Source organism: Melospiza georgiana, chromosome 14, assembly GCF_028018845.1.
Source record: "Melospiza georgiana isolate bMelGeo1 chromosome 14, bMelGeo1.pri, whole genome shotgun sequence".
In the NCBI taxonomy this organism is placed as follows: domain Eukaryota; kingdom Metazoa; phylum Chordata; class Aves; order Passeriformes; family Passerellidae; genus Melospiza; species Melospiza georgiana.
The window spans coordinates 1,432,816-1,680,606 of NC_080443.1; the positions used below are offsets into that span (position 1 = coordinate 1,432,816).

The following is a 247,791-nucleotide window of genomic DNA, read 5'->3' on the forward strand; positions in this document are numbered from 1 at the left end:
AAGGTCACGAGAGGAAACAACAAAATCCTTCCAGAGAGCCCCTTCCTTTGTCATCTGAACACGGGCAGGAAACACTGGAAGTGTCTTAAGAAAGCTTTTCTAATGAGCTCTCAGCCCAGCCTTGCAGAGGCCAAAGACAGACAATCCTTCCAGCTGAAATAGCCCATTCCACCCTAGCCTGCTTTGAGGAAAAAGAGCAGCAGGACCTGGCTATTTCACACCAAAATCCACATCCTCATGGATTCCTGAGCTTCAGAGCACAGGAACAGCCACAAAACCTGGGTTTAAGGGAAGGGTCTGGGTTAGAGCTCTCTGAATGAGCCACCCCATCCACCTGAATTCATGTCCTGTCGCTCTGGTTTAACCTCAGGAGCCCTTCAGAAGAGGCTCAGAGTTATTCTGCAGTATAAATAATATTAATTACCACCCCTTTTATTTCATAGGTGCTCAAAGCCCATTAAAAAATACTGCACTCAGTGTGCAAATAATATGTAAAAGGTGGGGGGTTTTGAAAAGCAAGTGTTTTAAAATTATGCTTTCTCTTCAAAACAGATTATTAAAGTTAAATCAGCATCATTTTCTGCTGCATTAAACCGGGGACAAGTCAAAATGGCTGCAAGTCTGCCTGAAGTATTTCACAAACATTTCTCTTTCCTCTTTTTTACTGTAAATCCATCATTATAGAATAAGTTAATTTTGCTACATACTTTTTCAGGGGCAGTCAGGAAGACAGATCCTAACAGAGCTGTTCATGCACAATCCTTGCAAACTAGCAAAATCAATCATTTTCCTTTTCTCTGAATTTCCAAAATTAATGTAAATCCTGAGAAGTCAAAGCAAGGATTTAACTGCATTAAATTTTCCATTGTGCTTTTAAATATACATGTTCTCTCCTTTGAGATTCTGTTTGGATGTAAGGAACCAGCTCTCATTCTTTTTAATCTCTGTGAAAGTGCACAGGGATGGGCACAGCATAAGCATTTGTACGGTCAAGATGAAATATCAGCAAAAGAAAACTGTCCAGGGCAGATATATTTCAGTATGAATCATTAGTTCCTAAAGCTTGCATTTTTCATTATTCATTCCCCATTTTTCATCCTGTATTACCCCCTCAGTTTGCAGAGCTGCACGGAGATCCTCACAGCTCACAGTGCTGGGGGGAGCAGCCCCACACCTCAAAGTGAGCAATTCACAGGTAAACAGAAGATTAAAAATTATTTCTCCAATGCACTGCAGAGATCAGTCACTGAAATTTGGCATTTTATAGACTGAACCCTCCAAGGTCTGTGACTGCTTTCCCTGACTATTTGCAGGGTACATCCTCATGCCAAAATTCCAAGTTACAATACCCAAACCCAAAACCTCAGGTTTCCATCTGATTTGCACTGCCCCTGTGCTTGAAAGCTAGAAAGCAATTGATGCAATTATAAACACAGGATTAAAAATCAAATGCTATTCTATCAGTTCTAGGGAAAGCCTGAAACTTTTACATTCCACATTCCCGTGCAACAGCTAAATTCAGAGCAGCACAAATCAGAGCAGCCTCACTGCAGAGGAGACATCAGAGCCTGCAGAGTTTAAATAAAGGCAAAGCCTGCCTGCTGTAGCCTGCACACAGATGGCTGGGGGCAGAAATCCATCCTGACTGGTTTCCAAGCCATTAGGAGCTCTCACACATCCACTCAGTGGCTAAAGAGGCACGGAGCCCACTGCAGCACAGGGACAATGCACAGGGGGTGGCACTGGGGCTCCTAAACCATCTGCACTTGCACAGGCCTTGGCAGCAGGAGCAGGACTGGCAGCCTGGGCCTGGGGTGTGATAAAGGGAGGGTAATAAATGAGTAAAAGTCACTGAACCAATTTACAAGGCATTAGTGCCTTGGCTCTCACACTGCAGCCCTCGGCAAGGATTCATCCAGAGCAGCTCTCTCCATTCTGCTTTTGGCAAGGGCTCAGTTCCTGCAACAGCTTTGGAGAAGGCACATCACCTCCAACAGCTATGGAGAAGGCCCATCATCACCTCCTTCCCTCACCCCATGGGCCTTTGAGCAGCACAAAGCCGTCTGGAACCCCTTGGGATGGGGGGCAGCAGCCTGGCAGTGGGGCCTGTGTGGAGAGGCTGTGGAGCCTCACGGGGCCTGTGTGAGCTGCAGCCACAGCTGGCACTGCCCAGCCCAGCCCGGCTCCCACACGGGTCACAGGGTGTCCCTGCCACCCCCAGCCAGGAGACATCAGGAACACATGGCAGAGAGAGCTGGGCACAGCCAGGGGACACCGGCTGGGCTGGCACAGCAGGCAGGGCCATGGCTGTGGCACAGGAGAGACTGAGTGTGAGTGTGAGTGTGTGAAGGCTGAACTTGAGCCAGCAGAGTGCCCTGGTGGCCAAGAAGGCCAATGGCTCCTGGCCTGGATCAGGAATGGTGTGGGCAGCAGGAGCAGGGAGATCATCCTTCCCCTGTGCTCAGCACTGCTGAGGCCACACCTCGAGTGCTGTGTCCAGTTCTGGGCCCTCAGCTTGGGAAGGACCTTGGGACACTCGAGAGCATCCAGAGGAGGCAACGAGGCTGGAGAGGGGCTGGGAACACAAATCCTGTGAGGAACCCCTGAGGGAGCTGGGGGTGCTCAGCCTGGAGAAAAGGAGACTCAGGGGAGCCCTCATCACTCTCTGCAGCTCCCTGACAGGAGGGGGCAGCCAGGGGGGTTCAGGCTCTGCTCCCAGGGAACAGTGACAGGACAAGAGGACACAGCCTTCAGCTGCCCCAGGAGAGGTTTAGGCTGGACATTGGGAAGAATTTCTAAACAGACAGGGTGATTGGGCATTGAAAAGGGCTGCCCAGGGAGGTGGGTGAATCACTGTCCCTGGAGGTGTCAAAGGAGAGACTGGATGTGGCACTGAGTGCCATGCTGTGGATGACAGGGTGGGGTTGGGTCACAGGTTGGACTCAATAACCTCAAAGGTTGGTTCTGTGACTCTGTGTCTGTGTGTGCGTTTGTGGTTTTGTATGTTTATGGTTTTCTGTGGTTTTTTGTCTTTGTGTTTTTGTGTGGTTTTTTGTGTTTTGTGTGTTTGTGGTTTTGTGTGGTTTTGTGTGTTTTTGTGTGTTTGTGTTTCTATGTGTTTGTGTTTGTGTGGTTTTATGTGTTTGTGGTTTTGTGAGCATTTGTGTTCTGTGTGTTTGTCTGTGTGTTTGTGTTTTGCATGTTTGTGGTTTTGTGTATTTGTGTGTGTTTGTGGTTTTGTGTGTTTGTGTGTTTGTGTGTTTGTGATTTTGTGGTTTTTTGTGTGTTTGTGATTTTGTGGGTTTTTTTGTGTTTTTGTGTTTTTGTGTGTTTGTGGTTTTGTGTGTTTGTGGTTTTGTGTTTTTGTTTGTTTGTGTGTTCTTGTGTGTTTCGTGTTCCACAGCCCCGTGTGGCCACACTAGGGGAGGAGGTTGGCTGTGAGCAGGACACACCAAGGTCAGTGCCATGACTTCCCTTGGGATGCACACATGGAGATTGGATCACCTGGGCTCAGACAGCTCACAGAGGAAAACCCAGAGCCTTGAAGGGGCATCAAGGAAAGCATTGGAGCTATGGGCCTTGTCACATCCTGTAAACATCACTTCCCTTCAGGAACTCTTTATGGGCACTCACTGAACAAAGCCCAGTGAGGCACATCCCTTGTCTGGTCCTTTACAGGGGGAGGGACAGTGGGATGAGCAGCAGCCCTAAAGCAAACCCACAAAGTGTGTGACCTGCCTGTTGTGCCACCCTGCTCTTCTCACCCCACTACTGTATAATCTTCCTCTCAAGATAAAACTGCCTCTGCACTTGAGTAGCCACATGAATCCCAGCACAGCAGAGCTATTTGTGTGCTGCAGCTTTTGGGATGACAGCTCTTCTCTGCCTGGAATTGTTATTTAGTATATAGGTTGCAGTTCAAGCAATAATCTGACTTTTTATGTCCCCTGAAGCTTTCATAGAACAGTGACAGGCATAAAAATTAGGTCTCAGACTTCCTTGAAAGAAAAATCAACATTATTTCACCCACTTAAAAATCTTTTTCTGTTTTAGAGCTTTCTAGCAGACATTTAGCAGCAGGACAATCAAAGAGCCAGTACTGCTGGGTGCAGGGACCTGTGCCCCTGCTCACCCCAGTGCTGAATGCAGGAGCTTCAGGCTGAGCCATCAACGGGCAGAATGCCGTGGGAAGGCCAGGGCCAGGATGGGCAAACAGTTGTGTAAACAGTGCAGGAAGCAAAGGGAAGAGGCCATCAAAGCCCTGGACCTGTCTGATCCCTCACAGCCAGGACGTGAGCGCAGGTGGGGTTCACAGAGGGAAACCTCAGCAGTTCTGCTGCCCCAGGAGCTCCACACCATCCCCTGCACACTCTGCCTCTGGAGTTATTTAAATTAATGCCACAGACATAAGAATGTTTGCACTGCAGACTTACCCAAATTAAGGTGGATGGATGGATGTTCCTCTGCTTTCAGATTTTGCATAGCAGAGAGAGCCTCTTCTACACCAGACATAAGCCTTCCATTTCCACCAGCAGTCAGAGCTGAAAGCTGGGCTGCTTCAACAACCAAACAACTGAGTTCATGAATGGAAGGTGACAATTTTCATTTAGGAACAGATTGCCTTGGTTTGGGTTTCTAAGGGGCATTCCAGTTAAAACAGGAATGTTCTTCAGGTGAAAAAAAAAATCACTGAAATGAAGATTGTTTATCAAAAACATTTGTAGAAAACTTTTTATCAGTTTCTCACCTCTACACTTGACCTGCTCTTCCCACTGGACTCCTGTGTAAAGGTTTGTGCTATCCATTGTGAGGCTACAGCCTTGTTGTTCCAAACCCCTGGGGACTGTGCCTTCAGTGAGCACATCAAAGGGATCCCTGACTCCTTCCTTCAGCTCAGGAGTGACGCATTTTATGGCTTCTGCTCAGGCTGTTATACAGTGTTAGTGCAATATGGGTGCATTTTGTACCATCTATTCTCTCCTGCCATTTCCAAACAAGGCAACAATATCATTTGGGACCATTCCCTGCTGAACATTTTAAGAAACACCCCTGTAGTCATTAGTCTGTATGAAGCAGAGGTCTCATTAAGGAGCAGGGGACTGACCCTTCCAGGAGAGATCTGCTGCAGTGAAATGAGTGGGGTACAGCCAGAACAGGACTCTGGAAAACAGCTCAGAGATGCTATCACACCTCCCCAGCAAACACCCAATTCCACCAGCTCTAACTGAAATTCCTCAGCAGCTTTTGTTTTTTTTTTTAATACACTTTAAATTAAAAACAAATCAGAGCTCCGTTGCTTTGTTTAAAAACCCTGACAAGAGGAAGCTGAGTCAGAGTGGCTCCAGGATGCACACCTCAGGCTGTGACAGAAAGGAAACCAAGTGGAAACCAAGTGACCAAGTGGAAATGACTAAGAGCACATTGCACTGCCCTGATTAAAGGCCCAGAAATAATAACACAACGTGCTGCAGAGATTATGCTTTCCACACAGAGGAATTGTTATTTTTTAACCTTCAGGTAATGGTCCTTCCAGAGAGGCTGCAGACAGCCATCAGATACAATTGCACATTTCAGATGGGAGGGATTTTGCACTGATTAGCTGAGCTGCTGGAAATTAGCATTTGGGGTTTGTTTTTATAACTGAAGGAAAGCCTGTGCTCTCCCCTACTCTAACTGGTCAGAAAAATCCTGACACAGTTGGATTCACTGCTGTGCCTGCATTCCCAACCCTGGCACACCTTCCCTTGCACGATGCCTGTGACAGGCTGGGATTAGCAGGACAGACTCCTCAATCTAACTTGTATAAAATGTTACAAAAGCATTTTTGGGCTGTGCTGGCCAGGGTAAAGCCCTTCCCTAGTGAGATAGAAGGATGAGAATTAAAAGATTATTAGTTGCAGCTGTTTCAATAGCTGTCTCTGGTTTTGATGATTGTGCTTATCAAGAAGGGCTTATTTATCATGTGGAATTTCACCATAACTCAAATTACTTGTGAAGGAAAGGAAAACTCTCACTTAGTGAAAAGTACAGGGCTGCTTTATCCACTTTGCTGGTTAGGAAAACAATGAACTTGTTCCCACCACTATGTTTTCCATGAATTCTTTGAGGAGAACTTCCCAGAGCACAGCTCAGATGAGACAGTGAACAAACAGCACAGCACAAAGCTGAAGCCAGCTGCAGCCAGGAGTCAGGCTGCCCTGCTGGGAACACAGCAGGCAGAGAAACTGGAGCTCCTGATCAATCTCCTCAGCCACAGATAGAATCTAATTCTGAAGAAAGGTGCTTTAATCTCGCGTTCATTCTGTGCACTTACCAACCCAGTAACTTACACCAACCCCCCGGGTGTCTGTGCACAGTGAGCACAGCCAGACTGAGCAGGTTTAATGTGCTGAGGGAGGGCTGTGATTCTGCCCATTATAACACATTATTCCTCTCAGCAGCAGCAAGATGACAGTTATTACTTCAGATTCCCAGGAATGTCAAATTCAAACTATGCACAAGCACCTGTAAAGCAAAGTTGAGTTCTACCCCATCATTCAAGAGAGGGAGGACTATTTTAAACTTTACTAGTCTGGCAAATTGCTCAGCCTGCATTTCAATAACACAGGCTGAACTCTCACAGAAAGAGATGCTGATCTAAACCAGACATGTCTGACCCAGGTGCCACAGAGCCCCAGAGCAGCAGCTAATGAACATCTGTGGGAAAAGCACTGGAAAGAAGCAAATGATCCAGTGAGGGCAGCTGGATATAGCATGGAAGAAAACTCATACTGCAGAGCTGAACAGAAAAGGGCCTGATGTCATTTGGAGACGGGAATGGCAGGAAAACACCATGAAATGACAAGTAAAAAATTACCACTCCTTTTGCTCTGCCACCATCTCCATCCATGAGGCACACAGACAGTGTCTGCTAATTCATTTTTCACCTGTTCCCTTCTATTCCACCAGCTGGATTGTTAAATAATACTTCATACCCAAAATTACACAACTAAAAGGTAATTATGCCTGCCAATGTTGTCTGATCATGCAAAGGATTTTTCTCATTAGCAGAACAGTGTGAATTAATAATATTTTTGAAGCATTACCCTCTGGATTGCAAAAGGCTTGAGCCACCAAGGAATTTTTCCAGTCTTATGATTTGGCCACAATGATTAAAATCTGAAAGTCTGAGATCTACAAGAAATCTGTTTGCCATCATTTAAAACTTTCACGTGGTGACTTTCACTGCCTGGGAGGGATCCGGGCAAATGTGTGGGACCAGCCAGAGGGCACAGGGCACTCTGAACCATCAGTTCTGCTGCTGCTGGAATTGGTTCTGCTATCCATGAAATCTCAATGGACCTTCCCTCATAGCCAGAAAGGAAACCTAAAGAGCCAGTTCAGCACTATGAAATCTATAAAGCATCATGGGAAGGTTTGAGGTGGTAAATCAGGTCTCTCAAATTTCAGTGGAAGTGTCTTCCTCTTAAACTTAGAAAAGGTTTCCAGTTTTCTGTCGAGCTCTGCAGCAGAGCATGTGAAAAGTCCTTTAGAAACTTTCTCACTTCTTACCTTGAACTCTTTGGGGGAGATGAAGCAAATCAGATAATAGGAAGGTAATTTAGCAGGCTTTGAAAGAGACCTGGACAACCTGAGCACACAGAGCACACAGAGAGAGCCCTGGGGTCTCCTCTTTTCCCTCTGAGGAAAAGAGGATGACTCCTTCCCTCCTCCTTTCCTGAATGTCACCCTCAGTCCCAGCCCCACACAGGACAGCAGAGGCACCAGGGGCTGGAAATGCAGCTGGAGCCACTTGCAAGGGTCCATCCTTTATCTGGGCCCTGTCTGCTGTGGGCACCACGTTATCAGGGGGCTGCATCCTGCCCAGAGAGATGGAAAACCCCTATCAGCATCTCCTCTCCCAGCAGTGACACAGCTTATTTAACAGCTCATTTTCCTGCAAGGAAACTGGACTCTCTGAGCTCCTCACACAAGACTTTGAAAAATGTCTCCTTTTTTAAAAATAATTAATATAACAAATTCCTTCAGGAGCCATTCATCTTCATGCTGTACAGCATGAAAAAGTGAAATAATCTGACCAATTTCAGCCTTCTGGCAAGGCAGGAAATCAATCCCACCACCTGTGCTGGACTGTAATGACAAATAGGGGCAAGAGAGTATTTAACTGTGGAATAATATTAAAAATTTAATTCAATAATTAAAATTATTAAAATCATACTTAAGATACTTAGAACATTTGCCTACATTTATTATAAGTGGTTCCAAAGAGTGTGTTTTGAGTAAGCCCTGCACTTCTCAGTTTTCTTCTGCATTATTTAGTGGAAAAGAAATCCTCTTTCATTTGTAGTGCACAGTGCCAAGAGCTACACCCTTGTGCTCAGTTTAACACTGAAGCTTCCCCTCCTGAGCACCCTGAGTGATCTCCAGACTTAGAACTCAGTATAATCAAGATGCTATGAACATTTTCTCCTTCTGAAAGGCCTACCTACACTGCCTTGCTCCTCAGGTTACCTGTGAAAAACACTGTGACATTTCATCTTCACACCCAGCACGGGCAGAGCTCAGCAGGAGCCCAGTCTCATTAACAGGAGGGCTCTACCCTTTTGGTTTCCAGGTATAAAAAGTCTTACAGGTAGGACAATTCCAAACAGCTTTGAAAGCCCTGTTTGTGCAAAGCAGCATGGTCTGTGCTGATCAAGCGTCAGTCACCAAAAGTTCCTCTCAGATATTTGCTAGCTGCTAAAACTCTCTCTAAAACAACAGCAAATAACAGAAAAACACTGGTGTTTCTCTCAGAGCCAGTTTCCTTTTATTCAGTTCCCTCATAGGGTCAGCAACAAATAAGTAGATAGAGCAATAATGCTAAGTTTATCTTGTTTCCTCCACTCCCTTTTCTCCCTGGGCCACTAAGAGTTGGAACAATTGCAGGATGCCGGGATGCAGGATGGGAAAAGGCTGACTCCCAGCTGGAAAACCTTGGACACTGGAGAGCTGAACACTCCCAGTATTGCTTCACTAAAAGAGAAGTGCATTTTTCTATTTGATTTTCCTTTTTTTGTATTCTGCTTCACATTTTGGGATTCTGTTGGGTTCAGTTTGCCTGATTTGGTACCAGAATGAAGCTCGGCCACCTCGGACTCGGGTAAGAGACAAATGTTATTTTCTGTCCTTCAGCCATTAAGTTAATTTCAAAGGGTTTTTTTACCTCCACGCAGATTATTTTCTAATGTCTTAAATAAGTTCAGAAATATCAGCAAATGGGCTGTGAATTTTATACATATCCACCAAATCCTTTGGGTCTTACACTGGTGGCACCCACGCCAAGTTAAGCACAAACAGCAGAGCTGTTAACAATTCACATTGGAAGAGGAAATCTCTGGCTTTGTTGTCTCATTAACAGGAGGGCTCTACCTTTTTTGTTTCCAGGCATAAAAATTCTCATAGGTAGGACACTTCCAAACTGCTTTGACTGTTGGGCTGTACCATAATATTCCCAGATTATTTAAAATATATGTATATACATTTCACGGGGTTTTGGGTATTGTTTTGTACTATTTATATCATGTTGCCAATGTTCATTCATAACGGAAAAGAGGTGGAGATTGTGCTGCCAATTGCACCCGTGAAGGCTTTAGGAAGGGATTTCCCTCCTGGTGTGGGCAGGTGCAGCTCCAGGGCTGTTTGCAGTGAGCAGAGGTGCACTAGGCTGGGATTTGATGCAAATCTTTTATTGGGGTGGATTTGGGGTCTGTCTGTAAGGTGGGTGGCTTTCCTGTGCCCAGAGCCAAGAGGTGACAGCCGCGGTGTTCCCTGCCAGCTCTGGCATATCTGTTCAAAACTGAGAGGGGAGTTTATCAAACCCAGGTCAAGGATGTGGTCTCCTAATTCCCAAATGTCCCAGGTACTTTAACACCCTAACTCTGGAGTGCCAGGTTTTACACACCTTGTCCTAAAAGACCAGCAATTCTTATTCCAGAGGTTCCTTGATCTCAGTGGTTCACAAAGACTCATCTTTTTTCTGATGGGTTATTTTATGAGCAGTGGCTCGACACAAAAAGTTGTTTGGAAAGGCTTTTATCTTGTCCTAGAGCAGGTGGAGCAGGTCCCTGCACTAACAAGCTCGCTGTGCAGCTTGCAGAGACAAAGCATTTCTGCATAAGAGATGAAGTGATACTGGTTTCTCTGTGAGAAATCCATTCTGCAATAGTGGGACTGTCAGTGTGCACAGCACCTCACCGTGCTGGCTGTCACACTGTAATAAAGATAAAAGAAGGAAAGAAATGCAAGGGAAAAAAGATATGGAGGAAGATGAATTTCTGTGAGAAAATCTCTTCCATTCTTAGCTCCCACAAACATTCCAAGCTGGCTGTTTCTGCAGTTAACAAAGGTAGAGTTAATCAATGTGTCCCTGCCTCCTGTGAATATAAATCATTAGATCAGCATTTGTAAAAGCACACAGTATTATAGATGTTCATGCAGGAAAATATATTAGACAAAAGCAAGGATGCTCCAAAGATCTACAAAAGCTTCTCATCTAAGGTTAATTGGTGACTGGTAACAACAACCCATATAGCAGAAACAAATCACAGAAATGCTGACTTGAAATTTATCCCTGGTATCTCCAGGAGGTGTTTTATCCTTAAATAAAGGGTGACCCACCGGAGAAAAGGACACAGGATGCATTTAGCATAGGAAAGCCTTAGAATGATAGTGTGCTAGAGAGAAGAGTGGGAATTTACAAGTAATAAAACAAATTAATTTGAAAGCAAAGAATAAACTCGATTAAAAAATCATTCCTGCTTTGCCCACAAAGCCACAAACCTAGGTTATTTTTCAGACTGTTACATCTGCACTGCAGTGCAACAGGAAGCATTTCCCAAAGCTCTGCTCTTTAACAGAAGACCACAAGAGTGTTCTTCACACATTTTTAAAACAAATGTTAACACTGAAATACTGAAATTGAGTCCCTGAGCAAGGTGCAGCTCACAGGCAGGGCAGGGTTAACAGCTCTGCTGCCAGCTCTGCCTCACATCCTGCCTTGCTGAGGAAACGGCTCTGAAAACAGGATAGAGGTAAAAATCACAGGGCATGGCTCAGAAACTGCTCTGATTTACAGCACTCATGGAACAAAGGACTTCATGTCCCTCCATAAATCAATTAATTACATTAATATTTCAAACTCAAAATAGAAAAAAAAATTCATAAAACTCTCTTTTCTTGTCTGGGTATGTGTCTACAGAACTACAGGTTTAAATCAGGCCAGAAAATAATTTTTGTTTTCTAAAAGAGCAGAGGTTCACATAATCAAGATAACTGATTATTTCTGGCAGCTGAGCTTTCTGTAAGGAATCTTCATTGTATTTCCATCATAATTCCAGGTTTTGCTCAGATTCTACAAGTTTAATTCAGAGGTTCCAATGTTAGTGCCAAGAAGAAAATAAGATAAATTAGTGAGAAATTTCTTGGGCATGAAATTACTTTGGTGTCTTCTTATTTTTATTTTTTTTTTTTACAAATGGGTTTCCCTTGTTATCCTCGTGAGTTTACAAACTGAAACCCCTCAGAGCTCAGCCCTGGTGTGAGTGGTTTCCCCTCCTCCCCTGGGCACAGCAGACAGAGGTTGTTGGAGCTTTGCTGGCACAGAGGTGCCCATTTCACCCTCGCAGGGCAGCTCCCACACAGCCCTGGGGCTGCAGGAGGGCAGAGCCTGGGGAGCAGAGCTGGACACTCCTCTGGGCCATGATAAAAAGGGTTTTGTGGGCTTCCCTCAGGGCTCTGCTCTGCCAAGGGCCATGCAGGGGCAGCAAACACAGAGAACCCACACTGGTGTCCCTGTCATGGCCAGGGGCCACCAGCTGTGCTGCTGAGGAGCCCCCAGGGATCCTGTCGAGATCCCTGCAAACACACCAAGAAATGCTGGGGATAAACCAGGGCAAAATGAAGGCATGGTTTGGAACTGAAGGCATGGTTTGGAAATGAAGGCATGGTTTGGAACTGAAGGCATGGTTTGGAAATGAAGGCAGGGTTTGGAACTGAAGGCAAGGTTTGGAACTGAAGGCATGGTTTGGAACTGAAGGCATGGTTTGGAAATGAAGGCATGGTTTGGAAATGAAGGCATGAACACCACTGAGGACACTGCCCTGTGTAGCCCTCAGGGGAGGGGTCCCATGAGGGACTCAGGCTGCCCCAGGCCCACCCCAGGCTGTCCCTGCTGGGGCTGCAGCCCCTTCCCAGCCCCAGGACCCCACAGGACCCTCTGTCAGACAGGATTCTGTCCCTGCTGGGGCCCCTTCCCAGCTCCAGGACCCAACAGGAGCCAACACACACCCTCTGCCAGACCAGGATTCCTGCCCAGCCCCAGCCCAGCTCTCCCATGGCAGTCTCATTCCATAAAGGCATTTATTCCCATGCAGGAGCACAGAACAGCCCCAGCTGCTGCCTCCCAGGAGGGACCCAGCCAAGGAACCCCAGGGCTTTTATCCCCTCCTATTTCAGGGGTGCCCAGGCCTGGCTCTCCCTGCTGAGCCCTGGGCTGTCTCTGGCTGTGCCCCAGCTCCCTGTGCCCTTTCCTGGGGTTCCAACCACCCCCAGGGCTCCACCAGAGGCTGCACAGAATGAATTCCTCACCACACCCCTCACCACTGCCCCTCCTGCATTCTGCAGCAAGCCTGGCCCTGGAATATGAAAAATCAATAATAAATTGTGAAGAACCTGTTTGCAGTTCTTGAGTGCAGGAATACAGATTAGCCCCTTTCATTTGATTTTCACTCATCTGCATCAGAGTTTCAGACCTGTCAATAAGAATAGAACTGGCTGTGTTTTGAATGCAAGCTTTTGCTGAATATGTTGAGTTCTGTCATCTCCTGAAAGGGAGGGAAGCTGTTTGTGCCATGGGTCTGAGCTGTGCCTGTGCTGCTGTGCACATCGGTTGGGCAGGCAGGGGGATTTGGGGCCCAGCCCTCCCAGGTGCTAATTAAAACATTCACAGGACCTGGAGCAGCTCAAGAACTGAAATTTCCAGGGCTGAAAAAGACAGGAGAAGGGCACAAGGGCAGCCTATCCCTCCATGGCACTGCCTACACTCCAGTGTTGGTGCTCTGAGAATAGACCAGGGGTCAAGAGGTGAACATACTCTGGAAGACTTTTCTCCAGACAAGTATTTTTGTGTGAGAGCAAAACTCTTACAGTAGATTAGCAGCTGCATTTGAAACCTTTATCAAGAATTAGCCACAAAAGCCCAGAAGGTATTGTGAAAAATGACAGATATTTTAAAGAAAGGCCAGCACAAACTAGGGAAATGGCATAGGTACCTTCCCAAAGAGTAGCAGAGAGAAAAAAGAGTGTTCTGCTCCAGCACTGCTGCCTGAACTGCAAGGACTTATAGAACACCATCATAGCTAGAGGTAGGCAGAAAGGCAAACATGTTTTAAATTCTTCATTTTTGATCCCCAGAGAGGCCACTTTTATTGTCCCAGTTGTCACCAAGACCCTTCTGTCCCTGTCCACTTCCCCCAGCATCCCCTGGCACAGCCTGGGGCAGCAGAGGCCTCTGCTTGTGTCACACATCTGCGAGGCCACAGAGCAGCAGCGGCACCTCTGCCTTTGTCCTTTCCCTGCATCCCTGTCCCTCCAGCCCCACCTGCAGGTGTCCCTGACCCCTGGCACAGCTCAGCAGGGCCAGGGGGGCTCCTGCAGCACACGGGGCCCGTGCCCTCATTGTGCAGGGCAGTGGGAAGGGAAATTCCACTTCCACCAAACTCCTTTGTCCACGTTTCTAAGCCAGGCTCTGGTAGCTGCAGTCTTCCTGTTCCCCTTCCTTTGGTGATGCTATCTGCTGTGAATCTGTGCCCTGGGAACCCTCAGGGAGCACAAAGCCTCCTTCCAATGCTTGGCCTGAGGGGACCAAGGGCTGCTGCTGCTGTCCTGCCACGGATAGGAAATCCTGCCATTGATGGGAAGGGCTCCTGGGATGGGCTCAGCTCCATCAGCAAATCCCCCTGGCACAGAGCTTTATTGGCTTCTCCATTCTGTCCTGGGATGGTCCCTGCCTCTACCTCCAGCCCTAGACCTGAATCCAGAAGGGATTTGCATTCTGTTTCTGGCTTTTGCTGTCATTATCCTTCAGATAGAAATGGTCTGTCTGCAGTAGAATCAGTTTACTCATGGCTTGATGAGCTTAAAGGCCTTTTCCAACTTTAACAATTCTGTGATTCTATGTTAGGATTAGGCCAAGCAATCAATATTAATAATAATGTATCAGAGTTTTCAGCACCTCCTCTAGGAGCCCAAAGCTGCAATGGATTTGTGTATATTGGCTGTTTGCTCAGTGCTGGTAATGTGGGGGTTTAGGCTCTCATTAAAGCATAAACAAGGATGGCACATTTTAGTGTCATTGAGATGGTCAGGGCACTCCAGACACTCACCCAGCGCACAAATGAACAAAGGAGGGCAGAAAGCAGGAGAGCTGGAATGCTTTTTGCTGTGGGTACATTTTACAAAGAGAGAAATGTGAATTCCAGAGGGGCAGAACCATCACAGAGCTCCATCCTCTGCAGCACCATCTCACAAACACCTCTGCTTTGTACCCTGGAGCTGCCAGCAGCAGCTTTGGTAAAAGATTGGGATTAGAACAGATACTGAATTATTAAATTACACTTGCACATGACTTCAGTCCCAAACAGGAAGGAAGGGACACATTTCTCAGTGGAATAGATTTTCTCATTTCCCTGCTGTGAAGTGATGAGCTGCATCACCTGCCAAATCTGGACTGACCTGCAGCTTCTTCAGATGAAGAGAAAGGGTTTATTCACCCCAGAAGGGCTTTCCAGTGGCTGTGATTAGAACATGAGCTGTGGCAGAAATAAATGTTCCATTACACAGCCTCTGAAAAGTTCCACCTCAGCTTAAGAAAAATCTCTGTTAAATCACAACCACTCCCAAATAGAAACAGATCCACACAACTTACAACAGCTTTCCTCATCTCTTTAAGCTTCCCTGTGTCTGGGGCCCGCATTTTCAGGCTCTCCAGCTTTCCCCTATCAGCACATTAAAGAGGAAATTTGCTGCCCTAGTTTTATTTTGATTTAAAGATGGAGTTTTCCTGACAAGAGCTAAGCTGTAACTAAAACTATTGGAAGACTCATTGTAAATTCACAAGGGCAGTAAAAATATCATTTGCATCATCTCATAACACATGGAGATAATACAATGGAAGTGTTCCAGGAAAGGACTGTAACTATAGGGATGGACATAAAAGGTCTTAAAGTTAATTAAGCCTGGTCTACAATCTGCTGGATCTGCTGGATAAGGGCAGGAAATTGAGAAGAATGAACTGACATTTGAATGAGACGTTCTAAAAAGGGAGAAAAATACAGAACACTAAACAAAATCTATCCAGACACACCCTGCTTTTTCAGCCTCTTGCCCAGAGAGAAAACAAGAGATTGATGTATATGTGCATGCTTTCTTTATCTGCCACAAGGTTAATTTTCAGAGGAAACACTGATGCATTCAGCTACCCCAGAGAACACTCTGGACAAAGGAATGGGCACACCCAGGCAGCTGTGCAGGGTTTCTCTGCTGCAGATTGGGGCAGTAAATATCAGTTATGGGCACCTGGGCACGATGCTCCTGTGCCACACAGCTACGTCTGCTCCTGAGCTTTTGTTAAAGAAAAACGTGGGGAAAAAATCTTACCTGCTATTAACACAGCTACATTGTACTGTTAAAACATCATATTTATTGCAAGTGGTTCCTCAAAGGAGAGGGACTTTTCCTTAATGAGGAGGCTCAGCTGGAGATCTCTGCTAGGAGGCCTCTCTGATATTCAGGATTTATGTGGAAGCAGAGGGGAAATGGAGAAAGCTCTTCAATACATTATTCTTATTTGTGCCTTGTGTTCTTTGAGCTTGGCCAAACTCTGGAACACCCCGTGGCAGCTCCAGCCAAGCTCTGTAGAGCTGAGCCAAGCAGGGGAAGCACCAAAGCAGAGCCAGTCTGAAAGGTGCACACCATTAATGTAGGGAGCAAAGCTGCTCAGAGAGGCTGCAGAAATCTTTTCAGTGATCACAAACACCTCCAAGATGCCCAAAATATTCCCTTTCTGCGCTGGAATGAGCAAATAATTTTTGGAGGATTCTCTTGTGCTCCTGCTCCTCCAAAATCTAACAGCATCAGAGTGGGGTGCTGGAGATCAGGGGGGGTCCTGCACCTCTGTCCCACTGAGCCACCTCAGTTTGGAATGAGAGAGAGGAAATTGGCTCAGAGGAGGCAGGGGAAAAAGCTGGATCTACAGCCAGGCAAAAATGTCACTGAGAGTCCCTGCCCGGGGGAGCACTCCTGAGCATCCCTGGAATCTGCTCTTGGATGCAAAGAAGGGAATCAGTGCTTTGCCTGTCTGCAACACTGGCACTTCATCACTATTTTCAACATCTGCCTTTATCAATAATTAATCCAGATGGGAGGTATCTTCCTCTTTATCTTGGACGAGGAATTCAGAGGGGGAAATGTCTGCAGTTCCAAACTATGCATGCAGGGTGATCCCACCCATCTTATCAGCTCCCTTCAGAGCAGGAGGGCTGCACTCAACCCAGAGATAACCCCCACCATGGCTCTGCTTCAAAAGCACTTGACAACTGTCACCACAAGACATGTGGCCAAGAGCAGATTTTCTGTCATTTGATTGTTTGTTTCACCCCTGCAACATCTGCCAAGTAAATAAATCGCAGCAGTCATAGGTACTGTGGGATTTCTGATTGTGATAAATGGAATGCTCTAAAGCAGGGAGCACAGAATGTGTGTGACAGTAATGGTGAGGTGAGAATATTCTGTGCCAAGCCCCAAACTCTGCCTGTGGGTTTGAGCCCAGTCCTAACACCAGAACACCCTGCTCCCAGGCACCAGAGGCTGTAAAAAGCTACAGCAGAGTGGGTTGGGACCTGAAACTCCATGGGATTAATGCTGTCAACAACTGAGGGAAAGCCAAAATTTTCTGGTTGTGATGATATTTTTACTTGCTATGAAACAAAATCTAAAAATTGCTTTAATAATTTAATCACAAATATTTCAGCAGCTGTGTTTATACTGGGCACTGTGCTTAAGCACATTTTACCCCTTGGTGTATTTTGGACTGACATATTTGTACATGAAGTAAAAGGCTTTATGCATGGGCAGACTGGACAATACTCCTTATTTAAAGGCTCTAATCCATTTTGGGAATACTTCAGGGCAAGTAAAGCATTGTGTGACTACAGGAGAAAGAGTCAGAAAGCTCAAGCAGCCCCAGAACATTTCAGTGCTTCATGCTTTGTATGTGTCCCATTTCAAACTGGCTCTCATCAACTCTCAGGTGTCTCTGCAGCTTCTGTGGTGACACCCAACATGGTCATGGATAATGAGCAGAGCAGGGATTGTGCCCTGCAGGACACAGCCCTGCCTGCTGAGAGTGGGGAATGAGGAAAGGCTGTTAAAGCTCCCCTCAGGCTGAGTGTGCCTCTGACAGACCTGAACCTCTGCTTCCCTTCTGGGCACAAGGCCAGCAGATTGACCAAGATGGGATTTCTTGCTGGACATACCAGCATGGGCACAGAAAAACAGTCATCCCCTAAAACAACAATTAGCTGCATCACCAATCTGATGAGAAGGAAGTCTGTACTGTCACTGCTCCTTTTAATGACTCCAAAACATTAATTTATCTCCATCACATCCACAGCAAACAACCCTCAGTTCAAGAGTGCACTGTTCAACAACAGAAGCCATTCAAGAATTATTAATTTATCTATCCAAAAATAGTCCTTCCTTAAGGTCCATGAACATTCCAGTAACTGAAACATTAACATATGTTTAATTTGCTTCTCAATTACCAGATTTACAAAAAAGGAACTCAGATAAAAGCCAGATTACTACAGATTGACAGGGAAATTATTTGATTAAAAATAAGAATAGGAATCCAAGCTTGTGCACGTGACCTGGAGGAGCAGCCCCTCTGGGGTGACTCATTTTCCTGGGTAAGATTTTTGACATGACACCTAAAAATAAGTCCTAGACTTTCTTGACCTATGTGGAAGTTGCACAGTTTTGTACAGACTCTCCAGGTCTTCTTCTATTAGATCATGTAAGGGATTCATTTCCACAAACAGAAGAGTTTCAGATCCCCAGACATATTTAAATTAACACTATCCAGAAAAGGCTACAGGTACCAAAACAATGCAGGACAAGCAGGCCCAATCCATCAGCCCGTCTCCCCCAGACCTCCCCAGGAACAGAGATTCTTTGAGGTTTTCTTGAATTCTAACAGAAGCCAATTTCAGAGCTGATTCTGAGCTGTGCAGGTGTTATGTAAAGGAAATCAAGATCTAAGCCAAGCAAATGTGTGTTTGTGAACAGGAAATTGAATCTGGACCTACACCAGAAAAACACATTCAATAAATAATTGTGTCCATTCTTTATCAGATACAAATCATACAGGAGCACAGACAGCACCCCCCAAACTGCAAATATGCTTTTGAAGGTTTTTAATGGAAGTTTTAATTTTAAGAAAATGCACATTAAGAGAAAGTTAGCTAGACAATGAGAGAAATCAGCAGAGGTTAAAAATCCTTGCACCTTTGAGGTTTTGGGCCTTAGTGCTTCACTCTCTGACAGTACCTCCCAACTCAGTCAGATTTGTCAGCAAGGAACAAAAGGGATCTTCCTTCCTCACTCTTTCTGTTCACAACCAAAATCTTCCTGGACCATCCATTTCTGATCCTCAGCTCTCACTCTGCCTCCTCTCAGGATTCACTGCAGCATTTGAACCAGCAGGGCACTCACTGAAATGCAGGCAGGGCTGTCAGGATCTCTGGGAGGGCTCCTGGGTCCATTTTTGCTCCATTTTTGCTGCTCACCTCTCTTTAGGGCACAGGCTGTCACTCACTGACTTGGAGAGTGGCTTTGCTCCTTTGGAAAGAAAAAGAAAAGCAAAAGAAGATAAAAATAAGGAAAAATTGAAAAAAAACCCCCACCAAACCAGGTCTGGCCTCCCTCATTTTCTTCCCCGTTCTGTATCTGAGATAACAAAGACTTGGAGCACAATTTGGCTCCAAGGCAATAAACATTCAAGGTATACAAAGCAAGTATTTACAGTTCTTTAATAGTCAAATTTCTTCATTTCCAAAACACAAATCTGTCTTAGCTGAGGACTCCATCCACCCATAAGGTGAAGTTGTATTTTGCATCATGCAGGAGAAACTTTCTGGTGAGGTGAACAGACAGGGAAAAACAATTATTAACAAACTTCTCCCAAGCCTACCAGAAACTTAAGCTCAAAACACAAAGCCATTTCAGATTAGAATTAGTTCTCCTTTTCCCTGGAAAGAAAATATGAGGAGCCCAAAGGAGAAGTGCTGAATTATGTCCTCACCTGTGCTTATACCTTGCTGCAGTATCAACACCAAGAACTGAGCAGCACCAAATGCAGCACGAGTGCTCTCACTACACTGATATTTTTAAAGAAGCAAGTTTGCTTAAGATATTGCTCAAGTGTCTGTTCATTCAGAGGTACATCCCAAGCAGAAAATGTAATTTTTCCAATCAGTTTTCAGGCAGACATTTGCAGTCCAGACTGTTCAGTCATCAGTGGAAATCGCTTCTCACATGCACAGAATGGACACAAGGACAATCAGAACTCAGCCCCAGGTATCCAGGCACGAGGCTGCTGAAATCAGCTCAGGAACCTGGAAAGGAACAAGCAGCAGAGTGTTCTCAGGAAAGAGCACTGCTGTGCCTTGCTGGGACATGTGACAGACACAGAGACACCGAGTTCTGCCCCAACACACGGAACAGCTGAAAATGGAAACGAATTTTAAAAAAAGAAAAAAACAACAACAACAACAAAAAGACTCCTCTGAGTCAAAACTGTCAAAACTGCACAATTTCCTTAGGCAGCTGTTCTCAGGTCACTGGGGTTTGAGGACCTCCCCAGTTCCTGCTGTCACCGGGTGCCCTCAGCCCCTGTCCCATGGGAGCCCCGGCAGAGCCAGCACGGAGGGGAACGGGAGCAGAGGTAACAACAGAGAGGGGACACAGCTGGGACACGGCGGGGACACAGCTGGGACACAGAAGGGACACAGTGGGACACAGTGGGGACACAGTGGGGACAGTGGGGACAATGGGGACACAGGTGGGACACAGCTGGGACACAGTGGGGACATAGTGAGGACACAGTGGGGACAGAGCTGGGACACAGCTGGGACACAGCTGGGACACAGTGGGGACACAGCGGGGACACAGTGGGGACATAGTGAGGACACAGTGGGGACACAGCGGGGACACAATGGGGACACAATGGGGACACAGTGGGGACACAGCTGGGACACAGTGGGGACACAGCTGGGACACAGGTGGGACACAGTGGGGGACACAGCTGGGACACAGTGGGGACACAGTGGGGACACAGCAGAGGACAGAGCTGGGGACATGTCCTGGTGCTGCCCTGGAGCTGGGCACAGCCGTGGGCAGCCGTTCTGAGCTGAGGGAAGGGGACAGCAGAACCTGAGGGCATTGTCACTCTGGTCCCTGGCAGGACCCCACAGACACATCTCAGTGCTCTGGGACAGACCATGGTTTTTATCTGCCTGCAGAGACACAGGAGCTTTATCAGCCCGGGTTTGCACAGCCCTCTGTGGCCCCTGAAAGGCTGCAGTAAGTATTGCTAAGGCTGTTTTCTTTTAATAATGTTCTGCCTGCTCACAAAACTACAGCACTGCAAAGGAAAAAGATAATTTATCCCTCCTGTGTTTGGTGTGCTAGCTTTCTGTTCCTTAGGTCTTGCTGCAGTCACACATTTACTTTTAGTCTTACCCATCCTATAGATGGGAAATTGAAGTTAAAATGGATTCTGTATGGCCAGGCTGTTCAGAATCATTCTGCTCCCTGAGACCAGGCCAGGTTCTGCTCTCTGTATCTGCCGTGGTTTCATTGAGCACAGCAGTTCTGGAGGTGTTTAGATACTGTATCAAAGTACATTCTTTCCATCTGAAAAATAATTTTTCAGCGCCGTTTGCTCCAAGAAAGACTAATTTTTTTTTTTTTTGTATGGGGTTTTTCATTTTCATTTAGATGAATCATTTATATTTTTACTGGAATCATTCAGATTCCAGTAAGAATCTAAATCATTCAGATTCCAGTAAGAGAAAATAAACTTTCGTTTCCAGCCTTTCTCGCAATCAGTAATGCAAATTATCTCAACAACACAGACATGACCCTTTTAAAATGTGTTAGTTTTCTTGTGTATTCATATATCTCATGCCATTTTTAGCAAATTTCTCTCCCAGAATGTTCATTATCACCACTCTACATTATCCATTTGGGGATTTTTGGATGCTGAAAAATTCTCAAAGATAAGCATAAGGTTTTAGTATGATTGACGAGGAAAATAAATCATTTCAGAGGCAACTGTCCCTCATGTCCTAAAATCTCTGTACAGAAGCCTGGTTTAACTTTTGTTTAACATCCAAGCAGAGAACAAATTTATTTGCCAGCTACACTACTAACCTTGCATAAGAATTAATACACACTTTTAGAGTTGGAAGTAAACCAGGTGAGAGGCAGGTAGCAGAAAAAAACAAACCACACACACAAATATTCATAAGAATATTTCATCCAATATGGTTTCATTATGTGGAGACTGTATTTATATCAGCTGTTCAACTTTACAGTTGATTACTTGCCAAAACAACCTGTAAAATGCAAACTTTTAATTAGTACAGTATTGTCTGTATCTCCACCCAACATTTTTTAATAATTACTCCCAGTCTGGGAGAAGAAACTGCACTATATGAGTCATGTGTCACACAAATCACTTTGAATACCAAAGTTTCTCAGTTATCTGTCTATGGTACCCTGCAGACCAAGAGTTATTTGCTAAAATAATTCAACACATAAAATGAATAATATGGGTGGGAGAGCCCATCATTTGCTGGAAGAAAATTTAAGAGCACAGCAAGAAACTCAGCTGCTTGAATAAACCACTCCCTGCTAACTTTCAGCAGCATTTATGGTGCCTGATTAGATTAAAAGAGGCTGGAGCTGTTGGGCTGATGAGCCAGGACAGAGGGAAAAGGGGGCTGTGTGGGGCAGAGCAGGGCAGGGACTCTGTCAGCATCCCAGAGATCCACCTGCATCCCCACCAGGCTGGAAATGGGGGTCCTTGTTCAAGGGATGCACCTGATCCCATCCCTCAGTGCTGGCTGCCCAGCAGACACAGAAGAAAGGAAAAGCTGATCCCCACAGGGAAAAAAAAAAAGGAAAGCTGATCCTACCTGTTAACAACCCTGTTCTCCCTCAGAAGTGTTCTTGCTGCTGGCTTTGTGGGAATGCCCAGGCCTGGCAACGTCCCCTTCTGCTGCTGCCTCTGCTCTCTAGCTGAGAACTGCTGGGAAGGAAAACTGTCATGGCCAGAAAAGAGCATTTAGCACAGCTTGTCAGGAGCTGGCACCCAGGGAGGCAAGTGCCCTTCCCACAGGAGAGAGCCCATGGCAGCACTGCCCACAGGGCCTGCTCTGGGTGTGCTGCCAGGGAAGGGCACTCCTGAGCATGCTGAGGGACCCAGGGACAGCAGCAAGGGCTGCCATGAGGAAAATGGGCATGGTGTCCTGGGGAACGTGTCCTCAGGGTCAGCCTGCCCTGGGGTGTCAGGATCCGTCCTAGTGGACAGATGACCTGATGGTTTGTAGGAGTGATCTCAGAGTGCAAAAACCAACACGGTACAAGGGGGTTTGCTGTGATAATCAAATCAAATGCAGTTTTATTGAAATAGCCACAGCAAAAATGCGATAGAGGGATTAAGGGAGAGAAAAAGATAGAGAAAGAGAGAGAGAAGAGAGAGAAAGGGAGGGGATATAGCTACCAACGCAGAGACGAAGTCCTTTGGTCCAGTCCAGCCGAGGGTCCGCCTGTTGCGCTGGGGAGATCTCAAAGGCTCTAGCTAACTCAGAGGTTTTTATTACTGAAAACTGTGAGGGGGGAAACAGATACAGTAGGGAACAGATGTAACAGGTAGTGTATGTTCTCAGCAGTAAATGAGAGCCATTGTTTTCTTGCTCCAGTGGTCACAATCTGCAGGCAAACATCTCACTTTGGTCAGCTTGCCGCCCCCACACACTTCCCCGGGCTGGGGGTTTCAGTCCCAGTCCTAGGAAGGGGCAGAAGGGCCTTTTCCATGTCTCAGGCCTTGATGGAGAGGGGCCTTTTCATGTCTCAGTCCTTGATGGAGAGGCTTCTTACATCTCAGTCTGTCTGTCACAATGGCTGTAAAACAGGCGAGGGTCTTCTGTGGGAGACCACCTGAAACTCAGGAGAAGTCCAGCCAGGCCGAGATGTGGGACAGCTTCCAAGGCTGCTATTGTTGAAAACGGGGCATAGTGCCCTCTTCTTAGCATACAGCAAACACACTTGTGAAAACAATAGCTTAACACTGAGCTTTCAGGTCTCAGGGCCCTTGGCATGTGACTTTTCCCCTTCAGAGCCAGATATTCTAGACGGGGGGGTTCTTCTCTTCAGTGGTCTCCCAAGGATGATCGTGAGGCAGATGAGGGACAATTCAGACCGACTCTCACATGGGGAATGTGTCCTCAGGATCAGCCTGCCCTGGGGAAAGTGTCCTCAGGGTCAGCCTGTCCTATGGGGCAAGTCACTCCCGTGGAGTTTGCTCTTGTCCCTGGAGAAGAGCAAGCAAAGAGCTCCAGAGTGCACTGTCATTTTCCCCAAATGAGCAGCTTGAAAGTTGCCAAAGGTGGAGCAGAGATGAGTTTTTGCAAGAGGCTCTCCCACCTCAGTCTGTGTTTGGGCTGCAGTGCCAGAGGGCAGCCAAGATCTCCAAACTGCTGCCAAAGGAACAATCCACTTTCCAGGGAGGCTGGACAAATATGAGCAAGGAATCCACTAATCAGGAGTTAAAGGAATTGAAGTCTCCTTAAAATCTACAAACACAAAGATGGACATGCTGAGTGGAAGGGGCAGCGAAATTTCAGCTGAAATGCACATTCATGTAAATATATTCAGTCAGCACTTTCTGTTTTCAAGCTTCCAGGCAGCAGCTCAGGCCCACAGGAGAGCTCCACTCAGCACAAGAACCAGAGAAAAAGGCTCCTTAAACACTTCACTCTGCTCTTTGGCAAAACCACAGCCTGTGCTGGTTGGCATTGGCCAATGGCTTTCTTTAGTTATTGTGTTTTGTAGTTTTATTGATAAAAGTCAGACTTATGCAATCACAGCAGAATCATATCACTGCCTTCCAGTTTCCAGTTGTCCACCTACACAAATAAAGTATAGAAAAACAACTAAAATATACTCATTGTTTCTAAAAGTATTCAAAGTCAAGCTAAGGGCATAGAATAGAAAAACCTAGCTTAATCAAAAGGCTTTGTTTGAATCCAGAAAACTGGATCAAACACAGCTTATCTACCACAAAGCAAATTCAAAGGCACCTTCTTCACTTCCTACCCAGCCACAAAGGAGGAACATTCCTCAGGTTATGTACAACAGTGTGAGAGGGAGAACGGTACAGCAGAGAAACATTTCATGGTAAATAAAATCCTTTTTACTGACATTGGGATAACACTGATTGCCTGGTTACCAAAGAGTAATTTTGGAAACGTCTCAGCACCTTCCTGATGAAAATATTAATTTAATCTCGCATCCAGCAGCCTGTGTGATGTCAACTTCTCATCACAATTAGTGGGTTTATTTTTGATGTGCATGCTGACAGCTCCTAAAAGCTAATGGAAAGTCATTTATGTGCAATTTAAAGTCTGATTACTTGAGTGTTAAAGTTCCCTGACAGTCCTTTATATCGGGAATGGGAAATTTAGGAAGAAAATGAATCAGCTTTGATAACATTAGAATAACTTCTCTGATTTGAAAGTCAGGCCTAAAGTTTGCTAATATTAACACAGGATGCAAAAATATGATTTCACCTGAAAATCATTTCACAAATTATCATTTTGCAGATGTTAAAGTCTGGGAATAGGGGATAAAGGAACTTTATGTGAGTCTCCAAAGCTTCAGAAGATAAGGAGTTGAATCAATAGATGAGCCCTTAAAGAAAGATAATTTGCTGTATTGTACTTGGAATTGATTGAAAATTTCACACTAATAACATTTTCCACCAAAAAAACCCCAAACATTTTATTCTAAATCAATCTTTTCCATAGGAACATATTGACTACAGCATATTTTGTGTTGGGGCATGTCAAAACACTGGATTTGGGTTTGTCAGACCTGAACATTTCATTTCCAGTGGAGCTCAGCTGTGGTGCCAGGCTGCCCTGGCCCTGGGCACAGTGGGGAGCTCAGCTCTGAACGTGTGAATGTGTTCCTCAGAGCAATGACAGCCTCTCAGGGGGATGCTGGCCCTTACACCAGCATGCAAAGCTCACTTTTTATTGAATTGAAATACTTTGTGCTGCTTTTTTACAGTTTTCATCCAGCTAAAGCTATTTCATAGAAGGAAGAAGCCTTCAAATTTTGATGCTGAGGAAAATGAACAGAAACAAATGTCCATTTGCACTTCCACGTGTGCTCCCTCTGCTGAATCTGATTCTGTTGTTATTTATATTGTTGCTTTTCTGTATTACTTTCTAGGCTCTCATATTACTGGCATCAGAAGAAGATGAGCCACCTTATTCTACTTTTCTCGTTGTTCTTGGCCCCAGCATTTGCTGATGGAAGAGGTCAGAAATCAACCCAAAACCTTTGCTCAAATGATGTCAGCCACAAACGCCAGAAGAGAGACTGGATATGGAACCAATTGCACATCCAAGAAGAGCTTGATACACCTTTGCCACACCACGTTGGCAAGGTAAGCAGCAACCTGTCAGCAGTGACTAAAAACAGCAAATGAGGATCTTGAAAAGAGTAAGTGTTTGCAGTCTAGGCAGGAGAAATGAAAAGGAAATAGAAATGGGACTTAATACCTGCATATTGACATGTTAAAATCTTCAGAATGTGGGCAAAGAGTAAGTGAAGAGCAGTGCCACAGGAATTTTAATTCCTTTGAAGAATACAGGTAAATTTAAGGGAATAGCAGGTCTGGAGATTCCAAATGCAGGAACAGCCCCATTACCTGCAGGTGCATGGTTGGGAAGGAAGTCTGGTGACTGATGCCTGTCAGGATTTTTCTGGCAGCACAAGATTCTTTCAGAAACCTCAGAGATCAGCAAGTAAAAATAAAAATCAGCAAATAAAAAAACAACAGTTTACATCTTTCAGCTTGTACTCAAAACACGAGTGCTATGTTTCGAAATACTGTTACACAATCAAAGATATTCTTGCACAAAGCGAAAGCAAAGAATTTTTAAAAATACTAACGAGCATTGACCTGGTTGCAAACTCATGTTCCTCAGGGCAGGGCTCATAAAGGCCAATCATGCACTGCCCGTGGCCAGGGAAGTTCCCCCAGTGCAGCCTCTCAAAGGGATGCACAGTGCACTGCAGGTGAATGCAGCTGAGCATCCCCTGCCCTGCACAGCACCCAAATCTCTCTGGGCTGGCCCAGCAGAGCCCACAGGCCCTGCTGGCTGCTCTGGGCTGCCAAAACAGCACCACAGGGAGAGCACAGAGCCACAGGGCCCTCTCAGCTCCCACGGGGCATCTCTGCCTCATTTCAACTCAGCCCCACACTGAGGAGCAGCTTCTATTGCTGGAGCTGTCCTAAATAGGAGTAATTATCTTTGTCCAGCTCTGGGTGTTCCAGCAGTTCCACAATCTCCTGAAGGCTCCTGCAGCACTGAGCCCTTGGTTAACCCTTCAAAGAAAGAACCCAGTGAGGCAGGGCTGAGGGACAGCTGCAGGAGTGTGCTGACACATCTGGAGTGTGCTGACACATCTGGAGTGTGCTGACACATCTGGAGAGTGCTGACACATTTGGATTTTATCTTGCACCACTCAGTGCTTCCCTTTTGTCCTCAGCACCAGAAAAGGCATTCTGAGAGGTTTCTGCTTTTGACACTGAATAGGTACACAGAAATCAATAAAGAAGGCACAGACCATCCCATCTCTGAGACAATGGTGGGATTCTCTCTCATGGGGCATCTCCAGAGTTGTGAGCTGCTCTCCAGCAGTCCCAGCTGCCTGAAGCATGATTAAGGAATGAGGGGTGGAAATATTAATGGCACTTTTCAAGAGAGAAAACTGAAATTTAAACAATGCTCAACAGTAAATGACAACTAGAGGATAAATCAAATCCTGAACACCCAACAGGCGACATTTATAATAACATCAGTAAGAAAAGGATGGAAATACTTGGTAAAACCCAGCAATCCTTGATAATTTGCTGGCTGAAATAAGAATACTGATATAGTGCATGGAAAATTGGGGGTTAAATCTTCTAGCAGTGTCCCTGTATGTGCGAGGGTATAAAAAGGGAAGTATCATTATGTTATCTGCAGATCAACTAGTGTGCAACAGCATTTAGAATTGGATTAAATTATATTTTGAAACTGATTAATGCTCATTCCTCTTCTCACATCCCCTTTTCACTGCATATAACCTTAAATTTCTATGGGGTAGAAATGTAACCTTCCTGTCATACCATGAGCCTAAAAACTGCCTATTAAGGGATTGGATGTGACTGAGCATGAGAAAGCTGTCAGCTGTGGCAGGAATCCTGCTAAATGCTAAGGAACAGAGGCTAATGCTGAATAATGTCAGGAGCTGTGAAGACAGATTTCATCCTGTAATCCTGTGAAACTGAGCAAAAACCCCTGGCAGGTCCAGAAAGCTGCAAACAAAAGTAAGTCAGACTGAAGGTGGCTCATGGCATTTCAGACATAACGCAGTTAATTATTTGTAAGTGTTGGCTGCATGAACAATTTAAACCTTTAGGAAATATGAGGTATGATTTAAAAAAAAGCTTTGTTCTGTATAAGCAAGGAAGTTTCAGTGTGGGTGCAAGTGTCATCCCACGAGCGCAGCTCTGCTGTGGTGCTGCTCAGTGACAGCACAAGCCCTGAGGGTTCCCAGCGGGGTGAGGAGTCCCTGGCTGTGTGAATCCCCCAGGACAGACCCAGCTGCCAGGCCCCACCTTCATCCCCCTGAACACCGCTTTGCCCCCAGATCACGTCCAGCGTGAGGAACAAGAATGCCAAGTACATCATCGAGGGCGAGTTCGCCAACACCATCTTCAAGGTGGAGGAGACCAGCGGGGACGTGTACGCCTTCGAGAGGCTGGACAGGGAGAAGAAGGCCGAGTACGAGCTGACGGCCCTCATCATTGACAGGACCAACAACAGGTCCCTGGAGCGCCCCTCCAGGTTCATCATCAAGGTGTACGACATCAACGACAACGCCCCCGTGTTCGTGCACAAGGTGTTCAACGGCTCTGTCCCAGAAATGTCACCTGTGGGTGAGTCCTCCCTCCAGCGCCCGCCTCCCTCACGGCTGGCCTTGAAAAGCACCGCTTATATTAATTAATATGCACCTTGAAAACCCTTCTCTAGGGACCTCAGTCACCAAGGTGACAGCTGTGGATGCTGATGACCCCACAGTGTCAGGTCATGCCACCGTGACCTACGAGGTCACCACAGGAGGGGAATATTTCACCATTGATGACTCTGGTAAGTCAGACACACAAACATCCTTACGCTTTGTCCATACCCTACCCTTTGTAGAAAACACAATTTTAAAGCATTTTCATTCTTTAAAAGAGGAATGATCATTCAAAAATATCATGTTAAACATGATTAAAAAGGTTTTTCATTCACACTCCACAATGCCACTGTCTGTATCTAGAAATGAACTCATAAAGCCAGGATATCAGCTGCCATGAACACAATGAGGAGATAAAAGATCATTTTTTTTCCCATCTTTGGAAAGATTAACCAGGAGCTGAGTTCATGTTTTCAGTTTAGCATAGATACTGTTCCAGTGACCAAACATGAAAAGGGAATACACAAATTCTGAAGCAGCATTTGGTAATCAATAATCATTTGCTTTCCTAAACTTCCTACCTTAAATTTTGCCCAGTTTTAAAACCAATGTCAGTATCTCTTGTAACCACACTAGTTTGGTAGAACAAAAGGAATATTCCGCACGAGCTCTCCTAAATATTACATCAGGAAGATAAATTTCTAACATTTCTTGAAAAGTACCACTGTAAGATCGGTATTTAAAGCTGAATGTGTGGAGATAAAAAAAAGATAAAAATTTGCCACCAAAATTGAAGAGATGTTGGACGTGCTGCAAAATCTAATTGCATCCAATATTGTTTTTTCACAGGTGTGATTTATACAAAAGAGCCTAATTTAGACAGAGAGACCAAGGCCACGTACGAGATTGTTGTCCAAGCCAAAGATGCTCCGGGTTTCTCTGGGGATTCCAGCACGGCCACGGTGATCATCGCCCTGTCCGACATCAACGACAACTCCCCCGAGTTCAAACTCTGTGAGTGCCCCCAGCCCTGAGCCCCCTGCAGCACAGCCAGCCCAGCTCACGGGCCTGCTCAGCTTTCCTTAAAAATGCCCAAAAGAACTTCATGTGTTCAGAAGCTCTTCTGTGTTTCAGCCAGAGCCAGTTTTTCACCTAGAACTGAAAATAAAAATCAGTATTAATTTCACCCCTTTGCTAAAGATCCTCACAATTTGGGGTATCATTTGTGCTTTCACATGTCCTAGAGATACACAATGCTAAATTCTCAATGAAATACTTTTATGTGCATCTGTCAAGTAAGAACAGTTTCAGCTGAGTCCTAACTTCCATGTACACACTCCTTATGTATTTTTCTTTTTTTTTTTTTTTAACAGCATCATTTCACTTTAAAGTTCCTGAAAACGTTTCGGTCGGAGGAGAAGTTGGCAGAGTCAAAGTAGAAGATATTGACGAACCACAGCACAGAAATACAAGATACAGCTTTATCCAAGGAGAGTTCAGGGACACCTTTGACATTGTAGCAAATCCATACACAAATGAAGGAATCATTAGGCCAAAGAAGGTACTTTTCCCCATAACAGAGATGTTTATTGTGCTTTTCCATGTGTAACAAGCGATTTTTTGGTTTAGGACTAGCAGCAGGAAAAAAAGGAAGCACATGAAAGTCAGCATGAAATATATTGATCCTGAGCACCAGCTCTCCGAGCTCTGGGAGAAGAAGAGCTGGTGATTTCTGGTCCTTTTCAACCTCCAGACCTGAAAAACTGCAGAATTACCTCAGAGGGCAGTGGGGGCTGTGTCAGATATTCAGGTTAGGTGCTTTGGGTTCCTCTCAAATTTCAAGTGGTTGGATGCTTCAAAGAGACAGTGATTTAAGAGTTGAACCAAGTGGCCAAGCCAAAGAATCCTTCCCTTGTGAAGCCCACCTGAAACCAAAGCAGAAAATGTGAACAAATCCACCTGAACTCCTTTCTAAAGTCTCTTTGCAGTTTGGCATTTGCTCCAATCCGAGCCACAGCTCCCTTGCTTTCCTCAGGGTGAGGAAAAGCTTTTTTTTCCTTAAGAGCTTCTCCACTAATTTCTTATGTCTTTAAGACTCTCCAAAGCCTTTATTAGGGTCTGTTCTTTGTTTTTTTTAAATTCTCAAACCCACATGATTTGTACCAAGGGACTGCTGCAGAGCATTGCCAAACCAAGGCTTCATTGATTTCATTGACTCGCTGTTAAAAGAAAAAAAAGAGTAGAAAGGACCATAAATCAGCTCCTGTAGTCCTCAGATTGACAGGAATGTGTTTTTCCCTTCCAAATGCCTCTCTGTAACTGCTAAGACTAGAAATGTCATTAAGAAGAGAAAACATTCAGGAAAAGCTGTACCAAGGGTTTCAAGACGGGCAGTAAAATCCTGGCTGTGGTCACACTGGGTATGAGCAGCTCTCCTTCCCAGGAGCTGGGGAATGCAGTGCCTGCCCATGGGAGGAGCACTCACAGACCCCACACACCCTCCCTGAGCGATTTGGAACCAGCTCTTCCTCCAGCACACAGTGGGCAAAGCTCACCCCGTTTTCAGTGTGATTTTGGCCGTGCATACGTCATAATTTTAAATACACAGCCATGTGAGATAAAATGTCAGCTGCTGGATAAGTCCCATCACTTCCCCTTGCAATGACTGCCCAAAAAGGAAAACAAGAGTCACCATAACTGCTGTGAATCTCAGTGCGTTTAGAATCTCAGGTGCTAGAACAAAGGAAACTGAAAGGATCATTTCTTACTGCCCGAGCTCCTGGCCTTCCTCCCATTGTGTGATTCCTTTTTAGTCTCAGACAACTGGAAAAACAGGGAAGAGGATGTAATTTTTCACTGGATGCCCCAGCTGTCAGCCAGTGCAGATGTGCAATCTGCCTTGAGTGCCTTCAGAACACAAAGCATAGCCAAGAGGAGAATCTCTTCCCCAGCCTTTAGGGGACAGGAGCTCACCGAGTTTTGGTAGTTACAGCATTATAAAAACACAATTATTCAACCCAAAAGAAAATTATTTTGCTGAACTTAAACTACTGGATGAATCTGTCCCACAGCAGAGGTACCTTGAGCCACGCTATGACAGAGAAGTTCAGCTGGGAAATGTTCTCCCATGGGTCCAGCCAAGATGAAATTTGGTAACATTGCCAAACATGAATGAAAGCACAGATATTAAATCACAGAAAGCCAATGGAAAGTCTGCTTAGACATCACCAATAAAAGAATACCTGTACCTGTCTCTTTGTTTCTAGCCCCTGGACTTCGAGGCAGTGTCAGAGTACAGGTTCAGCATCGAGGCCACGGACCCCACGGTGAACCTGCGGCACTTCAAGCCCGGCAATCCCCGCAGCATCGCCAGCGTCGTCATCGAGGTTACGGACGTGGACGAGCCCCCCGTGTTCAGGAGGCTCCCCTACGAGTTCAAGGTGAGGGAGAACCACGCAGAGGTGAAAACTCTCGGCTCGGTCCACGCCGAGGACCCCGACGCAGCTAAACGGAAAATCAGGTGAGACAACGCCAGCTTTGGCAATTCTGTTTGAAAGTGCAGAATCCATCCATAGCACCAAGAATTTCACAAAGAACCCAGACTTTGGCCCTATATTTTTAGAATCTGCCTGCCAAACAAAACAAAAGGTAATCCAATTTAATTTTTCCAGCACTGCAGCCATGGATATATATGCTCACCAAAAGCTGAACATAAATTTCATCTACCCATGTCATTACCACATGGACTTACTGATAAAACATTTGCACGTTTAGGGAAAAAAATATAAACTTGGATATTTTTACATTATTATAATTTATTGGTTTTTTTTTTTATTGTAAGAGCTCTCTCAATCATGTGTTTAGAGAAGAAAATAGACTTCTGAAAGAGCAAAGTACCATAATATGGAAACTCTTCCCACAGATGTATTTCACTGTCACAGCTTGCATAGTTTTAGGGCAATATTCTCAGCCCTCCTGGTCAAGATATTAATGCAATTTGTCACACAAGAAGCCTATGACCTTCCTCTGAGAAGAAATGAAATGAAACACAGTATTACCATCCATGCATTGACATATCTTGTTTTAAACAAAATCCAGATATATTCAGCGTAGAGCAAATCCTAATGGAGACTTCGTCAGGGTATCCAACAGCGGAGTTATTCAACTTCCCAAGCCTCTGGACAGAGAATTCAGCTCCTCATACAACATCACTGTGGCAGCTGTGGAGATCCTTGAAGATGGTAAGTGCCACCCGTTTCCCAGTTTGAAAGAAATCCGGGTACACCTTTCTAGGAGGGCTGTCAAGAAGGAAAGGCACAACCTGACAGGCTGTTCCTGCTGAGCTAGGAATGAAAGGAGTGCTCCAAGGCTTGCATCATCATCTTCCCAATCAAACAAGTCCCTACAAATAGGTCAGAGATCATTTTAAGGTTTGACCCCTGGCTTTGCTCAGCTCCAGGGAGTGGGGCAGGCCAGTCCCAGCTTGGTTTGATATTTCACAATATAGACATGTTCTGTGCCAGAGAGCAATGCTCAGTCCATCAGCATGCAGTGGGAAGAATCAGGAAAGCCATAATCTACTGTCATTTCACTCCCAAAAAATCCTTGATGATTTAACCTCTACGAGAGGTTTTAGGAAAATATCTAAATCTCAGAGGGAAAGTTTCAGTTGTGATGGAGCTGGAAAATGTTCCTGATGTGTGAGGCACAGAAGGGGCAGGAGGTGTGGGCTGGGGGCTCCAGGCTGTGCCCTGCTGTCGTTCCAGGCCGCCTGTCCGACAGAGAGTCGCACGCCCACGTCCATGTCATCGTGGATGATGTCAATGACAATGCTCCAGAGCTGGTGTCTCCTGAGGAGCCCCGAGTGTGTGAAAATGCTGCACCTGGGAAGGTGAGACAGGGAGAGCATTGCCCTGAAATCTGAATTACTGCTCAAATAAAATGTGTCTTTTAATACAAGTGAGTCTCAGTTCCCATGCGAAAACACCCGATTATTTCACTGATTTCCAAAACATCAGGAATAGCTCTTAAGGATATTGCACTGCTGGAATATTGACTTTTATCTGCTTGCACACATGGGCTGCGCTGCTCCTCTCCCCCCAGGCTCTCACATCTGTGTATTGACAGCTGAGCCATGAAGGACAGTCAGGCTTTGCACAGCAGGAATCAGCAGCTCAGTTCCTTCACACAGATGCCTGAATGTGATACTGAGGAGGAAACCATTTCAAACTAGTAACAGAAACATTGCTGTATGGAACATTATCCTGCAGTCACAGAGTGCACAGATCTGCACATCCAAATTGTTACTACTTGGCACAATGTTGGTATTTTGGGTTTATGTGTTTGGCCTCAGACACATGTGTTCAGCCCATACTGTAATGTTTGTTTGATTAAGACACTTTGAGTCAAGATTTATGGGAGGTACTCCCCAGTTTAGTGTATTTAGGATGGAGAGGAGAACTGGAGGAACAAAGGGAAAGATCATGGGCTGAGATCAGAACAGTTTACTGGAAACAGCAGTGAGATAAGAAAATGAACAGTAATAGCAAAAATATAAATAACAGAAATATATATAGAAAAAAACAGAGAGCAGAGCAGGCATACCACCAAACATGCTCCCTCCGGCTCAGCACCAGCATTATCCCACCCCTCCCTCCACCACACCTGCTCAGACAGAAGGAACCCCTTCTCCAGAAAGAGAGTCCCTTTGCTCTCCCAGAAATGACATGAGGTGCTCAAGAATAACCACTCTGCCCCCTCCCAGCTACTGGAAAAAAAATAACTCTTTGCTGGCCAGAACCAGGACACTGCCACTGCCTGAACTATCTGATAGAACACACAAGGTAGTAATTTCGCCTTTAGTTTAATTTATAAAATACTTTTGGGATATAACCAGGCACATTTTTTATATTTTATACATCTAATGTTCATCAGGTTGAAGATTTCAAAATCCAAGCATGTTCTTCAGGCATGGCAGTCTCAAAGGCATTCCAGGAATGACAGTCACATCTCAGAGTAGGCTGAGGACTTCAGAAGACACCATCTTAGACACTTCAACAAGCCATATGTCTTTAAAAATTAGGCTTTTTTCATGCTTTCATTGCACAAAATTTGAAGAGGCAAAACTGCTCTTTTTGAAGACCCACAAAGAAAAATCTGAAACTGAAAAAACTTGAAGAGGGGTGTCCTGAGGTGTCTCTGTCCTGCTCCGAAACTGAAGGGTTACACAGGACACAGAGCCCAGCTCAAACACCCCACATGCTTTATCCCTGGAGGCAATGTACACTGAAAACTGTGACCTCTTCCATCCTTGCAGGTGATTGTCAGGATTTCAGCTGTTGACAAGGATGAAACATCTCCCAGAGGCTTCTTCAGATACTCGCTGGCCACAGAAGACAGCAACTTCTCCCTGATTGAGAACTACGGTAGAGTATCCCTGCAATGCCCTCCTCAGCTTGTTCCAGAGCAGGACCCCAGGGCTCAGGGAACAAAAGCTGCAGCGCTGACCTGTGGCTGGTTCAGCTGAGCTAAGTAACTCTTTATTTGTACTGAAAAAAACTATGTTTGGTGAAACCAAAGGGTGACGGTGTTCACAGGGGTTCTTGGATGAGGGAAGAGACAGGAATGTTGACTCCATGTTTCAGAAGGCTTGATTTATTATTTTATGATATATATTAAATTAAAACTATACTAAAAGAATAGAAGAAAAGGTTTCATTAGAAGGCTAGCTAAGCTAAGAATAGAATCAGCAAGAATGATAATAAAGCTTCTGTCTCAGAGAGTCCGAGCCAGCTGACTGTGATTGGCCATTAATTAGAAACAACCACATGAGACCAATCACAGATGCACCTGTTGCATTCCACAGCAGCAGATAATCATTGTTTACATTTTGTTCCTGAGGCCTCTCAGCTTCTCAGGAGGAAAAATCCTAAAGAAAAGATTTTTCATGAAGAGATATCTGCGACACCAAAGTTTCACTGGGTTCCCAAAGGGCTGGCACTGTCTAAGGGGAAGAGGCTGACTGGGAACCTGTGAGGACAATCTGGTGGAGATTATCACCTGGTGGGATGTCCTTATTCTGGTGGAGATTATCACCTAATGGGATGTCCTTGCTTCTTCCAGACAACACCGCTAACATCACTGTCAAATACGGGCAGTTCAACCGGGAACTTGCCAAGTTCCACTACCTGCCCGTGCTCATCTCAGACAATGGTGACCCTGACCTCACCAGCACAAACACCCTGCTCATCAGTGTCTGCAAGTGCAATGAGAAAGGCAACTTCACCTTCTGTGAGGAGAGGGCAAAGCAGGTTGGCGTCAGCATACAAGCGCTGGTGGCAATTTTTATCTGCATCTTCACAATCATTGGTGAGTACCTGACTTTTGGAATGTTCTCTGCAGCACAGTGTGAGGATGTCTTGTTCTTTTTTTAGCTGAGATCTACAAAAGCTTTGTGGCTATGAAATGGTCACAAAGACAGAAATGCTGTACCTGTTTGATTCATCTCATGTGCTCTTCCTCTCTGGGCTGTTAGAACAGCTTCAGCTGCAAAGCTGCTCACTCCTCTAGACAGGCTATTGCACACATCTATAATATACTTGATTTACTGGTACCAGCCTCATACACAGCTATAAAACAGGAAATTTGGGCTGGAGCAATAACAACAGGTATTCCTGGTTCCTATGGCAGGAACTAGTCTGGAAACCCTTGAAGCAGCCCAGCAAACATAAATGCATTTGTAACAAATCAGCAGACCAGTACCTGCTTGCTGCATTTGAAATTTATCAGAGAAGGCTGAGCACCTTTTCCTTGCCTGAGAACTGGGCTGTTTTACAAGTTCCACATAAGCAGCATCTGATGCTTGGCATTAAGAGTTCAATTATTAATTCATTAAGTTGATTCAATGACCTTGTGACACCATGCACTTGTACTTGTGATTCCAGCTCAAGAGTCAGAGCTGGAATCACAAGTACAAGTCTGACAATCTCTGTCCGGACTGAACTCTTTGAACAAATCCTTAAACAGAATTTTTAAAAATAAATATATGTTAAAAAAACACTCAAAAAAACCCCCCAAGACTTCAGACTACATTACATATCATAAATGCAATTTGTCTTAGTGCCTTACTTGTCTATTCACTCGCGCTCATCCAAGTTTCCTTTGCAGTGATTGTGTTGCTGATCCTGCTGAGAAGGAGGCACAAGAAGGACCTGAGCGGGCTGGGGAGGAGCGTGGCAGAGATCCACGAGCAGCTGGTGACCTACGACGAGGAGGGCGGCGGCGAGATGGACACCACCAGCTACGACGTGTCCGTGCTCAACTCCGTGCGCAAGAACGGCCTCAAGGCAGAGCCCGCTCCCTCTCCCTATGCTCAGGTCCAGAAACCTCCTGGGAGCATCCCCCCTGCAGCTGGGGGCATGGAGATGATGATTGAGGTGAAGAAGGATGAGGCTGACAACGACAGGGATCTGCTGCCCTACGACACCCTGCACATCTACGGCTACGAAGGCGCCGAGTCCATCGCGGAGTCGCTCAGCTCCCTGGGCTCGGGCTCCTCAGACTCAGACATTGACTATGACTTTCTCAATGACTGGGGACCCAGGTTCAAGATGTTAGCTGAGCTCTATGGATCAGAACCAAGCGAAGATTTTGTGTATTAAGCTCAAACTAGCCACGAGTTTTCTCCCTCCCGCTACAGACTGACACCAAGAGACTGCCAGTGGCCAAAGAGGAACTCACAGCTCTTCCCTCAAGGAGTTCAAACAGGCATGGAAAAAATCTGCAGCAGGGTTAAAAACACACACAGAGATCACCTGTATTAACTTCCCCCAGCACTACTGTCCTCACTAACAATCATTTTTTGCCCCAAAATTCCTGCTCACTGATCTGCTCAAGCCTTCCAGAACACACCTGGAAGTGTGTTCTTCCCTTCCTCACCCTCTTTTCCCCACTTCTCCAGGTTTTGTCCCCAGTTTCTCCCTCAATCCTCTCCTCCTGTGCTGTTTCCATCCACATGCATCAAGGTCACCCTCCATTGGGAGAGAGGCTCAGTGCCATTGGGAATGGATGTTTCAGCCCCCCTGGATCTCCAGCTGGCTGCTTTGCCTGCCCCTCTTGCAACATCTTTATTGATATTCCACACTTATGCTCACCCAGCAGAAGAGAGGAGGAACATATGGTCTATCACTTAGTATTAGAAACTATTCCATCACTTTCAAAAAGAAGCATTATTTTTTTCCTTATTTCCCTTCTATTAATTATTTTTGCTTTATAGCCTTCCACTACATCTATGAGTTACTCAAGATAAAATTAGACAGGATTTTTAGACACACAATCTGGTTTCATCTGTCATTTTTAACAGCCTGATGACAATTTCATGTCTGGCATGCTAGAATTTGCTCTAGCTAGCAGCAAAATTGTTTTTTCTCTCTGTAAATAGGATCTCAGTGTTACTCAATGGAACATGTCCTGCAGGGCAGGAAATGTGGAGATCAGGGGAATGTCAAGACTCCGAGACTGTAAATCTCTCTAGATGGAAATACAGGTCTCTCCAGATTTCTTAAGAGGTTGAATAGGGGGTTTATTCAGCATTATTAAAGCAATAGCATTTTTTCAGGGACAAAAAAAGAAGGGCCTCATTACTGTGAAACTGTTGTGCTTTTTTTCTAAGCAGGTACTGTAAAAGGAGTTTTTTCCACCTAGGAAAATACTGTAGACTCCCATAGCCATAGCAGAATGCTACACACCCCCACACTGGGCTGCTTAAAAGCACCACAAGCTTAAGGCAGGTTTGGAGCTGCAGTCTCTGGAAAGGGACTGTGCTCACATTCCCACCTGTGCAGAGCCTCAGAATGACCAGAATGAAACTTCCCACACTGGAAGGGAAACATCCCAAACACCTTTTGGGAACAGCGGGTCCCTTGGGACCATGGCCTGTCTCTGGCTTCCAGCAGAGCAGAGCCCTGTTGCCTCCAACAGGAACAGAGCCCTGCTACACAGATCCTCCACTGGGCAGGGTCTGTGCTGGAGCTGTATGTATTAGTTTAGTTGATTTGATTATTTAAATCTGGTAGCTAACCAAATAATACTAAATCTTTTTTTTTTTTTTTTTTTTTTTCTTAAACAAGTATAGTGGAACCTTGCAAATTTGCTTTTTACTTGTTCACATCATTTCCAATTCATACTATTCACACTCCCTTCCCCCAAAATGTTTTCTGGGCAGGAAATAACAATGCACAATCATGGTCTCACACTGCTCCTCACTGCTGTAAAATGTCCAATGCAATACTTCTGGGACATTAATATAACATCAACAATGTTATCACTCAAATTTTCAAATATGAACTAAAGGAAAGCTGAGGAGAATTCTGTCCATTGGGCAAATCCGCCTTAGAACCTATCCTTTGTTTTTAAAAAAGCATATTTTGGGGTGACAGCCTTGGTTTTATTTTCAATGGGCTCATTCTGTTTTGCTTAATCCAGCCAGCAGTATGTGCTCTAGGGGTTCCACATATTTGTGTATTATAAAGAATGCTAACTAATAACACTTAGAGTTTAAGGGTTTTGTCAGTACCTGTGGTATTGGCTATCAGCAGGTAAAGTTAGTTAGGAAATTATTTAGTGAAGTAAGTCAAGAACTTTGGTAGGTATCAGCCAGATTCTATTACCTAGAATTGCTGGTTTTAAGCCTGATTTTTTAAAAGTTATTTTAAGGAACACTGTATCCATTTCCAATGTATATGATGTTTGCACTGGACGGTTTCTTTTTATACTCCTGTACTGTATTATGTTGGTTTTTTTACTACATAAAGCCAATCTCAACTTTGGATTTTCTGCGCATTAACGAGTCCCACTCAGCAGACAACATCAGGCTTTGTGCCACAGTGAGCCAGCCATGAAAACCCTGCAAGGGAGCCCAGCCCTCTCCCTGTCTGCAGCCCCAGACCGCAGCAGAACCTGAGCAGAACCTGTGCAGAACCAGAACCTGTACAGAACCTGTGCAGAGCCTGTGCAGAACCTGAACCTGTGCAGAACCTGAACCTGTGCAGAACCTGGGCAGAACCTGTACAGAACCTGAACCTGTGCAGAACCAGAACCTGTGCAGAACCTGAACCTGTGCAGAACCTGTGCAGAGCCTGAGCAGAACCTGTGCAGAACCTGTACAGAACCTGGGCAGAGCCTGAACCTGATCAGAACCTGGGCAGAACCTGTGCAGAACCTGTGCAGAACCTGAACCTGAGCAGAACCTGTGCAGAACCTGTACAGAAGATGTGCAGAACCTGAACCTGATCAGAACCTGGGCAGAACCTGAACCTGTGCAGAGCCTGAACCTGTGCAGAACCTGAACCTGTGCAGAACCTGAACAGAACCTGTGCAGAACCAGAACCTGATCAGAACCTGTGCAGAGCCTGAACAGAACACCCTGGGTACAGAACCTGTGCAGAACCTGAACCTGTGCAGAACCAGAACAGAACACCCTGGGGTACAGAACCCTCCAGCCTCCTCAGGACAGACACAACAAAACACATCAGCACCAGAAAATGAAATCAGCCCTAAATCTGCAGCTTTAGGCAGCACAGCTCCCCCCCTTCTCTCTTTGCTGCTGCCAATGACTACCCCAGTATATTCCCAAGATTAATCTGGGGCTTTACAAAAGATCACATCCATTTTCCCCAGATATGGCACTTATAATTTACAGAGCCCAGAATAAAGCAAAAAAGTTCAATTCCTTCACTGCTAATTGCCATGAGCAAACACCAGATCAAACACACTTTAGCACAAGTTATATTAAAAACACAATAGATGTGCTAATTATCTTATAATGAAATGCATTTTTCCATAGAAAGAATTTGATTAAACAGCTACTTGCAACTTGTGGGAGAGAATCTCACAAAGGTTTTCATTATTCATTTAATTAATATGCACTTTAATCTCTTATCCCTAAAAATATATCATAAATTATTATTTTATTACATTCAGATCCAGAAGTTCATGCCATTTAATAAAGGGTTTTTTTACTCCCAGCCCACTGGAACTTTTTATGAAGCAATGTCTTGTGATGAGAATCCCTGATATGTATCAAAGCAGCAATGAAAAGGTGTTTGAATGTGAACACCTGGCACATCCCAGATAGGGCAGGTGAGCCAAAGTCCCCTTATCAAGGCAAAGAGGAAAGGAAAGGAAAAGGAAAAGGAAAAGGAAAAGGAAAAGGAAAAGGAAAAGGAAAAGGAAAAGGAAAAGGAAAAGGAAAAGGAAAAGGAAAAGGAAAAGGAAAAGGAAAAGGAAAAGGAAAAGGAAAAGGAAAAGGAAAAGAAAGGAAGAAAACAATTCTGTGATTTATTGTCCTATTGCAGTCCAGTGCAGTGCTGCTGCAAGAGCAAACCCAGTGAAAACAGAAGGATTGGTTACCAGAGGAAAATCAAATCATCATTTCTGAGCTCCTTTTCTTCAAGTGCATTCTTCCTTTCAGCCCCGAGGGCTTGGGACAGCCCCAGGAGGGCCTTGCACAGGAATTGTCACAGGAATTGTCACAGGAATTGTCAGGGACAGCCTGCAAAGCCTCACTGCTTTGTGGAGCTGAGGGTTCAGGTACAGACCTACCTCTATACATTTATTTTACTTCTTTTTACTCCCTAGCATATGTCACATGCAGGGAAAATGCTCCAGTGGCAGTAAATATCTGCCAATATACGGTGATGTACTCTCTTATTTGGCTAGAACTAGTTACATTTATTATATTTCAGGTGGAGTTAGGACTAATATAAATAATCACCATGCTTTCTGACCTATTCTCCCTTTTTTTCTTCTTTTTTTTTTTAAATAAATGTTTCAAGTTTGAGAGAATAAGAAATAAAACTCTTCACAAACTATCTGGAATGAAATACATCACCAAGGTGATATCTTCCTCATTGAAATCTTCCCATTTCACAATCTTAGTGTACCACAAGTCATGAAGTCCTACCAGGAAATGAATAAGAGTCTGATCAGATCACAGTGTAAGATTTAGGCTGAATCTTGTCCATAGAGAAAAACCACAACAGAAAACAAAACAGCAAAGACATTCTTTCAGGCTGAATCAGAAAATAAGGAAAATATAACAATACCAGAAAAATGCTTTTATGAGCAATAAACATGCACAGATCTTTGCTGACCTCTCTCACCTTCCTGACTTTGTTCCTGCCTGACCTAACGGAAAAGGGAAAACCAGCAGTTCCTTCTACTTACCCCAGTGAGGAGCTGTCCCACCTGCTTCCCCTCTAGGCTCTCTCAATTCACCCGGTTAACCCCTTCATCAACGCCACAATCCGTCAGAAATCTCTGCAACTCTTTAATTCCTCTTTAAAAAAGGAAAGCTGTGGGTGCGGGCACCAGAACAAAGCAGGACAGAGCTCCTGGGCAGACACACCAGCAAACACAACCCAGAGAGGTTTGCCAAGAGGTCAGGGACGGCTGGGCTGCACATGGCCCCAGGAGCCCAAAGCCTGGCCTGCAATGCTGCTCCAGAGCTGAGCATTCCCACACGGATGAGAGCCTGAAACACAAACTGCTCTGCGCTGCATAAAGAGCCTGAAACCATTCCCAGCTCCAGCACTCAAAAATGGCTTTTCTAAACAGCTGTCCAGGCTTCCCTCTTCCCCCTGAAATTCAGAGCAAACCTGAAGAATCCCAAAATCCCAAAGGCCTGAGATGCACTTGGTGTGTCCCGCAGCACTGATGTGTGGAATCCCCGGCACTTCGGGGAACCTGAGCCTTGTCCCTGCTCTCAGCACCGGGAGACTGCCCTCGGACCCGGGACACGGCCCTTTATCCCGTGTCTCTGCTCCCGGGACACTGCTCTCTGTTCTTTATCCCTGCCCGCGCACACTGCCCTTTATTCCCTTTATTTCCCTTTTTCCTTTTCCTGTTTCATCCCGACCCGATCCGCACAGAGCGGCTGCAGTGACCGCCGGCGGCCGCCAGGTGGAGCCCGAGGGCAGCGCTGGGCACGGCCGCGCTGGGGCCGCCCGATGGATCCACCATGGATTCCTGAGGGATTCCCCACGGATCCTCGTTAGATTCCCGATGGATCCACCATGGATTCCTGAGGGATTCCCCACGGATCCTCGTTAGATTCCCGATGGATCCACCATGGATTCCTGAGGGATTCCCCACGGATCCCCGTTAGATTCCCGATGGATCCACCATGGATTCCTGAGGGATTCCCCACGGATCCCCGTTAGATTCCCGATGGATCCACCATGGATTCCTGAGGGATTCCCCACGGATCCCCATTAGATTCCCGATGGATCCACCATGGATTCCTGAGGGATTCCCCACGGATCCTCGTTAGATTCCCGATGGATCCACCATGGATTCCTGAGGGATTCCCCACGGATCCTCGTTAGATTCCCGATGGATCCACCATGGATTCCTGAGGGATTCCCCAGGGATCCTCGTTCGATTCCCGATGGATCCACCATGGATTCCTGAGGGATTCCCCACGGATCCTCGTTAGATTCCCGATGGATCCACCATGGATTCCTGAGGGATTCCCCACGGATCCCCGTTAGATTCCCGATGGATCCACCATGGATTCCTGAGGGATTCCCCAGGGATCCTCGTTAGATTCCCGATGGATCCACCATGGATTCCTGAGGGATTCCCCACGGATCCTCGTTAGATTCCCGATGGATCCACCATGGATTCCTGAGGGATTCCCCACGGATCCCCGTTAGATTCCCGATGGATCCACCATGGATTCCTGAGGGATTCCCCACGGATCCCCGTTAGATTCCCGATGGATCCACCATGGATTCCTGAGGGATTCCCCACGGATCCCCGTTAGATTCCCGATGGATCCACCATGGATTCCTGAGGGATTCCCCGTGGATCCTCGTTCGATTCCCGATGGATCCACCATGGATTCCTGAGGGATTCCCCACGGATCCTCGTTAGATTCCCGATGGATCCACCATGGATTCCTGAGGGATTCCCCACGGATCCTCGTTAGATTCCCGATGGATCCACCATGGATTCCTGAGGGATTCCCCACGGATCCTCGTTAGATTCCCGATGGATCCACCATGGATTCCTGAGGGATTCCCCACGGATCCTCGTTAGATTCCCGATGGATCCACCATGGATTCCTGAGGGATTCCCCACGGATCCTCGTTAGATTCCCGATGGATCCACCATGGATTCCTGAGGGATTCCCCACGGATCCTCGTTAGATTCCCGATGGATCCACCATGGATTCCTGAGGGATTCCCCACGGATCCCCGTTAGATTCCCGATGGATCCACCATGGATTCCTGAGGGATTCCCCAGGGATCCTCGTTAGATTCCCGATGGATCCACCATGGATTCCTGAGGGATTCCCCACGGATCCTCGTTAGATTCCCGATGGATCCACCATGGATTCCTGAGGGATTCCCCACGGATCCTCGTTAGATTCCCGATGGATCCACCATGGATTCCTGAGGGATTCCCCACGGATCCCCGTTAGATTCCCGATGGATCCACCATGGATTCCTGAGGGATTCCCCACGGATCCTCGTTAGATTCCCGATGGATCCACCATGGATTCCTGAGGGATTCCCCACGGATCCTCGTTAGATTCCCGATGGATCCACCATGGATTCCTGAGGGATTCCCCACGGATCCCCGTTAGATTCCCGATGGATCCACCATGGATTCCTGAGGGATTCCCCAGGGATCCTCGTTAGATTCCCGATGGATCCACCATGGATTCCTGAGGGATTCCCCACGGATCCTCGTTCGATTCCCGATGGATCCACCATGGATTCCTGAGGGATTCCCCACGGATCCCCGTTAGATTCCCGATGGATCCACCATGGATTCCTGATGGATTCCCCATGGATCCTCGTTCGATTCCCGATGGATCCACCATGGATTCCTGAGGGATTCCCCACGGATCCTCGTTAGATTCCCGATGGATCCACCATGGATTCCTGAGGGATTCCCCATGGATCCTCGTTAGATTCCCGATGGATCCACCATGGATTCCTGAGGGATTCCCCAGGGATCCCCGTTAGATTCCCGATGGATCCACCATGGATTCCTGAGGGATTCCCCATGGATCCCCGTTAGATTCCCGATGGATCCACCATGGATTCCTGAGGGATTCCCCATGGATCCCCGTTAGATTCCCGATGGATCCACCATGGATTCCTGAGGGATTCCCCACGGATCCCCGTTAGATTCCCGATGGATCCACCATGGATTCCTGAGGGATTCCCCAGGGATCCTAGTTAGATTCCCGATGGATCCACCATGGATTCCTGAGGGATTCCCCACGGATCCCCGTTAGATTCCCGATGGATCCACCATGGATTCCTGAGGGATTCCCCGTGGATCCTCGTTCGATTCCCGATGGATCCACCATGGATTCCTGAGGGATTCCCCACGGATCCCCGTTAGATTCCCGATGGATCCACCATGGATTCCTGAGGGATTCCCCAGGGATCCCCGTTAGATTCCCGATGGATCCACCATGGTTTCCTGAGGGATTCCCCACGGATCCTCGTTAGATTCCCGATGGATCCACCATGGATTCCTGAGGGATTCCCCACGGATCCTCGTTAGATTCCCGATGGATCCACCATGGATTCCTGAGGGATTCCCCACGGATCCTCGTTAGATTCCCGATGGATCCACCATGGATTCCTGAGGGATTCCCCACGGATCCTCGTTAGATTCCCGATGGATCCACCATGGATTCCTGAGGGATTCCCCACGGATCCCCGTTAGATTCCCGATGGATCCACCATGGATTCCTGAGGGATTCCCCAGGGATCCTCGTTAGATTCCCGATGGATCCACCATGGATTCCTGAGGGATTCCCCAGGGATCCTCGTTAGATTCCCGATGGATCCACCATGGATTCCTGAGGGATTCCCCACGGATCCCCGTTAGATTCCCGATGGATCCACCATGGATTCCTGAGGGATTCCCCACGGATCCCCGTTAGATTCCCGATGGATCCACCATGGATTCCTGAGGGATTCCCCACGGATCCCCGTTAGATTCCCGATGGATCCACCATGGATTCCTGAGGGATTCCCCACGGATCCTCGTTAGATTCCCGATGGATCCACCATGGATTCCTGAGGGATTCCCCACGGATCCTCGTTAGATTCCCGATGGATCCACCATGGATTCCTGAGGGATTCCCCAGGGATCCTCGTTAGATTCCCAATGGATCCACCATGGATTCCTGAGGGATTCCCCACGGATCCTCGTTAGATTCCCCATGGATCTCCCGTGGATCCCCCAGGGATCCCAAAGGATCCATCATGGATCCCCCATGGATCCTCTATGGAATCCTCCATGGAATCCCCATGGATACACGATAAATCCCCCACAGATTCACAATAAATCCCCCATGGATCCCCTATGGATTTCCAATGGAACCTCCATGGAATCCCCCATGGATGCCCGATGGATTCCCCATGGATTCACGATGGATTCATGATAAATCCCCTATGGATCCCCAACAGATTCCCAATGGATCCCCTGTGGATTCACAGTGGATCCCCATGGATCCCAATGGATTAATTATAAATCCCCTATGGATCCCCGATAGATTCCAGATGGATCCCCCATGGATCCCCCATGTGGATTTCCAATGGATCATGATGAATCCCCCATGGATTCCCAATGGAATCCCCATGGATACACAATAAATCCCCCATGGATCCCCAATAGATTCCTGATGGATCCCCATGGATCCCCAATGGATCCCCCATGGACCCCAAATGGATTCCTGATGGATTCCTGATGGAATCCCCATGGATTCATGATAAATCCCTCGTGGATTCCCCCATGGATCCTCCCATGGATCCCGCCATGGATTCCCCCATGGATCGCAATGGAATCCCCATGGATTCATGATGAATCCCCCATGGATCCCCCATGGATCCCTGCTGCATTCCCACTACTGCCCACTCCACTTCCCTGTGTGCCTCCTCACACCGGCCATGGTCAGTGAAATCAGTGATGCCCCAAAGGTCATTCCATCCATTCATTCTTTAGCGCTGACTCCACAAGAATTCCCAGACATTTGTGGAGCCAGGGAGGCTGCAAGGCTTGGATTGCTGCAGGGAAAGGCAGTGATTCGTTCAGGCAGCAGCTCTGGAGGGCATGAAGGGCAAGGAAGGGCTCTGAGGGGATGCCATCTCCAGATGTCTCCTTCCATCAACCTCAGTCCAGACCATCCTCGCTGGGGCACACTGGCCTGCTTGCCAGGAGGAGCCAGCACCAAATCTGCTGCTTTCACATGACACTGCGCTCTGGTTTGGGGGATTTGGAAATAGGATGTCCAACACTATTTATCCAGGTTATTCTCTTTCCAAACCAAACTACAACTACTAAACAGGATTTTCTGAAGCAACACCAAATAATTTATATCTTTGGTGACTCTTGGTTCTGTTTTGCCTTGAATGAGAACATTTGTTTACAAGCACATATGTCATCCACTAGTTACAATTTGTTAATTATTTCTATGTTATAACCACACAGGAAAACTTTCCCAAGTAGCCACAGAAACAAACCAGTACCAAAAATGTACCAGGAACCGTTCAGTGATCACCTAAAGTTGGAAATATTCACAGAAATCCTGACACACAATTACAGATTAATAACTACCTGCAAGTCAAAGAATTCTTGCAAGTGGATCCAGTTCAAGAAGTTTATCAGCCTCCATCTTCTCTCCTGCCCCTCCTCTGCACAGATTCCTGCAGATCCAGCAGCTCTGCCAAGAGGGAGCACAGTGGGAGAGGCTGGCTCTGCCTTTGGGATCCACATCACCTGCAGATCATCAGGTCAGCCTCAAAGAACAACAGCAAACACCCAGGTCAGCTTAGGATCTGTTTGTGGCATTTCATGGGCTGAGATAAGGACAAAGGTGACAAATTAAGTGTTTGTGCACACTGACAACGTGTCCCAAACAGCCCTGGACAGCAAGCAGGATGCAAAGGGAGGAGGAAAGAGAAACATCAGCAGGTAAGTTTAAAATGTTATTTCTTCCTCTGATCCAAAAAGTTCTGCTGTACACAAGTAGCAAATTCCCTGTGAGCAGAGCCAGCCTGGAGGGACACGGCTGCCCCATTGCTCACAGCAGCTGAGCCACCTCAGCCTGCTCAGCCCACACCTCTGCTGCCCCACAGATCCCATCCTGGCCCCCCTGCTCTTCCCTGTCCCCACAGATTGTCCAGGGCCCGGTGACCACCACCCTGACCAGCTCCCACCCTGCAGGGTCCCCTCTCCAGAGCAGTGAGGGTCCCCCCAGGGCTTCTGTCCTGGCCCAGGGACAGCACAGGTGACACCTCCAGCACGTCCTGACCTGGCTGTCAGCCTGGGCTTGCTCCAAGGCCACCAAGGGCAGATTCTCTGCACACACTCCCTGCAGCTGGGCTTTGCCATGCCTTGGAGCACAGCCTTGCTGGCTGAGGAATCCTGCTGGAGCAGGAGGGAGCATGGATAATGGTGGAGGATGTGAGTGTGTGACACAGCTGGGCAGGACAAGAAGCTCTCGTCTGTGTCACCCAGCTGTAAAAGAGCCATCCACATGGACACTGAAAGTGCCCAAATGTCACTGCTGGCTGCTCCAGCCCTGGGGCTGGGTGGGCTCCCACTCCTGCAGCCTTTTGCCCTTGCAGACACAAGCAGGGCCCTGGTCTCTGTGGATTTCCCAGCCTGGGAATGACCTGAGCTCTGCAATTGCAGCCAGGTGAGGACCCAGAGCAGCAAAACCACAGTCTTGGTGCCCAGTGCAGCCAGGACAAGGCTCAGATGGCCATGGCCAGTCCTGCTAGAACTCCACAGCAGCTGCCAGCACCAGCAGAAGCCAGGCTGGCAGGGATCCACATGAAACTCAGCTGTGGGAAAGAGCTGGCACCAAGGAATACACCTGGAAAGCCAAGGGATAAACACTGGGCAGTGAGAAATGCCCTGAGAAATCCCACCTTGGAGACCCTCAGATCTGCCCCTCAGGGCCTGCCTGGACCTGGCAAAACTGCTACTCAAGGCAGGCAGGGAAATCACTTGGAGAAGTTCAAAGCATTAAACCCTCCCTGAAGGGCCATGAAAGAACAGCCAGCCCCTCTTTTGCCTTCACTGGAAGAGCTTTGAGTGAGCTGGAAAAATTAGTGATTCTCTTCAATCCTGGTAAAACCATCTCCACAATGAATTCCTTCCTATAAATAGGTGATTAAGCATTAACCCTAATCAGAACTTCTTGGGTTTCATCACCACTTCTGGATTTTTGTGCACACTTGTCACAGCAGGCCCCTGGCCAGGTAATAATCAGCACTGACTCCATGATTCACAGAAGGCTGATCAATCTCTTTATTATAAATCATTATTAGGAAACCCATTGCTTTTATAGACAGTTACAATACACCTGGACCTAATTCAATCAAAACCCATCCTGGTCCTTCAATCCAAGCCCCATCACCACTGGCTAATTAAGAAACCACCCTCTGGTAAACAAATCCCCATAACACATTCCACATGTGCACAACACCAGGTGTTGAGACAATAATTGTTTCTCATCCTTTGCTCTGCTCTTCTCACAGCCCTTCCCAGAACAATGCCTGTGAAAGTTGTGTTTCTGTGACCAGAGAGTGCTGCCACAACACTGAGCCAAGCACCTGGGCAGGGCTGTGTGTGACCCCCCTGCTGCCACAGAGCCCCTCCTGAGGGCAGGGGAAGCACTCACAGCTTCCAGGAGAGGGGATCTGGCAGAACATTTAATGGTGACCAAACTGACTAAGCCAAGCTGGTCACCTTTGGTATTTTGGGCAGTGGGAGCACTCACAGCTTCCACGAGAGGGGATCTGGCAGAACATCACATGGTGACCAAACTGACTATGCCAAGCTACCTTTGGTGTTTTAGGAGGCAATTAGGCCCTATAAACACCATGCACTAACAAAGCCTGCTGGCAAGAGCAGAACTCAGGGCTTGTACCCTCACTGGGACACAGAATTCCTTCCCACCTCAGGTACATCATGCAGGCCAATTTTCGCTTTTACACATCAAGTGGGATTCCCTTCTCAAAGGCCCTTCCTGTACCACAGGAGCCACACAGACACACTACAAGGGTTAGTTAACACACACCAATGCATCCTGAATAAGGAATTTCTCTTACATTTACTCATTTTACAGATGAAATTTTTAGTACCACTCATCATTTTAAAGCAATTTCCAGGAACGAGAGAATTTTGCAAAAGATCTACAAAAACCTGTAAGTGACACATGCTCCCCTGCCCATATTTACAGCTCTGCATGGAATGTACAGGATTATTGCACTGCAATTAACAGAGAACCTGCAGCACAGCACAGGGAGGGAACCTGAACCTCACAGGTCCCTGTGGCCAAAGTGAGGGGTAACACTTAAGGCAGTCAAACACACACCTGGAAGTTAAAATTACTGTCTTAGGCATTTATAATTCATGGCACAGCCACAAAGAGAATTTACAGCAGAAAACACTGGTGGGAAATAAAGTGTTATTTTTATGAGATGCTAAACATATGAACAACACACCTCATGTGGCTCTGTATGGGATGGAAAAATATTTACTTTTAGTCAAGGGATCCAAGTTTCAGTGCCTTTTCACTCCTTTGATTCTGCCTCTAAGTTTATCTTAGCCATTTGTAGTATTCACATCAGAGTTTTGGTGCAGCTGCCCAAATCAGCCTTTTTCAAACCACAAAAAATAACCAACACTCACCTGTTTTTCTTGTATAACTAAGACTGTATTTTTTTAATTTCTACCCACCTCTGATGTTCTCAGTCACCAGGCTCAGAGGCCCTATGTGACTTTCCTCCTCTGAGCACAGCACAACTACTTCATCCTGCAGGAATAAGTCTCTTAGTCAACTCAAAAATTTGTGTTGGCTACTGCTGTTCAGGTGCAAGGACAGTCTGCAAGGAGGCCACATGGCCACAGGCCTCTGGAATAAATACAAATATAGAAATATAGAACTCTACACAGCTCTGATCTGAACGGGGCTCCACCATTAGGAGAGCACAGTTTCACATCATGATGTTTGGGCAAATGTTAAATCACAGCACAGCACATTGCAAGCACCAAATGAAGACCTGAAAGCTGAGTTATGGGGCCCTGGAGATGGGTGAGTCCCAGAAATGCTGGTGGAGGCTGAATTACAGAGATCCTGCTGTTTGGAGCTCGGCTGGGCAAGCAGCTCCAGCCCTTTCAAGAGTGCTTTCCTGCAATGGGAACAGCCTGAGCTCCAACATTACACCAGCTGATCTTATTCTTTCCAATAAACTCATTTCTAAAGATTTTTTTTTCTGCCGATCCCTATCACTTGCCCTCATCTCTAGAGAGAATAAATGCCTTTTTTCTGCCATTTTCAGTTAGCTGTAATTTTCAGATTCAGCTTGGAGGAGCTTCATTCAATATCAAATAAGTAATTTTTTCACATATTTCATTTATTTGAAGAAACTGAAGGTTTCCTACTGAATGCTGTGCATGGGATTGCACTGCACCTGGGAAACTCTTCCCTTGCTAAGTATCAAAAAGCTGCAAGACCTACCCTCCCAAGGAGTCTGAGAAAATGGAACTCCCACCAGATATTTCCACAGAAGCAGCCAAAGGAAGGAATCACTCAGAATGAGTGGGGGGCATCAAGAGAAACACATTTCCCAGCCATGACATCAGGCAGTGGTGTGAGAAACAATGCTCACTTTTAAAATTTCAAAGGTTTATTAAACCTTAACAAACATACAACAAAATGACTGAATAAGGAAAAATGACCGCGCTGAGAGCATGGAATAAACCACGACGTGCTCATCTGCAAAATGGATGTGATGCCTTGTGAAGGCTGACCTGGAACAGCTAAAGAACAGAGCTAAAGAATAAAGCAGGGATTTATTGAAGCCTCAATGGATCCACCTTGGGCAGCACAACCCAAAATGGCCATAAAAAATGGACAACTGGTCACAGAGTCTCTCACTTTATAAGATTTGGTCCATTTGCATATTGGAGCTAATTGTCCAGTTACAGCTCCAGCCCATGCAGTCCCATCCTTCTTGTTTTTCTCTCTTCATTCCACATTGTTTGTGCCCTTGGGCCTGAGGTCTGGACTGGCTGTCCTTGGTGCCCAGCTGGAGCAGGAATTGTTTTGTCTCCCTGCTCTGTGCACAGAGCTCACCATCCCCTGATATGAAACCTAGGCTAACACACTAAACCAGAACAGAATCTGAAAAATATAAAAGCTAAAACCTGAGGCATCAGAGGCCCCACCTTTTATACCTCTAGCTCCTCCTAAAGTCTTGTCAGTGACTCCTTCCTTGCTGTCCAGGGGTGCAGATCACTTTCCTACACCTTGATTTGAGGTCAACAAGCCAACCCTCCCCAAATGCCTCTGTGTGCCCAAGGCCACCCCATGATAACCATGCAAGGGGGAGGACACGTTGCAGTAACACAACTACACATCTACAAAACTTCTGTTAACATAGCTGTAATGCTCACCACTGAACTGTGAGAGCCAACCACCTCATCACTCATTGATAACAGTGGGGAGCCAAAAAAGAATGTGAGTCCTCTCTTCTGAGAGCACAATTTGTGCTTGCCCAGCTTGGAGTTTGTTATCCTTATCCCACCTTCCCAAACTGGGAACTGCTCCCTCCACACAAATCCCCAGCACCTTTCTCTGCCCTTGCACCCTCACCTTTGCCAAACAAGAGCCCAAACCCCTTTTCTTGCACTCTACCCATCCCATTGAACATCATGAGTTTCCTATCTGAATTAATTAAATCTGCTTTGTTTTTCTACATTCTACAGAAAGAGAAACTCCCTGCAGCTGAAAAATGGCAGCAGAGCCCCAGGGAATCCCTGCCCTCTTTGGCCACATCAGAGCCCCAGAGTCAGGGACAGCAGCCCCTGACCAGAGCCTCCAGCACAGACCTGAACTGCAGAGAGCAGAGCTTTTCTGTGTCCATCACCTTCAATGTTCCAATGGACTCACCTTCAAAGGCAAGGCACGACCCAAGGCAATTTGTACGCAAACCTTCTCATCAACTGTCTGCATTTATCCCCAGCCTCTTAATGCCATGTTTCAGTATTAAGACATTTTGTTTAATCCCATCTCTAGCTACAGCTGTTCTAGGATTCTGATTTTTCTCACAAGTAATCCTGTTTTTCACCTAACAGCCTAGAGCTCTATCAAAAAAAAAAAAAAAAAAAAAAAAAAAAAAAAAAGGTGGATTATCAGCTCAACTAATTGCTTATTTATTAATAAAGCATTTTAAAATATAAGTGATGATTGTGGGGCTATATATATACCTAAGGAGTAAGTAAGGTCAAATCACTTGAATTTTTCTTGACTTAGCAAATACAGCAAAAATACATTATTCATATAGTAGCTTGTCTCGTGTCTTGATACACTTTTATTTTTTCATAAGCAATTAATTCCACTCAATGGCAGGAAGACAATTTTCATAAACTGATCACTTCAGTGAGGATTTCTCTGTGAATTAACGGGGCTTAAGAGTCTTTATGTAATAAAACTTGAAAAATTGAATGTCAAACACAAAGATGTACTTTTCCTGTGCCTTGTGTAAGCTTCTAAAACCATGGGCAATCCCACATAACAATGCCTGGTTTCCCTCTCTCTGGTGCCCATTTCAAGGCCTCCCAAAAAGCACTGTGCAATTCCCAAATCCAAGTCCACATCCAGAGCCCCTTGAGGGTGGGTGGACTCTGTAAATAGATCTTTTCACAGCAGCACTAATCATTTTCCAGCAATAAATTCCCCTTCTTTTCTCCCAATCCCCATAGGGTTGTGTCTGCACCATTTAAATGCAGCTGAATTTTGGTCTCCAGTGAGGGTAAGATCTACACCCAGCCCCTCACATGGGGCAGCTAAAGGGAAAAGAAAGGAAGAACATGTACAGAAAGACATAAGTGGGTGGGACACGTTATCATTATTCTGCCAGTTTGTTGCAGACAGGTAGAAGAATTATAAAAGAATGGTCTTATGAAATCAGGACTCACTCTGCTAAAATTGCCAAAACTGACCTGGCATTTCTTCTAAGCATAGCTAACAAGCAATTTGCAAGTTCCCATGTGAAGCTATTTTGTGAGTGAGAAGTTCCTTTAACACAACAATCTGTTCTGAGGGTGAAAAACAAATGCACCTGTGTAAACAATAAGATTTGTCCCATGAGAATCCACAAAGCAAAAATGTTAACATATCTAGAGAGAGAAAATTTGATAGATATATACAACAGCCTTAACTGGCCAATGAACTGAGTTTCACTGTATTGCTGACCAGTTAGGTTTAGCACAGTCCCTTCTGATATTTCCTACAAATATGAGCTTTGTGAATAAAGAATTGGTTTTCTGCACGTAGAAAATGGAGTCTCAGCTGATTTATTCCAACACATGGTGACCTCGAAGACGTGATCAATGTGAGAAAAACAGCCTGTCGTAAAAGAAGAAGGTGAAACGAGCCAAGCTGACCACAGGACTGGGAATGAGATGGAATATACAAAGTGGGAAAGGAAGATTGCAGCCAGCCATGAGCATGGCCAAGCACAGCCTGTGTCTGCAGAGAGAGCAGACACAGCACAGGAACACAACTACCACAGCATTGCAGGCTGCAGGAGCAGCATGAGCAGACATCCAAGCAGTGAATTTACTAAGTATCAAAAGGCTATGGTCAGCCACAGGATCAGCACAGAAAAGCAAAGACAAGAGGCAGCCTTGGAGCAGAACCCGGGCAGCGAGTGCACAGGGCCACAGACAGTGTGGGATGCACAAAATCAAACACAACTGCTGGGGAAAGAGCACACTTGGGGAGAACAAAACTGCAAATCACAGCATGCAAACACTGTCCTAAACCACGGAGGATAAGCAGCCAAAAGAGCCACAGAGGGTGAAGCAGCCTAGGAGCTGCCCAGGAGAGAGAGGCCTAGTGAGTCATGGGGAGAACAGCCTCAAGAACAGTAGTGAGTGAACAGTCAAGAAACAGAAAATACATCTGCTAAGGTGTGGGGAAACAAGTCTGAGAATAGAACTGTGAGAAATGACTGACCACTTTTGAAAATTTTATTAAGCTCTAACAAAAACTATGAAAAAAGAACTAAATAAGGAAAAATTACAGTGCTGGGAGCCCCTGTGATTACCAGCCACATCCTCATCTTCAAGATGGATACTTTGCCTTTTATACTTCCAGCTCCTCTTAAAGTCTTGTCAGTTGACTCCTGCCTTGCCATCCAATGGTGGAGATCACTTCCTTACATCTTGGTAGGAGGCCAAGTGTTACTACAGTACCAGGCCAACCCTCCCAAATGCCCTGAGTACCAAGGCCATCCTGTGATAACAATGCAGGGGGGAGGACATACTACAATAACATAACTATACATGTACAAAACTTCTCTTAACATGCACCTAATGTTCACCCCTTAAATATGAGGGCCAACCATCTCATTACTCATCTATAACAGAACCATGATGTGGAAATGGCACATGGGAGCAGCAACTGTGCAGAAATGTCAGACATCTTTTCATAAAAATCCTTTCCTTAGGATTTTTCCTCCTGAGAAGCTGAGAGGCCTCAGGAACAAAATGTAAACAATGGTTATCTGCTGCTGTGGAATGCAACAGGTGCATCTGGGATTGGTCTCATGTGGTTGTTTCTAATTAATGGCCAATCACAGTCAGCTGGCTTGGACTCTCTGCCCCGAGTTACAAGCCTTTGTTATTATTCTTTCTTTTTCTATTCTTAGCCAGCCTTCTGATGAAATAATTTCTTCTATTCTTTTAGTATAGTTCTAATATAATATATATCATAAAATAATAAATCAAGCCTTCTGAAACATGGAGTCAGATCCTCGTCTTTTCCTCAGCCTAAGACCCCTGTGAACATGGTCACACAGAAACATGCATGTCACTGAATGAAAGCCAAACTGTCAGTTAAAAGAGGCAAAATATGTTGGGAAAAGGAGAGAGAAGGTACCATAAGTATGTGCTGATACCTTTATTACTGTGTTGTGTGGTCCAGGGGCTGGTTCCTGATTTGGCTAATGTATTTAGCAGAGCCCAAGCCTACACTGGTCCCAGGACTGTGGCTGTGTGTGTGTCCCTGCCTGCGGATGCTCTCGAGGGCATGGGCCCTGTGTCAGTCATTCTCCCTTCTGTCCCACGGCCAGACACAGTGGTAGGTGCAGTGGGATTCAAACCTCATGGAGAAACAAAGAACCAGGAGCCTGGAACCAGAACTGGTTTTGTGCTCTTGCAAAATTACCTCTGGTGCGATTAAGTTACCGCCACAGATGGGAGGGACAGGCGGCACAGGGCCGGCCAGCTGCTGCTCTCTGGGCACCTGGGGTGACTGTGGGGGCAGCGTGGCAGCCATCTGAGCAGGTCTCATCCTCCAGCAGAACTGTGAACGGCAGCACCAGCAGAGGCCAGACAGGATTTTTGCAGCAAAGCTTCTTTCCAGACCCAGAGGCTCCCCTGGGGCTGCGCCCCTCAGTCAGCACTCCCCTATGGAACTCACACACTCCAAAGCAAAAGAGAAGAGCCACGAGCACTTTGTGCCTTTCCAGCGTTCTCTACATTTGTATTTTGGTATTTTTCCCTTTATAGTGTGCAGTTTTTAGGGTTTGTTTTTATTGCCTTTTCCCCTCCTCTTTTTAACTGCAAGTGTTTTAGGGGGGAGCAGAGGTGCTGCAGTGCAGGACAGAGGTATGGAGTTTTCCCTTCCCTCTCTGGCAGCAGCAGTAGCACAGGGTGGCTTAGCCCCCTTCCCCCTCTTTGGGGCAGCACCTGCCCATCACTTGGGACTGGCTGATCTGTATTTAACTGCTGTTCATCTGACACACCTGTTGCAGCTATGGGGTGGTGCAGCAGGCCTCTCCCCACCCTGCCCCAGCATGTGGCTTGGCTGCTGCAGCTCTGCTCCTTTTTTTTTTTTTTTTTTTTTTTTTTTTTTTTTTGTATTTTTTTTCTTAAGACACAAACTGGTTTAATTAAAACTGTAAAGGAAAACAATATGCAGGAATAAAAACTCCAGATACATAGCACTTATTAATTATGAAGCTGTTGCTGATCTTGAAAAAGCATTTGAGAATCCATGACCAAATATTCAGCCTTAAATTCTGAAGGAAAGGGAGGGAACGGCCATGACCTACCAAGTCCTTGCACACTATGGCACATAAAGCTGTACTACTTGATATACTTTTCCATGACCTTTTTGTGAAACTCTGATCTCAGAGTATCATTGACGAATCTTTTGTCCTTTTTTGTCTTATCTATCCCCTTGGCACAGTTCTTGAAGACAACATCATCATCTTCTCTTCTCCTTTTAACTTTGAAGTTTGCCTGAGGCTGTGCTGGCCCAGTAAGGCTCAGCAGTGTTACCAGTCAGGATGTTCTCCATCCAAATTCTTTCTTCTTTGGCCTTTTGTGCTTGTTCCTTTTGAGCATGTTCTTCAGCTTGTTCTTTCTTGATTTTTTCCAGCTCAGCCAGAAGAGCTGCAGTATCATCATTCTCATATTCATAATTTTTATAATTTCATCATCTTCATCAGTAAGAGGATCATCTGCATCAAGATTTGCTGCAGGAATTTGGTCTAGCTGAGGCTTCTTAGACACAGAAGATGATGTTGTATGTTCTCTGGTTGGTTTGTTTCTGTTCTTTTCTCTTGCAGCAACTCATTCTCTCTCCTCTTCTGCTGGCTCCCTGGCTTCATATTGGCTGTTGTATGGTCTTTTCCTCTCATCTAACTGCATGATTTCTTTGATGTGGAGAAATCAAGCCTCTTTGGCATTTAGAGCCTTTTCTAGTTTTTCTTGCTTCTTTTTCTCTTCACCCTCACTGTTGGAATTTGAGCTCTTCTTGTGCTTCTTTTTTTTTTTTTTTTTTTTTTTTCTGTTTCTCTTGGTGGATCTCCATTGGTGCTTTGGGTTTTGTCATGTGTTCCTCCGCCTCAGGCTGCTCTTCCATTAAACTTGCCTCTGTATTAGCAATTAGCAATTTCTTTCCCAGCTTCTCCTGTACAGTAGGAGCATTTGACAAAGGAGTGACAGCACTTATAACCCCACTTGCCTTCTTTCTGGTACAAACCCCAAATGCATGTGTGGTTGATGATCTTCACATTCTCTTCATACTTAGAACAAGCAATAGCTTTCTGCTGTCCTTTGATGACTGTTCCATGCCTAGAATACTCCACATGATCTTCTGTTTGAGCTAGCAGCAGTTCATCTAGGAGGGGCATCCAAATGTTCCTGTCCTCCATACTTCTCTAGGATGCTTTCTTTCAGCTGAGCCTTGAAATCTTCTTTTTTCACTTTGAAAGATTTATAAAGAAACTCTAATTTTGTAGGGTCTGCTTGAAGATGAAATTCAGAGCCTTTGTCTTAACCTCCCAGGCAAAGAGCTGAGTCAGTGCCATGGAAATGGTGTCACCTGTGTAGCAAACAAAGTTGTCACCTGCATAACCAGCTTCATCTGGATTCTTGCCTGTGTTGGCATAAGAGTTCTCCCTCATTGCTCTTGTTTTGGGATCATAATAAGCAGAGTTTGGATCCAGATTCCTCAAATATTTAGCAATATCTTCCAAAATACGTAAATTTCAGACTGTGATGCATCTTTTAGAGTCAAAGTTCTGCCCAGGCATATCAATGTCATCTGTGTTTTTGTCTTCATCTTCACCATTATGATCTCTTTCTGTCTGTGAATTTGATTCCTCTTCTCCCCACTGGTGGAGTTCACTTGTTCCAGCTTCCCTGATGCCAACTCCTCCTGAATCTTCTGTGCTTTCAGTGTACATTTGGCCAAATCAACCTTGGAATATTCCTCAACAATTTTCATGTGCTTCTCTGGGTCATAACCATTCCACCAGTCTCACTTCCCATCATAATCAAACATCAGCTGAGGCTGCACTGCATGTGTTCATTTTGTTCATCAAAATATTCATGTATTTTTGCTCCAACTTTCCTGGGTCTCTCCATGCAGCCTTTCTTTTTTGTGTGTCAGTGCCCTGCAGTTCTCACAGGCTGCTTTGCCATACCTCATGGCCACAGGGTGCTCCTGAACTCCTCATTTATACGATATCCAGAGGAGTTATACTGCTCCTGCTTCTGTGGCTGAGGTCTCTGAAGCTTTATTGTGGGTCCCTTAGAAGGATCTATGTACCATGGTACTGAGGAGATATACCGAGGAATTTGAGGGTTGATATATTTTCCTTCTTCATCCACTTCAGCAGGTGCATTCCCTAGTTTTCTCTGCTCTTCTAATTCTTTTTCCTCCAATTTTCCCTCATCATCTTCTTTGGTTCCTCCAGGCTCGCATCATTTCCCCCTTTGTCTTGGTTTGGAAAGACAGGAGTCTGCTAAGGAAGGCAGGAGCCTCCCCTGAAATGGAGAATGTAAACCCTCCCCACCCCTCCCAATTGCTATAAATTTTAAATTAAGGGGCTCTCAGGCAAAAAATATGGAAGCAGGAAATGACAGTTCTTTAATAAGGAAGAAAATAAAGGGATAAAATAAACAATACAGTACACTAGAACAACACTGACAGAGTCAGAACCCAACCTGACACCCTGTGGGTCAGGATGTTGGTAGCAACCCAACTGGAAATGTGGCTGCAGCCCTCCTGCAGTGTCAGGGGTGGTTCTGCTGGAGCAGGGATCCTGTAGAGAAGGATGGATTCTTCCTCTGAAGATCCAGTGGAAGAAGAGGCAGCTGCTGTCCCTCTGTGAAATCCAGTGGAGAAGCTGTGCTGGTGTTCCAGAATCTCCAGATTATATCTGGGTAGCAATGCTTGGCTCCTCCCTCTGGGCTCACATCTCCCTATGGGATGCTGTAGTTCTTATCAGTCATGCACTGACATTCAATAGCTGTTATCAGCAGATGTCCCCTTCTGAGGGAGGAGTGATTGTGGAAGAGATAAAGCAAACTGCCCACTTAACAAAAAACAGCTGCCATACAGATGGTAATAGAATACATCTTGCCTTGCAATCTGGAATACTCTCCTGCAGTGGGGGTGTTCACCACCACACCTGAGCCATTTTGGGTTTTTCCTGCCAAACCACAGCACCACTCCCCATGCTCCTGCGGCTCTCCTCTTCTCCCAAGATTATTTGCAGCAATTAATTTTAAGTTTCTTAACTAAGTCCTATAACCTCAAACTTTATCTGCAGGAGTTCTTTAAAGTTTAGAAATCATTAGCTCACAAAAAAAATTTGTACTGCTAAAGCAGATAAAGTCAGGATAGGACCAAACACCCTCTTGGTCAGGGTGGTGGCACAGCTCCATTCCATGATGGCTCAGCCCTCTTGCAGTGCCAGCTGTGGCTCTGTTGGAGCAGGGATCCTGGAGAAGGGTGTAGTCTTCCTCTGAAGATCCACTGGAAGCCTAGAAAGGTCTGGTCCTCTGCTGGGAAATCGAGTGGGAAAAGGCCGACTGTGGTGTTCCACATCTCAGATTATATCTGGGTAGGAATGCTTGGCTCCTCCCCCTGGGTGGAGTGACACTGCAGTGACACTCAATGGCCCATTAACAGAAGATATCTCCTGGAGGGAGGATGGTCAAGGGAGAGATAAAGCAAACTGCCCCACCTGGTTTTAACAGCTCAAACATTTCCAGGCCCATTAGCAGGAGCTATCCCCCTGGAGTTATAAGGGATGGGTCATGGAAGAGATAAAGAACATTCCTCACCTGGTTTTAACAGATGGTGATAGAACACATACTTCTGGTTACATCCTGCATTGCAATCTAAGACAGTAAAATATTACTTTTCAACATTGTAAGATACGTAGTTGTTTTCTTTTAAGGGATGTGATGACTCCAACTAAAACAGCTGTGATGAAACATGACAAACACCTGTTTGTGGATAAAGAAGATACAGTCTTGATTTTGTCAAAGACTCTATTGCTCCTTACAATCTCTGCTGTTTTATCTTCCATAAATGACACAGAAGAGTCAGTTATGATTCTACATTATGGCTGTTAATGATTGTAAGCTTTTCCTTTGTTTCATTTTGCTGTCACAGGTACATGACTGTTTAGAAAGGTGCTGTCTCAGCTCCCTAAGTTGGTTACTGCTGATATATTGATGAGAATTTACTGATTTTATAATAGGCATTATTCATAATATGCTATTACTGTATTTATAACCGGCTTCTTATATGCTTTAACATCTTTGTGTAATTATCTAAAAGACACGTGTTGTTTCAGGATGTTTCATTTTTGTTCTCTAGCTGCTTATGCATCTCTTATATCAAGTTAGCTATCTGGCTTGTCCCTGCACTGGCTCTATGGTTTGACCCAATGCTGTCTCATAATTTTAAGTATTTTTCAGAGTTCCAAGAAAAGATACCTGAGCTTTGTTAAAAGCCTCCTCCAAACTGCAAGTCTTGTAGTTTGTCCCAGTTATTATTACAGAAGCACTCCAGCAGTTTGCTGTGTTTGAAGCATCTCTATCCTGAAGGAAACTTCAGAGTTATACAAGTACTAGATGGTTTGATGAGTCTTTAACCCCAAGGCCTTTACTCATAGCTGCTACTATTAAGAGCCTTGTTTTAAAATGTGTTTAGGGAATTCCCTCCCAGATGGATCTTGGGCAGTGGCCAGGCCTTGGCTCTACCTGGATGGGGAATTTGCCAACAAACCCAGATGTTTTCTGCATCAAAACTAGATTCAGGTCACTTTGACTTGGCAATTTGACCCTTTATATATGACAGCAGAACCTATTTTTAGAGTGAGCTTGGGAATTACTATCTGGAAATAATTATCCAAGCCCTTGCTAAATTGAGGTTTGTCAGCTGTTCACAGACTCTGGGATGATGGTACAGTATTTCAGAGATTCCTAATTACCTAATTTCACATTTATTATTAATTATGTGTATTATCTGAAATATTCTTAATTGTTGTACCTGACTGATTCCTGATTGCTGTCAGTTTCTTGTTCACTACATGTATTGTTTTGCCTTGATGTTTCTTCATGCTCATAACCAAAGACATGCATCTCATTTAAAAAAAAATAAAAGAAGGGGAATGTAGTGCCTTAAGAACATCCAAATAATATAATATGTGCATTAGAAACTTAGACAACAAATCATTTTGAATAATGCAATATTTGCATTAGAGATTTGGAATAAAGATCATCAAATCTAAATCCCAATTGAGTGTGCCACAGCAAAGCCTAGTTGATTCATTGACTTGAAGAGAGAGTGTGCTTGTGTTTTATCATCAGCAGGTTCAAAGAAGTCACCTGTTCATTCATCAGACACCAGCTGCCTCTGAAGAAATGAGGACCAGTGCAAAGAGAAATAACCTAATCACCATGCAGCCCTCATGGCCAGAACAGGAACAGAAATGGGACTGCCAAGACATGGCTGTGTCTGCAAAGTACAGAGGCAATCTGCCAACAAAAGCCTCATGGCATCCTCATGGTACAGTGCTCCTTCAGTTATTCCCTGTTCCAGGACCCAGGAGGACATTCAGCGATGTCAAAGATCAACATTTCCAGCTAATGAACTTTCTCCTGAGTGTCAACTATTTGGACTTTAAAACGATGGTCATTTATTTCCATTTTCCTGAGAGACATTGGACATTATTCTTTACTTTTCTCATGCTGTGAAACCCTGTGTCAATACTTTGATAGAATTTGATACATTTTGTTAATTGTAATTGGTCTTTTATGAATCTTATCCCATATATAATTGATAACCAGTGATAACCTTAATGACATAATACCCTCATAAGAGTGAGCTGTTTTAACATCAGAACACATGAACCTTTTTTAAATTAACCTAACAGGTGAGATGTCATAGACAGGTAGAAGAATTATAAAAGAAAGGCCTTATGAATTCAGGCCTCACTCTGCTAAAATTGACAAAACTGGCCTGGCATTTCTTCTAGGTGCAGCTCACAAGCAATTTGCATGTTCCCATTTGAAGCTATTCTGCGAATGACAAGTTCCTTTAACACAACAATCTATTCTGAGGGTGAAAAACAAATGCACCTGTGTAAACAATAAGATTTGTTCCATGAGAACCCACAAAGGAAAAACGTTAACATATCTAGAGAGAGAAAATTTGATAGATATATACAACAGCCTTTACTGACCATGAACTGAGTTTCACTGTATTGCTGACCAATAACACCAATTAGTTGTTAAACCTTCTGATATTTCCTACAAATATGAGCTTTGTGAATAAAGAATTGTCTTTCTGCATGTAGAAAATGGTGCCTTGGCTGATTTATTCCAGCACCAGTTCACACTGTGAGATACAAAGTGATTTTGAAAGCAGTAGAAAAGCAGTGCAATAACAGTGTCCTCAGCGTGGCTCCCAGATCCATTCCTGGCAGCCCCACGGGCTCTGCACATTGATCACTGCAGCCAAAGCTGCACTTAGCTCCAGACCAAACACCATCAGGAGGCAGGGTGGTAAATAATGCCTTTCCCCAGGGCTTTTGACTGAATGTGTGATCATTCCATGCATTTCATACCCTGAGAAGAAGCCACCCACACAGTAATCTCAGCTGCACTCTCCCTGCATCAGCCCCAGAGCACCAGCATCAGTCAGGGAATGAGGACCTTGGTGCCCCAGCAGCAGCACAGTTTGGGGTTCCCCATGCTGGGCAGCCCTGGTTTCCAGTCCCTGTGTTCATTTTCCAGGAGATCCACAAGCAGCAGCCACGGTCACTCTGCTGTGGCACTGCAAGCAATGTTAGCTCAACATGTTCAACATTAACAAGGCCATCTCACGGTTTTAAAGCATGCTCCAACTCTCTTCATGCACCTCTTCTTCCTCAAGGACAGCCTCTCTACAAAGCCATAGAGAGTTTTTTTAATTTTGACTTGAATATCAAGGCCCAACACTGATTTTTTTATCAATATTTGCCAAGCCAGGTGCATGTGTCAGCTGGCTTTGGCTTTCATGCTGCCAAAGAGCCACAGGCAGCATCAGAGGGGGGACATCACCTGTTCCTGGGCAGCTCTAATGGAATATCCCCCAGTTCAATCTCACATTTCAGAGCAGAGGGGAGACATTTTTAAGTGTGATCACTGGAAACTGGCTGGAAAAACTGACATTGCACCCCCTGCATTCATGTTGTTAGTATTTGCTGTATTCATAAGAGAAACAAGGTATTTTCCTTGCCAGGACAGCAAATGCATCTGGAATTTATAAATCCACATGTTCTCTCTCCTTCTTAAAACTTGGGCATTTAAACCAAGTATTTCTGGTGGTAAAACATGCTACAATTGCTCAATAGATATTTACATTGTATTTCAAAATCTGACAATAGAGATCATGTAGAATCATTTTTGTATTTATAGATATAGATATAGATATAGATATAGATATAGATATAGATATAGATATAGATATAGATATAGATATGAATAAATGTTTTCAGTTCTAAGATTTAATAGCTATATGGTTTTGATCTTGACCCTTACTCACTACTAAAAAAAAAAAAGTGTTATCAAACCTTTGGCCACAGATATTACTTTGAAGATGGACCTGCAATGAATTTATGACATATAAAATACCCAAGTCTGGCATTGTTTAAATAACTTCTTCAGATCCAAACTGTTACTGGTGGTATCAGCAATCCAAGTGCCCCAGAATAAGCAAGACTTGACCTTTTTATTATATTCCAGCACCTGAAAATCACATGGGATTTTTTTCTTTGTTATTTTTTTAAGGCTCTCAAGCTCATTCCCAGAGTCTCATGCAGTATCTGGAAGCAGAAAGCAGCACAGGTTGAGTGCTTTCCTCTGCAGTGATGGGCTGAGTAAAGGTGACTTTCAGAGATAGTAAAATGAGCTCTGAATGCTTTATTAGCACAAGCAGGGACTAGTGTGAGACTGTTTTAGATGAGCATGGAAGTCAGCTGCTCATACTATATTTTATTTAGTTTTGTTCCCTTTGCATGCTCATACTCTTAAGCAGATCTTCACCTGCTAGAAGAGATCCAGGTAAGGCATTGGAATCAAATTCATGTTACAGTGCAAAAACATGAGCAAATGTCACATTCCTGGTGACTTCTGAGCACATCAACACTGGACAACATCCTTGTTTCTCATGCTGGATGATCCAAAAGGAGCAAGGAGCAATACACTCATTACAGCTTTTTTCCCTAAGACACTACATTGTTGTGTAGCAGACCTGAAAAACTGTTGGTGTGTGTATATATATATATATATAATTTAGCTAAAAATTTCAAAAACAAAGAAATATTTTAACAAGTCATATCAGCAAGACTCAATTCTGAAGCTTCTTAGGGCATAGTGAATACTTTAGGATTTAACAGGTGCTCATTTGGGACACTTTGTAGACCTTGGGAGTGGTCTATTTGTTAGAGATCTGAAGCAAAGTAGCATCAGAGCTCATGGATGAGAATCTGCACATTGTGCTCATGCTATACTTTAATCCTTAATAACAGATAGTTAGTGATAAGAAGTTTTAACAACCAGAATAAAGGAGCCTCTAAAATATAATTTATTCCAAATAATAAAGTACAAAGCATACACAGGAATTAAAATGAAATTTTAAAACAAAGCAAAAGAGAACAAACAAACAAAAAACAATGAAAAAAACCAAACCAAAACCCCTCCAAAACCAAATTTGGTCCCTTGTCAAGCTAATAATCAAACAATTTTTTAAAAAAACATTAAAAATCTGGTTGCCCTTTACTTTCTTCATCCCCTGTTTGACATTCAGCACATTTTCAGTTAAGCTTGGACCAAATCTGTGTCACTAAGAAGGGCAAGCTCCTCTGTCCACCTTGCGCTGTAAAATAATGAAAGCAAGAGTGGCAGAGACACATCTCCAGTGCTTGTGTTTGTACCATTCAATTGTTTCTATTTGGTTTCTGATAAAAGTCAATTGTCCTTTTAAGTACTAAGGAACAAAAGAAGTGGCTGTCCTAATAAAAATCACCAGCTCAGGGAGCCTGTGCCTTCCTTCCCCTTCAATTCCTTTCTCTTTTCCCAGCTACTCCATCATCATTTCCCTCTGCAGACAGCTGGACTGGCTCTGGCTCAGTTCTACCTTAGAGAGCTCAATTCACAACTGCTCCTTTATAATCTTACCAGCAATTTTGGGAACACCGTGTTCTGTCCCAAGCCTACACAAAGGCTGACCAGAGATTGTTGCAGTCTGAGGGCTGCAGCACCCCAGCCCCTCTGGGTTGATTTTGGTATCTCTTTATCAGTTTGCGCCACCCTGTTTGCTCTTCCCACTGCACTAAACACCTGCCCAGGCTGTCCAAGTTTTACCCCAAACCCCTGCAGAACCTTTTTGGGTTGCAAACCTCTGGATCTGCTCCTTCTCCTTTGCTTTGCTCTGTTCCTTCTGTCCCCGAGCCTGCCTGGCATTTCTCTGCAAAGGAACTGCACAAGGCGCCTGATTGCCCTGGTTTGCACCTCTCCACATCATTTCTCACAGTGCTCCTCTCTCCTGGCACATGAACTCCTCTGCTCTTCAGGTTTTACACTAATTGCCAGACTGCTTATCCCACTGAACATTTATTCCCACAGGGCAAAACTGTTAAACAAAAGAATAGGTTATAGCCTTACTTTAACAATTATTAAATAGTTTATAAATACATGTCTCATTTCAGGAGTGGTGCCAGTCTGTCAGGAAACCTGGAGGCTGCTGATTTTATTTTATTTTTTTTTTCATGTTTCATATAAAATTTGTCTGTATTTGCATCATTCCCTGTGCAAGTTCTTTTCTGTCACTGGTTTCTGCATCTCATGGCAGTTCCTCCAGGGCAGGAGCCTCCCAGGGCCTCATTCTACCCTCCCTTTTGCCAGCCCAATGCCATTTAAACCAAGCTGGGATTGCACAAGGGTTTCATGAGCCCTAGGGTTCCTCCCCAAGCATTTTGATCTCCAGTCTGCTTCTCTTCCTTACTACCATGAAAAAGTTCACAGCTCCAGTGAGGAACTTTGCACCTCTGCTTATTTGTAAATTTTTTACCACCTCCAGAGGCTCTGCAGATTCACAAACACTTCATAAATAAAGCAGTAATAAAGTGGAGGGGTACTGACTTGTGCATTCACTGGTAAAACACAAACCATGAATTATGGGGTTTGTACTTCAAGGTGAACGAAGTATTTCTTGTTAGCACACAGCGGTGTCAGAGAGATAAAATCAATGCTGGGTCACAATTACATTTTGGGCTGCTGCCATGCTGCCTTCTCCTCACTTGTGCTTTTGGTTTAGGTGAACAAAGGCATGGCTGGGTTCTCATTCTTGCCTGCACTAACAGCACTGCAGGGCTGTCTTCTCTGCCCTCTATCAAAAGCCTCTTTTAAAAACCATCCTGAGACTAAATGACAAATACTTCATTCCAGTGTAAAAAAATAAGAAATAAATCATAAAACTGCCAACCTCTACACTGACCAGCAATCTTTTAAATAGTCAATAAACTACTCTGCAGTGTGGAGCTTCCTATCATTTCCCTTTTCTTTGCTCCTTCTGACATCTGATGCACACACTGAGCTCTGCCAATATGGGACGGGGACTCTGCACCAAAAAAACAGATTTTAAGCCTGGTCCCCCCCAGGGCCATGGATACCCCTCACCTTAGGAACAGGTGTATCCATGTTTCATGGGATACTGGTGGCTCTGATCAGCCAAATGTAGGATTTCCAGCACCAAGTGCAACACCCATGTCAAAGAGTGGACCTACAACATAACCATTCTGACATGCACATTTACTGTTATTGCTGGTGGTAGTGCTTCTACCTTATTTTAAATGCTGTGTATGACATAATTCAGTATTTCTTTCTATATATTTACGTATATTTAAAGTCCTGTATCTCCAGGGACACATATGTTACTATTTGTTAGTAATCCAGTGGCCATCCTTAATTCTCAAAGTGCCATTAGCCTTTATCACAAATCCATTCAAGGACCCATGGAAATAAACCCTGAGACTCCACATTCACCATCAGGTGCTCTAAGGTCTTTGAAAGGTCAACACAAAATAAATTGCATAATTAGCTATAAATTTAATTAAGGAGTCAGAGAATGAGAGGGAAAAGAACACTGAGATGAAATTTTCCATTCTACATCCTTAAAACTGGCATCAGGAAGATTGAATACATTTAGGGAAAGTATTGTATCTTCAATAACAATCTTGGACCACATTATTTCTTACCATATATACAGATATTTAAAAAAATGTACAGCAGGCACTGACAGAATAACTCACCATCTTCCTCAAAAGTCTGCAAGCAGGTGAATAAATAAGAAACTAAATCTGGCCCCAGAGCCCAAGAACATCTTTTGTTCCAGAGAATAGGACAGTTGGCAAGCTAAAAATCAGAAAAAACAGCCTCTGAGAATTTGGGCTTGACATAAAATTCCTACAGAATCCTTTCCTGCCATGGCAGTTACAGAAAGAGAGCCTCTTCCTTCCAGTCTCATTCCTTTACATGGCAGGTAAAAGAACAGAACTTCTGCCTCTGGGTCTTCAGGCTGCTGTGAAATATTTGTTACTGACATGCTTCATCTGTATTAATAATTTAAAATTATTTTTCCTCTTGACAGATTTTATGCCTAAAGAATAAAACCACTTGATTTAAAAGTCTAGAAAATATTATTCAAAATAAATTTACCTGCCCTATAAATGCCAGCTGAAAAATGTTCTACAGTAAATGCATACCTTTAAAATTCCACCCTTTCCATTAAAATAGCTTTCAGCAAGGAGGAAATTCCTTTGTTAGTAATTCTACAACAAAACCAAACTCAGAAAGTATTTAAAACCTGGCAAACGTCTGTTTGTTTGAGTTTTTTCAGAAAATTTGCAAACTTTTCCTTCAAAGAACTCTTCTTATGACATTTCAGGACCCAGGGGGCTGTGAAAGCACCAAATGCTTCCCAAAAACCTCCAGAGCCTCTTTCCCTGACCTCCTTTGCTCTCAGCAGCAGGCACAGTTTCACTGAGCCACCTCCACCACACTGTGGAGACTCCAGCAAGGAATTCCCTGAGTCCAGGGCCTGGTGCAATCAGCTTTTCCAGCAATGCCAGAGCACTGGCAATGCCCAGCCTGGTGCAATCAGCTTTTCCACAGTGCCAGAGCACTGGCAATGCCCAGCCTGGTGCAATCAGCTTTTCCACAGTGCCAGAGCACTGGCAATGCCCACCCTGGTGCAATCAGCCTTTCCAGCAATGCCAGAGCACTGGCAATGCCCAGCCTGGTGCAATCAGCTTTTCCACAGTGCCAGAGCACTGGCAATGCCCAGCCTGGTGCAATCAGCTTTTCCAGCAATGCCAGAGCACTGGCAATGCCCAGCCTGGTGCAATCAGCTTTTCCACAGTGCCAGAGCACTGGCAATGCCCAGCCTGGTGCAATCAGCTTTTCCACAGTGCCAGAGCACTGGCAATGCCCAGCCTGGTGCAATCAGCTTTTCCAGCAATGCCCAGCACAGTGCAGGATGAGCTGGCTCGAGGTGACGCGAGGGCAGAAAGCTCTGCAGACTCCACAGCAGTGATGAAATCTCACTGCTTCCAGATTTTCCATGTAGAAAAGACTTTCCTGTTCCTATAATCGATTTTGCTCATTCTGAGGTGTTTTATCTGTGACTAATTGTATAATCCAATTGACATTTATTTCATTACCACCTTTTCCACAAAGGAAAAAAAAAAATACATAGTGAACAGTATGCCCCAAACGTCTTGCTATGAATACATAAAAATTCTCAGTCAAAAGTGATCTCATTATAGCAAGAAAATTTATTTTGCCTTACAAAAATCAGCTACCAGACTGCAGCTTCCACTCAGCCCCAAGGATCCCAAAGCAAGCCCCAGGAGATGGGAGGCTGAGCTGAGGTCTGTCACTGCGCTGACGGCAGCTTTATAATGAAGTCCCTTGATGGACAAAATGTAAAATCATCCTAGAATAGAATTATCAGTCTGTGGTTTTTTTCCTTATCAGTAAACTGGGCAAAAGCCACTGTGGACAGCAACTCTGTGCAGCTCCAGCCATATAGAATAGCATTCCAAACTTCACCTAAACGTGCTTGGGCTCCCCATCAGTCATAGTCCCCATTTCTGTAGACCGGGAAAACATGAGAAGATGGCAGAATTCAGACTGGAAACACTCAGGTTCACACAGGCACTGCTGTCGTCACCCCTGCTCTGTGATGTCCCAAGAAGGAAAAACTAACCCAAAGTCAATAGATAGGAGCAGCAGGAATACTGAATAGTTCTTATTTTTGTTCCAGCTGCCCCAAATACCATCCATAAGCAAACTCCTATGTGTTAAATCATTTATTTGTGGCAAGTTTTCTTTAATACAAATCTGTTTTACCAAAACAGAAAAGCAGATGCTACCAGAAGAAACAACTAATGATGTAAACTACTCACAGCACGCCCATGACACAACACAGCGCTGCTGCACTGGCTGTGCAAACATGAGTCTGGCCCGAGCCCCACTCCACAGCCAGGTTCCACTCAGCTGCACAGCATAAGGAGCAAAACAGGAAGGTCTAAAAGCTGAAAAACACACAGGATAAAGGGTAAAAAATGACCCCACCTCCACATGTATGTGATATAGATTTGGAAATCAGTGGGGTGAGCAAAGCCCACTCCATTCCAGTCCACTGCAGCTGAGCACAGCGAGTACTGCTGGTTCCAGAGGTTCCCATTTGTGAGACTGTCTGAATTTTCCCTCATCTGCCTCACAATTGTCATTGGGGACCACTGAAGAAAAGATCCCCCTGTCTTAAATCTCTGGCTCTGTAGGAGAAAGTTACACACGCCACGGGCCCCGAGACCTGAGAGCATTGCTAAGTTATTGTTTTCACAGGTCTATTTATTGTATGCTACACTGAGCTCAGTGAAGGACATCCTCCCCTTTTTGCAACAATAGCTCTGGGATTTTTGTGATGGTGCTCATAAGGGTCTTTGGATGAGGAAAGAGATGAGGATTTGACTCCATATTTAAGAAGGCTTGATTTATTATTTTATTATATATACTACATTAAAACTATACTAAAAGAATAGAAGAAAAGGTTTCATCTCAGAAGGCTGGCTAAGCTAAGAATAGAAAGGAATGAATAACAAAGGCAGCTGCCTCAGACTCTCTGTCTGAGCCAGCTGACTGTGTTGGCCATTAATTAGAAACAACCACATGAGACCAATCACAGATGCACCTGTTGCATTCCACAGCAGCAGATAACCATCGTGTACATTTTGTTCCTGAGGCCTCTCAGCTTCTCAGGAGAAAAATCCTAAGGAAAGGATTTTCATAAAAAGATGTCTGCGACAGATTTTTCCCCACCTCTCAGCCTGGCCAGACTTCTCCTGAGTTCTGGGTGGTCCCCTGCAGAAGACCCCTCTCACTCATTTGCAACCACCATGACACAGACTGAGATGTAAGGAGCCTCTTCAGCAAAGAAAAACTGAGACACGAAACCCCTATTGAGAGGACTGGGACTGAAACCCCCAACCCAGGGGAGGTGTGTGGGGGAGGCAAGCTGACCAAAGCAAGATGGATGTGTCAGGTGTGAACAGTGGACCAAGAAGACAATGGCTCTGGCCCACTGCTGAGAACATGGACTGTCTGTACCCTTTTCTAAACATCATTCTTTTCCCCGAGGATACAATAAACTACCTTTGATTTGGTTTCAAAATTCATTCCCCTCCCTCCATCAAAAAAGAGTATAATAAGAGTTCAGATGGACTGCACCACTGAGATCTCCTCAGACATGACCTGGTGGACTCCCTCAGAGACTTTGCCGTTCTACGTTTGGTAGCTATGTACCTTTCTTTTTTTTTTTTTTCCTTCTCCCTCTTTTCCTTATTTTTCCCTTTTCCCCCAATTCCTCCCCAACGCATTTTGCTGTGGTTATTTCAATAGATGTGCATTTGTTTTGATTATCATTGCAAACTCCCTTGTACCGTGTCGGTTTTTTGCACCCTGAGATCCCCCACGAACATCACGAAACCCGTCCGTGAGGACGGCTCGTGACACCATTAGCTGTGGGGATGTTCCTGCAGGCTCTGATGGATCCTGTTGGGCACTGGATCCTGCTGTCTGACCCAGAAACAAATGTTCTCTGTCTCAGAAGCAGTTACAGCTCCTACTGCAGCAAAAGGACAAGAGACTCTCACAGAAAGGGCTCTAAATCCAAGCTGAGAGATTTCTTCAGAACTGCAAACACTGAGCAATTTCCCTGCATCCAAAGTCAGTTACTAGGGCACATTCCACGATTTGTGAGCTTATTTAATTGTCTGAGTGTGGATATCTCAAACTTAAGACCCCAAGTCTGTCAGGACTAAACTTAATACTGATACTGTGAGTAAATGTGAGGTGCCATTGAACAAAGACGTCACCACCAAAATTTGTAGAATTACTAAACATTAGGAATTCCTGAACTTAAAAGTGGAGAAAATATTTTGATATCCTAAAGTGCAGCATTACACACATACATGATTCTTGACTGGCAGTACGAGGCCACAGGGCACATAAACCAAAATCCCTAAATAAAACTTCAATATTTTATTTAAAAACAAAAAAATCAGATTTTCTCTGTGTGTACAGATTCACACCTTCATGCCATAACCAAACAACAAAGACCCCTAAAAGGAAGCCATGCAGTTTCCATTTATTGAAATTATAAACAAGGAGTCTTTCATGGAGTCAGACATTTTGAGGGGTTGAAGAAATTTATTACAAGGTAACTTCTGCAGCAGCATTCTAAGGGATTTTATGGTACCAAGGTACTACAGTTTTGGCAAAAGATACAGGTTTCTGTGATCCATAAGGAAACACACCTGTAAATTCCCATAAATCCTGATTTCAATTGCCTTAGATTCCCTTAATGCTCGCCTGGATTTAAGAAGAAAAGAAAATGAAAAAAAGGTGATCAGTAACAGCAGGAAACTGTTTACCAGGGAGTCCAGATCGACCCCAAACTTCATTACAGGTCTGCATCCATCACTGCTAAACCAGGGAGAAGCTGAACAGCCTAAATACTGACAGCAAAGCCGTTCTGATTGTGAGAACATGCTCTCCAGGCTCCAAAACTCCTGAAGGGAGGTTGTAGCCAGGTGGGGTCGGTCTCTCCCACTGGGCAGCACTGACAGAACCAGAGGACACAGTCTCAAGATACGTCAGGGAAGGGACAGGTTGGATATTAGAAAGCAGTTTTTCACCCAAAGAATAATAAAGTACTGGAATGCTTTTCCCAGGGAGGTGGTCCCACCATCTCCGGATGTGTTTAAAAAAAGACTGGACATGGCACTTGGTGCTATATTCTAGTTGAGGTGTTAGGGCATAGGTTGGACTCGATGGTCTTAGAGTTCTCTTCCAGCCTCATTATTCTGTGGAAAGCACCCAGGGACAGGGAAGTAAAGAAGGCTCTTTAGCTCCATGTCTCTATAAACAGTGGGACCACTCTGCAGTGTCCTGCAGAGCTAATGAGTGCGTGGGTGATAGAAACTGCCCATGGAACTTGGATAATGAAATACCCCAAACTGCTGACAGAACATTCAGAAAAGTGGCGCCGCTTCACACATTCTTTACCTAAAAAGCTAATGATGCTTTTCCTAGAGGTAAACAACCAGTTATGAAAGCTCATTCGCTTCAGTACCTGCTGCAGCCCTGTTCCCCCTGTATCCAGCACTACGGCATTTATCAAGCACAGTGAGAAACGTCCCCAAGACCCCCGGTAACAAATAAATGTTACTACTGTAGAGTGGGTTTAGCTCTGGCCTGGACTACATGACTACATCCTCCTGCTAGCCCCAATCCAGCCCCACGGCATTATATCCTCCGCACAGCCGGATAATCCCGTCCGTCCCCGTGGGTTTACTCCAGGCAGTCCCTCCCTTCCAGCACTTGGGCTGGACTCGGCTTTCCGGAGCCGCTGTCCGCCTCCAGCTCCGCATGCAGGCGGCGAATCCCCGCGGCAGCCCCGGAGCCGCCGCCCGCCGCTGCCGGGCGCTGCCGCAGGAGCGATGAGCGGCGGGCTCGGCCCCGGCGTGTGCGGCCCCGGGCCCCCCCGCGCTGCCCCCGCCATGTGCGGCCCTGCCCGCGGGGCGGGGGTCACCCGCCCCCCGGCCCCCAGCCCGGGGCCGCCGGCTCCGGCCCGGCCCCGCTCCGGCCCCGCGCACGGCAGGAGGCGGCGGGGCCCCGCCGGCCCCCGGGGAGCCGCGGCGGGGGCGGATGGAGACAGCGGGCACGGCGGCGGGCTGGGGTAAGGCAGGGCAGGGCGGCATGGGGGAAGGTACGGGCTGAGCCGGGATGGGGAGAGGCAGCAGCCGGGGGAGGGTACGGGCTGAGCCGGGATGGGCAAAGGCAGCAGCCGGGGGAAGGCAGCAGCCGGGGGAGGGTACGGGCTGAGCCGGGATGGGGAGAGGCAGCAGCCGGGGAAGGGTACGGGCTGAGCCGGGATGGGGAGAGGCAGCAGCCGGGGAAGGGTACGGGCTGAGCCGGGATGGGGAGAGGCAGCAGCCGGGGGAGGGTACGGGCTGAGCCGGGATGGGGAGAGGCAGCAGCCGGGGGAACGTACGGGCTGAGCCCATATGGGATAGGGAAAGGCAGGGGCTGGAGCTGAACCAGGCTGAGAGGAAGCAGGGGTTGGGGCGAGCTGGAGCGGGCTGGGGACAGGCAGAGCCTGAACGGAGCTGGGGAAAGGCAAGAGCTGAACCGAGCCGGGGAAAGGAAGGAACCAAGCTGGGGAAAGGCGTGAGCTATGCCGGGGTAAAAGGTAGGGGCCGTGCCGTGCCGGGGTATAGCAGGAGCCGTGCCGGCCGAGGCAGGCTCTGAGAGGCCGATCCCAGCCGGGTGGGGCAGGCTCTGCGGGGCCGATCCCGGCTCTGAGGGGCCGTTCCCGGGTGGGGCAGGCTCTGCGGGGCCGATCCCGGCTCTGCGGGGCCGCTCCCGGGTGGGGCAGGCTCTGAGGGACCGCTCCCGGGTGGGGCAGGCTCTGACGGGCCCCGGGAGCCCGTGTGTTGCCGCCCAGCCGCGGGTGCAGAGTGCGGGGATCCCGGAGCCCAAAGGCCCCTGCCCGGAACTTTGTGTGGGCCGGGCCCCCTCCCTAGAGGGAGCAGCCCCTTCCCGGCCGTGCCCGCGGGCAGGGCAGGGCAGGGCAGCGCCGAGACCCCGAGCAAAAGTCCGTGACACAGCGAGCGACCCTCGGGAATCAGGCTTTAAATCCTCGCCTGCATTAGCAAACGAGCTCATCTTTAAAGAAATCTAAAGATCTGGTTATTTAGGACACGTTTCACTCGTGTGCATTTTGTTGCCTGTAAATATAAATCTTTGAAGAGCAAGTTATAAATATTAAAGCCTAAGTGCATAGGGGGAGTATGTGTATCAGATTTTAGACTAAATTTATTCCAACCCAGTTTGGCACACACATGCCTGATGCATTCAAGCTGCACTCACACAAATCAGGGAAGTTACTTGGTTTTACAGTGGTAGGTGCCTGTTTCAGAGACTGGTGAATGACTTAACAATAATTAGCATATTTATATAACACATTGTTGTTTATACATGGGGTTTGAAATCTGAGAGGCATTAATATCATTTCCTGAACAGGAGGGATTCCTGGAAGTATGAAACAATGCCTTGTTTGGCATTTTCCCCCCAGTTGAGCTACATCTGTGTGTGCACTCGGGGTCTGAGATGTGCAGTCCTGCCCAGAGAGAGCAGGTGAACCTTTCCTCAATGTGCCTTCAACTCACATCTGGTACCAAGCAAAACCAAACTGTTATTAAGGACCTTTCTCTTCATTTTTCCCTTTTTAGTTATTTTCTTCCATCTTCCTTTCATCTCTGGAAGCTCCATCAGTATTGGGATAGGCAGCAATTATTCCAATCTCCGTAAGTAATGTCTTTTTCTTTTTTTTTAAACTGTATTATTGGCGTGTTTTGCAGTCATGTACAGCTGCAGAAATAATATATTTCAAGTTCTCTAGCAGATAAACATCAATCCAGTAAAAAGCAAATAGCTTCCTGACTGAGAAAAAACCTGAGTTAACAGAAATGTCCTTAACCTTGTCATCTTTAGGTAGACCAAACTCACAGAAATGACAGAATTGTCTGAAATAAAGGACCATAAAATTTAGTGTCAGGTGCAAGTACTTCAATATTTTATTTTTTTTTTTAAATCCTCCTTTCAACATTTTCTCCCACAACAGCAAACTAGCAAATTGACAAATGGAGCACACTGACATCAGTCAAAATTTATATCATTTTGGCAGTCACTAGTGAAACAAATGTGGCTAAAAATTACTTCCAGTCATTGAAATAAAACAATTCCTGACATTTGACTTCCTTCTGCTCTCCTTTTTATGACTGCCTTTTGTAGTCATTACATGAAGGCTTTTTGAAAAGGAAATACAGCATTGTAGGAGCCAATTATGCTCGTGTCACTGGTCCTATTTTGGCAGGAAACCACATGCACACAGGGAAGCAGGGCAGCATGTCCAGTGCCTTGGATGGAAGAATGCATAATAAAAAAATACTCAACAATTAAACCCACCAAGAGCCCTCTTGGAGCAAGGGCTGCAGCTCAAGAAAAGCTGTGCTGGAATGTTATAATCAGACTGTGACTTTGTAGCACTGTTCATGCCCATCATGGCTGAGGAATCTTACAACTAAAGGTGCAGTTTAAAGGAAGAACAGACCAGAAGTTCCCTTAATTTCCTTTGGAACATACATGGAGGAACACAGACACAGCTACAACCATTCACACACTAGAAATCACACCCATTTTAATGTTTGCTGTCACAACCTATCATGACAGCAAACTTGGAGAAATTATTCATGGGGTCAGAACCAGCTTCTGGCCACAGTAGGGATTTTTAGGATCTATCCCTAAGATAACTTTGGTAATTGAGAGCAGAGTTTAGTTGGTAAAGGTGAAGCCAGTGCAAAACCAAGTAAATGCCAAGTGCTGTCTTTCAGATTAATCCCTGAAACTCCTCCAAAACACCACATTCAAGCTGGGCTGAAGAGCAACTGCAAAATCAGTAGCTGCTGCCTAATGGAGCCCAAGTGGCATCACCCAAGTCACAGAAAATGTGTAATGTGGACATTGGGTACAGCTGCACTGGCAGTCTCCTCATTTGTGAGTGAGCTGCCTGTGGGCTTGGCAAGAAAATCCCTGTGCTGTGCTGGTGTTGTTACAGGTCAATATTGCAAAAAGAATGCTGAGATTATTTTCCCCCAGAAATGCTGGGTTTCCATAATGCACAAAGAGATGTTTCCCAGCACTTGACTGCAGGACAGCTTTGTGTTGCACTGGGTTTGGATCAGCAGAGTTCTGTGACAGAACAATTGCAGCAGCCAGTTCAGAGGAGTCTGAGGATTGCTCTCATTTCCACACAGGTGCCTACAGAATTAAGTGGTTTAGATCATGGTTTTCCTTCAGCCTTAACTGAGTCCAGCTCAGCCAGACTTGACACTCTGGCCCTCTCCACAAGGGCTCTCAGCTTTAATTCCTGTAATGCCTTGGCTCTGACAGGTTCCACTGACAGGAACAGATAACATTACCACAGCACCAGTGGGAATTAGCCACAAGTGAAACCATGGCTCATGGGATGCTCTTACAGCAAATGTGGAGAGACCAGAGTTATCCCCGGCTGTTTGGAGGCACCACAGCAAGAAGGCTCCTCAGTGGCCTCTCCTGTAGGCCAGGTACCAGCCCTGTTTGCTGCCCAAACACTGAATTTCCTAAGGGCAAAGGCCCAGGACTGCAGCTCTGCCCATACAGAGTCAGCTGAGCCTGCAGAGCCCTGCTCTAGCCCAGGACAAAGGGAAAAGTCACCCGAGCAAAGTCCAGGCAAGAGAACACTCAGGGATGGAGCCCAGTGACTGCAACAACACAGAGCCAAGGTGGGCTGACAGGGTCAGAGCTTAACAGAACTTCCTAGTCAGAAACAGAATTTGGTTTGACTTTGTTGCTTTAGATGTTTCTTTCTGAGAGAAACACTGGATTTTCTTTGCAAAGTGCTTCCAGGTTTTAGTCAGCTGTGTTTGGATGATTGGTTGGTTTTCAGAATAAAAAGTCAGATTTATCTCTAGAAAATAATGACAATGAAGATGAATTATTAATCAGCAGTCATGAACCTCAGTCAGTGTTTCAAATGCTTAAATGAAGGGGCCCAAAAACTGTCAGAGAAATAAAAAGGCAGAAAAATTGTTCTGTGCAAACTGCCTTTCTGCATGTGCCTGCCTCCTCCACCTCCTTCCCAGCACTTCTGAGATTTATCTCTGAGGAAATTGGTTGTAGACGCAAATAAAAGCAATCAAACCAACTGATTATTCAATCAATTATGCAGATTGCCAATACATATGTGGTATTATAAAAAGACAGTTTTCTCCAGCTATTTAGTGACTCCATGTATTTAAATATTATAGGATAGTCCAATTCAACTACATCCCTGCTTTTATATCTAAGAGCACAAGGAATGTCCAGAGATATGTAAAATGTGCATTTGCAGGCTTGAATGACAAAAAAAAGCTTCAAAATATACAAGCCAAGCAGCATTTCCAAGTCCAGCACTAAGATTCCTGTCTTAGAATCTTCAGAGAGTCTACAGACTTGTCCTAACTAACCAGAATTCTTTCACCAAACCAAGAAGGAGCAGAAGCATTCCTACTGTGGCTCTCTGTGCACAAAATCCCACCTAAGACAGGCCCAGGGGACACCTCCTGAAGGGACAAGTGCAGAAAATCCTCATCCTGGGACCAGAGAAACACCTTGGAGGTCCCCAGCATCTGGCTTGGGGACAGCAGAAGAGCACATCTGGCTGCCAGCACTGAGAGCTGCACCCTGAGACCCCAGGACAGCAATGAAAGGATGAATAAACTTCTACTCATAAACAAGGAAATCTTTCTGCACACAGCAAGAATAAAATGCCCTCTTCACTGGGACTCTGCAGCTCCTGATGTGTCTTTTTCCCATTCCAAACTGAGCCATTTAGTGCAGCTGTCTGAGGCACAAACACAATTCCCAATGACAGGATGCACAACATCAGCAGGAACATAACTGTGCATCCCCAAGCACAGAGCCCAGTGCCTCAGTCCAAACCAGGGGAGAGCCTGGGTGATTTGGGCTCTGTGCAAGCACCCCCAGGAGTTCTCCTGGCTGTCCCAGATTTGAGACTTGCAGAAAGACAGGAGATTGTTTCCAGCTTTGGTGGGAGCTGCTGGCTTGGGGAGGTGCAGGATGACAGGAGTTTAAGAGAGCCTGACAGATCTGCAGCCAGGCTTGGGCACAGCACAGCAGGACATCCCTTGCACTTGTGTCAGTGATCAAAGCACCAACATGCAGCACCCATAATCCAAAATGCCAGATAACCACATAGGGCAGTGTGCCAGACACTGAGACATGCACTGCAGTTGCCCCCTCTTAAGTGCACAGCAAAATCTAATCCCCAGAATAATCTGCTCTTTTCTTCCTTCATTCTATTTCTTCTCCAAGTGTTGATGTTTTTCTGAAGCTGGCAAAGAGGTTCCCATCCCCATTTCCTTAAGGGCATACCCCATATCTCCCTACAGTTTTCCACATTGCACTTCATGTTTTAGTGACTCCAGCTGGGCAGGAGGGAAGGATGCTCAAATACCTCCAGAACCACCCCTTGGAATCCTTTGTTCCTCTCCTCTACTAAGTAATAGCCAGCATCTTTCTGCCATCAATTTACTTTATGATGGCTTGAAATCATCTATTACATGAATAACAATTTCCTCAACTTTTAAATGGAATCTGCACTGGGAAGGGATCCATTTCTCTCCAAGCCTGACAGTTTCTCATCCTCCTGTATGAAGATGTAGGCTGACAACTCCAATTCAATCATTTCCATTGTGCCTACTAACTTAATGCTTTCATTTCAAGCAGCTTCTCCCAACTCACACTTCTCCACTCGAAATAACAGATTAGGAAATAATATCTGCATAGTTCCCATGCACCTGCATTGCAAACATGCAGAGTCTAGTCCAAACTTGCTCTCTAGCAAATAAATAAAATGATGCTTCAGTTTTTGGAGGGGTTCTCATCAAGCTGCTACAAGCAGCTCTATCAGGAAACCTCTCAGAGGGGAGCTTTGGTTCAGATCCTGTTTGAGCTGAGTGTTCAGGCACATGCCCAGTACCTTTATGCAGAGCAGCTCTCCAGGAGAGGTGGACTCCTCTGTAAAGTTTCCTTACACTCTGTCCTCAGATGTTTTGAAGACTTGGCCTACAGCTCAGAGCTGGCAGAAACAATTCAGCTGCCTTTGACAGCATTTATACAAACAGGGATTTTTGCTCCAAGACTTAATACATTTCTTGCTGGAACTTCATGAAATACCCCTGACCTTTTTTTTTTCTTCTTTTTTAATTACATTATATGACATAGGAAAGCCTACAGTCCTCAAGAACCTGTGTGAAGATATTTCACTAAAGGACATTTCAGCCAAAGCCCTGTGATCTCTTTCTACTCTTAAGGCAAATAGTTCTTCTATGACACTTTGTTTCTGTGGGCTCTTTAATTATAAGTTTCTTATCTTTTAATTGCTGTTTTTAGTTGCAGGCATGTTAATCCCTCTGTTTCCATCTTTAAAATGAAGATTTGTCTTTCAGCAATTGTTTTTCCTTCATCAACAAGTAATCTTTATTAGTTTTGTAGTTTAAGAAAAGCAGCTCTGTAAGCATCTGATCTTCACAGGTTTTCAGCATCCAGGTTTGTTTTGATTTAGCTGCAAAATTGCTACAAGATTACTTCTACTTAGAAATCCCACTTCTACTTAAAATCCCACTAGAATTGCAACTTAATCACTGCAGGTTCTGCACAAAACAACTGGCCCTGTCCTTTCAGTTGACCGGTATCCAAAAAACAGAAGGTGGGTAGAGGAAAAAAAGGCTGGCAAAAAAGTCAATTGCTTTAAATTACACAGGAACTTTAGGAGAAAGCTCTCCTGGCTGCTGGGGTGGTGCCTGCCACTGACTCTTGCTAAAAAGAGAGAAATTCTCTGAATTCTGTTTCCACTTACTGAGGACATGCAATGTTTTTTATGGTTAGATGATAAATGATGTGTTTCCAGAAATTTTCAAAACAGGTTTCCTTGTTGTCACCTCAATGTATTACCCTGAAGCTTGCTCCAAGGGCAGTGGTTACACAGGGAACCACAGGACCCTCACTCCCTGGGCAGCAGAGAAAGGATAAGACCAGACAATAAAAGCTCTGAAAGGTAAATTAACTGTGGGGTTTTTTTCTTTTTTTTTTTTTTTTTTTTTGTTTGTTTTTTGTTTGTTTGTTTTTGTTTAAAGACAAATTGCTGCTTTATTGCAGCAGCCATGTTGACAAGTAGCCCAACAAAATCTAGTGACTGGATATTGTAATTCCAACTCTGCCCCAGAGACACATCCAGAGAGAAATGTGAACCCAGAGATTTCTGGTTTGGCCTGGAACTTGGTTCTAAGGGAGGAACACACACACTGCAAAGAGGAGCAAAAAGGAGGAGCTCTTTGGGGTGATTTTTGTGCATCATTTGAAGAGTACATCAAACTGCACTAATGATCTCTCTCCTCACAGTAAACACATTTGTGGAATCAGATGTTCCTTTAGAAAGAACGTAGGACATTGAATAGTAGACTGAAAACAGTTCCAGTGCATCCTGCTGAGTGCTCTGGCTGAACAGCACATCTCTGAGCAGCAATCCCAACCAGAAATGCCCAGGTGTTTAGAGAGAGCAAAATCAAAATATCACCAGTACTTTTTAACTACACAGACAATTTTATAAAAGACTTTCCTTTTAGAACAGTACAATCGTAAATGGAAACATGAGTGGAAACTGCACTTCTGCTACTTGATCCTGTTAATCAATCTGAAAGATATCTGAAAATCTGATAGCTGAAAATAGAAAAAATCCCTTAATTAAGACCTTTATTTCTGTGCTTCTGATTTAAAAAAACCCAAACAAACATGTTTCTATTGAATGAAGCAAGCTGTAAATTGGAAATGTTCCTAAAGTTGGAGACATAAGATCTGCATCTCCTAAGGAGAGCTGCAGCATCTGTAGAGGTAAAAACAAGAACTCTTCCCCAGATTTTCAAATTATGATTCCCAAATACAGCCAAAGGCAATGTGGTAAAATGCAGGGACAAAGGTGGTGTTAAGGTACTGTAGTAGTACTGAAAGGACATCCTGTGTCTGTGCTCTGCTTTAAGGTTATTGTACTTTCTTTTGGTTGCCATCAGTGGAGGAACTGGTGGACACAAGAAGTCGCTAGAGATGAGAATTGTCCTCCTTACATTGTGTTTGGCACAGATTTCTCTGTCATGCTCCTCTAGATCATAGATACAGAGCTTTAAATATCAACCCAGCCTGGGCCAGGAGTGGTTCGTTCAGTATCACTCACTGGCTGTGGGTGACAACTGGGTACCCACTCCAACAGAGACTCAAATGGGGGACATGTGGCTAAAAAATTGATTTTATTGACACAGGAAAATTAGCTGCAAAACTATTACCTTTTATCACTGTATTTTAATATTGACGCAGATTAGTTTTCAACTCATGGGTCAATTTTTTTGATCACATCTTTTTTTTCAATTTTTTTGATCACAGGTTTTAAATTGTTCACATAAAGTGGCCTGGATACGACCTGAATTCATAATACTCTGCTGAAAATAAAAGCTGATTCCCAAAGAATCTTTCTGCACAAATACTGCCCCTTAGCCTAAATTTGACATGGCCATTTGATGTTCCTAAGTTACCAGTTTCCACTTGCTAAATCCATCAAACTGGGCTGATCTGGAATCCACACCCTGCACCCCATTGCTTGGCCCTCTCTGATGGGAGCAGGTGAAGAACCAGAAAGGGCTCCTCTGAGAGAGACTTCTTAGCTCCCTGTCATCCACAGGAAAAACGGGTTTCAAATCAATTTTAGTTTTAAAACATGCTTTGAAGACAAAATACCTTTTGGCAGCATGTGCTGGGACAGAAGGATCACCTTGGGAAGTAATGCATGTTTCCACCAGTGAAACAATCAGTCTCACAAGAATTTTCATTGCAAAGAACTGAAAGCTCATTATTTGCTCAGTTTGTGATGCCTCTGTCCCTGCTGGCTGTCCCTCACTCTCTTCCTCATAAAAACACTGACATGTTTTTATTTTTTATTTTGGGGATTATTTTACAGCTCCCTTTGAGAACACATGGGACATTGTATCATCTGGATTCACAAGACACATAATTTGCACTTGCTACAGCTGGGATAGGTTTGCACACCCATTTTTTAACCATTGTACCCCATTTTTAACCATTGTACCCCATTTTTAATCATTGTACCCCACTTCTCCTCAGCCCAAAGGAAATGGGACCTGCCCCTGTAATGTTTTACAGTTCACAGTCTGAATCCCTGAGGCTAACAGAACATCACTGTGGGTTTCTGGTGCTCTCACAAAGGCCAAATCCCAAAGTGGCTTCCCCAGTTCCACAGCAGCTGAAAGCACACAAAGCACACATTACCTCATGGGACATGAGGGGTTTGGGTTAGAGGGACCTTCAGAGTGGAGCCAGTGAAGTGGTGAAAGATAAAACAGGAATTTTATGTTGCAGGAACTGTAGAGAATTTTCCTATGTCCAAAAAGGGGTGACATCACAGCCAGTGGTGGAGGAAAGTTGTTCTGAACTGATAAAAACAGGGGCAGTGATAAAGGTACAAAAGAGTGTAAACTGGAGCAACTTCATAGAGGTTTAAAATCATCAGGGCAACTTTGAAATAGATTAGGAATTAAACAGATTTATGGATGATATCACCAATGACTTACATATGACTGTTACTTACAAATGACAATTAATATGACAATTATTACCAGGACCAACTACTCCAATAAATTTCCTAATAAATTATTTTTTCCCTTTGCATCATTTTTCTGTTTGACATTTGCAATGACTGTGTAACCAATCCAACACCAATAAAAGATGTTTCCATTTAGACAAGGACTACCCTTGGTACCACAAAGTATTATTGCTTAGCAGCTGCTTCTATTATTTTATTAACTCTAAGAAAAAACCCCAAAATCAACAAATAACAAACAAACAACACCCTTCAAACCCCACAAACAAACAAGCAAAACAACCCAAGCCCAGACAGGAACCCCCACAAGGTTAATTCTGGGAATTCCATGCCATTTCACCTGGAACTGTCTGAGATGCCTGCCAGAAAAGCAGAGGCCATTTGGGAGGTGCAGATGATGTTCTGAAGGCACACAGTGATGCTGGCAGGTGGCAGAGCTGCCAGGTGCAAGGGCCCAGGCTGAGATTTGCTGTGGCATTGTGGCAGTGCCACAATGTTTATGAACTGGGGACACTGCCATCTTCCCCTGGAGCAGCTGTGCAGGAGAGAAAACCAGCAGCAATTACCCAAAGAGCAGGATTTGCAGCTGGAAAGGGTGACAAAAGGTTCCAAATGGGAAATCCTGGAGAGCTACCAAAGCTCAAGGAGCAGCAGTGCCTGTGCTCTGCTGGGTGCCAGCCTGCCCCTCTGGGCCTGTGTGCTCCTCAAGCTGGGCCTGAGCCTTTGCTCACCTCTGGAACGTTTTAGATTGTTCACATGAAGTGGCCTGGATACAACCTGAATTCATAATACTCTGCTGAAAATTAAAGCTGATTCCCAAAGAATCTTTCTGCACAAAGTTCTGCCTTACCAAACTTAAAAATATTTAATTTGGTCATTAATTAGCTGTTTTCTGTCTGGTCTACTTCTCTTTTTCTTTATTGGAAGACTCTACATGTGTCAGTGCACACTCAGATGCACTTGTCAGACAATTCTTTGCATTTTTGTACCATCCAAACAAGATCACCTTCAATAGCTCTTCTGGTGAAATGGGAAAACATTATAAAATAATATATTCTTTGAATAATGTAGGAAGTATTTACCTCTCTTTTCCTGAAGAATTTTCTGACTTCCTGATCTCCATAATTTTGTTTGTTCCATATAGTATGTTAACAGATTTCTAACCTAAGAAACTGGAATTTATTTACATGATAAGTTCTTTTTTCAATTATTTGCTCAGTAGTTTAGATGCTTCAGTGGGACACTGAAATTCCACGGGATATTTTGTATTGTGAAGTGTAAAACACACAAGCAAACCTCATACACTTCCTTATACAGAGATTCCCCAGTTCCCATTAAACTCAGTGTCATGCAGCTGCTGTTTGAGTGCTGATGGGTGTGAAAGCCAAACTGCTGCTGCTGCAGGCAAACCCTCAGAGCTCTTGGCATGGGAAGGGGTGGCCCTGCTCAGATGTGACAAGTGGCACCAGTCCCACCCACACTCCCATTTCTCATGCAAATATATTTTGTACAGGTGAATGCATGGCCTGAAACTGCTTTTCTGGCTGTTACCATGTCTGCTTTGAGAGGAGGAAATGTCTGTTCATTGATGTCTGTGTGCAAAGGAACCCCAGTGCACTATCAAAGGACAAGAGAAAATTATTTTTTTCCCTTCTCTAGGCAGAGAGGAGTGAGTCAGTTTTCTACTTGGCCCCCCCCAAAATCAACAGTAGCCCTGGGACATGTCTTCAATCATTTAACTGAGGGGCCAGGAAAACATTTGGCTTCAGGCAGAGCTGCTGACCCTACTGGGTAGGATTTCATGTCTCTGCAAACCAACCCTGAGTTTATGTCTCCATAAACTCACCCAAGGCTTTATTAAGAGTATTAAAAAAATCCTTCCCCACTCTATCAGACTCAGTTCCTACCCTTAATTGTCAAATTGGAAAGGGACCATGCCAGAGTTAAACTTACAGCTAAGGAGGTCTTAATCCAGTCCTACAGGTTATGGAAGATAACAGATCTCTTTTTTCCCCATTTAAGCATTTTGAGTGTTCAGCTGGGGTGAAGGTGCATTGTTTTGGTTTGGATGTTCAAGCACATCAGGCAGCAGAAGGCTCAGAGGCACCTCAGCCTTGTGGTTTCCCTGGTGTGCTTCCCCTGGACCTCCTCTGGCTCAAACCCACGGGAAATGCCCAGAACAGCAGGACAGGGAGGGTTTGTTCCAGTCTGAGACCCTTTTCAGGTCTGACAAGGCAGAGAGAGCTGCCATCTAGCCTGGCCTTTCAAAAGCAGCAAGATTGACTTCAGAAGGAATTGCTTGTTACACAATCTATTGTTTCTCCTCCTTTCAGATGAACTGAGCCTTCTGCTGAGTAAAAATGAGCCACACTGTGGTGACAGACTCTGCCTCTTACACTGGCTGTGCTGTCACTAGGAGGGGACTGTGGCAGAGTCCACATGTCCTTGAAACTCTGCTCAAGTGAGTTACCCTTCACTTTCCTGAATCATGCCCCCACATTCTGGGAATGTGAATCCATCTGCTCACCAGCTCAGTGTCTGCAGCAACAGGCTGCTCTGAACAATAGGTTTCATCTCCTTTTGCTGTTGCAAGGACATGGATGTTTAGAGGCTTATTTATTCATCTGTCTAAATCATTCATACTGGATGCTGAGTTCAAGGACCATGTGTGGTTCAGGCAGCAGTGGGAATGGAAGCTGTGGTCAAGCTCAGAGTGAATTAAGCTAATGTATTATGAAAGCTATTGCCCTGAAATGCCACTTGAGGAGGGAGAAGGAAGAAAAAAGCCTAAGGAAGGGAGCTGCCATTGCCAGAAACAATTAGGGACTGCTCTGCAGAGCAGTGGCTCCTGGCTCTGCCTCTGCATTTGGAAGTGGAGTGTGAATAACCAAACCACCTCAGAGCTGATGCACGTGATATTTGGCCAGGGAGAGGGCAGAATCACTGTGAGATACCCAGTGTGTTTAAAGGAGTCATGGGGTACTTTTGATACAGAGCGCAGACAGTTTTAGCCATTTGTTTTAAAACCAGATTTGTTGCAAAGGAGTTGAAGGAGGTGTTGAAAGATCTCTGATGAACACAAGAGTGCTGCAGTCTCAGCAGCTGCTGTTTACCAGCAAACTTGGAGATGTAACCACCTCAGCTTCCTCAGCTCCTGCCTTGTTGTGTTTACACGTTAATGTCAAGCTACAGTTTTAACACTGAACCCTTCCTTTTAGCATACCCACTTTGTGACTAACAATATCTAAGAGACAAACTGCTTTTAGACTTCTATTCTACTCTCTACAAATAGCATTGATCACATGCTGTCACTAATCACTTGTGGATTTCAGTTACCATGACATTTTACACATTTTACACAATTGGCCTCAATTGTGCAGAAGGACCAGATGTTACAATGGCAGAGTGGACTGTAAAGACACTTCAGGTGAAAGTAACCCAAAAATTGAGATTCAGGAGTAAATAATACACCCCATCCTCCAACAGGCATGAGACAGACGCATGGAGGAAAACTGCAAAGTAAAATGTCACACTCTGGCCATGCAGTGTGAACAGCAGGTCCTCACCACCCTCCCTGCTCAGCACCACCCACTCCCAGGCTGCCCAGAGCAATTCCAGCCCCACACAGCACTCTGACAATAGAGCAGCCTCCAGGTTAGATCCAAGGAGCACAAAAGATTATGACTTTACCCTGAGAATTCCTAAGGTTTGCAGTTAATGTGCGTGGGAGGAACATAAGACCTGAATTTAGGCAAGATCTCATGTTACACTCTGAATTTGTAATCTGATCAGCAAAGATTACAGCTAGACATGGGGTTGTGGTTTTTCCTCTGAGAAAACATATTGGGTGTGGCTGTGAAAGGTTTAATGGGAACACACCAGTGTGGATGATCTTGCATTTTGCCAGGATCTCATGATACCCTTGAATCAATTGCATTGCACATAAGATGTGTTCTTTTCTGCCCTCCTATAAAGGTGTGCACAAAGCAGTGACTGGCAACAATCTTCTTAATATATGTAAATATATATTTTTCTAAATGCAAAGCTGTCACTTCAGTGCTAGTAAAAAGCTACAGGAATGACAGCTGACAAAATAAAGAGTCAAGTACTCACAGGTTTGCTCTGAACACATTACAGCCATTAAGAGCTCCAAACCAACAGAGCATTTGCAGTAGTTACAGCAGTGCACAGAACTCAGAAACTGCCTGGGGGGAAAGTTATTATTTGGACTGATGATGTCCAGCCTTCACACACTGACTGTCCACAAGTGACCCAGAGAGCAGAGTCCCCACAGGGACACTCCAGAGCCCTGTGCAGGCCCCGCCACAGAGCAGCAGGCACAGCAAAGCTGCCCAGAGTTCCCCTGCTGCAGCATTCCCTGCCAGGCAGCCTGCCAGAGCTGCACTGCTGCTGCCCAGCAATGCAGGACACACTGACAGACAGGCAGACAGACAGGCTCCAAGGGCTGCCAGGCACATCTCCATAGCAGCAGTGTCCACATCAGGAAATCATCCATGAACATGTGGCTAAATCAGCACCTGAAAAACTGCTTGGGTACAAAACCCCCAAACTTTGTGACTAATGCATAGGTAACATTATGTAAGGTTTATATAATTATATACATTACATATTTTTATATATATATATATTAAAAAATAGTATACAGTGTATATATATATATATATATACACACACTAAATATATATACACTATATACTATATACTATTATATATAGTATATATATAGTATATATACTATATCTAGTGTGTATATTTATATACTATATTTAGTATAGTGTATATATATATATTGTATATTTTTTATATGTAATATATGGTATATAATTATATAATGGTATATAATTATATATGTAATATATAATTATATACCATACTTATTAACTAATATCTTGGGGATGAGTATATATCTTAATATATATCATATATATGTATCATATTTACTACTTTTCCTCCTATCTGTGTATAGGATAGAGGCACTCCACTTGAATCATTCACTGTTCTAATTTCTGACTTTCTGGTTTTGTAATACTGACCTCTAAATATTTAGCCCATAGGGTAGAAAACACCTTGGTTCCTTCAGAATAGATTTGATGCATTTGATATACCTGTTTCATCCTAATATATTTTAGGACATTTAGGACTTCCTGGCAGGATCCAAGCACCTTGTGTTGTCCTCTAAAAGCAACAGTCGTTTTGCTGAACTACATCCTTGGGCCATAAAGCATGAATGAAAATATCTGATTTTTACATGTTAGTTATCATTGTTTCTCATCTCACATTCCTTATATTTACTTTACAGTTAATGGTATCTCGATTCAGTAACTTAATTTTCTTTTTATTTTGGCCAACAAAAACTTCATCTACTTCATATGAAACCCATAAAAAATAAAAACCAGGAACCAAGAAGGGAGTATAGTTCTTTTATAGCATGTTTTTCTGTTAAATCATTATTAATGGATACTTTTAAAGCTTGTGTCCATCATATCACTTATCCATTATTTGTGTGTCCTTGGACAATTTCTCATGCTGCTTAAGGGCATTGATTAAGCATACAAGTAGATCTATCACCTAAGATTGTTGTTTATTTATTTAGAGGTTTTCAGAGACATGAGGATTTTGAATTGAAAAGGATTTTATATAGATAAAAGCAGGAATAGATAGATAGATAGATAGATAGATAGATAGATAGATAGATAGATAGATAGATAGATGATAGATAGATAGATAGATAGATAGATAGATAGATAGATAGATAGATAGATGATAGATGAAATTTACTTTCATATTATTACTTCAACAACCTAAAAATCTTTTGATAAATGGCTTTAAGTGACTTTAAATTTGGTTTTTAACAACAGGCAAGTGCAGCACTCTATAAAGGTACAGCCATCATCTCCCTACCTTTGTTTAGAGGTCACATCTGCATCCCCCACCCTCACACACACAAATTCCCAGTGGAAATTGGAACCTTCTGCTAAATGGCTGTTTCTTCAAGGACAAGAAGTGACACAATATTTTCTGATTCCCAGTGCTGGCTGCCAGCAGTGCTCCCACTGCTCTGTGTGTTCCTGACTCACATGAGCAGGGTGCAGCAGGACCTCTTACTCACTGCAGTTGTGATGAATTAACTGCAAAGGAGGAGGAAGAAGACAGCTGTTGTTTAAGCTTTTTTTTAAACCCAAACAAAACCTGTAGTCCAGATCTCTGCCATGCAATATGGTGTTCCTTGACTGCAAATGCCTCCGTGGATGCTGAGCAGATGTTTTGAAATTCATTTCCATTGGGCTGGAAGTTTGTAATTCTAATCATAAATCATAATGTAAAACTAGTGCATAGATAGGTTAACACTGCCGTTTTCAGTGTGTTACAAATAAATAATTTCTACATTGTAAAAATCAGAATAAAGGCAAATTCCCCTTTTGGAGCTGTCTGTGAGAACAGTCCTTGTCAAAGTTCTTCATTACCAGCCAGGAAGGACAGCTTTATATTTCTACAGGAGGCTGAGTCAGCTCCTCAGATCTTCCCTGCAGCTGACCAGAAATTTTTCTGTGAACCCCAAGAGTTCCAGGGAGTGTAACCCACAGCAAAGGGGAAGAACTGTCAGGTATAGGATCTTCACCAGCATCTGTTTTTGCTGACAGCTTGACCCAGACCAAGCAGGCTTGACATTGCTTCCTCAGCCTAAAAATGTGCGAGCACAGGAGGCCCCCACCTTGTCCCCTGCAGACAAAGTGTCCCTAAGTGCCACTGGGATCCCAATCCCTGCTTCTCAGGGAAGGATTGGACACACCAATATTGCACAGCACTCACCAGGCCAGGGGATCAGCCCTCCAAGTACAACTGCCAGACTGTGCTCCATCTAATTAGCAAAGCAATTTTGTGATAGAATCAATTAATTACAGTGCCAGGCAGATGGTGATAGAGCCACATGGTGTGCAGAGCTCTGTCTCCTAAATTCACTATCTGGAATATTTATCAAAGTCACAAGGCCTTTCAGTGCTGATAACATGCTTTATTATGTTATTTTGGGCTGCTCTATTTCAATTTTGTTCCAATTCCTTCCCCCACCTCTGGCTTTCCAGAAACCCAACTATCTTTCAGTAAGGCTGAAACAGCCTTTTAAAACAGTTTGTGTTATGAACAGTAATGGCAGCTGTTGGTTATGCAGCACCTTAAAGAGCTCCTTTGTCTTTTGGAACCCTGTTGAAAACTCTGTGCAATAATTTGACTTTCAAACATACATGAAACTGGAAAATGAGAACCATTTCAGGGGCTTCTGAAAAACAGGTTACCCTCCCAGAAAATGCCTACAAGCAGGACTTAGGTACTTTTGGTTTCTACTCACAAGCAAATCTAGCTTTAGCTTTTGAGATGATGGAATTTTTGGTGGACTACAGCTGTACAGGGATTCCCAAGGAAGCTCACTATGTGCAGCTTTATTTGGAAAAAAAACCCCAGCAGTTCAGTCTTAGGTATCAGCTAACAGAACAGACCAGTCACCCTGAGAACTGGGATAAAATACAGGAACCAAAGTATTGGGATGTATTTCCTGCTGCCCCAAGAGAACTTCCCCATCAGTCTGAAAACTGGTCAATTATTCCTGCCAATGCTGGAGTTATTAAAAATGAATCACAAATGAATGAATTAAAAAAGAAGCATTGTGGGGTTTTGCTTTGGACTGGACTAGATCCTCTCTGGTGGTACTTAGGTTCAAACTGGAGCTGTGGTGTGACTAAACAAAACCCTAAATTCAGATTCTAGAGTCCCAAAGCATGGAAGGTTGTGCTTTGTGCAGGTTTGAAAACAAAAAGCTTTCCCACTGTATACCCATCTAGTCCAGTTCTGCTTTTGGTCTGAGAAAGTTTTTTTCTTTAAACAGACATAAATGGCCAAGTTGCTCAGTCTGTTACATGTGCCCACAGTGCATTCATTGCAGGGCTTCTGGATTGGCCTGTCACTGAAGAATATTCATGAGATCTGCTTCTTAAAACACTGGCAGTTCACCAGCCACAGGACAGATTTATGACAGAGGGAAAGGGAAATGACTTTCAAAAACCTGCAGCCCACTGTGCCATTAGTGCCTAATCCAATATCCTGCTCTTGGCCCTCAGAGGGAATCAAACCCTTTGTTCTGGCAATGATAAAATCACATTTAGTGGTGTCTACAGCAGTGACCAGGAGGCCTCAGCACTCATCAAATAACAGACTGCTTTGTATCAGCCATGCAGGATCTCAGAAATGGGAAGGGCAAAGCAAAAAGAGATGCTGAGGAAGGAGTTCAGAAATAAATCCTGAGGAAAGGGGAAACCCAAAGCTGGCAGCTCTTTCTCAGCCATATCACACCAATTTTAATGTCACAAAATTCATGGAAATCTCAGGCCACAGGTGTGAGAATGAAGCCAAGGGGTTCTGAGGAGATCCACCACTGTTGGGAGCAGTGTGGTCACACTGGGGCTCTGGTGCTGTTTGAACAATCATGAGCAATGGAGAGACAGCCCATGTGTTCTGTTTGGGACAGGGAGAGAGATTCCCCCATTACACAGAGAATGGTGCTTGGAAAACAAAGAGGATCCACAGTATTTTACACATCCTTTCAGACCTAGGCATGTGCAGAAAAAGCTTTGTTGCCAGCAACAGTGGAGTGAATTTTCAGGGAAGGAATAGAGGAAAAACTCAGGTCCTCAAAATCAAAATCCACAGTATCTACTGAGAGTAAGAGTGGACTTCCCAGGGAGGCTGGGTTCCAGGATGGATTTCCATCATATGTTCAGCATATGTGGAAAACATCTGTGCCATTGCCACAAACCAGGCTGGCAGGAAGAGCCTGAGCAAGTGGTGGAGCAAACAAGAAGAATGTGGGAGGAGAGAATCTTTGTTCTTTTTTGTAGCACCTCACACATGCAGTTTCCCAGCCATGGCTCCTGGGCATTATAGCTATGGGAGAATATCAGTCCTGGAGTGCTGAGCCAGGCTCCAAAATTCCTGAAAGGCTGTGCAGGGGACCACAGTAACCAACAGGAGCCTGAGAAGCCACATGTGTGATTTATGGAGAAAATTCCAGTGTGTGCTTCCCACAGCTGAGTGTGCACACACAAACACAGCTCTGCACAGGAGGGGCTTTGTGCAGAAAAAAAATCAAATATAACTTGATACTTCCCATTTTATTAGTAATTAAACCTGCATAGAAAAACTTAGAATAATTATGTCATGAAGATTTTGCTTAAAGCTCACATTAACAGGAGCTTTCTGTTTGTTCTAAGAGCTCTATCTCAGCAGCCAAGCCCCCAGATTGCCTCAGGCCTTGGGGGTTCATAACCTCCATCCCTCTCCAGCAGCTTTCTAGAAAGTCGTGTATATAATCCTGCCCATGGAAAGTCCTCTCTAGGTAAAATGATAAAGGAGGGAGGAAAGCAAAAAAAAAAAAATCAGCATGCAATTCAGGGGCAGCTTAGGAAATAAATTATTATAATCATGCTGACTAATTTGTTAAGAAAAAATAATGTGAAAATAAAAAGTTCATATTGCAGGATAGGTCTCCAGAATTCAGTTAATTTTTACCCTCCATAGCTGTCCTGGCTTTCAGAAACAGAATTGTTACCTCCTAGCTTACTGTGAGCTTAATTTTAACATTTAGGAAGCAAAGCCCTTGCATAAAAGTATTGCATTTAATGTGCATCCACCATGAAATTCAGCCTAATGGGAAAGAACATGAACTGCTTTCAAGTGTATTGCAAGTGTGATTATATTTGCCTATTCCTTTCTGGCTCAGTCAACCAGAATTCCCAGATGAAAAAACACATTCCTATATTTTTCTTCCTCTCTATTTCTCTTTCTCTGCTCTCTTTTCTGATTGAGGGTGGGTTTTGCTGTTAAATCCTCTTGGATGGGAAGTAGAACCACTTCTAGGACTTAACAAAAGCATTGTCCTGTGTGCATTCAGGGGAAGCTGCCCTCAGAAGCAATGCATGGATTTGTTCCAGTTGAGAAATCAAGTTAAACTTTCCCTGGGTGGAAGAGGAAATCAAATGTATGACCTTTGCTCAAGGGTTAGCCACACATTTCTCAGAAATTACTCTTGGAAAAGTGGTGCTGACCTGAAGCACTTGAGGTGTTCTTGCCTTCATCTCCCCTTTGTCTCCTTCTCCACCACTCATTTAGCATGAAGCTAAAGCACAAAAGAGTTGAGCTTTCAGTGTCTCAGTTTACCTCTCTCCTTTTTTATAGGCTGTGTTTTCTACCTAGAGACTTTCCTGAAACCATGAGAAAGTAGATGTAAAGGGTAAAATTCTGCTTCAGGTTTAAACACACATTTTCATAGGTACCAAAGAATTCACCCACTGAAGCCAAAGAGAATCACAACCTGTTATTCTTGTGTAATCATGTGTTCTCAATTCTTGTGTACTCAATGTGTAATCATTGCTGCCAGTCCCAAGGGTTACAGGAGTGGAGGCTTTCATCTTAAAAAAAATCTGGTTTATGTAACTTGACACTTCTCATTTTATAAGTAGATAATTAAACACTGCACAAGAGCTTAAAATGATTCTGTCATGAAGATTTTACTTAAAGCTCACATTAACAGGAGGTTTCTGTTTGTTCCAAGAGCAGCATCTCCACAGCCAAGCCCCCAGATTGCCTCTCTGGGCAGCACCTCAGGCCTTGGGGTTCATAACCTCCATCCTTCTCCAGCAGCTTTCTAGAAAGTCACATATATAATCCTGCCCATGGAAAATCCTCTCTAGGTAATCCTGCCTGGAGTCCACCAGGGTGGTGAACAGAATCATGAAAAACAGGAGACTTTGAGGCAGGTATGTTTGAACCCAAAACTTGGGTTTTGGACAGGTCTTGTCCAAAAAGCTGATTTCAAGAGAGGCGAGGTACTTTATTTAAACATCAATTGCATAAACACAGCAGAAATTTAAATACTAAATATTGAAAACATTAAATGTTAACCGAATGACTGCATTCTTTGTTTCCATTCATTTCATTGCATGCCCTTTTAGAGCTGGTGCAGCTGAAGAAAAGGAATTTGCCATTTCACAGTTCTCTTGCAGATTTGTAGCCAGGTTTCTCCAGTCCTTGCCAGCAGTTCCAGGGAAGGCACACAGACCTTCTCCAGATTGTCAGAGACAGGCAGGTACTCAGGAGGGGCATTTCAGAGAGGTTCACCCTCCCTGCAGGTGCATCCAGGCTCTTCTTACCATCCAAATGGGAGAGCAAGAAATTTCTGAAACCAGCTCCAAAGGGAAGTCCCAGAAGGGGGGAATATTGGCTCTTAATCTGTGGGATACTGTCACACACCACTGAAAGAGATGGAACAGCTAGCTTTAAGGAACCACTGAAGGAACAAATGGGAGGGTTATCAGAGGCTCTGACAGGAAAGAATCCCAACTCAGGAGGCCCAGACTGCCCTGTGCCTGCCAGATTCCCCCTGAGAAGTCATTTCAGCAGCCTTTAACATCACTTTTTCACTCAGCAAATGAATGCAGCTGTACTTGTCAGCTTGGCAAATTGCTGTATCATGGTACCCTTGCACTTCTATGAAGCAACAAAGTTATGTTCCTTATATTCAGGAATTCCTTTATTATACAATCTTCTTAATTAGGAAAATTCTTAAACATCCCAAAGAAAAATATAAAGGGATGGGGGAAAATAAAAAACAACCCAATCAATATCCAGTTTGGGGACAACTTAGTAGATCAGTTCTTGTAAACACTCTGACTAATTGAGGCTCCTTAAGGTATCACACTGTTTGTTGTACTGATAGTTTAAGCAGGCTTTGTCAGGCAGTTAATTCTGAATTCACTGCTGCTTGTAACTCTCACTTCTTCTTCACTTGCATGGTGCCAGGCTGTGACCTCCAGACAGGTTTCAGTTCTTTGGAGCATTCACAACATGTATCAGTGTTTAGTAGGAGAGTTTAGATTGCTGTGGAAATCACCATCTACTGTTTCCCTGCCACAACAAAATCCCTTTTGCCTGTAAAAATCCTGCTGCTGGGCTGGTTATAAATTTCATAGATTACCTTGGTCTGGATTATCAACACTAATGACAACAATATCCTCTTCTTTTACAGCTTTTATTTATCCTTTCTAAGGACTCATTTGGAAGACTGCTTCTTCCAGCAGCTGGCACTGGGTTTTATTTAATGAGTATTTTACTGGCTGCTGAGGGTCAGTATTTGTTGATCTTGCCTGATACAGAAAGTGCCACTGACACACTATCAGCTTCTGTAAGCAGAAATGAACAAAGGACACAAGTGCAATAGCCCTCTGTTAATAAGAGCAGAACTTTTATCTGGGTTTGCATCTCTGATTTGATAGCTTATCTTTTCAGAGGCTTAGGAATAACAACTGAGCACAGAGTTCTGGCCCACAGGAAACAGGAGAGTCAAACCTGCAGGGCTGTGGCCCCTCTGCCTCCCTCTGGGAGCACTGACCATGGCTGAGGGAAGCCAGGAAGGAGCCTCAACACAGGAGGAGGAGCAGGGACAAGCAAAGATTGCAGTGCCAGCTCCTCCTGACATGGGACAAGCATTGGGATGATGACTCCCCTTGTCCCATGAATTTAGAAAATGCTCAGTTCTGCTAAATACAGCCATTTTCAAGATGGATTTAACCACAGTAAATTATCTGACAGGATATAAAGAATGACCAGTTCTGTTTCATAGTGAGAAATGATCAGTAGTATTGTTACATTCTGAAATAAATATTAACATATTTCTCTGAATGGCTGCCCTTTTTCTGGGGGAGAAGCCAAGGTTTAAAAGTTTCTATCAAAGCAATCTGTGAAGGCTGCTCCAAAAACCCACAAACACAGCCAAGATACTGTTCTTGTTAAAGGAGTTACCTTGCTATGCCTTTTCCTTCATCTGTTATATGAATCTATGAATTTCAGCAAAAGCACTTTCCAACATTCTGGTAATTTTGATTTTAACACTTCTATAATACAAACTTTGAAAAGAAGACAAGCCCATCAGCAAGGCAAAACCCTCTCCCACAATCTAAAGTGGTGGAACAGTGACAGTTTTAGAACATGAATCTCAGTGCCTTCTGAATTAGAAAAAATTGTAGAAATAAAATCAAGGATGCATTTACAGAGCACAAATTATGCACATAAGCACCTTCCTGAACTGAGGCCCAGCTTCAGTACCTTTATAAACAATAGCAGACTCCTGGTTTTGGCACATTATGAAATATGAGTTAGTGGAAAACACTATATGCTGTGGAACTGAGAATAAGATGAAAAACACAGAATGAACAGAGTGAATAGAAAACAGCCAGCAGGGCCAGAGGACATAACACCTCCTTGAAATCCTAAATTCAAATCTGCCTTGAGTCATAACTGAAATAATGTGGCTGGTTTCATCTGGGTGGCTTCCAGAAGAGGCTTGTTCCTATCATTGCATTGCAGGAGAAGTGTTTGTAGCTGCCAGACTTTGTTCCCCAGAGGAGACTGACAAATAAATGCATTTTACATATAAATACATAAATAGGGCAGGGGAAAAGTGTATAAAGTGGTAGACAAGAAAATATTCTGATGTCTCTTGTTAAGCATCGCTGGTGACTCCCATGGACAAGAGCCATTCCCAGAACCTGTAAATGATGTTTATAAACGAAAGGAAGCCTGAGGATGTCCTGTCTGGGAGGAAAGTGGAAGTGCTTGCTTCACTCCCTCTGTGGGATAGCCAGGGAAATGCACGAAGCAGGGACTGGGAAGGGACACCCAGGAGTTGAGGCTCTAACTCAGAACGCTCCTGGCACCGACTCCTTTGTGCACACACCTGGGAGTTACCCTGGAAAAGGGTCTGGGAATTCAGCCTCCTTCCAGTGCAGCTAGAGGCATGAAAACCTTTCTTTTCCATGGGTTCAGCTGTCTGGCCCTGGGAGTGCTGGATAAAGCTGAATTCCTCTTTGGGCTTGGAGCTGCTGGGTGCCTGTAGGGAGCTCTGCCACCCATGGTGGTGACATGGTCCTGCCTCTGCCCCAGGAGGAGGCCTGGGACCTGCCATGGAGCTCCAGGAGCCAGATCCAGGTGCTGAGCCAGGCTTTGGGAAGGGTCTCTGCTCCCAGCCTGCAATGCAGGGCTGTGCAGGCAGAACTCCAGATCCACATTTTGGGAAGGGTCTCTGCTCCCAGCCTGCCATGCAGGGCCGTGCAGGCAGAATCCCAGATCCAGGTGCTGATTTTTGGGAAGGGTCTCTGCTCCCAGCCTGGCCATGCAGGGCTGTGCAGGCAGAATCCCAGATCCAGGTTTTGGGAAGGGTCTCTGCTCCCAGCCTGCCATGCAGGGCTGTGCAGGCAGAATCCCAGATCCAGGTGCTGATTTTTGGGAAGGGTCTCTGCTCCCAGCCCGCCATGCAGGGCTGTGCAGGCAGAATCCCAGATCCAGGGTTTGGGAAAGGTCTCTGCTCCCAGCCTGCCATGCAGGGCCGTGCAGGCAGAATCCCAGATCCAGGTGCTGATTTTTGGGAAGGGTCTCTGCTCCCAGCCTGGCCATGCAGGGCCGTGCAGGCAGAATCCCAGATCCAGGTTTTGGGAAGGGTCTCTGCTCCCAGCCTGGCCATGCAGGGCTGTGCAGGCAGAATCCCAGATCCAGGTTTTGGGAAGGGTCTCTGCTCCCAGCCTGGCCATGCAGGGCTGTGCAGGCAGAATCCCAGATCCAGGTGCTGATTTTTGGGAAGGGTCTCTGCTCCCAGCCCGCCATGCAGGGCTGTGCAGGCAGAGCTCAGGGAAGGAGCTCGGCGGATGCGGGCGCGGCTGAGGCTGGCACCGCTCCCCGTGTGACTCCGAGTCTGCCACCAGCAACAAACAGAGCCATTCTGGGGATTCTCCGGCGAAGAGAAATGTCAGAACTGACACAATGTTTGCAGTAATAAGCTGTGTTGGCAAAATTGTTGTAGATGTCACCCGAATGTAAATGAACCCCGGTGACTCAGGGAAGCGATCTCCCGAAGAAAGAGACACAGAACTTATTTGCATTTAGCACTGGATTACAAATATCACTGTTCTCTCTCTTCCTCTCAGACTGAAACTGCTGGCTCAGTGTCAGCAGTGCACAGATGCATTTCTCCTTCTTGTTTCATAACTTGGTTAATACCAAGAGGATAAAGTGGGGATCCCTGAGCTTCTCGGGTGCCTTTTTGCACACATGCTTTGCTCAGTGATTCCTGATTCTCAGTACTGGGAATATTTTATACAGCACAGCAGAAACATGCAGAAGTGAATAACTGGTGCAGAAACACATGGATCAGACAATGAAAATAAAAACCAGATTCACTTTGATAAAATACAGAGATGTCAATCCACAAGCTTCTGTTGAGCTTTAAAAGTTTTCTTGCTATAAATACCACACTGGAAACAGTAGGCAGCAGGACTTTGCAAAGTTTTACAGAATCCCTATTCTGGAAATGCTCTGTGAAACATGGAAAAAGTGCATAATGAGATGGGCATAATGCAACATCTTAATTTTTGTTGCCTGGAGAAAGGAGACATCATCAGAATAAAAACAAAATACCCAAAGATAGTACAGGAATGTCATTTACATTTCTCACTTTTTAAGTAATATAAAGAAAAATATGCAAAAATCTAACAGACATAACTGTCATATTTTCACCATAAAGAATAAATAGCACAGTAATCCCCACTGCAGAAGAGATGAAAGCTTCAAAAAAGAAAAACTTTAAAAAAACCTGTTTCCATAGCAAGTCTCTCTATTCCCACTTTGTATCTTCACATAACCCATGAAATATTCATACAAAATAATTGCTCAGCTTAAGGAACCAGTGTGCTGGTAATTCACCCCTCTTCACAGGTCACAGCAAGTGCAGGAAGAATGTGCAGAAATAGGATGTGACTGAACACAGAGCGTGACAGAGATCATGTGCCACAGAAAGGGCCATTGGGGTTTGAATGAAATCACAAGGGAATGCAGGGAAGGGCAGAGTGAAGCCACCAGCCAAAGGAACAATCCCTCAGAAGTGCCTCCAGTCAGAGCACGTGGGGTTGTGGTTCATGGTGCCACCAGTGTCCTACTGTCCCTGCAGCCTGTCCCCACCACACTGCATCCTAACAGAGGCCAGCAGGGGATTTCAGGAGTGAACAAGCCAAAAGAAGTCTCCATGTGCTAAAATCCTGCACATTTAGGTTATTGTTTGGTGCTTGAGCAGCTGCCCTGTCTCATGAGCTCAGCATCCTTGTGGATCCCTGTGGGCTGGTGCTGGCTGCTCCTGGGCACTGACACCATCCCTTCCTTCTGAAACTGGATGCCAAGTTCCCAGCACATCCTCTGCTCTGCTGGGACAGAAGCAGCTCAGTTGGCTCTGCAGGTGATAAATTCCTTTAGTGCAGCCCAGCAAGGCCAGCTCCTCCTGCTGTGTGGGGAGCTGTTGCACAGGGGGGCTGACACCAAATCAACCCACAGGTTTTCCTGCTGGAACCCAGCAAAGCCACATGACTGGTCGTACAGAGAACCCCAGTGCTCTGCTCCGTGTTCCCCAGCAAAGGGGCACCTGCAGCCCCTGAGCCCTGTGGGGACTCCTCTGCTCCCAGCACACTCCTCCAGCATGGTTTGTCCTGGGCCAGCAGCCCCTCCCTGACCCACAAATGGAAATCAAACAAGCCTAAAGTCACATTAAGGAAACTTGAAAATCCTGCTGCCTTCTGCTAAGTCACTGTGGGAAAAAAAACCCTTAATTTTATTGGTAGAAATTGCCAACAAGAATTAGAAGAGCTCTTCATTAAAGGCAAAATAAGGCCAACATTAGGCAAACTGATTTTGTATTCATCTTGATTTGGGATCATGGCACAGAACTATTTGTGATAATATTGATCTATACACATTTGTAGGAGACAGAGATGGGTTTGATCTGCTCATATTGAATTATCGTGAGTCAGAACCCAAAGGACAGTGTTTGTAGAGTAAATAAAACCTTTAAAGTAGATTTCTCTGTTTAAAGTTGCTTTAAAGTTAAGGGGAAAAATACTACACTACTACTAAAAACGAAAACAATTTTCCAAAATTTCAAGGAAGATTAAAACTTCACTGAAAAAAGGCAACCATAGCAAAAAAGTATAATTCAAATCTAATTAAATAAGATGGCAAATAATGATTAAAGATATGTTCCTAACTTACAGATGCACGCATGGATGAGTAATTAATCTGCTCTCATACCATGATCATTCTGCTCCTACACTGTCTGACCAGGAGCAGCACTCCCCCAGCTCATCTGGGGACATCCTGCTCCCCTGGAATCCTTCCTCAGTGAAGTGGCAGCTGCTTTGTAATTTCATCTCTGGGAGGAGCTGAGACATGAGCAGATAGCAGCTCATGCAGCAGATAATTTGATCAGACACTGTATTGCCTCCTCCTGCAAGAACTCAGGAGCTGCTGGTGAGGAGGGCTTGTTTGAAGAGAGGAATAATAATGCAAAAAGCATTCCAGGGAGCCTGGAACGTGCTTCGTGTGCTTCACCTGTGCTTCATCAGGGGCATCCACTCCGTGGGCAGGGAAAGAATAAAAAAATGAATTTGTGCTAAATTAATCAGAGGAAATGGAACCATAATTCAGTCAGTAATCAACTTGACAGATGTAAATTAATGCATCAGCCATTGTACATTCCTTTTTTTCTCAGTCACAGAGGTTTTAGGGGTGACACGTGCATGGCTCTCTTTGCAGAGCTTTAGGGTAATCACACACTGATAAAGGGCAGCATGGGGATGAATACAGGCCTTGTTGGGCTGTCCCCAGCCTCTCTGCAGGCAGGGTTTGTCCCCAAGGGACACAGGAGGGGAGCAGGAGCAGTGAGTTTCCTTTCTGAACCCCCAGGCTGCCCACCCCCTCCCAGGCTGCAGGCTCAGGTATTGTTGGCTCAAACCAAGCACCTGTTCGTGTCCTCAGCCCTGCCTGCCTTGGCCCAGCCTGAAAATCTGGGCTTTCAGGAAACTCTGCAGCAGCTGCTACCTAGAAAATCTGTGATCTCATTCCCAGAAGGGCTGAACAGGATAGTATTACAAATGGCACAGTACATAGGGATCCATCAATAATTGTAACAATCCCAACAGCAGGGTTTTCCTTGTCTCTTGTGCTGTCAGCACAGGGGACATCGCCATGAAAGTCCCTGCTCCAGGTGCTGTTCAGAACAAACTGCAGCAGGTCAGCATCCACTGGCTGGACATTCCAAAGCTGTAGATGTAGCCCCATAAAACACAGAGATCACCCTTGTTAACATTTCTAGCACATTTCTCCAGTTAAAACCAATGCAGGGGCCATCCAGGAGCAGGAGGAGTTCTAACAGGATTTTGTTGTTGCAGAGTTCACACCTTCCTTGGCCAAGCACTGCAGTCTGTCCTTCATCTTCAGCAGCTAAAAGAGGCTTAAAACACACCAACCCCAACAAACAGCAACCAAATCCACACACAAATAACCAAAAACAGACCCAGAGATGCCATCAAACCAGAAACACCTGGCTCCAAAGCACTTTCCAGCTTCAGTGGAAGGCAGGACCCTCCTTCCCCAGGGCAGGCACCCACATCTCTGTAGCACTTTAAAGACACCACCACCACCCTCTCTGGGACCCCCTAAAAGAACCTTGTGATGCACATGTCAAGAATGAGGAGTTGAAGGAACTGTTTGTTACATGCAGAGATTTGAAGCCTTTCCCAATCTTGTGGTTTTCCTCAGGCTTCAGGACAGTGGGCACTTTGGATTTTTTCAAAACCATAAATAACTAAAACAATCCAAAAAGTATCTACTTCCCACTGCCATTCTAACAGGGCATTTTGCCAGTACAATTATATTTAGGACGCACTGTGAAGTTCATGGGTTTATTATGTTGAAGGAGCAGGTGGAGAGTTACTTCTCAGAGGTAACACAGATTTAAACATTGCTTTGAGGCAACAGGTCATTCTAAATTCACACCTTCTCCACAGCAGATCACTCTGACTGTCAACTTTTTAATAATTACTGAGGCTCATCTCAGCTGTTTGACTATTTCACTCCCCAGATACAATACCCACAGGGAGTCCCTGCTGACATTAAAGCACAAGAGCTCTGAGGAGGCAGCAGCCGCCTTTTCCAGACTGATTTTATTGCAGTCTCAGCGAGCTGTCACTGCTTGTGCTTTAGGCAGTGATGTTCAAGGCTCCCACAGCATCTCAGGATTCTGGGACCCCTGAGATGTTTGGCTGAAGGGAATTCCTGCTTGGGGAGTTGCTCTTGGTGCCCTCCAGGAGCCACAGCCCCTTTGCTGTGCCCAGAGCCCTGGGACTGCCCTGCTGGGTGGGGTTTCCCTGAGCTTTTCCCTTTGAGGTTACAGGGAACCCAGTGTCCAGCACAGAGAATATTTCCCACGTGCTGTGCATGCTTTGATAGTGCTCTGGTAACCCTGGAGCACCATTTCCCCCCTTTTATTCCTTTCAGTGCTCCATCACTTCTGTGAACAAGCCTTTTTCAGAACAGCACTCACTTTTCTGCAGCTCACACACCTGTGTTTCTCCAGCATCCTATAAAAGAGGAGCTATTTTCATGCTGTCGTTTTCTTCACTAAAAACTCTTTGTCTACTAATGCAAAGAATAGAAAATTTCAGCTTGTTTTTAAACTAAATGTCTCTTAATCAGGTTGTTCATGCACCAGAAACTGAAGAGGTTCATCAATTCCCACCAGAACTGAAGAGCAGTTGTGTCCAGCAGCTCTGAGTCCCCCCAAGAGCTGGAGAATACAATTTACAAACCTGAGGTTATCAATCTCCTGATGCAAACACTTTACATTGCCCTCATCCTGAAGGACATTCTGATTCTCCTGTAATGCAAGACTGCCTTCAGGCAGGGAAGAGGAATGTTTAGGTGATTTGGATGGAACTCCTTAACTGGCCACACCATGTGGGTGCTCTCAGCCTCATTAAGCACCTAACAAGGAAACCCTGATGTGCAGCAATGAGTTAAAATGACTAATTAGGGCAGGTGAGAAGAAACTAAAGGGGTTCCTTTCTCTTTTTTTTTCTCATTTCTTCTTCTCTTTTTTTTTCAAATTTGGTAATCCACGCTGTAAAAGCCCTTGCTGTTAGCAAGAATGTGGATTAAAATACCTTTGTGAACATGTGTGAGCAGGACAACAGGGACAGAAATTATTTCCTTTCCTATTATAAAGTTGTTTCTTTCTCCACGTGTTTACCCTTGCACTTGAAAGGGGATAGAAGATCAGCCTAGATACCAATTTCTCTACCAAGAATCCCCTAGTTTTGTTCAAAACTTCTCAATTTTTTTTTCCAGTGGGTAAATGGGAACAATTTAACAGCCACATTTCCACTGTGAATATTAAGAGAAAGCAGCAATAGTTAGTGACCTTTAACACAGACTGAACTTCAGGAAGGTGGGAGCTGGATGATATCCCTGGATACTTCCAGGCAGTATCCCTACAAGAGCTTTTATTTAAATAGCTTTATTAGAAGCACCCCTGCTGGGCACACTTATTTTCTGTTACTGACCCACTTTCTGGTGCCCTTTGTCCAAAAGGCCACAGAACCCAGTCAGTGTTCCAGGTTAAAGCATTGTCCAGGGTGCTCTGAGGGCATCACAGGGGTTCTCATCTGTGTGCAGCACCATTCATCACAAAGGGATTTATGAATCCTTTGGATCCAAAATTTAATCAACTTCCCCACAATGTAATTATTTAAATTGAGAATAATCTCCAGAACAGTGTGCTCACAGGAAAAGTCCAAGTTCTTGCTCCAGCCTGGCTCTGCATCCCTCAGTGATGACTCTCTCTCAATCTGACTGGGTGGCAATGCAGAACAATGCACACTGCAATTCCTGCTCCTTTAGAAATATTCTCTCGTTTAAATCATCTTTGAGAACAACAAACAGTTTGCCTTTAAGAGCAGTTTGGAACACCTACAGCCTGGACTGTCAGCAATGGTGCAGCAAGCCCTGCTGAGTCTCAGGGATCTGCAAATCTCAGTTTTCTCTGCTTGCCTTCCCTCTGGGGACAGCTCAGAGCCCTTCTGACCCCCAGCACACCCAGAGCTGCTGGAGCTGATGCAGATGTTTGTGGTAACTCTCTGCTGAAACAGGCCTTGAAGTGGGAACTGTATTTTCTATTTTAAATAGAAACATAGAGACACTGCAGTTTATATTGAAAGTGAATAAATGTCCTTTCCCAAAGGCTGCACTTGGCTTAGGGGGAGGTTTTGGTTGGTTTTAAAGTCTTTCCCCTGCCACCTGAAATGAAATAAAAGACATCATTGCATTAATTAGAGGAAGGAGCTGTGTGGAGCCTGTAACAGGAGCTCTGTGTGCAAGGCAGGAGAATGTCCTGCTGCCCCAGGAGACACCCCAGCTCTCCTGCCAGCTTTGCCAGCTTTGCCAGCTTTGCCAGCCCCTCAGGGTGAGTGTCTGCCCTGGCAGCCTGGCCCAGCCCTGCTGGGCACACACAGGGCACAGGAGGGTGGGCATCAAACACTGCAGAGATCAGGGAACGCTCCTGGGCCACGGGGCCAGTCCTACCCTCCCAGTGACCCCTCCTTGGGTGTTCTACACTAGCAACAGGGATTTCCCCCAGGCTTTTGAGCAGTGATGTTTGGGTGTTCCACTTCCACAGATCTTTCAGTGTCCTTGTATTTCAGTGGCTCCTTTAGCAGCAAAGAACCCAGGGGATTGGGATTGTCTCCAGAATCAGTATCTGACTTGCCACTCTTGACATCCCTGCATCTGTCTAAGCAGACATCCTAGTCCTGTTCAGATGAAATCTGAAGGAATTCAATCGTTTCTTAATGGTATGAGAAAAGCCCTTGATTTATGCAGGCAGATACTGCTGGAGCTTTCACAGGTACAAATGATGATGTAAATCACACCAGAGGCTTTGTGTACTCTGCAACACCATCACCATAACTCATGTGGGAGTGCAGAACACCACTGCAAACCATTTTAATTATTTTTTAAAATTCATGTCACCTTGAAAGAAAGGCCGAGATAGATCACATATGATGTGATACCACCTCCTGAAGGAAGATCCTGGGATCCCAGTGTTTGTTAACATCTCTCTATCTCAGCACCCCATTCCTTACACAACCCCCTGGATCAGTATTTCAGTCATCATTATTTTCTAAGCAGTAAAAATCAGTCATTCCTCTATGTGCTTTTTCAGTAGATTACTCCCACTGAAGACTGGCAATGGAGCTGGAAAAAGAAACAGGATTAATTTTGATGAGAAAAGCCCTAAACAAGAAGCAGCACAAGGACACAAGCACTGTAGGAGGAGTGCTGGGGTAGGGGTGTGTACCAAAGGTGGATCTGGTTCCTGAAGCTGAGCTCAGCCTCAACACTCAGTGGCAGATGGATGTTCATTATAGAGCTTTGACCCCTGTAAGCAGGGTAAGGATTGCTGAAGATGACTAACAGAGAGTGAAACAATTCATTGGAACACCAGGACAACACAAAACTCCATCATTTAAACAGTCATGAATGTGAGCCAGGTTAATAGTGATCAGAAGTGGATAACTGATTTGGAGATTCAGAAATGCATTTAGTGCACAAGTCAGGCGCTCACAGGTTGTGACTGTTTGAGCTGGCAGTAATTTCATCATTCCTTCCCATTTTCTCTGTGGAGGTTGAGAGAAAAGTTTGTAAGGAAAGGAACCTCTCTGTGGGAGGGTTTGGATTTTTAGTTTGGGGTTGGATTTTTGTCGCCCCAATATAGATTACATTTCCTACCTGGGTTCCATGCCCCATGAGCTGCCACCTGCCCTCTTTAGGTTACATTAAATACAGTTCAGACAGAGCTCAGCCTCCCAAAGACAAGACATGAGACATGCAGATCACAGTTCAAGCAGACTGATAAGGTAAAATATAAAATAATTTGCCCATTATATTTTTTCAAGCATTAAGAAATATTACTATATTGCAACATTTTCCCAAAGATTGATATGAGAAAGTTGTGTGCCAAAAATCCCAGAGTTTCCCACAATAAAAAACCCAAAAATTATAGGGTTTGTCCTATTCAAGTCACTACCAAGCTATGTTGGATCTGAGCTTATGAAGGTAACTTTACTTTAATGGATAAAAGAGAATTCTCATCATACCTGTTTCCAAGCCCTAATACAAGTTTCTGAGAAAAGTAATAGCTTTGGGTCCTGCTTATAAAACTGTATTAGTTCCAAGTTGTTTGAATATGAGAAAATAAGGGGAAAATATTCCTTGTCCATCAGAAAGTGGGCTGTTATACTTGCAGAGTGATTTGTTTCCCTGCAGTGGTATTTATCATGTTGATAAAAGAGACCATGGATCTGAAAATGAGAAGATTTTTCCTGTTAATTTGAAACAGCACCTATACAAGCTGCTGTGACATCAACATAATGCCCTAAAGCCACAGCAGCTGAAAAGATTTATTTCCTGAGCCCTTCTGCAGCCACATTCTCTTTGCTTCTGACATTCTCAATTTGCAGGCTGCTGGTGATCCAATCTTCCTCATTCTGGCTCTATAATAAGGATGTCAATGCAAGGAGGGAGAAATTCATTATCTGATAGGCATAAGAGAGGATGAAAAGCAGAGTTTGCTGTCTAGGGGGAGAGGCCACCCTCTCTGCCTTGGAGGAGCTCCTCAAGGTCATGGGCAGCTTTTGTACCTGAAGGATGTCCCACATTCACTTCAGACAAAACTGAGCCATCCCTAGCAAAGTCTTAGGTCTGAATGTGATTTTCATTTTTTACTATTAATCAGTGAAAAGTTTTAATTCTGGTTAGAAGCTATATATGCAGTTTAAAAGTTCCAAGAGTCTTTGAACTGCAGAGAAACTGAGTGTGAATTCACAGGTGCTGCCTGGTTAATGGCATTGTGTGGGCTTGGATTGTGCTGAGGGATCTCCCACAGCACCAATGAACTGGCAGGATTACTTAACCATTTGTATAGGAAGATTTACCTCAAATTTAGAAATAATAATGAATACCATCTGCTTTGGAAACTTAAATGTCATTGGTGCAGCAACTGACAGGAAAAAATTATTTATTCCTTGACTTCGTCAAATAACTATGAAATGTCAATTCCAGCAGATAAGAAGATAAGAGGTAAAAGTTTGAAGCACTCCCTATGGAGTTGATGTTGAACATCCATTGTGGCTTAAGAGGCAGTTTAATTCTCTGTGTGGAAAGCAGAAAAGCCTGAAGAACAGAACTGTGCTTGAGAGAACCAAACATGCTCCTGGGCCTCCTGAACTGCCAATTCCTTTTCCCATGCTATTGGTCTGGCTGGTGTAAAACTGCTTTATAGAGCAGACTGTTCTGGTCATCCATTCATTTCTCAACTTTTCTACAAGAGAATAAGAGAAATACAAAAGGACAAATAGCCTGCCCTGTTCTGAGCATCCTCATTGCTTCCTTTGAGTCCCATGAGCAGAGGTGTGAACTTCACCTGAGTGAAGTTTCAGCCTTCCTCAGGATCCAATGGAATAGCTCTGAGTCCAACAGAGACATTTCTTTTTAGTTAATTTAAGGTTCAGCTCTAGTGGGGCCTTGGATTCAATGCCTGAGTAACATCCCTCTCCCCCTGGGATGCTCCTGTGATCCAAACCCTTTCCCAGTTTTTGTTTTTTTGGTTTTTTTGGGGTTTTTTTGTGCCATAGAAACAAGCAGTGCAATTTCTGCTGATTTCCAGAGATTTATTTCCCAGGGCAGCAGCAAGGGCAGGGTCCAGCTGGTCACTCTTGGCCAGACTAAACCATCTCCCAACAGGAACTGTTCATAAAGGCAGAACCACCCAAATCTCAGATCATTGTACTGATTTAGTGCCTCTGGGTGCTCTCAGCTCCTTCCTGACATCTGTCACTCACCTCCCCTGGATAAAGAGACTGCATAATCCAAGGGACTGAGAGAGGAAGGATATCAGAAATGTGCTTTAGGTTGATTCAGAGTTTGAGATGCTTTGCTGCAATCATTTGGAGACCAAAGGATTACAGAGGGTGCTGTGCACCCTCCCAAACTGACCTTCCCACTGCTCCTTCCCAGCCCTGTGTCAGAGCAGTGCATTTAAGGGTGCTGGGAGGTGCTGGATCACCATCCCAAACAGTTTTTCTGACCCAGGGGGACAAGGAATACTCCTGTCCTGTCCTTGTGCTTCAGCTGCAGTTCAGCAAGGCAGCACCAAGCCCACCCTGCCCTCAGGAATAATCCCAGGCTGGCAGGGATGAGGAGGTGGATGATTCCAGAACAACACATCAGCACTCCTTCAGGAGATGGTCATGCACTTCTCAGCCTGGGAAACAAAACCACTCCATGTCTCATCCTCTCCACCAGTCATAACATGAATTATCAGCTTTATTAAGATGATACATTGGAAACCAGAGGAAAAGATTTGGTTGTCTTAGCAGGATCCAGCTCTGAAATCATCCCAAAGTCCATCAGTTGCAGCCTCACCAGAGCTGATGTGCCTTCAGGACAAAAGGAAACAGAACAAGACCCCACCACCAACACCAAACTCAACTCTGTGGAGAGAAGAGACTCATGTGTGGAGGTGCTCCCCTTCTCTCCTCTGAGGTACAAGCACTGAGGAAGGGAGAAGCCACTCCTAACAAAGGGCTGCACACCAGGACATTTCACCTGCCAGGATCTGACCCAGCTGAAACCTCCCCATTGCTTGAGGCCAAGCTAGAGGGGGGTCACTGTCCCTTCAAAGACAGCTTAGCAGGAGTGAGAAAGAACAATATGCCCCCAAAATGCCAGGCTGTTCTACACCTCCTTCAGGTACTTCCCAATTGGTTTGTTGAGATGCAGGAGCACTGAGTAAAGTAATATATTGTGATAAATAAGGGATTTTTCAAAATGCTGATTTATTGTCTGACAGTGCATGGGCAGTCCAGGCAGTTCTGCCCTGGTGCTCCCTCTGAAGTCAGTGTTCTGCCAGCCACTTGTGTACAGCACAGCACAGTACAGAGCTCCCACTGTGGGTAAAAGCCATGGTGTGTACATCCAACATCATTCATATTTAGAGGATTGGATATAAAATATTCATATTTATGTATGTATTATTTATAATTTGCGGTTTCATGGGAAAAGATACAATTTACCTCAAAACAAAAGTGTTAGCACTCTGTTAGTGGTATTATATTTATGGGCTTCATATACATTTGCAGGTACTCCTATTCTGAATGAAAGCCATAGCATTTTTATATGGAGAAATGCACAGTTTATCAAAAGAAGATGGTTTTGGATAAGAGGAGAAAAATTACAATATGTTTTTTTGCCAAAAGTAATATAAACATCTCTTTTTACCCCCTCAAAATTCAAACCCAAAGAATTTATATCCACACAGCATCTCATTCTGCTGTTGTTTGTCAAGGTAGTAAGTCAGTAGTAAAGTCTGGAGGATCACACTCACAGTGTCAAACTGAAAAAAGGTGCCACAGGAGAAGTTTATCAAGCACATTTTGTGTTAGGAGCTGGCCTAAGGGGACTCATTCATTCCTTCTAATATAAGCAATGTTGCACTATAACTTGTCTATGTGAGTGACTGGGTTCAGTTAGATTAAAAGCATAAACAAACCAGAAAGTCTCACACTGGTGAGAAACAACAGATAGGACAGACAGGACTTGGGACAGCCAAGGAAGCCCCAAAATGTGGTGGATAAATGGGGTGTATTGAACCACACCACCCCAGCACCAGTGCAGGTGATCATTGTCTGTATGAAGTCACTCAAAGCTGTTAAACTTCTGTAAAGCAAAACAGGTCCAAGCGTCAGAGCTCACACTGGGTGGCACCACAGGAACCTCCCAAACATCGGTGTGGATATTCCAGCTGGCTTCCACACCTGGAAAAAGTAAAAGATAAATATCCTTAGCCAGGCCCTTCCTGTTTAGAGGATCTTTCCAAATTTGTCCCAAGTTCTTAAAGATCTGAGAGCACTCACTGCAGCCTCCTTCCTCCCCACTTGAGAGCAGTTTATCACCAATTCCACTTCAGGGCTATTTGACATTAAATTGATGGCCACAAGCCTGACAATGTGTGGGGCAACCTCACACCCCAGGCTCATGTTCTCATCATGCTGACAACGAAGTTGGTTCTCCTGTTACCTTTGCAAGTCAGCCAAAATTACCAATAAATTTCCTGCCACTACTTCCAGTTCAGGAGTTAATCCCTGCAGCCAGGATTTAAACTGCCACTGCTGTGATATTTGCATCTCTCAAAGGCAGAATTTGCAAAAATCTGAAGATACAAGGCCTTGGAAAGCCAGCGAGGGTGTGTTGGACACATTACCAACAGAGATACCTTTAAAAATGTACGAATGAGAAACACAATTCAAATTTTGTAAAGTTTTGGGAATCTGAGTTCTAGCACAAGGGCCTTACTCCCCAAACATATCCCATACCCAAAACTTCTTTGCACTGAATATTAAGTAGGACACTTGTCCATAACCTTTGATTTAATACTACAGCATGAGTTTAATTCTCAGAAAATTAATTCTTGTTTTTTGGCACGAGATACTTGGTAAAAGCTCAGCACATTTCTTGGCTGTCTGTCCTAAATGCCTATGAAGATCCTCAGCCAACAGTCAAGTGCTTCCAGAAAATTAACAATACTCCTCTACATGCTAATTCCCCTGGTGTTTCTAGTTGGTTCTCTCAGTCTCAAGCATCAGCCAATGATAACAGATGCTGGCTTGGAGCCAATCTTCTTTCTAAACTTATTGTGACTGCAAATCAAGAGGTGTCCCCCAAAGGAAAAGAGCAAACCGTGCTGAGAACTCTGATAACATCTATCCCTGTAAGCAGCACTGCACTTCCTAAAACACATACTCACTCCACACAATAGTCAGAAGAGAAAATTGTGTTATCCCTGATTTCATTGGGAAATAAATTCTGTATTTGTTCAACTGGCACATAGCCAGATAAAAAATATATATCCAGGCCAGATTGGACAGCCAAGCTTGGTATATAGCATCAGGAAAATTTTGGCTTACTCATGCTGAGCAGCTAATGGGAGACTTGGGGTTTTGTTTTGGTTTTTTTGGGGGAGGGGGTGAGAGGAGGATTCTATCTGCTAAAATCCTGAATCATTTTTCCCATAATTTCTTCTCTTTACCATTAACAAATTCAATCCCCCATAAATACATTTCTGGGCAATTAATTCCCATGCTATCAGTTGTTTCTCTAAGGGAATATTATTGTTTAACCTTTGATACTGCCTCTGTGGCTTGTCTCAAAAGGATGTTTGACTTGGCAATAAATTACTGTAGTTATACTTCCTTAAGAAGATTTACTACTAAACACAAATAATGCATTTAAAGATTTTTATTTTTAACCAGAGTAAAGGAGTTGCAACCAAACAATCCCACTCTGGATGAGTCTATTCCTGCACTACAAATCAGTTTCTTGGGATGCTGAGTCCCCTCACAAACCAAAGCATGCCATGTGCCACAAAAGGAGGCTCCTGTGCTTCATTCTTGCCCAAAACTTTCTCTGGAAATCCCCAAAGCCTTCTTACACCCCTGACAACAGGCAATTCCTCTGTTCCTCTTGTGTCACCCTTGAGTCAGGAGCGGGAGTGAGGTGACACACAGACTCCAGGTCTCTTCAGCAGGCAGAATCTGAGTTTATTACAAACCCATTCTTTTATACACCATTCTGATACAGGTGGACCTGATTGGTCATTTCATCAACACCCCATTACACAACTGGCTAATTAAGAAGGCACCCTTTGGGAAACATCTTACCAATGAAAACAAACATCTTACCAAAGACAACAGCTGTTCAAAGCACCAGCTGCAAGATTGCTTTAATTCTTTCTCTCAGCCTTCTTAAAACACCCCAGAACAATTCCTGGGAAAGTTTATCTGGCTTTCCCTCTCTGACCAGCCTGTCACATCCACACCTCTTGCAGTTCACCTTTTGGAATTTCCACTTTGCTCCTAGTGCACTTCAGTTCTTCAGCATCACTCAGTTCATGGTACAAGGAGTCTTGGCAGGAAGGAGCCATCAGAGCTGTGGATCACAGAGCCCTGGCTCCAGCAGGATATTCCCAAAAAATATTCCCAAAAACTGCTCCCGGCAGCCCCAGGGATGGAGAATAACCGGGATTTCCCCAGGAGAGGGGCGGTGCAGTGACAAGTGACACATTCCCCCGTCTCTCTCTCTGTTCCCAGCCATCGCCTCGAACCAGAGCAGCGCTTCCAGCGCCTTCCCGAGCGCCGGGGAGCACGGCGGTGACAGCAGCCTGCTGGTGTCCCCGCTGCTGGTGGCAGGCGTGGTGATCGGGCTGGTGCTGCTGCTCTCCTGTGCCACCATCGTGGTGGGCAGCCTGCGAAGGGACAGCCGTGCCCGCCGGGCCCGCCCGGGCACCACGGCCGCGGATGGTAAGGGGGCACCGGGAACGGGCAAGGCTGGGAATGGATAAGGAATAACAGGATCAGCAGTAAGGGAGCACCGGGAACGGGCAGGGCTGGGAATGGATGTGGAATAACGGGATCAGTCACGGTAAGGGGGCACTGGGAACGGGCAGGGCTGGGAATGGATATGGAATAACGGGATCAGTGGTAAGGGGGCACCGGGAACGGGCAGGGCTGGGAATGGATGTGGAATAACGGGATCGGTGGTAAGGGAGCACTGGGAAGGGGCAGGGCTGGGAATGGACATGGAATAACGGGATCAGTCATGGTAAGGGGGCACCGGGAACGGGCAGGGCTGGGAATGGATGTGGAATAACGGGATCAGCGGTAAGGGGGCACCGGGAACGGGCAGGGCTGGGAATGGATAAGGAATAACGGGATCAGCAGTAAGGGAGCACTGGGAACGGGCAGGGCTGGGAATGGATATGGAATAACGGGATCGGTCACGGTAAGGGAGCACCGGGAACGGGCAGGGCTGGGAATGGATATGGAATAACGGGATCAGTCACGGTAAGGGGGCACCGGGAACGGGCAGGGCTGGGAATGGATAAGGAATAACAGAATCGGTCACGGTAAGGGGGCACCGGGAACAGGCAGGGCTGGGAAAGGACAGGGAATAACGGGATCGGTGGTAAGCGAGCACTGGGAAGGGGCAGGGCTGGGAATGGATATGGAATAACGGGATCGGTCACGGTAAGGGGGCACTGGGAACGGGCAGGGCTGGGAATGGACATGGAATAACGGGATCAGCGGTAAGGGAGCACCGGGAACGGGCAGGGCTGGGAATGGATGTGGAATAACGGGATCAGCAGTAAGGGAGCACTGGGAACGGGCAGGGCTGGGAATGGATGTGGAATAATGGGATAAGCGGTAAGGGAGCACCGGGAACGGGCAGGGCTGGGAATGACATCCAGTAACGGGATCAGCGGTAAGGGAGCACCGGGAAGGCCTGACCGGGAAAGGGCAGGACTGGGAATGCCATCCAATAACGGGATCAGTCACAGCAGCTTGTCAGGGTAACGCAGCTCTGTGCTGGGTTCCCACTCGGGTCATGGTTAACAGAACCAGCCAGTGCTGCCAGCGCCTCCCGAACAGCTCATTTCCCTCGGGATGGGATAAGATTTATTCTCTTTGTATTTTCACATTCCCCATAGCCTTGGTGCAGCACATGCTGGAATTTCTATTTTTTGGAAAGGCAGAGTTGTTCTCATTCAGCCAAGTGCACCAGCCTACAACAATCACTGGGTAAATGCAGTTTGTCTGAGTGCAAAAGTGAATATCTGCCTGGAAACAGAACAACAGGGCACCCAAATGTCATTAAACTGTCACCATCATCAAGTGTCATTGATGGCATTGGTGTCACCACACCCATCATCGTTAGAGACTCAAAAAGGTGCCAGTTCCTACCTGCTAACCAAGATAAAACCCATAAAACAAAACCAACACATCACCAAAAAACCTTAAAGATAATTTGGGAATATCAAGGAGTTAATTTTTGAGTACTGTTTTCAGCCCTTTTGGGCTTTGCTGGCAAGAAGCCACTTTGTCAAGGAAATGAGAGAAGATTTTTTCTATTTGAGGGGAAAAAACCAGTTTTAGAAGTTACTGTGTAATTCTCTAGACAGTAAAAATTCCAATGATAAATGGTGGAGCACCAACCACATCCCCTGTGAGCACATCCTCCACCTGCAGGTTGTTATGGGTGCAGTTGTGTGCAGATCATTGAGGAGTTCTTTATTTATATAGAAAAGACAATAATAGTGAAACACATAAAAATGCATTGGCTTAAATGTTGTTTTCACTGAGGTAAATAAAGTATCCATTGAAGTCAATTGAACTTCATTTAGTAATTTGGACCGGGAATTTTTATGTCTAAACTAAACAAATCTCCTAGGATCAGTTTGTCCCCTTGCAGCAAGAAATAATTTCTTCTTGGCTTTTCCAGAAATATTTATCCAGATAAGTGAATAATGTCTATATTTTGAGAATCGAATTTAGAGTAAAAAAAAATTTGAAATGCAAAATCCTATGGCAACCTACAGAGGGAAAATAAAAACAAAATCCAGAAAACTAATGTCTGCTATTACAGTAATATCAATTGTCCTAATTTTCAGCAGCTACATTGAGGATTAAATAGTTAAACCCAAACTGGAGTTACTGTTTGGCCCAATATTTTGGCATGATAAATACTGACCAATAAGCTTTAATCACTGTGTTTAAATCTACTATTCTGATAGCTTCAACTCCTTGAAAAAGCCTAGAGCCAGGCAAAAAACAGAAAGGAAAATTCCCAAAATCCTTGTTAGAGATAACAATGCTAGAGTTGGGAGATATTCAAAAGAATAATCCTAAACTAAATTGTGCCACACTACATAACATGGAGACACACACACACACTAATTGCCCTCTAACACAGAAAATAGCACTAAATTCTTAATATTTGTGGAGCTGGGAAGCTCTTGCATGGAAGCATTAAGAAATCCCTGGAGCAGGCAGCAGGGTGATTTTTCTGTGCTATTTTCCAGCTTTCCCCATTTTTGTCAATGTTTACTGAGAGCAGCATTTTCTCAGCACTCAAACCCCTGCCCCTCCTGTTACACCCTCCCAGGATGTGCAAACTTCCCATGGATGCAGCTGTTGGAATTCCAGTCACCCCACAAACAGCTGAAGCTGCACATGGTGGAACCCACACTCCTTTTCAGCCTCTGAGGCCCAAGAAAAGCTTTGGAACTTCCAACTGCAGCACTAAAGGCATAGCGCTGTGTGCCAGAGTAAGCTCACCTACAGATGGGCTTCATTTACTCCTAAAGAAATAAAAATATCCCATGAAAACTGATTGTTCCAAAACACCCACAGCTCCTGTGCCTCGGGAAGGGTTTGTTTTCTGATTTCAGTGTTGTACATGAGTGACAGGGCACCCAGCAGGGAGGGGAAGAGCAGCCAATGTAAATTCTTGTTTTGCAGCCCCGGATGGTTTCTCCCACGGCGGCTCCTCGGCAGAGCTGAGATCCACCTGCAGCGAGGAGCTCCCCCCAGGCTGTGACTTTGACTCCTACCTGGACATCCTTTCTCAGGTGAACATCATGTATCCTGATCCACCTCCACGGTAAGCACTTGCCTGACATTCTCAGGGTTACAGCCCTGCACTGGCAAAGCTCACTGCCAAAATTCAGCTCACACAAATTCTGAATACAGACAGAACTTGTTTAGCTTGGGTGTAAGTTCAAGTTCTCCTTAGCAGAAGACATATTCACTAAATAGAGATGGACAGGAATTTTCATTCAGTGATATTCACATTAAAATTTACCATAGTGATGATATACTAATGAAACACATAAGTAGAATCACTTAAAATCATCTTTCTTTGGAAGAAATGCATTTACAAGCCAAAGTTTCAAAGTCAAAAATACATACTTTTCCCAAGAACTTCCATGTTACATTTATTACTGACCTTGAGAATGTTCAGGTCAGAGGAAACAGAAAAACAAAATTCCAGAAATTATACAGCAGCTGCTGAATTGTGTGCCCACATTCACAGGTCTGGGCTCTCTCGTGAGCCACAGGAGCTGCACTTTGGGCCATGGGCATCTCCTTTATGTGCCTCAGGCCCCTTGAGGTCCAGAAATGAAGGAATTCAGGCACTCCTCCAATGAACCAACAGAAATCACTTTAAGCAGAACATCACTTCAAGCTTTCTGCAGTGCTGTGTGTTACAAACAGCAAACACAGGTTGGACAGCCATGCTCCCCTTTCTTTTTTTTTTTTTTTTTCCTTTTAAGCAGACTCTTTTTGAGCTAAAGCACTATCAGACCAGCCCTTTTCTGGCAGTGAAATAGAGCAGCTCAGCACTATGAGCACACCAGACACGGATCTTTGCTTTGTTTATTCCATGCATGTTCTACAAGCAGCAGTTATGCATTACCTGCTCATCCTATATAACTAAAGGGCTTTTAGGGGTTGTGTAAATATTTTACCAGAAAGCTCACATGTGAAAAATTACTCTGAGCCTGGCATCTAAATGTGTAGAATTTCATATAAACCCACTCAGGCATTTAGACTGGATTTTGGGCCCACACCCACGATCTTTCCTAATAAAAGGCAGCCAGCTGACACCCAAGCAAACTCTGAGCGGGCAGCTGGCCAGATTGCTGAGAACAAACTGACAGATCATCAAGGATTGTACCAAAGGATGCTTCCATTTCCAGCTGGAAACAGACACAGAGAAGGTTTTTTCCATTTTTGTGGGGCTGTGTTTGAAGGAGATGTGAGTGACACAGGACAGCACAGATTATCCACAGTTTGCAGTAAATTCTGCAGTGGCTCTGTGACAAGCCTGGCAAGGGTTAATTATCTGCTGTCCTACCTGTTCTCAGAACATTCTGGGACACATAAAGGTGTCCAGCCACTGCCTCCTCAGGATCCACTCTGCCCACACTGAAACCACTGCTCATCCCAGCAATCACAGCCCTGCATCACAGGCCCAAGGGAAGGATTGTTGTCAATGCTTTGGCTGCTTTCTCACTGCCACTGCAGTTCAATATTTTAGAAAAAGTAGCTTTGGCAAATCATCAAAATCTTAGTAAATTTTATATCTTAGCAACACAACTTGGGGGACTTCAGGGAAAGAAGATGGCTGAAAGCAAAGCTACGTGGAGACTTTCAAACTTGCTGTTAATGCATTCTCCAGATGATTGTAACTGCTCAGAAAGCACTGGGTGAGAGGCACTGTCTGAGTTACTACATTATGTGAAGCCTGAAAAATTCCTGTACATTCCCTTTATATTCTCCTGCATGGCATAACACTGCAGTGTCTGTTTTTAATTAGTAGAGCATGGAAATTTTTTGAAAGCTGACTGTCAGACATGGCCTGGAAGCAGAAACAAGGCATGCCTGACCTTGTGCATTTAAAATATTAACTGCCTGGGATCAATCTCATTGCACATGATAATATATTGAAGAGTAGGTTTACTGAAACACAGCACTGCCTAAATGAATGTAATTCCTCCTCCTAATTCCTGGAAGGCAAGATGTAATTTAAAGCTAAACTAGCATGGCCAAAAGCTAATGATGCAGCTGTGGCATCAGCAGAACAGAAATGAAGAGCAGCAAGGAAAGCAACTGCACTGGTAAATAACTCTTAAAAATCTTTGAAGTGAGAGAGTTCGGTGAGTGAAAAGCAGTGGGTGCTGCCAGGATAATTTCCTTTTATCCACCTGGTGCTGCTGCACTGCAGCCCCCAGTGCAGCTCCTCACCCCTCCTGCCAGACCACACACTGCAGTGGTTTCAGCAGAAAGCACAACACTGTCTGGCCAAGGGGTGGTTATTTAGATTTTATAGCTGAGCTTTAAACCACAAAATGAGTGGAAAAGGGATTTAAGGGCAAGGCTGATGAAACACTGAGTCAGTCCCCGTGTCTAGGCTGAGGGAGATCTCCCTGTTCAGGCCTGCCCAACTCTCCAGCTGGAAGTCCAAGAACTGTTTATATAAAGTACTATTTATAGAAAAAATGTTATTGGTAAATTAATCTATGAAAAATGCCTTGGGATATTAGTATTTGCTCTGATCTCTGAATCACAAGTTTCATTTGTGACTCAATTGGATTATCTCCACAGACACTTCCACTAACCCCTTTCTTGCATTAGATTTAGAGGGATGCCAGGCATGGAATTCTGTCATTAGCCTGCTGTAGTTGCAGGGTGGTCACAGAGAAGCCATTTGGTCAATTTGTTTTGACAGCCCAAAATATACAATGCTGCTATCTATAAACATCCCTTTAGGACAGTTAATGGCTTTTTAATGAATCTCAGATCTGTGCTAGCATCTGTCACATTGATTTTACATGAGGTGTAGATGGGAAATAGAAAAACAAAATACAGGGGGTATGAACCAAACAGTTTCAGAATATGAGGGGTTTGTATTTCAGAGAATATTTCTGATATGGACAGATACTGGCAGCAGGGCTGGAAGTCAGTGTTTCTCAGTCTGTGTCACCAGACATGGCAAAGCCTTTGTTTCTCAGAAACTCAGTGTGAGAAAATGATCCAAGTGATCTCCCAACAATTCTAAACCACAGAATTGTAATCCCTCCAAATGAGCAAACTGAACACATCCAGCCAGGACAGAAGACAAGCACAATCTCCCTGCCACACCTTACCTATCATCTTGGTCAATATGGCTTGGAAAGAAACACTGGGAAGCCTGTAAATCCAATATCTGCATTTTGTTCAGCAGTGGGAGTAAAACCACACTGTTGGCACTGTGGGGATGAAACCTTTACAGACAGAAATCATGAGCTCACGTTCTCTGTGCTGAGTTCTGCGTAACACACACTTCTAGTGAGCATTGCTAGTTATCTTCTTACAAAGATGTAGTTAGAAAGCTGCTTAAAAATAAGTTCAGTAACACATGTTTGAAGTGGATTGAATCACAGTACCAACTAAAGTCCAAGTAAATTAAAAACTATTGCATTTTCTTTAAGAGAGTTAGAGAATCCAAGCAATGAGGAGATTTCACAGCAGGAAAGGAATTTTATCAACTTCTCACCTTGTGGCCAGGGAAAATGCATCTCACCCCAGTGCATAAGTGCTTTTTCACTCCTTAGTGACTGGATATTAATGGCATGTACAGAGCTTTAGGCAAGCAAGGGGATTCCTTTTGCATCTGAGCCTCATGAGTACCTGACACAGAGCATCCCTGAGGAATGGCTGCTCAGGAGATGCAGGGATTCACCTTCAGAATGGTTCCAGTCCTCTCCAAACTCCACACTGAATGTTCCCCACAGGGCACATGAAGTAAAAACCCCTCAGCCCCCTCCATCCCAGCATTCCTATTAAATCACATTGGGTGAGGGTTTGCCTGTGGGCTCACTGTTCCTCAGCTGGTCACCCTGCCTAATCTACAGGATCTGTTCTAGAGAAAATTCTCTTATTTAGGCTTGATAAATCTCAGTATTCTCAATAACCATGTTCAGCCTGCACTGTTTAAATGGGCAAATCAATTTAAAAATTACTTTAAAATGGCAAAAGGAAATGCTCCTGTCTTAAAGTCAGACACTAATTTCCCTTTAAATATATATTTTTAAAAGCCTACTTAAGGGACTTTCTTTTTTAAGAAATTCTTTTCCATCCCCCACTTCTGAGGATGCAAGTTAGCCAAGCCATCCTCCTGGATTTTCTTGAAAGGCAGAATTAGGCTTGCAGGGAACTGAAACAAAATCTTGCTATGATGTGCTGTATTCCTTTGCCAAGGCTGTTGTCCTGAGAGCAAACCAGGTGGGGAGCTTTTGCCACATTACAGTGACAGCTGGCAAAGCATGAGATGGACTTTTGGGGTTAAGTTCAATACCCCCACTGAGATTTTCAGTTAGTAAGGTAAAAAAATGCCACTGGAAATGTGACAGGTTTATAATTCCATCAGGTATCATGACATGAGCTAAAACTCTCAGTTCCTTTAACTCCAAATTCCAAACACTCTAAACCCCCTCCCTTCACATCCCAGTGCTACTCCTCAGCAGTATCAGGGACAGAAACAAGTAAATTCCTAATTATTTTGGCAAACTTCTTATTTCAAGCTTAACTTTGTTTACAGCCAATTTATGAGCGTTCTTTCCTGTGGAATTTCCATTCCTCTTAATTATTCACACTTTTCTCTTTTTTCTTGTCTTTGTAGTCAAAAATGCTCTCACACCTCAGCCTGTGTGTTGAGAGGCTGGGGCACAAAATTCCCTTTTCTTTCTGTCATCAAAAATATCTGTGGGCACCTTCTGCCAAGCTCCATTTACACCTGCCCCAGTTCCACTCTGCAGGTGTGAATTATTGCTGCATAAACCCCCCCTGCAGCAGGGAAAGCAGCAACACCCGATGGAAGGGAAGCACCAAGGGTTTCTAACCAGAAATCTGCAGTGCCACACAAAACAATCACAACTTAAAGCTGCCAAATATTTGATGAGTGTACTTTAAAAGCAAAGAGTATTTTTCTCTGATTTCCCAGTTGCATATTGCAGCCCGTATTTCCTTCACCTGCTCAGAATTCATTCCTGGAATAATTAGAGCAAAGCCCTTTCTTGGAATATGATCCTAAAACTTGTCAAATGGAAAACTTCCCCAGACATCAGCAGGTTCTGCTGGCATTCAGGAATTGGTGGTGGTGTTCAGAATCCTGTTTGTGGATTAACTCCATGGCTTGGGAAGCTACACATTTTTTATTTAACTGATTCTTGTTACTCAATCGGTGCCCAGCATCCTTTGCTGTGCAATGGTTACAGAAATCCAGAGACCAAACACTGCTAGTGACCAAGTAGTTATTACTGTGTATAAAATTAATGTCAGGCTGAATTGTATCATATGAAATCTTCATCTTAGAATGACTTGTTTTATTTAAAACATTTATTTCAATTGTTTAAAGCTGCACAATTATGATGAAACTGCACTATATTGCTTCCAAATGTTATCTGATATATGTTTTCATGAAAACAGTTTACACTTAATTTCATTTTTCCTCTGGAATATTAATCCATCAAAGTCATAACTTCCTCAAGATTATTTTGACACAGTGCAGAACAGAGATGCAGCCATTTAGTGCTCATTAACACAAACAGTCCTATTGTAGCTCTGAGGAATTGGAAATTCCAGAAACAACTAGGGACAGAAAAAAGACAGAAAAAAACTAAATTCCACCTTTCCCGTCTTTTTAATAGTAAAGTTAATTAAGCCCTAGATCTTTACTTGAACAACACCTTGGGTTACATTTTTTTACTATTTAAAAACATTAAAATAAATATGTAAATAAATATGCATAAAATTAGAATCTCAAATGGAAAGTGTCAGTATCAAAAATAAACCTAGGAAAATATCCTAGCTCATGACAATGTCATTAGAGAAGCAGTTCTGTCAGAACTGATATACTTCCCCATGGTAATAATAAATTATTAATAAATTAAAGAAAATAATGTATTTTAGGAGAGAATATGTATTCTTTCCTAGAATATAGGAAAGAAAATTTGTATTCTAGGAAAACACACCTCAAAGAACACATGGGCAGATTTCCAGGCTGCTCTCCTGCCGTCCTGGCTGGGAGCAAATTGTGCCATCACAGAAGGCAGAGTTCAGCATCATCAGCTCAGCTGCCTACATGAGCATCAAACTCATCATTGTTTTTTTCATGTGAACCTTCTTGCAGAGAGTTACAGCACAATTGTTCTGATTTCAGCTTTTCTGTTGGGTAACACGATCATGCAAACATCCTTTGTGCTGCTTCATCCCAGCCCCAGCTCTGTTCCAGATCCAGGGGCTCTGTTTGCCATTTTCAAAAGAACACAAAATGCAAACAGTGCAACAGGAGCAATTTTAGCAGAGTTAGAACATACAGCAGAAGAACAAAGGGAACCATGAGACATCTACAGCACAACAAATTCTTCATTCCCAGCTCTGCCTTTCCTCACTTCTTGTTGTTTGCATCTTAAAAAGTTCTGTCAGCAGAACCTTCCTGCTCCAGAGAGGGGCTCCTAATTTATGAATGGCAGCCAGTTTAGGCAGCTCTGTGGGGTTTCCCTGGCAACAAACCCATCCTAATACTGCAATGAGACCAAACAAATTCCCAAAGTTCTTGCCCCTCCTGCCACACTCTGAGTCAGCAAGGTCGTCCTGGAGAGCTGCTGCCATTTTTCCATTTTTGAGCATCATTCCCCTCCCTGCAGATCCCATTTACCTGCAGTAGGATGCTCACAGACATCAGCCTCCCTTGCTTTTCCCAGGGAAATTATCCCTTAAAAACTCAGCAGTGTCTGAACACAGCAGTGCAGGAATTGTGACAAAACCAAGGCCAAACCCATGCAGACAGCAGCACATTTCAAGGGCAGGAACCCCCTCCTGCTCATCACTCCTGCTGATACTGCACCTCCAGACAATACAAGTTTTGCAAAGCTGTGGATTAAAGTGGATTCACTACAAGTACTGCAGCCAAGGATTTTTTCAGGGCTGGTATCCACAAGATGCAGTGTAATGAGTCCCTGTGCTCCATTATTTATGTTATGGTAACACAACACTTTCCAAAAGCATTTGCTTTCCTGTCTAAAAGTATTTTCCTGTGACTGCTGTAGTGAACTTCAAGCCTGAGCTACTTTTTACACGTCCAATATCTTCCCAGAAGTGACTGTCAGATAAAATATAACTATTGTGGTGGGTTTTTAAAAGATGAACAAGTAGTTTTGTTTTTCCACTTCATGGTCCTGCATTTTCAGTTGCAAAACATATATATGTAAATGAATATATAAACACATATAAATATACCTGTACACACACATATGCATGTACACACACATATTTCACACCCCTTTGTGGTTCCTGAGGCTGCAATTTGATGATTTGTGAGCTGCAGTCTCTGTCTCTCCCATTTCCATTTCCCTGGTGTTGCTGGTGCCCCCCAGCTAAACTGGGAGCTTCTGACTGAGGCAGCCAAACCAGGAGAAATCTGGCCCAGAAAAAACTCACACATTAAATACCAAATAAAAATCCAAACCAAGACAAACCTCCCAACCTCCCCCCCCCCACCACCCCCAAATCTTTTTGCCCGTTTAGCTCCAGATTGGGGATCAAGGTCTGGCTTTATTTTAAAATGATGACAGTAAGGTTTTAGTCCAACATCACTCACATCAATACTTGCTAATCACCTGAAAGAAATTATTGCTACTGAAATTTTTTCTAAGTAATCCCTCAAATCTTTTGAGGAGTGGTTTTCCAACACCACCATGCCTGGATGCCTGTCCAACTCAGTAATATTTCTTATAATACTTGCTTAAATTCTCTAATAAAAAAGATCTTGTAAAGTCATATAAGTTTACATATTAAAGTCTCCTTGAAAGAGAGACTGTAAAATAGAATTCATGCTTGTAGAATTGATAATGCATTATTCATCCTACAGGAATGCCTCTATAACAGCAGTCAGAAAGCACAACCAAAGTACTGAAGCTGTTAAACAGAGGGGGGAAAATCACACTACAAAACAAACAAAAAGTTATTTAAAAAAACCAAAACCTGCAACTATTTGAATTATTTGTAATTCTCTCCATGGCCACAGCAATCTGCAGGCACAGCTGTGAAGTTGCCAGAAAGCTTCTTAATTGAAAGTCTGGCATGTGTTTTTTACTACCTTACTCACTTTTTAAAATGTGATCTTAATTGCCAAAAATTAGGGGAAATAACATTACTTGCTTTTGGAGAAAAAAAGATAATTTTTTTATGCATTATATGTATGAAGGACAAAAAGCCCCAACACAAATACATTGATTTTTGGAACTAAACATTAAAATGCCAACTCCTTAATACCATTAACTCCCACCATTTACTTGACCCTTCAAGGTCTCCTTCCTAAGGGATCCTTTCCCTGTTTATCCCAGCCATGAGTTCAGTTCTACAAAGCTGAGCTGTGCTCCAGCAAATGCATTAAATTAAACCCAAGGCAGAGGAATCATCTGCAGATGATCAGGTAACAGCAACAAGAAACAGCAGCAAGTTCCCACTGTGCCCATTTCTTCTTTAGGTCAGTGGCAGATTTCCCAGAAGCAGGAGACAGAGAAGCTTCTTCCCTTTTCATTCCTTGGCAGAAGGATTCCAAATTTTCCCCCTTGAAACTCCTTTGCTGTGGGTTTTTCTGAATGGAAACTTTCCCGCTGTGCTGACAGGCCCAGTAAGTGCTCTCTGTTAGCCTGATTAAATCAGTCAAAACCTGAGGAGAGATTTTAAATAAATTCACCAGGCTTTGGGTCAGCAAAATGCAAATGAAGTAAAGATGCAGCTCATAGCAATCTGCAAGAAGTGGCTGTTTCTTTACCTCATGGAGCTCAAGGAGAGTGGAAGACATCAGGTCCTCAGTCTCTGATGGAGGTCTAAGAACTTTTCAAATACTACTAAGTATGTTTGAAAGCTTCAATGTGTTCAGTAGATGCTGGAGTGACATCTTTTCTACATGGTATAAAAAAAACCCTAATTCTACTTCCTAACATGCTTGGACTTTTCTAAAATATCTAGCAGCCCTACACAGGGTTTTCAGAACAGACTTGGGTTCTTAAGTATTACTTTCTGATGGGGAAATTGAAATTTTCTAGTCTGAATTTAAAGCCATTGTCCTGATGAATATAAAAGTAAGATGAAATGGAGGTAAAAATTAAAACCCCCATGGATATTTGAGTTTAGTTATGTAGCACTCTGATTTCACTTTCTAACCTCTCCCTTCCCCAAGAACCATTTCCATCCCCCAGCCTGGGGTTTGGGAGCCTGGCAGTAACACAGGGGCACAGTGTGTGCTGCAGTCTGCTGAGAAGACACATGCTCAATATCCCAATTTCCAGGAAATATCCCAGATCTTAATTGCCCTGCAGTTAGTGTGGCTGAGGAAATAGGTTCTTAATTTGTCTGGCTCCAGCAGAAATGTTTTTCAGGTTAACTCAGTAGAGAAAGGGTATTTGATAGGAGACATTTCCTTCTTCAGGACTGGAGTTAAAGTGATGCTGGAATGGGTAAACAGCAGCCACAAAGCAGGTCTAACATTTCAGATCATGCTGTTGTGACTCTTTAGGGCTCTTGCCTGTACCAGGGAGCACAGAGCAGAGTGAGGAGGGAACAGACAGAGCCACAGAGCCTGGTGCACCCCATGGAACCCCCCAAGCACCTGGCCTGTCCCTGCTCCTTGGGAGGGGCACAAGGGGCACTGTGCCAGCCCAGAGTGAGCAGCCCCAGCGTGTGCAGTGATGCAGCTCCGCCCTGGCAGCGCTCAGCTCCCTGCCAGGGCTGCGGGCTGAGCTCCAGGGACTGCAGCCAGGGCAGCACAGCGATGTCTGCTGCAGACTGCACCATCTCCGTGCCTCATTTCACAGCTGAAACAGCAGCACTACCTCCTCTGCCCCCGGGCTTTTCTAGCCTGGCTCTCACAGGCAGGTGAGAGCGGGAGTGAGCCCTGGCTGCCCTGCACTTCTGGTGACTGCACCTCTGGGTGGTTTTAAGTGCTATACTCTTGAGTGTCTGACATGGCAGGGTCAGCAAGGATGTGGGCTGAGGAACAAAACACCACACACTCGTTTTCTTCTCATTTCTCTCATTACTGTGTTATGCTGAAGTAATGTACTGTAGCATTTTTTTTCCCAGGAATTTCATGAATATTTCTTTTTTTCTCCCAGCTACGACGAATGTGTGGGGCCAGGAGCAACACAGATATATATTCCCACAGATGATCCCCCCCCATATTCCCTGACGGACCCTTGCCAAAGAATTGAAACACCTGGAAACATCTGTAGCAGGCAGGAGGAGGGGGCAGCCCGTGCCGCAGGGAGGCTGCGGGAGCCCGGCCCGGCCCTGGCCGTCATCTCCCGGTGCGGGGAGCGGGACAGCGGCGTGTGAGCACGGCGTGTGGGCACGGCGTGTGGGCACGGCGTGTGGGCACGGCGTGTGAGCACGGCGTGAGGGCACGGCGTGTGAGCACGGCGTGTGGGCACGGCGTGAGGGCACGGCGTGTGGGCACGGCGTGAGGGCACGGCCTGTGGGCACGGCGTGTGTCCGAGGGGACACCGAACACCCTCCACTCACACCGAACGCCCTCCGCTGACACCGAACACCCTCCGCTGACACCGAACACCCCGCTGCCCATCGGGCCCCAGCACCGCAGTGACAGCGCCGCTTTCCTGCGCCTCTTCTGAAGAACTCATACCAACAGAAGAATAAAGCCTCTGGAAGTTTTACCGATTTTATATCTTTAAACAGGGATGTAATGGCACCCCTGTGAATCCCAATGGGATTTTTTTTTTACAGTGAATTTTGCAAGTTTACGTAAATTTCCCCGTTTGTGCTTCAAAGTGTTCCATGGCATCACACAGCATAAAAGAGCAGCCGAGACAAGCAGTGCATCTGACCTTTCTGAAGCATTGCAGAACCCATTGAAATTAGCCACTCATAATGAAGATAAACGTTATCCAGTCAAGCCTACTTGTTGATTTTATGATACTTTGCATGTTTTGGAACAGATGGAAAAAGAAGAGCCTTTTGTTGTCATTGCAGGTGTCACTAGTACAGCTCATTCGGTGTATTGACAACAAAGCATTTTTAAATAACTCTTTGTCTGTGTGTTTCAGTAGGCAAAGCACTGGCTAAAAAAAAGATTTTTATCAGTACCACTAGAAACAAAGGGGAAAAAAAATAATATTCACATTATTCCTTTGGTACCAGGCTTTCCCGGCCGTTGCAAACCTGCTGCAAGTTTTCCTCAAAAGCCACCACGCACCACGGGTGGAGGAGAGTGGCGCTGGGTCCCCAGGTGCAGCACGGCTGGGCAGGCGGGAGCTGCGCGTCCTCGCCGGCCTCGCTGCAGCCAGGGGCAGGCACAGCCACCCCAGAGGGTGCTGCAGGCCGGCTCCGCACACGGCTGCACTCCCAGACACAATCCCGGCTCTTTTCCCGTGAGGAGCACTCTGTGAGTGTTCCCGGGTGAGCTCTGGGAGCGTGCAAACAGAAACACCGGGCTGGGCTCAGTAACAGAGCCTCAGGGGCCTCGGAGCGTTCCCAGCTTTAGAGAAGGGACCAGGAAAAGGAACCCAACGAGTGAGGCCAGGACACTGGGCTGGCAGTGCGTGGGTCCCCGGCGGTGTGCCAGGCCAGTGGGAGCTCAGCTCAGGCACAGCAGGGCCGGGGCAGTGGGAGCTCAGCCCAGGCACGGGAGGGCCGGGCCACAGCGGGGCCGGGGCAGTGGGAGCTCAGCTCAGCTCAGGCACGGCAGGGCCGGGCCACAGCGGGGCCGGGGCAGTTGGAGCTCAGCCCAGGCACGGCAGGGCCGGGGCAGTTGGAGCTCAGCTCAGGCACGGGAGGGCCGGGCCACAGCGGGGCCAGGGCAGTGGGAGCTCAGCTCAGGCACGGCAGGGCCAGGGCAGTGGGAGCTCACCTCAGGCACGGCGGGGCCGGGGCACAGCGGGGCCGGGGCAGTGGGAGCTCAGCTCAGGCACGGCGGGGCCGGGGCACAGCAAGACCTCGTCCCCAGGCCCGGCCGGGGCTGCACTCGCCGGAGCCTCCCCTGCACCAGCCCGGCCAGAGGGGACCGAGTGTGGCACCGAGGGCCTCCCAGAACGGGCACTGGCTCTGCGGCGGGCAGGGTAGCGGGCACCCAGCCCCTCATGGGCACTCCTTGCCGCTTTTCCCCTCCCGGAGCCGCTGGCCGAGCCCCAGGCGCCCGCTGGGCCCGGCTCCCGGGGCTGGGGCTGGGCTTGAGGGACAGCGCATCCCCCAGCCTCGGTCTGCTCATCCTGAGCTGGGCACGATCCATGGGTGGGACAGGAGCATCTGCTTCCCCCATTCCTTTGTGTGGAAAGCAAAAAAAAATGTTGCAAGATTCACACTAGGGGCCAGTCCCGACATCCAACAGCAGGCGGCCAAGGAGAGGTTTCTGTCTATCGCCTGAAATGAAACAGAGTTGGGATCTTGTTGTTCACTTCTGCCTGGAAAGTCCTTTTCCTCATCTGAAATAGTCCCATTCCTCATCTGAAATAGTCCCATTCCTCTTCTAACATAGTCCCATTCCTCTTCTAACATAATCCCATTCCGTGTCTGAAAGCTTCTGTGTGTCTGGCCTAGAACACACTACCCACATGAGAGCAAGGAGAGCTCAACCCTGTGCTTTCCTTGGGACTTTCCCCTGGAAAACTTCTTTGCTGTGTTGTTTTGAAATGTGTTACTGCAGGGAACGCACTCTACATTTTAAAGTAATTTTTAAGTTCTGTGTCTAATGGCAAACCCCAGGGTGAGTCTGGGTGCTGGCAGGAAGCAGAACTGGCTGCCAGCACATCAACAGCAGGGATGGAGCTCCAGCCAGCCCTTGGGGCTCCATCTGGGACCAAGGACAGGAGCCAAGGAGCTGTGGCAGGGGAGCAGAGTTATCACAGGCTCATCTCCAGGAAATTTCTTAGAGGCATTTTCACTAACATACAAAAAAAAAAAAAAGTTTTTTACACAGAGAAAATGGACTTCATTTTCTATCCCCACTAAAGGATATGTAAAGCTCAGTACAGTAAATATATAATGGTGTTTAAAAGGAAGCAGCATCCAAATTATTAAAATTGCACTTGGATTTTCTGTAAATACTAAATAATTTTCAACTGTAATCATCATTTCTACACTCCAAAGATTGACACAATTACAATTAATACTTAGATGGGAAGTAATTATATGGTTCTTACTGCTATATAAATTATACCATTACTGAGTCATATGCACATGATGAGATATAAGGTAAGCATGCATTTTTTGCTAAGTAGATGACAGTAAATATGTATGTTGCTAAAATGAGACAATTCTTTTGCAGTTCAGCAAGATTTTCAATATTCTCAGTACTATACCCAAAAGAACAAAAATTCACCATTTTGCACTGCAGAACTGCTGGCACGCATTGCTAGAAGGTAAGGCTCTATTTCACATTTGTGTTTTTAACAGGGAGAGCTGCTCCTCTCCATAAAGTTTTCATTTCAAGAGTGTGGGGGTATGCACAGCACCCTGCAATGAGAGAAACAACCCTCTGCCCCAGCTCAGAGGGGCAGAGATGCACAGAAGTGCCTCAGTCAGGTTTACTGGCAGGGCAGTGGGCAGAGAGGGAAGCACAGGGGGCTCTGTGCAGAATGGGATTGCAGAATGGGATTGGCTTCCATCTGCCTTTTGTTTTCTAGTCACTTCTAGTTTTGAAATTTTTAAGTGAATTGTTTTTATACTTGGGTGCTTTGTGAAACCTGCCTTAGCCTTTGTGATCAAGGAGGAGAGTTTGGATGCAGTTGGGTCCAGAAGTGCCCTGCAGGGGAACCAGGCTCTGCTGGGACTTCTCTGTGTGGATCCACCTCTGCCTTCTCTGGTGGCATATGGGAGCCTTCCTTGGTCACCACTCAGGCTAAGTTTAGCCATAGCCACTGACCTTTGGGGATGGTGGGTGTGCTGTGACACCCAGCTGCCCTTTTTCAGCAGAAACAGGGGTGTCCTGTTCAGCTCGTGCATGGGGACTTACTTCCCCTCAGTATTTCTGCATTTAATATCCTTGGTGTGCAGCTCCAGCTCTAGGTGGCCTGGGGCTTCCTGGGATTTTGCAGTGCTGGGGTTGCACTCCAGCAACCCAGATGCTTTGGGAGCTCTGCCTGTGCAGATAAGTCCTGGCTGCTGTCACAGACACTGCCTGTCCTTTCCAGCTTAGGTCAGGGTGTCAGGTCTTAAATTTGTCACTTGAAAATGTGTGCTGACTGCTGACTGGGCTCTTAAAGGCCAGCTGCAGTCTGAGCGTGTGCTTTGGAGTGGCCCACTGTGCTGGTGATCCTGGGCTGCTCTCACCTCATGATCAACTTTCCCCATGGTGGTGGGGTCACTGGTGCTATGCCAGCCTTGCAAACAGAGCTTGGGCCGTGCAGTTGTGTGCCAGGAGCAGGGATTGTGCTTTCAGCTGAGGCAATGCTTTGTCCTTTGCAGGTCTTTGATCCCCAACTGAGTCATCGCCGACTTGATTCAAGATGCCCCCCATCGGAGGCCCTGCAGGATACACTCCTCCTGAAGGAGGATGGGGATGGGCTGTGGTCGTCGGAGCCTTCATTTCCATTGGCTTTTCCTATGCCTTCCCCAAATCTATCACAGTGTTCTTCAAAGAAATTGAGGTCATCTTCAATGCCTCCAGCAGCAAAGTGTCCTGGATCTCCTCCATCATGCTGGCTGTTATGTATGCAGGAGGTAAGTGGGGTGGAGGCAGTGGTACTTGTGCTCCTGCATCACAGCACAAGATGCTGCTCTCCTGCTGGGACTGGTCATTCCCACCTGGCTGTGGTGACAACAACCAAAATTTTGCTAACACTCTGAATTCTCTCCTTATCTGAGAGCAAAACCTCCCTTAATGAGTTTTCTTAAAGGAGGCTGCTCAGAAAGTTCCATTTAATGCCCAGAATGCAAAAACCGGGTTAATGTGTCCTCTGCAAAGCTGTAAAATCTTTCCGGGGAATTATGACTTGTGTAATTCTGCCCTTGTCCTTGTTACAGTGAGTTGCAGGTGCTGTGTCTACTCCCAGCATCCTCCTGAAGGCCAGGGAGCTGCTCTGCCACATGTGGCAATGTGGCAACTCTGCTCTTAGGGGCACTTTCAGATAAGACATTGATTTTTATTTTTTTTTTCAATTCAGGGAATAGTGGGTGTATGTAGGCATCTGTCCTCAGTGTCTTGTCAGCACAGTTGTGCTTGGAGTGCACTGAAGCCTCGTGCCACATGTTACTGCTTGCTGGTGCCAAGCAGTGCTGTAGGCAGCTTGTGCTGATTGAGAATGGGAGTGTGCACTGGAAGTGCAGAGACACGAGCAGAATAAGGCAAACCCACATAAACTAAAACAGCTCCACTCCCTCCCCTGTCCTTCAGAAGCTGCCTTTTGAAGACTTTTAACTCTCTAGCTGAGTACTTCATGCATGTTTTCATGGGCAAACAGCAAGCAGTGTTCCTGGTCTCCAGAGCCTGGGGTCTTGTATGTGCCTGCAAACACAGTCTTGTGCTGGGCTGAAAGAAACACTGTGAGCCTGCTGTTGTGGCCACTTCAGAGGCAAATGGGAGCTTGTCCCTGCTGCCAGTCCCCAGCTGGCAGGTTGCCTGCAGCCTTGTTGGATTTGTGCATCCAAAGGAGCTGACGTCAGCTCCCGGCTCAGCACGAGGCTTTTCCTCTGCAGGCTCTGCTTTGTCCTCGCTCAGCGGGCGAAGCGACCAGCACGGTTCCCTGCTCCAGTGTTGTAACAAGCTTGTAAACCCTGTAACTGCCTTAATGAGACCCAATCTGGGCCATTCCTCCTCTCCCAATAGCTCAGAGCTGGCTCTTCTGGGGGCACTGTCTGGAGCTGCCTGGCAGCAGGGGGAAGAGCTCCCTCCTCCAGTACTGGAGTAGCAGTTGTCCCCGTGTCCCCCTCCCTCCATGATGATTCTGTCCCTCCTGCTTTCACTGAGCTGTAGCCATTGAATTCCAGCATCTGCCGGTCTTGGTCTGCTTGGCCATATGCTGGTGGCAGGGATGCTGAAAGTACCCCAGATCTACCTGGGTGCATTTTTCCCTAGAAGGTGGTCAAGTACTGAACAGGCTTCCCAGAACAGTGGCCACAGCCCCCAAGGCTGCCAGAGCTCAAGGAGCATTTTGGACAATTCTCTCAAGCAGAAGGTGGGATTGTTGGGGTTGTCCTTCGAAGAGCCAGGAGTTGGACTCGATCCTTGAGGATCGCTTCCATCTCAGAACTTTTTATTCATCCCCCAGCTGCTGAAGCACTGGAATTGCTGCTGCCCCATTCATTGCTGCCTGAAACCAGACCCTTTACAGAGTCTGAACTGGAGCAGTCCCAGTGTGCATCCCATTTTCCCTGTCTCCTAGGACACCTGCCTGCTTGGAGGCTGAAAACGTAGTTCATCCTCTGGAGCAGTAGAATCTCACAGAGCTGGCGCAGCTTCTGTCCTGGCTAGGGCTAGGTGTGAGGAAGCAGCACATTTCCCTCCAGCTGCCCTGTGCAGTCACCATCAGGATGCATGGATGTCATGGTGTCAAATGCTCCTTTGCCAGCCCCATGTTGGGATTAGATTCCATTATTTACGTGTTTTTGGCAGCTTGAGCAATCAAGTTCGATCAGGTAACGTTTAGTCAAAAACACTTCCAGTGAATCTAGCAAACAGGTATGGGTATTGTTTTCCTTTAGAAAAGGGGGAGATGAGGAGAATTGCCCCTAGAGTACCTGGCACTGCCCAGCTGCGTGGCTTCCTGCTGATTGCCCTGTGGAGCCTGCTATTTTCAGGGGGACTTCCCGGAAGAAAGGCTGTGGCTGCATTTAGACTCTTCAGGGCCATCACATTTGCTGAGTTCAAGGTTCAGGTTTTGCAAAGTGCTGAGTGCTCTGTGCACCTTGTGGTGTGGCAGCTCCCAGGTGCTGCTGCTGCCCCCTCTCACAGGAGCCAGAGCCATGGCCCATCCCTGGTGGCATTGCACTGGAGCTTCTGGTAGCAGAGAGCAGAATGCTGTGAGGCTGGGAGCAGACTCTGCAGCACCAAGGCTTCTGTAACCTGCTCCAGACTTTGTTTAAACTGGGCAAAAAGGTCAAGTACCGTCCAAGGACCCATGAATAACATGTTGACAACCTCTCTGTCTGTTAATGGCAGAGCAAGGTCTGTTAATATTCAATGGATGTTCATTCAGTGTATTTAAATACATTTTAGTGTCTGTAGAGCATGCTTGGCAGTCTCTAATCACTGTTTGCTTTGGATTAAAGCGCCTAATACTGAAGCACTTAAAAGGGCAATTGGCCCCTGTCTGCATTAGGGATAGCAGTGAAAACAGAAGCACCCCTTCTCCTGGGGCACTGCTGCTTCTCCCCAAGCCCTGAGGAGCTCCACTTGCTCCCAGAGAAGGTGTTTCCTCACAGCTTCATCTGGTCTTGATCAGAAACCTCTGTCAGGAGATGTGCAGTTGCTTTGTGGCTGAGACCCCAGCTCATGGTGAGTGGGTGGCTGCACGCAGGGCAGAGCCCCCAGTGCAGCATGAGGCAGGTGGCTTTGGCCTGTCCCAAAGCCCTGTCTCTGGGGGCAGGTGGTGGCCGGGCAGCTCCTCTTTCAGCCCACAGAAGGCAACTTGCTCACAGAAGTCAAAGCTTTCTGTGCTTCCATAGTTTTCTCTCTCTTATGGTTGGTTTAGATTAGATACTTAGGAAGAAATTCTTCCATGAGGATGATGAGGCCCTGGCACAGAGAAGCCTAAAAAAGCTGTGTCTTCTCCATCCCTGGAAATGGCCAAGAGCGGGTTGGATTGCAGCAACCTGTTCTAGTAGGAAATGTCCCTGCCCATGGCAAGGAATTGGAACAAGATGATCTTTAAGGTCCCTTCCAACCCAAACCATTTTGTGATTCTCTTGTCTCCAGCTGCCTCTGAACCTTCTGTCCTTTCCCCTTTCCCCAGTCCCCTCCCTGGGAGAAACAATGCTGTGTGAAAGCTGGAATCATCTGGCAGTAAAGATGCAGTGTGCTTGTGTGTGTATTTGGTCTGTCATGCAAAGATAACTCCTCTCTGGTGCATCTCCTTTGTTTGCCCAGGTCCCATCAGCAGCATCCTGGTGAACAAGTACGGCAGCCGGCCCATCATACTGGTAGGCGGCTGCCTCTCCGGCTTAGGGCTGACCGCAGCCTCCTTCTGCAACACGGTGGAGGGGCTCTACTTCTGTATTGGGGTCATAGGGGGTAAGTGACAGCTCTGCCCTAGGGGGGCAGTGAAAGGAGCAACTTCAACCCAGTAATTATGAGTTGATGTCTGAATTTGCATGAGTTCTGGTTCTTGTCGCTGCCTGGGTGCCTCTTTAGCTGGCAGCAGGGGCTGACTCCTGCTTACGCCAGCTGGGAAGTGGGTGAGTCAGTTGTTGGAATGGACTGTCTGGGGCACTGGTGGAATCACCATCCCTGGAAGTGTTCAAAAAGCATGTGGATGTCACACTTGAGGCATGGGTTAATGGGGACCTGGCGGTGCTGGGGGGATGGTTGGACTCCATTTTCTTAGAGGACTTTTCTAACCTAAATGATTCCATGATTCTAAGTTGGAAATGGAGCTGTGAACTCCCCAGAAGTAAAACCCCACTTGTCCTACTAGCCCTTCTGCCAGTGCTGCTGGAGGCATCCCAGACTTGAGCCCCTTATCTCTCTCGTGCAGGTCTTGGACTTGCCTTCAACCTGAACCCTGCCTTAACCATGATTGGCAAGTACTTCTTTAAGAGGCGTCCACTGGCCAATGGGCTGGCAATGGCAGGCAGCCCTGTCTTCCTCTCTACCCTGGCACCCCTCAACCAGTTCTTCTTTGGCATATTTGGCTGGCGTGGCAGCTTCCTCATCCTGGGTAGCCTCCTGCTGAACTGCTGCGTGGCTGGATCCCTGATGCGGCCCATAGGTCCCAAGCCAGTTCAGAAGAAAGAGACCAATAAGGAAGCACAGCAGGAGGCTGGGAAAGCGGAGAAAAAGGATGATGGTGACACCAGCACAGACCTCACTGATGGAAAGGCCAAGCAAGAGAAGGGCTCAGTCTTCCAGACAATCAACAAATTCTTGGACCTGACTCTATTCAAACACAGGGGCTTCCTGCTCTATCTGTCAGGCAATGTAATAATGTTCTTCGGGTTGTTTGCTCCCTTGGTCTTCCTCAGCAATTATGCAAAGAGCAAGAAGATTCCTAGTGACTCGGCAGCCTTCCTGCTCTCCATACTGGCCTTTGTGGACATGTTTGCCAGACCTTCCATGGGACTGGTGGCAAACACCAAGTGGGTCAGACCCCGCATCCAATATTTCTTTGCCATTGCTATTATTTACAATGGTGTTTGCCACATCTTGCTCCCCATGTCCCCCAACTATACTGGCTTCTGCATTTATGCTGGCTTCTTTGGCTACGCCTTTGGCTGGCTGAGCTCGGTTCTCTTTGAGACCCTGATGGACCTGGTGGGAGCTCAGCGGTTCTCCAGTGCTGTTGGCCTGGTGACCATTGTGGAGTGCTGCCCTGTTCTTCTGGGACCCCCTGTGCTAGGTAGGATGTGCTGTGCCTGGAGAACTCACTTGAGGGCATGGTTTTAGTGGGGTGGTGCTGGGTTGGTGATTGAACTTTGATCTTAAAGGTCTTTCCCAACCTTAATGATTCTATGGTTCTTTGAGTCTGGCTGTCCTGCCTGGACTTGCTGAGTGGTGGTGGGTTCCCTTGAGCCATGGGCAGCCCATGGCACTGGGGCAGTAGTCTGTAGACCACTGAGGAATGGCCAAGGAAGTGGGATCTGAACCCGTGGCACAGGGTAGGGGAGCAGGGAGTAAAGGAATGTGGGACAGGTCCTTGTCTGAATGTGAGGGTGATGGGCTTGGGCTGCTCTTGGGAATATCTTCATGACCTGGAGCTGCTTTGGGGGCTTCTTGCTGAACTGTACACTCTTGTCTTTTAGGGAAACTCAATGACATGTATGGTGACTACAAGTACACATACTGGGCCTGTGGGGTTGTCCTGATCATCGCCGGGACCTACCTCTTCATCGGGATGGGCATCAACTATCGCCTGGTGGCCAAGGAGGAGAAAGCAAAGAAGGAAAGGATGGAGGACGAGACCAACACGGATGAGGCTGGGAAGAAGAAAGAGGAAAAAACTGATGCAGCCTCCTCACCTCAGAAGAATGTCAAAGAGCAGGAGAGCCGCATGTGAGGGACCAGTCTTAATCCCAGAGTGCCGGGGAAGTGCTGCTGCCCTGGTGTGGCAGCCAGGGCAGAGCTCTGCTGGCACTGGGGGGCTGTAAGAAGTGTTTAAACCTGGTGTTCATTTTAAAACAGGCTCTGAATTGTCTTTCCATCTGTGTTAAAGGTAACAGGACTACACATGCAGTATCCTCGTGTGTCCAGGGGCAGGGGGCTTTTATAGGCTGGCTTTTTAACAGTAACATGAATGTACTAATATGTGCCTTACAGTCTCCATATCTAGCTGAATCTGAACGAGCCTTAACTCTAAACTGTGCTTTAGCTCTGTATTCTGCTTGGGTTGGGGGGCGGAGGGATATGTGTGTGTTTTGGGGAGTATTCTTGTTAAAAAGCCATAAAAAGCAGGATACTGGATTTGTTGAAGCACAATGGGCTTCAGGGCCAGCCCTGGATGAATACTGCTTCATACACTTCTTACTGCGGGTCCTCTGCAGGGGAGATGCAGGCATGGGGCAAGGTGCTCCTTAACCCTCATGCCCAGTGCCTCCCGGCTCTTTAGGTGGTCTTTAGGCATTTGTTTTGAAAACACTTTAGCTATTGTAGTTGTTTAAAATCCCTGTTTTTGTAGCTGTTCTCTCATGGGATGTTCAGGTTGAAGAAAGATGGCTGGGGTTCTTGTTGGGCAGTGTCACCCACTCCAGGGCTTGCCCAAGCCTTCATTGGGGACTGTTGGAGTTCCCCCTGCCTCCCCACTCTGCCTCAATAGTGCCTCTTCTCAGCCCAGTGCCAGGTGATGTGAAATGGGCTCAGGTTGTGCTGCTGGCATTCACGCTGCTGGTGGCTGTGCTGGCCCATCCTGCCCGTGGGGTGGGCTTCCACCAGAGCATCCCATCCAGCCAGGTGTTTTGGGTGCCTGGCCTTGGGCAGAGCGGTGAGGTGAGTGGAGATGGTACATCCCTGAGACTTTTTCTGCTTTTGCTCTTTTATCTGTTAGAGAAACCTCTTTTACTTGCTTCTGTTCAACTCAGATCTTAAGGCAGTGGATGCTGAACCTCTCACATCTAGGACACCTAAGGGGGAGGAAAGAATTTGTACGTATTTATTTTTTTTTTTTTAGTGTTGGAAAATATCTCAACGTACGTGGAGCAGGTTAATGGCTCTCAAGTTCTAGTAATGCTGAGCAGAATTCATGTTAAGAGGCTTGAGTTTTTTCAAATAAACTTGTTTTTTTTACAATTTACCTATCAAATGTTGAACTTCTTTCTTAGAAGTGAGATTTCTGTGCGCCAGATCGCATAGATTCAGGGTCAATTTTGAGGATAGGGTGAGGGAGACTGTGGTAGGGCCTGACTCTACACGTGCTGCTCGAGCACCCTGTGGAAGCTGGGCACATACTGAGAGGGTGAGATGCCCCCTTCCAGCTGGAAGAGGAGGCTTTGCTCAGCAGTAGGATGGCAACAGCATAGTGTCCTCATGCACTCTAGTTTTAGAAACCTATAAAAAGCCTCAAGAACTGCCTTGATTGTGAGGGGGAGAGACGTGCACTTAAAAGTCTGAATAGTGTGCAGATCCTCTTGCTGTTTCCTTCCAAGCTGAGTGGAACCACCCCTGTATGGGCCTGAAACTAAATGAGGGGTTAAATGAAGGTGGTCTTGAGGGAGTTGTTCTGGGGTCTCTGAGTCTGTGGCAGCTTCAAGCCCTGCATTGCAACTGCTCTCCTTGCTCTCCCTTGTCTGCAAGGCCCATTTTGCTTTTTTTGGTCTAAATATCTCATAAAGCACCCTGAATTGTTGGGGTTTTTTTAAAGACTGTAGATTATTAAGCCAGGGGAGTATTTTGCAAAAGAGGATGTAGAGTTACTGAGCTGTGGTATTGCAAAGCCAGGTAATTGTATTTTTATAGATGGGGTGTCTGGTGGACCCCCAGAGAGATGGGCTCACATCACAATAACCAACCTCTGGGAAATGTGCCCTGTTATCCAAGTTTTTGTATCTACAGACAAGGTCCCCTCTGTGTGTGGGGTGGTCTCTGGTGGGATTCAGACAGAGCTGCAGGAGGGCCTGGGCTCTTCTGCCATATCAAACATTGGTGATGCCTGTTGGGAAGAGCATCTGTTCTGTGAAATGCAGAATGAGCTCAGCTCTATTCTGAGGGTCCCTACCTCTTGTGGTCATTGGGGGTCCTGTCTGGGCTGTGTCCACAGCTGACACGGGTGTTCCTGCAGCCAGGGCCAGTGGAAGAGGCTCACTTAGCTAGGGCAGGAAGCCAACCTTGCTTCTAAGAAAAAAAGTGTTTAAATAATTTCCTGCTGCTTGGATGTGGCTGGCTGGGAACACTTCAGTAGTAAATCCTGGTTGTTCTCTACTGGTGAGCTCCATGCCCTCTCTGGAGCTGGGTGTCCGCCCTGTCCTTGTTCCAGGCTCTCCTGTGGGACTTGTTCCTCTGATCCGATGCTGTGGAAATGCAGGTAAGAGTGGAAGGTTGGACTGGGAGGAGAAACTTGCTCTTGCCCTGTATTAGGCTAGAAACAAAGTGCCCTGATTGGGGTGGAGCACAGTCCTTGCTATGGCAGGTGTGGCATATGGGGGATGTATGTATGGGAGAATATTTGTTTAATTGTGTTAGGAATTTACACGTTATTAAGGAAATTATGGGTTGCGGTAATTACATTTAGATATGGACAATATTGGACAAACTAGACTAGTGAAGAGCTTTTTTATTTTCAGCACATCAGTTTCAGGACATTGTTAGACAATGGAGACAGGATGTTAACGGCTCGCTGATCTACAGGGAATGCCCAGGAGGTGTGGCATTACAGCATAGCATAAAATCATCTCAGCTTAGAATTCACCCAATCACACATAGAACAACACATATTGACAAGAATTCTATCTAATCATATGAAACACACGTGATGGTAGGTAAAACAAAGACTGGTTCATAAGAGACAAAGAACAGAGCTCTATTCATGCTAACCTTCTAAAGATGTACATTAAATAACCTTGTTACCATCCATAAACCAATTCTACAGAAGCCTATTGTTATTTGTCACGTATACTCTGCTACTTAAAAAACTTTTCTGCTGTATTTGCAATGCTAGCAAAACTTCAGTCTGAGGCCTATACTTTTTTAACCATTTCCTAAAAACCCTCTAACTTTATGGATTCCAGCAATTCACCAAAATGTGGGGGGTGTATATATGGGAAAATATATGTCTAATTGTGTCAGGAACTTACGCATTACTAAGGAAACCGTGGGCTGCGGCAACTACGTCCAGATATGGACAACACTGGACAAACCAGACCAGTGAAGAGTTTTTTTTATTTTCAGCACATCAGTTTCAGGACATTGTTAGACAATGGAGACAGGATGTTAACAGCTCGCTGATCTACAGAAAATGCTAAAGACATAGAACATTACAGCATAACGTAAAACTATCTCAACTTAAATTTCAACCAATTATACATAAAACAACACATATTGACAAAAATTCTGTCTAATCATATAAAACACACGTAATAGTAAGTAAAACAAAAACTGATTCATAAAAAAGAAAAAACAAAACTCCATTTATACTAACCTTCTAAAAATATACATTAAATAACCTTGTTACCATCCATAAACCAATTCTACAGAAGCCTATTGTTATTTGTCACGTATACTCTGCTACTTAAAAAACTTTTCTGCTGTATTTACAATACTAACAAAACTTCAATCTAAAACCTATACTTTTTTAACCGTTTCCTAAAAACCCTCTAACTTTATAAATTCCAACATGGCACCCCTTCAGGGCACAGCCTCAGGGGCTGCCCCTGTGCCTGCTCCTGGTTCAGCTCTCAGGAGCAGGAGAGCTATATTTAGTCATGTTATTTCTGCAAGCAAAGTTATCTACAGTGCTGGGAAGTACATGACCTGGGCTCCCAGAGCCTCTCTCAGGGCTATGTACCTGTAAAACAGGAGCTAAAATTAGGCACAGGGATCGAAAAGGAGATGGGAGCCCTGGCTTTACCCATGATGGTGGCTGAGTGGACAGTGGATGCCCAAAGCAGCCCTTGTGCTCCAGGGCTGCCCTGCAGGCTGAACCCATTGTGCTGCCTAACTGGAGGAGATGGAGATCTGCTGGATGTGGTTCCTTTGCAAAGGACCACAGTACATCTGTGGGGACATATGTGCTTCCCTGCTCCCCGTGCCAGGAGTTGGGAGGAGTGGGAGTATTGCTGGCCAGATTCCCACCATTCTTCCACAGGTTTCCTTTATGCACCTGGCCACGTTGCCTTCCTTCCTCCAGGGACAGCAAAATAAAATTCTCTTCATGGCGAGCAGAATTGAGGAAATACTTGGGAGCTAATTCCCCTGGAGTTTGTTTTCCCAAACATCTGAAGTTGCCAGCCAGGATTGCTCAGCAGCAGCTGGGGGGGGTTGAGGGGCTCCTAGAGGAGCAGGCTGTGCTCCAGCTGCTGGACTGGAACTGCTGCTGGCTGCTGACTGCTGGTGGCAGCCAGGCCTCTTGATGGTGGGAGTGGGATAAGGCAGGCAGACCTCAGCTGTCCTCCCTCTTTTCCCTTCTTCCCTCTGTGAGCCCTCTGAACACACTGGTTCTGGGCTGGGAGGCTGCTGCTGCCTCTGCTGTGCTGTTGGGCCACCCTCCATTGCCAAATGCACCCCAAACCCACGGCTGCCTGGAGCCCGTTTTCCCCACCCTGTGGGGCCATGGTGCCTGTGGTTCTGCAAGAGGCCTGGCAGGCCCACAGCCCTTCACCAACAGACATTCCCAGCCTCCTGAAACAGAAACAGCCTAATCCTCCCCACAACACATCACAGTCCCCTTCCTGGGGAGAGGGGAGCCTGGCTGCAGAGCTCATTCGTGTGACAAGCACGAGGAGGGGATCTGGGTCCCTGCCTGCTCCTGCTCTGCCCAGGGACTTTTTCAGTTATTTTGGGAGATTTGGGTTGTGCTGAGTGTGCATCTCTGTCCAAGCACTCTGGGCTGCTACTCTGCAAACAAATGCTGCTGTTCCCAGCTGCTGCCAAGATGCTGGTGGGGCCCGGCAGGGTGGGCAGCTGCTGGCAAAGGCCGGTCAGTCCCATGGCCTGCACTGCCTCTGGCTGGGGCTGTCTGCCCTGGCTGGGACAGAGGCAGAGAGAATTAGAGAATCATGGAGTGGTTTGGGTTGGAAGAGACCTTAAAGCTCACCTCATTCCCCTCCATGACATGGGCAGGGCCACTTTTTCACTAGACCAGGCTGCTGCAAGCCCCATCAGCCTGGCTTTGAACACTTCCAAGAAATGGCAGGGTGATCAGTGCCACCCACATTGCTACTGCTAGCTGCCACCTTCCTGCTGCAGGTGGGTGTGTGGGGATGACCACAGCTGTGCAGTGCCCATCCTGACTCCCACAGAGGCCTTGAGATGAGCCATGGCTGCAGAGACACTTCCTCCAGCATCACTCAAACCACCCTGCCAGCAGCTGTGCTGACAGGCCCAGTAAGTGCTCTCTGTTAGCCTGATTAAATCAGTCAAAACCTGAGGAGAGATTTTAAATAAATTCACCAGGCTTTGGGTCAGCAAAATGCAAATGAAGTAAAGATGCAGCTCATAGGAATCTGCAAGAAGTGGCTGTTTCTTTACCTCATGGAGCTCAAGGAGAGTGGAAGACATCAGGTCCTCAATCTCTGATGGAGGTCTAAGAACTTTTCAAATACTACCAAGTATGTTTGAAAGCTTCAATGTGTTCAGTAGATGCTGGAGTGACACCTTTTCTACATGCTGTAAAAAAACCCCCAATTCTACTTCCTAACATGCTTGGACTTTTCTGAAATATCTAGCAGCCCTACACAGGGTTTTCAGAACAGACTTGGGTTCTTAAGTATTATTTTCTGACGGGGATATTGAAATTTTCTAGTCTGAATTTAAAGCCATTATCCTGATGAATATAAAAGTAAGATGAAATGGAGGTAAAAATAAAAACCCCCATGGATATTTGAGTTTAGTTATGTAGCACTCTGATTTCACTTTCTTACCTCTCCCTTCCCCAAGAACCATTTCCATCACCCAGCCTGGGGTTTGGGAGCCTGGCAGTAACACAGGGGCACAGTGTGTGCTGCAGTCTGCTGAGAACACACATGCTCAACATCCCAATTTTGCAAGTTTACGTAAATTTCCCCGTTTGTGCTTCAAAGTGTTCCATGGCATCACGCAGCATAAAAGAGCAGCCGAGACAAGCAGTGCATCTGACCTTTCTGAAGCATTGCAGAACCCATTGAAATTAGCCACTCATAATGAAGATAAATGTTATCCAGTCAAGCCTACTTGTTGATTTTATGATACTTTGCATGTTTTGGAACAGATGGAAAAAGAAGAGCCTTTTGTTGTCATTGCAGGTGTCACTAGTACAGCTCATTCGGTGTATTGACAACAAAGCATTTTTAAATAACTCTTTGTCTGTGTGTTTCAGTAGGCAAAGCACTGGCTAAAAAAAAGATTTTTATCAGTACCACTAGAAACAAAAGGAAAAAAAAAATATTCACATTATTCCTTTGGTACCAGGCTTTCCCGGCCATTGCAAACCTGTTGCAAGTTTTCCTCAAAAGCCACCACGCACCACGGGTGGAGGAGAGTGGCGCTGGGTCCCCAGGTGCAGCACGGCTGGGCAGGCGGGAGCTGCGCGTCCTCGCCGGCCTCGCTGCAGCCAGGGGCAGGCACAGCCACCCCAGAGGGTGCTGCAGGCCGGCTCCGCACACGGCTGCACTCCCAGACACAATCCCGGCTCTTTTCCCGTGAGGAGCACTCTGTGAGTGTTCCCGGGTGAGCTCTGGGAGCGTGCAAACAGAGACACCGGGCTGGGCTCAGTAACAGAGCCTCAGGGGCCTCGGAGCGTTCCCAGCTTTAGAGAAGGGACCAGGAAAAGGAACCCAACGAGTGAGGCCAGGACACTGGGCTGGCAGTGCGTGGGTCCCCGGCGGTGTGCCAGGCCAGTGGGAGCTCAGCTCAGGCACAGCAGGGCCAAGCAGTGGGAGCTCAGCTCAGGCACGGGAGGGCCGGGCCACAGCGGGGCCGGGGCAGTTGGAGCTCAGCTCAGCTCAGGCACGGGAGGGCCGGGGCAGTTGGAGCTCAGCTCAGGCACGGGAGGGCCGGGGCAGTTGGAGCTCACCTCAGGCACGGGAGGGCCGGGGCAGTTGAAGCTCAGCCCAGGCACGGCAGGGCCGGGGCAGTGGGAGCTCACCTCAGGCACGGCAGGGCCGGGGCAGTGGGAGCTCACCTCAGGCACGGCAGGGCCGGGCCACAGCGGGGCCGGGGCAGTGGGAGCTCAGCTCAGGCACGGGAGGGCCGGGCCACAGCGGGGCCAGGGCAGTGGGAGCTCAGCTCAGGCACGGGAGGGCCGGGGCAGTTGGGGCTCAGCTGAGGCACGGCAGGGCCGGGGCGGTGGGAGCTCACCTCAGGCACGGGAGGGCCGGGCCACAGCGGGAGCTCAGCTCAGGCACGGTGGGGCCGGGGCACAGCGGGGCCGGGGCAGTGGGAGCTCAGCTCAGGCACGGGAGGGCCAGGGCAGTTGGAGCTCAGCTGAGGTACGGCAGGGCCGGGGCAGTTGGAGCTCAGCTCAGGCACGGCGGGGCCGGGGCACGGCGGGGCCAGGGCAGTGGGAGCTCAGCTCAGGCACGGGAGGGCCGGGGCAGTGGGAACTCACCTCAGGCACGGCAGGGCCGGGGCAGTTGGAGCTCAGCTCAGGCACGGCAGGGCCAGGGCAGTTGGAGCTCAGCTCAGGCACGGCGGGGCCGGGTCACAGCGGGGCCAGGGCAGTGGGAGCTCAGCTCAGGCACGGCGGGGCCGGGGCACAGCAAGACCTCGTCCCCAGGGCCGGCCGGGGCTGCACTCGCCGGAGCCTCCCCTGCACCAGCCCGGCCAGAGGGGACCGAGTGTGGCACCGAGGGCCTCCCAGAACGGGCACTGGCTCTGCGGCGGGCAGGGTAGCGGGCACCCAGCCCCTCATGGGCACTCCTTGCCGCTTTTCCCCTCCCGGAGCCGCTGGCCGAGCCCCAGGCGCCCGCTGGGCCCGGCTCCCGGGGCTGGGGCTGGGCTTGAGGGACAGCGCATCCCCCAGCCTCGGTCTGCTCATCCTGAGCTGGGCACGATCCATGGGTGGGACAGGAGCATCTGCTTCCCCCATTCCTTTGTGTGGAAAGCAAAAAAAAATGTTGCAAGATTCACACTAGGGGCCAGTCCCGACATCCAACAGCAGGCGGCCAAGGAGAGGTTTCTGTCTATCGCCTGAAATGAAACAGAGTTGGGATCTTGTTGTTCACTTCTGCCTGGAAAGTCCTTTTCCTCATCTGAAATAGTCCCATTCCTCATCTGAAATAGTCCCATTCCTCTTCTAACATAGTCCCATTCCGTGTCTGAAAGCTTCTGTGTGTCTGGCCTAGAACACACAACCCACATGAGAGCAAGGAGAGCTCAACCCTGTGCTTTCCTTGGGACTTTCCCCTGGAAAACTTCTTTGCTGTGTTGTTTTGAAATGTGTTACTGCAGGGAACGCACTCTACATTTTAAAGTAATTTTTAAGTTCTGTGTCTAATGGCAAACCCCAGGGTGAGCCTGGGTGCTGGCAGGAAGCAGAACTGGCTGCCAGCACATCAACAGCAGGGATGGAGCTCCAGCCAGCCCTTGGGGCTCCATCTGGGACCAGGGACAGGAGCCAAGGAGCTGTGGCAGGGGAGCAGAGTTATCGCAGGCTCATCTTCAGGAAATTTCTTAGAGGCATTTTCACTAACATACAAAAAAAAAAAAAGTTTTTTACACAGAGAAAATGGACTTCATTTTCTATCCCCACTAAAGGATATGTAAAGCTCAGTACAGTAAATATATAATGGTGTTTAAAAGGAAGCAGCATCCAAATTATTAAAATTGCACTTGGATTTTCTGTAAATACTAAATAATTTTCAACTGTAATCATCATTTCTACACTCCAAAGATTGACACAATTACAATTAATACTTAGATGGGAAGTAATTATATGGTTCTTACTGCTATATAATTTATACCATTACTGAGTCATATGCACATGATGAGATATAAGGTAAGCATGCATTTTTTGCTAAGTAGATGACAGTAAATATGTATGTTGCTAAAATGAGACAATTCTTTTGCAGTTCAGCAAGATTTTCAATATTCTCAGTACACTACACCCAAAAGAACAAAAATTCACCATTTTGCACTGCAGAACTGCTGGCACGCATTGCTAGAAGGTAAGGCTCTATTTCACATTTGTGTTTTTAACAGGGAGAGCTGCTCCTCTCCATAAAGTTTTCATTTCAAGAGTGTGGGGGTATGCACAGCACCCTGCAATGAGAGAAACAACCCTCTGCCCCAGCTCAGAGGGGCAGAGATGCACAGAAGTGCCTCAGTCAGGTTTACTGGCAGGGCAGTGGGCAGAGAGGGAAGCACAGGGGGCTCTGTGCAGAATGGGATTGCAGAATGGGATTGGCTTCCATCTGCCTTTTGTTTTCTAGTCACTTCTAGTTTTGAAATTTTGAAGTGAATTGTTTTTATACTTGGGTGCTTTGTGAAACCCGCCTTAGCCTTTTTGATCAAGGAGGAGAGTTTGGATGCAGTTGGGTCCAGAAGTGCCCTGCAGGGGAACCAGGCTCTGCTGGGACTTCTCTGTGTGGATCCACCTCTGCCTTCTCTGGTGGCATATGGGAGCCCTCCTCGGTCACCACTCAGGCTAAGTTTAGCCATAGCCACTGACCTTTGGGGATGGTGGGTGTGCTGTGACACCCAGCTGCCCTTTTTCAGCAGAAACAGGGGTGTCCTGTTCGGCTCGTGCATGGGGACTTACTTCCCCTCAGTATTTCTGCATTTAATATCCTCGGTGTGCAGCTCCAGCTCTAGGTGGCCTGGGGCTTCCTGGGATTTTGCAGTGCTGGGGTTGCACTCCAGCAACCCAGATGCTTTGGGAGCTCTGCCTGTGCAGATAAGTCCTGCCTGCTGTCACAGACACTGCCTGTCCTTTCCAGCTTAGGTCAGGGTGTCACGTCTTAAATTTGTCGCTTAAAAATGTGTGCTGACTGCTGACTGAGCTCTTAAAGGCCAGCTGCAGTCTGAGCGTGTGCTTTGGAGTGGCCCACTGTGCTGGTGATCCTGGGCTGCTCTCACCTCATGATCAACTTTCTCCGTGGTGGTGGGGGCACTGGTGCTATGCCAGCCTTGCAAACAGAGCTTGGGCCGTGCAGTTGTGTGCCAGGAGCAGGGATTGTGCTTTCAGCTGAGGCAATGCTTTGTCCTTTGCAGGTCTTTGATCCCCAACTGAGTCATCGCCGACTTGATTCAAGATGCCCCCCATCGGAGGCCCTGCAGGATACACTCCCCCTGAAGGAGGATGGGGATGGGCTGTGGTCGTCGGAGCCTTCATTTCCATTGGCTTTTCCTATGCCTTCCCCAAATCTATCACAGTGTTCTTCAAAGAAATTGAGGTCATCTTCAATGCCTCCAGCAGCAAAGTGTCCTGGATCTCCTCCATCATGCTGGCTGTTATGTATGCAGGAGGTAAGTGGGGTGGAGGCAGTGGTACTTGTGCTCCTGCATCACAGCACAAGATGCTGCTCTCCTGCTGGGACTGGTGATTCCCACCTGGCTGTGGTGACAACAACCAAAATTTTGCTAACACTTTGAATTCTCTCCTTATCTGAGAGCAAAACCGCCCTTGATGAGTTTTCTTAAAGGAGGCTGCTCAGAAAGTTCCATTTAATGCCCAGAATGCAAAAACCGGGTTAATGTGTCCTCTGCAAAGCTGTAAAATCTTTCCGGGGAATTATGACTTGTGTAATTCTGCCCTTGTCCTTGTTACAGTGAGTTGCAGGTGCTGTGTCTACTCCCAGCATCCTCCTGAAGACCAGGGAGCTGCTCTGCCACATGTGGCAATGTGGCAACTCTGCTCTTAGGGGCACTTTCAGATAAGACATTGATTTTTATTTTTTTTTCAATTCAGGGAATAGTGGGTGTATGTAGGCATCTGTCCTCAGTTTCTTGTCAGCACAGTTGTGCTTGGAGTGCACTGAAGCCTCGTGCCACATGTTACTGCTTGCTGGTGCCAAGCAGTGCTGTAGGCAGCTTGTGCTGATTGAGAATGGGAGTGTGCACTGGAAGTGCAGAGACACGAGCAGAATAAGGCAAACCCACATAAACTAAAACAGCTCCACTCCCTCCCCTGTCCTTCAGAAGCTGCCTTTTGAAGACTTTTAACTCTCTAGCTGGGTACTTCATGCATGTTTTTATGGGCAAACAGCATGCAGTGTTCCTGGTCTCCAGAGCCTGGGGTCTTGTATGTGCCTGCAAACACAGTCTTGTGCTGGGCTGAAAGAAACACTGTGAGCCTGCTGTTGTGGCCACTTCAGAGGCAAATGGGAGCTTGTCCCTGCTGCCAGTCCCCAGCTGGCAGGTTGCCTGCAGCCTTGTTGGATTTGTGCATCCAAAGGAGCTGACGTCAGCTCCCGGCTCAGCACGAGGCTTTTCCTCTGCAGGCTCTGCTTTGTCCTCGCTCAGCTGGCGAAGCGACCAGCACGTTTCCCTGCTCCAGTGTTGTAACAAGCTTGTAAACCCTGTAACTGCCTTAATGAGACCCAATCTGGGCCATTCCTCCTCTCCCAATAGCTCAGAGCTGGCTCTTCTGGGGGCACTGTCTGGAGCTGCCTGGCAGCAGGGGTAAGAGCTCCCTCCTCCAGTACTGGAGTAGCAGTTGTCCCCATGTCCCCCTCCCTCCATGATGATTCTGTCCCTCCTGCTTTCACTGAGCTGTAGCCATTAAATTCCAGCATCTGCTGGTCTTGGTCTGCTTGGCCATATGCTGGTGGCAGAGATGCTGAAAGTACCCCAGATCTACCTGGGTGCATTTTTCCCTAGAAGGTGGTCAAGTACTGAACAGGCTTCCCAGAACAGTGGCCACAGCCCCAAGGCTGCCAGAGCTCAAGGAGCATTTTGGACAATACTCTCAAGCAGAAGGTGGGATTGTTGGGGTTGTCCTTTGAAGAGCCAGGAGTTGGACTCGATCCTTGAGGATCGCTTCCATCTCAGAACTTTTTATTCATCCCCCAGCTGCTGAAGCACTGGAATTGCTGCTGCCCCATTCATTCCTGCCTGAAACCAGACCCTTTACAGAGTCTGAACTGGAGCAGTCCCAGTGTGCATCCCATTTTCCCTGTCTCCTAGGACACCTGCCTGCTTGGAGGCTGAAAAAGTAGTTCATCCTCTGGAGTAGTAAAATCTCACAGAGCTGGGGCAGCTTCTGTCCTGGCTAGGGCTAGGTGTGAGGAAGCAGCACATTTCCCTCCAGCTGCCCTGTGCAGTCACCATCAGGATGCATGGATGTCCTGGTGACAAATGCTCCTTTGTCAGCCCCATGTTGGGATTAGATTCCATTATTTACATGTTTTTGGCAGCTTGAGCAATCAAGTTCGATCAGGTAACGTTTAGTCAAAAACACTTCCAGTGAATCTAGGAAACCGGTATGGGTATTGTTTTCCTTTAGAAAAGGAGGGGATGAGGAGAATTGCCCTAGAGTACCTGGCACTGCCCAGCTGCGTGGCTTCCTGCTGATTGCCCTGGCCCTGTGGAGCCTGCTATTTTCAGGGGGACTTCCCGGAAGAAAGGCTGTGGCTGCATTTAGACTCTTCAGGGCCATCACATTTGCTGAGTTCAAGGTTCAGGTTTTGCAAAGTGCTGAGTGCTCTGTGCACCTTGTGGTGTGGCAGCTCCCAGGTGCTGCTGCTGCCCCCTCTCACAGGAGCCAGAGCCATGGCCCATCCCTGGTGGCATTGCACTGGAGCTTCTGGTAGCAGAGAGCAGAATGCTGTGAGGCTGGGAGCAGACTCTGCAGCACCAAGGCTTCTGTAACCTGCTCCAGGCTTTGTTTAAACTGGGCAAAAAGGTCAAGTACCGTCCAAGGACCCATGAATAACATGTTGACAACCTCTCTGTCTGTTAATGGCAGAGCAAGGTCTGTTAATATTCAATGGATGTTCATTCAGTGAATTTAAATACATTTTAGTGTCTGTAGAGCATGCTTGGCAGTCTCTAATCACTGTTTGCTTTGGATTAAAGCGCCTGATACTGAAGCACTTAAAAGGGCAATTGGCCCCTGTCTGCATTAGGGATAGCAGTGAAAACAGAAGCACCCCTTCTCCTGGGGCACTGCTGCTTCTCCCCAAGCCCGGAGGAGCTCCACTTGCACCCAGAGAAGGTGTTTCCTCACAGCTTCATCTGGTCTTGCTCAGAAACCTCTGTCAGGAGATGTGCAGTTGCTTTGTGGCTGAGACCCCAGCTCATGGTGAGTGGGTGGCTGCAAGCAGGGCAGAGCCCCCAGTGCAGCATGAGGCAGGTGGCTTCGGCCTGTCCCAAAGTCCTGTCTCTGGGGGCAGGTGGTGGCCGGGCAGCTCCTCTTTCAGCCCACAGAAGGCAACTTGCTCACAGAAGTCAAAGCTTTCTGTGTTTCCATAATTTTCTCTCTCTTATTGGTTGGTTTAGATTAGATATTTAGGAAGAAATTCTTCCATGAGGATGATGAGGCCCTGGCACAGAGAAGCCTAGAAAAGCTGTGTCTTCTCCATCCCTGGAAATGGCCAAGAGCGGGTTGGATTGCAGCAACCTGTTCTAGTAGGAAATGTGCCTGCCCAGGGCAAGGAGCTGGAACAAGATGATCTTTAAGGTCCCTTCCAACCCAAACCATTTTGTGATTCTCTTGTCTCCAGCTGCCTCTGAACCTTCTGTCCTTTCCCCTTACCCCGGTTCCCTCCCTGGGAGAAACAAAGCTGTGTGAAAGCTGGAATCATCTGGCAGTAAAGATGCAGTGTGCTTGTGTGTGTATTTGGTCTGTCATGCAAAGATAACTCCTCTCTGGTGCATCTCCTTTGTTTGCCCAGGTCCCATTAGCAGCATCCTGGTGAACAAGTACGGCAGCCGGCCCATCATACTGGTAGGCGGCTGCCTCTCCGGCTTAGGGCTGACCGCAGCCTCCTTCTGCAACTCGGTGGAGGGGCTCTACTTCTGTATTGGGGTCATAGGGGGTAAGTGACAGCTCTGCCCTAGGGGGGCAGTGAAAGGAGCAACTTCAACCCAGTAATTATGAGTTGATGTCTGAATTTGCATGAGTTCTGGTTCTTGTCGCTGCCTGGGTGCCTCTTTAGCTGGCAGCAGGGGCTGACTCCTGCTTACGCCAGCTGGGAAGTGGGTGAGTCAGTTGTTGGAATGGACTGTCTGGGGCACTGGTGGAATCACCATCCCTGGAAGTGTTCAAAAAGCATGTGGATGTCACACTTGGGGCATGGGTTAATGGGGACCTGGCAGTGCTGGGGGGATGGTTGGACTCCATTTTCTTAGAGGACTTTTCTAACCTAAATGATTCCATGATTCTAAGTTGGAAATGGAGCTGTGAACTCCCCAGAAGTAAAACCCCACTTGTCCTACTAGCCCTTCTGCCAGTGCTGCTGGAGGCACCCCAGACTTGAGCCCCTTATCTCTCTCCTGCAGGTCTTGGACTTGCCTTCAACCTGAACCCTGCCTTAACCATGATTGGCAAGTACTTCTTTAAGAGGCGCCCACTGGCCAATGGGCTGGCAATGGCAGGCAGCCCTGTCTTCCTCTCTACCCTGGCACCCCTCAACCAGTTCTTCTTTGGCATATTTGGCTGGCGTGGCAGCTTCCTCATCCTGGGTAGCCTCCTGCTGAACTGCTGCGTGGCTGGATCCCTGATGCGGCCCATAGGTCCCAAGCCAGTTCAGAAGAAGGAGACAAATAAGGAAGCACAGCAGGAGGATGGGAAAGCGGGGAAAAAGGATGATGGTGACACCAGCACAGACCTCACTGATGGAAAGGCCAAGCAAGAGAAGGGCTCAGTCTTCAAGACAATCAACAAATTCTTGGACCTGACTCTATTCAAACACAGGGGCTTCCTGCTCTATCTGTCAGGCAATGTAATAATGTTCTTCGGGGTGTTTGCTCCCTTGGTCTTCCTCAGCAATTATGCAAAGAGCAAGAAGATTCCTAGTGACTCGGCAGCCTTCCTGCTCTCCATACTGGCCTTTGTGGACATGTTTGCCAGACCTTCCATGGGACTGGTGGCAAACACCAAGTGGGTCAGACCCCGCATCCAATATTTCTTTGCCATTGCTATTATTTACAATGGTGTTTGCCACATCTTGCTCCCCATGTCCCCCAACTATACTGGCTTCTGCATTTATGCTGGCTTCTTTGGCTACGCCTTTGGCTGGCTGAGCTCGGTTCTCTTTGAGACCCTGATGGACCTGGTGGGAGCTCAGCGGTTCTCCAGTGCTGTTGGCCTGGTGACCATCGTGGAGTGCTGCCCTGTTCTTCTGGGACCCCCTGTGCTAGGTAGGATGTGCTGTGCCTGGAGAACTCACTTGAGGGCATGGTTTTAGTGGGGTGGTGCTGGGTTGGTGATTGAACTTTGATCTTAAAGGTCTTTCCCAACCTTAATGATTCTATGGTTCTTTGAGTCTGGCTGTCCTGCCTGGACTTGCTGAGTGGTGGTGGGTTCCCTTGAGCCATGGGCAGCCCATGGCACTGGGGCAGTAGTCTGTAGACCACTGAGGAATGGCCAAGGAAGTGGGATCTGAACCCGTGGCACAGGGTAGGGGAGCAGGGAGTAAAGGAATGTGGGACAGGTCCTTGTCTGAATGTGAGGGTGATGGGCTTGGGCTGCTCTTGGGAATATCTTCATGACCTGGAGCTGCTTTGGGGGCTTCTTGCTGAACTGTACACTCTTGTCTTTTAGGGAAACTCAATGACATGTATGGTGACTACAAGTACACATACTGGGCCTGTGGGATTGTCCTGATCATCGCCGGGACCTACCTCTTCATCGGGATGGGCATCAACTATCGCCTGGTGGCCAAGGAGGAGAAAGCGAAGAAGGAAAGGATGGAGGACGAGACCAACACTGATGAGGCTGGGAAGAAGAAAGAGGAAAAAGCTGATGCAGCCTCCTCACCTCAGAAGAATGTCAAAGAGCAGGAGAGCCGCATGTGAGGGACCAGTCTTAATCCCAGAGTGTCAGGGAAGTGCTGCTGCCCTGGTGTGGCAACCAGGGCAGAGCTCTGCTGGCACTGGGGGGCTGTAAGAAGTGTTTAAACCTGGTGTTCATTTTAAAACAGGCTCTGAATTGTCTTTCCATCTGTGTTAAAGGTAACAGGACTACACATGCAGTATCCTCGTGTGTCCAGGGGCAGGGGGCTTTTATAGGCTGGCTTTTTAACAGTAACATGAATGTACTAATATGTGCCTTACAGTCTCCATATCTAGCTGGATCTGAACGAGCCTTAACTCTAAACTGTGCTTTAGCTTGGGTTGGGGGGCAGGGGGATATGTGTGTGTTTTGGGGAGTTTTCTTGTTAAAAAGCCATAAAAAGCAGGATACTGGATTTGTTGAAGCATAATGGGCTTCAGGGCCAGCCCCGGATGAATACTGCTTCATACACTTCTTACTGCAGGTCCTCTGCAGGGGAGATGCAGGCATGGGGCAAGGTGCTCCTTAACCCTCATGCCCAGTGCCTCCCGGCTCTTTAGGTGGTCTTTAGGTATGTTTTGAAAACTCTTTAGCTATTGTAGTTCTTTAAAATCCCTGTTTTTGTAGCTGTTCTCTCATGGGATGTTCAGGTTGAAGAAAGATGGCTGGGGTTCTTGTTGGGCAGTGTCACCCACTCCAGGGCTTGCCCAAGCCTTCCTTGGGGACTGTTGGAGTCCCCCCTGCCTCCCCACTCTGCCTCAATAGTGCCTCTTCTCAGCCCAGTGCCAGGTGATGTGAAATGGGCTCAGGTTGTGCTGCTGGCATTCACGCTGCTGGTGGCTGTGCTGGCCCATCCTGCCCATGGGGTGGGCTTCCACCAGAGCATCCCATCCAGCCAGGTGTTTTGGGTGCCTGGCCTTGGGCAGAGCGGTGAGGTGAGTGGACATGGTACATCCCTGAGACTTTTTCTGCTTTTGCTCTTTTATCTGTTAGAGAAACCTCTTTTACTTGCTTCTGTTCAACTGAGATCTTAAGGCAGTGGATGCTGAACCTCTCACATCTAGGACACCTAAGGGGGAGGAAAGAATTTGTACGTATTTATTTTTTAGTGTTGGAAAACATCTCAACGTACGTGGAGCAGGTTAATGGCTCTCAAGTTCTAGTAATGTTGAGCAGAATTCATGTTAAGAGGCTTGAGTTTTTTCAAATAAACTTGTTTTTTTTACAATTTACCTATCAAATGTTGAACTTCTTTCTTAGAAGTGAGATTTCTGTGTGCCAGATCGCATAGATTCAGGGTCAATTTTGAGGATAGGGTGAGGGAGGCTGTGGTAGGGCCTGACTCTACACTTGCTGCTCGAGCACCCTGTGGAAGCTGGGCACATACTGAGAGGGTGAGATGCCCCCTTCCAGCTGGAAGAGGAGGCTTTGCTCAGCAGTGGGATGGCAACAGCATAGTGTCCTCATGCACTCTAGTTTTAGAAACCTATAAAAAGCCTCAAGAACTGCCTTGATTGTGAGGGGGAGGGACGTGCACTTAAAAGTCTGAATAGTGTGCAGATCCTCTTGCTGTTTCCTTCCAAGCTGAGTGGAACCACCCCTGTATGGGCCTGAAACTAAATGAGGGGTTAAATGAAGGTGGTCTTGAGGGAGTTGTTCTGGGGTCTCTGAGTCTGTGGCAGCTTCAAGCCCTGCATTGCAACTGCTCTCCTTGCTCTCCCTTGTCTGCAAGGCCCATTTTGCTTTTTTTGGTCTAAATATCTCATAAAGCACCCTGAATTGTTGGGGTTTTTTTAAAGACTGTAGATTATTAAGCCAGGGGAGTATTTTGCAAAAGAGGACGTAGAGTTACTGAGCTGTGGTATTGCAAATCCAGGTAATTGTATTTTTATAGATGGGGTGTCTGAGAGATGGGCTCACATCACAATAACCAGCCCCTGGGAAATTTGCCCTGTTATCCAAGTTTTTGTATCTACAGACAAGGTCCCCTCTGTGTGTGGGGTGGTCTCTGGTGGGATTCAGACAGAGCTGCAGGAGGGCCTGGGCTCTTCTGCCATATCAAACATTGGTGATGCCTGTTGGGAAGAGCATCTGTTCTGTGAAATGCAGAATGAGCTCAGCTCTGTTCTGAGGGTCCCTACCTCTTGTGGTCATTGGGGGTCCTGTCTGGGCTGTGTCCACAGCTGACACGGGTGTTCCTGCAGCCAGGGCCACTGGAAGAGGCTCGCTGAGCTAGGGCAGGAAGCCAACCTTGCTTCTAAGGAAAAAAGTGTTTAAACAATTTCCTGCTGCTTGGATGTGGCTGGCTGGGAACACTTCAGTAGTAAATCCTGGTTGTTCTCTACTGGTGAGCTCCATGCCCTCTCTGGAGCTGGGTGTCCGCCCTGTCCTTGTTCCAGGCTCTCCTGTGGGACTTGTTCCTCTGATCCGATGCTGTGGAAATGCAGGTAAGAGTGGAAGGTTGGACTGGGAGGAGAAACTTGCTCTTGCCCTGTATTAGGCTAGAAACAAAGTGCCCTGATTGGGGTGGAGCACAGTCCTTGCTATGGCAGGTGTGGCATGTGGGGTGTCTATATATGGGAGAATATTTGTTTAATTGTGTTAGGAATTTACGCGTTATTAAGGAAATTATGGGTTGCGGTAATTACATTTAGATATGGACAATATTGGACAAACTAGACTAGTGAAGAGCTTTTTTATTTTCAGCACATCAGTTTCAGGACATTGTTAGACAATGGAGACAGGATGTTAACAGCTCGCTGATCTACAGGGAATGCCCAGGAGGTGTGGCATTACAGCATAGCATAAAACCATCTCAGCTTAGAATTCACCCAATCACACACAGAACAACACATATTGACAAGAATTCTATCTAATCATATGAAACACACGTGATGGTAGATAAAACAAAGACTGGTTCATAAGAGACTGGCTGGGGCTGTCTGCCCTGGCTGAGACAGAGGCAGAGAGAATTAGAGAATCATGGAGTGGTTTGGGTTGGGAGAGACCTTAAAGCTCACCTCATTCCCCTCCATGACATGGGCAGGGCCACTTTTTCACTAGACCAGGCTGCTGCAAGCCCCATCAGCCTGGCTTTGAACACTTCCAAGAAATGGTAGGGTGATCAGTGCCACCCACATTGCTACTGCTAGCTGCCACCTTCCTGCTGCAGGTGGGTGTGTGGGGATGACCACAGCTGTGCAGTGCCCGTCCTGACTCCCACAGAGGCCTTGAGATGAGCCATGGCTGCACAGACACTTCCTCCAGCATCACTCAAACCACCCTGCCAGCAGCTGTGCTGACAGGCCCAGTAAGTGCTCTCTGTTAGCCTGATTAAATCAAAACCTGATTAAATCAGTCAAAACCTGAGGAGAGATTTTAAATAAATTCACCAGGCTTTGGGTCAGCAAAATGGAAATGAAGTAAAGATGCAGCTCATAGGAATCTGCAAGAAGTGTCTGTTTCTTTACCTCATGGAACTCAAGGAGAATGGAAGACATCAGGTCCTCAGTCTCTGATGGAGGTCTAAGAACTTTTCAAATACTACCAAGTATGTTTGAAAGCTTCAATGTGTTCAGTAGATGCTGGAGTGACACCTTTTCTACATGCTGTAAAAAACCCCCCAATTCTACTTCCTAACATGCTTGGACTTTTCTAAAATATCTAGCAGCCCTACACAGGGTTTTCAGAATAGACTTGGGTTCTTAAATATTATTTTCTGATGGGGAAATTGAAATTTTATAGTCTGAATTTAAAGCCATTATCCTGATGAATATAAAAGTAAGATGAAATGGAGGTAAAATAAAAACCCCCATGGATATTTGAGTCTAGTTATGTAGCACTCTGATTTCACTTTCTTACCTCTCCCTTCCCCAAGAACCATTTCCATCACCCAGCCTGGGGTTTGGGAGCCTGGCAGTAACACAGGGGCACAGTGTGTGCTGCAGTCTGCTGAGAAGACACATGCTCAACATCCCAATTTCCAGGAAATATCCCAGATCTTAATTGCCCTGCAGTTAGTTTGGCTGAGGAAATAGGTTCTTAATTTGTCTGGCTCCAGCAGAAATGTTTTTCAGGTTAACTCAGTAGAGAAAGGGTATTTGATAGGAGACTTTTAACATATAAGGTAAGCATGCATTTTTTCCTAAGTAGATGACAGTAAATATGTATGTTGCTAAAATGAGACAATTCTTTTGCAGTTCAGCAAGATTTTCAATATTCTCAGTACTATACCCAAAAGAACAAAAATTCACCATTTTGCACTGCAGAACTGCTGGCACGCATTGCTAGAAGGTAAGGCTCTATTTCACATTTGTGTTTTTAACAGGGAGAGCTGCTCCTCTCCATAAAGTTTTCATTTCAAGAGTGTGGGGGTATGCACAGCACCCTGCAATGAGAGAAACAACCCTCTGCCCCAGCTCAGAGGGGCAGAGATGCACAGAAGTGCCTCAGTCAGGTTTACTGGCAGGGCAGTGGGCAGAGAGGGAAGCACAGGGGGCTCTGTGCAGAATGGGATTGCAGAATGGGATTGGCTTCCATCTGCCTGCAGCCCTGCACAGCTGTCCCTGCAGCCCTGCACAGCTGTCCCTGCCCTGGGCTGGCTGTCCCTGCAGCCCTGCACAGCTGTCCCTGCAGCCCTGCACAGCTGTCCCTGCCCTGGGCTGGCAGTGCCTGCAGCCCTGCACAGCTGTCACTGCCCTGGAACAGGCTGTCCCTGCAGCCCTGCACAGCTGTCCCTGCAGCCCTGCACAGCTGTCCCTGCTCTGGAACAGGCCGTGCCTGCAGCCCTGCACAGCTGTCCCTGCAGCCCTGCACAGCTGTCCCTGCAGCCCTGCACAGCTGTCCCTGCCCTGGAACAGGGCCAGGCTCTGGGACCTGCTCCCCTCGGGCTGCTCCTGGGGAGGGCTGGGCAATCCGATGGACCCACAGCAGAAGGCAAAGGGGATTTTTTTTCCCTGAAATTTAAGCTCTTCCAAGTTACATGGTGTAACTTGGGGTCCCAGGCTCTTCTGCAGACAGGCACAGAGGGCTTTTCACACGTGGCAGACAAGTCCTGGTACTGATGCTCAGTTTCTCTGCACAGCTGGAAACCCTTTGCTGTGGCTTTTCACCTTTTTAACAGGGATTTCCTGCCCTTCCACTAACTCTGTATCTGTGATTTACAAAACAAGCTGACTTTAAGTAGACTTCTGATGAGAATGGGAGATTTACATATTGCCTCATGTTAGCAATACATTGGTAAAATTGTAGAAGACTAATCCAAGTCTTTCTTTCTTCCTTCAGTAACAGTGAAGTGTCCCTGGCACTGTGCTCTGGGTTTGGCAGCATTTCTCACACACATCTGCCTGCTCCCTCTGGTGGTGTGGGCCCTTCCATAAATTCCTGTCATCCTGTTATCACAGAATAATCCAAATAACCCCAGCTGGCTGTCAACGGATATGGGAGCCAAAACATCCATATCCAACTGTAGCATTTTTCTGAGTTACCACTGAATACCTGGGGTTTGTGGTTCATTACAAACGTATACAATTAAATAACAAACTGTGAATTGAAGGCAGAGTGTGCTTCCTTCTGTGATATCTTACCACCATCACTTGCAGGAGTGGTTTAGCATTTTCTGCTCTTGTTAATCTTTTCAACTGAGTGAAATCCAACAAACATGGAGGGGGAATATAAATCCAAATATAACATAAATCCAGACAGACAGCCCCAGACAGAATAAATTAGCTGTAAAACACTACAGAGAGACATTGGCAGCTCTGAAGCTGCTGGAGCAGCTTAGGATGCCACTACTGCAGGTGTTGAAATTCCTTGTAATGATGCAGTAAGGACATGCTTTCATTTCTTGAAAATATTGCAGATCTTAGATAAGTCTCAGCAAAGTTGGCAGAGTGATGTTGCTCTTGAGAAATTAATCTCCTGCTGTCAGATATTATCCTAAACCCTTGCATGATTTTAATACCAGTGCTAAAACCCAAGCTTAACACAGGCCTTTGCTTTATTACCTGGGTGAAATCAGAGAGAAAATTGGACATGTTATTTCTTGCTACATGATAACAACCCTGTACTTCTGTAGTCCTCTCTTCTGCTTTAATTTTTAGTATACTGATCTTATACAGAACTTTTAGTAAAGAACACACACATATTTGGGTTGGCTTCTGTGCTTTTTATTTTACGTCTCTGGTGCTACCCACGACTGAGCAACTGCTGAGGAAGCAGCTCTGTGCTTCAGTCTCTTACATTTGGACTTTACCTTTGTCAGAGGCCACAGGAACAAGCACTGGAGCAGTCAGGTCCCTCCTGCTCTGGGGGACGAGTCAGTGTCCAAGCTCAAGAGGGGCAGAGTCAAATTACTGAAGTCAGGACACTGAAAATGACAACTTATCACCAAGGGAAAATATGAAAATAGGAAAAATAGGCCAATCACTCCAGAAATATTCAAACAGATAATTTTTTAGCACAGCAAGGTGAGTAAAGATGTATTTCCTGAATGGAAACCACATCCAACTGATCTAAGTGGTTTTGGTACAGTCTGACAAATTATTCCCTTCCTTACCCTACAGAAATAATTTCTATGTGAAATTATGGCTATAGACTTCTGTGAAATAAAATAACAATCATCATATGAGAGAATATTTATCAATTTGTGAAGTCATACAGGAGCACAACATCATGGTGGCCACAGGTGGTGACTTGAAAATTCAGATTCCAAAAAATCAAGGTTAGAAAAGCACCTGGATCACAGGTGTGTGTTCCAGCCGCTGGATCCAGCCAGGGCAGGGCAGTTCTCACCCCAGAGCACAGATCCCATTTAACCCCAGGGCAGGCACAAACCTCTCGCAGCCAGACATTACCAGCAGCGAGGGGTCTGAGGGCTAATCAACACACAATTTGTGACCAATGACTGCCTATACCTCTGTTAAAATGTGCAGTGTAAACTTTTGATGACCAGGGAGCTTTTGGTGGGTCACCCTGTTTCGTGCAAACCAGGTTAGAGTACAGAAACACCGCCCGGCGGTGTAAGAATTGGCTCTGCGCACCAGGGAGCCACCGACATCTCGGGACATTCCCGAGACATTCCCGGGACACCCGGAGACATCCCGGGCCATTCCCCTCCCCTCACCGCCCCTGTCGCGACAAGCCCCGCCCCGCGCCGTGCGCAGCCCGAGCCCTCACCGCCCTCCCGCCTTTCACTTTCGATTCGCGTGACTCCGCCCCCCCGCCCTGACTGACAAGCGGGAGAACCAATGGCCGCCCGGCACGCGGGCGGTGCCGGCCAATGGCGGCGCGGGGCGGGCGGCGGGGCGGGCCCGGCGCCATGGCGGAGCCGGCGCTGCTGAGGGAGTACGTGTCGCACCTGGCGGCCCGCGCGGCGCAGGGACAGCTCGCGGCCTGCGCCGACCCCGCGCTCAAGGCCCGGGCGCGGCGGCTGCTGGGCCCGGGGCGCCGCGGGGCCCTGGACGTGCGCGGCGTGGCCGAGCGCTGCCGGCGGGCGCGGGGCGGCCGCGCCCTGCGCGACCTGCTCAAGGCGCTGGAGCTGCTGGAGCTGCTCTGTGTCAACCTCCTGCTGTGCCCGTGGCGCCGGGAGATCCGCTCCCTCAAGGTACCGCGCTGCCGCCCGACCCCCGGGCTGCGAGGCCGCTTCTCCGGCCGGGGCTTGGCAGCGGCACCGGGACGTGGGAGCGGGGTCGGGGGCACATCCAGCTCGGGATAGCAAGCAGGGCCAGGGGTACGTCCAGCTCGGGGCAGGGAGCGGGGTATGGGGTGAGCAGGGCCAGGGGCACATCCAGCTCGGAGTGAGGGGGGTCAGGGGCATATGCTCGGGGCAGGGAGCGGGATGTGGGGCACATCCTGCTCGGGGTGAGCAGGGCCAGGAGCACATCCAGCTCGGGGTGAGCGGGGTCAGGGACACATCCAGCTCAGGGAGAGAGCGGGGTCAGGAGCACATCCAGCTCGGGGCAGGGAGCGGGATATGGGGTGAGCAGGGCCAGGGGCTCATCCAGCTCGGAGTGAGCGGGGCCAGGAGCACATCCAGCTCAGGGAGAGAGCGGGGTCAGGAGCACATCCAGCTCGGGGCAGGGAGCGGGGCCAGGGGCACATCCAGCCCGGCCAGGGTGCCCAGCGCGGTGCACGGCCGCTCAGGGGTGTTCATCGGCCTTCACTGGCCGTGTCCTCGCTGAGGCCCTGAGTGCTGAGCAGCTGCAGGGTCGGCAGTGCAGCCCCTCGCTGTGGTGGGGCAGCAGGGAAGGTGAAAGCCGTCCCGCAAGGCTTTGCCGTCCATCACGGTAAGCTGGGAGCAGGTGTGCCCACAAGCAGGGGTGTTCTGGCCGTGGCCGTGTGCCGTGGCTCGGTGCCCCGGGCCAGGTGAGCCAGTGCCGTTCTGGTCCCTGATCCCAGCTCAGGCTGCAGCGGGCAGGGACAGCCCCTGGGAAGGAGGATTTGCTGCTGCTGCTGCTTTTTGCAGCTGGGTGCTCACGGTTACCCCGCTTCCCCAGCACACTGAGCACGTCTCATTGCCCAGAGGACACAGACATCTTCACACATCCCAGTTTTAAACAGACTCCCCAGACACCCAAATGCAAACTTACTGCCCTTGCTTTGCAACAGGTGCTGGTGAGCAAAAGCCATTTCTTTGATTCTTCCTGCACTTAGGCCTCACCTGTGGATTTTCAAACAGCTGTAAATTCCTGTTCTTTTCATTCATCTCCCTAAAATAGGGCAGAGCATCAGATAGTCAGCTCTACACTTGGTGGGTTCAGCTTTTCCTAACACAAGGATCCTAGGCTGCATTAAAATTAAACTTTGAAGACCACTGTGGGCAACCCAAGGTGTAAGACAGCCTGCTGCAGGCCTGAAATAATTCTACCACAAGGCACAAGTTGGGGAAAAACCAGTACCTTGTGCATGTAGAGGTTTGATTAAAGCTCCTGAACTACATGGAACAGTTTTTCCCATGTCCTGCCCCTCACCTGCTCCGATGTCCCTGCAGTGCCTGCAGCTGCCCCCCTCCAGAAGGAACAGGAGGTGGGGAGTGCAGGGCACTGTTCTCAGATTTATCTGAGGATTACGCTGTGCCCGTTCTGGGGGTCAGTTTTGTTCCCCTGAATCTCCTCCTTGTGACACCAATGCTCAGGGCTCAGCCTTGCTCTGGCCCAAGCTGAGCAGCCTGAAAACAAGGTTCCCCACTTCTGGAAAGCCTGGCCTTGCATTCCCACCTGTGTTCTGTTCTGAGTGGCCAGGAGTTGGTCATGCCCAGCTCAGAACAGTCTCTGCTGTCACAGGGTTTCTGACAAAACCAAAAACCACTTCCATGTTACAGTCTAGGCCTTGTGCCTGGGGTAGCTCTAAAATCAAGCAAACATTGAACAGTTTTTTGAGTTGTTGCACAGCAGCAGCATTTTATTGGTGCTTGTGCAAAGAGAGGTGTTTGAACAATACTTCTGTTGGAACAGTCTCTCTTCAGAAAGCTGCTTTTTAAAAATGGCACTTTAATTCAAGGGTAGCAAAGTTCACAGCAGGAGTCTGAACCATGGAAAAAGAAAATGTTACAGACTCGTCCCCATTTCAGAAATGGGATTCACAGTGAGTGCATCATGTCTGTTTCTTTAGGAAAAGACCTCAGTGATTCATTCTATGAGTCTCAGTTTGTTTCAAAGCTTAGGTTCAGTAGAACACAAAAGGTTTATTTCTGAGTTTCTCTACTTTGACTAAAATGATTTCCTTATTATTTCCTTATTTTTGAATACTGGCACTCTTAGCCAAGACCCCAGCAGGTTTAAAGTGGCACAACTTCACTGGAACTGATGTGCTGTAGCAGAGCCACAATGCTGGAGAGGCTTTTAGAAAAGGCTCACTCACTGCAATTCAAAACTCTGACTGGCAGAACACAGCTTTGTGAAAGCTGTAAGCAAATCTTGGAGGAAATCAGCTGTTTCCCATTTCCCTGCACCCTTTCCCCCAGTGTTCACCAGCTTTTCCATGTTGTGTTCTGTTCCAGACCTTCACTGGGAATTTTGTCTACTACATCCAGCCCGTGCTCCCAGAGGACATTGTGAAAGCAGTCCTGGAGAAAATCGGCTATGTTGCAACTACAGCAACAGAGTTTTCACTTGTCAAAAAGAGAAACAATGAGGAAACCAAGCAGACTGCATTTGAGATATTCCTGGCAAGAATCGAGTGTGAGGCCATCCTGGAGATGGCAGATGAAGGAGCACATGGCAGTCTGGAGGAGAGGCTGCAGCAGGGAACACAAACACGGCAGCACGGAGGAGAGGAGGAGGATGAGGAGCATCACACGCCCCAGAGAGGGGACACTGGAAGTCTGGGAGATGAAGGGAGCAGCGAGACACCTCTGTGCCTTGTCCCCCAGCAGAAGGGTTCAGTTCCCTGTGCTGCATCCCGTGGAGCTGCTGGGGGTGTGAGGATCCCAGGGGACGGGGCTCAGTCAGCAGCTGCTGCATCCCCCAGCAGCCTCCAGCGGCCCCAGAGGCAAAGCACGGACACCCTGCCGGGGAAGGGCTGGGACAGCGAGGACTTCCTGAGCAGGTACAGTGACATTGTCATAGCACAGACACCCATCTTCGGCGAGAGCCTGTCCCCCCGGGCTCGGGGGCTGGCTGAGGAGCGTGCCTCGGCACGGCCACCGGGGGCTCTGTCCCCGGGAGCCAGCGGGCCCCCAGCCTTTGCCATGTTTGCTGACAGCGCCCGTGACAGCAAAGCCACCTTGGAGTTCGAAGCTCCAGGAGTCCCAGAAGGATCAATTGAAGCAGAAATTAATGATGCCATAAATTGCATAGACCCAGCCCCTGGTGATGAGCCCTCTGAGCTGAAGTCTCTGCCCTACAAGGACTTTGCCCGAAACTGCGGCGTGCCCGGGGAAGAGGACATTTGTGAGCTGTCTTTAACCTTCACAGAACTGCAGATCAAGGATGCTCAGGAAGAACTTATGTATCCAGTAGAGGAAAGTGGCCAGCCTGGGGCAGGGACAAGTGACAGGCACGTTAGAGAATGCAGCTGCTCCCAAATAAAACATACATACCTGCCTGATGCTGACCTGCACAAGAGAGCAGCATCACACGCTGAGCCACCTTCAGGTCTGTGCTGCACTGCTGGGCACACAGAGGATGCCACTGCTGCTTCTGACAGCAAGAGACTGTTCATGGATCCTGCTAAGGGACACCCGGCTTCTGAGTGCTTCAGGCAGGTCAGAGAGCCCCCCTGCCTCACCTACATCCCCCCCCAGAGCATGGATGGGCAGCCCTGCCAGGGGCAGCCTGCAGGGGCCTGTGCTGGAGGCAGGGCAGGGAGGCTGGAGCACAGCACTTGCCAGGAGACTGAGGGCCAGGAGCCCTATGTCATCATCGACAGCACTGAGCAGGCAGTGCTGAGCCAGCACACCTGAGGCTGCCATACCCTGGGACTGTCCCCTCACCTGTGGCCTGGATCCCATTGCAGGGAGATGATCTGCTCTGCCACAACAATTCTGAAAAAACCCAAACCACATCCCTGCCTTGGGATAGTAAATAGCAGGAGTTACACAAATTCCCGATGGTTCCTTTTGCAAGGAAACCTGAATGGTCACCTTTTTAAAGGGTAGGCAAACTTCTATACATTTAAATGCATTTAATTCATCAGTCAGATTCCTTCTGGCTGTTCTTAATGCCAGACAGCTTTCTCCAGCTGGGCATCCTGCTTCTCTTTTTTCCCTCACAGACCTATTCCTGGAATACTCTTCCAGCACGAGGTAAATTCTGCTAAACTGGAAGAAGTTTAGAAATGCCTTACTGGACTGTACTCCTTAACTCTGCATTCCTTTGAAGCTGTGTCTGAGCTAATCTTCCTCCTGACTTCAGCTGAAAACAGGTTTAGAAAGTTTGGTAAAACATTCCTTTAGCTTTAAAGAGGGAAACAGCTCTGTGAACAAACACTTGGTTTTGTAGAGGCATTGACCTGTGTTACAGATTTTATATCTAACCAATACATAACCATTTGTTACCAAAGTATTTTGTGGCCACCACCACAATTTCCAGGAGAAGCCTTGAGCACTGGAACTGTTCACTGCCACCAGCAGAGAGAGGTCCAGCTACAGCTCCCATTTCCCTTGCCCCTGCTCCTGACATTTAATTCTGCACAGAATTTTTCTGCAGACTGGTTCATCTCACTGAAATGAAGAGGGAAAAAAATCTCATTCTTCACCATTTTAATGGCAGGAAAAAAAAATCTGCTCAGAGATGATCCCAGTGAGCAGCAGAGGCAGGACCAGGGATGTCCTGCAGGTGGGAGTGCTGTGTGGAAAGCTCAGGATGTTGGACCAGCTGGAAGCTGGGATCCCAGCACTGAGAGCCTGTCTCACACAGCTCTGAACTCCTTCAGGAGAGCACATTGCTGCTGTGCTTGGGCACAGTCTGCAGTGCTATTGGTACAAATTCCTGCAAGGGCTGTCAGAGCCTGGTGCCCAGCAGCAGGACAAAGAGCAATGGCCATAAGCTAAACCACAGAAAAATTCACCCCAACATGAGGAAGAATTTGGTTTCCTGGAGGGGGCAGAGCCCTGGAGCTGATGCCCAGGGAGGCTGTGGAATCTCCCTCTCTGGGACATTCCAAACCTACCTGGACATGTTCCTGTGTCACCTGGGCAGGGCTTGGACTGGGTGACCTCCAGAGCTCCCTTCCAACCCTAAAAATTCTGGGATTCTATGATGCACTTGTTACCTAGAAAAACACTTCAATGCTGCTTCAGGTAGCCTTTTCAGTAGCACTGAAATGTGTGCTGGCTTGGGCTGGGGTAGAGTTAATTTTCTTCACAGTGGCTAATATGGAGCTCAGTTCTAAATGCTAGAAAATGCCTTTCATGTACAGTTAAAATATTAGCTGAAACTACTTTTGCATTAATTGTTTATAATTGACTTTCATCCCAGAAAAAAAACAGAGGAGCACACATGGATTAGACTAGAAAAACCTCAGGAACTAAAACATAAAGATTTGCTTTTTGAAGAACTAATGGTTGAAATTCTGTCACCCCCTGATTCCAGCAGTGTAGGAGAAACAGAATTTGCTCAAGGCAACACCAGGGGACAGGACAGAGCCCTCAGCTCTGGGTGTGGTGTGAGAAATGAGTGTTAGGAACAAAGAGCATTCACAGGGCTGTGTCTGACAAGTAACAGTGCCATCCTTTGGGTGTAAGATTCTCTGTACTAAACCATAAAGTGACATTTTCTGTGCTCTGCAAAATGTATGTCTATAGTGAAATTAGAATTAAGAACAAACTGCAGGTGACTGAACTTCGAACATATAGAACCATTTCCAAAGAAATTGTTCTTTTGGACTCTCAGAGAAGTAAAAGTTTTGAAAGTTTAACAGAAGAATAGCTCATATCCCCCTACAATGAAGCTGCAAGAAGTAAGAGAATTATTTAGCATACAAAATGTTACTTTTAAGCTGGAATTTTAAAGGTTTACAACAGAGCAGTAGAGTGGCATTCCTGGGATCACAAGCTTTAGTACCAGCTTAGTACTTCACTAGGAAATGCTCTCTCTGTGCATTTATTAAGTTGCATTTAAAACTTTTATTATTTAGAAAAGAAGCAGCTGATCATGTGGGGATTACAGGACAGGAGCTGCAGTTCCTGGCTGGGTGTGGTTCTTCCAGTGCAATGGGTTTTAGGCAAACCACAGCCCTACAGAAGCAGCACCATCAGATATTGTTGAAAAGCCACATAACTGAATGTTTCTATCCTGCACAAAGTGCCTGACAAATGTCTGTACAAAGTGATCAGAGTGCTGTTAAAGCCTTGCTTGTTGCATCTAAACCAACCAAAACCAGTAGGGGAAAACACATTCTGTACTTGTGGGATCATTCCCTAAAACTGCCCAGGAGATCCTTGTGAGAGCAGTGTGTGTGCTGCAGGGAGAGGATTCCCCTGAGGGCAGCACCCACAGGGTAAAGCACAAGTGAAGGGCAACTCAGCACTTGGACAGGGCCAAGGATGAAACCCCCACTGCTTTTCTCTACTCTCCAAGTACTTACAGGTCATAATAAACTGATCATGGCATAAACCCCCAAAAAACTGTGTTTTTCGTTATAAAAAGAAGTAAAATCAAAGAATGCAAACCAGTTAAGAAACCAATTAATTCTAGGATGTTTTTAGAACCATTTGAAAAGAATAACAAACAGTCCCATGCACCCTGTATTTTCACTGTTCCTCAGTTCAGCCAGAGCAGGGCTGGGATTCTCATGAACACAAGTGAAATAGGCTCTCTATAAAAGCCAGCTGAAAAAAACCCCTCAGGGCCATTCTGCAATCACTTACAAAATTTTTTTTTTGCACTGAATTCAGTGGGACTACCAGTGCACAGCTCTCTTCAGAACTAAGCTATATTGTAATGTCCTGTAGAGCAGAAAGAACTTCCTGAATTCAATGAAGTTGCATTCATGTGGGCAGGATTAGAGCAAAACCTTTCAAACTGGCAAGATCTGCCTAACAAAGCTACTTTGACTAGATGCACTTCATTTGCTGCCTCCAATAATAAAATAATGAACATCCCCCTTGTGGTGTGAAGTGTGTAAAGCCTGGGGCAGGAAGGAGTCAATGCCTTGCTGTGCCTCTGGATGTGCCTGGAAAGGGGAATGAAGGAGCAGAGGGTGAGGCAGCACCTTCCTGGAGCCAGGTGGCTGCTCAGGTCCATGGTGCCCACACAGCACAGGGGCACCAGTGGGCACAGCCAGAGGGGCACTGAGAGCACCCAGGCTCAGAGTGCCCTGCCTGCTGCCAGGGAGGCTCCATGAGGGCTCTGCATGGCCCCCAGAGCTGCAGGAGGAATCATTTCCCTGGGGAGGGACACAGCTGTTCCCATGTAAATGGAATGTCTGCAAGCCTCTGAACCTTTTGTTTGGTGGGTACCACCCCAAGGGATCAAGAATGAACATTGATCTGACCGTGGACATCAAAATTCCAACATCAAAATTCCAACCATCCAGCCTTGCTGCTGTGACATCTCTCCACTACCTACTCTTACCTTTGCCTTCCATACTTTGTGCTGTTTTTGTACCTGAATAGAAAATCCAAAGAGCTGCACCCCTCCTCTCTGCTGCTATTCAGTTGTTAGAAAATCACAGAATTACTGAGGTTGGAAAATACCTCGGGGGTTTTTGTGTCCAGCCTGTTCCCAGTGCTGTGACCCAGCCTGGAGCACTGAGTGCCACACCCAGACGTGCCCTGGAGCTGCAGTGCAGGGTCCATGGGACACCCAGCCAGCCTGGCCAGGCCCTCAGCAGAGCCCTCCCAGCCTGGCCAAGGGCTGTCACCCCAGTTAGCTCAGGGTCAGCTCAGTGCCCTCCTCCAGACCATCAGAACAGGCTAAACAGGGCTGCTCCCAGCATGGATCCCAGGGGATCCCATTCCCACCACCCTGGGCCCAGCTGGGGCTGCAGCTTCTCCAGGAGATGCCATGGGAGAGGGGCTCAAAGGCTCTGCTGAGCTCCAGGGAGACACATCCACAGCCCTTCCCTCAGCCACCAGGAGGGACACCTGGCTGGGGAAGATGAGGTGGGCCAGGCAGAACCTGCCCCTCCTAAACCCAGACTGGCTGGGGCTGATCTCATGGTGAGCCTGTGGTGATCCCATGGTTGGTTATGCTATGGTTATCCCATGGTTGGTGATCCTGGGGTGAGCCCGTGGTGAGCTCATGGTTGGTTATCCCGGGGTGATCCCATGGTTGGTGATCCCATGGTGATCCTGTGGTTGGTGATCTCGTGGTTGGTGATCCCATGGTGATCCCATGGTTGGTGATCCCGTGGTGATCCCATGGTTGGTGATCCCATGGTTGGTGATCCCATGGTGATCCCATGGTTGGTGATCCCATGGTTGGTGATCCCGTCCATGCCCTGTGCTCACACTCAGGATGATGTGCTGGGCCCCAGGGCCAGCTGACAGCTCTGTACCTCCCTCATGCACACCCTGGCCCTTTGGTGTTGTTTCAGCACAATTCACACCCCAAGGGGGGCATTAAGAGAAACCTCAGGTGCCCTCCCTCAGAGGAACACTGTAATAAACAGTTTATTTCAAATTACAACAACAGGGTTGTCTTTGGGGGGGGGGGAAGGAAAGTTACTTCTAGGAAGCAGCAGTGAAGTGGGAAATGAGGAAAACAGCCATGTTTTAGCTGAACAGAACTGACACAGTAAAGCTGATGGAAAACCTAAAATCACAAAGGGAACTGATTGACATTCTGTTCCTGATTGGTACCTGATCATTTCAGAGATGTAGTCCACAGCGTTCTACAAAGCATAGTGCAAAATCAATATCCATCATATTTAAATGTTAAAAATACCAACTCAGACTTGAGTAGATGATTTCTGACACAACAGTCACAGGCTTCTATAAACAGTGCAGTCAGCTGGGTTCAGTATTTGGTCCCGGTTCTCCTCATACTTCTCTATCATTTTCTGCATGTCATGGTCAGCTCCAATCACCTTGGAGAGAAGACGATGGACACTGGCAATAGCTGACACCACAAAACTTGGTTTCTTTTCAGCAGAACAGAGCAGGACTACCAGTGCAGCCAAACTGGGATACCCTATGGATTTGCCCAAGCTGCTTTCTGCTGGGAATTTGGCATTCCCTGAAAAGCTCCACAGCTGATCCTGCAAGCAATCCCAGTGCAAAGCCCCTCAACTCCACTGCAGAGATGGCAGACCCCCTTTTGTGCTACACACCAACAGCTGTCATGTTTGTCTGAGGCTGTCCTTCTCCAAAGGTTATCAGAAAAGCAGATTTATTTACTTTTACCACTAAACAATGCTCCCATTATTTGGAAAGCACACCCCCCCACATGCCTAATTGGTTATAATAAAAATAATACTCACAAGTACTGGGCAGGACACTTCAAACAGTGCACGTTTAATGAGCCACTCTTCATAGAGCTCATGAATAGCTTCTAAATATTCCTAGAAAAGAGGCACTGGAATAATACAAATGCCCAGGGATGACACACACATTGCAATCTTTATCCATTGGGATACATATGAAAGCCTGCAACACATATCTTCCACTAACAAAAACTAAAAAGCATCAGAATGTTTTTGAGAAAAATTAATTCTAGTACAAAGTTTAACTCCAGGAAGACCTCAAAGGCACAGCTTACAGGAGCACAGGGCTCTCAGCTCCTTTTAAGATCAAGCAGCCATGATTCTCTCCCACAGGTAAAATGTGCTTCAAGATTTTACAGAAAAAAATTACAACAAAGTAAGGACAAAAAGGGCAAGGCTGCAAAGAATATGTATGGGAGGCACTTTCTGTGTCAGTACATTTCCCTAGAATTCCCAGTTCACTTTCTCATAACTCAATTTCCTCTAAAAGCTCTCCTGCCTGTCATGAACTGCCTTTTTTCTTCATGGAGACCACTTCACATTCCTCATTCATAACTGCTCCCCTCTTCTTCAGCAGAGCTGCAAAATAACACAAGGGCTCTTCAAATCCACTACAGGAGGATTTATTCTCAGCATTTCACATGGCCCAAGATTTAGCTCTTTGCACAGATCTTGAACTGATGATTGCTTCTCCTGAGCCACCCACCCAGGGCTGCATTCATGCCTGGTCAGGCTCCTTTAGAAGCCTTGTGGCACAAGAACTGGCACAGAAATCACTGCTCCACCAGCACAGCTTGCTCTAAAGCAGATTCCCAAGCTCACAGATTTCAAGGAGCTGCTTCCTTGCAGCCACTGCAGGGACACTTCTCATGCACAAACATCCTGGAGGGAGCAGACAGCAAAGTGCCCACAGAAACCTCAGCACCTGCAAGGCCACACCTGGGTGCTTCTGTGCCATTTCATGGTACAAAGATAATCGACTTTTACATCCCAGAGAAGATTACCAGTTGATTAATGCTGCACCTCAAGTCAGCTACAGCAGAACACCTGGGAGAGTCAGCATGCATGACAGATCATGTCTTAAAAATAAATCTAAATTCAGTATTCAGGGTTTAGTTTGCAGTGGAAACAGCTGCACCACATTCTGGCAATATACTCAGGATATAATTTTAGTATTTAGATTGGAATTGTTCTGTTTTCAAAGCTCCTTGTAAGCACATGTATCAGAGGAAGTCCTTACCAGAGGAATGACTTTTTCCTCTTCCCTGCATCTTGTCTTTAGCCTCTCATAGCAAACTTCAGGAGATGTCTGCAAATAAACTGCAGGAACAAAAATGTGAATAGCTATGTTCAAGGATCAGCTTTAAAAGCAAATAAGAAACTCACTTCACAAACTGCAGAAGGGAAGGATCCTGGCTTGGGTACCACCACTGGACCTCCCCTTTGGCACCACCCAACCCATGAACCACCCACAAACCCAAGCTGCCTGATGGTGGTCACTTTTATACTGAATAATGTGATTATTCATGACCCAAGAAACAAGAATTATTTTCTTCTCCCAGAAAGAAAACCCACCCACAAACACAGCCCTCCAGACCCATCAAGATGTTACCTATCAAATCAACTGAAACATCAGTGTTGTTCTGGATCCAGTCAAACCATTCACTCAGGACAGCATAATCCACCTCTGGCATTTTTCCACTGAACAAACACAAGAGGAGCACATCTGAGCAGCATGCAGAGGTCAAAACTCCCATTTTGCTCACCTGACCATAATCCCTCCCCATTGACTCCAACATTTGTGACAAGAAGCCCATGCAAATTGAAGGCCACATAAACCATTGTTTATAAAACAGAAAGGCCAAATCTTTTCCTTTTTTTAAAGTACTCAATGGTATTTATTGCTCAGTTCTCTGTATCAAATCTGTCCCAGGGCATGCCACCAGAAGGGCTGGATTTACTGAGCAGCACCAACAATTCCTTACAGAAGCCACAGCAAAAGGCAGCAGAAATATAATGTCCATGTGTCAATAAATTCACTCCCACTGTAAGAAATATTTGTGGAAAGAGTAGTGGAATACTCAATATGCTTAACTCTGAACTCAGCACAGAATGTTGGAGACAAATGTCCCAAAGTTATCCCAGCAACAAGAGTAAAGTACCAGACAACTCAAGTAAAAGGGAGTTACTGAGGACATGTTAAGAATCACATACTGTGTTTTTATTAGTGTATCAATTTTCACTTATTACCACATTCCTGAGTGTCAAATATTACTAATTTTACAGTATCCACTCTGCAAAACTGGTGACAATAACACATACTCCATACTCTTTCCTAAACACTTCTGCAATAGAAAAAAAATGTTAAGAAGATGGAGTTGGGAGGCTCCTGTGCTCTCCAGCTGGATGATTCAGACCAGTTAGGCCATTTTAAATGGACTGAAGAAAAATATCCCACAGATTTCTAAACCAGTCCCCTGGCAACTTGCTTTGATCACTTGCAAAAGTGAGCACAAGTAACACAGATATTTCCCTGGAAAAAAAGCAAAATCCCTGTTTGTGCCATGTCCCATCTTGATCTGCCATGCAGAAATGGGGTAGCACTGCTCTCTGCTGCTCTTCTTGATAATCACAGCAATTCTGGGCAGCAGGGATCCACATCAGCCAAAGCCTTATTGTGCTGCTTTTCTCCAGGATAGAGGGAGGAAATAGGAAGGTGAAAGGAGCTGGAAATAAGAAAAAGCTCCACTGTTCCTACTCAAAAATACAAATACATCCAAGTCAATCCTGCACTGACCTGCCCTACAGACAGCACATCTCTGCTTTCCCTGGGAGGACTCTGGCTCAAGATCCACACAGATACAGGGTATATAAAGGGCACAAAATGGTGTTTACATTTCCAAAGCTTGCTGGCATTTGGCCCCTACCAAATCAGGTTTTTACTGCCTAAATCCAACATGAGCAGAGTGAGATTCTGTCCTAAGCAGTGATGGACTCAGAGGGACAATAACACATACTCCATACTCTTTCCTAAACACTTCTGCAATAGAAAAAATGTTAAGAAGATGGAGTTGGGAGGCTCCTGTGCTCTCCAGCTGAATGATTCAGACCAGTTAGGCCATTTTAAATAGGACTGAAAAAAAATATCCCACAGATTTCTAAACCAGTCCCCTGGCAACTGGCTTTGATCACTTGCAAAAGTGAGCACAAGTAACACAGATATTTCCCTGGAAAAAAAGCAAAATCCCTGTTTGTGCCATGTCCCATCTTGATCTGCCATGCAGAAATGGGGTAGCACTGCTCTCTGCTGCTCTTCTTGATAATCACAGCAATTCTGGGCAGCAGGGATCCACATCAGCCAAAGCCTTATTGTGCTGCTTTTCTCCAGGATAGAGGGAGGAAATAGGAAGGTGAAAGGAGCTGGAAACAAGAAAAAGCTCCACTGTTCCTACTCAAAAATACAAATACATCCAAGTCAATCCTGCACTGACCTGCCCTACAGACAGCACATCTCTGCTTTCCCTGGGAGGACTCTGGCTCAAGATCCACACAGACACAGGGTATATAAAAGCCACAAAATTCCTTCTTTTATTTAGAACCCTTTTACACATTATTTTCTTTTGGCTTGCTGTTGGTTCTATCAGCTCCCTTCTAGCTTGCTGTAACAAAACAAAGCAAATGCCTTTTTTCAACATTTAAAAAGGGCAAAACATCTTAAATGGCCTTAAAATTGTTATTATTAACTCACAGCATTGCCACAAAGGGATTTAGCCTCAGAGCAAGTAAGTCTTTAGGAAAACAAGCACTTTGCCTACAATGAAAAAAGAACAGCAAGTAAAAATGAGGATATTCCAGGCTGCCTGCACTGTGTGTGGACTGGGATGAATAACTTCCAAAGGTTTTCCCATGGCAGAGGTGCTCGTGCAGCATGGATGACACCTTGTGGCACAAACTGGGGTTTGTTACTCTTCCAGGCCCTCAAGGCCACTGAAAAACCCACTAAACCCCATCTGTCACATACACTCCTCGTCAGAAATTCAGCACTCAAAACAAACAAACAAAACCCCGATTCCTGCACTATTTCACTTTGTTTGGGACAGGTGAGCTCCACCTAGGGCAGTTAGGTGTAACTGTTAGAATTGTTCTTCCTTTACTCACAGCCTACCAAGATTTGCAGTCTATTTTGATCCTGTCAATCCTGATTCTGAGCAAGAGCCCAGGACTTGAGACCCCTGGATGCCAGGCTGGCTAACACTGCCCAGTTCTCTACTTCCCACACTCTTATTCTTTCTATCTTTGTGTTTTTTTACATGTTTGATTCAAGCAAGATTTGGGTATTCAGCTGGAGAGCCAGTAACTTCAATAGATGAGTGCTAAATGCTCAGGAGCACTGCTGGAAAATGTTTCCCAGAGTCCTGCAGGGAGTGGGCAGCAGCACAGCCCATCCCAAACACACAGAACTGGCACATTTCACAGGCCCCTTAAATGCACACTACCAAAGGAATTATCATTTGATTAGGTGTCTATTTAAAATAATGAAGCCAAGAAAGTAAAGCAGAAAACCACATGCCATACCTTCGATAGAGGTTTTCCACAAAAATGTGTTTTGCACTGTGAATGGACCTCTCCATCATCCTTATGGGGGAAATCTGCAACACAGAACCTGACTCTGTACATGTTCATGCTTGCTTCTTTTCACACTCCTAGGGCACATATGAAATACAATTTTCAGATCTTGTGAGAAACAAACTTACCAGGAGGGTGGGAACCACAAAGCAAACAAGGACTCCTGATCTTACTCTGATTTGTTATTCAGTTCAAAGCCAAGTGTTCAGCATTCAGCTGAGCAGTGGAAGGTAACTCAGGGTAAAAAAAGCAGCAATCCATTTGGGGTCTGCAGGACAATGGGAACTACTGCTCCATCCCAGGCACTGCTGGTCACAGCACACAGCTGACACCAGACACATTCAAGAAAGGAAACAGGACTTTTAAAAGAAGTGACTGCAGCTGACAGGGCCCAACTTCATGTTGGAGCAGGGAGAATCTGACACTCCTGGGCCTGGCAGAGCAGCTTCTCACCCAGGTTTCTGCACATTAACAAAGCAAAAACGGCTCCAGCAAGGCTCAAATGACCAAAAAAGCTCAGAGGGAAATTCTCAGGAATTCTTGAATGAACAACTTCTCCAAGAGAACAGGATTTCTATTGTCTTGGAAAAACACCTCTTGCAAAAACCTACTGATTACATGTGCCACTTTCATATGTGGCACTGCCAACAGTCTGCCCTGACACAAACTCAGAAAACAGAACATAAGAACAATCAGTAAAATAGAAGCATGGCATCTAAGACCAGGTGTTGTCATCAAGATAGCATAGGATGTAACAAAAAGTGTTTGAAGGAAAAAAGAATGAAGAAATCTTGATAAAAAGGTAGGATGTGAAATTTAATATAAAAAAAAATTACACGAAAGAAAGAATGTCAACCACCTGAAAAAGGAATAGAAAATGGTAGTGGAAGTATTTTGCATAAACAGAAGAAGCAATGGCTAAATTTGTACTAGACAGCAGGAAGCAGTACTATGAATTCTAACAAGAGATTACTTGGTGTTTGCCAAAGATTTGAGATAATGAAATTCCGGACAAGTCACTGACATGAAATGAGGAAGAGATTAGTGCAAGCCTAGCCCTGGAGGGTGTGCCCAAAGAGCAGCACCACTTTGGGGAAGCTGTGAGCAGGCAGAGGTTTTGCCCCAGAGCATATCAATGTGCACCTCAGAAATTCCTGCTCGCTGCAGGAACAAAGAATGGATGCACACAGCATCCCAGCTCTTGAATACAATGTTAAAGGGATTCAGCACTCATAACCACATCCAATTACTCATAAAATGAAAACAAGTTTCCTTACCATGGGCCTGGTGTGCTGCTCCAGCATGGTCAGCTGGACATAGGTCTGCAGAGTTATCCCCCACCTTGATGCATCCTGGTACATTAAGCCCTGGGGTCAGAGATGGAAGCAGGACAGATGGACATTTGTTAGGACAAACAGCACAACAGGAAGTTGGGTATTTAGGAAACTCTTCCCTACAACAGCATGGCTCTAAGAAAAGCGCTAAAACAGCTGACATCAGGTTTGACCAAAATGAAGTGATAATTTGCTCTCCACAATGGAGATGCAGAATTACAGCCCTGTCCCCACAGACACTGAGTGGGAGGCTGGCTGATCTCAGCAGGAATTAGTTACTCTGCACATAGAACAGTCAGAACCAACTAATGGAAAAAGCCACCTCCTACACCATTTTTGTGCCCTGACAGACCCTCAGTGCATCCAGACATCATACAGGGCTCTAAATATGGTCTGGGCCTCAGCAAAGGTGTCCTTTAACACAGGACACATCCTCACAGCAGCTCTCAGGCAGCTGTTCCACTTTCTGATTGCTGCAATTCCACACTCACATAGAACTTAAAGCAACCATCTATCCTGCACAGCAGAGAAAAGGATCTCACTCAAAATAAAACATCATTCAGTGTCTTTTGGCTGAGGTGACAAGTTTTAATACAGCAGCAAAGCTTCAGCCCACAGCTCTCACCTTCTGCTTTGCTCCCTGCCAAGATCAGACTTTCCCACTGCTCCAAGGCTGCTGTGCTGTCATGCAACACATGCCCCAGCCCTTTACTAACAATCAGAAAGGCATCAGCAACTCCTAGGAGGGACAATGTACTGTTCCAGAGGGCCTGTGCTAACACTGATGGTATTTAACTTGGGCTGTGTCCACAGTGCAGACTGCAGAGCACAGACCCTGCCTCAGCCACCCTGGGGTTCCTGCAGAGGGGCCAGCACAGGGCTCACAGCAGGGACCAGCCCAGCAAGGCCAGTGTGCAGCTGGGAGCCAGGGACAGCCTGGGGGAGCAGCTCCAAGAAGCCTCAGCCACCCAGAGGACAATGGAAGCCCTCAACTCCTCACTGGGCTGAATTTCCTTACCTGCAGCAGCCACAGGATCACAGATTCATGCAGGGTTGAGTTGGAATGGACCTTAAATCCACCCAGTGCCACCCCTGCCATGGCAGGGACACCTCCCACTGCCCCAGGCTGCTCCAGCCCCAGTGTCCAGCCCGGCCTTGGGCACTGCCAGGGATCCAGGGGCAGCCCCAGCTGCTCTGGGCACCCTGTGCCAGGGCCTGCCCACCCTCACAGGGAACAATTCCTCATTGCCAAGATCCCATCCAGCCCTGCCCTCTGGCACTGGCAGCCATTCCCTGGCTCCTGTCCCTGCAGTTCCTGAGGAACTGTCCCTCTCTGGGCTCCCCTCAGAGCCTGGAAGGAGCTGTGAGCTCTCCACACAACCTTCTCCTGTCCAGGCTGAGCAGCCCCAGCTCTCCCAGCCTGGCTCCACAGGGGAGCTGCTCCAGCCCCCTCAGCCCCTCCATGGCCTCATCTGGACTCTCTCCAGCAGTTCCATGTCCTCCTTGTGCTGGGGGCTCCAGAACTGCTCACAGATCTCCAGTCAAACAACATTAACTGACAGATCCACCCCTCACCTCACCTCCTTCCCTTCTTTGAAACAGGCACAACAGAAAAGCACATTCAGAAACAACTGCCACACTCAGGTCTGACCTTCCTGGGAACTGCTTTAACTCACCCCACTGGACACCCAGTCCTTGCCAAAACCACATTTTATATGCAGAGTTTCTATTGCATGCATGTCTCAACCACAGCAGAAGCTCTTTTGCTTTGTGGAGCTTTAGTTTTTGCTGTGTGAGATTTGGATCACACCTTTTGTAGCAGTTTTGCTGGCTGATAAAAAGCCATCACACAAGTCTTGCTAAAAGAGCAGCCACTGTAACTGCAGGAATCATTTCTGCCACTTACCAGGATATTATGACCTCGAACATTCCTCCACTTGGTCAAGGGCTCCTTCAAAACCTGGTTTAAAAGAATTACTCCATGTTAAATACATCTTAGATTCAAAATACTTAATGTGACCCTACAAGTGACCAACTACTCTTCAGGAATACTTGTGCAGTAAATCAGAGCATTCAGGACTTGTATTGGAAAGCTCATGACAAAAAACCAGCACTGAATTGTGTAACACAAAAGGTAACAATGAACACTGCTAAAAATAGAGACATGTCAATACCCAACGTCTTCTCAGCATTTTTAAACACCTCCTAAGCCTGGAGAGAAATTTTTTTTTAGTCAAAATCAGCACCACATAAAGCAAAGAGCAGCTTAGCAGAGCGCTTAGCATTTCAATGACAAGTCCATCCCCTCACAAATTAACTTCTCAGAAAGTAACACTTGTCAGCAAAGGAAGAGGATCAGACTGCTGCCACATTCGTTTTCATTTTATTTTTGTGTTCCAACAAACAAAATGTATTCAAATCTTTTACAAAATGAATCAGAAAATATTCTACCCTGAATAGGTAAAATCACAAGAGACCTGCCTGGTTCAAACAGGGTCTAAATCTACAATAATACTGTAGAGTCAGACCTAAGAGAATTACATCAGCCTAGGAGCTTAAGTAGCTACTTTAAAATGCTGCACTGTATGCAAATTAAAGTATGTTATCCTTTGGATTAATAGTTAATTACTTCATAAGGACAATTCCTGTTAAATTACCAAATAACATCTGGCAACCCAGCATTTCTATGAGGACTCAAACTTATTGCCAAATATGTTGCCAGGTCTGTTGGGGAAAGCATTAATATCTGTTGTACAAGAACAATTGTTCACTAAGGTTTGACTTTGGTTTTGTTTAAAATGCAACAAGCCTGCCCTTCCCCTAACCTGGTTCTAAGCAACATGAAATCAAATACCAGATCAGTCTAAGAAATCTCCTGAAACAGCTCTAACAGATTTTCCTTTTATTAAAAAAAGCCATCTATTCACTGGGATCTCTGTTACAAGGTATTTTTACATAATAATTCTCTACTTTGCTTTCACCAGACCCATCTAAGATTTCAGTGACATGAAAGGGCAAACAGGCAAGTCCAAACATGCCCATGCTCTGTGGGTTGCTGTCACTTTATAAAGGCACAAACACTGATTCACAGTTTTTTCTGGTATTTTGGCATCCAGTACATACCACATGTGATGTTCATTTCTCTGCTGCAATTTGAGTGTCAAAAGTTGGGGTGGTGCCCCAGCAAGCCCCTGGCCCAGCCCCTGCTGCTCCCTCCTCACACACAAGGACACATTGGATCCAAGACAAGCTCAGCGAGGGAACAGGGACAAAGAAATGTGCATCCAGTACCTCAATGCTGGTAGTCTGTGCAAAATAATCCAGGCATGTTGTTTTTCCACTGGCAATGTTGCCCTCGATACAGATCTGGTGAGAAGCAGAGAGACTCTGAGCCCCACGCTGTGGCAGAGCAGTGACAGTGTGTCAGAAATGCCCCCTTCCATTCCAGCACGCCATGCTGGGAACAGACTGTTCCATGGGATCCCTCTGGATGCTGTGACTCCCCCAGAACATCACTTTTTCCCTCCCTGCATCCCCCACAGCCAGCCCTGTCCTGCTCCCAGCTTTCTTCCCTTCCCAGGACCCCAGAGATTCCAGACCTGCTGCTCCCACTCCGCCATAACCCACCTCAGAGCCTGACTCCCAACTCAAGTAAGTGCCAGCTGTCATAATAACCTCAGCATCCATTATATAGATAGCTTAAACCTTAACAGGGATCACGTTTTTATTTTCAGAGACCTAAACAGCTAAAATAAACTCAGAGAATTTTTTTTCAACTGTCTTAAAATAATTTATAGCCCAGGGGGTTATATAAGCAATGGCAAGGCTGCGCATGCAGGAGTGAACCCACACTGCCACCAGTCCTGACACAAGCCCTCACAGTCTTTGCACAGATCTCCCACAATTTCACTACAATTTTCAGAACTAGACCAGCATAGCTTTGCACAGAGCATGAGCCAGTGAGGGACACATCACCACACAGTGACACAGCTATGGCCTACGGCTGCCTTTACACACACACTCAAATTACAATGGAATTACACTGAAAGAGGCTGCACTTTTCATTTTGTTTTTTGAACAAAATGCAAATACTTACAATTCTCTTCCTAGGATCTTTTTTTATCAGATGCTTATCTAGAATGTTAATAAACAACAGTTTATTTTACAACAGTTAAATCAAAGCAATTTCCATAACTTAGTTATACTGAGTCTCTTAATATGAGACACTCCAGCCCAGTTTTAGGTAATTAATTATTGGGTCATGTAACAGAGACATTGTGGTACCGACTGACAGATTTAGCTAAAGTTCTGCACTGTCCCTGACACTGCCAAGAGTCCGATGGCGAGTGCTCACACTCTCACCAGAGTTTGGCTGCATCTGCTGCTCCTCAGTGGGTCGGCACAGGGGGAAAATATGCTGGAAAAAAAAGTCTTGGAAAAACCAGCTGGAGCAGCACCCACTGGCCTCACAGGATTACAGAGCAGCTCCCAAACAAGCACCTTACACCTCAAAACAGCGGTAAAAACCTGTCCCAGCCCAGCTGAGCTTACAGACCCTTCACCCAGGCAAGCACGGCAGGAGGGCAGGGACGGGCTGGGCGCTCCAGTCCGACCCCTCTCCCGCTCCCGCGAGCCGCTCCCGGGTCTGACCCCGCTCCTGTTCCCGCTCCCCCGGAGCCGCTCCCGGGTCTGACGACCCCGCTCCCCCGGAGCGGCTCCAGCGCATCCCGAGGGCTCGCACGGAGCCGCAGCCGGGCCCAGGGGCGGCCGCCCGGCCCAGCCCGTGCTGCGGTTCCGCCCCGCACTTACGGTGGGCAGCGGCGCGGGGCCCGCCCGCTGAGGGGCCGGGGACGGCAGTGCCCGCGCCCCGCCGGCCCCACGCCCAGGCCGCGCCCCGCCGCCACATTGCCCATCCCCGCTGCCGCCCGGCCCGCGCCGCACCGGCCCAGCTCCGGCCCGCCCCGGCCCTTCCGCCGCCGAGCCATCACTTCCTCCGCCCCGGCGCTCTGAGGCGGGGCCGCTCCAGCGCCGGCGATGGCCCCGGCATCACCTGCGGGATCGGCGCCGGGATCTCCCCGGCTGCCGCCGTCCCGGAGTCCCGGTGCCGCGGCGCGCCGCCCGCCCGCCACAGGGCGGACGCTGGTGGACCGGGCCTTTCCCCGCACGCCGCGGGGCGCGCTGAAGATCTCCCGCACGGTACGGCCAGGGGCGGCCCGGCGCCGGCGGGCAAGGCCCGAGACACGGGCCGGCGCTGACCTCCGTCCCCTCCTGTCCCGCAGCTGGTGGCGCTGGCTGCCTTCATCTGCTTCGCGGTCTCGGGCGCGCACGGGGCCTACACGGCGCTGGCCGGCATGGAGATGGTGATCACCCTGCTGTTCCTGCTGCTCTACCTGCTCAGGGTCGACGCGCGGATGCGCTTCCTCCTCTGGCCGCTGGCTGTGAGTACCCGTGGGCTGTGAGTACCCGTGGGGTGTGAGTACTGATGGCTGTGAGTACCCGTGGGCTGTGAGTACCCGTGGGCTGTGAGTACCCGTGGGCTGTGAGTACCTGTGGGGTGTGAGTACCTGTGGGCTGTGAGTACTGATGGCTGTGAGTACCCGTGGGGTGTGAGTACCTGTGGGCTGTGAGTACTGATGGCCGTGGGGTGTGAGTACCCGTGTGCCCGGCCGTGAGTATTGATGGACGCTGGGTACCGATGTCCCTGGCCGTGAGTACCGATGTCTCATGGCTGTGGGTTCTACTGTCCCCTGGCTGTGGGTATGGCTGTCCCCAATGTCCCCTGGCTGTGGGTATGGCTGTCCCCAGTGTCCCTTGGCTGTGGGTATGGCTGTCCCCTGGCTGTGGGTACCAATGTCCCATAGATGTGGGTTCTACTGTCCCCCACTGTCCCCAGAGTCCCCTGGCTGTGGGTCCTGTTGTCTCCAATGTCCCTTGGCTGTGGCTATGGCTGTCCCCAGTGTCCCTTGGCTGTGGCTATAGCTGTCCCCAGAGTCCCCTGGCTGTGGGTCCTGCTGTCCCCTGGCTGTGGCTATGGCTGTCCCCAGTGTCCCCTGGCTGTGGGTCCTGTTGTCTCCAATGTCCCTTGGCTGTGGCTATGGCTGTCCCCAGTGTCCCCTGGCTCTGGCTATGGCTGTCCCCAATGTCCCCTGGCTGTGGGCATGGCTGTCCCCAGTGTCCCCTGGCTGTGGGTCCTGCTGTCCCCTGGCTGTTGTGGCCAATGGCTGTGAGCACCAGCAGGGCTGTGACCTGGAGGGATCACCTGTCCCAAGGGACGTGCTCAGCAGCTCAGTGATTGTTTCTGTCCAGGTAAGGCAAGCCCCAGTGTGCTGTGGCTGAAGCAGGTTCTCCTAACAGAGTGTTCTGTTCCATCCATTCTGGACACTGCTGGATCTGATAACAGCCCCTCCTGGCACAGGCACTGTTTGCTTCGTGCTGTCACACCTTCACATCACAAATTAGTCACACACTTTCACTCAAATGCTAACAAGGTCTCCTCTTACCTCCCTTTTGTACGTGTATTTGCTGCTTCAGTCTCTCAGATGTAGCCTAGTTGCAAAAATTTAATGCAAAAACAACAGAAGAAAAGTAAAACAAGGAACTTTTACTCCAAACACTCTTTTTGTGATCAAACCACTGGGTGTCAGTGTCCTCTCACACAGATATTGCTGTACCTCTGTCTTCATGGCAGTCCAGCTGCTTTCAACCATCCCTTCTGTGCTGCGAGCTCTCCACACTCTCCTTCAGGCCTGTATTTCAGAATAAATATTTTGCTTCCACTGGCTGTTTCAGGATATTTTCAACTCGGTGATTGCAGCGTTGTTCCTCCTCGTTGTGGCCTTGTTTGCAATAATAATCAAGACCAACAAGGGGACATTGGCTGGAGGAGTAAGTAGGAGCATTGTTAATGAATTTCAGTTCTTAGAGTGCAGTGATTTGAACCTCCTAGTACACTCACATTGTGGTAGGACCATGCAAACAATTGTCTTGGAAGAACACTCAGCAGTAGCAAACAAGTTACATCCAGTGTGTCTCATTAAAAGAAAATAATCCTCACATCACTATTAATCTAAAGATGTTACAAGACTTAAGAATTACTGCAGAGAAGTACTGAAACTTCTAGAGTTTTTAAGTAACCTACATTTGCTACCATAGCTTGAAATCCTGGGTGGCAGAATCCCTAGCTCTTTTAGGACTACCCAGTTGGGTTACTACTTGAGAAAAAATGCCAACTGTCCTAAAAAGAGTTTAAACTTTTTTAACAGACACACTGGTACCTCCCTCCTGGCGTGTACACTGTTTTTTCTGACACAAACTGAGGGATTATGTCAGTTAGAAATGGGTTTTGTTCATACTATGATTGTAAGAATTTTGTGTTCTTAAGATGAAATCAGTTTAATAGTTTGAGTAACTGGTAGTTTTAATTCAAATGTCAATTAATGTAATTAACCTTAGTAAACAATAAGGAGAGAAAGAAAGCCCTTCAGTTTTGAAAGTCTCCAGAAGTACAAGATAAGCTGAAATGTGACAAGCAACCAAAAGAAACCTAAAAGCTGCCACAGAGCTCTTTCAAACTCAGCTTAGGAGGTGGTGAGGGGGAAAGATGATGGCTTCACTGGCAGTGGCATCCTAAGCAAAAAGGAGACTTTCTGATAGAGTGACTGTGCTGGAGTAGAATTTATATTCTCACTTGTGAAGTCCACAGAAATGAAAGGTGGGAGCAGGAGACTGAGCAGGTAGCTGGGAACACAGGTTTGGGTAGAACCTGTGACATCTTCAGTGCTGGAAGGGACAGAATCACCCCCAGCCTGTTCTCCTGAGGCACAGAGTGCCTGGAGCTCTCCTGAAAATAACTCCCCTGATCAGGTAATGCAGTGCTTGCATTAATAACCCCAGTGTGCACGTGGGATGGGGCTGCAGGGCAGGAGCTGAGTGAGTTATCTCAGTGGCTTTTCTCCAAACACATTTTTCCAGTTACCTTCCTGAGGTGGTGTATTTTGTAAATAATTTAGTACATTTTCTTCAGTTTGGAATATGTTTCCCATTCAGAGCTTCAGAGGAGAAGAACATTTTTCTGCTGGGCTTGTTTCTAGGAATACTGACTTTCCCTTGACTTTTCTCAGGGCCAGTCCCATTAATTAAGCAGCCCTTAAGGAGACAGAAGGGCTTTCATTTAGGATGAAAGTATTGTCTGGCATAGTGCAGCATTAGCTTAGCTTTGAGGGAGAGCACCACACTACCTCCAAGGCCTGACACAAACATCAAACAGAGCAGGCTGCAGACAGCTCTTTGAAAGCCTGATGGGATGTAAATGTGGGTGTTATTTAATTTATCAGTATCTCAAATCACGCACATTTTCAAGGCCAGAAACAAGTATATGTTTACTGATGAGTCACTACAGTAAAAGTTCGAGACTGAGTGGGGGAACTAATTTTATGGTAATTCTTATAGGTTTTGGGTCTTATATTGCTTGTTCTCTGCATTGTCGACGCGGTTCTTCTTTGCAAGAAGATTAGACTTGATAGAGGAAGAGGAAGGAGTGCTCCTCCCAAATAAGAATGACATGTTAGTGAAAGAATGAGTTCTCCATTCTGTTTTCCCACTCTCTTTAAAAGAGTTTGTGTTTTCATGTGCTCACTTTTGAATTCCTATGCACTGATGTTTCTGCAAGTATCATTCATAAGGTTTTGTACTTTTCCAAATGCAGTTTCAGCATTGCAATTTCACCAGTTAAAGCTTTGGAGAAAATTGTCGTGTTTTTCTAAACTTAATTATGTTTTTACCTGTATGAAAATTGTTTTTATGGTTGTCTTCTTTCTCTAATAAAAAGAAAATACAAACGGGCTTAAGTGCATTATTTAATCTTATTTATTTACTAAGTGTAAAAAAGTACATTAGAGTAAATGTACCTTTTAAAGTAAAGTAAAAATGTAATGACCCAGTAACCATTCTTTGGAAAGATTTTCTTCTGCCATGCAGATTTCATGTTAAAGCGTTCGCCGAGGCATTTGTATCCCGAGATTTCAGCCCTGAGCGGGGTTTGGGCTGTGATCTCCAGCGGTTCCGTGCGTTCGGGGTGGCGGGGCCCGAGCCCGCCCGGCTCGCTGCTCTGGGTCCCGCAGCCCAGCTCCATTGTCCCGGGGCTGGGGGCGGGCGCTGGGGCCGCCCCCCACAGCTGGGGATGCTGAAACTTTTTTTTCACGTTTCCGCAGTGTCACGATTTCCGCTTCCCTCCTTCAGAGAGAAAAAAAAAAAATTAAAAAAAAAATTCCACGGCCAACCCCCTACCCCGAGCCTGAGCCCGCGCCCAGCCCGAGCCCGGCTCGAGCTCAGCCAGAGCCGAGCCCGGCCCCAGCCCGCGCCCGCCCCGCCCGCGCCGCGGCCATGGAGGACCCCGAGTCCGAGGGGACCGCACCGCCGCCCGGGCTGAGCTCGCTGCTCCCCCCCCGGGAGTTCCTGCGCTCCCGCAAGGGGCAGCTGCTGCTCGCAGAGTCGGTAAGGACGGGACACCGGGGCTGGGGAGCTGCGGGAGCCGCCCCCGGGGCAGCCGGGACCCGAGCGGGCTCCGCCGGACCGAGCCGTCCCGGGCCGCTCCCTGTGCGGCTGAGGGAGAGGGGGCAGCGGCTGAGGGGAAAACTGGGGGAAAACAACCGAGGGGAGACGGGGCCAACAACTGAGGGGAAAATGGGAACAGCAGCCGAAGGGGAAAATGGGGAACAGCAACCAGGGGGAGACGGGGTCCACAACTGAGGGGACAAATGGGGAACAGCAACCGAGAGGAGACGGGGGGCAACAGCTGAGGGGAAAATGGGAGAACACAACTGAGGGGAGACGGGGGCAACAACTGAGGGGGAAAATGGGAGAACGCAACCGAGGGCAGACGGGAGGCAAGAGCTGAGGGGAAACAGGGAAAACAACCGAGAGGAGAGAGAGGCAACAACCAAGGAGAAAATGGGGAAACCCGTACCCCAATGGAGGAACTGCAGGGCTGTTTCAGAGCATAATGGATTTAGCCTAATTCAGGCAGAGCACGTTAGAGACCAGAACTTGTCACGTTAGACTTCCAGAGCATTAAGTGTGTTTCACTATTGGGACCCCTTTTCGGTAAAAAAGCGCTTTGATTTCGTTTTAAGCTCTTTGTGGTGTAATCCAGTAACCACTGGGGCTGCGGTTTGTATTATCGGCTGGTGCCAGGTTGGGGGGCAGCCTGTCCTGAGTGTGTCAGGAAAGACTTTACTCATGAATTTATGATGTGTGCCATCAGGCTGTACACCACGGTCACTCAGCCACTGTCCCCAGCCCTCCAGGGGCACGTTTGTCACTGACCCTCCCAGGGACTTGGGCTTGGGCTGGAGAGCTGCCCACAGGGACAGGCACCAGCCCAGGTGGGCACAGGGCCAGGGACACCTGGCCTGGATCAGCACAGTGTGGCAGCAGGACCAGGGCAGTGGCTGTGGTGTGAGACTTTCTGGAATTTTACAGGTAAAGGCTTAAACCTGACAGCTGAAACAGTACCCATGTGATAGGGAAGGAGATTGCTCACCCCATGGGGAGTGGGTATTTCACAGCAAAATTTACCTTCTGAATAGGAAGCTCGTTGATTGAAATTAGATGTTCAACATCGTTTTTGCTAGAAATAATGATAAATTCAAACACTAAGTTTGCTGGAGTTTTGGCAGCAGATAGTCAAATATCAGGACCGCCCAAGTGGCAGTCAGGTCCATGGAGCACTGTTCAGATGTGCAAGGTGTCTCTGGCTATCCACTGTTCTGGTTCAGGGAAGGAAACCAGGATATTCCAGCAAAAGAAAGATAAGGAGCAGACAGAAGGAGGCAGGATTGTCTGTGGCCAGCTGGTGGGGACCAGCTCTGAGGGCTTGTGAGGCTGTGGGCACTGCCCTGTGGCAGAGAGACAGGAACAGCCAGATGTGAGGCTGGCTCTGAGAGGAAAAGCATTCACTCAGCAGGTCAGGATGGCTTCAGGGGTGGAGAAAGCCTCGGGCTGGGTAGCAGCCAGCCATGGGCTTTATCAGCTCCACCAAAAAAATGCCAGCTACCCCATCACTCACACAACATGTGGAGTTTACAAAACCACACATTTAGAAGATACCAGAGCCCCGCTAACCTGGCTCCTTTGGCATGTATTTTTGTTACATCCTATAACACACACTGGAATTTCCTTTACAAGCTTACAGCCACTAAATGATGGCTTTCAGGCAGCCTGGCTTTTTAACATCTCAGAATGATGACATATTGGAGGAGTACTGTTCTGGTCATGGGATCAGACTCACCCTTTTGTTGTCATAGAGAAGCACTGACGATGCCTCCTTGGAGTAATAAAAACTGCTCTGTCTTGACCAAACAGGGGTTTATCCTTTGTCAGGCCACTCGGGGCTTCCCGAGGGCTTGGCTGGCTGGGAGCAGCTCTGAAATCCCATCTGCAGAGAGCTGTCCCTGTGCTCCTTGCAGGCCAAGCCCACGTGCTTAGGACGTGGTTTCCTGGCACACAGGAGGCAGCAGTAGTTTCTCTGCAGTTGTCTCAGCTTTGCCAGAAGAAACCCTTGAAGACAGCACAGGCCCCAGAGTAAATGCAGCCTGTACACAATTAGGGAAATGCAGTGCCAAATAATTGAAGATGAATCCAAGTTAAATTTATCATGATTTAAATCTGTGTTTCATCTTTAGCTTTGTATTTCTCGTCTTGAATGTTTAATTTTTCCTCTGACACAGTGCTAATGTGGGGTGGGGTTGGGTTCTGCATAAATGTATGGAAATAATATTCATGGATGCACTTTTTGAACAGTGCTTTTTGTTCAGAAGCAAAGTGGGGTGCTAATTACTGTTACAAATGTCACATTATTCAGCATCTTGGCAGTTCCCCAGAAATGCACTTTATTTCTGCAGCTCTCCAGCCATTTTTGAAAATAACATTTCCACACAGAGGATCTTCTGGATGTCCAGGTGTGATTTGCTCTGGTGCAGTACCCGTGCAAACTGGGCATCTAGAGCAGGCCAGGCTGGGATGGAGCTGATAATAGGTAGAGGCTTAATTACCTCAAATTTTATTCAGATAAGAAAGATATCCTCCCCCTATCCCCTGTTCCTTTTGATCTCTACAGGATCACAGAATAGTTGGGGTTGTATGGGGCCTCTGGGGAACATCCAGTCCACCTCCCCTAACCTGCCTGATTAATTTTTTATTCCACCTGGGACATCTGTAAAGACAAAGAAGCAGTAGCATCAAATACATTCATAAGCTTCACTATCTTTCATAATCCTGTTTATTTTCACTGCCTTGCTCCCTCCATTTTCTAACCACCATTTTTAATCTTACAGGTTACTCCTTTTTCCTTTCTACTCTCCCCTTTTCCATGCCACAGTTTCTTCCACACATTTTAACACTCCTCTTAAGCTACTGATTTTTCCTAACCACTCAAGTTGCTGTGCTGGAGGTCAGCATCTCATCCTCACTCTTTTCCACCCTTCAAGAGATGAGTTTTCAGCTGCCTGTGTCCTGTGTTGGAGCCATTTAACAGCCGCTCTCACACTGGCACCAGAGCTTGTCTGGGCAGGATCCCAGCTGTGGGTTCTGCTGCTCACCTGCCTGTTCCACTCGAGCCCTTGTGGCTGCTTTATTGGCACCTCCTCAGTCTCCTGAAGCCAGCATGCAGTGGCACTGCATTTTCTTTTGTTTTTATAAAAATGCAGTGAGAATAAGTAAAATTGTGCCACCTTTGTGGTGACATAAAAGGATGTAGAAATCATTGTGCCTGTTTCTCTCCTCTTCTCCTGTCTTTCTCTGTCTTTCCAGTCTCCTCTGACCTGACCTTCATAACTGAAACTCCAGATGCTCGGTGTAAACTCTCCTTGGAAGAGGCCCCTGTGCCCTTCTCAGGGTCTGTGGCCAGGCCTCTCCTGCAGCCAGTTCTGGAGGAAGCAGGAATTTCACCTCCTCAACAAGTGCAGCAGAGAAGTAACTGAACAGCAGAGACCACTGAGTGATGCACTTTGTCTGTCTGACAAGAATACAAGAACAAAACGCACTCTTGCGCAGAAGGTGACACTGTTGCCCACTCATAAAGCCTTAGGCAAAGCTGTTCTTTCCTGGGGATTGAGGTGGGAGCAGGAGATGAGGGGCAGGAGGTGGGAGCAGGAGATGGGAGCAGGAGATGAGGGGCAGGAGATGGGAGCAGGAGATGAGCAGGAGATGAGGAGCAGGAGATGAGGGGCAGGAGATGAGGGGCAGGAGATGGGAGCAGGAGATGGGAGCAGGAGATGAGGGGCAGGAGATGGGAGCAGGAGATGAGCAGGAGATGAGGAGCAGGAGATGGGAGCAGGAGATGAGGAGCAGGAGATGGGAGCAGGAGATGGGAGCAGGAGATGAGGGGCAGGAGATGAGGGGCAGGAGGTGGGAGCAGGAGATGAGGAGCAGGAGATGAGGGGCAGGAGATGAGGGGCAGGAGATGAGGGGCAGGAGATGAGGGGAGGAGATGAGGGGCAGGAGATGAGGGGCAGGAGGTGGGAGCAGGAGATGGGAGCAGGAGATGAGCAGGAGATGGGAGCAGGAGATGAGGGGCAGGAGATGAGGGGCAGGAGATGAGGGGCAGGAGGTGGGAGCAGGAGATGGGAGCAGGAGATGAGGAGCAGGAGATGAGGGGCAGGAGGTGGGAGCAGGAGGTGGGAGCAGGAGATGAGGGGCAGGAGATGAGGGGCAGGAGATGAGGGGCAGGAGATGAGGGGCAGGAGATGAGGGGCAGGAGATGAGGAGCAGGAGATGGGAGCAGGAGATGAGGAGCAGGAGATGAGGGGCAGGAGATGAGGAGCAGGAGATGGGAGCAGGAGATGAGGAGCAGGAGATGAGGGGAGGAGATGAGGGGCAGGAGGTGGGAACAGGAGATGGGAGCAGGAGATGAGGAGCAGGAGATGAGGGGCAGGAGATGAGGGGCAGGAGGTGGGAGCAGGAGATGAGGAGCAGGAGATGAGGAGCAGGAGATGAGGGGCAGGAGATGAGGGGCAGGAGATGAGGGGCAGGAGATGGGAGCAGGAGATGAGGGGCAGGAGATGGGAGCAGGAGATGAGGGGCAGGAGATGAGGGGCAGGAGATGAGGGGCAGGAGATGAGGGGCAGGAGATGGGAGCAGGAGATGAGGGGCAGGAGATGGGAGCAGGAGATGAGGGGCAGGAGATGAGGGGCAGGAGATGAGGGGCAGGAGATGAGGGGCAGGAGATGAGGAGCAGGAGATGGGAGCAGGAGATGAGGGGCAGGAGATGAGGGGCAGGAGATGGGAGCAGGAGATGAGGGGCAGGAGGTGGGAGCAGGAGATGGGAGCAGGAGATGAGGGGCAGGAGATGGGAGCAGGAGATGAGGAGCTGGGCAGTGGTGCCTCCCAGCATCCCCATATTCCCAGTGGGTTCCAGCAGGTCTGTTCTCCCTCCTCCAAGTGCCTCTGGAGCTTCCATGACCTCAGCTCTGCTCAGGCCTCCCTCCCTTCAGGGACACTGCTCTCTCACCACTGTCAGCATTGTTTTTTAGGCCTTGAACTGCAGGCTGGTTGTGCAGTAAAGTGTAACTTTGTAATGCCTGGCCACCCTAAGAACACAATATTAAGTAAAAATTGCATGGGATTCAATGGGAAAGTTACTTTCTGAAACACAATACCCAAGAAGGGTTTTGTGTGAATGGGAGTGTACATAAAAGGTGCTTAGTGAACAATCAGGCTGCTTTTTTGCCAGGATTTTTTATTATTTTTTGCCAAGGTGTGAAAGGTTCCTGTCCTGCTCTCTGCTGCATTAGAGCTTCCTTCACTGCATGCAGATGTTCCTGCCCTGTGAAGCTGGCAGCAGTCACACCAGCCTGTCAGCAGCAGTGCCTCAGGAAGAGCTCAGACTCAGCTGCTCTCATTGCTCAGGGTGCAACCCCAAGAGAGAGGAAGAGAAAAAAGCTGTGTAAATACAAATTGACAAAACTGATAAAACATTGCTGCTTTTTTTCCCTCCCAGAAGCTGCAGTGCTTTCTGTAAGTGCTAGCAATGAACTTGCAATGGCATGGAGACTCAGAGACTTCCTCTCTAGCTGCCTTTTTTTTTTTTTTTAAGCACAGATACAAAGCTCTAACAAAAATCAAGGTCCATTGTTTGACCTTTCTCAGAAGTGACCCTGAAACACACAGCTCCAGGAAAAGAGGTGCAGAGATGCACAAATGTGATGTGCAATGGAACATTTGACAGTCCTGGGAGGGGTCAGGGTATATTCTGAAAGGTGCTGTTGAGTTTTTAGAGCACCTTTCAGTTTGCAAGATGTTTTTCACAAAGACTTGAAGTCTGGATAAGTACGTAGGTAGGTGTCATTATTTCTGAGTGCAGACTGGCACTGCAGTGTTTGTATTGTGGGAGGGGAGGTGTATTTTAAAATTTTGAGATAACATCAAATGCTTCAGTTAGTAGCAGTGCACTTAAATGGCCAGAAAAGGCACCTGCTGACTTCTGTAATTGAGAAAAGACAGTTATAGGTAATGTCCAGTATTGCTCCAGGAGTCCACAGCTGTGCATTCCAGCTGTCAGAAGAGGAAATGAGAAGCATCATCAAAACCCTACAATTTGTGGGCTCTTGTATTACACAGGGCTGTTCCCAAGCTACCAGGGAAGTTTGGCATTGAAATCCATGTCAGGGCAGTGACAGGAGACAGAAAAGACAAAAACCAAAGAGCAAGGTGCAGTACCAAGGTGCAGTGCCATGGTCATCACCTGACAGACCTCAGGCACCTCCTTCCTCCTGATCCTCTGGCTCTTTCCAAGATCTGCCTCCCTCCCCTTCCTGTGCTTTCCAGCCTTCCGCAGTGAAGGCATCTAAAAATACCATCTTTCAAATCTTCATTCTCAAAATCTGCTCTGTTCTTTTTTAGACATTTATTTCACATAAAATCTCGAGTGCCTCCAGAATGAGGAATGATGTTTAACTGCAGACCAATTTCCAGTCTTCAGAGTCTTTCCCCTTTACTAATACCATCAGTAATCTACTGAAATCAATGGGTTCTTGTGAATCAAAGGTGCCTTTTTTTTTCAGTGTGCCTGGAGGTGCAGTTCTCCCCACAAAGGGATGCTGCCAGGTGGAGAGCAGGACAGGCTGGAGTGAATCCCAGCACTGAGGGTGGGAAGGTGGGAATGCAGTGCCTGACCTTCAGGGCTGAGGAGCAGGCAGCAGGACACTGCTGTCATCTACCACCCATGCAGGGCTTGCTTTGAACAAGTGACTGGCCTGGGAACCACATTTTAAAATAAACAACTAAAATTTCCCCAGCTTCTCTGGGTCGGACCATTTAGAAAGCTGAAATGCTCAGACTGATGTGACCCTTCAGCAGCCTCCCTGGCACAGAAGCAGGGATCCCCTGGCACCCCAGCCCCTGGGATCAGGGGCTCCTTGGTGTGTTCCTGCTCCTCTTTCACCCTGAGTCTGATCCTCACACCTGCCCAGGGCTGAAAGGAGATGGCAGGAGCCTTCCCTGGCACAAATTGCCATAAAGCTGATAAGAACAGGCCACAGAGGCTCTTCCTTTCACTTTACACCTCGTCAGGAAAGCTTTTTTCTCAGTGCAAAAGCAGTCAGAGCCCAGGAGTTACTGAGGCAAAGAGAATGGAGATCAAAGGCATCTCTGCTGTGCAGCATCACCTTACAGATCTGCAGTTTGCCTCTCTGCCTCCCTTACTGCTCCAGCAGGATGGGTTATTTAACACTGCATTTAATCCTCTCTTAAGAGATCCCTAGGTTTAGTTCAAGTCTAAGATCTGCCACTGGAAGGGTTGTGGTCAGTGGGACCTGCCCTGAACCCATCACCTCTGCAGCTCAGCCATCACACACCTGCTTTAGCCACAAAAAGGAAGATATTTTTTCAACACCAGAACAAAAAGAAAATGTCATGTATAGATGGTGATTTCTTTTTATTCCAAAAAGACATAGAACTGTGTCTAAATTGTGTTCCAGAAATGCAAGTGAAGCAGATGCACAAAGCAAGTGCAGTTTGTTCTTTGGGGTGGGAAGGGAATAGGTGCTGTGATGGGAAGAAGGAAGTTCTCTCTCCTCTTAGGAGTTGTCAAGCTCTGATAAATCCACTTCCCTTTAAAGAGTTCTTACCCCTTTTAGCTCATAGGAAGAAAATACTACACTGAGGATGAGATACGGGGAATGAACTCCCTCCACTTTATGAAAATAAGAAAAACCTGCAGAGAGGCTTTGTGAGCAGCAAACACCTCAGAATGGGGTAGACATGAGCAAAGGGGCAGACATTGCCAGCTAGCAGGCCCATGCAGAAATGAGCTCTGTAAACTATCCCAGCTCAGTTTCTAGAACCAGTGAAACAAGAACAATGCATAGACCTGCAAGATAAATATAGTCCCTTACTAAAAATGTCACATCCTCTCTAGCCTCACCAGCCAGTCCCAATGGATGCAAACAGTTTGTTCCAGCTGTTAGCATCCTGCTCAGGCACTGACTGCTTTCCCCAAAACACAGGCTGAGAGTAAAGGCTTGGTAATTAATTACACCAAGAAATTATTTCAGGGGGATTGAACTGCTTAGTTGTCCCCTAAACATAAAAGGGTTTTTTTGATACATGTATTTGAGGGTTGAATGACCTCTCATGGGAGTAATTACCAATTAATAATTATAGGAGCCTTATCAGTAAAGTGTAATTATGATTTTTTTCTGAGGTTTAGGTGGTCCCCAAGAACCTATGGTAGCAGCAAACAAGGAAATCCACAGAGCTGAAATTTAATGAGGCAAATGCATTGATTACCTTTGCAGGAAGCTACATCTGCCTTTAGATGCATCTGGGGGAAAAGAATCCATTTATTTTCAGTGCTGTGTGAGTGGGAATGTCAGTGTCCTGATTTGGAATTAGAAGTTAAAAAACTATTTGTAATGTACTGCTCAGTCTGTGCTGACCAAAAGCACCCCTGAGCTTTGGGAAGGCAGAGATTTGTGTCCAGGAGGAAAGGCTGGTCAGAGCAGCCCAGGTGCCAACTGGCACATAATAATGTGTAATTAGCATCCTGCCCACTTTTGTTACTTCAGGCTAATTTGATTGAAGCAGCAGCCAGTTCCCATGCAAGGCAGTGAAACAGGAGGGACTGGACCTTCTTCTTGGAGGTGACCAACCCCCAGTACAGCAGCTGAAAATGGTCTTGAGCTTCTCCATGGCTCCCTCACCATCCTCTTATACAAACACAGTCCAGGAAAGCACTCTGGTACTGCCTGGTTTAGGTGAAAATGCATTTTCTTCAGTTGTTTTCCCGTTGTGAAACTTTCTATTTTGAACCATATGCTAAAGGTATTTCAATTGAGTGTGGGGAAAAAATGCCAATTTTTATTATTTACTAGTTAGGAAACATTATGGAGATAAAAGAAATCTATGGGATTTATCTGTCCTATTACTCTCTAAAACAGCTTCCACGCTGGAAAACTGGAACCAGACACTTCCAGAAGTCACAGAACAATTAATTCTTGGCCCTTTTCTATCCATCAGCAGCAGACTTTATTCTTTCAACTCCAAGATTATACATGCTGAGTTACTTCAGACTGTCTGAGCACTGATTTGGGTTTCAAATGAGAGCTGTCACAGTTGAAAGCTTAGAGCTCTGCTTGCTTGGCAACCCCACTCTATTTTCAGAATTATGTTGTCAGAGCTGTTTACAATCCAGAGCAAATTACTGACTTGGAGAGGTGCAAATCCACCCAGCTCTCCGGAAAAGCGATTTCACACACGTGGAAATAAACACCCTTACTTCAGATTTATTCTGTGCTCAACAACAAGAATCATTTGGCCCAATGAGAAATAAAAAAAAAGTAGGATGCTGAAGGTATGCCAGCAGCAGCAGCAGCCCTGACAGAAATACACAGGGAAAATAACACTTCAAAGCTGCTCAGCTGCCTACGGCTCTGCTGTTCCATGCAAATAACTTGGAGTTTTCCCTTTACTTTAGGTGCTGTCATTTATCATCTTTATCTGCTATATTGCATCTCTAGCAGCTTCTTTCATGATGGCACCACTCCTAGAGTTTCTGCTGGCACTGTTTCTTTTTTTTGCCTACGCCTCCAGGCTTAATGAGAAGTTTAAAGGAGTCCACTGGCCTTTGGCGGTAAGTGAGATGTGCAACAGAAACCTTCAGATTTAATTGTGCAGTGAGAGGGGAGGGAAGGTGGCTGGGCAGGAGTTCAGGGTGACTATAGCAATTTTACTGCCCTCTTAGAAACTTGTCCCTGCTGTCTCTGCTTCAGAAGGTCCCAGAGCACTCTAAACTCTGCTCTGCACTGCAGCTTTTTGAGTGCTGACACAGGGCATGGCTTTATCAAAGCACAGAATGTGTGCCCAATTCCAGGCAGATGGCTTAGGGCCAGCATCAGCCCAAGTCTGCCTGCTGGGGGCTCCTTACTGCCACCCTTGCAGAGGGGGAAGCAGGGGTGTTGTTGATAATGGGCAGGCTTTGTCAGGCTGTGATTAATTCTCGGGTAGAGTTACACCCACAGACAATCCGAGCTGCTCTGGGAAGGGGCAGCTCTGTCCAGTTCATGCTCACAAAGGAGCTCAGTGGCTGCTGGGGCAGTGCTGGGGCTGCAGGAGAGCCCTGGCCACTGGATGGCCCTGCAGTCTCAAATATCACTGCAAAGGGAGCAGCTGCCCTGCAGAACAAGTACTTCAAAAACCCTTTCTGATCTTACCAATCTTGATTCTCCTTTGGTACCATCAGTAGTTCATTGCAGTGAGATTTGAATTTGAGCTCTCCGTGTATAAAAATAACTTCAGCAAGGCCACTGGTGGATAAAACAATATCAGTGACTTTGGCTATGACTGTGCACAGCTCTCAGCTGGTAATCTCTGTTCCATCATTTTCCCATTTTCTACATGCATCTGGTTCCAGAACTAAGACAAAAAAGGCACTTGTGTGTTTGTTATGGCCATTACCATAACATATTGCAGGCACACAGTGTAGATAACTGACCTTGTCCTGACTTCAGAGGAGTCAGGTTTCTTGCAGGATTTGTGCTTTGAGACAAATCTTACTCCTCCATCTGTTCTGGAAAAGCAGGAGAGCTAATTGTGAACAGAGCTGAGGGTGCCATTATTGCATCCCTCATGATTTGGGCATGCCCTGGACACAGCTCTGTGTTTAGAGCTCACTGCAGAGATGTCCCTGCTGGTGTGACAGGGCACAGCTCAGCAGGACAAATCCCAGGGTCACACCAGGCACGGGCTCCTGGGGCAGGCTGGTGGACATGAGAAGTACAAATCATTCCAGCACTAAACCAAGGGTTTGGTTGCTGAATGAGGAATTGCACAGACAGCTCTCCCTGGAGATCACCACACAGCCCTGCATCCACAGAGAGACAGGCACCTGTTCCCACAGAGCTGGGACCCCCTGAGCCTCTGGGGCCACAGCAGTTCTGCTCTAACACAAGGCTTTTAAGGCATTTCAAACGATCTTTCCATTAAAGCCCTTGCTGTGCTCCAAGGCAAACACCCCACACAGGGTGGCAGCAGGATTTATCCAGCATCTTTACAAGCAGAAGTTTCTGCCAAGGTTCAGCTCTTCTCCTATTTAGAACTATTTCACAGATGAGCAGTTCCTCCTCTACAGCAAACCAGGCTGTGCTCACACACCAGCAAAGGCACTGATGCAACAGCAGAGGGGCTGAGTGTTGGTTCCCAGGATGGGTTTAGAGGAAATCCTTGAGCAGCCTGAGAGGGCACCGTTGTTCTTCCCCAGGATTTCGTGCGCTGTGTCACCGCTGCCATCATTTACTTCGCCATTTCCATTGCTGCTGTCTCCAAGTACGGCGATGGAGCATCGAAAGCAGCAGGGGTGAGTAGGCATCAGCTTTGCACCTAGGTGCTGTGCTGAACTGAGTGCACTTCAGTGCATGGATGCACTTATAAACAGTTCAAATACCACCCCACTGCAAGTCATAGACGTTTCTTCAATTAATTGAGAATTGATTTGCCTAAAGCAAAGAAGAAATGGTACTTACTCAGAAAAACATGTCTCGAACCAATGAGTAGATTTTCACCCTAACAGAGCTCCTCAGTGTTAACTGTACCCTTAGGGAAGGCACCTGTTCTGCTTTTTAATTTTACTAGCTGCTCCTTCAAGGAGTGTCAAGATCCTTGAATGGAAGGAGTAATAATAATGATGATGATGATCAAAAAAAAAAAACAAAAAAACTCAAACCTGTAACTGCTAAGGCCAGTCTAAATTAAGTAATTTCAACCTCCTGCCTCTTCTGCTTAGTTTTAGTTGGATGAGTTGAAACAAGAGCAGTGTCATTTTACCCTCCTGCACAAGGACTGCCCAGGAAAGAGCCTTCACCCATCAGCATTTTGAAATACAGAAATACAATACAGCCCCTGCATCTGCAACTTGACTCTAAGCATCAATAATGTATGCAACATAAATAAAATTTGCATAACAATTTTTTAAGCTTGGGAAGATCAGTGCCCAGTGGTGTGGGCCAGCAGCCCTTCCCAAACCATCCCACAATACAAACCCAAATCTTGTTCAATCTTTGTCCCTGCAGTGAGCAATGGAGTGTGTTCAGCCTTGGCTCCTCTTCCAGCACCCAGCTTGGCACAACTCTGCTGCTCTGTCACTGGAGAGAGAATTCCAGAATCATTTAATCTGTCTAGTTCACTCAGCAATAGACACATCTCCTTGTAAGCAAGTGGAAAATTATTTCCCAAGAAATGGAGGTGATTCCTTGGAGGCAGAGGTGCCCTGGCACAGTGGAGGTGCAGGAGGTGCTGATGTCCAAGAACAGGCCCAGAGCCCAAGAGGGCTGCAGCCTGGGGCAGGGATAAAGACACCCCTGGTCACTTCTCAGGCTCCCAGAGCAGCTGTAATTCAGGTGACACGAGTGTCTCACAAACCATTTCTCCTCCCTGCCTTTTTGGAAAGGCACAGGCCAAAAAAGCCATGGAGTTTTTGCTGTGTGGGTTTGGTTGGGTTTGGTTTGTCCCTGACAGACTGGAGCTGTTGTTAGGGACAGCATTATTTTGCCCTTTCAGGTGTTTGGGTTTGCAGCCACCATCGTGTTTGCCATTGATTTCTACATCACCTTCAATGACCTGGTCACTTTCCTCAAGCAAGGCAGCTCCGATTCCCCCGAGGGGCACAAGACAGAAGGTGGGTGAAATTCCCTGCTTGTCACAGGAGCTGCAGGGTGAGATTTCCCTCTCCATTTCACCCTTTGCAGGGAGCAGGAGCTCTTGCTCAGTAAGAGCAGTTTCTATTCTTGGTTTGTCTGCCACAGCTCTGCTCGGTTAGGAAGCTGCAAATGGAATTCCAGTGATTTATGAAGATAACCTGCAAGCCAGGAATGTGAAGTTTCTCAGAGTTTCACATCTCACTTTGAAAAGCCCTAGATCCAATTTTAGAAATCACCATGCAGTACAGATTTTCTTTCCCTATTAAAATGTCTTGTTGTAAAAACAAGGAAACTTCTACCTTTTTTTTTCTTTTTGTAACTTATAATTAGCATCCATTAATCCACAGCTTTTTGTGTCCAAATAGTGCTTTTCTCTTTATCATTTCCTTATCATGATTGCCTCTTATCATCTTTGACCATCTGTGGGCAAATGACCTTAAAATCCAAGGGTCAAACAGCATAAAATTAACAAGGTTGCTATCAATTTTTTTTTCTATTATAGTTTACTTCAGATCAGACAGATCCACTTAGGAGAAGATAAAAAGAAGGTGTTGGGTGTTCAGAGCCAGTTCAGGTCAGGACAGGGGTAGTTGTTCTGTAGTTTTCAGGAGCCCAAATGGGGCATCATGTCCCTGTGACTCCTTATTGCACCCACATGGATTAAAAAGATTGCTCCACACTTAAAAACAAATAAAAAATATCCCCAAACACCTCATCTAAAACCCCTGAAAAACCAAACACCCAAGGTGTGTATGGAATCCTGGGAGGGGAACAGCAGCACTGACTGTCTCTTCTGGGGATTTTAGTAGACTGTTAAGTGTTTTTTCAAGCTTTAGGCTGAAAAGAAAGACAAAGGGAAAAAAGAATAAAAGGAACAAGAAATAGACTGTAAAAGCTAAAACCTGAACTGCCCTCAGAAGATGATCAGGTGGCAAGGGTGCAGAATTAGGATACAAATAGGATCTAAGTTCCCTGGAGATGGAGGCACAAATACATAAATTCCCAGAAGTGCAGTCACAGAGATTTGTGTTGGTGTTTGTGGCCCTGCAAGGAGGGCTCAGCCCTGCAGCCCCAGCCTGTGTTTACCCAGGGGCTCCTGAGTGCTGAGGCCAGAAGGATGGAGCTGTGTGGGCCTGCTGGGGCTGCTCAGCGTCTCAGAGGCGCACACAGCAGTGCCCAGAGCAGAAGGATGCCAGCAGGGCCTCTCAGCAGCATCTCCCAACTCCTTCAAACACCATTTCAGGTCCCACCACCTCAGCAGGAGCTGTCATTTCACAGAGGTGTTCATTCCCAGCCCTCTGTGTCCCTTGAGGCACACCCTGTCAGCACAGCCTCTCTGTCCCAGCCAGAGCCACAGCTGGGGGGATTTCCAGTTTGCATTTTCACTCTTGTTCCTTGTTTCACCCCTCAGATGAGGACTCCGACTCTGACTCAGACTGAAGAACCAAACACCAACCAAGCGTGAAGGGAAGATGATCAAGCACTTTCCTCTTTGCTGAATGCACTGCCAATTGAAATATCCCCTCATTTCAGCCCCTTTCCACTTCACTGTTTGTGGGATCACCAGAGCACAGACAGGGCAGTGATGTGGAAAAGGAGACTACTCCCAGTGCCATTGAACACTCCTTGGCAACTACAGATCCTACAGCAGATCTGTGCAAACAACCCAGCTCAATTCTCTGTTGCCCCTCCCCAGCCAGCACATCCATGTCCCAAGTAAGTGGGAACAGCATTTGTAACATTTACAGCTTTTAATGTGCTTTCATCATTCCAAACCTTTAACACTTAGAGCTTTTATACTTCCTGACACGCCAAAGAGGAGAGGTTTGGATGCCTGTTTGTATTTTTCTTGATTAACTAACAGTATTTCTTTATGCAGTCTGAATACTCCCAAGCACTGAGGGCAAGGAGTGCAGCTAACAGTTGGTTTTGTATCAGCCTTTGTATCTCCTGCCTATCTGTGACAAGGAAAAGTGACAACTGGAAATCTGCAGCAAGAACAAACCTCAAAGTGTAATGGTGCTGCAGGGCAGCTGGCTCATCAAACCCTCAGTATCCCTTGTTTTAAGCTGCTTGCATGGAGTCACAACCCCTCTGCTGCAATTCCACTCCCAGATGGGGGGAGCAGGTGAGGCAGCTCTGGGCAGCCCTGTCCTGTTTTTGTGGAAGCCCTGGGAAGGCAGGCTTGGCAAATACCTCCAGCAGGACCTGCCTGGAGAACCTGCAGGAGTTTGTGCCCAGGCAGCAGTGCTGATGTCCTGCCCTGTGCCATGGCCACTGCTGCTGCCACACTGAATGCACCCAGGCCCCAGGAGGGCAGTGCCCCCTCCCCACAGTGAAAAGGCCAAGAAACCAACCCCAAACTACAGAATGTCTGCAATGAATTCATCTCCCCAGCACCCTTTTCCAGTGTGGGGTGGCTTGGGTTGGTTTTTCTTCCCGGAAGGATGTGATTTATCTTGTGGTGATGCATTCCAGGGAAAAAGCCCTCAGAATGTACAAGCTGTTTTCACAGGTAGCACAACCTGCCCTGGAATATCTGTGTCCATTTATAAACCCTTGGGAATGCTTGGGAAGAGCGTGGCACATTCCTCACAGGTGGCATCACACAGGTCTGTGGCAAAGAAACCTGCATGGATGTTTTAAAAATGAATACAGTGCCAGAACAGGTGTGATTAACATGAGAGCAGATGGTACTAACAGAGTAAGTGAAAACCAGGGATGAAACAATGAAAGCAGATTTCCTTTGGAATAAAATCAGCCCCTGGGCTCCAGGTCCCTGTGGCAGCTTCCAGCAGGACAGGGGAGCTGGCAGGGACCAGGGCTGCTGCCCAGGCTCAGAGCTGTCCAGCAGGCACTCCTACATCTCCTTCCACTGACAGTAAATGCAAAACAAGTGGGAAAGACAATCTCAAAGATTTCTTTGAACCTTTTCCTGTACGATACCCCGTGTTTCTCTCCCTTCTCTTGTCATATTTTACTGGCACACACTGTGATGTTCAGGGGACCTGGGCTCATTTTTGTACTTGTTTTGTATTTCTCTTTTTTTTAAGTAAAAAAATGTACTGCATGTCACAGCTGGAGACATGGTTAATATTTAGAAACCATGCTGGATTAAACTTCTTTTAATAGAAGTGTTGGGTGTCTTTACTTACTTGGAGACCTGATTTTGCCTGCTTACCTGATTTTGGTGCTTTGCCTCTGCCCAGCACAAGGGACTGTGACTTCAGGAATCCTAAATCTGTACTGGGGAAGGGGCTCAGCTCAGAGCCAGCCCTGGGGACCAGCCACAGGTCAAACCTCTTCCTTAGGGCATGAGATGAAAAAATTTAACCAGGAATTTGTTCTAACTATTGAGTAGACATTGTGGATTCAATGCTCTCTCTTGGCAACCAATAACCCTGTAAACAACAAAGTCCCCTTTGGGTTCATCCTTACACACCCAAAATATACTGAGATTTTCTGGTCATTTGTTCCATGTTGGTTTAAAGTAAACAGGCAGCAAACAAAATGTTCATGAGTTACTTCAGGACTGCTTTAGCAGCTTGCAGTGAGTGCCTGCCCAGAGAATTTCCTTACTGGCTTTTTAGTCCTTGATGGCTCAGATTATTTCAAAGCAGTTTGCTCCCAGGGCCAAGCACTTCTCTAAGATCCCTTTTGTTAAAAAAGATCTGTTCCCATGACTGAAAGAAAACATGGTTCTGTATCTTAGGGATATCATTTCAGAAAATTAGATTTAAAATCATTACTTCAAAGCCAGTTTGGATTGGGGTAGAAGGGGCTGACTCAGTCTTCTGCCCATATTCTGCCACAAATACTGCACAAGTTCAGGCTCTGGGGCACGTGGAGGAAAAGTCAGCTTGGCTTTTTGGGTTTTTTGTTTGTTTGCTTGTTTTTCCTCAACTGACAACACCAAAAGGGTGCTGGGAGCACTCTCTGCAATTCAGGAGACAAGCACAACACCCCACCTGCAGTGTGGATTCAGTGGCCTCCTCAGACACCTCTTGGCAATCACAATCACTCGTGTGCCATGGAGGAGCTGCTTCCAAAGCCCCCAGAGCCCAATCCCTGCCCTCTCTGCAGCACCTGGAGTTCCTGGGGCTGCCCGAGGAGGAGTTTCCAGCCCCAGGTGTGGATGAATCCCTGTAGGATCAATGCCAGAAGTTCCATGGGCTCAAAGCCACGCACAGGAAGGGAAAGTGGCACCTCAGGTGAGTTCACTCAGCTCTCACCTGCCTGGAGGGCTCTCTCCCTCCTACCAAGCTTCTCCATTTACCTGTGGACTTCTTCAGACTTGTGCAGTGATCTTTGGACAGGTGACACTAAAGAGTTCAAAAGACCTTTCCAAGGAATTGAAATGCCTTTCCAAGTAGCTGTTTTAGATTCTGACTGAAGTAGGAGGCTGTTATCCTTTGAACACTGTCCATTACCTAACTGTGCTTTTCACTTGATACTGTTTGAAGTTCCTCAAGTGTTCAGTTTCCATCTGGCAGTCACTCCCAGGATCCCAGGGAAGAGCAGAGCATCTCAGCTGCTGTGCTGGAAAGCAGAACACAGCTGGATGCTCCTGGTTCCACTCATGGTCCTTCTGCTGAGGAAGTTCACTGGGCACAGTTCTGGTCAGAAATAATAAATCATTGAGTGGCTTCACTCCAGATTTGCACCAGGATACAAACAGCCCAAATGCCACATGTGCAGAGCAGCCCCGCCTGGCCCTCCTTTAATCCTCAGAGAGGATGCATCAAGGAAGCACAGGAAATTTAGGTAAGCACTGAGAGTGTAAATCTTCTCAAACATTCCAAGATGCTTGAGACACCTTTTTGCGTGGAGTATTGGCTTAAATGTCAGGATCTTTAAATGTCAGGGATAAATAAACAGGAGTGCATCAAAGAATCCACACTGCAACACAGATAGTCACCCTAGGACACTCCTTTACTGGGAGAATTCAGTGTTCAGTGTTTTGTAAAGCTTCCAGGCCAGAAAGTAAAACAGTACTACTCAGAAAATTTAAAATTTAAGTGTGGTTTTGTTTGGGGCTCTGGGGAGGAGGAGTTTGGGTGGAGCTTGGGGTTGTTAGGCTTTTTTTTGGTTGGTGGGATTTGGTTTTAGTTTGGTTTTTTTATTGCTATTGCTTTTGTGGGGTTTTGTTGATTGTTTGGTTTTGGTTGTTTTTTTTTTAAAAAGTAAATTTTTAAATCCACTTCCATGAAGAGGAAAATAGATTCCAATGTTAATTTTCACCAGGAAACACTTGTCCTTTTCTTTTATGGATTTTGGACACAGCCCATCACATTTTGTTAGCCTGATCCATGAATAAATTAATTACAGTCTTCCCGGGAGACTGAAGGAAGATCCAGTAACTAAAAGTCAGACAATTTTTGTTTATTTTATTTATTTTTTTTTTAATCTGACAGCTGATGAAGCTTCTCCTGCCCCAGGAGCACCATGGATGCCACCCTGGGTAATGCACAGTGCTGCTGACAGCCCCACACAGGGAAAATGAACTGGCCCCTTGTAAGAGCCTCTGGCTCCTCAGGGAATCCTTCCCTCTCCCCAGTGTTGGGAGTGCTGCAGCCACATTCCCACATTCCCAAATCCTGACTCACCCATCCCTCATGCCTCTCCACAGTTCTCACCTGCACCGGCTCAGTGCCTCCACCTTGTGCCTGAAGCACCTGGAAACCAAAAATCCCCCCAGCCCGGGAGGCAGCAGAGTGTTCCCCACTCCCTGGGGCACTTCAGCCCCAAAATCCCTTTCCAGTCCCCAATGGGCAGCTGCAGAGCCAGGATGGAGCCCTGCAGGCCATGGCAGCACACCAGAACTGCTCCAAGAGCAATCCCAGCCCCAGCCTGAGAGCAGTTCCACGTTCCCTCTGCTCCATCGTTCCCTCTGCTCCACTGCCTCTCCCCAAGGCTCTGCCGAGGTTTCTCCTGCCCCCAGGAGGGTCCCAGGGACAGCCCCAGCCCGGAATGCCGTGGTGGGAGTTTCCCCCCACACACTAAGTGCCTTTGGCAGCTGCCTGGCTTTGTTTGGAGCCCAGGACCCTCCCAAGCCCCTGGCAGGGCTCGCTCTCCTCCACTGGGGTCAGGCAGAGAATGGGGAGGGGAAAAGTGAGAAAACTCCTGTGGTGAGATAAAGACAATTTCATGGAGAAAGCAAAAGCTGTGCACACAAGCAAAACAAAACAAGGAATTAATTCCCATGGGCAGGCAGGTGTGCAGCACCTCCAGGAGAGCCACAGGGCCACATCCCCTGGAAGGGTGACTTGGGAAGACAAACTCCATCACTCCAAACCCCTTCCTCCTTCCACCTTCAAATACTGATGCCATAAGGCGTGGGATGCCCCTGTGGTCAGCTGGGGCCGTCTGTCCTGGCTGTGTCCCCTCAGCCCCTCCCCAGCATGGCACCACAAGGGGCAGGAAAAGCCTTGGCTCAGCATTAACAAAAACATCTCTGAATTACCAACACACATCCAAAACAGCCCCACACCAGCCACTGGAAGAAAATTACCCCAGCCCAGGCCATGTTCAGAGATGAAGACACAGTTTTAGTACTTTAATATGTCCATTTATTAAACAGGAAGTCCTTCACAAATGATTCTGTACTATATTGATTGGGATAAGTGTTAGAAAACTTCCATTTCTCCTACATACAAAAATACAGACTTTTACCACTATGAAGAATGATCAGAAGAGTACCGTGAAAACCCAGAGAGCTCAAATCTTCCAGTACCAGAAAGAAAAGACATGAAAGACAACTAAATAAAAAAAAAATTTACAAAAACTATTGTGCCCATATACAAAAGACTGGAAAAGCAAAATGACATTTAAAACTGATAAATACACCATTTAAATTATGCTGCAACAGCATGGATTTTAAAACCAAGACTGCTTTGTGTATTGCAAGACTTTACAATTCTTCAGCTTGTGTTTTTTGATTAGCACAGACACCAAAGAAAGAACTGAACAATGGAGAGATGGTTACCGGTGTAGAAACAAGCTACACAAGGAGGTTGTGTTTGTGGAGTACCTGCCTTTGAGCTTGGTCAGGCACTCCCAGGACTCCTGTCCCAGGCAGGGCTGGCAGCTGCAGCTGTGCCAGCAGGGAGCTCAGCTGTGGGCACGCAGGAAGGCGCTCCCAGCTGCAGGCACCACCTCGGCTGGAGCAGCTGCTGCAGCCCCAGCCCTGCAGGACAATGGGAGCTCTCCAGGCTGTGAGCTGGCTCCAGGGGCACGTGCTGCCCGCTGGAACCCCGCAGGCCCGGGCAGGACACAGCTGGGTGCTGCCCTGGCACCACTCTGAGATGCACCAAGGGTTCTGTACTCCAGAGTACCAAGGGTATTGCACAGCACACTTGTGCTCATGAAAAAAGGAAAATTGCATCCCCTTTGCTCAGCCTGAATGGAATTCTAACCTGGTGTTTCCGTAATTTCTCTGAGCTGTTTGCAATTACAAACCTGTCAATACAGCACCTGTAACCCAGAGAGATAAAGTCTTTTGGTCAGGCCTGGATGCTCCCTCCTCAGAAGCTGTAAATTATAAATTATGAGCTAAATTTGGAATGTTTGGATTGGGCTGCAGTCGGTCTAGATGAGCCAGGGTCAGCCCTGGGGACACAGACACCCCACCCTGAGCATCCCTCACGAGGCCCAAGGAACAGAACCTGGAGCACCAGGACTGTGTCAGGGGCAGAGCAAAGGAGACACAAGCTGTGGCTCCCCAGGGACCAGATCCAGTGCACGTGGAGGGAAGGCAGTGACACAGCAGCCACAAACCTGGTGGTGGTGGGAACAACGCACAGCGAGGCCAGAGCTGTGTCAGTGACTCACATTACAAAAATAGTGTTTGCTGGATTCATAAATTTACATCTCTATTCCTGTGAATGACAAGTGTTAGTACCACACATGGAAGGCACCCTAGGTGAAGCAGTTTTTCGGTATTTGTTTACAATTCTGTGAAAAGACATACAAAGTGTCAACTTCCAAATCAAATTTGAGCATTATCATGAGAAATAAATACATACTTTACTATTTTATTGTGGGTTCCTGAACCCTTACAAACTTCAACATATACAAATAGTTTCAAAATGACACTAACACAAAAGAGAGTAAGTCTAGACAGATACAATGATTAGCTAAGTCATTCGTCCTATTATGTCATAAATGTTGTGTCTTAAGTATAGAAGTCATTTTAAAATGCAATAAATTGGCCACAATATATATTTCAAAATATTTTCTTACTCCAGGACTGTGATGTATGAGTTAAAGCTGGATGAGCTGTAGTGCTAAGAGACTCTCCCTCCACAAGATCCAACAATAGAAACTGGTAAACATTCAAGATTAAAGTAGAAACAGTAGAAAAATGAAGGTAGCAATTGTTGTAACAAAAGGGTGCTAGCCAGGACCACTTTAACCTGCAGACATCAGGATAGCTGGAACATCGCTTAAAATATTAGACAACACAACTTTTGGGATTAAAGGGGTACCAAAAGTGATAAATCAGCCTAGTTAAGGGAGGATGTTTTCTTTCAGACACATGAAGGTTTTAATTAAATAGGTCTATTGAGACATTTGTCCGAAGCAAAACAATACAATACCCTGAAATTTCCTGTGCTCTAGACAATAGCCTGTGACAGTCAGAAGAGGCAGATGCTCATATTCCATTCTGTTACTCACATCCAGATGTTATTAAAATAGCTGCAGGGACCAGCCCCAATCAAAAAATAAGATACTCTGTAAAACAATCTGGCTATTGCCTTTTAAATGCTCCTCTGTCCTCATCATGAAGCCATGAAGAAAGTTCCCACAACCTTCCATAAATGCTAACTGACTTTTTAAAGTTTCACCCGTGAGGTCCATGGGGTACAGATAAAACCTTCATAGTAAACACAAAGCTCTATGTTATAAATATGTCAATCAAGGTAACTATGTATATTGTATATAAAATTAAATATCTTCTGTTTGCCAAGTATAATTTAAAAAGGAATATCTGTGGCTAGTTATAAAAAAATATTTATTAACCCATAGAGATTAAAAGGCAATTTCACTAACTAGTCCATCCAGCACATATGAAAGAGCTGCACTGGGATTCTGGATAGGTTACTTTATCTAATCACATTCCTATGATAAATAGACAACTTTCATTTCTGGGCATATATAAGAACACTTCTGAAAGCTGCATATCCCAAAAGAAAATTAGATTGTGTTGTATACTCTAAATTAAAGGCTACCAAAAATCACAGTGTAAGTAGATTTTTTTAAGATTATTTTTAGCATACAAATGGTTAAATTATAGACAGATTTTTAAAATACAACCAAAAAAAAAAAAAAAAAAAGACCAAAACAAGGGAACCCTTTCAGGTTGGACAGCACCACTCTGACTAGGTCAAGCAGATCTATCAAGATGGCCAAGTGGCTGACAGGGAAAATAAAAATAATATACCAGGAAAACCCTCTAAAACATCATTCAGAGATTTCCTGAGTATGTGTATAAATTCATTTTAACCAATCCCTCTGTCAAAATAAAGAGAGCAATAGGGCATAATTTTTGCAAAGTATAATTTCTACAAAGTTCCATGCATTTTTGTACTGACTTTAGGATCAAGCTTAAAATGCTTTTGTTGCCATTAAAACTCACCCACAGGACACCTGTACCTGCACAGTGATTCTGAGCTTTGCTGGCCCTCCAGCCAGTGAACAATCCATCATTTCATGCCACAAACAGCACAAGCCAAGTGCCTGATTTCCAGCCGTGCCCCTGGATCCCCTCTGGAAGCTGAGCCTGGGCAATCCCAGCCCTTCCCAGCCCCCTGAGATGCCCATGGCTGAATGAACTGGGGGCTCTGACTGTTCATGTTCACTGTGAGAGCTCTGGATTGCCAAGGGTCCCTCTCACATCTCCAACCCCTGATCACACTTTTCATTATCCTCACGGCCACTGAAGAGTTCTGGCTCCAGAGCTTGCAGGACAGTTCTGTTCTTCCTCCTCCTCCAAGCTGATCAGTATCCCAGCTGAGTAGGAGAAACAATATTACTTCCTACACTATCTGAACTGCTATTAAGTCGGGTTTCATTTTTTTAATTATGCCCTAAATTATTCTTGCTTATTTTAGATTTTTGGTCATTTTTTTTTTTCTCTCATGAAAGAAAACAAGTAGAAATTATTACAACATGACATGAGACAAGAAAATAGCAGATACAGAAAGAGGCCTAAGGAAGAGGGAGAAAGAAAGAATTGCATTAATCAAGCCACAGATTGGGTAAGAATTTGCTGTGCCTGCACATCCCAAAAAGCGTGGAGAGGTGACCAAATTCATTTAGGGACCTTAAAGCTCATGAAAAGCTGGTGTTTAACTGAGGCAGAACAGTCCAGGGCAGCAGATCCTCTCTCTGCTGTGTGCACAGCACTCCATGAACCTCTGGCTCTGCCCTGGTGGGAGGGGAAATCAGCACATGGACAGAAATCCACACGGGGAACATAAACTGCTACCCAGGGAGGAGTGGGAACCTTTCCCTCCCCTTTCTGGAAGCAGCAATGGAATCCAGAGAGCTGAAACAATGCCAGAGCGTGCCATGAGACCAGAGTGACCAACAAACCCTGGCAAGTGTTTGTCACAACAGTGACAAAGCCAAGGAAAGAGCAGCACACTGCTCCTTTATCCCACGGAAAGACACCCGAAAGTGAAGGATGAGGAGCTGCTGCCAAGGCACAGAGCTGTGCTGATGCTGTGCTCCTGAAGGAGTGAGCAGCACACGCTGCAGCCTCAGCTCCCTGGGGCCACAGCCTGTCTCAGAAGGCACAGGGAGGTCACTCCAGGAATTTCAGAGCAGCCCCAGCATTCCACAGACCACAGAAAGAACACCAAGCCAGCAGGAAAGGGAAGAGCACCACAGCTGACACCAAGGGATACTGGACACATTCTGATCTTCCTGGCACTGCACAGACCAACAGAGGCTTAGCAAGAATTAAATATTAAAGCATTTGATCCATGAGGCATGAATATTCCAAATGAAAAGGGGGAAAGGAAGAAGGGATTGGCTTTACTCAGACACGTGAGTGAGTTCCCCTGTGGCTTCAGGAGCTCCTGCTGGGGCTGCTTGCACAGCTCAAGGACATGGCACCAAGCCCAGCTGAGCAGGAGAGGCAAAGAGGCTCCTACAGCACTGACAGCAGCTCCAGGCAGAGCTCACTGTGCAACACACACTGGGATGTCTGCACAGGGGCACAATTCAGTCATTTCTACACCCAGAAATACACACAAACGCTCTCTGACCAAAGGGCACCCATCCAAACCCTCACTGTTCCAAGCATCCTGTTCCTACCAGCCTCAACTGTTTGCTTTCATTTAGTTCTATTTACAGTGGGGTTTGAGTCCCTTTATGGAGCTAAACAGCACCCTTAAGGACAAAAAGAAATTATCCCTGTGTGCTAGCAATTACAAGCAAGACTAACTGGCTGAGAGAAGCAATTTAATGTCACTTCTCTAAGCAAGTTTTAAAAAAAATTAAACTTTCTACCCTCTTCTCTTCCTTAAGGGTTTTTTGTGTGACTGCAGTTTAAGTAACAGTCTTTAAGAAGTACCTCTCCAATACACTGTGTAAAATTAACTCAGGGGAAATGGATACATCAAATGATCTTAATATTTCAAATGTAGTCGTCTCTCACAGCTACTTTATTTCCCTTCTCGATAATCCAAATAGTAAATAATGTCTCTGCAGAGCAGTAAGTGCTTAAGATTTTTTAGAAAGAATATACTATACAATACTAAAATCATCTTTGGTCCCAAAAACAAGGAAATTACACATTTACATTTGCTTTTGTTTCACAAAGTGAATCAGATAGTGTCTTTTAAATCACTGTTCTCTTTTGGATTCCACCTGAGAGCTGTGCTAGGCTCAGGGCACGATGTGAGCAATGAATCCTGGCACTCCCAGCTGCAGGAATGTCACCCCTCCTGTGACTGCCCCACTCTGCTCCTGTCCCTGCAGCTCCAGGGGCTGGGCCCTCACTGCACAGCAAACCCCAGGTACCCTTCTCCTAGGCCAGGACAGGTGCAGGGTTTGAAAGGTGCAAATTCATAAACCCAGAGAGGCTCCCAGAGCTCTGCCCCAGCCTCAGGGAGCACAGAGAGGGTCTGGGAATGCTCCTCCAGCCCTGGCCAGTGAAGGGACAACTCCTGACAAACCCCTGGGGACACCATCCTGCTCCCTGACTGCAGATGGCAGCTCCACTCCAACAGCACGGATCTTCTGGAGAACTCTGTTTTCTATTTCAGTAGGTGGGTTCGGCTTGATTTTGGTGTGGGATGTTTGGGTTTGGTTTTTTGTTTTGTCTGGTTTGGGTTTGCTTGGGGTTCTTTACAATCTTTATCCAAACTGCTTTGATGGCAGTTTAAAATTCCTGACTGGCTATGCCTGTGCTACTTTTAAAAATTCTTTTAATCATTGACATTGCAAACTCTGCCAGTGCTGGCAAACAGCAGAGCTGCCACAGCAGCTCTGGCAATAACAAATTGTTATTTCCTACCACAGTGGCCATGGAACTGCCATGTGCTGCTCAGGAAATGCACCCAGGTGAGGAAACCCTCTGTGGAATGTCTGCTCTGACCCAGCACCAAGAGCTGGTTCCATCTCCTCTTAAACTGGTGTTCCCTTTGGCATAGCATCCAGTAAAGCACAATGAAGTGTTACTGTAGGAACTGGTAAACCATCAATCACTAAGAAAATGCAAATTTTCCTTAACCTCATCAGTAACTCTGAATTTTAATCTTCTTCTCAGCCACTGAGGTGAAATGCACTATAGATGTCAATACACTGAAAATGGAAAGGCATCACCTTTGTCACCTTTTCACTCATCAAAATAATTCTCTGCTGCTCAATTTGAACATTGCAGCATTAGGTTCACACTTCCACTACCCCAGCTCCCTCCAGTACTATAAAAGCCCAGGCACTTCTCCTGATCTCCTGTTTGGTGTGACTTGGTTTTCATGGTAAATACCTCACCCAGCACACTGCCCATTGTCCTTAAGGCTCCAGGGGCTGCACTCACCTGAGCAGTGCAGCTCCAGCAGGACACACATGGCAAACCATCCCAACAATTGCACAGATTTCCATTTTCCTCACACCACAAAGGAGTTTAGTTCTAGAGATCTCCTCCCACACACACTGTCTTCACTCAGGCACACAAATGCCAAATAATGCACTGAAGAGATGAAAACACCAAAGAAACAGGAAAATATCAAGAGACACCTTCCTAATAATATTGTGACATTATCTAGCCAATTACTGCTGAATTTGAGTTCTGAGTAGAGAAAATGTAATTCATTCACTGGAAGTACAAGGAAAACTTAAAAAAGAAAACTTCAGCTAAGTAAAACTATTTCTAAACAAATCAATACAATCATATTATTTTCCAATTAGCTAAATTCATTTTTCAAAGAATCCTAAGGGGAAAAAATCTGCAGAAACACCCAGTTAAATAAAAATCAGGTTCACTTACCACCAATTAAGTTTTAATTTCAGAACAACCATCCTTCCAAAAAGAAATATTTACCTTACATGAATCGCAACATTGCAACCTTAGGAACACTTTAAAAGCACATACATTTTTGCTAGTTCTTGCTTACCCTGGGCTTAGAGGGAAAGCAAGTTCTAGCAAAAACTTCTGGAAATGCTGAACCTTAAAAAAAAAAAAAAAGAAAAAAGGGGGAAAAAAAAGAAAAAGAAAGCCACAGCTGGAATGTAAGTCTGTAGGATGACAACCCCTTCGTTCTCTACTGTGCCCCTTAAGCCCCTTTTGTGCACCCCATCTCCTAAACGCATTTATTTTCCCACTTTGGAATGAGCACTGGAATGTGTCCCGAGAGGAGCAGGCAGCCCCTCCGTGCCCTCGGTGCCCCCAGGCTCGGGCAGGGCCCTGCCCAGCACCAGCAGAGCTCTGGCACGGCTTCCCGCAGGCAGGCAGCTGGGCAGAGCTCGGGGCAGGAGGACAGACAGACAGACAGACACAGTCTGGGACGGACGGGCCCCGCTGGCTGAGTTATTGCTGAGTGCCCCTGGCTCCTTGGCACGTTGGGGGCTCCATCTCCTCCCTCAGCAGCCGGGCAGGGCTGCTCCGTCCCCGGGGCGGCTGCAGGAACAGGGCATCTCCAGAGAGGGAAGGGAACTCTGTGCAGGTAATCCAAAGCAGTGACACACTTCAGAACAGACATACATTATATATTCTGGGAGCTATATAATATATGCCCATGTCTATGCGGAGGCCTTGAGGGGATCTTCCTTTGGAACCACCACCATTTTCTGCCTCCACGACAGCAGCTTCTGGCTCAACACACCTCTGCACGCGTGCAGGGCTGGGCATCCTCGCCAGCCTCGATGCACCTTTTCCTGCTTAAATAAAGCCAAAGCCTTGTTCCGTGAGGGAGCTGGGCGCTGTTTTTCCCTCGGGGCGGCCCTCAGGCGTCCAGGCGCTGGATCTCGGGCCGGTGCACCACCTCGCGGGACTCGCTGCGGGCGCGCACGTACTCGCTGCTCTGGCGGCTCTGCTGCCGCCGGCCCAGCCGCCAGCGCTGCACCGCCACGGCCGCGTTCACCGCGAACACCAGCGTGGCCAGGAACCCGAACACCTGCGGGCACAGACACATGGGCACGTCAAACAACAGCGGCACCCTCACAGCAAAGCACTCACGAGTTCACCGCGAACACCAGCGTGGCCAGGGACCCCAACACCTGCGGGCACAGACACACGGGGCACGGGGAAACAACAGCGGCAGCCTCACGGCACAGCCCTCACGAGTTCCGCTTCCCACGTTATTTGCGCTGATAAATCATCGTGGCCTGGGAAATTACACTTTTTCTTCTCAATAAACTACAGAATCTGCAAAAGCAGCTGAGATCAATGATCCCAGAAAATAGAGTTCTCTGACTACCAACATGAGAATTAAATCCTGCAGTACAGCTCAAGGTAAAGAACTCCCTTGTAAAGAAACCAGCTCTTTATCCAAAAGCTCATTCATTCCTTGACAGTGCCAAGTCCAGAGCATCAGCCTCGATGCTTCTGCAGAACTCGTGTGATTTTAAAAACCAGGTTAAAAAGAAAAAAAAACAATAATAAGGGGTCGCCAACTCACACACAAAAGTAATTTGTTTCAACCAACCATTGTAGATTTAACCCTGAAGCGCTGCTACACTCACTCCAAGAACAAAAAATCATCTGTACTGAGCAAGAACAAAGCAAATTATGCATAAGCAGCTTCAACTTCTTACTTTTTGGCTCTATCGTTTCCATAGGCTCGCAACATAGAGCACCAAAGAAAAGGCACCAAAGAGAAAGGTGAGTTCAACTGTAAAGTGTTCTCTGCAAGTCTTTTTTCTGCTCTTCTTGCCTCAGGCCTTCAGACTAAGCTCCAAGGATTCTTAAAATAAGAACTATCTCACAGCAAATTGTAAAAGTAGAAGCAAATTGTGATGGCAAAGGCAACAGGTGTATTCAATCAATGAGTAAAAGTTAATTTTAATACAAGGTAAGAGTCAGATAGAAACAAGTTGAAATTCTTACCACAGCAGCAATTTCTGCTCCAGTTTTATGGTTTAAAGCAGCCAGTACTACAGAGGCAATGAAAAAGAAGAAAGTGCTGAGTCCAGTGTTGACCAGATCCTAAAAAAATAAATTCAGCAGCATTATTAAATGATGATTGTTCGCTTTATCAGAAGCGATGACACAGAAGGCTGGAACAAGAAGTGCAGCAATCCTCTGGTGGCCCAGGTGTCCCAGGGAGGCAGAGGCTGTGCCACAGGAGCAGCAGGAGTGGAGCTGCAGTGCCAGGGCACCGAGCACCCTGCAGCCCTGGCACATCCCCTCGGGGCTGGCAGCACAGGGCTCACCCTGCCCGGCGGGGCTGAGCCAGCCTGGGTGTGCTGCTCACACCCAGCACAGCCCACACACCTGCCAGGAGCCTTCCCACCCCTCCTGCACTCAACAAAACTGCACCTCCTGTGCCACTGCTGGGAGTAACAGCTGCCAGCAGGGTAAGAACAGAGGTTTTCACCTATTTATTGCATAAAACTGGTATTTCACACAGACATTTTAGAACACACACACTGCATCATGCTCAGGGAAAACTGCTTTGCTCCAAGCAAAGGAAAACAACTTGCTCCACACAATTCCTGTCACTGGTGTTCAGATGGTGATGCTGCCCTGCCTCACCTCAAACAGGGTCATGAACATGTCACTGGAACCAAAGGAAGCATTCTGAATGGCAGGTGTCTGCACAAGAGTGATTACATCAATACAAGACTGACTGATCAGACTCGAGGGAAAAAATACCCAAAGGTGTAAATAAGAGAAGAAAGAAAGTCTAGATTTGTTCAGGACAAGGTGCTCAGAGTGTTATCAGGACACCTTTCACATCTGATGTGTGTGGACCCTGCACTGTCTGCATGCTCCCACTGAACTGGGGAACACCATTCCCAAACACAAAGCCATCATGAATGAACAGGTGAGACAAGGCTGCAGGGATCAGGAAAGGACAATTCAGCACAAACATCAAATCTGTGAGAAGTGAATACTACCACAGACAGAAGGGATTGACAGAAAACCTTCAGTTCAAGACTGTTGTGCTACTTACAGCCTTGGGGTAAAGAAAAAACCCAAAAAAAACCCACACAAACCCAAAAAAAAAAAAAACACAAAACCACAGTGAATATGACAACTCCCACCATATAAAAGCAATCACAACAATTAGAATTTAAGGACAATTTGTTCTATTTGACTCTCTTCTCCCACATGCAAGGCAGGCTCACTTCCTGTTACAGCTCCTTCACTTTTTCCATTTTTTTAATAATTATTTTATTATTTTCCCAAAGGGCATCTTGTGAAGTGCAGTGAGAGGCCAGGCTCAAAAGATTTAAGATGTAATTCTAAAGTGACTGCTGTGGGTGTGAGTCCCCAGCTGTGCTCCAGTTCCACAGCACAAGGAGGTTTTGGAGGGAACAGCGCTGTCCAGCCTGCCCCAAACATCTCCTGTCCCAGCCACCAGCACAGAATGCTGCAGACAGGCACTGCAGAAGGTTCTGGCGCTGTGCTACTCACACAGCACAATCTGTTTTGAGGAACCTTTTCCCACTGGAGGGGAACTCTCACTGTACCTGCAACAGACCCACTTCAGCACTTCCAGCAAGTCCAGTGTAAATATATGTGTGCCACCAAGAATGGGGAAACTACATACTGAGGAGAGGGCAGCCCCTGGATAATTAAAAAACCAGAAATTAATTCAACTCAAGGTCAAGTTGTGTATTTTACTACCAGAGTACATGGGGCATCTACAGGAAGGACCTGCAGAACAGAGACAAATCCCAGAAGAAATAATTCAGAAGAACTTGGTAATTACTGCAGGCAGGCATCTCAAGAGGTGCTGCCATGACCAAAAATAGGGACAAAAATCACTTTGCACTCCTTTGGACTTATGGACACAACAGGTGGTAAATCTTACCTTTGCCAGGGACACTGCACCCTGTCCCAGTATCCACATTTTTAAAAGAATGTTGAAAAATTGGACAGGATACAGAGAAGAGCCTCAGAAGTTATTGAAAGGAGGAGAAAATTTCTCACAGTATGAATCAAAAGAACCTAAACTGCTTTGAATATTAAAAAGATTGAGCTGTGTGCACGAAGACTCCAGTGCTCAAACAATTAAAAACACTGGTTGTTTTAAAAGCTTAACATCAGACAGCCAGCAAAACTGACAGCAAAACAAAACCAACAGCTGCCAAGTTAATGCAGAAGTCGTATTCAAAATGAAGCTAATTTTAAATGCAGGAGACCTAAGCATCAGAACAAACAGCCAAATATTAAAAGTATTTAATATTCTACCCTTTCACTTCGTATAACCCAGGTTATGCTTTTTCAGACACACACACATTCTGTGCTTCCTTAGCACCATAATTAAAGACTACATGGATGGCACATGATGGTCTGTGATTTCTGGGGTCAGATGAACTCATTAATTAATCCTGCTGACCTCTGAGGTTCAGAATTGTCACCCTGGGGACCTTTCCAAAGGAGCTCAGTGTAAGCAAGAGGGCCAACATGGCACATTGATCACCTAGCTCCATGCTGCAAATGGACCTGCAAAATATAAAATCCTGCTGAAATTAAATTGCTGATGCCTTTTCTAATGGACTTTGATGTAAGTACAGCAGCAACTTGTCATCATCACTGGCATTTTATTCTAGTTTAATTTTTACAAAGAATATCAAATTCTACACAGAGAATTCAACAATTTAAATCTAAACAAGTGATTCTATCTTGAAGCTCCAATTTATTCATCTTTGCAACTCCATTTTCCCCGTTTAGGTCAAACCCTTCTAATGCAATTACAACTGATTCACATTTATATAATGAGGCTGGGTTTTGAAGAAAGCTAAAATGAAAAATATTTTCTACCCTCAGAGTAGACTTTGGAGCGTTCGGAGCAATGACAGCAGTGACACTGTCACATACACATGTAATGGTAACATCACAGATGGAAACTGCAATGGACTCCTCAATCCAAAATATGGGAGCTACTACTTAGAGCAGAAAGATAAGAAAAGCAAAAAAAACCTCAGTAGTTTTGGGCAAAGTAAGAGGAGAAATAAAAGAAAACAAACTACAGCAAGAAGCAGAGGACACTCCCTAAAATACTGCAAGTTTTTTCCACGTAAGAGAAAATGAATAATCGTGACAATAGGAAGAATAAACTAATTGGAAAAAGATGAGCTGCTTCAAATCTGTCCATGATGGAGCTGAAGCTCTTGCTATTATATTTATAGACAAAGTAAAACCACATCACAGAGGTAGAAGAATTTCTGCTGAAATTACAGCAACCTCATGAGACAGAATGCTGTGCCATAAAATCCTGTGCAGAGCTGCCATCCACAACAGAATCAAATCCCTGAGCTGAATCAAACCCACTCCAGGCTTCTGCTGCTTCCTTTCTCCTTTCCAAAATAATTCAAGTGAACAAATGACTCCTGGTCACTTGCTAGTTTATTTGCAAGGATTCTGCTCAGTCCCAGTGGTCCTGCCAGTCCAGCTGAGAGTTTCCAAGGCCATGGATTTGCTCTCTGTCCCACTCAGGGCAGGACAAGGCAGAGGAGATGTTGTAACTCGTGGATGAAGATGGGCTTATGCCAAGAAAAATATTTTATGCTACAAGAGGGCAACGCTTTTGTTCTGGTGTGAAGAGAACAGAAGAATGCTGAAAGCCCCATTCCATGATCCTGTAACCATCCCACACTCTGGTTTCTGAGGGTCCAGGCAGGTTCAGCTCCTGGGTTACAGAGGATGGAAAAGCTGAACTGGTGCTACCAGTGAGAGCTCTGATAACAGAGGGGCCACTGGCACCAGGGCACTGCTGAGATCTTCCTTCCAGGCTGGGACATCACCAGAGCTGCCTCTGACGCAGCACCCACACATCCTCACCCACAGCTCCCCACAGCCTCACACAAAGCTTTAGGAACCATTCAATCAATACTCCTGCCCTTCTGTCCTGTACATCACCCTGCACAAGTGCCCAGGTACTGTTTAAAAGGCAAACTGTGCCACATTGCAGCTGAAACTCGTGTAAACAGAGATACCACATTTACACTGGTGCCTGCTCTTGTCATTTGCTTTCTGAAATCCAAAAGTTTACATCTTGATGGAGATTCAAGTGGCTAAACTGATGTACTCTGGAAGCAAAGCCTGCACATTTCACCAACCTGACAGAAGTCAGTGCCACAATCAGACGCCTGATTTATCTTCCATAGAAGACAGAGCTCAAAGTAACATTTCCTTTTAGTTTTGTTTAGGTTTGCTGGTAGGGGAAACCAGCAAACCTAAACAAAACTAAAGGGAGGGGGAGTGTGGTTATTAATATTTTTTAATTATTATTTTTTAATTTTTTTTTTTTTTACAATGACCTTAATTTTTCCTCCAACCAGTACTTTATTTGCAAGGTTTGGGAACATCTTCCCTTGCTTCTATATGAAGGTGTCAAGTTGAAGGTTACAAACACACCAGTCAGTCCTCTAAACCAAGCACCTCTGGTCGAACTCCCAGAATTTTGTTCTGTTATTAAACACTGTTTGAGTATTTTGCAGTGCAATTAAAAATGGAAACATGGTTCATCAAGCAAAAATAAGTGCTAGGTAGAAAGAACCAAATAAACCCTATGAGCATTAATTGCCATCTCTTTTTTCCCTCGTATATTTACAGTTACCTAGGTAAACACAAGATACACATAAGCACTGCTTCCCCAATAGAAGAGCCCATGAATATAAATTTCAGAAAGTTACTGTCACAAAGCAACAGACCACACCTGCAATAACTACCAAAATATATAATGTTTCTTGTATTTAAAACTCGAGGCTGCATTTATTACAGAGTAACATTTACACCTTGCACCAAACCAGAACAGTCCATGCAGAGCCAAGAGAAAATTAATTCTTACAACTGTTGTTAAACACATAAAATGTTCACTTTTATCCTTAACAGGTACTGCTATTTTGAAAGAAGTAAGTATAAAGGTCAAGGATGACTGACTTAATTTTTCATTCAACAGCTAAGGAAAGCAAAATGTTTTTTTCAAAACAAAATGGGAAAAAATAAATTAAAATATAAATAAAAATCAAGATTGTCCTGTGAAGGACTTTGAGCTATAGCTTTGTAATTATACTGTGCAAGGCAAGGCAGCACAGGACAGTTTTGTCACTCAGTTTTGTCACATGAAATTTTCTGCCGACTCCTTCCAGTGTCAGCTGCTGTGCTACAGAAGGTTTCACTGCTGCAAAAACAGAAAAGAAGCAGCTCTGCAGAGATGATGAAATCAGTGTTCAGGCAGCACAGAACTCCCCAGCTGCCCTGTGTGCTCTAACACACACCTGGGTCCCTGTTTGCTCCCTGGGGCTGAGTCCAGTGGAACTCTGATTTTGTGCTGTGCTCAGCTCTGGGCCTCACTTCTGAGCTGGAAAACTGCAGCCACAACTGGACTCCCAAAATACACTCCATAACTCCAGTGAGTGCTCCAAGAAAATAATTTAAAGCAAAAAATCAATGGTCAAAATGTCTTGGAAGATTTTTTTTTCCCCTATACACTGACAAACAGCTCATTCTACAGACTGATCATGCAATGATTTACATTGGTACTCAGGTAATCAGGTATCCCTTGTCACACAAACTTCCACCCAAGGGACACTGCCAAATTCCAGTGCTCCCAGCTCCCTGGCACCACTGAGGTGTCTCCCTGAGCAGGAGAGAGGATCCCAGACCCAGTCACAGCCCAGGGCAGGATCCCAGGGCAGGATCCCAGTCCCAGTAGCACATCCCAGTGCAGGATCCCAGTTCCAGTTCCAGCTACAGGAACAGATCCCAGGGCAGGATCCCAGCCCAGTTCCAGGAGCAGATCCCAGGGCAGGATCCCAGTTCCAGGAGCAGATCCCAGGGCAGGAATCCCAGCCTAGTCCCAGTGCAGGATCCCAGCCCAGCCCCAGGACTCCAGCACCTTTCCTGCTCCTGCAGGCTGCCAGCTCACACACACCCTTTGGATACCAGACCCTCAGATCTCCCTGTACATCACATGAGAAGCAAATCATGAATTTTAGAAAAAAGAAAAAGATAATTTAGGCAAAGACTAAACTACAGCAGAATTCATTAGCTCTCTCTGAAAGCAACCCTGCCCGAGCTCCTGGTGGAGCAGGAGCTGCTGTGCTCCCCATTCCCCTGGGCCACTCCTGTCTCCCTGCAGAATGGGCTCCCTCTGAGCTCTGAGGCACAAAGGAAATGGAAATTTCCACTGACAGCTTCCCCAGCTTTGGCATTTTTGCATATTATTGATAGTGCTGCACAACACAGACAAGGGGCTGTTCTTTCATCTTGCAGGAACAAACCAGCCCCTCTCCAACACACCCAGACAAGGCTCTTCTCTGCCCTCACCTGCTCCCTGTTTCTTGCATGTTCACCTCAGGAAAATATGAAAATGACTGGCAAGTCTCTAATTAGTATCTAAACAAATATCTTTTCCCCAAATGGCTAGAAAGATACATTTTTTAAAAATTTAGCACCTTTGCATATCTGTTAGATCCTAGTCCATACTCATCCACATTTCATTCTAGCCAGGGACAAGGGACATCTGCCAATATCCACAACACATTGGAAAGAATTCTAATTTTAATAAACTTTTAAAGGAAAAAATCCTGTGTTGGATAATAGCAGATGATGGCCAGGTACTTTCTAATACAGAGGATCATTTGAAAGCAAATGTTTGCAATGGTTCCTAGGAAGAATTGTTATTTTTAAAGAAGGATTTTTTCCTAAATTTAAGTCAGTTGAATTCCTTCAAGCACTGCAACAGCCTCTTCTTCTCACACAGCTTCTAAAAGCAATGCTTGAGACTTTCCATAAGGGAAATATGCATTATAAAGTCATATATATTTTTAAAAGCATGTATCTTGGTGAATTTATACATAAGCAGGGGTGACTTTCTCCTAAGGCACTCAGGGATGTGAAGGACTGTTGTTCAGAAAGCAACTCCTGTAGTAACTCTGTCATATACAGAGGCTGCAAAAGTATAAAAATAACCACCAAAACACAGGGAAGTAATAAATATTGAAAGAGGCAAATAATGTATGAACATACATTTAAATTGTAAAAAATAAAATGCCAAAAAAAGCAAAAGGAAAAAAAAGTCAGCCAGAACCCTACATTCTTAAATTTCTTACTAACTTGGCCAAAGTAATGTCCCACAGGTGTTTTATGAGCAAGCTTTGATCCCTCACTCTGTACTTGCAGGAGCAGAAACAGCTGTAGAATCACAGAATGGTCCCAAACACTCTGAATACCGAAGGTAATCTCCCACTCCTGCCAGAGAAACAGTCCCAACTGTTTGTTAAAATCCAATAGTCATAAATAAAAATTAAATCTAATCAGATTGCTGAAATCTGTAAGAAACACCGGGAAGCAGGATGGTCTCATCAGTGCAACAAGCCGCCAGCTCAGCTCCCTCCTCACTTGTGGGGAGCCCTGGTGCAAGGACGGGAGCAGCGCCTCATCCCCAGGGCCCAGCTCACAGAAGGAGCCTCGGGAGCTCCAGGCAGACTCCTGCTGCCTCTGGTGTGCCGTGAGAGCTGAGCCAAGCCCTGCAGGGACCCCAGGGCCCTCTGCCTGATCCCCACCTGCTCTCACTGCTCCAGGGCCACCGAGGCTGCAGAGCGCGGACACTGCTCAGAAACTGAAACACTTTATAAAGCAAAACAAAGAAACCCCAAAGCACAACTGACTGGATTTTTAACCCCACCCCTTCCCCAAAACATCTCCCAACAGGTGCTATGCAGGCACAATTGATGCCACCACAAAGGGATCATTTCTGGACAGTTCAGGCACACAACACCTTATCTATCCACCAAGCACTCCTAGAAGGAGTTCATCAACTGACTGTGCAGCCCCAGGGTAGAAGGGATCACCTCATTCCACATTCCAGTCTCAATTTAACCAAGTCATTTAGGCTGAGAAACTAAGCAAACTGCTACATTAATAAATTACGTTTTAAATTTTTTTTTAAAACCACACAGAAGCCTAAAAACCTCTGGGACTCTGACAGTACTTGCAAAATTACTGTTATAACACAGAACACTGGCACAACTGTATCTGTACTGTCCCAAGAAGTTGGTATAAATATTGCCCTTGAAGCTGACAGATCTTTTGCTAGTGACTTAACATGCTGATTTTGTGACCTGTGTTTATGCAACCCAGTCTGAAAGTTTAACTCAGAATACAGCACGAAAATAGAGACATGTACAAAAGGAATGTGCACCACCAGCAGTTCTCTTCCTAAAACTCCTCATATCTGAGAACAGATTAAGCATTGCCAGTTAATGTTTAATAGTTAGGTGTGTAGGCAATACAAAACACCCAATTTTCACAGAAAGCACTTAATTTATACACTACTGCCCAATGATTATATTAGTCTATGTAAGAAAATATATGTAGCAAATTTGTCCTAATATAAAAAACCCCCAGGTTAAGAGAGAACAACATTCTGCTGTAAATCAGCATCTGTCAAAGTTAAATAACTACAGGCTGCATTTTTATCCACTTCACCCACACAGCATAATTGCTGGCATTAGCAGAAGCTTGTCCTCCCAAAGACAATCTACCAGAACACGATTTTAGTTCTATTAGTGCAGTTTAACTTGCCATATTTCACAGCTCATTCTGCTGATAGCATTCAAAATAAATGTAAGTAAAATGTATACTTTACCCAGCATAAAGAACACTCATACACAATACTAAACAACAGGAGAAAGCAAAGCCCAAAGACCAAACTTAAACCAGATTTGCAGCTATTTTTAACCCAGTGAGGATTCAAATGAACTTACAGTGAGATTCCAGTTGATCTGGGGTATTCTTGTGTGGAGGCTGAGACTGAACAAAATCAGGAGAGCGCCGGTGACCACGAGAGCGCTGCAGCTGACGAACTCAAAGAAGTAAAGGCCCTCGCAGGGGGAGCATTCCATTATGGTCTCTATGCAGATGAACGCCGTCAGCGCCAAAAGCTGCGAAGAAAAACAAGTGGGGAGAAAAAAAATAAATAGATTTGCACATCTTGAAAGTAGCCACAAGTATTCCTGACATTTCCATTGGGAACACGATCGGTTTACGCTCAGGAATGTGTGATTTCAGTTTACAACAGGGCACTGTGCAGGGAGCAAAAACAAAAGCAAAGTAGTGTATGATTTTCTGGATTTGTCCCATTCAACAATGAACACTTGAGCACTTTTACAAGGATTCTAACATCAAAATGACTAAGACACCCCAAAAAAAGCATGAAACCCTTGCAGGCCACTGGCTTAACATGCAAACAGCACCTCAAACATTTTATTACATTTTTTACTCATGATACACTATTCCAAAACGAGAAGATGGAATGCATTTGTCAACCTCAAACACAATTACAGAGTATTAATGTTGTGTGATTTTGAAAGACATGTCAATAAAGATTATTACTTAAAATTCACTACCAATTGAGATCTAAATCGATTCAAAACAGAACGGATTCAGGATTTCTACCACTCTCCAAAAATGCCTGCCTTTTTCACATTTATCATCATCAGTACACTGTATTTCATATAAAAACACATTTTATCATTCCTTTATAGCACAATAAAACAAGCAGCTAAGAGATGAAGGAAAATCCCCTGGTGCTGCAATCACAAATAGGGAACTGGGATAATGACAGGTCACTCTAAATTCAGAGGATGAATTAACACGTGTGCACTCTGATTTCAACAAGAGTTGAATTCACCATTCAGGACAAAACCCTAACACTTGCTGTACTTGAAAATAAAGTTTGCCCAGTGGATAAAAGTAAATATATCCCCCCAGAGGCCAGTGCCAGGCAGCAGGGACAGCTGCCACCACCATGGGACAGCACGGGCACACCGTGGGCACACAGCTCTCACACCACGCCTGAAGCAACTGCATGGATGGTTTGGGGGTTTTTTGTTGTTTTGTTGGGGTTTCTGCGTTTTCCAGGACAAGCAAGGAAGGCCTTAAGAATGTTTTGCTTTGGTTTGCAAGACAACCACCCCCATCCACCCACTGACATTTTTTAGAAAGAATTCTCTTCTTGCTGTGCCACAAAATTCTGTGGAGGCTGCAGTAAGCACTTCAATCTGAGGATGAGGAACTAAGGGAGATTCTTTCCTCAGAGCCAAATACTCAACAATCTGAATGTGTTGCACAAACATAAGTTTAGAATTGACAGAAGCCAGGATAAAAACCAATTTCTGCTAAATCCTTCTTTGCCAATGTCAGTGTTTTGCAAATGCACCTCCTTCAACACTCTTTATGCTTCATCCATTGGTTTGTCTTCGCCTCCCACAACAAAACTTGCAAAATGAAGAAAGAGGATTTTGAAAGAAGTAACCAAGAAAGCATTTTTGCCACTAACATGAGCAGTAATTCTAAGAAAAGGACAATACCCCTCATGCTCATTTGCCACATACTTCAGAATACAGCAGAAAATGTAAATTTAAAACCAGATTAAAACTCAACCAAACTGCTTTAATAAAAAACTCACACTTGGTTGGAAAGCCTCTCACAGTTCACTTAGCACATGTTCATTAAAGACAGCAGATGCCACACTAATTTCTGTCAGCTAACAGAGAAGGCCAATTCACATCAAACAAATTCTCAATGGATACTCAGTGATTAAACACTTCAGATTTTATCTTTGACATTGAATAGCCTCAGAAAGAAAGATCATGTGTGAAATGGAATAGTCAGAATCAAAGCAGAATCAAAGTAAAGCCATGATTTCAGCAATGACACACATACCAAAAAATTACTGTCCAGACACAGCCTCATTTTAAAGTATTAGCATGTCATGAAGTTCATCTTCTGTGTGAACACAAGCCTCAAAACTGAAGATGACACTGAATGCAATTTTTAAAAAAGCTTTAAAAACCAATCTTTGCTCTTTCAAGAAGGATCACACATTAATGCTAAATGTTAGCCAGCAAAATTTCTACTTCTAGATTCTCCAATATAATAAAGTTTCTGTTTTTCTTGACACTATTTTTAATGTATTATGGCACTTGTAATCTTTTGTTTTCTTTTAAAAGGTATGGTTCTGCAATATTCTCTAGAAATACTGCAGTACAAACCCCAAATATTAGGTTAATTTTCTGAAAACATGAACAACTCTGAATTGTGCCACCCACATTAGGCTGAAGGAGCCAAAATCTCTGACTATAAGGTGCTGCACAGGGCACCAATTCTGGTTTTGCTGATAAACTTTGACACTGACTCTTCTCCACACCAGGCAGCATTGCTTCTTCAAGGCCAACACACCCTTCCTGGCTTGCAAAGCTCTAAAGAGACCAAAGAGTTCCCTGCAAGCAGCATTAGAAATTAATTATGTACTGAAGAGGCACTTGGAGCAATGAACTCAAATAATCCCGTGTTATTCACATATTCCCAAGCCCAGAATTAATAACCTCCAGAGCAACTCTATATTTAGATTTCATTTTATCCCTTAAGAAACTATAATATACATTTACCTGTGACACACTTTTATAAGAAAAAACCCTTAGCTGTGTACACTTAGGTGTGACTCAACCCAAAGCATTTCAAACGCAAGTAAAGGTGTGCCATCAGTTTAGGATGTTCAGCAGCAGCAGCAGCCTGGGGTGTGCAGCCCAAGTCCACTGATAAATTCACCAGAGAGGCTGGGAGAAAACCTCAGCTGCTCCCCTGTCTGATGGAGGGAGACAAGAAAAGGACAATAGCCCCATACAAAATGTTTATTTCTATCTCTTTGGTACTTCAGAGAGATTACAACTAGATCTGTTAGCATTTTTCTTGCAATAAAAATTTATGTTCCCCTTCTCAAAGTCTGTCCATGCTGCCAGTGCCACAGACACTTCCTCCTGCCACTCCTTTCTCACAGCAAAGCCATGGCAAAACACGAAATCCACATTAATCACTTCATCAGAAACTTCCTTTTTCTAATCACAATAGAAATCTCAATCCTCAATACAAAATATATTCTCTTTAAAACATCAGGATAATCTTGTCCTCCTACACATTTAGAAACTTGCCTGAAGCATCCTCCCAGCTTGCAGTTACAAGTTACATGAAACTTCAATAAAACATACTTACTATCACTTTCACTGCCATTCACCCAGAGAGGAACCTACCTTTGTTTCCAATAAAACTGCTCAGAACACAAGAAATGAAAGTGAAATACACAAGGTTGATTCCACAGCCCCATGACTTAGAGATCTTAAAAGTGTTGTGCACATGCGGCCACACGAACCAAAGCTGCTTCTCAAGGGCCAGGGCTCCTCCAGTGAGAGAGGAATCATTTAAAAATCCCACAGCTGCAGCTCCAAGGCTGGCTAAAAACCCCCACAAAACCAGGGGAACAGCACAGTATCAGAGCACAGGTCTTGGCCAACAGATACACCGTGACATTTGTCCAACACAGGAGGCAACCCCCACTTTCAAATCACACATCTTTTCATAGTTTGGGGGGGATGAGATTTGACATGTTTTTCCACAAGCAGAAGTTTCAAGGCTGGTTTACCAGGGAAAAATGAGAAGTTGAATGTGGTGGAAATCTCCTCTTACATGAATTACTGCTCTCCCCCACAAATAACACAGCTACAGCTTTCTTGGGCCAAGGCAAGAGAGAAAGTTTTCTCTGATGGACAAAACAAACCTTTCCATCTGTTTTTTCTCTGCACCAAGTATTCTGAGAGCTCTCTATTCCACTCTAATTCCTCCAACACTCTAACATTTGTGTAGCCCTCTTTTAAATCCTTGCCTTTTTTTAGCAGTTGCTTTTGGTTTCTCTTCCACTTCCACTCTTCTTAGAGTAAGTACAGTGAATATTGCATTAAAACTTTGTCATAACAGAAACATCTGCTAATTCTGGATGCTGAGGTCCATGCAGAGCTATCCCAGGCCAGCTGCAGTAAAGCACCTTTCTCCGGGGTAAGGATGTGGTGAACAAAGCAGCTCAGCAGGAACGAGCTGGGCTCAGGTGAGCTGAGGAAAGGTTGGGCTCTGCCAGCGTGGGCACTGCAGAGCTGTGCTGGGACAGAGCATCCCTGCCCTGCATCCCCCTCTGCCACCACCACAGCCCACACAAGGAGGAAAAAGCCCCAGGCAAAGGGTTAAACAGGATTTGTGCTCCCAATGATGCCATTTTGTGCTTTCAGCCCTGAATAAAGTGCCAATGGGGCGATTCCTGCACTGAGCCCCCAGAGCAGCTCCAGGAGCCACCACAATTCAGGGCCACCAATTCCTGAGAGAGCCTCTGCTCCCGGATCCAGTGTCCTTGGAGTCAGTCACGCCAGCCTCCACCACCACAGCAATCCATCCCAAATTCCCTGCAAAAGGAGAAGGGTCCTTAATGAAGAAATCATCCGCCCCAGGGCTATGTAAATGGCTCATATTTACATCACTTTCCTGGCAACACAGGCACACCAGACACCAAACACTCTCTTTCCCAAAATGGAGAAGACCTGCTGTGACAGGTATCAACGCTGCAAAAGAACTTTTTCGGAGGTTGCTAATGGTTTCTTTTTCCCGTCAGAATATGTTGTGCTATATTTTTGAGGAAAATAATCAAAGAACTTTGCACGAAAAATAAAAAAAGGACAGTTCTGCAATGAAAACAAAGTAAAAAATGAGTTTTCCTGTTTATCTAAAACACTACCACAGAAAGCCTTATTGTGTGGTTAAATGACATAATTACGCATGATTTCCAAAAAGCCACAAAATGGTCAGCATTTTTTCTGCTTGAAAAATACCCACAGAATTTTAGAAAGAATGTCACACTAGCAAGACATTTTTACATCCAGACTGTTTAAATTAATGGTACAGCAGAATTCACATGCACAAAATAGGGAGGAATATATTGCTTTTACACCGCTCAAAGTATCTGAAGACTTTGAACTTTCTGGAATTAAAATCTAGATTTATTGTTCTCATTTCCTTGGCCCAGCAGCCCCAACTTTATGCATGAAACGAAGTGGGTCTCATTCCTTGCAAAGCACATGCATTCCCCACATCTGAAACAGCTGGCACAGATATGAATATTTGGGATCACACGGCTCAAACGCAGTCCTGCTCCTCCAGCAGGAAATCATCTTTCACCCTAAGCAAAAAATGACTGATTTCCCTCCTGCTCTGCATCCTCAAGGCTCCATGGAAAGTGTTATTAACTCTGGTAAGAGGCTTCAAGGGGCCTTAAATCACAAAGGAGCATTAAAATTTCCCTGCAAGACAGAAAGTTTAGGAAAACAACACTTACCAGAAAGGGAAGCTTAAGCACCACCAGTGATTCAGCACTCTAAAACTAAATTGTGCTCTGAAGGCACAAACAACCAAACCAAGCCAGAGAAATTCAACCAGGCCTCCCAATTCACCTCTGATCTGGTTTTGCTGGTGATGGCAGAAATAAAAGCAGAAAATATGAGTTTCAGATCATCACTGCACCTCTAGTGTTGTACACAGTGCTGCAAAGTTTTCATTATTTCTCAGTTCACTTTTGGCTGTAATGTGGAAAAACTCCAGTGCAATAAATTTGTGGAATCTTTACTAAATCAGCTGATCTTCTGCCACCTCCAGCAGTTTTCTATAACCCTAAGATTCAGCTACTGCAGACTTCCCCTTCTCAGTGCAGGCAGAGGACCGATTCTAAATACAGAACATATTGTTGAGACCTGAAACATTTTGGTGGTGTATTAGGAGAAAGGGTCATATTTTAGAGTGAGGGTAATCAACACCCAAAATCAACAACAGAATGATGGTTTTTCCAAAGCATTTGTGACATCAAAATGAAGGCTTATTCTAAAAAAAAATGAATTGAACTACAGTGAATAGAAGAAATTCTCAACTGGCTAAACCAGAAATGCATCAATTCTTAAAGTGAACTTAATCATAGAATCTAGAACAAAAAAAGCTACAGACATGATGTGGTGACTTATTTCCTGCTAACTGCATTAGTACAGAGTTTTGTTATTGCTTGGACACACTTATACAACAAACATTCTTATCTGCTAGATAAATGCAAAACCAATTCCAGCTCAAGTACCATTAAACACACAGCAGGTTTTGACAGATAAAACAAATACAGTTCTTCCTAAGAAAACAAAAGCAATGAACCCCCCCGCAAGTCTGATTTAGATGCATTTTAGGTTTTATCCAACAAGCCGCTGACCAAACCAACCACTGAACAGCATCTGAAGCCAAGGCACACTGCACGGAGGTTTTTGTTTTAGGCACATGACATTTCCCCACTGAAATCTGAATGAGATTCAAACAAACCTTCCAGATTAGACAAAAACGAATGTAGTGCCACCTGTCCCATAAACAAAAGCCCATTAACAGTTTTTTAGCAACCCCACCCTACAGGAAGGTTCATTTGAAGACCACAGGGAGAGCCATGCTTTAAACAAAGCCAAACATAACTGGTTTCTCCCACCAATTCCTCTCCACAGGAACCTGTGCTTCCAGTCCCCAGAAACTAAAATCCTTGTGTAGCACAAATCAAAATATTTTCATAAGCAACAGGTCCTTCAAGACAATAATGAACAAAATCTCAACACACAGTCTCACATTTTTAACTTTCCCATTCATATTCTGCATGAATCACTTTATTCCTGAACAACCCAGCAAAGTGAACAACTCATAAATGGAAAGGTTTATTTTGTATTTAGAGTACATGAATTCTGCCAATGGCCACAGTGAGTGTCATCAAACAGAGAAACTAAAGGAGGTAGATGGTTCTTTACCTGTTTTTCGATACCAGAGGCTCAATTTTCCCCTTCACTGTCTCGTGCTCATTCTGGCAGCACCTACAAGCAGATTTTTCAGCCATTCTAGGTCCCAAGCCCCCCAGCTGGTCTGTCAGCGATGCTCCTGGTGCCAGGCAGGGCAGGCTGCTCAAGGCAGCTGCAATTCTGCTCAGTGCCCCTGCCTGCCCCGGGGCAGAGAGGGACCCCAGCCCGGGGAGCTCTGCACACAAACCAACCCCTGCAGCCTCACAACAGGGCTCCAGGTGCTGACAACAACCATAACTAAGCACTCACACAACAGCCAGGGGAAGTTCTTCAACAGCAGCATTACCCAGCTAGGTTTCTTCAAGTCTAATTTTATCACAATCCGACCAGCATTTGCATATCGTGTTCTTCAGCAAGACAGGCAAAAATAGGTCAAAGAAACCATCGTACATTTCTTTGGTGCCACGCTGAATGTAATTCTGTATGCACTGAGTCATCTGCATCTTCCCTAGCCACTGCCAGCTGCAAGTAGTGGGGGCAGAAGGAAGAATAAAATATTTTCCCATTAGTCCCATTTGCTGCTATAGTCCTACTCATGCAGGTTTTACCACAATAGTTACACAAAGTAAAAACTGGCTACAGGTAAAAAAATGGGAGACTAAATCCAGCTGAACTGCTCCGTTAGCATGCCTCACTTTCAGGCACCAAAGCAGGGAAATAAAACCTTCCTTAAAAATCAGTGAAAAAACCCTGTCAGTGTCACAGACTAATTTAATAGTTAGTGCCACTGAAGCCAGCAGAGTCCCCAGTTTTGTACCAGCACTCATGAGCTGGCAGTAACACCCGTGTGGGTCACTCAGCAGAGCATCTCTGCTCTAAGTATCACTGTGCTTAACAAAAGGTTTCCTCTGCTCTCAGGAGGCCCCTCCAGTGCAGCCCCCACCTCTCCCTGCCCCGTGCCCTCTCCATCCACTTCTGGCACCTTCCATTAAGGCAGGCTGTAAGGAAGCAGAGCTCATCACAGCTTTGCCATTTAAACAAAATGGGCAGATAAAACTGTCCTGTTCCTGTCTCAGGGCTGCACACACACACTGCTGGAATACAGCACATCACTGACATCCCACTTGTGTGATTTTTAAATAAAGTACAAATAATCCCTATTGCCTCACCCATGAGGATTCTCTGTACAGCTCTTAAAAAAGAAAAAATCAATACTTCTGAACTGGCTTCATGCTCCCATCCATGTTCACAGGCCAGCCTGTGCTGGAAACCTGTCCAGTCAAAACAATATTAAAACACAGTAAATATGGTAACAAATAGATAAATTAAGTAATTTATTAGTTTTAAGAAGGTATAATTATAAAATTTGTCAAGTATTGGGTCTGCACAGCCTCTAGTTTAAGTAGCCTGTTTGGCTATTTTAAAAAGTGGAAGTTTTGTTTCATCACTATCAGAATCTCTCTGTATCCTTTAAAATCCCGTTTAATCCCAACTATGAGTAACCATCAAACATCCCACAAATACTGAGACAAGAAAGGAATTTTAATGAGAATTTTAATCTTGACTGTTTAGTCAAGAACTTAAAGCAGTCCTAGGGAATCCACTGCAGTTCCTCGGGTTTGTTTTTGCTGAAAGGAAATGGTGCAAAATGTCCCTGCAATCCCAAGGCTCCCAAGGCTGCAACCCCACGGCCCCCGTGGATGCCATGCCTTAAAAGGCAAAAAGAGCCCGGACACCCTGGGGAAGGAGAGCTCACACAGGAGATGGGGCCAGGACACACAGAGCCCTGCCAGCCGCACCGGGACGTGCTGGACAGACAGACAGACTGACACAGGGGCAGCACAGACTGACACGGGGGCAGCATAGACAGACAGACACGGGGGTGCAGGACAGACTGACACAGGGGGGAAGGACAGACACAGGGGGGCAGGACAGACTGACAGACACAGGGGTGTAGGACAGACAGACAGACACAGGGGGCAGGACAGACAGACACAGGGGGGCAGCACAGACAGACAGACACAGGGGGGAAGGACAGACAGACACAGGGGGCAGGACAGACAGACACAGGGGGCAGGACAGACAGACACAGGGGGGAAGGACAGACAGACACAGGGGGCAGGACAGACAGACAGACACGGGGGTGTAGGACAGACAGACACAGTGGGTGCTGGACAGACAGACAGACACAGGGTGCTGGACAGACTGACACAGGGGGGCAGGACAGACAGACACGGGGGCAGGACAGACTGACACAGGGGGTGCTGGACAGACAGGTTGCAGGACAGACAGACAGACAGACATGTGCAGGACAGACAGGCACTGGGGTGCAGGACAGATGGACACAGGGGTGCTAGACAAACAGGTTGCAGGACAGACAGACAGACACACGGGTGCAGGACAGACAGACACTGGGGTGCAGGACGGACTGACACAGCTGCACCACAGCAATTCCAAATGTTACTAATTACAGCAGCACCTCTGCTTCAAATATCACCGTGCTTACAAAAGGTTTCCTCTACATTAGATAAAAGTTTCTAAGCATTAAATGCAACAATTAGTTTCGTTCAGAAGAGCTTGCCATCAAACTAATTAAGCTAATTAATCTACTCACGACATTCAAGTGGCAGTATCAGTCTCTAGCACGAAAGTCATTTCTAGCATGAAAATAATTTCCTGAGACAGAAGTTACTACAGATTTTTAAAGACTTGGAGAACTTAAGCATTTAATAATATTCACAACCATGCTCGTTGCTTTCTTGCCACAAGTACTTCAGTTCAAAAATGTACAAAAGTACAGAAAATTCCTAATATGGAAATGGCTGTAGTCAATTCATAAAATAATTTGGAAAAAAAGGGTCAGACCTGTTCTGAGCAATGCTGTATCAGTGGCAGATGTGCAGCATTTGGAAATGCCCTGGGTGAGCCTCAGTGACAGCCACAGCAGAAGCACAGGACATGTTCCTGCTCCTTCTCCTGTTCCTGCTGGGCTTTCAGGCTCTCCTGAATGAAGCCAACATCCCCAGCCAGGTCAGCTCACTGCAGATATGAGCTAAAGTCAATTTAAAGACATGCAAGCATCACCACCTGAATGTCAAGTTACACATTACCAGAAGTTTAACTGGATGCTGGAACGCTTGTCTGGGTGAAAATGCATCATATTCTTCCACAAGTTAAAGCATTACACAGCAGAGCCTTAATTACAGCTCATTAGACACCACAGCCAGGAATGTGACACTCTGAGTTGCAGTTCCCAGTTCAATCTGCACAGAGGGACATTAAACCATCAGAGGATCTGTGCCCACCCGAGCCCCTCTGTGGGCTGTGAGTGGCCTCTCACTCTGGGGACAGCTACACCAGCTCCAGGACCTCTCTGCCCATTGCCAGCAATATTTCTGACCCAGCTGTTCTCTACTCATGGCCAGGTGTTCTCACACCCATTCCACAGCAGGTTGATGTTGTCCAGCCTTTGCTTCCCTCCTCCCACAGTCTGGAGTTATTGGCACAAGTTCCAGGGAAACCTAAACATCACTTCCACGTTCTGGAAGCAACTATTCAATTCATCTGAGAATTAGGTGACTTTAAAAAAAAAAAAATAAGAATGTATTCTTAATTGCAGGTCTAGTAAGTGGCGACTTTAGCACTAGAGAACAACAGCAGCTGACCCATTGGTAAGATGATGCCCTGGAGTGGCTGCCTAGAACAGGGGCTGGACAAGGTTAAGAGAATAAAAGTAGGTTTTTATTAAAGACCTTCAAAAGGCACATTTTGGGCAGTCAAAAGCCTCTGGGAGGGGAGGGGCTACACCCAAGATGGACAATGGAGTTTTTCAGAGAATTGTAAAGTTTGGTCCATTCACACATCAGGGGTTAATCCTCCAATTGCAGCTTCAGGTAATGAAGTGATATTCCCCCAGTTTCCTCCCTTCCAAATCACTTTTGTTTGTACTTTTCAGGGCCTGAGGCTGCAGGGTTTCAGGCCTAAAGGAATTGTTTTGTGTGACCAAAACATGAAGAGAGTTAACGAACACTCTATATGGAGTCTAAACACTAATGCAATACAGGATTTGAAAAATACAAAAGCTAAAATCCTGAGGCATCAAGATGTCTCTTCACTGTGCATTTAGTTTTCTTTGTACACAAAATTTCAGTACAAAATTATTTGTCAAGGTCCTGAAGCAAGAGGGATTTTGATGAAATGCAACTTTGAGCACAGGATGATGGTGGCTACTGGAAAGTGTGCAAGTTGATTTTGCAAAACAATGCACCAACTCTCACCACAAGTAACAGATTCCTCCAACACTGATTATGTTACAACCTCTTAAATTTCTAGTCCTTGTCTTTCTTATCTCAAGATGATAACTAAATCACTAGGGAGCCTCATCAACAAAAGATATCACCAGAAACATTACAAGAAGTAAAGATAGCTTTCCAATTATTAATACCATGAGAACTGCATTAGTGTAGTGCATCTATTACTATTGCACTGGTTCATTATGGAAGGGAAAAAATACAGCATACTTGGTACAGACATAGTAGGAATTTCTTCAGAAATCGGAATTTAAAAACTATCCACCATCTTAAGAGGGAAATTAGCAGGAATCTGGAGTTTACTGGCAGGAAGATATGCCATGGCCAGATGGTAGTTATGAGACACCATGAAAGAAACCAAAACCCATTCACCTTTCTGTGGGAAGACAGACACAGTGATTTCTTTAGTTGTTCACAGAAACAATAAAAAGCAAAGCTAAACAGAATTATCTTACTATTCTTCCACAGTAAATATTAGGATAAAAATGCCACCACACACCAATGCAGATCCACAACATTTAAAGATAAATCATTCTGAAGAAAAGCCAAGAGTTTCAGAGGCACTGAAGAAGACACCTGAAAACCATTTCTAAGCATATTTGTGCATTACGAATTTGCTCCTGTCAATATGAGATAACAGCCTTTTTCTAAGAGCAAATACCAGAGATCACCACGTGGGAAGGTGTGGTACCCCCACATCTTCTGAACCAGCAGCTACAAACGCCACCGAAAACCAAAGCTCAGCACATGCTGAATTAACATCCAGTGACAGAAACCCAAACTCCACCACAGGCAGTGCCAAAGCCATCTCCCTTCACTCACACCGAGCCAGTGAAGCTCCCTGACTGCAGATGGCAGCTCCCTGCTCCAGCCACCCATTCCCACCAGGAATCACACCCAGAGCACGGCGGGGCCAAAGGAGCAGCCAGGTCACACAGGCCTCAGATGGGACACGTCGCACACAGGGGGGAGCTGGGGGCTCCATCCAATCCTCCCCTCCAGCTGAGATGCTGGGCTCCAGACACAAGAAGAAAGCAGTAACTAAATATGAGATTAATGAACACCTCAGAATAGCTTTCAACCAGATTCCAATAGTCAGCAATTAGCTTATTCCTTGGAACATGAATGTTATTACCTTAATTTTCCAATATAATTAACAATAAGAATTCTCAACAGTCTTATTACCCGTGTAGGCACGCATTCCTGACTTTTAAATTTTGTTTTCTTCATCTCAACAGAACCTGACAGCCCTGAGCTCCACTGTAGTCCTGGCCTCTGCAACCCATTTCTGAATCTGGAAATGTATAATGACAGCAAGCCACAAAACAACTTTTTTTCAACGCACAGCTACTCTCCACCAATGAAGACAGAACTTTTTATTCTGAAAACTATGAACATCTGAGCTGCTATTCCCAGCAGATTTCATTTAGCTCAAACTGCTGCCTCCCCTGGCAATATCAAATGCTACAGACAAGAAGACAAGAGCAAGAAAGCAGTGAGACTTCCCAGGGCACTCATCAGCATCTCCAGCTCAGAGACCTCCCAAGCAGAAGTATTATCTTCTTTAAAAGGAATCTCTGATGGATTTCTGTAGCATTTGGAACAAGCACACGAGGAGAAGAATGTCTGGGGCTGTCTGAGCCACAGAAGCCATCACCAGCCACCACAAATGCCATCCACCCTCCCAGCCAGCACATGCTGAGGGGTTTCTGCTCCTGCTGCTCTGTGGTCCCAGGTGGAGCATTCCTATCTGCTGCCCGTGCCACGGGAACTGGCCAGGCACAGCTCCTCACACCCAGCTGCTGAGGGTGATGCATGTTACCTTAAATCAGGCGACGGGAACTGGCCAGGCACAGCTCCTCACACCCAGCTGCTGGAGGTGATGCATGTTACCTTAAATCAGGCGACAGGAACTGACCAGGCACAGCTCCTCACACCCAGCTGCTGAGGGTGATGCATGTTACCTTAAATCAGGCGCCTGTGCAAACCCGGCAGGGCTACAGTGAGAGCCAACCAGGCTTGCAACAGGATCCTGCCTGGTTTTCCTTCCCTTCAAGCCTATGCACAGCCCACCCCCAAAAACACCCAGCAGCAAAGGGCAGCCACGACCAGCCACGGGAATCTCAGTAGGAAATGTGTCTATGCCCAGCCTTAATGACAGTAAGGTACTTGAAGGTGCAGAATTACAATAACCAAGGAAAAATAATAATAATAATAATGCATTTGGAAAAGCTGAAAACTAAAATGAAGAGGCAGGAAAAAAAGCAGACAGTCTCATCTAAAATGAAAGTATTTCCAGCAAAGAGGAGGTACCTCCCAACCAGCTGATCTGCTTGGCATGACAGAATGGGCCCCTCCTGACTCCCCACACTAAACATCTCTTTTCAGCAAGCACACTCACGAGAGACTGTCCTTAGGAGATTCAAGGGAATGGGGAGAAAGTACTGAAATAAAACGAATCATTTGAGGACATCCATAGCAAAGTTTTCCAGTGATACCCATTTCATCATCGTACAGCAGTCTCTGTGGGAAGTATTAAAGCCCTCAAAAGCATGAGAAACAAATTCATGCCAGAAAGAAACGAGAATAAACTCTAAAGAACATTCCTGCTCTGCTCTCCAAGGACGGCCACCTCTCACTCCTTCCATGAGAAAAGGTACTGCTCCTTTTAAATGCCAGGAGGTCAATGGAGACAACCTCTCCAAAGGAAAAACATTTCTTTGGTTAGCACACAAATGCACTGGGCTGTCCCTGACGTCCCTTCCGAGATCAAAGTCCCATCAGAACAAAACCAAAAGCACAAAGCAAACACGAAGGCTGCAAGCTGCCTTTAAGTACTCTCCCCTTTATTTCCCTTGGTGCCCTTTGTGTGTCGCTTCCCCCCTGCCTGGGGACACCCTCAGGCGTCAGGAGCCCTGACACTCCTTGTCTGACCCGGTCCAACACTCCCCACCCTGCTCCAAGCTGCAGGAGCCCACGGCTGCAGCCCCGGTGTGGATGGATGCTCCCTCACAGATCCTGGCACACACACAGCTATTTCAACAGAAATACACAGACACAGCTAAAGGCTTCCTTTCTGAAACGCTCACCTGCCTGGCAATAGCACTGTCAGAATCAGGGAAGTCGTTTCAAGGCTAAGCTGTTCCACATGGGCCCTTTCCCTTGCTCCCTCACTGCTATTACTGACCGCTGGCCATAAAGAGGAGATGGAACCCCTCAATTGTAGTTTTCCAGTCTGCAACCAAATCTAAACTTAGCAAAAACCAAAACAAGGCTGAGAAATAAGCTGCACAATAACACACATGAAACATCATCATAACCCGTTACACTGGTGCCCCTCCAAAGGACACTTTGTGCATATTGTCTTGAAACATTAATGAGTTAAAACTATTGTCCCCTCTAGCAGCACTTACACTACTCCATATGCCTACAATGTCATCATGGTTTACCCCCTTGCAACAACCCCTTTATTTGAATCCATAAAGATAAATCTACAACAAATTAACAGAGCCTTACACCTATTTTAAGTGATGTGGGGTTTTCCCTGTTCCCTCTGTTTTTGACAGTCAAAAATGGGCATTTGGAAGCAGGGCCATGCAAGCCACAAAGAGCAGCAGTTTTCCTTCCCTCAGCACCACAGGGCAGTTTGTGGGAAGCCCTTCAACCAAAGATTAGAACAAGCAGCAGCAATGTCTGCCTCGAGCTGATATTTTGCCTGTCAATCACAAATATATTTTAAGACAAATCCTGATGCTAAATGAAGCACATGCATTGTAATCTTTCCTGTAACATTCTTTTTTACTATAATACACTTAGAGACTTCTATCTTAACCAATACTTGCATTTTTCCTTTCTGTAATGTTTATTTGAGTGCCAGGAGTTCCTTCTTGTTTTTAAGAGATAGAGTTCTACACCACAGACTTTGTTACGTTTTGGTTCCTACAGTACTTTTGTAAAGGCATTATTGAATATTGTAATTGCAATAATTATACTTGGCAAATAAGCAACCTAAGTACACAGTGGAATGTGCTCTCTCTCCTTTCTTTTCCAACACTGCTCAGTTTTCCATTGGTTTGCAAATGTCAGAAGTCTGCTCTTCCATTACCATGAATGAGGAGTTTTTCTGAGTACAAGTACCCGGGCTGAGGTGGTGCACAGCCTTCCACCCTACACTAACCAACCTTATTTCTATTTAACTGCTGCCCCTCTGCATTCATACACCCCTGGGAACCACATGCAATAGCTCAGATCATTCTTGTGAAATTGGCACAAAGCACAGCTCAGCTCCTCTCAAAACACTGCTCTGCAAGTACCAATGTCCCCAAGGACGGACTGAGAGCAGCAGTGTCTCTGTGTCTTGGTCCAGGGACAAGGAAACCTCTCTAACTCCAGCAGAGCGTGGTTTTCCCCCATCTTTCTTTACATGACTTAAAAACTTATGAGGTGTACTCCAAGCATCTTTGGGATTTGTTCCAAGCAAGTCAGATTTAATAACAAAGGATTCGGTTACGATCAGTAATTAGTCATTTTAATGACAAGTTTTTAACAAGACTTGCCATGGTTATTAGCGTGCTGCCGAAAGGATCTGCAGTAGGAACTGAAACAAAAATCCCGAGGGCGGATTATTTCAGCGTATCAGGCAGCACCAGCCCAGGATTTCCACCACATGGACAGTTTTTAACAGCTCGAAGACAGGTAGATGTTGCAGAGCGATGACAGATCCCTTGGCTCCAGTCCTGAACACACACACACCGCACACCCTGCTGGTCCCTGGTGTTCTACTGGGCTCACACGCTCACTGCTACCACTCGCAGAGCACAGATCCTGCCCTGCGCCGAGGAGATGAGATGGAAACAAATCACACTTCCAAAGCCTGGATTGTACTGGGCATTCATAAAAAATGAACTCATCACCAGAGGCCTCTATAAACCTGCGTGCAGCTGAAGCCAGGATAGTTCCAATGTGTTTTTCATGAAACCTGTATGTGCAAGTTTTGCCTTGTACTAACCAGCAGTGGTTTTAAATGCCAAAGTTATAAATACGAAATATTAAAATGTTTCTAGCATCACACTTCTCAAAGAACTTGTTTAAGTTACAAGAATTTGCAGCACCCTGTAAGAAATTACTTTAAAATCTCTTTCAAGGTGATTATCATTTGCATAAAGCACCTCTTTTCCTAAGATCCTGAAAAACACATTTGTTGATTTAAAAAACATAAATATCATAGTGAAATGGAAAGCTGATCAGATGAAGGCACTGGCAGCACGGAAACTGCTGAAATGCTTCGGTGTTTATTACGCGTTTCACTGCTGGGGTGGTCCGAGCCTTGCACGGGCTCCATCAAACTGAACCAGCCCAGGTGTCCAAAGTACACGAACGAACCCAGCTCACGTTTAATTTCCCAATACAAAACCTCACGTTTGGTGTTCGGGGTTTTTTTAAGGGTTTCTTTCTTTTTACTCGGTGCACTTAGGAGAACTTCGGCCCGCTAAGGGCAAAGCAGGCGAGCGAGGGCTCTGCGAGCTCCGCACCCAGCACCGGGCGGCTCCCGGGGGGAACGGCGGAGGCTGCCCCGGGCCCCGGGCCGCAGGGAGGAACGGCGGAGGCTGCCCCGGGCCCCGGGCCGCAGGGAGCGGGGTCGGAAGGCGCGGTGCTGGCACGGAGCCGCCGTGCCGCGCTGTGCCGGCCCCGCAGCGGCTCTCTGGGCACACGGCCCCGGTGGATCGCGCTCCCGCGGCCCCGGCAGCGCCGCACGGCCCGGCCGGGCCCGCCCCTCACACCGCCCGGCTCCCCGCCGCGGTACTCACCACCTCGGCCAGCTTCAGCCTGCCCAAGGTGCCCCGCAGGTAGTCCAGGTCGCAGCGCAGGCCGCCCAGCCCGCGGCGCTGGCTGACGGGCTCCGTGGTGGGCTGGTAGGGGCTGCTGGCCGCCGAGATCATGGAGGCGCTGGACGCCTCGCCGTCGAAGCCTTCCAGGTCATCGCCGTTCCTCATGGTGCCGGTGCTGCCGGTGCCGCCGGGGGGTGGCCGCGGGCTCCGGGCCGAGCGCCGCGCTCAGCTAAAGCAGCGAGGGCTGCATGGCCGCCCCGCGCCCGCCTCAGGCGCTGCGGTGCGGGGAGCGCCCGGGCAGCATCGCGCGGAGCGGGGCCGCGCTGCCCTGCGGAGAGGCGCGGAGCGCTGCCCCGGTGCGGTGCGGAGAGGCGCGGAGCGCTGCCCCGGTGCGGTGCGGAGAAGCGTGCAGGGTGTGCGGAGCGGAGCTGCCCTGTCCCGATGCGAAGCCGTGCTCCGGCCGGGGGCGCGCAGCTCTGAGCGCCGCAGCCCGCCCCGCCACTCGGGGGCGCGCTCCCGGCTCCGCTGTCCTGGTTCTGATCCTAATGCTGGTCCCGATCCCGGTTCTGGTCCTGGTACCGATCCGATCCCGGTCCTGATCCTGGTCCCGGTCCCGGCAGAGCAGCCCAGCTGCGAGCGGCGCTGCCGCAGCCGCTCCTCCCCCTGCGCGGAGCGGAAAGGGCGGGCAGGGCCCGCCCCGGAGGGCGCGCAGCCGGGCGGTGCCTGCGCCGCGCCCGCCCCGCGGGGAGGGCCGCGCACCTGCCCCGGGCACCGCGCCCGCCCCGCCCGGCCCGCCCCGCTCGGCTTGCTGCGGCCGCCGCTGGCTCCGAGGTGCGCTGACGGCCCCGGCTCGGCCCCCGCGGGCCGGGCTCGGAGCAGGCTCCGGGCTCCGGGACCTGCCCCGGGCTCACGGCCGAGCCCCTGCTCTGACGCTGCGCCCGAGCGGCTCCGGCAGCGGAAACCTCCGCGCCGTTCTTCCACCAGTGTTGTCTTTCGAAACAGTGACGTTTTCCAAGGTAGCCTTGACTGGCTCTGAATCAGGTTTTGAGGGTGCTTTTCCTTGTGCTATGTCACGACAAATAAGGACAAATTGCAACATAACCCGGAAAGTCCAGGTGAGGGAAATGCAGCTGAGTTATTTTTTTTAACACAGCCGTACTGCTGTGTACCACGGTGCAGTTCAGTTGTTCCGTGTCGCATCCTGTGATCTGCCTTGGATATCAGCCAGGCTCTGATAGAGCCGTGCTCCTTTTCTTGTCACTGATAGTTTACACTGTCACCTGTTCCACATTACAGGACTTTAACACATTACAATTCTAGCATCTTCCTCTGGCCTCCAAGAGTCTAACTGCTGCAGTTCTTCCATTTTTCATGAATACTGTGAATTATCCACCTGGGGATTTCCTTTCCAGTTACCTGTGTGTCTACACACAGGTGGACACACAGGTAACTACTCGTGTCCCTTTCAGTTCCCTTGAAACTCCTTTGTTCCCTCTTTTCATAGGTTCTACCATGTTCACGTGATTTTTAATTTCAAGATATTTTTCTTCTTTCGTTTGGCCTCTGGATAAACACCTCCAAAGAAGGAGGGGCAAGGAGAGAGAGCCAGGGGAAGAGTCAGGGGTTTGTTCACCACTAACAGTCACAGTTTGGTTAAGTGGAGCTGCAGCTGACCGTGCAAAGTCCTTCCACAGCTTCTCTGCTACACCCTGAGCAGCAGGGTGAGGCCGTATTCTTAAGCAAGGTGAAGAGTTGGGAGATGTGTAAAACAAAGTCATTGCCCTTTGGTGAAGGGTGAGCATCAGGGAAACAAAAAAATAAGAAAACATGAGTAAAGCATGAAGAAACCCGAGGATAACTCTTGCTTAGGTCACATGAACCTGGCCTAACAATAGGAAATCAGGTAAGGGGAAAATCCCACTGCGGCACAGGGCTGGACTAATAGGTGTTTACAGTCTCTTATCTCAGTTCTTGTATAACTCTAGGGAGTTATAGAAATTACAACTCTCACAATATGTGGTTGTCATTTAGAGCATCTCTGGATTGCAACTGAAGGCTCCATGGGTGTTTCAGAACACAAGTTATGCATATTTACCTGAAGAGACATTTAACCTTTATTTTGAAGGACTGCTGTTGCAGTTCTGGAAAACTGTCCTGAGCAAAGGAAGGAAAACATTTCTGAAACATCCAGTGAGTATTATTTTGGTCAATCTTTTGCAATTCTAACCAAAACACATCCTTGTGTTGAAAGAGAATCTAAAGGTGTGTTGAAGAAGGACAAAGGGGGAAGATGGTTGAGTGGTTTAGCAAAAGGTGAGGTGGTAGGAGATCTTTACTCTGGCTGTTTGCTTAGTTCCTCCAGCACACCCTTCTGCAAACTTCTTAATAACTTCCTTCTCCCCTGGCGTGGAGAACACGAAGTGTAAATGTATTTAAATCATGAGAGCAGTTTGGGGGTGCTGGGAGGTGCAGACACACCAAACCTGTCTGCTTTTGGGCAGCCAGTTTGAGGGGCAGGGAGAGCACAGCGAGAGAGCTCTGCTCCAGCAAGGTGTTCTGGGGCAAGAGGAGGGCTGGTCCCGGAGCGTGAGTGTCCCAGGGCAGCTCCCGAGGGTCTGTCCCAGCCCCTGAGTGTCCCAGGGCAGCTCCCGAGTGTCTGTCGCAGCCCCTGAGTGTCCCAGCTCCCAGGGCACAGCCCTGCCAGGAGAGCCCACACCCAGCCCAGGCTGTGCTCGGATCCCTGGCGTGCTCCTGGATGGGTGGGTGGGTGGGCTGGACTGACTTGGCAAGGCTGGCTGAGGCTGCTGCCAGCATTTAACAAAGGAATCCTTTACACACATTCTTGCCTGATACGGCACCTTTTCAGCTCTGCAGCACGGGAAGGAAAAAAAAAAAAAAAAGTCTGCGTTTAATATGTAAATAGAAGGAGTGATCCAGGAAAAAGGTCACTGCATTCATCCCCGCGGATCAGATCGCTCTCAGATAACTTTGGCTCTGTGACTTTCCAGCACAGCCTGCCATTCCATTGTGTGCCTGCTCAGGGGACCAGGAAAATGGGGAACTGGGTCACTCCTCAGCACTCAAGACACCACCATAGTATCGAGCTAATCACATCAGGGAATTAATCACTTCACATCCAGCTAAAATGGGACTGAAGAGTGAAAACAAGGAAGAAGCAGCACTGAGGGAAAAACCAAGTATGCTGTTCATAGACAGTGTAATAAATGATCTGATTGTTACAGAACAGTTGGGTCAGCTTTGACAGAATTAAAAACTCCCCATCAGAAAGAATCTCCAGGACACTGGTCATAAATTAAAACCAGCTGGTGAGTTAGGTGCAAAAAGCAGTTGAAAGAGAATCTTAAATATTCTCAGTGAACAAACTGAACAAAGAGACCTTCATCTCTCAACCTTAATCTCAGCTGTTCCTACAACCTCTCATAAACTTGTGAACCAATTTTGGGTTCTTTTCATTAAGCACATTTAAGTGCTATTTCCAAGATTAAAACTGTGATTCTATTCCAGTAGAATATAATTTTAAAACCAGATTTTAAAGTGCATGTATGTAGTTTAAACACACTTAAAAGTATTTTAATGCTCAAACATAAAATTTTGTAGATCTGAATGGTGCTTATTAGGAATGGTGCTTTAATGCTGTCAAGAGTGTAAAAGGCATTAGAAACCTAACAGGAAAGTTACATCTGTGCAAGTACCTGAAAAGAGCTGAGAGGTTCTTTAAGAAAAGGCTCCGGTATTTCCACGTGATCCACCAAGGGGAAGGAGCACTGGTATGCTGCCAAATTCCAGGAGAGCTGAGCAGTGATTAGAGTTTAACTTTGGCATCAGACAGGAGGCTTTTTTCCCCCTTGAAATTCTCAACGTAAAAAGTGCTGAAGCTTTTTCTCAGCTTTTCAGTTGGGGAAAAGAAAAAAGCCAAGCCCCACCCTCAAAAGCTAATAAAGGACTTGCTTTAGGAAAACATCTGGTAGCCTTGAGTGCCTCAGTGCAGGGAATTGTGCATTTTCCCAGTGTGGGAGTGTGGTGTGCACACTGGTTCTGAAGCCATGAGCTGCATGGGAGGTGGACAAATAATTTTGCTGAGTCAGAAGTAGGAATTAATAGAGGAAGAAGAAGCTGTGAGTTCTGACAGATTTGAAGCAGAAGGAAGACTGTCTGGGATGTTGGGGAGTCATGAGGTCAGTTCTCTGCAATGCTGCTGAGCAGTGTGACAATCCCGTGTCGCCACATCCAGCCACAGCTGGCACTGCAGCCCCCCAGCAGGACACCCCCAGCAAAGGCACCTCAGGAACAGCGAGGAGACCTGGGTTCCACAGCTGGGAGTCAAAAACCAGTCCTAGAGCTGAGGAAAGGGTCAGAGCACAGCCCTGCCAGCTGAGGAAAGTTCAGAGAGAAGCAGAGAGGACAACAGAAAGAAGCTGAGATGAAGGGCAGCCTCTAAAAGCTTGTTGCAAGTTCCACCGGCTGAAAACGCCGTGCCCATTTGGCCAGGCTCTCTTGGGCACACACCACAGCACAGGGACTCCTGGGTTTTCCATCTGGGTAAAAAACTGCAGCTTCAGTAGCCAAAATGTGGTGAGTCCTACTCCTCTCCTCAGCTACAACATCAGTCAGTGCAGACTTTCACCACCTCCACCTGGATTCCAGCCCTGAGGCCCTGGAAAACAAACGGAGCAGCCCTGGAGCCCCCAGGCTTCAGGTGACAGTCCCCAGCCCCAGGGATGGCTCCAGCTCCCACAGCTGGGAGCAGAGGCAGCTGAAGTGCCCACAGGACCCTGCCAAGGAGCTGTACTGGATTAAGGGGACAGGTAAAAGTGTCACTGCTGAAACTTCACCATCACTATCAGGAAACAGGGTTTCCCTTTCAAAATCAAACAAACAAACAAACCTCCCCCCCTCCCAGAAACAAAACCAAGAAAGGCAATGCTGCCAAAGGGATCCGTGAGACCCTTACCTTGCAGACAGGAACACGACTTCATGCGCTTTTAACAATGAGCCATTCACAGAACCATTTTATTATTTTTTTTTTACTCCAGGATTAGGGACTGACATCTCATTCTGTCTCATCTACTGGGCCAGTTTGGTAGTGAATGAGGAAATCACTGGCTCCTTTCACCTCCAAACACTTCTAAGGGCATCTGCAATCTGCAAGTGCCAGAGAGGGGTTACTGTGCAGCCACAGCTGGGCTAAAGGGCAGCAGACATTCTACAGAGCAGAAGGTGAAATGAATTTCTATAAAAAAGAGAAGCAAAATGCCAGATTCTTAAGAAAAGTGCCAGCAGACCTTTAATGGTGCTGGGAACCAGCCAAGACTGTGAGTTACATTTCTTTTGAAAGAATCCTGTATAATGAAGCACACTGAAAAAATATGCAGAGAGGCTGACAGCAGTGTTTATTTTATTCATGGCACTACATTTATCCAGGGAACCGAGGGGAAAAAAAGCCCTGAACTGAGAAAAAGGTGGTGGTCTTCCAATAACACCATAAAACCACACAGACCTAGAGCAGAAGTCCAGAAAACTCTTGTTTCCTCTGCATGGACATGGGGATGCTTCCTCTGCAACATCAGTAGTTTCATAGCAAGGGATGGAGCAGGCAGGGTACAGTAGACCTTGGAGAGAAGGAGCTGGGGTTTATTTTTTGAGGAGGTGGGAAGCTGAAGTGGAGGATGAAAAAATGGTATAAACCATGTTTTATAAGACAAGTTTTAAAGGTCCCTTAGCAGGCTTAAAAAAAAGATGAAGTACACTCACTACATTCTTTCTTTCCACGGACGGAACGGGCCAGCGAAAACAACTGACCTCAACTGTCTGAATCCTGTGTGTGTTGTTATGCAACAACCCAGCCAGTCCCTGCACTTCTCCTGGGGAACTGCACATGGTGGAGAAGTTCATTCTTTAATTACCCTCCTGAATTTGTTTTACTTTCAGCTAACCTGCAGCTGACTGCTAACATCAGCAACCATAACAGCAGTTCAAAGAATACTCCCTTTTGCAACAGCACCTAATTTCTCCATAGGATAGAACTCTGTATTCAGCTCATCTGGCTCATTCCCTCACTGAGTATTTCTTTGGTTACAGGGGTCTTCTACATGGAAGGGAAAGTTTTGGCTTTTTGGCTTTTTTTTCAACAGGAAAAATAATTTCAAGTCTTCCAGGGCAGGCATATGGCCCCAGCTCTCCACAGCCGTACACAGAGGAACTAATAAATCCTGATTCCTTGCAGGCTTGTCTGCTCTTCCCACCTTCCCCACCTCACCCCTCCCAGCGAGGCCACTGCCCCAGGGCCTCCCCAGGGTCCCCTAGCACAGGAGCAGCTTGGCTCCTATTTCTGCCCTCCAACTCCTGCTGGAGCAGAAGGAAGCCAGCGCTGCGCTGGTTCTGTGTGTGCAGACCACAGATCTTTGTTTGGCTGGGCTCGCCTAGGAACCGGCCAAACTTCCTTGGCAATCCCTGCCTGAAGCAGAGGAAATCTTTGGATTTATCGTCTCCACCAAGCCCTTAATTTTCATGCAACTGGGATTAGGTCAGCTGTCTGCGAGATCTTTCTTGTCACTGAGACTGGCCAAAAGATTTAAGTTATTTTTGAGGAGGGGATAGAACAGGACAGAGAACAAATGCAAAAGCAGTGGAAACCACGCTAAAAATATTTGAAATATGACAGCATTCTCTTAATAGTTGTGTTGTACTTCTGTTCAGCTGAAAGGTGATTTGGGAGAGATTTTGACAGGATTTTGCTGTTTGAAGTATTTCAGATCCTGCCAGTTTCTCAGCATTGCAAGATCCTGGTAAAAACATCCCAATTCAGCCAGCTAAGCACAGCTAATTAGTCACCTACTGACAATCCAGGGTTGTCCTGGGGCATATGTGCTCTTCCCAGGAAAAAAAACCTGGAAGTAATAATTCAGGTTCACAGCATAAACAAATGCCAGTATTAATTCAGTAGCCCCCATCTCTTGCACAGATCAAGGGCAGATGTTCCATTGCTTGTTTCCAAACCAGCCCATCACCACAGGAGCTCCCAACTCTTACCAAAGCTTGAGCCCAGCTGTGGTGGTCAGGCTCCATCACTGAGTGAGAAAGAGCCACTTGTGGCTTGGTTGAAGTGCCCAGAGCTCTCCCTCCAGGACTTCTGCCTTCGTTTTGCCTTCAAGAGATTTTCTGTGCAGTCAGTGACTGGTCTTTAATGAAATGGAATTCTCTTCTACTTCTCCCTCTCTGCCTCTAGGCACAGTAACTGAACTCTTTCAGAACATCAGAAAATTTGGAACATCTTCACTTTCTAATAATCTGCAGAGTATAATCATTATACCAAGTCCTTTGTGGGTAATCATTTTCCTCCTCTGCAAAGGAGAGGTTTTAATTTGGTGCCCTCAGGGCACAGCACTGTCCTGCAGTCCCTCTCACTGAGGCCATGGACAACACACAGAGTGGATCTGATCTCAGCAGCCCTCTCCATCCATCCATCCATCCATCCATCCATCCATCCATCCATCCATCCATCCCCAGGGGTCTCACTCCCTCTGTTCTGTCAATGAAGTCCATTCCACTCCCTCTCTAAAAGGCAAGTCCTTGGCTTTTGGAATGCTGTCAGACTGGTCAGGTGAGTGCCAGAGACCTACAATGGCATTTTCCTTTCCTCAACTTTAATATTTCACTACACATGCTTGCAGTAGTTGCAACTCCATTTCTGGCATGTTTTGACAGATTGTTTTGGGCAAGCCTATTGAAAATCAAAGGTGACTGACAAAGGGGAGAGAGAATGATGCATCTGACTCCATCATCAGGAGGCTGAAGAATTATTTATTATACTATATAATGTACATTGTATCTAAACTGAATCTGCCCTGCACTCACCCTTGCTCACAACTGCACAGAACTGCACTCATCTCTGATTCTCTCCTGACTGTCCCATGACACTCCCACACACACCTGGCCCTGACACCCTCACTGTGGGTAAACCATCTCCACATTGCATTCTGCTTTAGCACAGCACAGGCACAGCAAGCCAGACAAGAATTGTGTTTTCCCTCTTCTCTGCTTGTCTCACTGTTCAGAAGGCATGGGAATACCACACAAGCCCAAGTTAAAGATCACATTTTTATGTCATAAAGCTACACTGCATGTTACATACAAAACATTTGTACTGAAAATTCAGACACTTTTCAAAGGCAGCTTGTGCAAGCTGATTCAGCTTTCTTGTGGACAGATAAAACTCTTGGCTTTCAGAGCAGGACTCTGCTACTTCAGCTTTTGTTCTGAAAGAAACAAACCTGTCAAACCAGTGTCAATTTAGTCAACTTGAAATCAAAAGGAGAACAGCTTAACCCATATTAAAATTCATAAAACTGAACAGAATTGCTTTTCTTTGGGAAAAAATCACCAGCTCACTCTTTGGAAGATACTTGGATATCAAAACAAAAATAATCTGCCTAACAGGAATTACTGAGGGAAGCTGACAAACAGTGCCTTTGCCTTTTGCCTTTGTAGACATATCCAGCATTGTCACCTTCAGGCATCAATCCCACGCCTGCCACCTCCCAGGCTTGGAATATTTCAGCTCCAGAAACATTCATCAAAACATAATTAAGTGTCAGGGAACGGGGAGTGAGGGATCTTTTCCTTCAGATAAAGTGTTACTACTCATAGTGTTGGTTCTGCTGCACAAAGTCTGCTACCAAAGGCAACAAAGAAAATGAATTGCTTCCCTTGGTTCTGACATAATCTCACAGACCTCCTGCATGTAATTACTAACGTGCTTCCCATAAAGCCCTCCAGGAACTCACAGCTGGGGGCTCTGACTCCTGGAACCAACCAGGGATTACACAGCCCTTTCAGAGAGTGACAGTGCTCCAGATCCACTCCCACTGCCAGGTCACAGCGCTGGCATCAGGCACTGCTGGCCACAGGGACACTGCCTGTGCTCCTGGGCACTGCTGCACTCAGCACCAGCCACAGCTGTGCTGCTGATGCTGCAAGCCTTTTTATTCTTTTAAGACAACTAAAGCAGAATTAGGTGCCCTACCCTTCAGGTTTTTGGAGACATGCCTGATTTGGAAGCATTGTAACAGTATATTTATATTACCGCTTGTCAAGAAATTCATTGGAAAAAATTCCTTGAGCTTTTTTCTAAACATTTGAATTTCACTGAGGTACCTGTGGAAGCAGACATCACTTCCTTTCACTCTTCCAGAGAGCAGAAATCCCACTCAATCCCAGCCTGTGCTCACCTGCAGCCTGCAGTGCCCATTCCATGGAGCTGCTGATAAACCACTTACGGGGAGTGCAGGAATCTCACAGGAGCCAGTGGTGTCCCAAAGCAGCAGCTCAGACTGTTGGCTTTTGTGATTATTTGTGCTTGTTGTCTTCTCCACACAATCTGAGTGGGTCAGTGAAGGAGAAATTCATTATTACAAAGGCATTCCAGCATGTCAGGCTGGAATTTTAATGTCAATTCCTTGAAGGGAAACTGAATTCCAGTGCCTTTGGAATTAAACTATATCTACCCT

The 247,791-nt window shown here is 46.4% G+C and overlaps 9 protein-coding genes, 1 long non-coding RNA gene and 2 pseudogenes across 12 annotated transcripts; 7 read left to right on the forward strand and 5 right to left on the reverse strand.

The window, feature by feature from the left end:
* Nucleotides 1–9,016: 9,016 nt before the first annotated feature.
* CDH5 (cadherin 5) lies at nt 9,017–38,195 on the forward strand. Its single transcript, XM_058034412.1, has 12 exons — nt 9,017–9,155; nt 25,649–25,837; nt 28,093–28,381; nt 28,476–28,592; nt 29,254–29,418; nt 29,778–29,965; nt 31,671–31,924; nt 32,503–32,645; nt 33,171–33,295; nt 34,721–34,829; nt 35,527–35,772; nt 36,571–38,195. The coding sequence occupies exons 2-12, from the start codon at nt 25,649–25,651 to the stop codon at nt 37,062–37,064; spliced, it is 2,319 nt and encodes a 772-aa protein (XP_057890395.1). The 5' UTR covers nt 9,017–9,155; the 3' UTR covers nt 37,065–38,195.
* On the reverse strand, nt 18,490–22,371 carry LOC131089588 (uncharacterized). Its single transcript, XR_009115255.1, has 3 exons — nt 22,299–22,371; nt 19,121–19,712; nt 18,490–18,936 (listed from the first exon to the last, which is right to left on the reverse strand). It is a non-coding gene; the product is annotated as an uncharacterized LOC131089588 (long non-coding RNA).
* An 18,409-nt stretch (nt 38,196–56,604) lies between the features above and the next one.
* On the reverse strand, nt 56,605–57,093 carry LOC131089605 (spliceosome-associated protein CWC15 homolog; annotated as a pseudogene).
* On the reverse strand, nt 57,094–61,385 carry LOC131089606 (pre-mRNA-splicing factor SLU7-like; annotated as a pseudogene).
* Nucleotides 61,386–73,551: 12,166 nt separating this feature from the next.
* Nucleotides 73,552–126,660, forward strand: BEAN1 (brain expressed associated with NEDD4 1). The gene is made up of 5 exons (XM_058034179.1): nt 73,552–73,612; nt 75,168–75,242; nt 112,342–112,551; nt 115,549–115,690; nt 125,754–126,660. Exons 1-5 carry the CDS (start codon nt 73,582–73,584, stop codon nt 125,971–125,973), a joined length of 678 nt encoding a protein of 225 aa, XP_057890162.1. The 5' UTR covers nt 73,552–73,581; the 3' UTR covers nt 125,974–126,660.
* Nucleotides 126,661–128,954: 2,294 nt separating this feature from the next.
* Nucleotides 128,955–136,079, forward strand: LOC131089392 (monocarboxylate transporter 1-like). Its single transcript, XM_058034114.1, has 5 exons — nt 128,955–129,011; nt 130,057–130,311; nt 133,676–133,819; nt 134,283–135,143; nt 135,547–136,079. Exons 2-5 carry the CDS (start codon nt 130,098–130,100, stop codon nt 135,798–135,800), a joined length of 1,473 nt encoding a protein of 490 aa, XP_057890097.1. The 5' UTR covers nt 128,955–129,011; nt 130,057–130,097; the 3' UTR covers nt 135,801–136,079.
* Nucleotides 136,080–144,945: 8,866 nt separating this feature from the next.
* LOC131089393 (monocarboxylate transporter 1-like) lies at nt 144,946–152,355 on the forward strand. The gene is made up of 5 exons (XM_058034115.1): nt 144,946–145,032; nt 146,078–146,332; nt 149,701–149,844; nt 150,308–151,168; nt 151,572–152,355. The coding sequence occupies exons 2-5, from the start codon at nt 146,119–146,121 to the stop codon at nt 151,823–151,825; spliced, it is 1,473 nt and encodes a 490-aa protein (XP_057890098.1). The 5' UTR covers nt 144,946–145,032; nt 146,078–146,118; the 3' UTR covers nt 151,826–152,355.
* Nucleotides 152,356–159,081: 6,726 nt separating this feature from the next.
* Nucleotides 159,082–166,342, forward strand: LOC131089607 (spermatogenesis-associated protein 2-like protein). Its single transcript, XM_058034433.1, has 2 exons — nt 159,082–159,405; nt 161,800–166,342. Exons 1-2 carry the CDS (start codon nt 159,082–159,084, stop codon nt 163,201–163,203), a joined length of 1,728 nt encoding a protein of 575 aa, XP_057890416.1. The 3' UTR covers nt 163,204–166,342.
* Nucleotides 166,343–167,831: 1,489 nt separating this feature from the next.
* TK2 (thymidine kinase 2) lies at nt 167,832–179,999 on the reverse strand. 3 transcript variants are annotated; one of them, XM_058034241.1, is made up of 10 exons: nt 179,885–179,999; nt 178,725–178,762; nt 177,920–177,994; nt 176,535–176,588; nt 174,572–174,661; nt 173,244–173,317; nt 170,281–170,369; nt 169,909–169,988; nt 168,666–168,746; nt 167,832–168,272 (listed from the first exon to the last, which is right to left on the reverse strand). In XM_058034241.1, exons 1-10 carry the CDS (start codon nt 179,928–179,930, stop codon nt 168,168–168,170), a joined length of 732 nt encoding a protein of 243 aa, XP_057890224.1. In that variant the 5' UTR covers nt 179,931–179,999; the 3' UTR covers nt 167,832–168,167. The 3 variants fall into 3 exon arrangements, with proteins under 3 accessions (XP_057890224.1, XP_057890223.1, XP_057890225.1); XM_058034240.1 differs by lacking the exon at nt 179,885–179,999 and adding an exon at nt 179,438–179,534; XM_058034242.1 differs by lacking the exon at nt 179,885–179,999 and adding an exon at nt 178,991–179,021.
* CKLF (chemokine like factor) lies at nt 179,663–183,463 on the forward strand. The gene is made up of 4 exons (XM_058034243.1): nt 179,663–179,824; nt 179,908–180,066; nt 181,418–181,513; nt 183,077–183,463. Exons 1-4 carry the CDS (start codon nt 179,663–179,665, stop codon nt 183,179–183,181), a joined length of 522 nt encoding a protein of 173 aa, XP_057890226.1. The 3' UTR covers nt 183,182–183,463.
* Nucleotides 183,464–184,009: 546 nt separating this feature from the next.
* Nucleotides 184,010–199,949, forward strand: CMTM3 (CKLF like MARVEL transmembrane domain containing 3). Its single transcript, XM_058034081.1, has 5 exons — nt 184,010–184,120; nt 193,599–193,754; nt 195,381–195,476; nt 196,676–196,793; nt 198,227–199,949. Exons 1-5 carry the CDS (start codon nt 184,010–184,012, stop codon nt 198,253–198,255), a joined length of 510 nt encoding a protein of 169 aa, XP_057890064.1. The 3' UTR covers nt 198,256–199,949.
* Nucleotides 199,950–210,304: 10,355 nt separating this feature from the next.
* Nucleotides 210,305–238,431, reverse strand: CMTM4 (CKLF like MARVEL transmembrane domain containing 4). The gene is made up of 4 exons (XM_058034268.1): nt 238,244–238,431; nt 221,209–221,385; nt 212,372–212,470; nt 210,305–211,439 (listed from the first exon to the last, which is right to left on the reverse strand). Exons 1-4 carry the CDS (start codon nt 238,427–238,429, stop codon nt 211,269–211,271), a joined length of 633 nt encoding a protein of 210 aa, XP_057890251.1. The 5' UTR covers nt 238,430–238,431; the 3' UTR covers nt 210,305–211,268.
* Nucleotides 238,432–247,791: the final 9,360 nt, after the last annotated feature.

Excerpts from the sequence above, each read along its gene's own strand:
- CDH5 (XM_058034412.1), top strand. The coding sequence starts at position 25,649 with ATGAGCCACCTTATTCTACTTTTCTCGTTGTTCTTGGCCCCAGCATTT. Across the intron at positions 32,646-33,170 it reads TGTGGAGATCCTTGAAGATG|GCCGCCTGTCCGACAGAGAG; the intron begins GTAAGTGCCACC and ends CTGTCGTTCCAG. Across the intron at positions 35,773-36,570 it reads CTGCATCTTCACAATCATTG|TGATTGTGTTGCTGATCCTG; the intron begins GTGAGTACCTGA and ends TTTCCTTTGCAG.
- BEAN1 (XM_058034179.1), top strand. The coding sequence starts at position 73,582 with ATGGAGACAGCGGGCACGGCGGCGGGCTGGG. Across the intron at positions 73,613-75,167 it reads GGGCACGGCGGCGGGCTGGG|TTATTTTCTTCCATCTTCCT; the intron begins GTAAGGCAGGGC and ends TTCCCTTTTTAG. Across the intron at positions 75,243-112,341 it reads CAGCAATTATTCCAATCTCC|CCATCGCCTCGAACCAGAGC; the intron begins GTAAGTAATGTC and ends CTCTGTTCCCAG.
- LOC131089392 (XM_058034114.1), top strand. The coding sequence starts at position 130,098 with ATGCCCCCCATCGGAGGCCCTGCAGGATACACTCCTCCTGAAGGAGGA. Across the intron at positions 130,312-133,675 it reads GGCTGTTATGTATGCAGGAG|GTCCCATCAGCAGCATCCTG; the intron begins GTAAGTGGGGTG and ends TTGTTTGCCCAG. Across the intron at positions 133,820-134,282 it reads CTGTATTGGGGTCATAGGGG|GTCTTGGACTTGCCTTCAAC; the intron begins GTAAGTGACAGC and ends TCTCTCGTGCAG.
- LOC131089393 (XM_058034115.1), top strand. The coding sequence starts at position 146,119 with ATGCCCCCCATCGGAGGCCCTGCAGGATACACTCCCCCTGAAGGAGGA. Across the intron at positions 146,333-149,700 it reads GGCTGTTATGTATGCAGGAG|GTCCCATTAGCAGCATCCTG; the intron begins GTAAGTGGGGTG and ends TTGTTTGCCCAG. Across the intron at positions 151,169-151,571 it reads TCTGGGACCCCCTGTGCTAG|GGAAACTCAATGACATGTAT; the intron begins GTAGGATGTGCT and ends CTTGTCTTTTAG.
- LOC131089607 (XM_058034433.1), top strand. The coding sequence starts at position 159,082 with ATGGCGGCGCGGGGCGGGCGGCGGGGCGGGCCCGGCGCCATGGCGGAG. Across the intron at positions 159,406-161,799 it reads GGGAGATCCGCTCCCTCAAG|ACCTTCACTGGGAATTTTGT; the intron begins GTACCGCGCTGC and ends GTTCTGTTCCAG.
- TK2 (XM_058034240.1), bottom strand. The coding sequence starts at position 179,534 with ATGTGGCGGCGGGGCGCGGCCTGGGCGTGGGGCCGGCGGGGCGCGGGC. Across the intron at positions 174,662-176,534 it reads TTCGAGGTCATAATATCCTG|GGCTTAATGTACCAGGATGC; the intron begins GTAAGTGGCAGA and ends CTCTGACCCCAG. Across the intron at positions 168,273-168,665 it reads AAGTGTCCTGCCCAGTACTT|GTGATTGGAGCTGACCATGA; the intron begins GTGAGTATTATT and ends CTTCTCTCCAAG.
- CKLF (XM_058034243.1), top strand. The coding sequence starts at position 179,663 with ATGGCCCCGGCATCACCTGCGGGATCGGCGCCGGGATCTCCCCGGCTG. Across the intron at positions 179,825-179,907 it reads CGCTGAAGATCTCCCGCACG|CTGGTGGCGCTGGCTGCCTT; the intron begins GTACGGCCAGGG and ends CCTGTCCCGCAG. Across the intron at positions 180,067-181,417 it reads TCCTCCTCTGGCCGCTGGCT|GATATTTTCAACTCGGTGAT; the intron begins GTGAGTACCCGT and ends TGGCTGTTTCAG.
- CMTM3 (XM_058034081.1), top strand. The coding sequence starts at position 184,010 with ATGGAGGACCCCGAGTCCGAGGGGACCGCACCGCCGCCCGGGCTGAGC. Across the intron at positions 193,755-195,380 it reads GAGTCCACTGGCCTTTGGCG|GATTTCGTGCGCTGTGTCAC; the intron begins GTAAGTGAGATG and ends GTTCTTCCCCAG. Across the intron at positions 195,477-196,675 it reads GAGCATCGAAAGCAGCAGGG|GTGTTTGGGTTTGCAGCCAC; the intron begins GTGAGTAGGCAT and ends TTGCCCTTTCAG.
- CMTM4 (XM_058034268.1), bottom strand. The coding sequence starts at position 238,429 with ATGAGGAACGGCGATGACCTGGAAGGCTTCGACGGCGAGGCGTCCAGC. Across the intron at positions 221,386-238,243 it reads GGCTGAAGCTGGCCGAGGTG|CTTTTGGCGCTGACGGCGTT; the intron begins GTGAGTACCGCG and ends TTTTCTTCGCAG. Across the intron at positions 211,440-212,371 it reads GAGCAGAAATTGCTGCTGTG|GTGTTCGGGTTCCTGGCCAC; the intron begins GTAAGAATTTCA and ends CTGTGCCCGCAG.